This window comes from Haplochromis burtoni, unplaced genomic scaffold (assembly GCF_018398535.1).
Source record: "Haplochromis burtoni strain Fernald_Lab_line unplaced genomic scaffold, NCSU_Asbu1 Contig_31, whole genome shotgun sequence".
Lineage (NCBI taxonomy): Eukaryota > Metazoa > Chordata > Actinopteri > Cichliformes > Cichlidae > Haplochromis > Haplochromis burtoni.
Window position 1 is genome coordinate 1,884,479 of NW_024582392.1, and position 206,952 is coordinate 2,091,430.

At 39.5% G+C, this 206,952-nt stretch overlaps 10 protein-coding genes and 1 long non-coding RNA gene across 20 annotated transcripts in view; 5 read left to right on the top strand and 6 right to left on the bottom strand.

Moving 5' to 3' along the window:
* Window positions 1–33,412: 33,412 nt before the first annotated feature.
* On the bottom strand, window positions 33,413–54,786 carry c1qtnf12 (C1q and TNF related 12). The gene is made up of 8 exons (XM_005918849.3): window positions 53,703–54,786; window positions 42,149–42,253; window positions 41,909–42,020; window positions 41,550–41,734; window positions 39,439–39,547; window positions 37,982–38,075; window positions 35,913–35,991; window positions 33,413–35,826 (listed from the first exon to the last, which is right to left on the bottom strand). Exons 1-8 carry the CDS (start codon window positions 53,880–53,882, stop codon window positions 35,728–35,730), a joined length of 963 nt encoding a protein of 320 aa, XP_005918911.1. The 5' UTR covers window positions 53,883–54,786; the 3' UTR covers window positions 33,413–35,727.
* Window positions 54,787–56,965: 2,179 nt separating this feature from the next.
* On the top strand, window positions 56,966–68,787 carry sdf4 (stromal cell derived factor 4). Its single transcript, XM_005918851.2, has 7 exons — window positions 56,966–57,223; window positions 59,080–59,421; window positions 62,001–62,137; window positions 62,222–62,335; window positions 62,432–62,590; window positions 65,622–65,797; window positions 67,440–68,787. Exons 2-7 carry the CDS (start codon window positions 59,111–59,113, stop codon window positions 67,614–67,616), a joined length of 1,074 nt encoding a protein of 357 aa, XP_005918913.1. The 5' UTR covers window positions 56,966–57,223; window positions 59,080–59,110; the 3' UTR covers window positions 67,617–68,787.
* A 1,297-nt stretch (window positions 68,788–70,084) lies between these two features.
* Window positions 70,085–80,804, bottom strand: hipk1a (homeodomain interacting protein kinase 1a). 3 transcript variants are annotated; one of them, XM_005918857.3, is made up of 16 exons: window positions 80,290–80,804; window positions 78,425–79,161; window positions 77,231–77,604; window positions 77,022–77,145; window positions 76,748–76,867; window positions 76,580–76,666; window positions 75,497–75,678; window positions 75,237–75,387; window positions 74,672–74,876; window positions 74,457–74,575; window positions 73,048–73,196; window positions 72,794–72,946; window positions 72,532–72,699; window positions 72,217–72,410; window positions 71,805–71,935; window positions 70,085–71,690 (listed from the first exon to the last, which is right to left on the bottom strand). In XM_005918857.3, the coding sequence occupies exons 2-16, from the start codon at window positions 79,157–79,159 to the stop codon at window positions 71,262–71,264; spliced, it is 3,321 nt and encodes a 1,106-aa protein (XP_005918919.1). In that variant the 5' UTR covers window positions 79,160–79,161; window positions 80,290–80,804; the 3' UTR covers window positions 70,085–71,261. The 3 variants fall into 3 exon arrangements, with proteins under 3 accessions (XP_005918919.1, XP_042075248.1, XP_005918918.1); XM_042219314.1 differs by having other exon boundaries at window positions 73,048–73,199; window positions 80,476–80,803; XM_005918856.3 differs by having other exon boundaries at window positions 73,048–73,199; window positions 80,290–80,800.
* LOC102310412 lies at window positions 79,763–128,884 on the top strand. The gene is made up of 3 exons (XR_001336171.2): window positions 79,763–79,845; window positions 81,548–81,630; window positions 128,346–128,884. It is a non-coding gene; the product is annotated as an uncharacterized LOC102310412 (long non-coding RNA).
* On the bottom strand, window positions 82,566–153,439 carry acap3a (ArfGAP with coiled-coil, ankyrin repeat and PH domains 3a). 5 transcript variants are annotated; one of them, XM_042219315.1, is made up of 25 exons: window positions 153,224–153,439; window positions 124,777–124,834; window positions 118,516–118,635; window positions 117,777–117,830; window positions 106,740–106,798; window positions 106,302–106,485; window positions 105,190–105,234; window positions 105,005–105,100; window positions 104,652–104,726; window positions 102,000–102,011; window positions 97,623–97,735; window positions 96,318–96,369; window positions 95,927–96,027; window positions 94,771–94,882; window positions 94,197–94,405; window positions 92,993–93,062; window positions 91,128–91,222; window positions 90,816–91,033; window positions 90,629–90,715; window positions 90,364–90,456; window positions 90,053–90,279; window positions 89,827–89,936; window positions 89,250–89,360; window positions 89,098–89,159; window positions 82,566–83,379 (listed from the first exon to the last, which is right to left on the bottom strand). In XM_042219315.1, exons 1-25 carry the CDS (start codon window positions 153,268–153,270, stop codon window positions 83,273–83,275), a joined length of 2,517 nt encoding a protein of 838 aa, XP_042075249.1. In that variant the 5' UTR covers window positions 153,271–153,439; the 3' UTR covers window positions 82,566–83,272. The 5 variants fall into 5 exon arrangements, with proteins under 5 accessions (XP_042075249.1, XP_014188038.1, XP_005918916.1 ...); XM_014332552.2 differs by having other exon boundaries at window positions 90,364–90,465; XM_005918854.2 differs by having other exon boundaries at window positions 90,629–90,718.
* A 14,903-nt stretch (window positions 153,440–168,342) lies between these two features.
* On the bottom strand, window positions 168,343–175,142 carry LOC102311124 (PHD and RING finger domain-containing protein 1). Its single transcript, XM_005918858.3, has 7 exons — window positions 174,593–175,142; window positions 174,071–174,154; window positions 173,862–173,995; window positions 173,652–173,743; window positions 172,132–172,331; window positions 169,382–169,472; window positions 168,343–169,265 (listed from the first exon to the last, which is right to left on the bottom strand). Exons 1-7 carry the CDS (start codon window positions 174,758–174,760, stop codon window positions 169,222–169,224), a joined length of 813 nt encoding a protein of 270 aa, XP_005918920.1. The 5' UTR covers window positions 174,761–175,142; the 3' UTR covers window positions 168,343–169,221.
* A 2,337-nt stretch (window positions 175,143–177,479) lies between these two features.
* On the top strand, window positions 177,480–179,104 carry LOC102311434 (lysophosphatidic acid receptor 6). The gene is made up of 2 exons (XM_005918859.3): window positions 177,480–177,591; window positions 178,058–179,104. The coding sequence occupies exon 2, from the start codon at window positions 178,136–178,138 to the stop codon at window positions 179,102–179,104; it is 969 nt and encodes a 322-aa protein (XP_005918921.1). The 5' UTR covers window positions 177,480–177,591; window positions 178,058–178,135.
* A 125-nt stretch (window positions 179,105–179,229) lies between these two features.
* ints11 (integrator complex subunit 11) lies at window positions 179,230–196,587 on the bottom strand. Its single transcript, XM_005918865.3, has 17 exons — window positions 196,392–196,587; window positions 196,050–196,147; window positions 194,208–194,281; window positions 193,884–194,112; window positions 193,671–193,769; window positions 193,555–193,589; window positions 191,096–191,234; window positions 190,923–190,987; window positions 190,325–190,514; window positions 190,153–190,236; window positions 189,975–190,064; window positions 187,327–187,489; window positions 187,131–187,241; window positions 185,285–185,346; window positions 184,856–184,998; window positions 184,580–184,709; window positions 179,230–179,518 (listed from the first exon to the last, which is right to left on the bottom strand). The coding sequence occupies exons 1-17, from the start codon at window positions 196,417–196,419 to the stop codon at window positions 179,453–179,455; spliced, it is 1,806 nt and encodes a 601-aa protein (XP_005918927.1). The 5' UTR covers window positions 196,420–196,587; the 3' UTR covers window positions 179,230–179,452.
* LOC102312067 (ceramide-1-phosphate transfer protein) lies at window positions 194,582–202,142 on the top strand. 4 transcript variants are annotated; one of them, XM_042219317.1, is made up of 4 exons: window positions 194,598–194,665; window positions 196,590–196,687; window positions 197,629–197,758; window positions 199,189–202,142. In XM_042219317.1, exons 3-4 carry the CDS (start codon window positions 197,634–197,636, stop codon window positions 199,709–199,711), a joined length of 648 nt encoding a protein of 215 aa, XP_042075251.1. In that variant the 5' UTR covers window positions 194,598–194,665; window positions 196,590–196,687; window positions 197,629–197,633; the 3' UTR covers window positions 199,712–202,142. The 4 variants fall into 4 exon arrangements, with proteins under 4 accessions (XP_005918926.1, XP_042075251.1, XP_005918923.1 ...); XM_005918864.2 differs by lacking the exon at window positions 196,590–196,687 and having other exon boundaries at window positions 194,582–194,665; XM_005918861.2 differs by lacking the exons at window positions 194,598–194,665; window positions 196,590–196,687 and adding an exon at window positions 197,372–197,460.
* Window positions 202,143–202,773: 631 nt separating this feature from the next.
* Window positions 202,774–203,844, top strand: ubxn10 (UBX domain protein 10). Its single transcript, XM_005918860.3, has one exon. It carries the CDS (start codon window positions 203,101–203,103, stop codon window positions 203,746–203,748), a length of 648 nt encoding a protein of 215 aa, XP_005918922.1. The 5' UTR covers window positions 202,774–203,100; the 3' UTR covers window positions 203,749–203,844.
* Window positions 203,845–204,780: 936 nt separating this feature from the next.
* The window catches only part of ddx19a (DEAD-box helicase 19a), a 9,226-nt gene continuing 7,054 nt past the window's right edge, over window positions 204,781–206,952 (bottom strand). Inside the window, exons 9-11 of the mRNA XM_005918869.2 lie at window positions 206,660–206,822; window positions 205,463–205,654; window positions 204,781–205,375 (exon numbers count right to left, since the gene is read on the bottom strand). Coding sequence (XP_005918931.1) covers window positions 205,314–205,375; window positions 205,463–205,654; window positions 206,660–206,822 — 417 coding nt within the window. The 3' untranslated portion in view covers window positions 204,781–205,313. The remainder of the gene's footprint in view (window positions 205,376–205,462; window positions 205,655–206,659; window positions 206,823–206,952) is intronic.

Sequence of the window (206,952 nt, forward strand, 5' to 3'; positions counted from 1 at the left end):
TTACCTCAACTACACAGCACAGTTGTTTTTCGGTGCAATCGGTTACACCTGTGCTTCCCCTGCTATGAAACATCTGCTGTGAAAAAAGCCAAAAAAATACAGCTTGGCTAACACCTGCACACCTGGATAATCATGTGATTATCCAGTCAGATTAGAATGCGGCGGTACTACAATGGATAAAATCTCGCACACACAGGTCAGGTGCTCCGGTTAATGCTCACATCAAACATCAGAACGGGAAAAAATGTGAGCTCGGTGACTGTGGCGTAATTGGCGGTGCCAGACAGGCTGGTTTAAACACTGCTGATCTGCTGGGATTTTCACAACAGTCTCTAGAGTTAAATGAGTGTTTGGAGCCAACAGAGAGACTATGGTAACTCGGTAACCACTCTGTGCAGCCCTGGTGAGCAGAAAAGCAACTCAGAGTGAAACAACACATTGAGGCAGATGGACTACAACAGCAGAAGGCTGTGTCAGCCAAGAACAGAAATCCAAGCCTGCAGTGGGCACAGGATCAGTAAAACTGGAGATTTGAAGACAGGAAAAAACGTCGGATGAATCTCAATTTATTTCACTGAGGCTGCAGATGATCAGAATTTGGCATGAGCAGCATGAGTCCACTGACCAGCCTGGCTTTGTTTCAACAGTCCAGGCTGAATATTGTTGGGAATGTTGTTTTGGCACATTTTGGTCCTCTTATTACTGACGGTCACAGTGTGAATGCCAGTGTTTTTTTAGTATTGTTGCTGACTGTGTGGCCGGCTTACCATCTTCAAGCAAGGATAATGCACCAAGCCATAAAGCAAAAGTCAAACCGGTTTCATGAACTCACAACTCACCAGATCTGAAGTCAGTGGGACATCTTGGGGATGCGGTTGGAGTGGAGAGTCACAGCATGAGTTTGCAGCTGACAAATCTGCAGACATTATGTGATGCAATCATGTCAACATGGAGCAGAGTCTGACTCAGAAATGGAATGCTGTTTCTAAAAGAAGTGCGATATAAGTAGTTTATCTAAGAAACACAAAATGCTGCTCTGGTAGGACCTATAGCGACAGGCTCAGTAACAAAATAAGTGGAATATGCAAAAGAACAGAACCACACAAAAGCATAAAAAGAGGAAAAAGCAGAGGACATTAAAACAGACTGTGCCGGCAGATGGAAAGTTAAGTTACAAAGAAAAAAAAGAAAGGGAAAAAGAAAAAAGTTTGTATTGGTGCATTTGCTCCATTAAGCAAGATTTAGACATTTATGGCTTCACTGGTCCCCTGGGATGATCTAACTTATTGGTTTGAGAGTGGAGCTCTGTTCCCAGCCTGACAACTGTGATTAGTCAATAACGCTGCATTGCACCTTTGAACGAGATTGCATTTCTCTGATGTGGGCAAACAGATTATTTTCACTGCAGGAGCATCCACGCATGACTCTAACATACAACCTTTGACCCCAAAGCTGAGTTTAGAAATGTACGAATGCAGAGGTGGGGTCACATAAGGGGTTATGAGATCCCACAGTATATGAAAAAGACACATTTAAAACATCTTTTTGCAGTCCATTTATGTCTCGTTTTAGCTGTGTTGCATCTCTCTGCTCTTTGTAGTGTTAGGTGTTAGCTATGCTATCTAAATGGTTGCTTCACGATGTTCACAGGTTGTCAGAGATGTGGGGAATCTGAATTTTCTTACTATGCATGGAATAACTCACAGAAAGACCCAAACCCAAATATGCCTATATTTATTGTTAAATTTAAAAACTGTCATAGTTAACTGTCTGGAAGAATCTGGCAGATGGTTGGAGCAAGCCAGGGAATACAAAAATCAGAGGACACAGTGGAAATAGTGAGATAACACAGATCTTAGGCAGGCAACACCACAGTATATGAAACTAAGACATCCAGAAATCCAATCCAAAGAGAACCTAAAATGTAGGTCTCAAACAGACTTCTGGAAGATATAATAAAATACATCAAGCAAAATATAAATAAACAAGAAACAAAAACGCTGGGTTCATGACCAGGGAACCACAGTGACCTGTCAGTGTTTCATCTTAGAAGTCATTAATGTTTTATGTTAAGGCTATTTTTATATTATATATTATGATGTAGAGTCTGTATTTTATACTGTTTATGCCTTTATTAGATGCTTTGAGTTATATGGCTTCAAAGAGATTTGGTTTCAATGTTACTTCCTGATTAAATAAAGTTAGCAAATAAAGGTTCTGCTTTATCTTAAGCCTGTCTCATTCCCGTCTCCAAGTTTAAATCAATTTTTATAATTGTATAAGCCTTAAAATAGATATATAATCCTGGCTAAAGGTACCTAAGCCTTGCTACTTGTTGACCTTATATAAAATTTGCAAGTCAGCCTACTTAATGGTTTGAATGACATTTTTATTTATTCTTTATATGCCCTCAGTCCAGCAGGGTTACATCTGACCTTAAACACCATATCCTCATCACAACGACACATCCATTTATAATTTAAGTCTAAATTATAAATGAAAATGGAGCTGCAGTCAGATCTTCTTGTGGTTAATGACACACTGTATCCTTTTTGTTTTTCGTACCAGCTTTTCTCTCTGGTTTGAAACTGATTTTATTTACAGAGCGCTGTTCCAGTCTTCCAGGCTACTCTGCCTGTCTCACATCGCTGCATTGGCTGCAGCAAATGTGCTGTTTTAAACCTGTTTTATGTGTTTTAACCTTTTCATATTGTTAGTATTACAGTCTTCTCTTCATTTGAAAGAGATTTTTTTTTTTCTGCTGCCAGCAGACGTGTCCATGTTTGTGACTGGCAACATACTGCAAAAATCTTATCTTTTTGAGTTTATAACCACTTTCATGTGAGTGCTTAGCCTGATTACTGATGTTATGGTAAATTAAGCCAGATAAGCAAAAGATATACTGGGTATGCTGAACTTACTTTGTAATGCTGGCCAGTGGTGACTAATGAGGACCATAATGTACAAAATAAACATGTCGTATTCAGTAAGACTTGAAAATCACGGCTGAGTCCATAAACCCATCAGGAAGGAGGATACTGAGTGCATGGATCAAGGGAGCACAAGGACACGTTCCCATAGTCTTCTACAACAGCCCTACTTTTGGTAAAAGATGGATGCATCTGAAAGGTAAAGAGGCTTAAAACTGCAGGAGGGCAAGAGACTGGAAATCTGGAAGAGAAAACAGCCCCGGCTCCCTTGTTCTGTGACCTCAATAAACCCTATTCTGATTGTTTTAATCACTAATCTATCATCCAATCACTAGTTTCAAGTCTCATTGAGTAGAATATGAAGTTCATTATGTAAACATGGTCATTATTAGAGTCAAAGGGAAGGATTATTTAGCATATGATCATCAGCTAACGACTTGTCAATCACAAGTAATTAGCCAATGAGTGTGCAGTGTCCTTGGTTTGTCAGTCAGACCCACTCTTAGACATCACGTCTGCTTTCAAAACATCAAGATGATGAGAGCGATAACGCTCACACTAGGGTTTCATAATGGAACTACTCTGAACAGTGGGCACATCCATTGTTTTATAATGACTATGTTTGCAACCACAGCAGTCACCGCTTCCACACTGGCTTCATTTTTGAGATCCATCTTTTATATCCAGTTGAAGATGATCCTTTAGAGTTGGCCAGTACCACCGCTGCCCCCACCCCTCTGACTTTGCCCCTGGTTAACTCCTGCCACAGCAGATCAAGCTATGATTCATGAGTCTTGCGCACACTTCATAAAATAAACCACGAAGTTGCTGCAGCTTGTTGCTGCATCATCATCATCATCAAACTTTGATTAATGTGTTGGTGTGTCAAGTGCTGCAGCAGCCTGACGACGGTGGTCTAATCATACTCTGTTTCCCCCTCATTGTCTGTTGTCCGCGATCATCTCGGCAAGTCCTGAACTGAACCACAACCTCTTGTCTATTTTTATGCTGGCAGACAGCAGACCAGACTGGGAGTGTCGTCATGGTAACAAAGTGCCGAATGGCTGCTTTTAGAAACGAAATGGGCAACCTGGAGTTTGATCTAATCTGGAATACACTGCCTGTCTGGAGCTGGCAGGCGAGGGCACAAACAGGCCAGCGGCTGTAAAATTGTGTGTGTGTGTGTGTGTGTGTGTGTGTGTGTGTGTGTGTGTGTGTGTGTGTGTGTGTGTATGTGTGTCTTTCTATGCCCCAGAGGTTTTGTTTAATCACACTTTTTGATTGATGTAATTACAGTTTTAGCCCCTTTTTTTCCCCATTTTGCTAAATCAATTTGAGCGTGCTTCTTGTGCTGCCTGCCACTCAGTGTGGACTTATAATCTATTATTAATTACTGCCTTAATTGCGCCATTGAGGCCTGCGATGTGATCAAAGGGCAAAACATCATTCAGGATTCATTATGTTCTACTAAGCACTGGCATATTGCACTCTCATAACCTTTTAGCTCAAGGCTGTCCTATGATGAAAGCTTTTAACTGTTGCTCAAATGTTTGTTTAGGATGGCTCTTTCTGATTCAGTTTATTTAAAAAGAAAGTGGAGAGAAATTTCCTGTGGCAAGTGTATTTTTTTCTTTTTCAAAGAAACCCTTCTGTTGTGCACTGATCATTTACAAAGTCGCCCACAAGATGGCGCCATGTGGCTTTATGTGAAAAAGCTAGTCATGGAAGAAGAATTCAGATAAGCCTCTGATAGCTCCCTAAAAAGGGGAAACTTATCATCACTAAAATACACTTGTAAGGAGAGTGTCTGTGCATTTATTAATACCAGCAGGTGGTTGAAGTTGGGAGGTTTCAAGCTACTAATAAAAGCTGCAATACTCCGAACTGGCATCCTCCAAAGGGGGACAACATAAAATGTGAGGGGCTGCAAGATGATTAATGGAAGGGGGAAAAATATGCTAATTTTTTAAAGCAACTCTACTTAGGTCTTGCATTGTTTATTTTATTGCAGTTATTTAAAGAAAAACATCTGAGGAGTTCAGAAAGTTCATAGTTAACCTGTGAGAATCTGATGCTTCCTTAGAACGTGTCACGTGTCAATGTGTTTAAAAGCCTTATTTCCTTTTTTTAGTGTAGTGTAGCTTCTAAACTTAAAGTAGCTTTAAAATACAGCTGTCAAATTGAAAGTACTGCAGTACTTTGGCTCTTAAAATGCAATGGAGTAGAAGTGCGTGTAAAACAGGAAAAAGTGTAATAGTGAAACAGTAAAGTCAATAAACTTGAAACTGTGCACAAATTCTCTCACCCCAACCGGTTGCAGGAGATGGCCCCGCCCCTTCCTGAGCCTGGCGCTGCTGGAAGTTTCTTCCTGTTAAAAGGGAGTTTTTCCTTCCCACTGTCGCCAAAGTGCTTCCTCATAGTTGGGTTTTCTCTGTATGTATTATTGTAGGATCTACCTTACAATATAAAGCGCCATGAGGTGACTGTTGTTGTAATTTGGTCCTGTATAAATAAAACTGAATTGAACTGAAGTTCAGTACTTGAGTAAATGTGCTTATACTTGTACCTCCTGAGATTTAGGCTTGAGCCTCGAATGGTATGAACAGTTAGTGAGTAAGTGCTCTGTAAAACAATTTAATGGGCACAAAGTGTTTTTCACAGCTATGTTGGTACTTCTCATTAGTAGGGATAACAGAACACAATAATGGGGAATGGTACCATATCAGCAATTTGGGTAGGTGTCAAATTCAGTAAGGTGCTGAAAAACCTCAGAGCTTTGTGATATAATGGGTTTTCCTGGCCTAAACAGCCGTCAGAAATCATGTAGGCTGTGGATACAAACAGATCCAAACTGTCCAAAGAAATTATCTGACACGGCTCAGGATGGATCCATGTTTTCATGTTGTTTGTACGAAATTCTGACCCTCCCGTCTGAATGTTGCAGGAAAAATAGAATCGTGGCGGGTTGGGGGAGGAAGTAGATGCCACCCAGCTGTCATATCGCTGTGTGATTAGTTGATTAGATATTTGCGAACAAACATTGAGCAGTTGATAATAAAGTGACTGGTGAGTGTATAAAATAATAAGTCTGATATCAAACTCTGATTTAATATAATTTAACTTGTTTCATTAGTTAAAGATCACTAGAAGTAAAAAATGTGTAAAATCTTCATAAATGAAGAGGAATGGCACTGTTTTTTTGTACAGTACAGGGACAGTACATTTTAATGGACATCAGCATTAAAATTATAAGATGTAAACATATGACATTTTAGAAAAAAACTGCTAACTTGTGCCCACAGTCACTCAGTAGGTCTAATTAAATAATAACAACAAAATACCAATGATGAATGTGTTTTAGTGATTTTAATGAAAAGGTACATCACTTTCTGTATGCGGCCTGATTATTTTTTATTATTAAACAACTGGAGACAAGCATTAGTTATTAAAGTGATAAAGTTCAGTGTTCAGTATGGTTTTGATCTAAAGTCCCCAAAACTACAATGATTGAAAAGCAATTTTAAATGTTTAATCTACTTGTCTGCAACCGGAAGGCACATTTATATCAAAGCAGGGATTTGTTTTTTGGAGTTCATGATTTGTATAAACACCACCTTCACTGCACCATTCACAGAGGTCTTGTGAACTCCAAATAATTGGGTTTAAATAAATGTTACCATAAAATTGAGTTGACTGCAAAACCTAAGAGTGGTAACTTTGCTTATAAACAAGAATAAGTGCATACCTGGATGCATGTTTTTGTGCGTCTGCCTCGGTGTTTATGACAGAGTGCCGATGATCTTGTGTAATCTCACGTCTCTCCGTGTGCTCGCCTTCACACCGGGAATCAGGAGCCGGCCATAAAAACCTGTTTCCTCTGCAACAAAACAAAAAAGGCAAACACCCCCCTAAAGGCAGCGTTCTTTATTGCCCCTTCGTATTGATTGAGAGGGTCAGAGAAACACGGCAGTCAGGTGCCAGGTCGTATAACAGCACAGACCAAATGGGTGAGGCAACGTAAAGCCTTTAGTCCCTTGTAAATAGCTTTAATACACCAGAGGCGCCAAATCACTTGACCTGCGTTAGCCCTGCCGTTTGGGGGCTTTCTGGCTGACTGAGCAGTGTGGAGCCAGCCCTTCTCCTCCCATTCTCTGGCTGTCACTCCAGGTAATAGTCAAGGTCTTATTAGTGGCACACTCCCCCTGTCTGGCTTCAAACCTTCATCTGCTGCATTTCAGCTGCTAAGGCCACATTTCTCTGTAGCCTAAGATTTTCTATAACTGAGTTTCTCACTTTATTGGAAGAGGGAGTGATGTTACTTTCTTAGACACTGAAAGGAGATACTGAGAAATCTGTGGAGATTACCTAGGTTCAGCTGGGGGGGACAATGTAAATCATTCTAAGACTTTCAGATTCTTAATTGGTAACCACAGTTTTGTAATCCATGCCCACAGATTTGTAACTAGTGAGCACAAACTTGCAAAAATGTATTTCCTCAAAGAACAAGTTATGGAGCATTTGAAGAGCCAGGTTCAGTGATTCCCAAGAGAAGCAAGTCCAAGTGTGTCGTGGGGTTTTGTGACAACCTAAAGCATTCTCATTACACAATGTAATTTTGTCACATTGCCTGTGTCAAATGTGCCTGCCTGTGTCTCCCTGTAACTCATAAGGTGCCCGTGCCTGGCCCAGAAAGCCGTAGCGAGATAACAAGAGGCTATATGCACACAGGGCCAACTGAACACAGGTGAAAGTGATTAAACACAGGTTAAAGTAATGATGGAGGGGAAAAGGAGAGTAAACAAAGGAAAAAATACTGGAGACGTACAGTGTACGTTGCTCTTTTCCAAATAAGTGAAATAATAAGTCACTGAAGAAAAGGAACAGAGAAAACCAGGGGAAAAACTTAGAAGGCTTTGTATTTTATGTTTACTGCTTAAAAGATTACATATTTATTGGGCTTTTTACACCAAAACCAAGCTTTCATCCTGAAGCTGCCAGGGAAGTCCTTGATGTTTGCAAACCCGCTGGCACGGATTGCTCAGATTGTGAACCTGAGAGCTCGGTTCAAAGAGAGTACAGATTTGCACATGGCTTTTCTTTTCTCAGCTGAAGCATGATCCAGAGATTTCAAAAAGTAAATCAGTGAAGATGATTTTCTGTATAAGTCGAGACATTCTTCCCTAGTGTGCAACATATAAAACAATTTGCTCAATTAACCAGACCAAGATCGGTATCAAATATGCAATTATTTCAAATCATTTTGCAGTGAATTAAATTCAGCTGAGTTTAAAACAACAGTCACCTTGAGGCGCTTCATTTTAATAGGAAAAGACCACAATGTTGGAGGAAAAACAATCAGATAATTCCCTGTGAAGAGCACTTGGCAATGGTGGGAAGGAAGAACTCCAATTGAACTATGATCAGGGAGAGCAACCAAAACTTTGATTGTTAATTAAATTTTAATTAGAAACATGAAACAAGTCAGACTTAAGAATAAGAAGTGCGAGAACCAGAGTGTAAAGTTTAATATAGATTCAATTTAAGGTTCACTGTAAAACAAACAATCAGATAAAAGTTACTCCATAGAGTTTTAAATCACTCCATGATTTTCTTTCTCCAATCAGCTGATTGTAGCGAGTAGCAAATGCACATTTGATGGTACGATGATACGCCCATCAGATAACCGAAGAATCTTTGTAACTTCAATAAGGAACAACATAACAGTCACTACTGAATTCACTCACTACTCTGATTGTTGAATATGGTGCAGTAATGAGTCACAGAAAAATGTATGTAGGTGTATTTTCAATAACATTACACCCGATAATGGTTAGGTTTAAAAAAAAAATAACATGGCTTCAGTTAAAATACAGTGGTTGCCAGGGTAACGTGCCCTACTTTGTCTGAAACGGGGATGTCAAACTCATTCAGCATCGTGGGCCACTTGAGAAATTCCACAGTTAGTATAACTGCACATTTATTCTCTGATATATCTCAATATCACCACAAATCTATGCTAATTGACAGAAATGTCCTTTTTGCAAAAAAAAAAGACGTTTCTATAGTAGGTGGTGAAAAAGTTGTAACTTTCTGTCATTTAATTACTTATCTTTTAATGAATTACTTTGTTGTAGCATGAACAGATGTGGGGAAGGTCTTTATCAGTAGGAAAGGCTGTAACAGTGTAAAAATACAGTTAAAAGTTCAAAATATTTGACCTCGTTCACATTTTCCAAAGACATTAAGTGGGCCAGATTGGTGTCTTTGCCAGGCCAATACTCGCCCTCGGGCCTTATGTTTGACACTACTGGTATAAAATATAATTCCTGCTAAAATACATTACTTGCATTAAGTCTCTGACATTTCTTGTTCATGAACACAAGCACAGAGATTCCTTTTTTATCATCATTTCAAACTTTTCTGAGACTGAGTTGCAACTTCATATTGTGTATAAATCAATTTTTGTAATTTAAGTATCTTCTGAACTTTTTAGAATTCTGCATTGTTTCCACGAGAAGTTACTAAAAATTGAGTATTAAGGTATTAAAGTCTTTAATACTCTTAAATATATGGACAATATGTGGACTTTGGGACACATTTCTTAAGCTTTGAGTTCAGGTGTTTTCAGATCCTCTGCCTTTACAAATACCTGTGAGAGAATGGGTAATTCTGAGGAGCTCACTGAATTTGAACGTGACACTGTTTGGATAGGACACCACCACTCTATGTCATTTTCATCCCTATTTATATATTCCACAATCAACTGTAAGTCATGTTACTGCAAAGGTGGAAGCGACTCAGCCACAATGTAAAACCACATAAAGTTACAGACACTGAGTCCCCGAGTGCTGAGGGGCGCAGTGCATAAAAGTCACCAATGCTCTGCTGACTTAGTAACTGTAGAGCTCCAAAACTCCTCTGGCATTAACATCAGCACAAAAACTGTGCAGGGAGCTTCATGGCATGGTTTCCAAGGCTGACAAGCTCCTGTAGGTGTAATGTTGTAAGTCACCAACTACTTTTGTCCATAAATTGTATTAAAAAGGTTTGTAAAGTCAGCTGAAAACACATTAATGACAGTCTTTTCTTTTTTTTTTATTTTTACTTTATGGTGGTATTTTCTTGAATTTCTGGAGTCAGGTAAATTCTGAAGTCTATCTTGATATCTATCATTGGTACCCCAGTTTGTTTTCAGTTTAACTGACACCACCACCATCTAAGACTAAACGTGATTTAAATGTCAGTTACAATACAACTAACATAGGTTAACCTCTGCACATGTGCCAACGCAGAGTTTTTCTGTACCTGTGTATGCTTTTGCCTACCATCTGCTCTTTGTCTTTTGCTATGAAAACAAATATTTTCCACAAAAATTCTGTCTGTAAAAGGCTGAAGCAGTGCCAGATCTCAGTGTTTGTGTTGTTGGCTTCATAATCTTGGAAAATTTACAACATATAGAGCGATTACAAACTAACTGTGGGAAGGTCCCATGAGCATCGGTGAGTCATGCAACTATCAGGAATTGTGAAACAGTTTGAGGTGTGTGGAGTATGCAAAGCCAGATTTCGGTGAGGTATGCATTATGTACACATGTCAAACACAATCAGTACACAGGTGTGTCTAGTTTTAATTTGTTTTATACAGGGTCTTCTTTACAGTTTTTTTCCCCTCAGCATGATCTCTACAGTTGACTGTACGCTATAATGAAAACTGTCTCTCAACTTGAACGTTCATTTCTTGCCACCCTGACAGCCTTCGTGCACTTGCTTGGTTTGCTGCACAGACAAATACTCGAGGGGCTGCAGACAGCTGCTCCGAGGGGGAAAAAACTCTTCACAAAGCTGCATTTATCCATGGTGGGAGCTGCATGGGAGCTTGACCGCTGGAAATAAAGACACAGTATGTGAGCAAGTATCCAAGGAAATGCCGTCACAGGCAGTTGTCCCTGGACAGGAGCACACAGCTGTTAGCCATACTGCTCCTCACTCTGCTCTGCTCTGTGCAGCAGCATTATATTGGCTGAGCAACCGTGAACAGTATGAGCTTACCATCAGTGCCAAGCAAAAAGGCTCCAGCAGTGTGTTCTAAACTATATGTGCGAAAACAAGTTTGTTTTGCTGTAACAAATACCACAAGACTTGAAAGTTTTATCAGATCCTTGGTACAAAATGCTCTAATCCATGTTACTGCAGCAGAAATGTATCAGAGAGTAGTAACCTTGAAGAGTTTGCTCATGCTGATGACGAATGTTTACAGTAATATGAGCTTTCTATCAAGTTTCAACTCACTGCGTAAGCGTCTAGCCCATTAATTTACTGTAGTGGTATCGTTTTTTAGTAAAAATCTGTAAAGCAGCAACCTCCAGGGCTTAAAAAATTAAGCTTGCTTCTTGAATTCCCACCTAAACAGCATAGCAAACTATATCGGTAACCTCTCCTCATGTTCAGCATCTTCAGCCCCTTAACCTGCACGCTTTAGTAGGGGCAGCAAGGCCAAGGTTTCACCTGCAGGAGGATTTTACCTGAGAGCTCTCACCAACTTCTCTGTTGCCATGGCTCCACAAAGGCTTTGTTCAGTCATTTGGGCCCCAAGACGCTTTCAACTTCTATAGTAAATAAGGCTGTTTGCCATCCTCTGGCCAGATCTTGATTCTTGGTTTCCTTTAATTCATGTCCTCTCAGAGCACAAGATGTGGTTGTTTCTATCTCTTCTGGGAAGACAAGCTTCTTTCTGAGATCTGCTTGCATCTCCTACTCTCTTGGTGCAAAATAGAGGGTAGTTTTTTGATACTTCTTCTTGCCTTTGAAGCCCTGTCTCTTTTCTTGTTGGAACTGAGTGATCGGCTCGATGCATATTAGAGTTGACCCTCTGAAAATCTGTCCATTTGACGATTACTGTGAGGATTTTACTTTGCCTCTCAAAGCCAGTTAAAATGTGGTTAACAATGCACAGGACTGCTCCACAGTGCATCCTCTTTTTTAAGGTTCCAATGTTTCCTCATAGTAAGATGATCAAAAAGTTTACTTTTGAAAAGACTTCATAAAATTATGCCATAAACAAGTTGATCTTTTAATTGCCAGTTTGGACAGGATGTGTTAAATGTTGATATACTAAGCAGGTAAGTACAGTATTAAGACAGATCTGGAAACCTGTGAAGTTTTCCTTTAACACATGCAAGTAGGGACAAAGAGTTTCCCCGCCGTCAGCACTACTTGAGAGTTTTATTCATTGCAATCAGCCCGTCACAAATCTTGTGCCACGTAGAAAACAGATTATATTGCCTACCAACCCCGCCAACCCAAGCTTGTCTACATGACATGTTTCGGCATTGTTCCTGATGCCGTTTGTGCCTCTGGAGCTGAGTGAGGAAACATAGCAGGAGGTGGGCTCGTGCATACCATTATCTCACAAAGCTCTCATTATGGGAGTATTCCCATATCTTCTATACCAGCAAAACATGTCACCTCATGCTGTGTGCCTCATTCTGAACACCGCAGCGCTCAAACCCAACACCTTTTTGGCACGGGGCTCTGCTCTAACCATGACTCATTTGAGTGAAATGCCTCAAACGTTACTGATGCCAAATTATGAAGTGAACAGAAATGTATGCATAGTACCAGGCCTCCTCTTCCTGTAAGTCAGGGAGGGGGAGCCACTTGCAACCCACCTGCAAGCCCCCTTGTTATCAAAACATTGTGTCATGTTTTGCTACCATACATCATTAGGACATATATTTAATTTACTGTAAACACCAGAGCAATAAAAATGAGGTAAGAGTCTGCGGACAAAAACATGAAATTACAGCGACTGTAATTGCCCAGGTTAATTACATAGGCTCTGTGCCCAATGCTTCAACACTAATTAGAGCATAAACACCAAATCTAAGCTTTCATCTTGCAGAAAATCTCCACATTATCTGTTTTTTCGTTTTCTTAAAAGCATGTAAACGGGGCATGCTTCTTTTATAAGGTAATTGCATGTTTAGTGGCTCCATGCCATAAAATTTATCTCTGGTTTCTCTACAGTTACCACGTGTTAGCTGTGGCATCCATTAAATCTTGTTAACTTTAAAAGCTACGATCACACTGATAAGCAGCTACAATTAGCTAAAAGTATGCTGCTGCGAGATGGAAACAATTTCCTAGACTACAGTAAAATTAAATCAAATGTAGAAGGAAGCACATTAGCTATTTTGTTTATCGAGCCCTCATCTTGAGAGCACCTTATCCGACAAAAGCAGAGTCGCAGACGGAGCATCGCGGCAGACTGGAGCGGGACTCAGGAGAGCTGGACTTGTCAGCAGCTGTTTCATTCTGTTGCACAGTGAGGAAAAGCTCTGTCATGGCCTACCTAATGGTAATTGTTTGGAGCGGTGAGAGCACAGCGTCTTGTCTGCATGCTGGTATCTCAGGAGTTTGCTGCGGAGAAGACAGCGCTTATAGCAGGGGAGTAAAAAGGGTGGGGGTGGAGGGTTCTGCTGTGGTAGTTGCTTTTATAGCTCTTTAAAAAAAATGTTTGTATCCATGTCAGTTATATGTAAAAGAAAGTAAAGACAGTGTAAAACTTACTAGCCAGAAGAATATAATTTTTCTTTGCTAAAGGAAAACTTTGTTCCAGATATTAAGGGAACAAAACAGGCTATACTTAAATAATAACAATGTAGCTTAAAAATGATGAGGAGAAAATTCTTGCCTCTTTTTATCAAACATGATCAGTTGGTGATATGGAGGGACCACAATAATAATAATAACAGTAAAAGGACTTCATTTGTATAGACTATGAATAGACACACATTACATATTACATTCGGAGACTGTTTAACATGTGAGTGTTTCTTCCTGGTCTGAAAAATGAAGCAACACAGAGATCTGCATTCTTTCTAATGGTCAGCAGGGGGCGACTCCTCTGTTGCAAAGAGAAGTCTGTGGGGGAAATGGCGTTCTAAACATTTTCCTGGGCTCATTTCCTGTTTTGTGGTCATTTTGAGTAAAACCTGAAATTCCTTTTGCAAAATATCGTCATTAATTTGCAAAAAGAAGGATTTTTAGGATATGCTAACTCGTTAATGACTTCAATCACATGCTAGTACTTGCTTATCACATCCAGTTTCAAAACCTTACGTCATGGTTGTGCTTTGTGTCAGGCTTGGTTAAGACCCAAACGCCGGACTCAGAGACAGAATTATTAACTAAAGGCGGCAGTTTTATTGCTGGAAAATACATGCTAATACTAGGTACATGAACACTGAAAAGGAAACAAACAAAAGATGAACTTGAACTAAGAATCTTGCGCCAAACTACGAATGACTAGACGAGCCATAACATGACGTGGCTATAGAACACGGCGCTTACGCAGCAAATGCGCAGGACACAACAACAACCAAGGCAAGACACAGGGCTTAAGTACACAGAAGGATAACGAGGGAATGAGACACAGGAGGAGAGCACAGCTCGAAGTAATCAAACACGACGAGACCAAGAGGAAGCAAAACGGAAAACATTAATACAGGACACCGACTGTCAACATAAAGCATGACGTTTGCACAGCGACACGGGCTTGACACTGAAACAAGACTGACTGGATATGAGACGTGGAACACAGGAAAGACAGTGACTGCAACTAGAAGCTAGAACAACAAATATAGCATCCAGAGAACTAAAACCATAAATAACAATAATCGAGAAATATAAATTAAAGACAAAATGGCGTGACACCTTAGGAGCCAAAGGTTAATGTCCATTTTTTGTACTGTCTCTGATAACACATTACTTGAACTTTTGTATTTCTATCCATCCATTTGCTTCCGCTTATCTTTTTCAGGGTTGCGGGGGGAGCTGGAGTGTTTCCAATAAACCTAACCCCACTAACTGCATGTCTTTGAACTGTGGGAGGAAGCTGGAGTACTCACACAAACATGGGGAGAACATATAAACTCCACACAGAAAAAGCCCAGCCTGATGGTGGAATTGAACTCAGGACCTTCTTGCTATGAGCCAACAGTACTAACCACCGTTCCACCTTTTGCATTTAGATTAGATTAGATTAGATTAGATTAAACTTTATTAATCCGGGAAATTCAGTTTCCAGTAGCACAGCACCGACAGACGTTGCATGTTACAGGTACAATAAAGGGGAATGAGAGTAAGGATATAAGCATAAATATACCATATATACACATATATGGTATATTTATGGTATATGATATATACATACATTTATCACCCTTAATTTAAAAATATAATTTGCAGAATAATCACATTTTCATTATATTTGGCAAATTTTGTCTAAACATACTGTATGAAACCATTAGTGTGAAGGATGGTTCAAAGGCGCAGTGGAGCTGTGCCTTTACAGTTTAGTAATTAAATGATTTTCATTCTGTCTGCGGAGAAAACGTTCCAGCAGGACTGACAGAGTTCGGATCCCTTTTGTTATTTTTAGTTTTGCTGTGTGTCTTTGGTTGAGACAAGCTGGGATTTAATATTTATAAAGCTACCAAAAACATAGTTTTTCTAAAATACTATTTAGGATTCTAGTCTTACCTTCTCATAATTAATTACGCTCTCAATCATTTTAACATCAACTTTCAATTAGTCCCTCAGTTAAATGCCAGGTTACGGTGTAAACAAGCGTCACATTGGTCTTAACTTTTTCAAAGATTGTGTTAAGAATTACAAATCATTAACATGTTGTTCTGTAATTATGTCCTTTATTAATGTAATAGAAATGTGTTTGACATGCAGACTGATATATTTCTTATTTCTACTCGTATGTTCCAGACAACCAAGTGTAATTTCTCACAAACACTTTCCAAACCCAAATTAGTCAGCAGATGATCAGTCATATGTGGATAATTACTGAGCGCTGTTGCGCCACTGTTTTGCAATGAGTGTAGATGGACAGATGACGAGTCTGCAGACTTCTTGCTGAGTCCTAAGAGTACTTTTTCTGTACAAACTTAAAAAAAACATTCCTGTTCTTCAGGTGCTTCAGATACATTTGCACCACCAGGGAGCTGTGCTTCATTTGTGGGAGTCTTGAAATGTTGTTTTTACGTGTGGTCTTGTACATGTACATTTTTATTCTTATTTGTTTATTTAATGTTTTTTTTATTAACAGCTACCTCAATTTCCTCAAGAAGCTCTGCCTTAATGCAGGCTGTCTGGAAATAAAAATGTAATCCTAATGATTTACCAAGCTCACTCGATGTACCATCTTCTGATATAAATTGGTATTACACAGAAGTACATTCCTCCCATAATTCAGCTTCAGCTGATAAGCTCCTTTTCTCTACTTAGCAGATTGATCCAGATACTTGATTTGGCAGATTTTTAGATGCCCTTCCCGATGCCACCCTCCCATAGATTTATATCTTCTCCCAGGCTTTAAGTGGGGATCTCTTGCACGCTAGATGAGCATGTTAACCACTATACTATGAAGCCAGTATGAAAATCAATAGGGATTATTTAAATTAATTTATTATTCCTTTGAATGACTGTTATCAACTGTTCTCCATCCTATGCTGGATTTAAGGTGACAGACGAGCAGTGGGCAGCCTGGAGAGAATAAATGAGCTGAGCAATATCTTTAACAGATCCTGAGTCTCAAACAGGAGAAAATACAAGTGTTATGGAAAACATCTTCCCTAGTTCCCATTCCAGAAAAAGTCTGTAACAACTATCAACCAATTTCTCTTACGTAACATATGATGAAGGTACAGGAGAGACTCATCTCGGCCCACCTGGACCAAATCTGAGTGAATAATGCAATCATCTAAAACGCTGCAGGGAGCAAACTGCAATCTAGATAGGGATGCCTGCATATTGAGTATCACTTTGTTTAATTACTCAAATGCACTTAACACCACCCAGCCACTGCTACTAAAAAAGAAGCTATTGGAAATACCACCAAACTCTTCGACCATCCCGTGGATTATTGCTGACCTGGCATGCACAGTCTCGCAGACTGAGCAGAGATCTGTCTGATTAGGTGATGTGCAGAATAGGAACTCGATGAGGGATCATGCTATCTCCACTCCTGTTTACCTCGTCCCCCCCAGACTTTCAGCACAACTCTGGGTCATTCCACAAATACTCTGAAGATTCGTCAATTGTCAGACATAACAGTGATGGGCAAGAGGAAGACAACAGTGCACCGATGAATGGTTTTGTGGGGGAAAAGTACAACTATAAGGGCGTTGACATCATCAATGTGTGCGCTTAAGAAAAAGAAACTACTCTATTATTTAGGTGCATAGGCCTACCCTGTTAGGTAAGCTTCTTTAGTGGCCACATGGAGCTGCCTTCAAAAGTGAGTTGATCCCCAAAGACTCTGGTGTCAAAATGACAAGTTAGCAGAATTGAAAATAATTTTCAAGCATTTGATTGACTTAGATTTCATCACCTCTGTGATTCATCGGATTACCCACACAGGTAGCTGCAACCAACAGTTCCCTGCTGTGACTCACCTTTACTAAATTCAAGTACATAGAGAGCATAAAAAGAGAACATTCTTTGTAGTGGCCAACAGCAGGCGACTCCTCTGGTTGCAAAAACGCATACTTTAGCACAGAGGTTCCCAAAGTGTGGGGCCATTGCAGGGGGGGGGGATGAAAATAAAAAAAGAAAGTTTGGACACTGCTAGCATAATGGACAGGTTTTTGTCGGGGCTCCCACACAAACGCAAAGCAGGAGATGAAGCATCGCCAAATATGTTTCCAAACCAACTTCCTTCCAAGCCAAAGACTAGAAAATATGGTAAAGCATATCTTCCCTTTGGCTTCACCTGCACAAGTGCCGAGGTAGGTCTCCTCTGCAGAATTGGTTTTCCCTGTTGGGAGCATGCGCTGGGCTCTCCAAATCACGGACAAACAGTATCCCACACTCTTGATTTTTAGTTCACAAACACTTCTTATAATGACTAAGTACTCCTGACATTGGAGATGTTACCTTATTATACAGTAAAGTTACAGTGGGATACAAATAATATCAGGCTGATCCTGCCACACTTTGTTCCCCCGGTTCAAATCACGGACAAACAGTATCCCACAGTTGTTTATGTTTTTGAGCCCATTTTGCACAGAGAGGCATTTTTGGAAAAATGTATTAGCAATGTTGAATATTATTACACAGGAAAAAACAACTACACGTAAAATAAGCACACCGTGACGCCTCTGCCTTTCTAAATAGAGGGACAGTAACTGCGTGTGTATATGTAAGCGTGTAAAACCTGAAGATAGTCAGATTAACAGTATTTTGTCTCTATCTGCCATTCTGCAATTCATCTCATGTAAACAATAACGTGGCGCACAGCGTGACGTGAAAAAAGGCACATACCTTTGACATTGCGTGACGAACTCTGTATTCCTCGTCCACACGGAAACGCCAAAATGGATTAATTTTAAAAATCCCCGTTTTCGGTGATTTACGCCGTTTACGTGTGGACGAAAGGCCCAAACACATAGAAACAGCTGCATTTTCAAAAATAGACTTTTATAAAAGACTTTTACTACTAACTATAATGTATTTTATTTGTTTTATATTTATTGTTTACTTTTATTTGTTTAATAAATAAGCCCTCGGGTCCCTCACTAAAACTGTTCTGGGAACTTAATCAATGAGCACTTCTATGTCATATTAAATAAAACAAAGTCAGAGTTATAAAGTTATTATTAGAGTTAGAAAGAAGGATTATACAGAAAAATCATATCTGGTGTTAAAAACCCAAGAAAGGCTCAGCTTGAGACTTCACAGAGACACTGATACATCCATACTTTCCAGACTTTTCACTCGTGTTTTTATCTGACAGCAATGTGACCTGCCAAATATGGTCACTTCTGACTCCAAGAAGCCAAAATGGTGATGGCCAGAATGAGGTTTTGAGGTCTCAAATGCAGAGTTCAGCAACCAGTGAGGTTGTCTGTCAAGGTGGCTTATTTATTTGAACCAATCCAATATCGTTGTGGTTTGTTGCTATGGTGATGGTGTTGCAGTTTTCTCTTTTTTAAGTGCAACTTAAGGTTCAGTTTAACAAAATTCATATATTACCTAAGACAAAAAGAGTCATAAGGAAAAAAGTGGGAGCAAGGGAGAGGAAGTGTCAGGAACAGAGAGGGATGGCGTCTCAGACAGACTGTCTGGCTGCAGTGGGATCTCCAGCACTCAGCGTCATATGATTCTCAGGTCAGAGGTTATCCCCACTGATGAATATCGGGCCGAGCCTCGTCTTCCTCACAAAAGAAAGGGAGTTGTTTTCGCTCTCTGGGTCTGGAAAGTTTATTTCAGGAATCTATCCTGCCAACACGAGACTGTAAACCTGTCTCGAGGCAAAAGAGTTATGTCCACAAATATTACTACTACTTTCTTTCTAGGAAAGGGGGGGGATTTTATTAGCCTGCCAAAACATCTCAAAATGCTCTTTTTTCATTCAAATACATATTTGGGTTTAATCACATAGCAGTGAGAGGAGGAAAGTAATGTAAAAGTGTGCGTATTTACTTGTGAAACATATATCCCTGTGATTTTGACAGGATTTGGAAGATTATAGTTTTCAGTCTGTGAACTGTGTGAAAATACGCTGGTGTTTTGTGTTTATCCTTTCATACCGAGCGTCTCATCCCACAAGCCATCTCATTATATCCCACTGCCTTAAGATGGTAATACACCAGATTCTTGCGCGATGTAGGCGCACAACAGTCGCAGCAAGTGAGAGAATATATCAGATTTTTCCCTTGAAAGGAGTTATTTTTGTCCTCAGTGTTATTCTGGGTATCTTCCTCTTTAAAGAGCTTCCCACACATGTGTAAACTCTATAATGAATAATCACAGGGCATTTCAAATAACACTATCAGCAGGATTTCTACTAAAAGCCTGTGGGAGATTATAACTGCCCAGGAGGGACAAGTGTGATATATGAGATCACACATGTGAACAAATGGACGGCAGACGCCTGGGTATTTATAAGGATCAGCCTCCGTTGAGATATTCACAGTCGTTTGACAGTCTTTATTTGAGTAATGAAAAATCACACTGGCTCTCCTGCAGAGGCAGAAATGCTGATCTGACACCGATTCAAGTGTTTTGGAGGGTCAAGCTGGCAGAGGGAATGAGGAGGAGGCAGAGGAGGAGGAGGGTTGTAGTGAAAAAGAAGAAGCCTCTTCCTTCAAGCATAAAGTGGAGGAAAATCACTGTGGTGGATGTTAACAAGCCAGGGTGGGGCCAGGTTTTAAGTTTACACTTCATTAATATGCTGTCAGCAAGAGTAATGAACACTAAAGGGAGGAAGATGTGGAAGGGTTGTAAAGGGATTACATGTTCACATGCTGTATCCTGTCAATAGCGGGAATTAAATCAGTGGAAAAAATTAAAAGTGTTTCAGGGTTTCCCACGATCAGTGACCCAGACAGTCACTCCACCTTTTTTAATCCCGACTCAAATATCTTGACAACCACTGGATGGATTTACATGAAACTCGTCCATATTTTAAAGTTTATGTAACTTTAAAATAAATGTGTTCTGAGATTGTTTCAAGGCAGAAAAATGTGTTCACCATCCAGCTAAATTTGAGTGATGAAAAAATTCCTCTGTATATAAAATGAGTTGAAAGGGGCACTGATTGAATGGCCCCTTACATCAGCTCAAGTGAACTGCACTGAGAAAGAACGGGGACTGTTCTACTGAGCAACAGAGATTTAGTAGTGTTGGACAAAGGTTTAAGCAACAAATATACTGAAATAACCTAAATTGTTCATGCAAAATCACTGTAATACTGCATCGTTGTCATACGTTCATTAATGTGTGTATCACTTTAATGTAACCGGTGGAGATGATTGTAAGTACTTATATAAAGCTGGGTAGTTTTATCTAAATTAGTTTTAATACATCTTCACAATAAATGGTAAATAATTTAAAATAAATAGAGTACATAGTACAGTTCTGCATCTGGAATATTGTAGACTAGAAGGAGTAAGCATTAGAGCATGGAAATACTCAAAGCACAAGTAGTATGTTTTTCAGTAGTTCACTCAAGTAAATGTCAGTTAGATTGCACCACTGGACTCAAGTCTATTCTGAACCTTTTCAAATGATAAAGCAGCTGCAAGGCTTGGTAAGTATATGTTATGGAGCTGTGACTGCTAATCACATTAAACCACATGTGAATCTGAGCTTATTTAAAAAAAAGTTACTAAAACTTTGCTTGCCATTGCAGAGGTTGTAGTTTATGCTAATCTTCATCAGTGTTGCTCAATCAGTCAACTCATCATTCTTTAAACATGGAGACTGAGCTGCTCATCCTATTCTGGAATCTTGGGAAAATCAGTAGGATGAAGCTAAATCGGGGAGGCCCATGACCCCTGTACATGATGTGGATGTTAATATTCCCAGGGTCCCAACTGGACTTTGATTTTGTTTTAGATCATCATTTCTAAGTCGGCGATAATTATTTTCTTTTGTTTTCCAGACAAATTCTTCAGTTTGGCCAAACAATCAGCACTGCAAATATGACACACCCGTCCTATAAAGAAGGGGAACTAAAAAGAGGATAGACTGTTGATTCTGCCTCCGCTGCTCAGCCACCCCTCACGAGCTAGATAACTGTAGACTGTAAAAACAATGGTGTAACTCGAGATCCAGCAGCAGAACCGCTGAAGCCAATGCACTCTAGTATTTATATGGTTGTTTTGTTAGGGGAGGGGGAGGGAAACAACCACTCTTTATCACGGATTCAAAAATCTTGACCATGAAACTGATGGAAACATGTTTTTTGCACAATCTTGCACAGTATAATTTATTTTTTTGTCCTTATAAAACAAAACCAAACACAGGCATAACCCCCCACCTGCAGACCATCTGCTTCATCATTCAGCTTCAGAGCTGTCCTGTGGACTCACTCTTATCACTGCAAAACCAAATCTTTTCCACACCGTCAACCTCAGACTCGCCACACCCTAAAACACGAGTCTCTGGTCCATAATCAGATCAACAAGTCTCCTGTTTTTTGTTTTTCTTCCCAGAACCCCAAGCTGGAGTTGCTCCACCTGCCCCCCAACTCCATCCTCTGCTGTCACAGGGAAAAGATAATGAGGGATATTTGACCTTATTAGTGTCAGTAGAGCTATTTAAGGTTTAATCATCTGCTATATGAAGAAGCCTGACATGTTTTTCATAACAACTGAGCTTAGTATTGTTGTTGCATAACGAAGCCTGAGACCATTGTGCACACTTTGCTGCAGCTCGAGCAGCCACACATACATTTAAATATGATTTTCATGTAGACTTTTAGTCATAACCAAAAACCATTATCCATGATGTCTGGCTTCATAAATATTTAATGATAATTTAATATCTATAACTCATCTTAGTGATCGTGATCTATGAATTGATGGATCCAGTAACTGCAAATGAAGCATTTGGTGTACTTTTTATACTGTCAAAACATGTTTTGATCAGGAGGCCATCAGGAGGTGATACCTGTGGCTGCAGGAAGACCTTCCTATAGAAGTCTGTGGTACAGTTGTTCTTGGGTTTGACCCCTCTGAACACTAAGCTAATACGCTCCTACACATCCAGGTGACAAAAATCATACAGGACATAGCGTTTTATCTGCTTTAGCCATGCACTTGCTGCAAATCTGCAACCGCTTTAGCATTTCTTGTCATGCTGTATCTGCCTGACTGATACCTACTCTAATCTGCTGTCTTCTAAGATCTCAAGAGAGAGTTATGTTCAATAATCGTCTTTTATCATAGTGGTCCAGATTATCAAATTTAAAAGAGGGAACATTGCAGACATTTTTCTTAAGTCTTGTGGTCTCTGCATCTAACATATTGCTGCAGCCGCAGCGTCTAGGCACCAACTTAAAGGGACAACTTGTGCTTATCTCTGTGACGCCAGAGACAAAAGCACAACCATGAGAGCTGTATCAAAACTCTCATTTACCCATTGTCAGCAAAATACAAATAAACACATTTTGCAAGAGTCATTTTAACTCTCACACACAGACACAAGCAGAGTACTGAAGCATGAGAAAAGTCAGACCAGACAGCTTCCAAATGAGCACAATAGCTCCTGGGTCTGCGTGTGCAATTGTCCCTAATTATGACAATGATTCAAAGGAGCTCCACATTCCAGTGCCTCTTATGGTTTTGCTGTTATGTATCTTGGAGCCTGCTGAGCCATTAATACGATACCAATCTCACCAATGGCTCCAGTTTGGGCCTCCCGTGGGCTCCTGAATACAACCTGTCCAGCTCAGGGGAATCCAAAAATCCACACCCTCCCTACGCTCGCGCACTTTTCTCCCGAAGAAGGTGGGCATCAGGACAAACAATCAGTACTAATGACAGATCCATGTCAGACAGAGGATAATTATGGGAACGGCGTTCTGAAAGATACGGTGTCATTAAAACCCATCGTCTCCACTCCAACGACAACAGACTCCTTTCCTGCTGCCTGTTCATGCTGTGAGGTGTGTGTGTGTGTGTGTGTGTGTGTGCCGTGTGAATATCAAGCAGGACCAGTGTTTCTAAACGTGTCCTGTGTCCTTGTATAACTCCCTGTAATTGCGCCAGAGGTTGCTGAGTGAACCTGAAAAGATGCCGGGATCGAGACAGGATAGAGACATGGGACAGAATTTGAGGGGCCACGCATGACTGAGGGAAGCCTCAAAATGCTCTTGACAGCTGCAATTTGAGATCTAAATTGCTGAAAATACTTACATAGCTGCTGTCACATTTCAAAACCATCCTCGCCCAGATGCCATTACTGCAAGATTACTCAGAGGAGGCGATGTGACATATTCAGTTTGCATGGGTTTGCAGAGAAGTGGTCGTGGCACTTGTTTGTGCAGGCAAATTATGATATTGTTCTGCAGGCGCTGTATGAAGACATGATCCATGTTTGTGCTTCTCTTCTTCTTCAAGGCAATAATTAAGTTACAGAGACAAGCAATAAATCACATAGTGGAAAAACAACATGCAGGAACAAATACACAAGAATTAAAATCAGCCTCTTTCTGTATCTGAGTGATGAGCTCTAGTCGTGAACTTTGCCTTCTGCAGTGTAGTTAAAGTGAAATTCAACACAAGTTATAAGGTTTTGCTCAACCTAACAAAGTAGCTTTGGCACTGAAACCTAAACAAACATCCCCTGGAAAAGAAAGATAGTTAAAAATAGTTCAGGTATATTGGTCAAAATTTCCACCACCTGTGGATATGAATGAAACTTATCCCATTTAGGGGTCATGGTGGGGCTGGAGGCAATCCCAGCTGTCATGGGGAGATCCAGTGTTCATCCTAGACTAGTTGTCAGTCTGTCGCCACAACTAGACCGTTTGCATGACGAGAACACACCTCATTTATACGCTCTGGTGCTTGATTCCACAGTAGCACTAGAGAAAACAGTGGTTTGAGACCACAGCATGACCAAAATGTGACCGTGTGCAATGAACTTGTGGTCTTGTTACCTTTGAAATGGTAGCTTCAAAGATGAGGACCAGGTCTGTAACCACTTGTAGTAAGTTGCTGTCCTCAAAGCTACTATGCTACTCAAAGCTATGATCAGTTTGGTATAGAAGCTCATCTTGTAACCGGAAGTTTGCCGGTTCGATCCCCAGCTCTGTCTGTCTTGGTCGTTGTGTCCTTGGGCAAGACACTTCACCTACCGCCTACTGGCATTGGCCAGAGGTGCCAATGGTGCGATATGGTAGCTTCGCTTCTATCAGTCTGCCCCAGGGCAGCTGTGACTACAGCTGTAGCTTGCCTCCACCAGTGTGTGAACAAATAGTGGAATTGTAAAGCACTTTGAGGGTCTTGAAAAGCGCTATATAAATGCAATCCATTATTATTATTACATTTTTTCAAAGGGATATTTCCCTTTGTATCTCCTTATTTCGGTCGTTGTGTCCTTGGGCAAGACACTTCACCCGTTGCCTACTGGTGGTGCCTACTGTCCAGCAGCCTCGCCTCTGTCAGTGCGCCCCAGGGTGGCTGTGGCTACAATGTAGCTGCCATCACCAGTGTGTGAATGGGTGGATGACTGGTTGTGTAAAGCACTTTGTGGTCCTTAAGGACTAGTAAAGCGCTATACAAATACAGGAAATTTTAGGCGCTCTAATACTGAATATTTTTTCCTGAATTTTTCTAATAGAAAAGAAAATATTAGTAATAATAGTAATAATATACTATCAAGAAAATACATTTTCTTAATAGATACTTTTCAGAACCTGATATTTGCTAGAATTTTAAAATTTCCTCTACCACTGCCAGGCACAAAACCAAACTACTAGATGGAAAAGAAAGAAGTCATGCAGCCTACTATCAAATATTACTTACAGCTGGCATGAAGAAAGAACGTGTTATGCTAGAGGATTTTCTGCACCCTGGCATTCTCAGAGTTTAAATTCTTCGATTAAGAAATGTCACATATCGATCCCCAGAAATAAAAAAGTGTTTGTCTAACAAAATTGTCACATTAGAGTTCCAACCGAATGCTCCAGGGGCTGCTAAGCAAAGCTCAGGTTAATTATGTAAGCATTTATATATCAGTTTAAAATGAACTAATTTAATAAAATCATTAAAAATAGCATTAAACTAATCTTGCTGGCTTCCTCTCAAAAATGTATTACCGTTACAGTATCCTATCCTATCCATCCATCCATCCATCTTCTTCCAGTTATCCAATTCTGGGTTGCAGGGGTGTTGGAGCCTATCCCAGCCATGTAACAGCTGTAATTGTGGTAGATACCAATGTGAACAAGAGGTTACAAGAGGCAATAATTTTAATTTGCAGAAATTCGTAGTGTGCATGAAATCATTTCCAGCATGAAATGACAGTCTGCACAAACATGAGTGAAATGTAGCCCAAGGCCAGAAGTGAACCACAGACCATTTCTGTCCAACCTGAAAAATCCCAAAAGTATAACCTCAAGAACTCTCAGAGCAAAATAACAGCTGGTCATATTTAAATTTTTACATATTTGTTTGAATTTTTTTCATTAGTAATATAGTTTGTTGTGTTATCTTTAACTGTGTTTCTACTCAGTTATCATTTGTTTGGTTCTCTGCTTTTACTTTATATAAATCAGTATTGCCTTTTGGAAAAGAAATGCTGACAACCCCAACCTCACTGGACTGTGTGTAAGCTAGGTTTTTCAACCTTAGTCACTTTTTAATAATTCTCAAAACAGCATGAACCTGATAAAAAGCTGACCTGTTTTACATGGGAATTTTTTTCAGAGACTGATCTTTAGAATTCACAAAATTTAAAGGGGAATCTAATGTGATTCTCAAACTTCTCTGAACACTTGGTTTTAGAAAAAAAAAAACTTGTCTTTTTCTACTCTTACCTCTATGTGTCTGAAACACAAAAGGCGGAGGAGATGAAAGGCCTTGGCATTAAAGTGCTATGCAGTAATGTGTCAGTTTGTGTCTACACATTCAGACTCGAGATATGTCCTTCGGCCAGACTCAAACCTGTGTGGTACTGTAAATACAGATTTCTGCTGAGCTCATCAGTGCTGTCAGAAAAAAGTGTTGGCTGGTGATTTATGTCAGAGAAACACATAGGTTCATGTCTAGCTAGAGGGCTCTTGATATTCTGTTTATTTAAAATTTATCAAAGATTTTTAATTGGGGTTATCTTAAGTTAATATCAGCACCTATGCATTTGCATGGACTACAAAGCAACCTAAGAAACTTGATTCTGTTTATCTAGACGTAGGGTTTTTCTAAAAATGCTAAATCCAGATAAATAGAATCAACATTCTGGTATTTTCTTTACCTGGATGATTAAGCATGATCAAGGAGATAACAACCTTTTTTTTCTACGAGGTAGATAATCCGGTCATATCATATGATATACTTGCAGAAATTGACAAATCTGCAGCATCTGGAACAGACTGAGTGAAATATCTAAACAAATGTAACCAGTTATTGTCAAAACCATCTAATGTGGAATACTGGCTAAACAACAACAGCTAGTTAGCTAAAATTATGCCAGCTAATGTCAGGCTAAAAATCACACTTTCCCTCTGATAAGCCGTTTGATTACATTCTCACATTGTATAAGAATTTATTCAGAATGTCTCAGAGTCCAACAAAGTTAAATAGACTTCAAAGACTGTTTCACTAACAGTAGCTAAGAGCTGCTAACAGTAGCTAACAAAGGCTAACAGCGGCAAAAAAACAGCAGTCTTACTGACAGTCCAGCATATCTAAATCCACTTACCTCAGTATCACTGTCATCAGTAAGAAGTGAGCTTCTCTGACTCACTGACCCATATCAGATTCTTTTCACAAGGTTTTACAGCCTCTTCCCGAGTAAATAGTCATGGAAACCTCTCACCCAGCTTAGCTAAACAGTGGACTCACAGCAAAACATGTTTGGCTTCAAAACTAGAGCTCAGTTGACTGCAATCTGCAATATACTCTCATCTAGCAGTGAAAATTACTTTTAATTGATTTTAGACACTGTGACTTTAAATAGTGATCAAATTTAACTAAATTCAATTTTATTTATATAGTTCCAAATCACAATAAGGTGCTTTATATTATAAGGTAAAGACCCTACAATAATATAGAGCAAACCTCAACAAAACCTCACCCCTTGCGACCAACCACTTGGTGAAAGTGGGAAGGAAAAACTCTCCATTAACAGGAAGAAACCTCCAGTAGAACCAGGCTCAGGGAGGGGTAGCCATTTTCTGTGACCAGTTAGAGGTCACAAGTGGAAGAGCTCCGGAGTTTAATAGTACTGATTAAATATAAAGTAATATTTTCACATATAGAGAGAAAACAGGTTAGCAAAGAAGAAACACTCCCGAGCATCATGGGAACCCCCAAGCAGTCTAGGCCTATTGCAGTGTAACCACAGGAGGGTTCAGGTTCAGCCGAACGAGGATCAAGGATCACGTCCTAACTGTAAGCTTCATCAAAAAGGAAAGTTTTAAGTCTATTGAAAACTACTTGTTTCAGCAAGTGGATGAAGGACTACAGCAAGGTTCAGTATAGCAAAAACAAGGATTATTTTTAACTGTGAATCATGCAAAGCCACTCTGGTAAAGTTTTAGAAGTCACAAAAAATACCTTAATAGAAAGCAAGCTGCTGTTAATGTGGAAAACCAGCACATAATAAGCATCATTGCACTGCATTTATCTTTCATCACTGCCTCTACTCAGAGGACGGTATCACGGCAACAGGTTTGTTTGGAGCAACTCCGGTATCAGCAGGACTTGGACTGCTCGGCTCTGTTTGGAGTTACTTAGGCTGCTGTGAAAAAATCTGAGGCATGCTAAAAACATAATATACAGGAGCCTGGCATCCCTAAGAGAGTCTCACTGTCTGTTTCTCTCCGCAGGTAGCCATGTTTGGAAGTGCTGACAAATAGAGAAGAAAGACAGAAAGCATGGGGTTCAGGACGGTGGCTGGCCCCTCGCCAAAAATGTCACATCCTCTTCATATTTGGACTCCAACTATGGTCACCTTTCATAACTCGGCTTGATTGCATGCTTCATTGTAACTAGAAGTGATGAAAGAATTATTTCCCTGCTTTATAAGAAATGTTGGCATTTGTAGACAAAACATGAGATAATAAAAACGTGTGTTGCCAATATAGGGTCAAACTAAAGTGAGAGACAAAACGAGCTCCAAATCATTACATTACTAAATACTTTTACTACAGTTTACTTTAGTTGGCTGAGAGTGGATCCTTAATGACTTCAGAGCAGAGTTTTTGGGGAGATTTTGCCTGAAGAAGCAGTGTTATGAAAAGAAAGAATCATTTTATCTCTCTTCAGGCATTTATCAAGAATATCAAGATTAAAATTGGCATTGAAAGTCAGGAACTAAATTCTTTTCACACCTCGTCTCACAGCAGAATATTTTTCTCTTTTGTTGACACTCAGCCAATGCAGTCACAAAGTATTTAGACATTCCCTTTTGCACACTTCACTGTGCTGCAGATATGTTTTCAAGCTGATAAGAACCAATAACTTTCCTGTCAATCTACACTCAATAAAACATAAATTTAAATATAAAAAAGGAAAAACTGAAAACTTTGGAAGATGTGTGGTCAGGTTTATCCAGTTTGCTTAAGTTATTATTTGTATATGTCTTGAACTTCCACCCATGGCAAACAGAACTGACAGCACATAGCTTAGAAAGGATACAGCCTACGTAACAACCCAGAATTCATGCTGCATGCCAGGACAACAACCATGAAGTCCAAAGGACTCTCTTTAGCCCTTTATGATAAAATTACTGGAACAAATCAGAGCAACAATATAAAAGCATTTCTGAAGCTCTGAATGTCCCCGACATCAATCATTGTGAAGTGGAAGTTTGAAACTAACACAACTATTCAAAGTTGTTGGCCACTGGTACAAATTGCATAAGAGGCAACAGAGACTTTTGTCAAAGCTTCCAATATCTGTCTCTGTCCTTTTTATATTACTATTATTATTATAATTTCCTACTGTCACACCACCAGATCTTTTGGTTGGTAGCAGCTTCATAACCTGCTATCTTGCTATTCTTGATCTGCCACTTTTCAAACAATTCCTGTTTCCAAGTCACAAAAACGTAAAAGCTGGCATTGTTTTCGTTTCAATACTGTGTGTGTTGAAGAAAACTTTATTATAAAGCACTGTGTGAATGAATATGTACATACATGAATGTGACTTGTAGTAAAAAGTTGCCTTGAAGAGCTCAGCTAGAGTTGAAAAGCACTGCATATAGTTAATCTGCCACTGAAATTAAGACCCAGTTATGTGGTCTGAGTAAAGAGCCCATCATTTGATGGGATCAAACCAGCTGGAACGCACCATGACCCCACCCATAGGCTGCTTTATATAAACGAAGGGCATGTCCACGATGGTATATTGTGAAGAACTGAGCTGAATTTTTTTGGTATGTTGCTGTTTTAAAAACTGGATGAGGTGGGTGAATGTGACTGGGAATCTGGTAGGCCTACCCTGGTTTAGTCACTTTTTTTTACCTTGATGAGGATGATTGTTTAAAAAACAGATTTCATGTTGTACTTAATAACACCTGAAACTAACAACTGAGACCATAAACTTATCAGGAAAGTGTTTGCAGAAGTTGCAGATCAGGGGAGGTGAATTCCATTTTCCCACTGACTCACATACAAATGAACTTATTGCAACCAGAGGCATTGTCCCCCTGGTGGCCATTAGAATGCATTTTAAGACATTTTCACTTTTCAGACCTACAGCAATGATCACCATTCACATAGTCAAATTAACTTTGCTTTTTAATAATCTACCTCAGCTGTTTCTGCCCAGATCTTGTGAAGGGAACTTGAAGAAAAAGGCATCTAAGAAGGACATCAGTTTCACCAGAGCACATCAAACAAACTTTATGTGAGATGAAAATCACAAGTAAGAACCAAACAGCGTTTTTCAGCCCGTTTTTCTGTTTTTTGATTTGTGTGTGTGTGTGTGTGTGTGTGTCCCTGGTGCCAGCCCATTTCTCCTGTGGAGCCAGTGCAGCTGACTTCACTCAGCAATCAGCACAGTGTTTGAAAGCTGTAGAGAAGAGCTAGCCAGCCCCAGTGGGCCTGTTTCAGTAGTGCAGTGAATGTCTCCAGCTAGACAAGCAATATACCTTTCACTGAGTAATCCTTTTCTCCAGCATTTAGCATTTGGTGTTGCCTTTCTTTTGTTCATATTTTATATGACACACATACACTATATGCAAAGAAGTATTATGCCTCTTGATCTTTGAATTCAACTGTTTTTTGGTCCCATAACTGCTGTTGCATAAAATCAGTCACCTACTCATGTAATCTGCCTTTATAAACATTTGTGAGCGAATGGGTCGTTCTAAAGAGCTTACTGACACTTTTATTGTTATTCCCTTCATCTGGTAGCCCTTTCCAGGAACATAACACTTGGGTAGAACTCCAAGTACCACGTCTGGACACTGGTCATCTAATATTATCCTGACTGTCAAGGTGGTGGTGGAAGCATCATTTTATGAGGGTACTGCTCAGCAACAGGGAGAGGGAGACTTGCCAGATCTCAGCAGCCAAATACAGAGGTTACTACATAAAACCTGCTTAAAATCTACTTTAAAGTATTGCTGTAAGCAGCAGTGAAGGTCAGGTGTGGTCTCCCTGAACTAGAAATAACAGACTAACTGCTGATAATCCAATGGATTTAGTTGAGGGTTGAATCTGATTGAGTAATTGAGGGATGGTGCACACTCCCAGGAAAGCAACTGGACACTTCATAAAATATACCTTAGATTGTCAACCATAATTTTAATAATAAACATCATGCTGAGGCCAATAAAACATTAAACTTGGGAATAAGAACATAAACTCATCAGTAAAGTGTTTACTGAGGGTACAGACTGAGCGAGCCGAACCCTGCTTACCCATTCATCTACATGTAACTGGACTTCTTTTGTGATCAAAGGTGTCGCTTCCCTGGTGGTCATTAGATAAAAAGTGCATGTTAAGAAGAGAGTGCTTTGGAACAATTAGAGCAGCCACATACTGAATCCACTGAATATAATCTCCCTCAAAGCATCTTTTACACATTTCTTTAAACTGCAGCAAAGACCAGGCCTATATCATAGGCCACAAACGCCTTAAATAATGAGATTTGTTCATACTTGGTTAAAAAGGCTTAAAAAGTGGGGAACAAACTGCAGGATGGGCCTGACTTCACTTTAACTCATAGTGCATTGCATTGTTCACATGAAAATTTCCACAAATAGCCAAGTAACGAATGGAAAAAGAGAGCTTAGACATTTAGTACCTCCTCTCTCACCTCCTCATAGCTGACCAATCACTGAAAGAGGCTGGTTATAAAGAAATATTCAATCAGTGGCTTTAGAAACACATAGACATTTTTTTTAACAGTGTAGAGGTTTCAGAAGTAATCCAATGTGCAGTTTGAACACTACATAAATCCAGCTAATGTCATTTTATAAAGTTCTTACACTCCAGAAAGACTTCAGAGCTTTCAGTTGTCTGGTTTAAAATCTGATAAACATATCCTTTAGTTGTTTTAAAGAAGCTGTACTAAGAGGGATTTGCGTAAAGCCATCACCCAATGAGTCATTGACTAAGGTAGAGGAATCTCATAATTAAGGCCTCATTAAAGCTACACAGCCCAACTATGTTGGTTTACAGGGCAGACAGGAACCTCAGAGATTCACAATGGGGCCTTTCATAATACCTCACTTAGGGGAAAAGAGAAAAAGCAGTTGCTCTTAGCATTTGGGCAGATGTAATTGCAATCACTCAGCTTGTCTGATGCTGATAATGGGGCGATGGGAAATTCCTGTCAGAGTCGTGGCGCAGGCTGGTTTCGCAACCACTTTGGCAGGCTCCGTGTTCCACTGCGGGGCAGCAAATGCGTTACGGCATGCTCACATAGCTGTCATTAAACATATTTTGAGAAAAAAAAAAGCATAAGACAATCAAAACTCACAAGTGTGTGCCACTCTCCTGCTTCTTGAGCAATGAAAAGGCAAATATTATATCGTCTGTCATCCCTGCACAGTTAAACCTGTTGACAGACTACAGCTTGTGAAAAAATGGAAAGTGAGTATGCTGCAGCAATCCCACTCACCTAATACACTCAATAAATCCTGGCTGTGTTATTTTCAGCATCTTTATTCCTCTTGACTGGTAGAAAATTAAATTGTGGGGGAATAAGAACAAATATTACGTGGTACCTAAAAATGTTGGTCAGCTCATTTCTAAATAAAAATGTAATGTTTGTTTTCCAAATTTTGGGTGTGCTTCTTCAGCAAGCAGCTTATTCCTGTCTGAAATGTGTGCTACAGTAGGTGGCTGGAATAGCACATGGGTGCGACGTTCTTGTGGTCGGTCCTTGGGTACAGTATGTGACAGTTGGCATGTCAGCAATGCTTCTTTGAGAAGCCTCTGTTGTAAGATGTTCATGCAGTGATGCTAACAACCTCATTTCACTGGCTGGACGTGCATTTGTGGCTCGTGAGACCACCCAAGAAACAATATGCTCGTATCAAAGCTTTTTAATAAGCACGGCAAGAGTAGCAATAAAGACCTGATTTATCAGGATGTTGTGAGGGACAGCAGCTATCTAGTTTCAATTAAACTGGACACTCGAGGAAAACAAAACACGTGAAAAGTAGCCTGGACAAAACAGCCATTATATTTAGCTCTCAGGGGGACATTAACCTGAATGTTGTGTAGTGTCTTTGGCAGTTTTAGCAGGTAGGTAAATGCAGCCGTTTACTTGGCAGGCTGCCATATTGCTTGCAGAGGTATTTGAAATATTTCGAGTATTTTACAATTCAAATAAAGGCACAGAGGCATGAAAAGCTTTGTTGTATTGCAGAGAAATAAAATACAAATTCTGATAATGAATTTCTGAAATGAAGATATTGATAATTTTCCTCACATCTTAAGCAATCAATGACTATAATCTTGTAAGGAGATGTTTAAATTATGTGCAGACACCACGTGGCAACATTTTAAAGAGTTTTATTTCAATTTACAGAATATTTTAATTAAAAAATAGTGAAGTTATCTTTTAATTCTGTGGTTTCCTGTATAGATTATGGCATTAAGTGTGGATCTCAAACATAAATATCAAATTTCAATGCTTCCCAAACTTACTAATATATCAGTTATGATAAATTACAAACATGTATTTGTCAAGAAAAACATAAAATACAATAAAAATATTTAAGGTTTGTAAAAGATAAAACATAGGGGACTGTATAAAAAAATCTTAGTTCATCCAAACATTGTTCTACGTAATCTTTAAAAAGCTGTAAAAACACAATATTTTACAGGGAAACTGGAGTATATTAATTTCCTTATACACTAACTGACCTATAAATGTATTGCATTGACCATTCCAGGTGTAAACATGAAGCAGAAGAATGGCTGCTTGAGAGTGAGATAAAAAATGGCAAAAAGAGTGAGCCTTTGACTGACAATGGTGGTACTAAGGTGCTCGTGACATGACATTAAAAACTAATAATTTATTGGCATTTGTCGCAAACAATATGGACACATATCCAGGTGGTGGAAAAGGAGTATCCACACAAGGTGGATGAGATCACAAACTTTTAACTTCTTCCCTCTCAGATGAGTTGAAGATAAAAATGCTCAGCAGTATTGGCAAAACTCTTCTTTCTATAGTCTAAAAGGCTAGGTGTCAACCACAGACTGTATATGAAATATGGATGTAGTCAGGCACTGGTTTCGAAAGACTCATTTTGACAGTCAAGTTTTTACCATCACCAATAGAAACTGACTATGCTGCACATGAATCTGTTGTTCTTAAGCAACTGGCATTGTTGTGTACTGGTCACCACACAGAGCTTTGCAGACCATTGTCTACATGTTTTAGCTATTTGCTGTCACCAGAGGGCAGCTTGTGTTGTTGTTGGACCTTCCGCCAACCACAGAGAAGACCAAAGTTACAACATACAAAGTGTTGAAGTGAAACTGTTACAAATGTTACAAACAATAAAAAGTGTCCACTGCAGCCAATGTTTGATCTTTAGTGGGGGGGGGGTTTGCTATTCCTACTCTTTCTTCACTCCCTTTCCTTTTTTCAGCCAATCAGCATTCTGCTTATCTGTTACATGCTGATGGCTTTTCTCAAGGACTCCAGTCAAACATACACAAAATCCTTCACTCAGTGTAGCAATATACCTGCACAAATGGACATGAACTATGAATTGGTAGTATGAATTCCCGTTTCAGCAAATAAGAGTACGCTGCATAATCCTCCTTACTTTTTCAACAAAAAAAAAAAAGTTGCCCCCCTGCTGGCCATCGATAGAATGCAGTTTAAGGTAAGTTGTAGTACTTTCATTTCTTAAACATCCATTTTTTTATATACAGTCCATGGTATTAAATTGGTGACGTTTAGCCACGGAGATGTTAGCATTTGATAACTGGCACTAAAATGATGCCATAAACAAAACTGTGGGACAAGTCAAATTACCATCTGAAAAGATCAGGAATCACAGATGAAATTAGCTTATATTTTATTCTGGAGCAAACAGTTAATTTCATGGCATTATTGTTCAAATATTTAACTTAAAAATGATAAATGTGGATTGTGGGATTGTGGGTCTGTGGGACTCTATACAACTAATCCATCCTCTCACCGTTGAATATTTCAGTCTTAACTGATGCTAAAATGGCTAAAAATGCAGCAACAGTTATGATACAATACCACATGAGGCCAGTCTACTGAGCATATTTTAACTGTCCAGTGTACTCAAGGAGTCTATGTACCATATAATATAATAAAACTGGATTTTAATCCAACAAAATTATAGTTCATGAGTGTTTAGACAATAGATAGAAAAGACAAAAACATGAATGTCAATATACATTAAATGCACAAATTTACTATTTTGTGTTCCCTAGCTCTTTCAACCACTACAGAGAACATAAAAAAAATCTTGGTTTACTGCAAAGGTCTTCAACAACCATGAAAAATATACTGTAACAAACATATTCTCCATTTTATTTTCAGGTTATTCTATCTGTGAAGCAACATGCGTCCAAGTTCCTGGGGGGGGGAGGTGGAAGTGCACTGTGAGAAACAAACTCAGTCCATGAGTGCTTCACACTGTCCTTTCACTGACTTTCATCTGACAAGCAGTCAAGTCAATGTCAGCCTTACATCCTTCCTTCAAGCCTCCCCTGTGGTTTGGTCCTGTGTGGCGGTGCTCATAAGCAGTCCATTGAAAGAAAATAAAAAAATAAAAGGCAGCAGTGGACAGCTTGGAGGATGCCCTGCTCGTGTTTGAGGCTATACACCAAGCAGCATGCCCATGAAATCTGAACCGTTCTGTATTGTAATGGAAGCACCGGCTGCGTTATCCACAAATATGGAGGTGTACTGCCCAGCCTGCAGAGCAGAAACAAATAAAAATAAATGTAGAAAGAGTGTAGAAGAGTACTTTATGTCTTACTCTTGTGTGTCCCTGAGCTCACCTGCAGCTCCAGCAGTCCCTGCACGCTGACAGTGAATATCTTGCTGTTACTTTCCAAGCCAACGATCATCTCCAGTGAACTGCAATCAGATTAAAAAATAACATTTCTGAGTAATTTTCAAACATGTCAAAGCTGCATTCTTTAAAACCCCATGAACTTCATCCAAGTGTAAAAGGCCTTATATTAAAAAGATAGTTAGTCATTGGCCAAATATGCATGCTCACTTTACTGCCAAGTTTTAGATGAGAGGAATTATTCCTTTGACATAGTTTAAGGGTAAACAGGGAAACTATGTGTTGATTGTTTATGCCTATTACACATTGGCTTGCGGGGTCTATTGGTAAAATGTCAGGAAAATCAACTGCTCCAAAATAAAATAAAAAATAAAAAAAAACCTTGGAAAACAATCAAAATGTATTCTCCATACAAATCCTGGATCTGTATTTTTGAGCCATTTGATTCCACTGATCACATAATACTCTTTAATAGTATTCAAAATGCTGCCATGTGCCACACGTTCCATGGCAAACCAGTAGCTGATGCAAACTGAGAACTTCACCATCAAAGTAAAAGTTGTGCCAATATTGCAAAGAGTGAAACTTTTACTTTGAAGGGGAACAGTCCTTGTTTCTGGACTGCAGGCACTCTTCATAGTTTCACGACCTCTTGGCGAGTAAATGGCAATTATTTGCAGATAAGTCGGCATCTCCATGCAAAACACTGGTGACCATAGCAACCTGCTAGGAAACAAAGCAACCGCAAACAGGTTTTTGGTGCCACACCATGTACCTCTTTGTGACCATTTTTCCCCAGGGGTTGCCACCAACCTCCAGCATCTTCTCGCCAACTGGTTGGGAAATATGTATTTTTCATTCGTGAATTGCGCATGCCATATGGCTGCTGTCCAGCCTTTAGGCCTGTATTATTCAAGTCTTAGCTAGCTTCTTGTGGCAGCTTCAGAATCCATGATACAGTTGTTTGAATAATCTCAATCTTCTTGTTTGACTCTCAGAAAGAAAAGAGCATAAAGACGAGTTTGACCCAAAGGTCAAACTTTTCCTTGAGCAACTGAGCACTCTCAGAGGCTGCACAGATGGCTGTAACATAGCTGCAGCCTTTAACCACACAGTGAGAGCACTGGCTCCTGTTTAGTGGAAAATGATACATTTTTATGGCAAATCAATCATATTGGCCTTCCCTCCAACTGCCATCACAATGAGCCTCATTTCGCATTCTCTGCATTTTCATGAGTGGGAGGGCGAGACTGGCTGGGGCTTTGGCTCAAAAAAGCAAAAGCCAAGCACTCTTTTGGGTTAAGTAACCCATCATAATAATATTATTTATGCATTCCCCTCATTGTACCACACTGAAAGGGAGGCTGTGGAGCTCTGCACAGTCCAGGGGAGACTTCAGGGAACAATTCATTTCAACAGCTTTCACTGACTTTATGTAAATAGAAATTTTGAAATACTGGAAAGAATTTGGATTTGGTATGGTTTTGTAAAAACATAAAATAAAATAAATGCCCTTCAGGCCCACCCTATCTGATGCTTCGTTATTTGCCTCGCACATCCCAAACTAGAGCAGTTCTCTGCTGTGCTGTTGTATGTAACAGGCTGCCTGCAGTGTCAAAGGTGAGTCTATAAAGATTAGTTAGGCGACAAGGACAAGGCCTCTAAATGAGAGGACATTTCCTTTTAGAGACCTGCTCTGTTTTTATACAGGAAATGCCAAACTGGTTCCACACAAAGTGTAACAGACAACCCCTTTTACAGCTCGTAACTTCTGGTGAAAGTTAAGGAAGCATTAAACACCACTAAAATATGACTGTGAGAGGAGAAAAGCCAAACGTAAATTGACAAAACAAGAATCTCAAGAATGCAAAGGATGACTGTAGTAATATTGAAACCTACTCAAGATTGATTTTATTTGTGATTAGTGGCGATATTATTAACTAACGTGCCAAAACTACGTTGTTACAAAGATTAGGTGCATAATTGAGGGGATTTAGGGGTGAGTCTATAGGAGACTTAGCTTCAGGATATTTAACAACCTTACAGGATACATACGTGTATCTGTGGCAGAGGGATTCGATGCAGATCAACACCCGAATATTGTCCCTGGCCTTAAGCTGGCTCTTGCTCCTCTTCACCTCATTGTGATCTGTAAAATGGTCAGTGATCAATTAAGATAGGACAGCAAGAGTTACAAAAGTAGCTAAAACATCAAAAAGAGTCTATAAGGTTAGAACAGGCTAAAATACAAGACAAAGACAAAACAGCATAGGTCAATAAAACTAAAACTACACTAGAAACAAGAAAAAACTCTTAACATTTCAAGATTGAAGTGCAAAGGTTATGAAAAAAAGAAAACTTTACAAGAAAAAAATTGTAAATTTGTGGGGATGTGATTTTTGCTTCTGAACGTGTTACTTTAATCTTTTCCTTTGACATTTTACCCCCATTTTTTTTTCTTTTAACAGATGCAATATGTCATTTCAATAAAAAAAAGGATCATTGCATAAAGGATTACCAAGATTTAAGTTATCCTTTATATGTAGGAGTCTTAAAGGTATAAATCTTAAACTGAATTTCGATAGCCTTCAGTGTTAGTGATAGACTGACATGCACCCCGCCTTTCAACCTATGACAGCTGGGAAAGGCTCCCATGCTCTGCAACCCTAAGTTGGATAAATGGTTAAGAAAATGGGCCTCACAGTATGTATATATATATCCTATAATCACCTTCTTAATTATAAACAGGCAATTAAATGACTGGATTTCCACACGTAAGGGTTCAAATCAACTTTTATAAATGAACTTTTTAGGGATTTATAGTTGCAATGATACATCAGTTTAGTCTAGTGTTACGGTTTCAGCCACACTATTTACTGTAGCTCAAACATTTCCCACTACTCCTAATTTAGACATTAAACAAACGGTGGATTAATGGTGAAGTGGTGACGCATTTATTACAAGCTAACACCAATTCTTAAAAACCCATCTATAATACAAAGCCAAGGATCATTTTTTTCATGTCTGACAATGGGCCAGATTTCAAACATTCAAGGATCAGAAGATGATAAGATGACAATGAAGTGGTCAGACGAATGAGACACTACTTTTTATTTGCACTGGACAAAAAATCATATCGCAGCTTCTTATGGCACGAGAAGTGGTTCGTCAAACAAACAGAGCTTGTTTGGGTGTTCTGTAAACAGTTGCTTCTCTGCTAAGCTGCTCAGAGAGTCTCTGCTTCAGCGAGGTTTCAATAATGTGTGTATGTATGAACTTGATTAGAATCAAGGCTTCTTTTCTTATCACAAAACTGTGATAAGTTTAACCGTTTTAACAAAGCCAACAAAAGCATGAAGAGGAGAATGGAAGCATGCCCTCACTCCTTAGTGGAGGTCTAATCATCCAAAAAGAGGGCCAAGACCTATCTGGGTGGTCTATTAGTGAGCAGGGGCTTTAAGGCTTTGCTATATTACAGTAATAAGCTTTATAGGAAAGTTACTGTGATTTACCAATATGGACATTAGCAGAGAACTGGTAGATCCCTGTGATGGGAGCTGTGAACCTCCCAGTCGACTGGTCCATTCCCGACCCTCTGAGGAAAGCTCCTTTAGCAGGCGGCTGGAAGCACAGGAAAAAAAAGATTGATAGTGGATATGTTTTATGGCAACAGTATACAGGACCACAAAATAAAGGCCCAGCTACAGAGCACTAAGTACGGTATGTCTTCTGTGTGTGCTTCCAGGGCACTTTAGCAGAAACAATCCTACAGCCACTGCCCTTTCTCATCACTGTGGCACAGTTATGACAGAACTGCTTCCATGGCTCATTTATGCACAAGGTGTTGCATGGATTATGGCATTAATGAGACAAGGCTGTTCCATTTTTCACATGGAGGTTTACTGATATGAAGGAGCATAAGCTATTTTCGCCTGTTCCCTTATCCATATCGGGTCGCCACGATGGGTAGCAACACATGTTAGATTTGGCAGATTTTTTTCTTTACTCTTCCTGATGCAACCCCAAAGGAATTTGTGCGTCCTCCCCAGGTCAAACCAGGGATTTTTCACTCGTTACACGAACGTGCAGCTACTAAACCTAAATGTTGGTGTAGCATGGGAACGCTGAGGACCAGGCAGGAGGAGAATAGCAAATCAAAGTGATAAATAGGAGATTGCTGGTAGGAGTGGGGACTGCTCCCGGCCATCTTGATAGACTGTGAACTGTGTTCCCCATATGGGCTGGATTGATCCATCCACTTTTTGGCAGGAATTTAAAACACGCCTAACTGGCAGTGACTATTGGTTATTTTACCCGCCCTTTATATACCACTGTTTAGTAATTATTAATATTTAGGTTCTAATGCAACAGTATTTTATTTTTGGATTACTGCATAATTCCCAGTTCAAAATAATTTATCTTACACTGGACCTTAGTGCAGCAGCCCCCAGTTCATTGTTTGAAACAAGCTTTTTCAGCACTTTCAATTCAATTCAATTTTACTTATATAGCGCCAAATCACAACAACAGTCACCTCAAAGTTCTTTATATTTTACGGTAGACCCTACAATAATACATAGAGAGAAAAACCCAACCATCATATGAACTTCTATGAGCAAGCACTTTGGTGACAGTGGGAAGGAAAAACTCCCTTTTAACAGGAAGAAACATCCAACAGCACCAGGCTCAGGGAGGGGCGGCCATGTGCCACAATCGGTTGGAGAGAGAAAAGGAAGACAGGACACTTCTACTTTAAGACCACCATCCCTTTAAACCAAAGTTCTTCTGATTGGCTGCTGCTCATAAACAGGTTTGATCAGCGGCTGTTTGTGGCTTCTATAGATTTTTTGTTTTGTTTTATGTGTGTACAAATATTTGCATTAAAAAATGTTAGAAATTTTTAAAAGAGCACACATTGTGTCAAAATTCACACAAAATGTGTTATCCCTGAGCACACGCAGCACATGAGTTAACGTTTATCACATTTAACACATGGAGTCTAAACCATGAATCTCTAATAAATAGGGCCCGTGGACTCAGACCTTATTTTTATCCTTTGTCTCATTGTGTGCCTCTATAGTTCTGACTCTGCAAAAATATTAAAACTTTCCAAAGCCATAGTAACACGTCTTCACTAACATAGCTCTGTGTTTGCATGTTTAATAGTGTGCAGAGCCCAATGCACCCTCCTCCAGCCTTGTCAGCTAGTCCTAACTGGGCATAGTTCTTCCACTACAGCATGCTGTTTCAAACAGTGTCTATTTCTGTCCTCTCCACACTTTATTCCAAGTCTGAGACAGAGTGCCTTTTGTAAGCTGCCCAGAGAGTGATGTGTAGAATAGAAAAAGCTGATATTTTTGACCAAAGAGGCAGTCTGAGTCTTGGAGTGGCACTGCATGCTTTGCCAGTGCCAGTTACCAGTGAGGGGATGATCCCCTCATAATTCTCCCACATGCAAAGTAAGCAGTGATTAGCAAACACTTACTCTTTCAGGGTTACGACAGAGAAACAAAATGTGAAACCCTGCAGAGGATGGTTAGCCAAAACTTTAGTTTTTCAGCCGCAAGCAGGGAACAAAGCTGGACCGATTCATAAACATTTACTCGGCTTCAAACAAACTTACTGTCTGAAAGTTCTGGAGCTCCACCAGAGTCTTCTTGTCGACCACTACGGGTCCCTTGAGCTTGCAGTGGAAAGCTTCTTCGATTCTGCGGTACGAGGTCATCCCCTCCAGGGTGAGGATGGTTGTAGGTAGCTGGCTGGGGCTGATTTGTCTGTCCAAGGCTGCTGTTCGCCTCTCTGTAGCCTCTGACAGAAACATGCCCAGCACACAGTGACTCAATTGGATTTTTTTAACTATTCTCTCAGGATTATATTGTAATTTAAAAAAAAGGTGTATAACTGTAAGATGAAGAAAAGAACAACCTTGTATCCAATAAAGGAGAATAAATGAATTGGGACAAAAAATCAACAGGCTTCTACCTTTAATCATCTCTTTGAACTCCTGCAGGAGAACTTCTTGAGTTACTTGAGCCCCAGGAGAGCCAGGAGGACCCTGGGGACCTGGAGGACCTGGAGGACCGGGTGGGCCTGGCTAATGGAAGACAGAGACACAAAAAATAATCATGTATCCAACTTAGCATAAAAATTTTGTACATAAAATGGCTTAAAGTGAACATTTTTGAATAACTGTGGGACAAATAGCCTATCTTCTGGGTTTACCAGTGGTCGTTTGCGTTTGCGACATTTTCCAGGAAAGTTTCCAACGGGTCGTTTCACAAAGTCCATCCATGATCCCAGTGGATCCACCCTCTGGTGATCAGAACCCTGCAGCAGAACAGAAGTCTGTATAAATTATTAGCGCAACATGAGTGTCGACTCATAACGTCATGATTGCAATCCACGCACGCCCTCCGTCAAGATTTCAAGTCAGACAAACCTTTAAAAAGTTTATTCAATTTATATAATAATCATATATTTTATAGTAATTTTGGTCAAACAGGGAAATGTCTTTCTTTCTGTCTCTCTTGCTCAGTCAACTGCAAAGCTTCTCAACTGCCCATCAGTCACCATCGTCCTCCGAAAGCTTTACCTTGTGCTTATTTTTTCATTCCAGATAATTCACTCGTGTGCCACGTCACTTCTTATTTTGCCCAACAGGCTGGAATGAATGTAAACAAACTTTGTTAAGAGTAGTTGGTTTTTTTTTCTTTTCAGCACATGAAAATTTCCATGAGCACCCTGGTGAAAAATGAGTCTGCCTGTCTATGTGTAATGTCGATTCTGTGGACCGCAAGCCTCAATTACTGTAGTTTATAACAACATGTCAAAGTGGCCAACACTTTCCCCCTCACTAAAAGACAAACCAGTATTTTTTTATTAATACTGCTCATTAGATCTAATGATGGAAAATTTAATAAGTAAGATGGCATGAATATAGTATATAAACAAAGGGTTGTGTGTTTTCCAATCAGGGTGTATGTTCTCAGATAACTAATTGGTAAGAAACTGCTGTTTAGGTGAGTGAGATCTCACGGGGGGAAGTCCTCTGGATGAAACGTTTTTATACGTAGTGCTACAACTTGCTTGTTTTCATTTTGCTATAAAATGTGAGGCTGAATGACTTCCAATCACAGCAAGCTCACAAACTTACCCTAACCCTTCCCCAAATGTCAAGAGTCTTCAGCTGAGATGGAAGAAGAGATAAAGACGAGCCATGAAGGTGAGCTGTCTGAAATGGAATTTGTTTAGGTTTGGCAGCGGGACACGGATCACTTATCTGCTAAACCAACATGCCCCTTTCTTCACCGTTAAAGACTTGCATCTTGTTCCACCGCAACAGAGTAAATCCTTGTGTGTCTTTTTGTTAGGCTGGAATAAAAAACTGTTTCATGTTTGGGGATTTGCAGCACACACACACACTGCTTTTCACTCTCTGATTTTCTCTTTTCTCTGACATCAGGCAAAATAAACCACTTAACAGGCGCTGCATGTCAAACTGATCTTTGTTTTTGTTGCGATTTTGAGGCTTGGAAACAGATAAAAGGGATTGATTTGGGCAAGAATACCTTTACACTACTCACTCAGTACGGTTTCCAAAAAACTGGAGGCCAAGTTATTTTATGATATTCGTTAACATAACAATACTATAAGCTTTTAAGCAAACGTTTAACAAAATGTGCTTTTTTTGCTAAAATATAGATGACGAGATTGATACTACTTTTATTTCCATCTCCTAAATATGAAGCAAACACCACTGGCTTGTTAGTTTCTTTTAGCACGAAGACTGAAAACAGAGGGAAACAGTTAATCCAACACTTCAAAAGTAAGAAAATCCAGCAGCTCTCAAGCTCACTGATTCAATGCCAGCTCATAAATAAATAAATAAATACATTTTTATTTATATAGCACCTTTCAAGACAGAATCACAAAGTGCTGCACATAAGATTACAAGTCATAAAAAGAGAAAATAAAACAGGCAAAAAATTAACCAAAAGCAGTTTTAAAAAGGTGAGTTTTGAGTTGTTTTTTAAAAACAGCTACTGAGTCCACAGTTCTTAATGTTTGGGGGAGAGAGTTCCACAGTCTCGGGGCCACAGTGGCAAAAGCTCTGTCACCCTTAGTCCTCCTCTTAGTATTTTTTAAAGCAAGTAAGCCCTGATCAGATGACCTCAAAGACCTGCTAGGGACATAGGGCTGTAGCAGATCAAAGATGTAGGCTGGTGCCAGTCTGTGCACAGCCCTGTAGGTCAAGACCAGGATCTTAAAATTGACTCTAAATTTAACAGGAAGCCAGTGTAACTGAGATAACAATGGTGTCACATGTGAGTACTTGGAGGATTTTGTCAAAAGCCTAGCTGCAGCGTTTTGCACAACCTGCAGACGATCCAGAGAACCTTTGCTTAGACACATAAACAGCGAATTGCAATAATCCAAGCGTGACGAAATAAATGCATGTATAGCAATCTCCAGTGCAGAGCAAGATAAAATCGGGCTTAGCTTAGCCACATTTCTTAAATGATAAAAACAAGCCCGAACCAGAGATTTCACATGCCCATCCAATGTGAGACTCGAGTCAAAGGTGACACCTAAATTCCTGATAGAGGATTTAACATAGAGTGAGAGAGGACCAAGAGCTTTCACTATCTGCGATAGAAACCTATCAGGGGCGCATACGAGGACTTCAGTTTTCCGCTCGTTGAGTTGGAGGAAATTTGCAGCCATCCAACGTTTGATTAAATCTAAGCAATCATTCAGATGCTGAAGCTTAGATAAATCCTCGGGCATAAAAGAACAACTGAATATCATCAGCATAACAGTGATAAGAAATGTCCTCAAAAGAGCCCATTATATGCTGGACGGGGAGAAGATATATTAAAAACAATAAAGGCCCCAAAACTGACCCTTGAGGGACACCATAAGTGAGGGAGGTAGAGGATGACCTAAAATCGGAGACTGCCACAGAAAAGGATCGGTGATGGAGATAAGAGGAGAACCACTCTAATGCAGTTCCAGATACACCAACCCAATTTTTCAGCCTTTCAATGAGGATGTGATGGTCCAACATGAGTAGAACAGAGCATTTTCCTGCATCATTATTCATCAAGACCTATGAACCTATGAACGTGTCACATTATTTTCAATGTGCATGGTTCAGGCAGTTTTAGTATCTGAGCCCAGTATTGGAACCAATCAGCTAGTCTCAAATATTTTGGGGCTCTGAATGAATAGAGATGTAAAAACAAATGAAAACCTAAATTGTTTACAGACAATAGGCAACGGCCTTCCGTGCTCTGTATCCAGATTTTACCTTTACTCAACTACAGGCTGCTCAAATGTGACTGGTGGCTATTACTCGAACCTAATACAGACTAACAAACATGCTCATATTTGGATGTCTGTTTATAGAGATTATTCTGCACCTAAACAAATGGTTTTATTCCAAGACTGAAAAGTGAAAACAAACCTTACGCTGACCTTAGAGGGATAAAAAAGAATCCAAAATTAGGACGCAAGTCTCGGTTCAATTCTGCTTCATCTATATAAAATATGAAGCAAATCACAAACAATCCTCCCAAGGAACTTTATATTGTCAGGTGAAGATCCTACTATAATGGAGAGACGCGCAAGAGAGAAAGACAGCATGCCCCTGGCAACAGTGGGAAGGAAAAACTCCCTTTTAACAGGAAGCAACCTCTAGTAAGAACACACTCAGGTTGGAGGGGGCAGCCGTCAGTCGCACTGACAGTGACAGATTTATGCCATCATCTCCTAACATCCATCCAGTCCCCACGGTATTTTTTTTTTTAATTTAACAAAAAGCAAACAAATAAAAAACATGATTTCTATAAATTATTTCATCACTGCCCTCCAGTAGACTGGTAACCAGTCTAGGGTGTACCCCACTTGTCACCTTATGACAGCTGGAGAGGCTCCGGTGCTTAAAAAAACAAATATAACTGAGCTTAACAGGTCCTGGACTTTCTGATAGAGCCAGATTATATCTTTCCAGTCTATATACTATGCTATGTTAGCCACCTGCTGGCTGTAAGTTTGATTTATAAATCTGTCAAACTCTCAACAACAAAACAATATTAATGTAACATACCAGCTCTGTGAGCTTGGATAAATACTATAAATCAACATGCTGATGCTGGAACTGTAGACAACTCAGTACAATCTGAAACAGACCCTCAATGAGATGATGAGGCGGACCGGCAGGCTCTCAACTGAGAAAAAGTAAACACTTAACATTTGTTCTTGGTCAGTGTCAAAGATATAAAACTGTTAATTTGGCCCACACATGTGCCCGGTAATTACACCTCTTATCATTGCCAGGAAATCAGCCATGCTCTGAGCTTGGCATCCTCTTTAATACACACCATTGCAATTAAACCATTAAACCCTTGCCCTGAAGGATTTTCTGTGCTCAAAGAAGAAAGGCTTTGACCACGGTAATTATAACCTTCATTTCTAAGCTAAAATATAACTGCAAATCACTGTATAAATAATTTAATCATCAACTTTAGAAACTTTTTTCTATAAAAATATACTGTGCTCTCTTTGTGTCTGTTTCTACTGTCAGTAAAGTGCATCACTTGCCAAAAATTGTCTGATTCATTGCATGCAGCTGGGTGTATGTCTCAACCGAGAACTTCAAAGACTCCACACATGCAGACATGAAAACCATATTGCTGTATGACAAAGAAGAACCTGTCGAAAGGCCTTCAATCCCTCACTCGCTGCTATGCTGTAAAGTAAACTATAGATTCCTTTGCATAGCTCAGTATCAGCACGTATAGGTGACGAACAAACAAGGAGTGGATCCAGGTATACGTCGTAGAGTTGATGAAGAACACCGGGGCTCTGGCTTTGATCACCGCTGATGTGTGAGTGCCTCAAAGTGGCCTCGTCTCTCAGCGGGTATGAGCACACGCCTTTCCAACGCAGACCATGAGAATGTGTCAGGTATTCTGTCTGAAGGTGGGAAACGTTAAATCTTTTAGACAGTGTTTACCCTGGTCGATGATGGGGCTCTAAATCACATCTCATTACTCAGACTCTCATCTTAAGAATGTAAAGTCTAATATCTATGGATGGATGTTAATTTAATCCATTGAATTATGATTTTAATTATTTCTGGCAGAGAAAATATCAAATCCATCTCAGCGATTTTAAAGTTCACAAACGACTTATGACTATATCTTATTTGTTATGCAAAAAAACAATGCAATTCACTCTTCTGAGTTTTCTGCACAGATTAAACAAGTTACCTTGTTTCCCCCTGCTACTATCTCTGGAGCTTAATTTCAACTTGTAGTTGTACAAGCATGAATGCATGGTCATTTGGGGATTTTAATTTGAGCAGTTCTTGGCCAGCACGGTGATGCAGTCGTTAGCAGTGTTCGCTCTGTTGCCTCACAGCAAGAAGGTCCTGACTTCAACTCCAGTATCTGTCCAGGGCCTCAACCTGATGTTCTCCCTGCAGGTTTGGGTTCGGTTAATCTGTGATTCTAAAGGTGTAAATGTGAGTGCAAATCGTTGTATGTCTCTCTGGCCAGCGTAAGATTGGCGAGCCGTGCAGGTTGTACCCTCCCTTTCGCTCGACGGCAGCTGGGATAGGCTACAGCCCCTCTGCGACTCTGATAAGTATAAGTGGAAGAGGCTGGATGGGGCTCCTCTTCTTCTAGAGTGGAATGATTATAGAGCATTCATCTTTAATGACTTTTAAAAAGAGGAATTGTTGCACAATTTTGACTTTGTGGTGTTCCCTAATCTAATATTCATACACTCACTTAGTGGTAATGTAGGTTCTATAAAGTCTTTTAATACGACAAGGCAAGGCCTATAACCTTTTTCATTATTGACCATGATTGACTACAACTGGTACTTTTTCTTCACCGGCATAAAAAAGATGTGTTTGACAGCACTCGTTGGACTGACCAATAGTTTATTTTTTCGCAGTGTAGGAACAAAAACCACTTGACTATGTTTAGTCTAATTTCTCTAAACAGACATCTGAATGTGCAGAAAAACAAACTGGTACTAAAAGCTGTTCTGTTTTGTTTGTTCTTAGAATAATAGGAAAGTCTAAGCAACTTCAAATCCTAGGTGAGTACAAGTTCTTCCAGTCCTTTGCCAAGGACTGGAAGAAAACCCAAAGTGTCCCCCTTAGATGAGAGGAAATTGGTCAGGATATTCAGGAACAATCCAGGAACCACCAAGGCCTCAAGCCTGCCATGAAATGGAAAACGCTGGAACACCAGCGTCATGATCAACAGTGAAGCCAGTTTTGCATCATTGTGGAATGAGAAGATGCCGACTAAATAAGCAGGCCCTGCTCCAAAATGAACACCTTTAGGTTTGACCTGAAATTTGGTCACCCACACAGAAACTGACCAATTTGGCCACAATCACAAGAGGTTTGATGGGAGGAGTTAAGGGGAAGTTTTTAAACCTAAGAATGCTACAGCAGCAGGCACTTAGGGTGGAGGTAGTGTCATGCTATGGTTCTGTTTTGCTGCCTGTGGTACTGGTACATTGCACAAAAGTAACAATACAAAACTTTACATCTTATAAGTAAAATGCTTGCATTCAATATTTTGCCTAACAAAGAGAACTTTTAGTTCATTTATTTATAGGTTATTTATTTATCGAAATTTGGTAGCTACAGTTTGTCTTAGCATAAAACTGGGAAACAGAGAAACAGCTAACATTGCTGTGTCTTAAGATACAAAAGTTTATCTGCAAGCAACTCTAAAGCTCATTCATTAATGCATAATTTGATCTTGTATTATAAAACAAGAAAAAATCAAAAGCCTGGCTAGCTGTGCTTCCTGTCTGTGGTCATCAGCTTGGGCTAAGCGACCCAGCTCTAAATGGCAGAGAGAAAGAAATCCTGTAATTTATATTTCATAATATTGTTAAGTAAAGCTTGTCAGTGTTTTGGGATTAAGAATAAAAATACATGTTTTCAGTGTATGTGTTACCATTATGTAAGTGTTAAAGCTGATGCATTAGTTATTTATAGAGAAATGAGAAAGAGGCAACTTTTCTGATTTCATCAAAAAGTAAGTGTTCATTTAGCATGAGAGCAATTTTTAAAATATCTTTATTCTTTTCTATTCCTTTTTCAAATTGGTAGTTTTTACTGCTTCATGTTCAAAATCTTTAACAGAGTGAAGTAAAAAGCACAATAGTTGCTTCTTAAACCGAATAAAGTTGAGTACGAAGCAAAAATACTTCAAATACTGAAGTGAAAGTGCCTAAATATTGTGCAGTACTTATTATTTGAGCAAATACACCAAATTATTTTCCACTGCTTGTGCCTGGCATCCATGTCTTACCATAAGAGTGAAGATAGATGGTTTTATTAACCCGCAGCATGGTGAGTTTAGAGCTTTTGGATCAATTAGTGGATCAGTTGTGATGATTGTTGATCATTCGCAGAAGCCTATAAGATTTTATTATCCACAGAAGACCGACCTGGGTCTGCACAAATAAATCTTTTCGTACGCCGCTTTAAATGTGTTTGTCATGTAGTTTGGGGAAAATTAAGTAGAATTTATTTGAAGCAATAAAATGGGAAATATTTCCCTGGGGCAGCGTGCCACCAAAAACACAAACACAACTGTTAAAACATGTCTCTGGGGCTGCAACCAGATACTGAAACTCTACTCTTCTGCAGGCAGCTCCTGAATTCTTCCGTGTGCGTACAAAAAAACTTATCTTATTTTCACTTCTGCCTTATCTGTTTTTCTACCTGCTCGTACACACTCGACAACATGAAACATTTTGCTGATGATAAAAGTGTTCCGCATGCAGGTTTAAGGTTGGACAGGATGATTAAGAGTCATCTCTAATCCCTTGTTTTTACATCCCTGCACTGCTCCCTGTGCAGTCATCCATGCATGGGTGGAAGGGCCTTACGCTGGGCCAACACCGCCCCAGAAGGCAGGGATCCCCAGGCTGTGTGGGACGAGGGGATCCTGCTAACCTGCGTGCATCTCAGTTGTCATGCATCCGCCCACGTGTTCCCCACCGCTGCGCTTCACAGACACAGATTGATTCGAAGATTTATCACTGAAGAGGTAAATACAGTTAAGCATGCAATGTTGACTCGGCTCTCTGCACACTGTGTTATTACTCAATTGGCAAACACAGTGTGCAAAACATAATTACTCTATCACACAGGGGCATATTTGGAAGTGTAAATTAAATGTAGTTATTATTTAATGATAAGGTCAAACATTCTTCTCATAATATGTCCTGAGCTTTTTTCTAACTGCCTCTTTGTTGTCCCAACAAAGTTGCACTTCTAGCATACGAGAGAAAGTGAATAAATTTGTGTTTATGCTCAAGACAATCTCAGCTTCCTCTTCATATAAAAAGCAATCTAAGCTGAAAGACACTTTGATCGTTGTGTCACATCTGTTTTGTGTACAAATTATAGCTTTGAAATTGGAAGTGAGTGCTCATTTTCCCTGTGGTAGGTAAAATGAGCTGTTGAAAAGCATTACCTATGCTGTACCATCACAGATCACAGTTTGCCACTTCACAGTAAAAACTCATGAGATCTTCCTCTTTTTACATGATTCCAATATTGTTCTGAACTATGTTATATAACCACATACTAGGAACGCTCCTGGTGACTAATTTACGAGTCACTTGAATGCAAGAAACGAGTCCAAATTTAGCAAAACTGAATCTGTCCAAGGAGCAATCCGGCCATGTTCTGCCCTTTATCCAGTTTTCGGTCGTTGGGGCAGCAGTCTAGGTAGACAAGCCCAGACCTCCCTCTCCCCAGCCACTTCTCCCAGCTCATCCGAGGGAACATCAAGACATTCCCAAGCCCGCTGAGAGATATAATCCCTCCAGTGTGTCCTCGGTTTCTAGCTAGCATTAACACAAGCTAACATTGACCCGGGTAGTCATTATATTCAAGGTACAATAAAAAATAAGTAGAGTGGTTGCTCCTCCACATCGAAAAGAGCCAATTGAGGGTGTTTGGACATCTGACTAGGATGCCCCCTGGAAATTTGAGGCAGACTCAGGACCCGCTTGGGAATGTCTCGGTGTCCCCCTGAATGAGCTGGAGAAGGTGGCTGGGGTGAGGGAAGTTTGAGCTTCTCTGCTGAGAGTGCTGTCCCCACAAATCAAACCCAGATAAGCAGCACAGAATGAATGGATGCATGGATGGATGGATGCATGGATGGATAATAAATCAGCTAATCAAACCTGAAGAAATACATAGCACTATATACTTATATATATACAATACTTTGCCTCTTCCTCACTCATATCGGAGTGCGCTGTATATGCATCTACATTATCAGTTCTCAGTAAAATCCTGCCATGATTAATGACCTCTGCAGTTGGTTTTTGTTTAAGCCACAGTTGATGAATTTACTGCTGAAGTTCTGGATATAGCAGTTACAGAAACATGACCAACTCATGATAAGAATCAGGCAAGATTAAGGGATTTTTATATAAATCCAGCATCAACCTGAAGCTGCAGACAAAATCAAAATAAAACAGCGTCTGGGAGGTGAAAACACAACAGTGTGGTTTATTTTACTGCCCAAGTTCAGATGTAACGCAAAACAGTGTTTGTTATTTGTTTCTTTTTCCCTCTGTTTTATGACTCCATTAGGTTAAATAAGCATAACCTTTTTGACTGTCTGACAGGCTGAAACTAGAGTTTACTGTGGACTCTTCACAGTAAACATGGGAGGTGTGTGCTCTCACAGTGGCCTTGTTTCCTGAGGGACTCAGTTTTGTCTCAATGTGTGGGTTGATCCAAAAGGTCCCACACGCCGCTGTATTAATCATCACTACAGATGAGAGAGAGGAAACAAAAACCCTCACCTCAGGCTAAACCCAGCCATTACTCAACACGCCAGGCGTGATGTTTGACTTGACTCCCTCCATTACAGTCATCACAGATCCTTCACTCCGCTCGGCAATGACAGATTCCTCTCATCTTTAGAGCAGGGTGCACAATAAGCCTTGTACTTTTAACGCACTGTACTAAACCTCTGAGACGTGACGGCTCGCAGAGATCACGGTTGTTTGAAATGTTCATCATCTCATTAAAAAATTTCCTCTCACAGCGTAGCTCCACACCTCACTGTTGTGATCACTTTCAAATGGAAAATCTCCAGAGGAATGCAGGGTTTGACTGCCCACTGCCAGCAGCCCACACACAGGATTGGTCAGATAGAAAACGAATGCCATCATAAGAACTGTTTCCACTGGGCACAAGGGGGAAAAAATGTAAATTTGGAGTGTAAATGTTTGGCTTGTTTGAGAATACAAATTGCTTGCCAAGACAGCTCCAATGGACGTGCTGTTTTCTCTGAGCCCTAACAGATGTGTAATAGGATAAACTAACAAACTACCCAAGACAAGCAAGTTTACCACTTTTCATGATGTGTGGCATGCTTTTTTTTTTCTTTTTCTCTATACCCGCCAAAAGAAACCCAGAAAGAGTGGCACTGACAAATGCGACCTTCAATGCAACCTCTTCCACAGATGTCACGCCTAAATCTCAGGTTCTATCAGAGGTGACAGTGTTTGGCAAAGACACTGTCGGGCATAACACTGCGTCTTAAGAGTGATTATGCCATTACCCTGTGATTGTGGGAGATGAGATGAAAAGAATGTTAGAGAGGGAGGCAAAGGGGGATAATCCTCACAGAGGTGTTCCCTTTCAGGGCCCTTTCTATGGGGCTTTGTGAGGGGCTTACACGGCATGCTGCCCCAGTTTTCAGGGCCACACCGCCCCTATCGGATGTCCCAGACACAGCGGAGTCGGGGTAGGCCTGTGAATGACAGCGTCAATGGGCTGGGAAAAACATCACCACAGGTACTATAATACCTCTCCAGCTAACTTTCCCAGGAGTCACATCACTGCCTACAAGGCAATCCAAGAGCAGCAGTGTTTGTGAGGACACCCTGCTCCCTGTGGGACGAGGCAGACCAGCGAGATCCCGGTGGGGTGCAATCTTCACCAAGATTCAGGGCTGACACAAGGTCATCCTTCATAGCTGTTGTTTTTACTGGGCGAACCAAGTCAAATAAACAGCGCCAGGCCACAACCACCTACAAAGTGTTCTTAGAGACACAAAGAAGACCTCACTGTGTGGTTTCTAGAAGAGGGGGGAAAGGAGTGGAGGTTACCACGAGACTGGCTGGTATATAGGGCAGTGAGAGTTACATGAGAATGCCAACATAATGGGTGGGCTGAAAGCAAAACAAATAGCCTGTTGGAAAGTTTCACAAATATGCAACACCAGCAATAAACCAATAAATAACAGAGTCAAGGGCCGACTGTTGCTCCTGAAAATGGAAGTGTACCGCAGCAATGTTGTTATGTAAGCGGGATTCATTTCTAATAAAAACACTGTTCTTGTGTTGAGAGGTTTGTAAATACCTCATCTCGCTTTACTGCACCCTGAATTGTTCACATAAGCTGAAACACTGGAGGCAGGCACCCGCAGCGCACACTAATTGACGCATTGATCACCCTTTAGATGTCCACATTCCTGGCATGCCTTGGGAAGTCATCTATTTAGAGCTTCACACATTTTGGTCCATCAAACTGTATGAGGCCTGACCTGGCAGGGCACACCTGCCCCGACCTTTGCCACACTTTATTTATCTATTTCTATACAGCCTGTGCCGACAGGTATATGTCACATATCTGCAAGGCAACCTTAAACTAATCTGAAGTCCTAAATATATATTAAAAAGAAATTGCATTGGAATTTAATACCTTGATGGTCCCACCAACTTCTTCACTGTTGGATAGAGTTGTGTTGTACGTCTCTGTGTGCTGTGGAGTGGGCTCCTTTGGCCTCTTCCTCTCCTTCTTGGCATCCACTCCATCTAGAAGGACACACTGGGTCCAGAACACCACAGCCACTACGGCCAGAGGCATAGCCCCACACCACATCTTCACAGTCTTTCAATCAGCACCTGAATCCCTGCAGAAACAACCCGAATCTTCTGGAAAAGGACCAGTCGTGTGGTTGGACGCAAGCTGAAGATGCCCACGAGGCTTACAAACACAAGAGACTGGAGGAATGCAGCTTCAGGGACTCCCTGTCCAAGAGACTGTCAGACTGACTCCTGCTCCCCTCTTGATGAGCTCTGAGCCAGCCCAGCGTTTGCAGGGGCACTGCTAAATCTAGCCAGACTTCCAGGAGGCTTACTCAACTATGAAATGTGTCAAGCAGAATGGTCCAAGGGAATGACAGATCTGTGGAGATCTGACAGCAAATAAACCCATTAGTGAGATTTTTCACGCTTTCTGCTCTGTTGGGGGGGTGGAGGTGCTGAAGGGGGTTGGGTTGGGGTGTTGTGGAGGGCACAGGGGGTCAAAAGAAGAGGCTGAGAGGAGGGGCGTCCAAAGCTGAGGGTGGGCTGTAGGGACTTAGAGATGGATGGCAATATTCTCTTTTCCCTCGCTCTCCCCCGCTGCTTCTTAAACTCAACAATAGAGTCCAGGCTTCAGCAGACTGGTGTGGTAGCTGGAAAAAGCTGCAATATCCACAGAAGTTGGGCTCAGATCAAAAGATGCAGATCAGCATTCAGATCAATCTGCGTGCATCCATGGGGATGCCAAAGAGAAGACAGTTGAAGTCCTGTATTGATCTTAGCCGGCCTTATTTTCTCCTTAAAGTGGTCACTCAGGTGCTGCCTACTGACTGTCCCAACAAGTCCATGTGCAGAGATTTGGTGCCCGGTGGGTCTCTTTTTTTCTTTTTTTCTTTCTTTTTTTTTTTCTTTTTGCCTTGCTCCACTGCACTCCCTACCTCTCTGGTCCCAGCTGCTCCTTTGCTTTCTGACTGAGCTTACAGGAGGGCTCACAGTGGAGTTTTATCATCACCCATTCTCCCTCCCCCTGTCCTTCTCTCTCTCTCTCTCTCTCTCTCTCTCTCTCTCTCTCTCTCTCTCTCTCTCCACGTCTCTTTTGACTCTCTCTATTGGCAGCCTCAGCTGATTCAGCTCTGTTTTATCTCACTTCTGAAGAGCTTCTTGGCAGACAAGTTATGGGATGTGTACAAAGTTGTCTATGCCTCAATACAGGCCTGATTTACCAAAGCTCCAAGCTAGAAGTAAAAACTAATTCATGCACCTTTTTGTGACCTTAAGACATTATCTTGTGTAATCTGTTGTTTGAAAGTATGCCAGGGACAGAAATCTAGACTACAGTACATACCTGTTTGTTTTACTCAGTGTTGGTGTTCAATTCTTTGAATACTCCCAGAGGAAAGGAGTAGAAATTGCATGTTTCACTAAATAATCATGGCTGATGTGAATAAATTACTGGTCTGGGTATTTCTACAATCATTCATCAAAAAGGAATTCAACCCTGCCAGATTGTTTCTAATAAATAACATGTTAGCTCATGAGTGCATACCACATATTTTTTTTTTTTTAACTTAAAATTTTAGACTGCCGTTTCATTTGTTTGCCAATTTTACATTTTAAAGCAGTGCCATCTAGAGGTAGCGGCGTGAAATACAAACATTTACCAGTGACATCTCACTTCCTGCCTTTTGTGCGAAGACGTAGCAGGAAGTTGCAGCCAAGAAGCACCAAGCTCAACAGCAGACGACAAAATCAGTCCAGGAAATACGTGATCTTAAATTCAAAATAAAAGGAAAAAGTCTTACGCTCAACATAAAATAAAAATAAATAAATAAATAAATAAATAACGTTTGGCAGTTTGGAGCAAATAGTAAAACATGTGTAAGGTTTTATGGTTTATGGTTTTTATGGTTCTTGTGTGTTTTGTGCTTTTTATAGCTTTAATTTTACCACACACACACACACGCACACACACACACATAGATCTTAAGGTGACATTAGGTTCTTCAATTTTTCATATTTTCCATTTTTGGCTTAGTAAATTCAAGATGCCTAACTTGAAGCTTTGAGATATTAATTTCAATTTTCAGCTTAGCTCCCTGGCATTTACTTTTTGTTTACAATATTGACAGTAATTTCATTTAACTAACCTTTGTTAATGCTTTACTTTTTTTTTTAATTAATTATCTTTACTCTAAATATCTATTAAATTTAAATATTTTCTGTTTTAGACCACTAAAATAGACCACTGATTTCTTATATCTAGCACTATTTCCACTTTTAAGATAAACCTTTATTAGTATTTTAATGTTGCTTTTAGCATTACTGTCAGTTATTTTGTAATTTTTTTTGTACAACTGTTTATCTGTTGTTGTTCTAGTGATTTAATTATACTCAAAAGCTAAAAATGTTACATTTTAGTATGTGTTTAGTTGTTTTTAAAATTATATCTATTGCATGGGCTATGTATCAGTTTCTTTTAGTTTTTTAAAGTTTTGTCTATAAGCTAACTTTTAATTTATTGATTAATTTTAAGTGTTTAAAGATTTTTTTTAATGTTTTGCTTTTTTTTAACTTATTTTCCATTTTTTTCTGAATCTGTGAGCTATCAATGTACAGTGCTGTGAAAACGTACATTGTATAAACAATTAAATGTTTTTTTAATGATATATTTTATTTGTTTTTGTTTTTTTTTTAATATCATCAGTCAAATTCTAGATAAAGATAACCTAAGTAAATCCACAATGCAGTTTTTAAATGATGATTTTAAAAAACTCTCCACACCTGAAACCTACGTAATTTCTATGTGAAAAAGTAATTAATGATCCTTCTGGGGAAATATTCTGTTACATTCAAGCTTTCCGTTACATCTAGTGTAAAACCAACATGGCCTTTCATATAAAGTCAAGCAGACAAATATGGTGGTGGTAATTTGATGGTCTGGACAACTTGAAACCATGAGTTTATACGCTAAACCTCAAGCACACTTGGCCTACAGCAGAATAATAATACGAAAAACAAACCCAATTCTTGCTGTTAGGAGTGGCAGAAACAGTTATAAGGTTTAGGGAGCAAACACCTTTTCACACGGGACCGCTACTTAAGTTTTTATACCACACTCCTCATACCCCCACATCCATCCTTTTACTTTGAAAGGGCTGACCGGAAATTATCCTGTATTCCCAGTCATCCAGCGGTGTCCGGTTAGAGACAGCCTCTCTTAATTTTGACACTAACTGGAACCTCAGCTTGGACTTGGCGACTGACCTGGGTCTGTCTGGGCTTGTTTTCAGACTGAACCATCCCACACTTTGGAAAGAGAGTGTTGTGTGGTGAGCCACGTGTACAGGAACTGGATCTAGAGGAACCAGCGAAGGTCTGTTTGACTAGAAAGTTACTACTGGTATTAACAGCTAACTGGTAAGTCCAGAACTTATCTACAAATCATTTTCTGGTCATGTTTTAAGGTATTGTTAATCTCTGCGATCACTGTCTTCCTTTACTGCCGTAACAACAGTTATTTTAGTTCCTTAGCAACGAGGGCTAACGTGTTAGCCTGCCCGTGCTAATCGCCAGTGTTTAAAAAGACATGACGAAGCTAAATTAGCATGCTAGCTGTTGTTTGCTTTACTAAAATGCTAGTGTTCGTGTAACTTTTCAGCTCCCAAATGAATATTAAGGCGGACATTAGGCAGGAACGTGAGTTTAGGCAGAGTTAAAATAAATAAATAAATAAATAAATAAGTAACGTTCCTGTTCGTTTGTAGCTCGGAGGGGGGGGGAGACATGTCCTTACTTACTATATAATTAAGTCTATTATTAGTTTTATAACTGATGAATTGCTAATAAGTCTGGAGGGGGGTTTTTGTTAAGTGATCTAATAAATTCGTTAAATTTATTTTGCTTTGGTGAGTTTGCTGACCAGTGTTAATTTATGATGGTGCTTGTTTGTTTAACTTTTGCGTATTTTTGCATGTTTTTTATTACTATGTGCATATCTGGTGCAGTTTTCCTCTGTTGTGTACCCGTGGTCAATATTTCAGCAGAATAATGTACAGAAAAATGGCTTTATGCATATTTCTGACAATATTTACTGGGTTTAGAAGTGGGCGTGTTTGAGTTGCGAAAGTATCGATTTGTGTCGTTGCGACACTGAAGTCGATTTTTGTTTGTTCGTTTCCCATTTTTGTATTTTTAATTTTTTTTTGAAACCCTGAATGGTATTTAATTTAAAATGAGCACATGGAATATTGAATTAACCTAAATACACTAATGCAGTAAGTTTACCAGAGTAGGAGAGAATTAAAAAAAACAAAAAACTAAAATCTGAGTGATTATACTCGTCAAACAGAATAGGAAATGGGTTGTTGTCTTCAGCACTGAAACGAGCAAAGGAGAAAATGGCAACATATATATGAAGGCCTTACCAACACAGAAATGTAAACTGAATCGCTGAAAAAGCACAGCATTCATACTGATGCTCAAGAGGATGGAAGGGTACAACAGACAATGGTGGAGGCTATAATTTACATGTAGATGTTTAAATAGAGACAGAAAAGATCTCATCAAGGATCTGGATGACAACAATGTAGACTCTATATTGTAGATTAATGGGCTGAACATGGTTTTTGATTGGCAGAGCACACGTAGGGAGCTACAGACCGCCATGGAGATTAAAAAAAGAATGTGGTATTACTGGTCTGTTTGTTGTAGGGTGAAAAGAGCTTTCCATAGGCAAATGCCTACGCAAATGGATATGACTGTGGTACCATTTAAAAAGAATAAAACACTGGTAAAAACAAAACAGGGTGATAGGATAGGGTCTGAGGAATAGAGACTCTGCCTCAGTATTGTTTATCAAATGATTTCTTGAATCTATCAACACACTTTAAACACATATAAAAACACCTTTGTCCTTTAGTTTATATTTATTGGATTTCTTGCATATAATTGTCTTAATTTATGATTTCTTTTCAGCCAGATTATGATATAAGTAAATATTTTATTTCCTCTGTTTTAGGGGTAGGGAGTAGTGGGGCCGTTTTCTAGTGTTTTCTGGCAGTATGACACCTATGACAATAACTCAACAACCTGTATTTGTTGAACGTTTAAGAAAATAGTTCTAGAATTTAAGCTGAACTAAATCTGCTGCCACCTTTCGAGGAATGGGTTTGGGATTTTAGAGAAGGGGAAATGCACATTTATATAAAGGAAAGGCAAAATTGGTGCATAAAAAAAGCAGGACAATAATTGTTATGTCTTGATTATTTTTATAGCCCTGCTTTGACCTTTCATCCAGAGGTAAACATGGCTGTTTGGAGGAAACTGTGGTGCAGAAACCTCCTGGCTGTCTCTCTGCTTTTCTACATGCTCCTCCACATCATCGATGTGCACGCACGGCCAGCCAACATGTCGGCCTCTAAAGATAAGTCTCCATCCAGCAAAGACGAGAACGAGATTCTTCCCCCAGATCACCTGAACGGGTTGAAGATGGAGCTGGACGGCCACCTCAATAAGGACTTCCATCAGGAGGTTTTTCTGGGGAAGGAGATTGAGGAGTTTGATGAGGATTCAGAGCCGAGGAGGAACAGAAAGAAGCTTATTGAAATATTTACCAAGTAAGACGTGGTTTTAATTCACTGAATAGCACTTGAGTCACAGCATTCCTGAGCAAGATGCTCAAGCATAGCTGCAGATCAAGTTTGACGCAATAAACCAAGCATTCAAGTGTTGTTAAGTCAACGTCATCCTTCAGCTCAAAAAAGCAAAGAAATATTGACTAGTGACCAGTGTAGCTGTTCTCACAGGTGTTACAATAAAGTGTAATGTCCGCACATCCATTAAAAGAAAAAAAATGATTTAGGAGATTTAGCAGAGCTGATATAAGAGGATAAGCTTGGTTCTGGGTGAAGTATTTCTTAAAAAAAATGCAGCACTGCTATAACTTTGGAAGTAAACATAGACAGAAAGCTAAAGACTACTAACTTGGACCCAGTTTTATATGCTAATATAAACACTTTAGTTTCATTTTTCAGTTTTATTTGTCATATGCAAGTTAGCACAGGGTCAACATTGCAATGAAATGTGTTTGACGAGCAGCAGTCACTCAGCAGCATGGTACAGTAGAAGAAAATATAATAAAAAATAAATAAATAAATAGAAAAATAGTAAAGAGCAAAATATTAGAGAGACGTGGTAAAAGAGAAAAGATGACTAAATATATATGTATCTATAAATATAAATATATGTACACTAGTGATTAAATAAGAAAATCTTGAAAAGAAATATGACGGGGGGGCAGATGGGATATTGCACAGGAATGAGCAGCAGAAAATTACAGTATTGCACTTTTTAAATATAAATATCAATAACAATAAAGTGGAGTGACCAGTGCAGATTAAACAGAGTACTTGTGAAGCTGCAAGGTAGCTTCTGAGTGCGTCCTGTGGACTGTGTTGTGTGTGTTTAAGTGTTGTGTTTGAGGTGTCGTATGGCTTGGTGGTAAAAACTGTTTTTAAGTCTTGTAGTCCGAGCAGACAGACTCCTGTAACGTCTGCCAGATGGTAACAAGGAGAACAGCTGATGTGCTGGGTGGCTCTGGTCCTTGATGATGCTGTGTGCTTTACGGAGGCATCGCTGAAGATAAATGTCCTGAATGGCAGGAAGCTGTAGGATGAGGGTTTAAATTTTTAATTGTTCTCACTAAAAGGAACATCATATTGTAGGAAGATTACATACAAAGCTTCAGACAAAAGATCATCTGAGAGGAGCCCATCCCCAACAGTTATGAATACATTGCTGCGTAGCTTGGATTACTTGCTATGAAAAATGAAAACATTGCTATGTTCCTAAGCTTAATGTCTTAGTTAGCCTGAGAGCCATTCTTACTTGGCTCATGACATGCTGCACATAAATGGTAAAAATACAAAGCTGGAGAAGCAAAGAATGGCCGCTGATTAGTTTGCCTGTCAGTAACAAGATGAGAGCCTCGTCCAGCACAAGAAACACTTGGAGCCGGGTTGCAGGACTTAAAATTCCAGATGTTAGGAAAAATATCCTAGGTCATGATATATGTGTACCTACTACGGTTGTTGTAGAGGTGCATTTGATTTTGTTATGTACTAGGTTGTAGTTGTGGACCCTTTTGCTGTGCTGTTTACTGCACAACATGTTTATCTGCGTAGAGGGCAAATTTCAGAAATACGAGGCAGCACAGCTGTATCCAATGAAGCAATATACTGAAGTAAAGCAAGCTTTGCACATATTTCTTCATGTAGTGGTCCTTTATTTTGAAATTAAGTTAGTAAATTTCCTTTCGTTATTTGACGAATTCTCAGTAGTATAAGACCATTAATGTAAGAGGTCCCAAGGGTTGGGAAATTCCTGTGTTACAATATGACAAACAAATAATTCAACCTGATGTCTTTTCCAAGCTTTCCAAACCAGCAAATTTTGGTCATTGGGTATTGGACAGCCAGGGGTCAAACCGTGACTGCCACCCAGAATTAGATCATGGATACAAGTGGTGTAAAGTGGCTTCCTCCAAAGGACGAATGGACTCTTTAGAGAGAGTGAAGAGCTTGTTCATTCAGAAGGGAATCAAAGTAAAGTTACCCCTCTTCTAAAAGAAAAGAGCTAGGTGAGGTGGTTCAGGCATCTGACCAGGACGCCCCCTAAGCACGGATCTTTCAGCATGTCCTATTTGAAGGAGGCCCTAAGGAAGACCCAGGAGATTTAGTCTCTTGGCTTGGTCCAGTCCAAGCGTCAGTAAATGTTTTTATTCGTTCATCCATCCAAAGGCAGACAACTTAAAGGCTGAATTTATTAAATGGAAGAAACTAATTTATTCTCTGGTTCTTCTGAGTCACATGATTCATGCAGCTTATCATTGTCCTGGATGTTTTTAATCTGTCAGCTTAAATGGCAAGAGGAAAGATTCCTGTTCACGCCGGAGAAGCAAATTCATGATAATAATAGAAAAAACAAGCAGATATACTGTAAATATATAGCCAGGGTCATAAATCACTCGGTCACTTCAGGGCTAAAGTGCTTTACATGTGTGAGCCAGACAGACAAAGCCTTAGGTGAGTCATTATCATCGTTTAATTAGACGCCTAATGGAGTAGAGACGCTGCTAATGTTCAGGAACTGGAGCTAAATTGGGAACTAATTTATTATTTTAATGATTTCCTCACAGGGTCGACTTCAACAGGGACAGGAGCATAAGTGCCAAGGAGATGCAGCGCTGGATTATGGAGAAGACGGAGGAGCACTTTCAGGAAGCCAAGAAGGAGAACAAGAACAGTTTCCGTGCTGTCGATCCAGACGGCGATGGTGAGAGTCACAGACCATGTCCCAGACTTAAAAATACTTCCTGTCAGGTCAAATCTAAATTCTGATTTCATGGGTTGTGTGTAGGTCACGTGACATGGGATGAATACAGAGTGAAGTTTCTGGCCAGCAAAGGTTTCAATGAGAAAGAGATTGCAGAGAAAATAAAGAATAACGAAGATCTGAAACTGGATGAGGAAAGTAAGTTGAGTTTTTTCCCGTCGCAAGTAAAATCTGCAAAGCTCTGCTGTAAATCTGACTGTGGTGTTAATATTTATCCGATCTTCATCTCTACAGCTCAGGAGGTCCTGGAAAGCCTGAAGGACCGCTGGTTTCAGGCTGACAACCTTCCAGCTGACCAGCTGCTGAATGAGGAGGAGTTCTTGTCTTTCCTTCACCCTGAGCACAGCAGAGGCATGCTCAAGTACATGGTCAAGGAGATTGTGCGTGACTTAGGTATGTTTTACTTATAAATATTACTTTATAGTTGTACTGTCACAAGATAATGGTGTATTTACACACTGAGCAGATGTGGAGCAACCTAAGGATTAACAGACAGTCAACCTTTTAATGGCAATAAACATTTATTGCCATTGCATTAAAAAAATAAGTCAAAGAGAAGAAAATGCAACAGAAGACAAATAAAAAGAGTAAAAATTCAGGACAACGTTATTAAACATCTTACAAAATCAACCTAAAATGGTGAGTTTTGCTAATTTTTTTTAAAAATGAGGAACTGATCTCTCAGTAAGAGGAAGGTTTTTTTTCTACAGCACTGGGACTAAAACAGTAAAATGTTACAGTAAAGTTTACTTTAAACTTGCGTTTGAAACTGTAGTTGATTCTCTGATCTGAGGTCGGGAGGTAGCATGAAGTGTTTGGAGTACTGAGATGTAAAGTATAGCTGGACCAGGGAGTGATTTTTGAAGTAAATCTTAACCTGGGTGATTTCTGCGAGGTCTGGACTCAAGTGTTTTGTGAGGCCTCTCGCTGCTTTGTACTGACTGCAGAAACCGCAGCATCATGCCGACATGTATGCAACGAGTTGTAGTAATATAATCGTGAGGAAACAAGGGTATTGAAGAAGAAGTTGAGTTAAATTATTTGTAAGTGTGAGCTGTAGAGTGGTACAAATGTTTGACATGCTGGTTGGATTTCAGATTGCTTTATGTTGGTTATTAGTTGTCCGAAGTGTGGAGTGACACTAATATAGTGATAAAGACCAGTACAAAAGAGTTTTATCTGAGATCAGCTAAAGTAAATTAGAAGGCAATGTAATGAATTATAGTGTAAAGATGTGCTGCACACACACGGCTGTTTTAAAACATCCTCAACCATGCAACTCCAGCAGTGAGTTTGGAATTGCTTTACATTATGAAATTAATGTATCCAATCAGAGAGTCGCACACCACCCTTCAGCTTGTAACCTTCTCTTTAGTATTTGGAGGGCTGATTTGGTGATTTATTTTTTTTTCTTCTCTTTTTAAGGCATTAACAGCACCATTGTGCTAAAATGTTTCGCTTCACAGTTTCTTAGATAGCAGGACAGTTCATTTGATAGAGAGAGGGACAGAGAAAAAAATAGAGCAAGCCTTAGCTTTAGGCAATCACGAGACATGAGTTAACAACTTGAACTGATACAGCTCATTATTATTGTGGTCCTCTAGCTACCACGCCTAAGTTTAATAAGAGTTTCTTGAGGGTAAAATTGCTCCATGTTAAAAGAGAGTTTGAGAATGCCGCACATCAACATGGTCTCCTGAAGCCTCGTTTAATGGTTGTTTGACACAGAAACCGTGAGATGTTCAAAGCCCTGTAAACATTTATACTGATGCTTGAGGTGTGTCAGTCTCGCTGCAGTCTTCTCCTGACAGAAAACCTACAGCATCAGCTTTCCTGGTAGAGGAACAAAAGAAGTCAAAACAGGATAATAGTTTCCTGAGTTTTTACAGCTGTTGCAGCATCTCTTTCTCTTCCTGTCATTTGGGAATCTACAGTGTGAGAACCTGCATCACTGAAATGCTGGTAAAGACCAACCTTTCAATGCACTTGTGTCTCCAACTCGGCCACACATGCACAAACTGTGCTTATCTGCTGTTGTGACCTAACCTTTGCTCCATGGCATTCATAAGGGCGGCAACAGTGCACACTCATGTACTGAGAGTCAGTCCCTCCCTACACTTCCCTTTTAGTTCAGAATCTGAGGTGAAGTTATTGTTCCCGAGGCAAACACTCCTTATTCACTAAAGGTCCCAGTGTTTGTTTTTTTTATCAAGAAGCTGTGTGTTGTGGAGCTGGAATAGCTTTTAAAGAAACCTGATGATGAGATGAGAAGGAATTATAACAAGGAAATTATGGTAAAAACACTAAATAACATTCAGACACCTCATATAGTGGAGAAGAACTGGATAGTAATTTTATTTAGAAAGAAAATAAAAAATAAATGTATACAAGAGACGTACATGGTTTTTCCTGCTTAAAAATAACAGGTTACCTCAAACTTAACCATAGTTGAGCCACATGTAATTAAAATGAGCTTATTTTACATTATTAGATATAAGTCTGTCCATTTAATAAACAGAAATGTATTTTATTCTTGAGAAAATTTAACCCCACTTCATTAAATACTGGTTTACAATCCTTTCATCTCAGTCCTGGTGGTTTTTCTTTCACAGAGGGACTAAAGCTCTTGCATGAAAAGCATTACTGAGATATTTATTTGACAGAACTGGTTTGGTATCTCTGTTGGCACAGACAAGCACTGTTTGTACTTGTTGGCATTTTGTCACACGGAAATAAGCATGAACTTAGTTTTATCTAAGTGATATTTCAAGCCCAAATATAACAGGTTTTCATTTACATTCCATATGGGAAAAGAGTAAAATGTCCCGTTCCCTAATTTTCCATCTTCTCCTATAGTAAATGTTTAACGTTCTCATACTAGGATTGGCAGTTGAAAGTGGCCCCACTTGCAATTTTCTCATGCAGCGTAATGTTTACTTTTCATTTTTCTCATGAAACATAATTTTATGAACAAACAGGGCTGCTGTCATTAGGAAATCTTATACAATGTAAACATTTCAGGCAATTTTTTTTGTATGTTCTTTCTTTTCCGTATGGAACTAAAAAAAAAGAAAACACAGTTAAAAACCAGAGGAAGGCATCAGCTAATGTAATATTTAATATTTTCCTTTATTTATGTCATAATAATAGTGTCACCAGATCCCAGCAAACTAAATGTGCAGGTGTGGGATTAATGCTAGGAAGTTATTAACATAAAGATAAACACACTATGCAGGTTAGAAGTTTAACATGTGAAGGACTGAAAGGCTGCAGCTTTCTCAACCAGTACTACAACAAAATACTTTTATGATCACTGTAGCTGTTAAACTGGTGTTAGGTTAGGTTTTTGTGCTGGCTCACTCTGTGGTGATTGTGACAGCTGATCTAAACAGTGCACCGTATAATTCTGGGGTTTTTCTTTCAGACCAGGACAGCGATAAGAGGCTGACACTGTCGGAGTTCATTTCTTTGCCCGTGGGCACTGTGGAGAACCAGCAGGCTGCAGAGATCGAAGATGAGTGGGTCAGAGAGAGGAAGAAGGAGTTTGAGGAAGTCATTGATTCAAACCGCGACGGCATCGTAACCATGGATGAGCTGGAGGTGAGCGATGAAAAAGCAACTATAACCATGATAGATACAGAAATGATATGCAACATAATTATTTGATTGGTTTTGTTTATTTGTTTCAAATAGAAACACAATGATTGAGCTGATTAACAGAAACAACAGATCTCAACATCTCTACATAAATCAAAGCACAGAAAAGAACAAATTGATCAGTAAGGGTCCAATAATGCTCACCGGATTGATCACGTTGCACACAAACAGTCGCCACAGATCCGTACCATTACATACTAGTGATGAAGGCATGAGTACTTATGACAGTACTCTCCACTACCACCACAATCACCACTCAGACAAAATGCCCATGTTAGTGATGGTATAAGAGGAGCAAAGATTTTGTTTCTTTTTTCTTGTTTTTTTTGTTTAGAATGCCTAAATTTTTCAAACTCTTACAGCCTCTGTCTCTGAACTCCTGTACGTATTATATATTATTTATGTTATATATGGTAGTAAAAGGTGACTTGGTCATGCACCCATGTCTTCAACCAACGCAAGATGATAAAACTTCAGACGTGGATGCCGAGCCAGAACGACACCAAACTGCAGTCACAACAGCGAGCGTAACCAGGCCATAACATAAATACTAGATATGGTAATTGAGAAGTATATAAACAATGGGAAATAAAAAAAGTAAACTAACATTAAAGATGATGGAAAAACTGAGTGAGCTCTTAAGTGTGATTTGGAGAAATTAAAATTAAATTAGTACAGGTTTTATTGTAATTTGTTGTAATCACAGTCTGCTCTGAATGAGCCCTGGGACTTCAGGGTTTGAGCTGATGTTGTCAGCAAGGTTATGCAAAGCCACTAAGCCAATTTCACAAAATGAGGTGGAGCGTGGCAGGAAGGAAGAAGCCGTGAAGTTGTTGTTCAGAGCCAGGTTACACTCCTTTAACACTTTGTTGGCAACTTGGAAAATGCCACCACTATTTTCCAATGTTTTAGCTTTTTACATTTGTCACTTTTTGTCAAGTTTTCACACATATTGTTTTATATGGTTCCACACTTGATAAAAGATTAAAGATGCGAGTGAGTAAAAAAATGCAAAATACAAAAGCAAAAAATAAAAGAAACCCTTACATTTATACTTTGAACTTTTATAATTATTACATCAAAATAAAAAGTAAATCAACGTGTGTGTGTGTGTATATATAAAGAAAAAGTGACTTACTGAAAAAGATAAATTACATTTAATTTCACTTTATATGTGACTTTTCCTTAAAAGTTCCAACTGCAGGTCTCCTTTATATGGCGTGTATGAAACAGCTCAATAAGATGTGGGCTGAAATATCAACATTTTATATTCTTAATTATTTAACACTTTCAAAAGGAGTTGATAATTAAGCTTCTCTTCATAGTCCTTATAAATTCTCCTTCACGTCTTTTCTTGACCTCATGATGATTATCTGCGTTGTGAGTGGCTGGAAAACCTCCAACAGGAAGTATCCAGGTAGGCGTCACGGTCAGATGTACCAGCTCCCTCAGCTGGTTCTTTACAACGTGAAGGATTTAAAAACTAGTAGAGACAGAATAAAAACATTCTTACATATGTCCAACAAAATAGCTACAGCAGGTATAGCTGATATATTTTCCTGTTTCTCCGTGTTTCATCTTTCAGGAGTACATGGACCCGATGAATGAGCACAACGCTTTGAACGAGGCCAAGCAGATGATCGCTGTTGCAGACGAGAACCAGAACCATAACTTGGAGCTGGACGAGATTCTCAAGTACAGCGAGTACTTCACAGGGAGCAAGCTCATGGATTATGCCAGAAACGTACACGAGGAGTTCTGAAAACAGATCCGGCGTAAGGGACAAACCTGGAAGATTGGCGACGAGATGATCAAGATGTTCTAGTGTGCAATTCTGTATTTAAAAACCCTAGCATCAGCAGCCTCTGTCACTGCTGAGTCCAGTTAACACACTCCTCCTTCAACCCTGGACCAGTGAAGCTAACACAGTCTGCCTTTTGCGTGCCATTGGACTGTTTGAAGCGTTCTTCATTTTAAATTTAAAAGCGCTGCACCGATTCCAATTTTTTTTTTTTTTTTTTTTAAACAGGAAATGTGTGTATATGAGGAATTTTCATTGCTAGTGCAGTGGTGAGAGAGACTGAGCAGCTAGGCGAGCTGTTTTTCTGCAGGATCTGTTGTCTGTATACAGTGTAAATATTCACATTTATCACACACAATGCGTCTGTCAGTGGGAAAGATAATGGTGCTGAAGGGTGTGACGCTTAGAGAGACACTAATGGATTAAAAGAGTATATTTGTGCAACAAGATATATCACATAATTGCCCAAACTTAAGAATTTCATTTTTAGTGTAGTATAGTTCCACCGCTTTCCACAATAGGTCGAGTCCGTCCTTCCACTGTACTTAAAAACAGGGTGTTTATGTATTTAAACAGAAAAAGTAAATAAGATTAGAATAGAAATATAAGAAGAACTTAAACTAAAAAATCTGTTTGTTGAAAAAGATTAATATATGAGTATATTTTGAAGGAAACTCAAAAGCAGCATCTAATCATGTCATTTCACCTGTGTCCGTTTCTAAATCTTTACTACAACCACTCTAATTCAGACTTAATGTTTAGATGTGGAAGAAGAATACCTTATATATAAATATATATTATTATTTTAATTTATTTTTTTTTTGCATCTTTGAACGTCATGCAGACGTGTACTCATTTAGTCCTGGTGTCTTGGGTCTTATTTACCTCTTGAATCTTTAAATGCTCACAGTCGATCCATATAATTGATTTTCAGCTGCATGGACAATTATCGGATTTAACGATTTTCGCTGCATTTCTGTTTCCAGTAACCTGTGGAGTGTTGGCATCCCCCTGCAGTCTTTTCTGTCCTCCGTGCGATTGTAAAATAAGATTTATGATAAGAGAATGTGACACAGCTTTACAAAATGTACTGCAAATATGCCATAAACAATAAATATTTCTTATCAACTGATGACTGTTTGGGTTTGAGTTATGTTTATTCCAGGCAGGAGGCTAGAGCCCTTTGGTCCTGGCTTTGAAAATGTACTTCAAGAACAGAAGAGGGAAGCCAAACTAAAGCACTGAGTGTTTGTCAATTTTGAACTTTGTTCAGTGGAACAAAGTTCAAACATGACCTTTTTTAGACATGGTACCTTAGGCAGATGTTGCATTTAATTACTGCATTTCAGTGTATCAGTCTGAAACCTGCATCTAAAAAGTAACTTTAAGTTAAATTTAGTCCCATTTAGTATCTTAAAGTCATTCGAACCCTTCGCTAATCTCCAAGACCCAAATCTGTCAGATTTTTCCACCAGTGTGACAAATTCTAACACAATGATGCCTCATTGTGTGTTATGTATCTAAAGCTTCATAAAGATTATTTTATTGAAACCGTATTTGCAACAGTAACATGTAGGGGAACTCCTAGTGTTTATGTTGATGTGTCACAAAGTAACATCTGACTGGGATTTCAGTATTTGTAAAAAGATCAACTTCTGTAAATTAATATCTCTGTTCTGAGCTTTTGAGAAGAAGAATCAGAGAGAAATGTGTTGAAGAAAATCTGCCAGTGAGCAGGTTAAGTTCACAGGCTAACTCTGAGTTTAAGTAAACCCTCTTTTGTAAAACAGAAAACCCAGAGTTTCCCTCGTTTTTGAGTTAACAAACTCAGTTTTCACTAAGCCTGCTTCCTGGACCTAGGTCCTTGACTGCCGCTGGTTTTTCAATACTTTCCTCTTGTCATCATTCCCTTCCTCTCCTTCACTTTTTTTTCTTGCCCTGGCCAACTGCCTGTATCAGAAATGACCGATTCAGTAATTATCATGTTCAAAACCATGTGGGAACTTATCGTCTTCAGTCTGAAGGCTTAATTTATGCTCTGCCCCAAAAAGCTTGATGGAATTCAGGAAAAGGGCTCATGTTTAAGCTGCTCCTGTTTAACTAAATCTTCACCTGGTTTTACTAAATGCCTTTCAGTTGATTTGAACTGACCTGGACCTTTTTAAAGTTTTAGTGTTTTCTTTTTTTCTTTTTTTTTTTAAGGTTCAAACTCGTTTAAATCACCTTTCTTCTTCATTCTAATGCTTAGTTTGACATTCAGCAGGTTGTCTTGACCATACCGACATGCACTGAGTTGTAGCCATGTGATTGGTTGATAAAATATAATAAAGCAGTTGAAAAGTTGTTTCTAACAAAGTGGCCGCCTTCTGTGCACTGTTGTATGTAATGTGTGAAAGTATCGTGTTTTTAAAGCACACCTGAGGCTCGTATCCTGTTTTAATAAGGTTTTTATTGCGTATATACGGGTTAAGGTTCATTGTGTGTTCTATGTAATGTAGCACTTCACAACACAGCAGGATTGGAAGAACAACCATCATTTCACCAAACCAATGATTTGCTTAGAAGCAGTGACATACTGAACATCAATTAATTCTTTTTTTTTTTTATATAAATTGTCCTTGTCAGATTTGATTATTCACTATTAAAAATGCAGCACTGTGAATTTTTTAATCTAAATGGCTTCAGCTTCTACGTATGCCATACCCAATTTCATTTTATGTGCACGCTTTACTCCACAGACATCACTTCACAAGACAAGAACTTGTACATTTTCCCAGTATTATTAATGTGTTTGCCGTACAAATTAAACATTACTAATCTGTCTACAAACCAGCGCGGCTGCAGATTACAAACCTCCCCTGAATGCTACTCCATGTCAGACACATGCAACCTTAACATTAAACTAAAAAACAGACGAAAAGAAAGTCTCCTCTGAAACACCTACTCTATGCAGAAATGCATCATTCAGTATACCAAACATACAAATATAGTCAAGTTAATGGCCAGTACTCAAACAATAAAAACACACAAACACATCATTATACAGTACAGTACGCTGCTTAGTCTCCATTAGCTTTTGTAATATAGTACAGATAAAACACACACATACATACAGTACATTCATAAATAAAACATAAAACACAGCAAGGTAACTTATCACAATGCGCAGACTTTTAAATTAAAAGAAAATGGTATAATTAAGTGAGGCATTTGTTTATATGTAAATGTGTCATTTAACCCATTATTTGATGAATGTGATGATTATTAATATAGCAGCATAACAGCAGAGTTCCACACAGCTTTCGTAAAATCAAAGTATTAGGTTGATATGTGACAAATAAATTACAGTCTGTAAGTAAATTTAGCTTTATCTTCTGCTTGTGTGCTCACAGCACGCTAACCTGTGACATATGATGCAAAGAAACCTCAAAGGTAGAGAATATTAAAGTAAAACTTGACAACGATTAAAATAGTAACACACTCTGGGCGGCAAAAAACAGTTGAGTTGAAGAAGAAGAAAAATAATAAAAAGAGTCCGATCACAGTCGCCTGTGATGAGCTTGTGCTCGTCTCTAGTCGCGGTCTAAGTTTGGTCTTCATCAGTGTTCACAGGTAGGGATATTGGTTGAGTTTTCGCTGGTAAGCGGCACCGGAGCGTTGGAAAGGCTGTGCTGCCAGCTGTTGCTGCTGCTGCTGCTGCTGCTGCTGTTGATGGTTGTTGCCGTACTGTCCTGGAGCAGACCCCCCGAGGGCTAAGCTGCTGTTCTTCTGAAGCAGAGCCAAAGAGGAGTAAGCCCCGCTTGCCCTGCCATGGCGGGATGTACTGCCCTGCATCTGGTCTACAGCCTGAGACACTGAGGCCAAGGCGGCAGAGGCCGGGTAGGCATACAGATTTGGCGTCGAGCCAAAGAGGGTGTTTTCGTGGAGCCGGTAGGACGAGTGGGAGGAGACGGGAGGGGGATATGTGGGCTGCCTCCTCAGGGAGCTACTGCTTGCTGTTTGCTCGTGAGAAGATGGCATCACAGACTGCTGCAGCTGAAATGAAAGACAAGAATGGCTTGTGAAGTGCAGAGTCAGTCTACAATACCTTTGGCCAGAGAATGCTAAGTAACGCCGTGCACAGAACATCATGCTGTTGAAAGCCGTTACCTGACTCAGATTCAGAGGCTGAGATCTGCTGGACGCAGCCCGCTGATTGCGCTCGGTTGTGGAATCTCCTGACCGACCAGACGCTTGTGTGGATGCCTTTTTGGACTTTACTGAGCCGCTTGTAGCTTGATCTAAAAAAAAAAAAAAAAAAAAAAAAAAAGACAGCCAAGTGTTAGCACTCAGAAGATCAGAAAAATCAATAAAACATAATTTTTTTCTTTTTAAACTGCTGTTGAATAATCCAGTTTTGCATCTGCAGTAGCTCAATCCTTTATGTGCTGCCTTTTAATAGGATGGTTCGTGTACACATAGGCATGTCAACTCTAAATGTTTTTCAACCCCAAAACCAAAGAAGAATGTTGCACACAGTTTTCAAATTAAATGAGCCCCTCTGTTTGAACCGGTTTTGGACCTGAAGCTGCTGGAGCCTTGTGGGTTGTGCTTTCTCCAGGCTGGCTTTTAACTGAGGGCATGATGACTGCTAGAGACTTTGTAGGCTGAGAGGAGGTTTTGGGGCTCAGGGGGCTGCTGGTAGAGGAGTCTGAGTCATGGGAGTCGTGCACAGTCACACAGCTGATCACATTGGTTCTCTGACTTGTTCCAGAGCTGCGGGAGAAAAGAAGAAGAGTAAAAGGTTTTAAAAATAACATTTTTATTAGACACTACTAAAAGTTGGGGAAAAGAAAGCAGTGCAACATAAGGTGACCAGATTGAAAACGAGGCTCACCAGGCAGCAGGAAACTTTGTATCATCCTCATCTTCAGAGTCGCTGTGAATGGTGATGATGCTGACGGCAGGGCTTGGTGTGTCAGAGATAACAATGGGCTGAGACTGGTCACCGGCAAAGGAAGTGCTGTTGACCACATTGGTGGCTGATTGTACTGAGGACACCGGCCTGGAGGAGAGAATAAGCAGCACACTGACTGTCTTAAATCAAATATAAACATATGCGAACAATAAGGTGAGAAATGAAAAGATCAACAGGATACCTGGGTCTGCTCTCAGCGTGTCGAGCCTTTGATCTCTTGCCCTGTTGGGATCTCGAGTGAGCGGCCCCTGAGCTGTGGTTTTGGGTCCCAGTATGACGGCCAGCACCAGAGTCGTGCTGGTTAACGCTATCGTATTGGCTGCCATGGCGACCCCTACAAAGCAGAGATATCGCTTCAGTACAAGTAAGCAGTTACACTTGTGAGAGATGCTGTTCCATTTTAACTCAAAAATGAGCACCATCAGAATAAACTACCTCCAGCCTGAAGTCTGCTGACTGTCGGAGATGTGGGCTCCCATGGGTGGCTCTGGCACCACAGCCTGCCCCGGGTTGTGAATGGACATGCCAGGCATCTGTTGCCATGTGGAGGGGATTAGAATCTGCTGTGTTCCCGCTGGCCAGCCCTGCTGTGTGAGCACATGTACACAAGCATGCTGAAAAACTGTAAGAAACAGGTGTTAAGTGCAAAACAGAAATCTGAGAGAAGACTCAGTGAGCACATGCCTCTATCACTATGCCAGCTGAATAAAAGGCAGCATGGGTTCAGCTTACGTATTGTTTTCAGATTTATTGCTGTGTGTAGAGAGATGTATTTTTAACTGCTAAAAAGGAAAGAGAAGTGATTTAACAGCTTAAAAAGAAAACATTTCACATGGATTATGATGCCAAGCATTTATGCCACATGAATCTGGGCCAAGCAAACGCTTTCTTTGTAACAACAATAATCACCAAAGCTTAGACACAGACGTGCACTGCTGTCTTCCACAAGGTGGCACCAAAGGTTTGCTGTATAAGTACGCTAGTAGGCTAATAGGTTAGTAATAAAGAGTCACAATTGTGTTTCCCACAATTATGTAGGAAAGAAGAAAAAACGGAAAAGAACTTGTCCCCTTGGACTGAAAATGTATGTCATCAAAGATTTCTTAAGCAAGACAGGAGGACCTGACTGGACACAGGCTTAAGCCAAAGGACCACTTGAGCCCCTTTTCCATTAGTACCTACTCGGATCGACTTGCCACGGTGAGCCATGCTTTTCAGGGTTTTCCATTTAGTCATAGTACCTGGTACCAGGTTCTAAAATAGTACCTGTTCAGCCGCGGTTCCAAGCAATCTGAGCATATACTAAAAGGTGACGTTGTCAGACTGCATGCCACCAATTGGTTGGTCAGTGACGTCACTCAATCATGAGAGCATCTCATTTACGAAAATCTAAACTGCCATTTTTGAAACCTGGCAATGCTACAAAAACAACACCGTGGTCCCACAGACCGAGCAGCTGGAATATCATTGCTTCAAAGTCCACCTTTGTTGTAGGGTTTTGTGTTGCATACTAATTACACCAAGGATGCTCGGATACATTGCTATAACAACAACCACGCACATTAGCTAGTACTTGATTGTAATGGAAAACCAGTCGATCCGAGTCGAGTCTTGGCATGGCAATCCAAGTGGGTAATGGAAAAGGGGCTTTAAAGATTGATAACATTAAATGATCTGTAATGCAGCATTTTCTGTAAGAAAACTGTAGGCATTTCATTTAAACGTTTTAAGTACAGCTGTCAAATTTAGCAATATTTCCTTCTTAAATCATAAAAAAGTAGTTGTAAATGTAAATGTAACATGAGTAACACATACTAGTAATTTAAGCATTTATAGGATCCTACCTGTGCCAGCATGCTGGGCTGGATGTGAAGAGACTGGGAGGACTGGTTCTGAGGGACTAAGGGTACTGAGTTTTCCATTCTCACTGGGTAAGCAGATGGCTTGTTGGAGGTTTGAAGACCTGCACGAATGTCAGATATGAAGAACTGGTCACAAAATATAGGTGGAAAAAGAGAGAAAACATAACTTTTTGTTTAAACTGTCCCATCATTTTTACCCTGGATGGTTGGTGGGCAAACAATAAGTGTCTGTTGGAAGGGCTCGGTCTGGGTGCAGAGCTGGGTGGGTCTGGTTTGCAGAGGAACTCCCTGCTGGGTTAGACCAGGGATGTTGATGGTGGCCTGCTGGTAGAGGCCAGGCTGATAGTTCAGCAGTGGGACATTACTACTGAGAGACAGGGACTGGCCTCCTGTAGAGGTCATCTGGAAGACACGACAAAAATTTTTTTAAAATTAATACCTAAAAAGATGAATTGAGATTTTTACATTTTTGTATGAGAGTTGCATTTACAAGCATACAATGTCAAAGTCTTCAAGTGCCTAAAGCCAGGCTATGAATCAGAAATGGAAAAGTTTCTTTGGTGCATTCCTACATCTAGTACTTGTAAATAAGTTGTTTTTAAATGTCTCGCCGTTTGAAATGAAAGAGTCTGTACATAGAAGTGTACAAGCTAATAAATTAGCATTGTTCTACAAAATAACCAATTACATCTTCAACAGAAATTATGAATATAATCTTAAGATCAAACTGTTCCTGAGGCAGTTTAGAGAGGATCTTCTCACTTGATTGTGCTGATTAAGTTGGCTACTGAATGTGACGGTGAGGTTTGTTGCTGCACTCGGGGTGTTGTTGCTTGCAAACATATTTTTTCCGTTCTCAAAGGCGCTGCATCGGCGTTTACATATATCCATATTTTGGAAGCAGGACTTCACGCTGTGGAATAAAAGAAAATACATATAAATATATACATTTAAATCAGACAGAAGCTAAACAACAGTCATCACAATCTGTAGCTTCATTTCTTTATCCACGCAGGTCTTACTGTGAGCTGTGCGGGAAGTGCAGCAGGTGGGTCATGGTAACAAATGGGTGGTTCAGCGTCTTCATAGGTGTGATCCTTTTGTCAGCGTCGAGTGTCAGCATCTTCTTCAGCAGGTCTATAAACTCCCGTCTGTCAGCCTTCTCTGCCAGGATGTCTGTGCCCTCCAGGTTTGTCATGTTCACCTGCATGAAGTCACGGCCCATGTGACATGTTCACAGCACAAAAAAGTACCTCCTTTCAACTTTTACTAATTATTTTGTCCCTGGCCTACATGGAAAACATGAGCCTGGTTCTTTACACCATGCTCCTTTAATATGCATAGCAGAACCTCTAGTAAGAAATACCAGATTATTCCCAAGGTTGTTATTTAAGTAAAAGGGAAAATATAATGCTTGTCACATTGTTGCTCATCCTGTGCATCATTTTGTTTCCCTGCTTAAATGATTCAGTGTAGCTCCTGCCTTTCCTAAGCTTTTGCTGACTGAAAACAAATTAATTGATCATATTACAGGTATCAACACAACAACAGCTATAACAGCAGGTTATGACGTGAAATGGTGTTAATGTTTGTTGGATTGTGTACTGCTATGAACTGTGTGACAGGAAGGTCCAGTGTATCCTCTGCTAAACAAGGTAATCCAAAGAAGCATTAAAGCAAGCAAAACTCAATCAGGAGAAGAAAAAGTACACGTCACAGGGGCAACTTGAACTCCTGACCACTCGCTCTGAGATCTATTTCTTATCCTATTACACATTAACACACTTAGATCACAGTTACCAAATTAGCTAAAGTCAAATGTCGGTCTATTTAACAAAACTACAACAAAAAACATACATATGCATTTCATTTCTTTGTTGCAATGATGCAGTTGCTGCAGTTTTTTGCTTTGTTGATACGGTCTGACTGGGGCTTTAGCTGGAAACACTGTTGTTGTCTAAAATCTAGGGTATAGTTTTTGCCATCATGCCATTTTGGCTGCTGTTTGGGCCATGTTTGTGAGGGTCCTACTTTGCCCCAAAGAGGGAGCAACACTTAAAATATCTGCTTACAGCAGCTGTCTCTTAGACAGGATAACTCCTCACCTGCATCATGTCATCCAGACAGTTGAAGATGTATTTTCTTGCCTCCTTCGACTTGATGCCCATCTCTGCCTCGTGCTCTGCAGGTGTCTGCAGAAAAAGGAACCACAGCAACACTTCAGTACATGAAGTGTTTTTTCTCGTTTGGGGACTCATATCTGTGTCACCTACTTTGAGCCTCCACAGCGGGTAGCTCGAGTCAGGGCCTCGGTTGAAAAAGCGGCTGGTCTTGGTTCCTGCACTAAGGAGGTACTCTGCTGGAAGACCCTGGGTCTGAGAAATGTAGCGAATCTGAGAGAAAACAATGAAAAATAAGTATAAAATAGTGGTTAAATGATGGTTAAAATTAAAGGCACTGCCTCTTTGGTTGACAGCTGTCCCAAGACAGGCAGCTGTGTCTGATTTTTATGTAAATGTCAGTGTGTATAAGGGTGCTGCAGATGACCTGGTCATACTCTGAGGCACCGGGATAAAGGGGCCATCCCAAGAACAGCTCAGCAATGACACATCCCAAAGACCACATATCGATGGCTTCACAGAAAGGAAGGCCCAGGATAATCTCTGGAGCTCTGTAGGCCCATCAAAGCCAATAAATGTGAAGATCACAGCAAGTAATTCACAAGATATTTCATAGCTCTAGGCAAAAATGCTCACCTGTAATATCGAGACTGCAGGTAAGTTGAGCATACAGCTTTGGAAACATGGCTCGCCGAGCCGAAATCAATGACCTTCACCCTGTATGGCTGCCTCAGAGGGTCTACCAGCATGATGTTTTCAGGCTTCAGGTCGGCATGGATCAGCCCCAGGCTCTTCAGCTTCATTAGCGCGGTGGCGACCTGCTGCAGGATTGGCCGGATGCACTTGAGCATCAGAGGGCTGAACTTGCTGTGCTTCAGAAAGTCGTAAAGGTTCTGCTCCAGCATCTCAAACACAAGGCACGTGTGATTCTTGTGCTGGAAACACTCGTACGAGCGGACAAAGTTGAACTCATCGGCATTTTCCGTGCTCAGCCTGCTGAGGATACTCACCTGCAAGTAGGAGGAAGATGATATTATGTGGTAATAAACAGAAAAATGAATGCGAAAGTAACATCTTCCTTAACAGGCCAAAACATGAAGGTTCACAGAATTTATCTTCGGTACCATCCAGTACTCAAAATCACATATCAGCCCTATGGCAGAAACAACACAGAGGATCAGAGAAGTCAGTAGGATTCATCCTCCAATTAAAAAATATAAAACAAAACCTGTACAAAATTCTGCGGCAATCAAATAGATTAGATATTTCAGTCAGCGGCCAAAGTTCAGGTTATTGTATCTGTTCCCGTAGCTGGATGTTGGCTGATCTCAACCATAACTGCCAACCATGCAGCCAGACCACTAACACTGCTTACAATATAAAGCAAATAAAAGAAACCTGCTTTTGGCTGCTCCCATTTGCACAAGGGATCACCACAGCAGGTAGCCATGCTCATTTGATTTGGCAGATTTTCATGCCGGATGCTCTTCATATTGTGTTATATTGTGAGCACAAGCGTCTCTATGGAGGTCTACGTGCCTGACAACTGCACAGGAAATATGACAGCTGTCCATGTCTACAATCTAGTATAATCCCTGCCATATATCAGTGCTTCAATTTGCTGTAGTCTAGTCCTGAGGTAACTATTGATGTCTTATTAAAAACAAGGTGGAGACTGACATGGTCAAACAAGCTGAAAACAGGCCAAAAGCACAAGTAGGATTGCATTTATGATGTCCCATACATGCACCGCCATTCCCAATTTTCATATTATATGAAATTATATGCTAATAAAGGCTCCTTTCATCAATTTTAACAATATGTACTCACCTCAATTTGCCCTTGCCGAGCATAAGAGGGATGATTCTTCAAGATTTTAATGGCCACTATCTCATTTGTGCCCCGCTTCCAGCATTTAGCCACCTGACCGAAGGTGCCGCGTCCCAGAAACTCGAGCACCTCGTAACTGTTGGACATGGAGCACAGGATCTCGTGCTGCACCAGCTGATAGTCGCCCTCGCTGTGGGAGTTGCTGCTCTTGGTGGTGGAGGTGGAGTGTGCTATGGACTGAGCAGTGGTGGTTCCCCCGCCACCGCCACCATTGCGGTTTGAGACCACGGGGGCGGAGAGCTCCTCCAGTATCTGCACGCTGTCGCTGCTGTCCACCTCCTCACTCTTCCTCTTCAGGCTGTACTGCTTGTGGTAGAGGTCGGACGGCTGGGAGGAGGACTCTGCATCCTTGATTCGCCGGCTGGAGGAGGAAGATGAAGAGGAGGATGAAGGAGGCCCGCAAAGGCTGCCCGTGCTGTCTGCCGCCCGCACCACCGTCTGCTCCCTTGAGCCGGCCGTTGGCGGGTGGACCTGGTTGGAAGTGTACACTTGGTTAAAGTTGGAGCCAGAGGTTGAGGGTGCAGCTCCCTGGGTAGGGCTCTGCTGGTAGTAACCATTGTCTCCCAGCTGGCTTGATGCATCCCAGGAGGGGTTCTCCACTTTAAGTCTCTTTGAGCGAGAGTAGGCACTGGAGGACACAGAGGGGGAGGAGAACACCTGGAGCTGCGACGCCATGTCTGTGGAGGAGCAGGAAGTGGGTTAGTTTTGTTTTAGAGCCTCTATTTATATTTGTGTGTGTGTTCTTGTATGTTACTCATTTATTTATGTTTAATTATGTGTAAACAGACAGAAGCAGTTAACTGTTTTTATCCTCAAGTTTGGAGCTGCAATAACCAATCAATTAAAGAATTATCTGATTAGTGCCAAACATCAAAGGTGATCAGTGGTACTATTTACGCTTGACTTTTGACCTACTTTACATCCCATTTCCTTTATATTTTCCTCTTCTGGAGTACTTGGCAGCAAAAATCATCCTGCAGGAGTAGACTTCACCTAAGCAGGAAAATGATTCTCATAAAGTCTACCTAAAATCAGGTCTTTTAAACCCCGTGACTTTTTTTCCCCCCCAATTTGTTTTCTATTAATTTCAACAAGTCATTGGGATGTTATTTATGATTAAAGTGGACGTATCAAACTAATTTCCGGCTCTGTATTTTTATTCTTGGATTGTAGCAGGGTAGCTATCCCTAATTCCTTAAGTCTGAAACAAGCCGATTTGATTCCCGTAAAGCAAATTTCTTCTGATTAGTGACCCCTCCCATAAAAGCAGGTGGGTGGAGCTTCCGGGCACACAACTAGAACTGTACTCTACAGATGAGCACACGTCACACAGAGCCAAGAGCAGGAAAAAAACTGTCATGGTGAGCGTTTACAGCAGAGTAGAGATTTTGACTCACAGGAATTACTGGTACTTTTTTGAAATTCAAATAATCCGATTAGACATGAGTTTCATCAGTTAAAGTTAATTGTGAGTGACATGTTGTTGGTAACTGTTAGATATTGGGGGTGGACATTTAAATCTCCAGAACTGAAACCCGTATTTGATTGGTTTAATGAAATAAAAGGACAAAAATGATCACATTTTCACAAGAGACCTGGACTGAGCTATATACTGTTTATTATTCAGATTTGTGATATTGCATTTATTAGCACAGAAAAGTGTGATTCCAGTGTTTTGACCCAATAGAAACTATCAAGCTGGGGCTACATCTAAAACCACTTGACTTAGACATCATTAACATGTGTTTCCGCTAACTGGCAGTAACTAACCCCAGCAGCATTTTCCCAAACCTGACTGACAGTACCTGTATTTGCTGACTCTGCACACCGTTGCCTGTGTGATATTAAGGCCTCGTCATCTTCTCACCGAGCAGCTCCGTGTGGTGCAGCAGCGGGTCGGCGGAGCTGCTCGCTGCCTGCTCGGAGCTGGAAGGATGAGAGCTAACCGAGCTAACAGCCAGCTAGCTTTTTCACGAATATCTGAGTCATACCTGACTCCGATCCGCTGTTTCACATCGCGCGACAAACCCGCATTACGCTTGTCGTTTCTCTCGAAATGTCAGATAACATCCCGATGAGCACCGTCTCCGGGACACAGCTCCATCATCACAGTCTGCTCGCTCCACTTCCTGTCCTGCCGACGTAACCGGCGGCGAGATGTGACGGACGTCAACGGCCACGTGCGTCTCCTGCAGTCAAAGATCGTGTATCTCCCAAGTGTATCTCTCTGCCTTATTTTCCTATCTTTATTAGACCGATCTGGTTCTCTTATAATTAACCCTGTGACTATATATGTATAACTACATTCGTGACATTTTCCCTGTAGTTTCTCTCTGAGTAGCACTGGTTGAACTGTCTGTCCTGGGACAACATGTCTATGTGGTGGAGCAGTCCAAGTACTTGACTGAAGACTAGTACAGAGGCTGTATACAAGAAGGAGATGAGCAGGCTCTGTTTACTAAGGAAGCCGAGATGCGTAATGTGTGCTGCAAAATGATTGAGAGTTTCTATCAGTCAGCTGTGGGGAGCAGAGTGTAGTTTTCTGTAGTTAGTTTGACTCTGTGATTGGCAGCAAATTGTGCATTTTTGAAGCTGTGATAGAGAGGTGGACACTGAACAAACTGTTGTCCATAGTCCGTAGTCCTGACCACCCTCTGTGCCACTTGTACCTTCTTCAGTACTGGTGGAGCCTCAAGGACCTTCTAAAAGGTGGTAGCACTAGGTTGTTAATGTTGTTATTAACAGTTATTTATATTGTATTATTATTATTATTATTATTATGACATGGAAACTAGTGAAAAATCATCAGATTAAGTGACTAATATACAGTATAAGTTTATAATTCTGTATGGAGGACCTGAGAAGCAACGTTCATGGCTGAAAAATTAGTCCTCCCGTGGTCGGCTGAGGCTGGCTCCAAAAGGAGTTAAATCCCCAAGTTCACAATATTAAGAAAACCGTCAGTATACACTGGATCATGATAAAGATTATTATTATTGTTATCATTATTATATTGATGTGATTTACATTTAAATGTAAGGGTGTGGCTGCTTTCATTGACAGCTTCAGCCAACAGCTGCCAGAGAGGCCTCACCTCAGCTGAAGTCACTTAACTTGACCCCTTGACTGTCCACATGTCTCTTTTGGTGAGTGAAATTGTAGAAGTTTATATCTGTCAGATGCACTCAATACAGTTTGAAAATGCAGACGGCTAACTTTGCACTGCACTTTTTTTGTCTAAATATGGTCACTTCTGGTTCTAAAAGGAACAAACCCCACCTCCAAATGCAATGTCCAAAATCTGATAGATGATGCCACAGTGGCTACGCCCATCTTTTTTTAAACAGTTGATGGACAGTTACCATAGAAATAAAGCATTAAATTATGATTTTATTATTTTATCTTCTTAGACAGCATTTTTAAAACATTCCATTCGTTATTTATATATTTAAAAATGTACTTTTTTAACCCATGGAAATTTAATATTGTTTTTGTACACCTTTTAAAATTAAACAATTTAGAGATAGATTATCTTTCACCCATCTATCCATTAATTTCATTACTTACAAATATATTAAACAGAAAAATAATGTGTAATCAATTCATTTATAGAAACTGAATTACTGAATTCTATAGATAGACAGATATACATCTTTATATAGAGAGAAAGATGGAGTTGGATATAGAGGTGTGTGTGTGTGTGTGAGTGAGTGAGTGTGAGAGAGAGAGAGAGAGAGAGAGAGAGAGAGATCACATTTTGACCACTGGTACCTTATTATTTATTTATATTTTTTAAATTTAGACTTTTGTTCTCCTAATTAAAACTTGTGATAATGCTATTCTAGCTAAATATTCCATGGAAAGGTGGCTGTAAACACCATATTGACAAATAAACACAAATAAAGACTTATTGGGAAATTAGAAATTATTAGCAGACATATTGAATTTATAAACTGTGTAACTACAGTCAACTGAAATTGGGCTTCACTGTATATAGATTATTCCCTAATTAAAAAGATCAATTTGTCACACATTTCAACACAAGGAGGCGCTGTTGTCTCAGCGACAAGGAAAAACGGAGTGAGTCGAACAGACGATGTTTATTTCCATCCATCTCTCATCTTGCCTTTTCAGATATATTAGCATTTTTATGTCTGTCTCTACAGCTTGTTTACAGCATCAGAAGCACTGCGTTTTATAGTGGTACACCACAGTAGACAAAAATACATCACCAAGACTACACCAGCATAGTCGATGCAAAAACAAAGGAAAAAGAGAACATGTTTCAGATCAAAACTGCTTATCAAGATGATAATAACTAATGATATTAAATTTCTTATCCTTGAAATATAATAGGAGTACATGCATGCAGTACATATACAATCAAACATACTGGAAAGTATTGATGTAATGAATCAGCAAAGAAATGATGGTTCATACAAAACAAGTGCTCAACTAACAATGTATTTATACACATATATATTTGAGAGGAAAAGACCAGCAGATCCTCATAGAACAAAACCCTATCAAAATAAAAGTTGTAACTGAACTAAAATGCATTAATTTCTTCACTTTAATGAACTTTAAATGTGACTTTTATTTATTTATGCATTTTTTGTAGCTTTCTCTGTGGAATAAAACTGACTGTATAGTATACTGTGATGGCTGAATTTATTCAGCAGCATCAGGCTCCTTCTCAGGGTCACCTCTCATTGAAATCCAGCTGTGGTGAATGTTTGGAAAGCTGCATTTTTCAAGTATTTTCTCCCTCTCTCGACTCTTGAAGGACTACCTGAAGGAGTGTCGGAAGTGCAAACTCCTTCTTTTCAGCTTTTCTGGGTTGTGGGAAGCCATGTGCGAAAATTCTCGGAAGATGTCAAGGTACGTGGCGTCTCCTGATGAACAAAAAGAGAAAACACAACAGGAAATGACGATGAAAACCACAGCCCGAGACCCAAAGCTCTTTGAAGAGTCAAAACATCTTTCTAAATGAAAGTTAGGAAGGAAACAACAGAGGAGCCTTCTGAATGAAGGGCCGAGGCACCATGAAGCTTCCCCTCTTTCAACTTTCCAAATACTGAGCCTCTACTTTTCCTGTTGTCATGGTGACCGCTGAGCCCACCACCGCTACTACCACAACAAAAGCAACTCAAGTCTTTTGTGTCCGTGAGAGCTGCCAGGCTCAGAAAATTAAAAAGGGGATGAAAATTCCTGGTTTTCCCAGCTTGTTTCTGAGTGAGTCAGAGAGTTCAAGGCTCCTGGTATATATGGAGGTTTCCTTTCCTCTATAGACATTCCTTATTGAGCTGGTTTTCCTATCTGTGTTTGGCCTTTGCTCTCAGAATATTTTACAAATGTTTGTTCCCACAGTCTTAAGAGAATTGAGGCAGTAGAAAGGATTTTGTTGCCTCTTTTTCTTTTCCTCGAATAATGAACAGAAGGATTTTTTAGTAGTACCACTTTATTAGGTACAGCTGTTAAGTTGCTTGTTCATGCAACTATCTATTCAGCCAATCACCTGGCAGCAACTCGGTGCATTTAGGCATCTAAAACCGGTCAAGATGACTTGCTGAACTTCAAACTGAGCATCACAATGAGGAAGAAAGATAATTTAAGACAGCGGTCCCCAACCTTTTTTGCGCTACGGACCGGTTTATGTCCAAAAATATTTCACGGACCGGCCTTTAAGGTGTCGCAAATTAGTACAACAAAATAAAACCAGTACCGGTACCAAAACAAAGAAGTTTTATTCATAACACACGGGAAAAGACCCAGGGAAACAGAGTTAATGATAAAAACAATAAAAACCCTGAAAACCATATATTTCACACCCAAGCCCCAACTGTCGCGGCCCGGTACCAAACGACTCACGAACCAGTACCAGGACGGGATTTGGGGACCGCTGATTTAAGAGACTTTGAATGTGGCATGGTCTTAGTATTTCTTTGCTGACCTGTTGGGACTTTCCCAAACAGTTAGGCTATTTCTAGAGTTTACAGAGAATGGTCATAAAAAGAGAAAATATCGAGTTATCCATACTATTTGATTATTTTGCCTGCTGAATTAATACGTTTGCTCACTTACAAAGAAATAAACAGTCTCTCATTTTTATGGTCGTCTCATATTACTGAAGAGAAATTGAATATCAACCAAAAATCCACGAAATAAAAACCCCCCCCCCCCCCCCCCCCCAAAAAACCCCCAGCAACAAAGAGATCTTAAAAGCATGAATAAGAAACTGATTCTGTGGACTTAATGTCGCGACTTAATGAGTTGAGATCAGGAGTATCTGTTATTGATCGACTGTCTAATCAAATACTTAAATTATTCAATGATACACAATTCAGTTTATAACTTTTATATAATGTGTTGTTATTTTTATCTATCATACTGTTTAATGCACTAAACAGCCCACCCCCCACACCCAACACACACACACACACACACACACACACACACACACACACACACACACACACACACACGCCACTTCAAATATTAAATATATTAGTTATTTGCTATTTGCTTCATAGTTCTGCTTTGTGGTAAAGTTAGTAAAGCAAGTGAAAAGAAGAAATAAAGCACAGAAGAAAGAGAGAAGTTAGTGATTAGTCAGACCTTTTGTTTATTTTTTAGTATCATATTAGAAGACACAAAGAGGAAAACATAGGTAGAAGTTAGTGTTAACACACACAAGTACTGTAAATTCTGAGATGCACGTTTTTTTTTTGTTTTTCTTTTTACAATATTACAATATTCAAAGAAATTGTACAGAAAACAGTCAAGAGACAGGAAAAAAGAAGTACAGGAAAGTTAGAAATGGCCTGTTAGAAGTTAAAGTGTTAATAGTTTTTGCGTTTATATACACAACAGTCACTGTAGACACACTGAGCTGTACAACACCTAATCCTTCAATGGCTTAATGCTTTGTCGACGACATCATTCATCTTGTAAAAACTGAGACCTTTTGGAGAGTGTTTTGGTGGTGTTGACACCACATACTGCACAAAAAAGGAAAGGCTGAGAGACGGCATGTTTTCAAAGTGCGGAAATGAGCGAGCTACCCTTCCTGTCAATGTCATATCGTTTAAACAGTTTTACCTGGCAAATAAAAGAATGGGACTGTACAAAAATTATTAGGAAGGTTTGTGGAGTCAGAAAATAGTTGGCGGCAAAATAGTTTCTCCAACTAAATTTACTCAAAGGGGCTAAACCAGTAGCTGTAAGCATTGGCATATTACACTGTCTAAGCTTATCATAAGACTTTTTCTTTAGTGTCAATTACAAAATAACACCATTAGGCAGTAATGATGCTGAAATTCTTTCCAGTGGATAGCGTTTATATAAACTAATCTGGAAATCACAAACATCTCTACTATAATCATCTTTAGACAGTCCCAGATTGTTAAGATTCTCCATATAAAACTAAAATTGGTAAAAACATTTCTGCTCTCTAAAAGCTCTGCAAGCTTTCTTTGGTTTGAGCTAAACCCCAACAGTCTGAAGGGAGTCTGTCAGTATTTTTATGTAGGCTTTGGATAACACACTGTCGCTAACTGCAAGCTAGCAAGCGGATCAAACAAAAAGTGTTGAGCTGCCAGGTTCACTGTTCTTGTCACCCAGCCAACAGATGATTGCAGGAGAGGGTGTTCAGTCTGTTTGCATTAACTGATTTCTGCCATGGATGTCACCTCATGCACTGTTGTCGTGATTTGGTATTATATAATATGGATATTAACATTTTCCAACAATATTCAATGTTACATATTCACGTATACTGGGTACAGAACTTTAAAAATAAGCAACTGGGCTTCAGTGGACCTGGGCATCAGCCACCCATGCAATATAAACTAACAAACAATATAAGCCTAGGCGTGACACATCTGATTACCATAAACAAACATTTTAACATACAAATACTGTATATATAGTAACATAGTAGTTTAGAGTGACTTATCAAAAACCTTCCAGTGTAGTTTCTCCTAAAGAATAACTCCACCAACGAGTGATTTTTATATCATATTGGGAACATTAATATCGTTCTGTGTGGTTGTGGTGTTAATCCCCCCCCACCCAAAAAAAAAAAAATCTATATCCAGCTTAAAAAAATACCATCTGCCTTGCTGTTAAGCATAATACAAAAAAATACTGATTATCTGTACTGAAATAGTCATTGCACTATGGCTCTGAGAGTCCTGTCATATATTAAAAAAAATTAAAAGTGCATCATTTTGCGTTTAATGAAAAATAAAAGCTTTACTTAATCAATCTTTTAATCACTACGCAGAAATAATTCTCACATCATTTTCTCTCCATTACAGTTATTGCAGCTTCACAGTTTCCCCTCATGAAGTTATTTAAATAAAGAGTTCCTCCACTATTTTATTCTTTTATTAAATAATGGAGGTTAATTTTTGAAAAATTGATTCAGTTAAAAACAAGTAGGAAAGAGAAACTGGCTGAACCCCCCTGTGGCTGTTTTTTTTTTTTGTTTTTTTTGTTTTTTTAAATTATTACTGGTAAACAAACACATGCTGACTCCTGAAGGGTTTTTCCTCCTTTGGTTTCAATATTTATAAGATTTCTTTCATTTTAGTATATTTATAATTCAACCAATGTCCTACTACAGTGGCTCTTTACGCTATGCTAACTTTCAAAACATAGTTTTTCAGCATTTAAATAAAACTGCTGCCCCTAACAGCTATTTTGCTCCTGAACCATCTTCAGCTTGCTGGCTGACCTTAAAACTTTTATATCCATCAGCTTATTTGCATATGTGAGGCTGTGGATAGCATCCTGTGTACCATTTCACACTGTAGAGGTGCAAGTTTCTGGTTTGCTAATAAGATAAGAAGCTACCATATTAACGTCATAAGACCTGAACTCATCATGGCATGCATTTTTAATTTCTCTCTGCTATTTGGGCTGATTCGACCTGATGAATGTAAAAATAAAGAATTATCTTTTTACCTGATTTTGCTCTACAAGGGTCTGATATCCATATATGAGGACATTTGTTTTAAATTTTGATAGAACAGTGGCAGTATAATGTCTTTGTAAGTGCATATCAGGCCCTTGTAGAGCAAAATTTAGTATAGTTAGTTAGTAGTTTTTAGTCTAGACAACCCAAAATGTGATGTCCACATATGTGGACTGGACTGCAGGTCCAGGAGGTTAAAGTTATGGAAGTCTATGGAAGACATTGCTGTTGCTGTTGTACTTTCCTCACAACTTTATAGGCTCAAACTATAGTTTCAAGTAATACTGAGTAAAACTTGCATGCAGTTAATGTTGTACATGTTGGTCATTATTCAAACCATAAAACTCTATATATGACTTGTTGACTTGACCTTGAATTGGGAATAATACCATAATGGTATTAGAAACCAAACGTTTATAACAATTAGATTGTGCATACAACAAGCTTGGGTTTGACAAGCAGATCAGATTTTCAGCTTTAAGTAGATGGCGACCATGTTTTCAATCTGCATGTGTGGAATTATGGGATTTATAGCAGTAAGTGCTGTTTGGAGTTCAAGTCCATAAGATAAAGCACAAGTCTAATGATCTCCATTTGGTAAAGTTTGGTTTCTGTGTACAACTTGTGGGATTTACACATTGACAACTGGAGACATCATATGTAAGTTGTTATTCTTACAGTAGTACATCCTAGTTCACTTTGAGGACACATGCATAGTTAGTGGTCTGTTAGTTTAAAGGTCAGCATTCACACTGTGATCACAAAATTTACATGACCGGCACCCTCACTGATAAGTCTTAAGATTTCACACGTTTTGCTGTGCTGTGCTTTGTTTTAAACAACTTCTAAATTCCTGGGAAATCTTTAAAAGAAAGTATAGTGTGTAAAGTTAGCATATACCAAAGAGCCACGTGACAGACAAAGATACAGATATCATCATCACTTTGATCAACATCATCATTTTTCCATGGCACACATCTCTAATACAACACCTCCATGTGTCTTGGGTAGTTTTACCATGTCTACTAGAAAAACTAAAGAGGCTTTTACTTCAGGAACCAGACGTGTCTAAAACAGGGAATCCCACAAAATATACACCCCGACCACATGATGAAATGAAACCTAATACTTTTGAGTTCTTTGGTTCAGAGCTCCCTGTATCCTCTGAAACCCTCAAACAAAGTCCTAGATTGGTCCCAAATACTCTGCTGATGACATTATTTAAGGTCCACTCCCGGCATAATAATTACTAATAGATTTCTAACGTTTCCCTGGCAGTGATTTCTCTGCCACACCTGGCCAATTTATTTCTGTTTTTGGTCCAAACTGACATCGTTAAAAGTAGATTAGGAACACTGAGTTGCTGTTAGAACCTGAGAAGGGAGCGGCCGGCTGCTAGGTTTGCGGAGAGAAACATGACAGATGTAGAGAAGAAGAAAATTGGGTAGTAAAAAGTCTTTCAGACGAACATGAAGCCTAAGATCCCCAAACATGTGTCTTCATGCATCTGTTGGCACCCCCTACATTAGTTCAACCTGACCTGATTATTATGAAGCTGCTATATTGAGACAGATAAACTCCTGAATGCATTTCTTATACTGCTGCTCAGTTGGGCTGCTGATTGGGTATTGACCTGGCTGTCCAAAGGGTCCTTCTGACTCCCGCATCTCATCGTTCATCCGGGCAAGACGCAGCCTGAAGGAAAAAATGAGAAATCAAAAAGAGAATGTTAGTTATTTGAAAAACACTTAATGGACTCTATAGTGCGTAAGTAAAACAACATACAGCGTGACTATATCTGCGTTGGCTTGCTGCACAGCTATACTCAGCGGATCCTGGCCATCTTCGTCACCATCGTTCTGTGTAGCTCCTCGTTTGAGGAATAAACACACCTGCCTGGAAAGACAAAAGAAAACAAGATAAATTATAACCAGACCTCAATGGTAATCATTTTTTAAAATATTTCATCCACAAGTTAGGTCACGTTTCTTTTACACTGGATGTATCTGTAAAAGTAAGGAAGGTTTAGTCTGTTTCCTTGTTGCAACCGGGGCCCACACAAAAACTAACCAAGGGCCGTGCTTTGAGAAGCCTGGCACTATTGGAGTGAAAATATGATTTATAGCCACTTTCAGTCAAACAATGGTTTTCCCGGGAGAACAACAAGCCTGAACTTCTCATAAAAGGAAAAGTCAATTCTTTTAAATCACTCATGCATGCCTTTTAAATAGGTTTCCTGCACGAGGCTCATTGTCCTGGACAAGCTTAGCATCACTCCAACAAAGCTCGCTTTACTAAACTGTAAACCATGTGTGAAGTGGTTAGAAATGCAGCGGGGAGAGTAAAACTCCTCATGACTCACCCCGTGTGTCCCAGATACGTGGCATGATGCAGGGGCCCCCTCCCTCTCGCGTCACTTTGGTTGACGTCAGCAGCGTTCTGGAGCAGAAACTCACAGGCAATCAATGAACCCTAAAATAAAGCAGAAGTGAAAAGATGTTTACATTGGATTATGTCATAATCAGATTTTTTGTCTAATGAAAGACCGATGTGAGAAGTTTCCAGACCTCTTCGGTCGATTCACTCACCCCGATCACAGCCTGTATGAGGGGCGTTTTTCCTTCGTCTTCCTCATTTACTAAATTGACATCAGCTCCATGAGCTAGCGCTGCAGCCATGACGGGGAGGTTACGAGCTTTCGAGGCTTTATAGAGCAGGGCTCCGGGATGAAGATCCCTTAGGTCCTCCAGGTCTGACGTCTCTGGCTCGGCCTCCAGCTCAGCCTCTCCGCTCGAGTCCTCGGACACCTCACACTCTGAGGACAGCGTAACATAACTCAGCAACAGCAACCGCATACAGACATAAAAGCAGCTCGTTACAGTTCATCCCCTGGACTCACCCTCCTCTGTGACGCTGTCCACTACTGAGCCAAACACCAGGATGTCTGTGCTGCCGTCTGTACTGCCTCCCAACCCGCTGTCGCTGCTCAGACCTGCCGGACCGGGAGGCGCCACAACATGGACACATTAGTCACAGCTGTCTCTTTCAGAGCAATTAGTGTCATTTTAATGGTGCAATAGTGAACACACAATCCAAGCTCTATATTCCCATGCTTTAAAATGTGTGGTACAAAGGTGTGAGTGTCACAGTAGGGAGTTGCTTACTTCGAGGCCCAGATCCCGTATCAAAGTAGGAGAAGAGGGAGTCCAGCTCATCGGGACAGAACAGAGATTCTCGTCTGAACTTAGCAGCTGCTATGAGATGAACAGAAAGAAACTTTTTAAATGGTGTCTAATTTGTATGAAAAACACTGGAAAACTACATCGCTAAGCTGCATTTCACCTGACATACCTGAGGAGAAGGTGGAGGGGGAGGTGTTTCCAGGCTCCTGTCGGTATCTCCGCCGTGTTTTGGGCACCGTCGTAGCGCTGTTGTGTCTTCGGCATTTCTTCACACTCCACCGCCGCTCCGACTTCCTCTCCCCGTTGATGAGTATCTCAGTGGAGCGCAGCTTCTTCAAGAATTTCTTCTCTACATATTTTGCCTTAATCCAGGCCTCTTTTTCTTGCCTGAGCAAAACCACATGACATACGACTTTTGATGTTAGTGCCTCAAAGGTCACATGTTTATAGATCAGATTAGCTGCGCTTCATCAGTTCTCACCTTGAGCTGGATGGTAATGGTTTCTTAAGACCTTTTTCTTGGCAGGAGCCTTCATAGATGTGGTTGATGACGCTGTTTCCGAGTTCACACATCAACTACGAGGAAATATGACAATGATTAGGAACTTAAAGTAATAGTTTGATAGTTTAGGAATTATATTGGGCTTTTTGCTAAAGGTTAGCTGAGATAACCCAGATCACTCCCTTGTCTTTTTGTAAAATATAAATGCTTGCTAGCTTAGCATAAAAACTAAAAAGGGAAACTGCTAGTTTATCTAAGCTAAACAAACTCACCGTTGGCTTAACATTTCTGTTTTTAAACTAATTAAACAAACATAAAGCTCGTATTGGTTTCAGAGAAACATTTTGATATACATTTTGTGTATTTTGAGTAGTTGCTTTTAGACCACAGTTAGGGCTGTGCGATATGACCAAAATCTCATATCCCGATATAAGAATTCTATCGTCCAGATAACGACATAAATCACAAAAATGTAACATTTTCTGTAAATTCTGTGAATCTCGGGCAGCTCGACTTGCAGGAAGTGTTTCCAGCTGCGCGTCATGTAGCTGGAGTCGAGTGTTTTAACCAATGCATGAAACTATACATTTTTAGACATAAGTTGTAACGGCCGCCGTTTTCTTTGTGAGTATTTATTACACGCCGTGCTGCAGGGAAAGCCTGTTCTAACGTTTGAGTCTAAGGTTTATTCTTTAGCACCTGTCGGCTCTTTTTTGCTTCTCATCCGTAAATAATCTGCTCTTTCACGTGATTCAGTTTATTTTGAAAAGTCTCAACAGTATCTTGAGCTTTATTGTGAAAGGTTTATGTGGTACATAAACAAGCGGACACGCGATGCTATTACCGTCGTTGTTGCTAACGACAATGCATAAAAACAGGCGCTAATCCGTCCGTAGTGTGGTTATATTAAATCTAAGAGAAAGAGAGAACTTTAAGAAATTAATATAGTCACTAGTGACCATCAAAACAATGAAAAAATATTGCCGTAAACAGTTTATTTTGCGACACCACGAAACAAACGATAGCGTAAAATGAAACGATAGATGGTTTTATATCGTCATCCGATATATATCGTTATATCAAACAGCCCTAACCACAGTTAATATAATTTTAAATTTTTCTGTAATTTCTTACTGAATTTCAACTTTTGCCTTCTTTTCATTTTAGTTTCCAAAGTGGAGTTTCCAGTTTGGTTCATTTAGTTATAATAGTTTTTATTTGTTTTAGTGTTAGTGACATAGAAGCCTTTTTTTTTTTTTTTTTTTTACATTGATACATTATATACAATATAAAGGGGGTTATTTTATAACAACGTATTATGTTACGATATAAATACTTAAGTAATGGTCATGTAGATATCACATTCTCAAGAAACATGTTCATAAATGGTTTTGAAGATCAAAACAATTCCTGTATTTTTCTCTATTTTAGATCATTTTATCACTGCAAACTATCCTTTACTTTTATAAAAGTCTTATTATTGTTTTTATTTCAGTTAATTCAGTGTTTTTAAACCATTTTTTCCACATAAGGTGTTCATTTTAGGTGGTTACAAGGATACTGCTTTGGAAAAAGCCAAACAAATAGGTTCCTCTTTAGTCTGACTTACTATCATATCTTATATTTTTAATGTTTATGGAGGTGTGCATGCACAACGGTCTGTTTGTCTGTTTGAACAGGTACACTCATGTTTTAATGTGGGATTTCATCCAAACTGTGAAGCCTTTTGTCACAGTAGGTTTTAACAAGTGCTATAAGCCAGTGATATCCATTTTTCATCTTCAGGTTATTCTAGTAATGTGTTAAAAACTGCCCCATGGCTGTTTAGCTGAGAGTAATTGTACCTTTAATAATTCTGGTTCCCACGAGTCCAGCGTGAGTGAGCGCACCTTTGAGCAGTGAACTCCAAGACTCCTGCAAGAGAAACATATTCAGAGTCCAGAGATGTGCTGTTGATGTTCTGTAGTCAAACTGTTTAGTGCTTAAAGGGGAAGAATTTCACTTTGTTAGGACTGTAAAGCAGCAGATGGCGTCCAACTCGACAAAACAAAAAGCAGTTTATATTCTTCTAATATGAAAAGATGCACCATGGCATTGTGTGGTGACCTGATTTGAATCCCGGGCTCCTAATGTCATGCAAATCACTGTCTGGTATCTAGGCAACTGTTGCACGTTAGAAAAAAACTGCACTGAGCTACAAGAGGCCACGTCTGATCTCTCTGTGAGAAGAACAGTCCAAAGGAGGAGCATGAATATTCAACAGGTGGGCACACACGCATTCAGGGACGGGATTTGAGATTACATAAGCAGTGAAAATTGTGGCTGCAAAATAAACAAAACTCCTGAGGGATCAGACGCCTGAAAACGACCCTCAATGACGCCACAGTGTGATGGAATGAAACAAAAGTGCAAAGGAAGTGTCTTTCTGCAAACATGGTGCCTCCATTCAGCAGCATTACATCATATCCAGCACTGAATTCAGCTATTCAATGACTTATCACTCTGTGAAAACTCTCACTCAAGGCACGACTGATCCAATAAGCAGTGTCCTGCACTTTAATCTGTCAGCAGCGTGTGTGGCAGAACGTGCTCTCCCAACTTTAGCAGGCTGCTGGCACCTCTTCCTGTCCTCAGAGCCAGCAGCCGCCACACAGCACGAGGCAGGTTTAGAGGAAGCGCTCAGATTCTTTAAGTCCACCCTAAAGATGCTTATCGTGCTTAATTGTGCAGTTTGACATTGAGAGGCTGTTTTCACACTCTTCTTCTGTTGGGAAGTCAATATGACTATGATGACCTTCCCTTTAACGTGACACTGGCAGACTCCAATGCTAAGCTAAAAGTGACAACCTACGGAAAATATGACAAAAACAACCCAGGACTGTGGAGCTGCTGGAATACTATCAGACAAGAATGAGTCAAGGTTCCTCTTCCAGAGGACTCAGTTCCCACGTGTTTATAGACTGTAGTTAAAAGAAGAGGAGATGGTATAGTATAGTAAACATGGCCCTGTCCAAACTTTTCTGAGAATAATGCAGGCGTTTTTTCTACCTGTGGATGCCGGAGCACTCGATGCACAGCAGGATGCCGAGGTTGATTGAGGCCCAGCGAGGGTCGGCCTGACCGCAGTCGCAGCACTGCTCGTTCCCCGGCAGACACTGGATCCGCTGCAGGATGGTCTCGCCCCGGGCGCTGCGCTCCCGTGGTTCACTGGCTGAATCGATGCTGCTTGTGGATGGAGAGGCTGTTCTGTCCAGATGCTACAAACAAATGCTATCAGTTAGGACGGAATTTCACTCAATTTTAGTAAAACAAAGTATTATTTGTTATAAATTGAGAGAGAGTATGTGGAGTTGTGTCGATGTGAATTAAACTTTACAGATTAAACAAATGAGATAAAACGTTAAGTTTAAATATCCTAATAGGAACATCTGCTACGACTGGACTATTCTTTTATAACAGGTATTTTAGTCTAGGGCATTGCAGCATAATTTATTAACTGATCATAGAGCAACTGTGGGTGTTAGATAAATAGATTATAGTGGAATAAAAAGTACCATATTTGAATTAAAACATGGAAAAACATCCCATAAACAAGCATTTTTTCCCATTAATTTTGACTCACCTCTATGTAGTACGTGTCTGGGCTCTCTCTGTAGGCTGAAGCGATGCTAGCTTGAACAGCCTGAATCCACGAATGTCTTAACTTCTCAGACTCAGCCTGAAGCATACAGCTCCTGAAAGACGCCCACATTATATTCATGAATCAGAAAAGGGATTGTTGTAATATTTATGATTACCTAAAGCACAGATTAAGAAAGAATAAAGTAAAGCAAGCCACCTCCTGATGCTGTACCTGCACAGCAGTGATTTGAACAAAGCAGTCAATATTTAATTTATTTTTTTATGTGAGTTTAAATTTAGAGATACTTAGTAAATTGAAACTTTGTGATAAGTAACTTTAAAATTTGAGATATGGCCTGAATTCCTGTATTTATGACTGAGGTAGGATCTAGACCCTTGATGACCCTAAACTGGATGGATAGGATTGATTGTTGTGCAATCATTTTCTCTTTCAGCTATAAAAGTCTCACATAGATGCGTGCTAATTTTGGCTAAGATTATTACCAAGGAACAACTTCTGATGGGAAAATTCTAATCCCAATATGATGACTTCTGGCTCTAAAAAAACAACATGGTGGCAGCTAAATTACTATGTTGTGGCTTGAAAATGCAAAACGCAGAAATCAATGGGTCACTTTGCTACAGTCTATGATTATTACTAGACAAATAAACATGACACAGACACACTTTGACTTGGTGGTGTCTCTAGAGGAAAAGTTACACAGTCAGACCACAGTGATCTGAGCCATTGATCCCAGTATGGTCACCAGTTTATCATTATCATGGCATCGTGCTTATTTAGATTAGATTAGATTAGATAGAACTTTATTAATCCCTCGGGTGGGTTCCTCTGGGAAATTCGATTTCCAAAAAAGCACAGCACCGACAGAAGTTACAGAGTTACAGAATATTAATATATATATATATATATATATATATATATATATATATATATATATATATATATATATAGATAGATACATAGATAGATAGATAATATATATATATATACAATACAGACACACACACACACACACATATATAAATACAGAGACAATATAAATAAAATATACGAAGGGGATAAATAGAATAAATAGGAATAAAAAATAAAAATACAAGTGAATTGCACATTTCAAGTATTGAAAAGTACTATTTACTTGGAGGGGGAGACGACTTCAAAGCAGAACCTCCTCTCGATGTCCTCGCATGGTTTAACAGAGCATAGCCGGAGGTCCTCCACTACCACCGTCAGAGAATCCTGCAAACACAAAAACATATTCCTGCTATCATCAACACAGAAAACAGCCATTTTCCTTCTAGAATATACATTTTTCCTGTCCAGCTGTTGGCTCCCCCTGAGGGTACACTGAGACCCGAGAGGTTAAGCATTCAGGCTAAAACAGACAGAGCAGTTTTTATTTTATGTTTATTACTCTCTGACCTGCTTAACATGCATAATTCAATGTAGATCACCATAAACAGCACTACTAAATTCTCACAAGCCACATCATCCCTAAAGAAAGCTGACATGGACTAAAGTGGACTTACCTTGAGCTTCTTCTGATAGACCAGCTGACTGTTTTGTATGGAGAACCACCGTCTAGACAGAGGGAGAGAAATAAAAACATTTGAAATGGGATACATCACAACCTTTTTAAGGTATTTTGCTCTTTATTAGTAGTATTATAAAGTTTCTAAAGTAGGTCACCTCCTCTGTTTTTTGGATTATGTTTGGAATAACTGACTAAAATCACGGAGCCAAACAAATCTCCTGTTTTATAAAGAGATTCTCTAAGCCTTAAGAGATACAGGACCTTGACATATGGTTAAAAGCTCTGATCCCAGAGAACAAACCTTTGAGCTTCGGCTGGCTCCATCAAAGTTTGGTTGGCTGCTCTAACATATTCATCCCTCTATATTGATAAAATCTTAATAACACCATGAATTCACCTTTAACAGCTTCTGTCTCTCCTAATCTATCCTTTACTTAGGAGAAAGAGTCAAGCAAGCCTCCAGCAGGTCCTGGTGATGTATTGACGTCACAGTTTGCGTGATTAATGCATTATGCATAGCATGAGCTAGAACTGGTCCCCACTGAGGACTCGGTTAAATGCAGAGAACACATTTCCCTACATTAATAAAAGATAACATAAAACATTTACCATGTATTTATTTACAAATGTATTAACTATGACTATGCATCTAGTCTAGAATAATTTTTTTGTTCCTTCTGCTTCAGGTTTTGCATTAAGAAACTCTTTAATGGCCCATCTATGTTAAAGGAAGGTAATAAAAATCTTCAAGGCTCTTTCTGACTGGAAATTCAAGATTTTATCCTCTTTAATTGAATCTGAGATTTTACTTTATAAAGACAATTCATTATATTTTCTAAATTATGTAATTAAAATGAACTACTAATAAATTCTAGTCCTATTAGTAAATAGGAATTTTCTTTATTTCTACTTAACCTTTTTCCTTCATGTAGTTCCTGCCTATTATGAAGTATTCTATTGAGCAATATATTGAGCCTGCTTATTAATGCCATTTGTTTGGTTGTGTTTATTGTTTCGTCCATAACTACTCGTTTTTAAGATATTTTCCTAACTATTTTCTTTACTCGTCATTTCACCAAATTATTACTAGTACTTTCGATAAGTTTGTCATTTTTGTGACTTAAAATATTCCCTTTAAAACTTCACTCGGTTTTCAGAGTACCGGGGTTACCCTGGTAACCAAACTTTTCTTTATTGCGTGACATATTGTATAATGAAAGTAAAACTGCTTTGTCAGATCTCTTTGAAAAGGAGATGAGGCTTACGTAGCATAAATGTTTGTGTGGATTTTTGTAGTTACCTGTTCCAGGTCTTAAACGCATTGCTGGCCCTCTTGAACAGGTAGCCCTCCATCACCACACCATTAGGAGCATCCACGTTAAACTCCACCTTCGATTCGTCATAGGAAAAGTCCTGAAGGAGAAGAAGGGCAAAATAAATCCTGTCTGTCACAGATGGAAGCCAAAGGCCTATTTACTGCTGGCAGGGTGTCGTTTTAACCTGTTAATGGCCAAATGAGGAAAACCAAACATTTTTCTGTAGTGAAGAGGCTGCATCTGAGGTATTCCTCAAATACCAGCATACATACTGTATATAAACCATCTGAATCATCATAACTCGTGTGATGTAGAAATGGTCACGTGTGAAGCTGCATGCCTACTAACTCTGTGGCACATTGGGAACAGATGTGACTGTGATGCAGATTATTACATAAACACAGTGATTCATGTGAAATTCGCCTTCAGCCTCTTTCATGACTGCCTTTACTGCTGGCCAATGGAAAACAAAAGCAAGCAGGTATGCAGGGGTGAAGGCCAAGTCGAGGCCCTGAAGGGTTGCAGGAAGAAATCATTTAAACTTCAGTGTTTTGGTAACCTACATTCTTAAAAGTAATTTCATATGCAGCAGGACAGAATATTAACTTATCCAGTATTAAATTTCAGCTTTGCATGCATGCAGCCCGGAGAAAATAGCAGACCTAAGCGTCCCAGCAGAGCGGGTTTTAGGCTGTTTCTTGTTCAAATGTAGAGAACACATGAGCGTTTCTGCTGACGCGACCCTTCAAACTACTCTGCTGTTTCATAACAACGGGGGATATGCACACCATTAGCTTCTTGCTGCTTGTTTAAATAATAGAACAACTTGCTGCATTACACACGTCCCCGTTTTGAATATATACACATGAATGAATTCCAGAGCAGAGACAGGGACTTTGAGCGGAGTAACCAACAACTCATGGAGGCTCATAGGAAACAAAAAAACAAACAAATGCACTTGAAAACTTAAAAATGAGTCATTTATAATCATTTTGTACGCACCTCCTGCCTAAGCTTCAACAAACAGTAGACATAAAATCTGTCCAACTCCCAAAACTTTCAAAAAGGACTGTACATAAGAAGGAGTCCTTCAAAATCTTTCAAACTCAAATCTGTTGCTTTCCGTTTGCAATTAAAGTAAAAACTTTTACTACTTTTAGTATTATCTAACATACTTAGTTATATTATATTTACAGGATAACAGTTTTCCACAAGAAAAAGGGAAGTTAGACATCCTTTCTTTCGATGTAATTTTCAACGATAGTTACAATTACATGACAATTCAGAGTGGACAGTGACACCCCAGAACCCCCCTTTTAGCCCAGCCCATGCACAGACAGAGAACACTACAGGCATTGATATCACGGAGTCACAGTCTGCTGCAACCAGTCAACACAAATCTCGGCTAGCACCTGAGGAAACTATCACATCAGCAACTCTTTAATATGAAAAACTCATCATGTTATTTCTTTCCACATCCTCCACCACTTCTCCAAGTTTAATGAAATATAGTCAGGTAGACTTACAGTAACTTTATTAAACAAAAACAGCAATGAAACAAAGCAAACATACCTTTGATTAGGCTTCCAATCAACAACACATGCCAGAAACCAAAATGAGATGACAAAACAAACCTGCTACAAATGGATGATGCAAAATTCCCACGCAAATCCACAGTTCAAAGTTTGCATGAATTTGAGCTTTTTCTGCATGACTGCATTTTCCTGTGTCCATTGCTCTTAACATTAATACGCATGTACGCATGTGTTACTGAGCATTATGACTGAGAGTTTAATCGGAGACTGTGCCAAGAGACAGCTATGTTAGAGAATAAGTAAGCTAGAGATAAAGGGAGAAAGCGACAGGATGTTATAGCACAAAGCATTTACCAGCACTGCTTCCTTTAAAGTAATAGAAAACAAGAATAAAGATGAATAGTGTGCAAAACCACCCACCAAACTACGGTCGAACCGGCAAAAGATCTTCATTCTCAAACGCTTCGAATGCTCCGATAACATTAAAATGCACAAAAAAAACTTGTAAAACGGCTCCTGAAAAGTGGATTCCTCAGAGTAAAAGCATGTCTGTCTCCGTGCTGCAGCTCTCACGCTTTGTGCTGCTGCAGTCCGATGAGTAATTCCAACACTGACATGTGTGCCTTCCACTACAGCCACCTGCCTGCCACCCTGTGAGCCTCCAGATTATGGCTAATTACCATACAGCTGCCAATGTATCCCTGGCAGGGAGGTGTGGAGGAATTGCGGACTTTGCTATGCTGTCCTGTAGCTGCTCTTGACCCTCCAAAAAAAGCAAGTTTCAACTCCCTAAACACACCTCCCTTACTGAAGAGGACCCACTGAGAATCCAACAGGCAGCCAGCCAAGACCCCAAACAAATCCTACAACTGAAGGCTTGATTTACCGGCCACACTGACAGCAGCTCTGCCCACTTAAATCCCTGAAATGTAACTGATAAGCCGGCGAGAAATCAAGTCGACACAGCTTACCTGCACATCGCCGCACGCTGGAGGAAACACTGAACAAGCTCTGCACTGTGCAAGCTTTCAAATCCACAACAAAGATCATCTATTTTTAATGAAGTAACGTCACACAGACCAAAAAAAAACCCATCAGTGAATTATTAAACAAGCAGCCGGCCTCAAAGTATTACGAGCAAATATGTAAACTGATGTGGAACAGCAGGCAGGAAAAAGAAAAAACAGATGGGAACACTGGATGATGAAAACACAGTGTCCTGATACTTCATCCACCTGCTGCTCCTGTACGCAGGTTGGTGTGCAAACCTAATACACCAAATGGTGAGCCCAGTTGGCTGTAGTGATTACACAGTCATCACTCATCTGCAGCATCCTTCTGTTCTCATTAATACTACAGTCTGACTGCTGTCATACCTGTAAGACATCTGCTTAGCCACTTCCCACTAATCCTCAACCAACCTGCTTGGTTTTTTTCTACAAGTTTCCTGAACATCCTTTAAAATACTAAACTGATACTAAACAGTCTCCTGGAACTGATCTGTTATGCCAACATGAAGGAAACAACCACAACAAGACAACAACAAAGAACGGCACTGGTCACACATTAAGGTTAATGCTTTAATTGAACAATGAGCTTTAACAACATCCTCAATAGCAGATGTTGATGGATTAGCAGCCACCTAAATCCCTGACTGGGCTATAAGAAAACTTTCCTGTGGAAATAAAGCTTCTCCCCAAATACCTGGAAATTTGTCTAATGAGGTCTGAGTGTTTGGACATCATCTAATCTGAGAAAGGAGAAAAGTATTTACACAGAGCAGATCTGGGGCACCTATTACTTCAGAAAATGTTAAACGGGACAAAAAAGAATAGCCATTATTGCATTTTAATAAGCCAATAAGTTAAGAAACAATTCTGTTTTTTTATTTAACAAGCTCTCAAGGAAAATATCATTTAACTGGAGTGACGTAACCAACTTACAGAGGAAAATATTTCATCATTACTAAATCACAAACAGCCATGTGGAACACCTCATAATTAAAATAAACTTGGTGATGCATAAGGGGCAGCAGGCAGAACTCCGCTGGTTACCTAAATCTAGGATAGTAGGCAGAGCTTGGACAGGACTTCTCCATTAAACCTGTGGTTAAAAATGAATGGCTCTGGCATTTAGCTATCTGCACTGTGCAATGTGTACCCACAGCAATAGTGACAGTTCTCAGTTGGAGTACTTTTAACTCCCTTTCTACCCCCCAGTTGCCCCTTTGCCCTGTGTAAGTTTACACAAAGCTTATCGCACATGCTCAGTGTGATGAAGAAGAAAAGAGACCAAATGACAAAGTAGGCCAATACTGATCTAAAAGCAGCTGACAGTAAAAGAGGCTGAACAGCCTACCCTCAAATCAAATCATCAAATGAGCTTCAGGGAAACTAGACATTAATTATTATAATGTATATAAATGAAATAACCCAGGGAATCAGTAAAAAAAAATAGAGAAGCTGACTGATTTATATTATACTTGAAAAGCACATTCTGTGGTAAAATGTTAGACCGGTGTCTATTTTAGTACACCACCATGATCTCTCTGCAGAGGCCCATGTAAGAGACAGGTTCTACATAGGCCTTTCAAGCTAACTTCAGTGTTTCTAATTGTTTCGTATAAATGATTCAGGATGCACTTCAGCTTGCCCTCAAGGCTTCAGGAGTCCAACTACAGCTGCAGAAAACTTCAAAGGAGTTTGCCAATGTTCCCTGCTAACACTGTGGGCTAAGCTGCAACCGCCTCCTCTGACACTAAAATAAAGAGGTGCTTGAAGTAGAAAAACAGAATTCACATGGGAAGACAGATGAAGGCATACTCACCTGCATGAGGGTCTGGGAGGAGATGGTGGCATTGGAAACATACAAGAAGAAGAAAAGAGAGGAGAGCATTAGCACCACCAACAGCAGACTGGTTAAAATGAGGATAATAGGCTAATCTTTCAGTTTCAGCGCACCTCTGATTATCCTCATTACTGGATTTCCATCACTTTAGGAATGAGAAACAAAACACACCTATTGAAATAACAAAATGTTTTCATTCAGTGCGGTTTCAGCTAGTTTATTTACCACTACAGGCCCCTTGGTGATCAATGTTTGATGAAGCTTAGTGTCTAACAGATCAATAACTGGCCCCACATGCTACCCATCCCTTCCCTGTGGGTCTATCCTCAGCCCAGACCACAATGCCTGGAGGCTGACCAGAGCTGACTGACAGATGGTCACTGATCCTGGGGTCCAGACGATCCAGACCCATGCTGAAAATAAGTCTTTGTAAATTATTAAACATGCCTGCCATGCCTAACCTTGTCGATTTTGTTTTTGGGAAAATTATTAGAAAGCCAATAATACTGACAATTTAAAAAAAATAAACAAGGTAAGTTATACTCTATTTACTCCAAAAGTTGGAAAATTGAGTGTCACAGCAGACACAATCAACAGAAAAAATTGCAAATTTTTGAGACAATTGAGGATTTTAAAAGGGGAAAAAGCTCAATTTTAGTTACATTAAAAGTTTATAGAAAAATGTAAAAACAAAATTAAAAATTTGTGAAGCAAAAAGAAATAGTAAATCAAAGAAAATACAATAGCTTAATAAAATAAAGGAAACAAGGCAAATAGTTCAACAAGGTAAAAAAAATACAGTAAAGAAGAACCTCAATTAAAATATGTTAAATATGAGAGCTCACTGAATAAAAAAATAACAATTAAGTAGTATTTAGTAGATACTACTTAATAGGATTGGTATTTTGTTATGAAACCGTAGAGTTTCTGTACATGACATTGTGGGATCGTAGCTAAAATAGTTGGTAGCTAATAATGGTAAACAACACAAAGAATTGACAGCTCTACTTAAAGGTGACAGTGTTTTGACTCTACAATATACTTGTTGCTATGCAACCAATTAAAAATAAAGACTTGATGAGATATAATGTTTAACCTGAAAAACATTTTTATTTAACCTGTGTTAAGGAATAAACCTAAGTTAGTTCAAACTATCACCTGTTAGCATGCTAATGTTAGCTTATTATCACTAGTACTAATAGCAGTTTTTGTTCACTATAGCTAGCTAGTTTATTATTCTTTACTTCTGGTTTCTATTGCACTTTTTCATGACTGCTCAGCTGCAAGTGTTTGCAGACAAGTCCACATCTTCTATACGAACTACAGACCACCGTGGCAATCTGCCTGTGATCAAAACAATCATAGGCAATGTGGCTCAGCACCCTCTGTGTGACAGATCTCACCCATTTGCAGCCAGAAGACACCCAGAGGATACAGTGTTGGTAGAGTCAAGTTTTTTTTAGAGTCTTTTTATGGCACCAAAATACAACCCATACAGTCAGCACTTTACATGACTGCTTATAAATCAGCTTATAAAAGTGCTGACAGTTACCATTCACAGCAGACAACAGCAGGATTAATATCTGTTAAAACACTTAAATCTACCTGCTTTAATGCTTTAATCAATGCCTGGAGTTTGTTAGGGGGATTAATCAAACATTTCTCAGCTGCACAAGTCTAATCCTTTTCCAGCCACAACAGATCAACTGGTCCAAGTGGCAGACTGGATCTCAGAGGTGTGATATAGTATCAATGTGACTGGAAAGTCAATTTAATTGTGTATATTTTTCCCTGAGTGAATTTGAAATATTTTATTTCAATTTATTGTATCATAATCAGCTTTTATCTATTTAAATTAGTTCATATTTTACTTTTATTGCATTTAATTTTATTTCACAATATTCCATTACATATTTTCTTATTTATCTCCTTCAAACTATTTTATTTTACTCCTTCTGTTATATGTTTTTGTGGGGTTTTTTAATCTGAATTTCATTCATCTTTATATTATTCTGCAAATTTGAGATTTTGTTATAGTTTTTTCATATATGGCATGACAAAAAGGAAAACAGGGAAAAGGGGTCAAAAAAAAATCTAATCTCTGGGAAAAGTTAATAAGGAAAAGCTGTAAGTTTACAAAAGAACGAGTGATACAATTGCTAGAACAAAGGTTAATTTACAGAGACAGGGTGAAAAAAATGGCCAATGTATATGAAAAAAAACCTAACAAATTTGTGAGAAAAGGCTATTTTGCAAATATAAAAGAAAGAAATAGGAAATTATATAACAAAAAAAGGGTTAATTTATGTGTGAAAACAGACAAAATTACCAGGGGGGAAAAAACGTGCAAATTTCTGTAATAAACTGGGAAGAAATAAACTAGCATAACTTTTTTTTTTTGAAGAGAGATATTACACGATACAAAGTCCCCAGAGAAATGGTGTTGTTATGTTGGCTCAGTGATGTGCACAGATGGCAACATTACAAAGCAGAAGAAACAATTTTAAATGAAAACTCCAATCCAAGACCTTTGACCTGTGACATACTTTCTTTTAAAATCAAACTTAGTTTATTAACTATGTACACGTTCTATTTAATCAATCGAGGGAAAACAAAAAAAGAGGAACTCACCCTCTGCTGAATCGTTGCATGTTTGTGCTCCATTTCCCTCTTCTCCATGGCTGAATCAATCACCAGCTGATCCAACTTAAAAGTCAATTCACACAAAAGAAGAAAAAAATCTGTTGTTTCAGTATTCATTCTGCTGTTAAATAACTAAAATATACTGTAAATCCTGTAAATACAGTCAGAGCTGGGATGATTCAGATTAGCTGACTATAACTGAGCCTTTTCGGGTAACCGAGAGAGTCACTAAGTGGAAATTGAAATTATGTAACAGGCTGGTATCAATAGTTAAAATGAGGACCAATCAAACCAGGGTGCCTGAGGAAACGAGCGGTGGTGAGAACAATCACACCTCTCACCTCTGCAGCCAACTTCTTCATGTAGGGGTCGATCTCATCCAGCAGGTTGTAGCCCTGCTGGAACAGCGAGTACTGGGCATTCATAAATGACAGCATCTGTGTAGGAAATGAAAATTAACTTTAAGAAGTGCACAGATCCTTCATGCTTTTTTTTACTATATTAAAAGAATAAAATATCGGCTTACAGCATCTAGGATCTCAAATTTCTTCTTCGCCTGAAGTACATTGATCTGCAGAAAAAACAAAAATGAAGTGTTTATAATTAACAAGGGAGTGGTCATTCACCCCACCCACTGACATTTTGAATTATAAAAATATTTCTTACCATGAATTTGCAAATATGTCTGATTTCATATGTAAATTCTAATTTATATAAATTAATAAAACCCAGAAGATAGACTAAAACAAAAAATGATTAAAAGCAGTATAAGTATGGTCAAAAATAACACCACTCTCCTTTAAGTCACTCAGGGTTAACATTATCTTTTAGTTGAAGCCCTTAACACTAAATATTGTTTGACACAAACTATTAAGTTAACGCCCTCTGGTGGACATTATTATCTATCTATAACATGACCAACAAAAATAAACATCAGCTGGCCCTATGATGGGTTTGTTTCCTTCTCACTGCAGTAACAAACAGCCCTTATGCATCAGTTGGGACACAGAATGCAAAGCCTTTGCATTCTGTGTCCCAAACCTAAGTGATATTTTTTGCTACGTTTAAGAGGTCACGTCCATATAGAGCACATCTCCCTGCAGCTTTAACCTTTTCCACCTCGAGACACTTAAAGTTAAAACTCAATAGAGTAAGATGTCTGAGAGCTGTGAGAGAAAGCTGCCGGCAGACAAACTGAAGAAAGGAAAGAGGGCACGGCCATCACGGCGATCGCGCTGAATCAGTCTCCTTTTGTTCCCGCGGGCAGTCCTGGTAAGCGTGTGGGCAAAATTAGCCCATGCTACATGCGACCAGAGCAAAGCATGCGCCACTCAAGCAGAAGAGCAGTGGCAGACGTCGCTGGAGGCTGACAGGCTACACGCTACATCATGGTCACTTTCTAATTGTAATGGCAACAAGAGGCTGTCTCGTGGGGGTGCAAATGAGTCTGAAGGGATTACACTGCTTCTTAAAACTTTACTCTTTTTGGGTAACTGAAACTGAAAATGATGCCCAAAATCGGTGCCTGGGTGTAGTTTTCATGATTTGTTACTCGGTACATTCTTAGATCTTAGTCCAGTGAGAGTATTTAGTACATCTTATATGTTGTCTTTTTTCTTTTTACAGTGTTTTTCTGACCTGTAGCACGTAGTCCAGAGCGAGGTGTCGGTAGCACTTGCGGGTGATGCCCAGCGCGCTAGTGGCTTCTTCGACCTCGTGAGGCTTGTTCCTGGGTGCCTGAGCGTTCTTCACCTGTGCTATTTCCATGTCCTCACGCACCCTGTCAAAGTGCTTTTTTGTCTCCTTGAATTTTCGAACATCCCTGACAAACAAAATAGAACAAAATACAAGTGAGACATTAGCGTTGCAGGTTAACGTTACATCTGAAAAAACGTGTCTGGGCTGCAAAATGTTGTAGCCTGTTCTATATTTAAACACTTAAGAAAGGTTTTTGGGGGTAACAAGGACATGTAGGCCTTTTAAAGGTTGTGGAGTAATCCTTTTCCCACCTGTATTGAATATTTTATACATCTAAATATCTACAGGGATACTTCAGCAAATTGTAGGTTTACTTACTCTTTCACAAAATTGTGCAGCTGTTGCTTTACAGACCGCTGGGCTTGATCAAACAGGATCTGAAACAGGTCACAAATAAGACATTAGATGAAATTTATAATACTTTTAGACATTGCTAGTTCATTATTATTTATTCTTTGGCTTATGTCACCATAAAGTTATTATCACGGGATTTCATTTTGGTCATGGAAGCTGTGACCAGTAAATTTAACCAGACACTTTAGACAAGAGGACCAGAACCAGCCTGCCAAAGGGAGGGTATACATTCTGGCTTTTTCACAGTTATCTCATATTCAATTTTACAACAATGATATCACCCATGACCAGCCATACTACCCCAATGTAATTAATATACATATATATATAAACTAATAAAAAGCAAAAATATTGACAATTATACAAGGGAACAACTCTGGAAATATTACAGAAAAAAAAATCCTGGCTAATTTGCGAGAAGAAAACAGGAGGAAATTTACAAGAAAAAAAATATTTTAGAGGAAAAAAAAGGTCAAAATTTACTAATGAAATATTTGCAAATGTACAAGAAAACAGTATTTCAATTTTACAGGAAATTCTTTGGCGAATTACAGTCAAAGAAATTTAATATATCAGAAAAAAACTGCCAAAATTTATAAAACAAATCAAATAAGGATAAGTTTATGAGAGCAATGTATATAATAGATAAACTCTTAAAACAGACTATTCAATTAAACAAGAGAAGTACTTTTAGTGATTTACATTTTATCATTATTGCTTTTTATTTCCTACTCTAACATTTCTTTCATCGGGCTGGCTTAGTGTGGATAACATCTCATTGCTCATCATCATTTTTGTAAATGCATCATTTATAAAATGTGAATGCTATTGTGTGTATGTGGTCCACAAAGTAAAAAGCGTTCGACAAACCAGTCAGCAGACTAATATTAGAATAACTGTAAATAAATAAGTACATATTGAAAATACCATACTTTGATGCCCAATCAAATTAGTGCAGCAAATGTATATTTATTGTATTGCGTGATGTATGAACTTAGTTCAAATTCAGGATGAAATGTAATGTAGCATTTCTTATTCCAAGTCTTTTGGAAGAAAGCAACAATGTTCCTATTGTGATATGACTTTCAAAGTAACCAGCAGAGGGCGACAAAGCCCAGCTGTTTTCAAAAGATGCTCGTAAATTATGGAAATCAGACATTAATGCCTGTTTGAATGAGTGGAGAGGCAATGATGCTGTGACTCAAACACCCCTGCTCCAACACAATAACATGCTGCCTTCAGTTTGGCGTTTTACATTCGAGATCCCTCCTCTTCCCTTTCATGCTCAGAGAGTACAGTCAGTGTGCAAGAGCTGCTGCTGCTAAATAGGTCACTCGGGCAGAGAGGGAGGGAGTGAGGAAGTAAGCAAGAGGGAGGAGAGGAGGATTCTGGTACAACACAACACTGCAGTCTGCATTCAGCACAGGGTACAAACCAGTCAAACTGCCAAGGCCCACGTGTCCTTACCACAACCGAGCAGTTAGACTGCTTAAAGGGTTTCACCCTCATCCCGCTAGAATAATTGGATACATGCGTTTTGGTGTGGATTAGAAGATTTGAGTTTGCCAGGCTGTATAAATAGGCTTATGAGTGTTTTAACTCAGGGATTATAGGCGCGGATGATGGGAAAGACACTCTGCTATTGTTGTTGCTGTAAGCTGTGTATAGAGGGTATATGACAGGCTATTAGGGTCAGTGATGGAAAAAAAAGAAGACATTGTGTTGGTGGTTGTGCAAAAACACAGTTTTTTGTTGTTGTTTTTTTTTTATCTGTGGCCAATACACCAAAAATGGTCCCATAGTTCCAGCTTTTTCTCTTAAATTACATTTTCTGTTTTAAAAATTTTGCAGGATTTTCATTGATAATTGTACAATTCCCACAGCCAAAATTTGCCATTTTTTTCTTGCAACATTTTTTTCCCTCCTAAATATGTCATTTTAATCTGATAAAAAAAAAACACGAGTTATCTCATGAATTTGCTGTTTTTTGTCACAAATTTGCCCATTTTGTTGTAAATTAACAAATTTAATCTAAAAAATAAAATAAAAAATGTCAGAAAGATTCTACAAACTTAACTGTGGGTCAAATGGAAGTGGTACTTTTAAATGGATTCTCTTGATGCCTCAAAGAAACGTGTTTGTTTTGATGGTAGCAGCCCACTCATTTGGCACTTTGCTGTAATGCTAGTGAGGCTAGCTGAGTAACCTTTCCTGCTTCTTGGAAAGTAAAATGTTTAAAATGGCACCCTGTTTGGCAGTAAACAGGTCTGATAGTGCATATGTGGTCTGCCTGTTTCCCTGAATGTATTTTAACAAGCTCTCAGAAAAGTGAAAGTGGTAGCTGGAAGTTTGGGCCATCAGGAGCTTTCTCAAACACGTGATGCCTAAAACACGAAAATCAGCAGTGCAGTGGTGTATGGCGGTCATAAACTCTCCAGGGTTGGATTAGTTTAAGCGTCGAGCAGACAGAACTGAGGTGGACTGCGGTTTAAAGCAAACCGCAGTCTTTAAAAGTTGTGGGCTCACCCAGCACACCTCTGTGATGTTTGTGTGCGGCAGGAGAACTGCTGTGAAACTTCCTGGCTTGGGGGGAAGTGCAGCCTGTTGCATTCCGGAGCTATTTTTGTGGCAAGCTGACACCCTTGTTTCACCGGACCAACATGCATCAGGTTGTCACTGCATAATGCAAATGTAATGTAATATGGGGGTCTGGGGACTGGTTATGATTTATGAAAAATGATGGAAATTGTCAGACTGGACTTCAGAGGTTGATTCCTACCTGTCACACGTAAAAAATGGACCCAGTTTTCCATCACTTCAACTTTAGTTTGAACCTAAAGTCACAGTGTGGAGCTTCAGACTAATAAATACAGAAAATGTGTTTTTTCCATGTTCCCATTTTTGGTTTTTATGTAGTCAGAGATAAGATATTTCTGTTTTGATTGTCTCACATGGCTCCACAGAAACACTGTTTGTGGCCTTAAACTATAGTAAGCATTAGGTAATTTGGAGGGGCAGAAAAAGCTACTAAAGATCAGAAGCACTGTGACAAACCAGCTAACAGCTGGTGGTAGGTAACAGACACTGGCTTGCAAACTAGTTCAATTTACATAAATATTATGTTTTATTTAATTTACATTTTTTCGATCTAGACTAAGAAAATACTTGGAAAGTGTAGATTTTTAATACAAGTATACGGATGCTTTATCTTTTAAACATCAAATATTGGCCTGCTATACATTAGCATGTAGTTAATATACTAACTGTACAACATCTAATTGCCATCATAACTGTATTAACAAAGCTGGGATACAAAAGACAGAATTAGAACTTTTAAAAAGTATTTTTATCCTACATTTCTCATAAGTTTAGTGTTCAACAGAATACTGAATTCTCTTTTTTCATAATCTTAGTCATATATTCAATTTTGTTAATTTTTTCAAATCTTATTTTATTACTGTTATATTATTCTATTACTGTTAGCCCTGAAACAGGCTGGTGCCCTGTCCTGGGTGTATCCACCTCTTGCCCTATGGCAGCTGAGATAGGCCCCAGCCCGCACACGGCCCTGAATTGGATAAGCATAAGAGAATGAATAGATGGATGGATGACTGTTATATATGACATTTTTACTCACTCACAGGATAAAGCCTTCAGTATAGATCTGTGGAACTTTTAACAATGTTTGTTTTTACTGTATTTTTTATTGTAACAACAAAAACTGTATGATTCTATTGTCTATCTATCGTTGCTTAATGGCATCCCACCTGACAGACCAGCCATGTTAATTATGACAGAGTGCCACTTTGTTTTGACTTGAAATCTTCTTAGCAGTTAAATGTTGAGAGCAACAGACATTTCATTTCCATATTTGACAGATAAGCACAAACTGTAGAGTTAATGTCAAACATAAGTAAGTCCAAGAGTATCTGGCACACCTTCAGCATGCTGACATCAGAGCTAAGGAATGAAATGGTTGAAGACACCATTACAAAAGACTACTGTACTGACTATCACTTTTTTAAATCCCTTCGCTGATTCCACCAGCATGTTCAGACAGAATGATGTGATTTAGTCAGTCAAGCAATTATCTCAAGCCCACTCCGTGCACAAAAACACCTTTGTCAAATCGGAGTGGGTAAAAACACACTGTTGTTTTTAGACTTTATCCAGGAAACCATGCATGCTTCGTGTCTCTAGGTTTGGATTTGACTGTGAAACTGCAAGTGCGTTGGGTAACGACTTGTGACTGAGAATACTACAGTTAATCCTCCTTTCTTACGGTCAGCAGAAATTACAAAACCAAAATGCAGCATTTGAGCCCATAAACTCCGAGCTGGGAGCCAAAGGCTGTTGTCCCACATACTTCTATACAACCAGATTACATAAAAATGGATTTAATTAAAGATGTTTTAGGCTGGAAATGCAGGACAAAAAGAAGCACTTATTTGTATGCACTATGGGAATGTTTTTCCTTTTTGGAAATTATTTGGATTGTATATGCCAATGGTTGAAGTGTGATTTGTCCAGGGCACCAATGATCTATCTCCTTGAATGCATTTATAAAGAGAGCACTGATGGTGGGTCTAGTGACTTGTGCCAAACTAATCCTTTTGTTTTGGAAAGAATCTCAAACTCTGATAATAAAACTCCAAAAGGTTGATTCTGTTCATCTGGACGTATCGTTTTCAGTGGGACTACATCCAGATGAACAGAATCAACCTTTTGACATTTACTTACCTGGAGGATTGAGTAAGCATCAAGACATTCTGACAATGAAAATTTGGATTGAACAAAAGGACACTGTTGCTTGTGAAAAAAACATTTGGGAAGGGTCATTTGTAAAAAAATGGGATGGTCAGGGAGCAATCAGACAAGTTTTATGAGTTATTATCTAAAGACAACGGAAAAGCATTTTGTGAATGCATGTCTGACAGCATGTATTAGATATTTGGCAAGTGAATATTACCCAGTAAATTACTCTAAAAATTATCTTAATCCACATCAGTGTCTTTGAACTTCACTTTTTCTTTTTGTTGTGTTTTAATGTTTTGGATTTAATTCAGTTCAAATTCTGAAGTATAAAATTCAGAATCTTCTTTACATAAGTAAGTTTTTTTGCAATCACATACATCGCCCCCTGCTGACCTTTAAAGAGGATGCACATTTATGGCACTTTCCAGATCAACACGCTACACCCATTTTTTATACTGTTTAGAGTTTTTTCACATAATTTAAAGCTACAAACAGCAGCTGGTTCCTTCATTCAAAACTCTGGAAACAAGGAAAAACAGCTAAGCTAAGGCACCAGTGAAACAGGCCTAGAGACCAGTCAGTGACCCCTTTATCTAATTACTTTTCTCACTAAGAGGTTACTATGGTTGTCAAAGGTTTACATGGAAGATGCAGACTTGTCCACAAACACTTTCCACAAACTGGTCATGTATAGATTTAAAATGTGCTGGTTGGCACAGCTTTTATTTTGAAGGTGAATGTTATCCATTTCTGGCTTGTAAGTAAGTAAAGTAAGTAAAACTTTATTTATATAGCACCTTTCAAGATAAAAATCACAAAGTGCTTCACAGAAGCTAAAACCTAAAAATAAAAATCAACCAAAAGCAAGTTTAAAAAGATGAGTTTTTAGCTTGTGGCTTGTGTCTCAACCTTTAACTTTCACTACAGCTCAGGGAGTAAGTGTGGAAGTTCTGCAGAGAAATCGGCGATTTTCATTGGAAAAAACTGCAAGGTGACCACAGCATCTGCTAGCAACCAAAGCAAACACAAAGAGGTTTTTGATGCAGCACCCTCTTAGTGACTGATTTTAACTCGTGCCAACATCGTCCAGTAACTACGCTACGTGAAGTAGCCTTTAAATTATATATCCCTTGTTAATTAATCCACTTTAAATATGCTGGTGACACCATTTTCTTTCTTTAACAGGTGAAGACATTAAGACCGTTTCAATTTTTTATGTTTGTGTGCCTTTAAAAGCGTGAGATGGATCCATGGGATGGATGAAACACATCACTGAAAAAACAAAGAAAGTATATTTGTTCAAGAAGACTGTTGCTGCATAGCATGGCTGATAAATAAACAGCTGTAAAAACTGATCTTAAGAAATTGAAGCATAGATCTAGTTCTGCAGCCTTATCTAGAATAATCTGGTCTGCAACGGCCAAAAAGGAAATTAAAACTACTCACAAAAATTAGAGGCAGAAATCTCTAAGGAATCTTAAAACAAATGACTACAATGAGCCTTGCTGCTATTTAACTTGATTTCCATGTAGTGGTGTATCTAGAAACACCGGTTGATAAAAAATAGGCTAATTCAAATTGTATTATAGCAAGCTAGTTGATTTTTTATTTTTTATTTTTTGCACGAAACCCTAAACATATTTTCTCCGGACCGCAAATCCCATCCGTTTTTGCATTATGACCTCTTTCCAGTGCACAAAGATTCACTCACATCATATTCTCCCTGTGTCAGCCCTCCCCCTCATGTCTAATGTATGTTCAGAGAGTCAAACACGTGTCAATAATTTATCGAGTATTCAAATGGAGCTTTATGGCCCAATTCTGTTGATGCTGCCGCCTGTGAGAAAGAAAAATCTGTTGTGAAAACTTTGAGGGGAAAAAGACTCTCAGGATTGGAGCTATACTTGGCCTGCTGGTGACATTCACACAAACAGAGCCTGTTTGTTCTGTTGTGTGGTACTGGACTGGCAATAAAGCCAAGCTATCAGGAAATGGAAGGAAGCAGGGCCAAAGACTCTTTTAAACTTGTCCCGTGTATGTGCTCAGACGCCGTTTTGTATTTCCTTTCTGGATTTTAAAGGCATCCGAGTATGCCTGTGACAAGGGCGGCTGGCACTCCGTGGCCACATTTGTACCATGCCAGATATAACGGTCATCATTTCTTATTCATTGACGCTCTGCTGGAGTCCCTTGACTACATGAGCGCCACGCAGTAAAAATCACACACAGTGTCGTTTCTGAATAAAACACAAAAATACTAAATAAATTAAAAATAAATGTTCCTACACATCATTCTCATATCTCAGAGGATTCCCTTCTATCACAGGGTTTCTGCAGGATTTTTAAAAACCAACATCAATTAGTGTATTGAGATCAAACAGTGCTGAAATGATGCATTATATCTGGGTTTTTATAAGCAAGCTATAACTACTAGCTGCTCACGATTATTTAACACAATTATTAAAAGTAGACTAAAAGTAGTCTATTCATTATACTTAACAACCAAACAAACCAAAAACTTAATCTTAATTTTAGGGGATTTTCCTGAACTTTAATTATACTTCAAATGAGCAAATGAAATAAATAAATATGAAGTTAATTAAATCTGCCACAGTCTGGTGGGGAGTGAATTTGGACTTTTATGGAGAAGCAAAAGAACAGGATGTGCTGAAAGGCAAAACAGGAGATTTATTAAAAAACAGACTGTGGCACAATAATAGTTTTATCAGCACGGCCCCAGAGCCTCTTTGGTGGTAATTCATCAATACTGCTTGAACTATAACTGGAAACTAGAGCGCTTTCTTTACCTAAACTGTTGTTGCTTTCCCACCAATTCTACAAACTCATATTCAAGTATCTCATTAGAAAGATTACACATTACAAAACTTATTCTTGCGTAAATTAAATTTAGAAATGAGCCCCTTTCTTTTAGATGGCCGACAAAGCTCATCTTGATTCTCCTTTTGCCTCCTTATGTGTACTTTTTTCGTTTCCCACAGGTGTGAAAAGTGTGGCTGAGCTTACACTCCAGTGTTTGTATTTGTTGAGAAGGTCATGAGAATCAAGCACAGCAGCAGGAGGTTAACGGCCGCTGTGGGGATTGAGGTTGTTAAAAGAGAGTTAATTGAGCTTAAAGTGGACTTTAAGCACAATTAACAATTCCACCTTCATATTCTCGGACTCTACTAGAGGAGCTTTGCATGATTTACAATTTAAAATTTTCCTTCTTTTTGTTATACTGCCTCCTGCCAAAAGAAGATTTTAACTGCTGGTGGATGGAGATAAAGGTTGGGACTCTCAGATGACCACAGAAGAAAGCTGTTGATCACTGACTCACAGGCGTTACCTGAACATATCCTGACTGTATTATTTGAAACTGTGGGCATCTCTAAAATGCAACGTTTTTCTGGCATATGAAAAATGTTGGCTTTCGACCAAAGGGAAATTACCAGAACTGCATTCACGAAAAAACTGCATTTACATGCAAAGTCACCCATCCAAAGGCCTGGTTTAAACTTGTAAAAACCCTCATTTATAAAAGACAAGAAGGAAAATCCTTATAGTTCCCCTTTAATAAACAGGAGAATTATCTTCGCTGTGAAATGCTAAGGTTTTGTTTCTGTAATCTCAGCCTCTGACACCGACTGCACTGTTTCTGCCAGGAACTACCAGGAAATGGAGATGATCCTCTTCCTTGCACTTCAGTTCATTTCAGTTTCACCACTATCTCATTCTTAGTTTCTGTCTACAAAAGCAAAAATATTTCAAAACTTTCTAAATTTATAACAGCTTCTAAGGTTGTTTTTCTAGAGTACCTATACCTAGGGCTGTGCGATATGACCAAAATCTCATATCCCAATATAAGAATTCTATCGTCCAGATAACGATATAAATCACAAAAATGTAACATTTTCTTTAAATTCTGTGAATCTCGGGCAGCTCGACTTACGGGAAGTGTTTCCAGCTGCGCGTCATGTAGCTGGAGTCCAGTGTTTTAACAGATGTAACAGCCGCAGTTTTCCTTGTGAGTATTTATTATGCGTGCTGCGGGGAAAAGCCTTTTCTAACGTTTGAGTCTAAGGTTTATTTTTTAGCACCTGGCGACTCTTTTTTACTTCTCATCTGTAAATAATCTGCTCTTTCACGTGATTCAGTTTATTTTGAAAAGTCTCAACAGGATCTTGAGCTTTATTGTGAAAGGTTTATGTGGAACATAAACAAGCGGACACGCGATGGTTTTACCGTGGTTGTTGCTAACGACAACGCATAAAAACAGGCGCTTGTCTGTCAGTAGTGTGGTTATATAAAATATAAGAGAAAGAGAGAACTTTAAGAAATTAATATAGCCACTACAGAGACCATCAAAACGATGAAAAAATATTGCCGTAAACAGTTTATTTTGCGACACCACGAAACAAACGATAGCGTAAAATGAAACGATAGATGTTTTTATATCGTCATCCGATACATATCGTTATATTGAACAGCCCTACCTATACCTATAACAGAACACAAAATAATGATATAGTGACAGACATGCACACATGCCTGCAAGACACTGACATACAGGTTTATAGGCTATACAAGGCTTCTTCTGTCAAGCAGCTGTTCAACCTACTCAGTCCATTAAGCCTCCATTTGTAATGCTGACCTTCTTCTCTGCTTCCTGATCGGCAGTGAAGGAAGAGGAGGGAGTCGCTGATCTGCGACGACACATCTTTCTCCTCTCCCTCTCTTTCTCTTCTCTCTTCCCCTTCTCTTTTTTATTATGAATATATTTAACTCTGAACTTTGCAACCATACTCAAAAAGTCTCCCTTGGATATCAAACACTGCTTATATGTCCCATTTAATAGAAAATATCCTTCTTGTCAATTCCTAATACAGTTTTATTCCTGTAATATCAGCCTTTAACCCCATCTGCATTGTCTCTTCTAGTGTATCCACTCAGAATTTTTTGCATTGTGGAATAAATAATATTAAGACTTCTTTGGAAATCAAACATTCTCTGCATCAGCCATTATGACATATGGAGTTCCACACAAATTTATTCTGGGGCCTCTACTATAATACTATATACTACTGTCTACAGGAGTTTCCAAGTTAGTCTCCTGGTTGTTTCCAATCAGTCTACTACCACTTGAGACAGTGTTAGCAAGCTCCCACTGCTTCCTTGTGCATTAAATAATACAGTATGAAGTGGCAGGTTTTGTTTATTGCTACTTTTTGTCTTTAATCCCCACAGTTGTAGTTCATATATCAACTTGTATCAACTGTGACTTTTTTGTTTTTTAGATCAAAGCTGAAGACTTCACTTCGAGAACTGTTGACCTCTGGTACTGTCTGAATGCAGGACAGCTTGTTACGGCGCCGCTGTACGCAAGCAGTGTGAATGTCTCCATTGTAAGTTTAGATGTGCTACATAAATAGAATTTAGTTATTTATTTCTTATTACATTATGACTTATTTGTACAAGCCTAAAACAGTTAAACACAGCGGAGCAACATGAGGAACTCAGGAGTTAAGGAGGAAGAGTTATTTAGACATTACGTGTGCCTTTTCACTGACTTGAGAATACTTTTTTTTTTTCACCTTCCACTTTTTACCAAATCTTTACGTTATTTAGATGTCTGGCCAAGTTCAACATCTTTTTAAAAAGCATTACTGGGTGTTTACACACCGTCAAAATCTTTAGATGTGGTTTAACTGAAATACTGTGGTATTTCTGAGGGTCTGCAGAAAAAATGGACAAAAATCTGTCTATTTAAAACCATTGAACATTATTTGATCATTAAAACCTTGAATTAAACTACAAATTTGATTGCTTACTTGTGAGTGAGAAACCCAGGAGATTTTCTTTATTAGGCTTACTAAAAGGAAATGAAAAGTACCTGCCAATGGGAGATTTTAATAACCTGGCAACCGTAATTTTGTTTTTATAAATGGCCTTTAAATGAGCTGTAAAGGATAATTTAATTATTCACTAACCATTAACACAACCTTTATTAAAAGGTGCCCCGTTGGTGAGTATTTCCATATAAAAACAACCTAAGGAGACACTGTCAGTGTCTGCCTTTCAGTGTGAGCTCTATATACTGACATTAATGCAGCCACAGATGGTTTCAGTGACCATCAGTGTTAAAATAAAAGGAATAAAAGGCCCTAATGTAGCCTTAAATGCCAGTTAAAATTCGAATGATACCACTCTGTCTCAGTATAATGTATATAGAGTGCATGGCTGGCTTACCATGTGGTAGTTTATGATCTCTTGCAGGCTTTCCCCGCATTTTTCCAAGCACTCCTGCACAGAAAATAACAAAAACCAGTCTTTAACTCCACAATACATCCAGAAAAATTCTCATAATAGTCTCACGCCACAATAGTTTCATTTTTGTGAATAAAAGAAGCAAATAAAATCTGTCAGAAACTAAAACCATAATTTATATGAATTCTGCATGGAAGAAAATAAAAAGATCCACAAAGCTAAAAGTAAGTCAAAGCTGGTTAATGTCACTGAGCTGTACCATGTACAGGAAAAAGAGCTATAATTGCAGGACTGATTCATGCCATTTATTTTTATTCGTTTACAATGGAAACTACAAATATGAACAAGGCTTTAATAAGAAACTCACAATTAGTCATACAGTTGAAGCCAAAAAGGCTTTTAATAGTACTTAATGTCAGTAGCAATGAAAACAGTCCAAGACGCCAGAGTCGTGAGTCGAGCCAAGAAGTAAGTTTCCAGGCCTGATTTGATCCTCGCTGACTAATCTGTTAGTAATCAGGTTTGTTCACACAAAAACAATGTCCGAGGCTTCTCCTCGGACATTAGCTGCTTTTTGAGGCTAAAAAAGGCTGATTTTTTTTAGGCTGATTTTTGAGGCTAAAACCTTCCACAACCATATCGACTAAAAGACAAATGAGGCCAATAATACCAGATTAAAGTCTGTGATGGATAAAACCGAGGCTTTGTTTCAGAATCTCACCGAGATCATTACGTCCTTCTTGCACTGCTGAGACAGATCCCGGATGCCGTTGACAAAGAGCTTGTTGGCGCTGACATAGGCCTTTCCTGCTTCGATCATTCCACTGCATAGCTTCACCAGCTGTGGACAGAAGACAGACGAGGGGTTAAATGAAAGATGTAGTTCAGCTTAAGGAGATGACGATGGGCAGGCCTTGTATATCAGAAAAAAAAGAATCTGTATAAGGCCAAGGCCTAAAAAAAACAAAAAAAAACTGGATTCATTTAAGAAGGAGAGGTCATTTTAACCGCTCTGAGCAAGTCTTGAATGGTCAAAAATAAAATAAATTAAAAGAAAGATGTTTACAGCCTGGCACAAAAATCAAGGTTGAACTTTTGATATTATCCATCTGGACACTAGAGTCTGAGGTATAACTAACTTCAGTCACAGGTGTTGCAACCACATCCGCGTGTTCACTTGCACCATCTAAGGCAGGGGTCTTGAACTCCAGGCCTCGAGGGCCGGTGTCCTGCAGATTTTAGATCTCACCCTGGGTCAACACACCTGAATCAAATGATTAGGTCATTACCAGGCCTCTGAAGAACTTCAAGACATGTTGAGGAGGTAATTTAGCCATTTAAATCAGCTGTGTTGGATCAAGGACACATCTAAAACCTGCAGGACACCGGCCCTCGAGGCCTGGAGTTCGAGACCCCTGATCTAAGGGTTTTAAAAGCGATGGTGTGACAGCAACTTATCAATCACAACTCGTTAGCCAAAGACTATATCTTGGATACTTCTCCTCTCAAATGTTGACTGAAATTAGCAAATAGGCCTATAAACAGAGATTTACAGAGATCACAGGAGAGGGCTGTTTTCCTATAAATATCCAGTATCTATTATTGTAACTTGACTCTCTGCAGTATAACTCAGATCTAAAAAAGTAAAGTTTATTAAACAACTTATGATGGATAAACTGCAAATAAAAACATGCTATTTTCCCTTAAATGCTTGTCTAGCAAACCTCAGATGTGATGAGAAAATCCCTGCTCATGCAGTTGCACATGAATGGGGATGCGACCTGGCCAGCCAGCAAGCAAAATTAGCCTTTTCTGGTCCATCTTTCAGTTTCTTGTAAACCTAGCGAAGCATTTAATCTCAGGTTTTATCATTTACAAATATATGTACAAGTGTCTTTTTATCTATTTGCTTTATTGCTAACCTATAATAATTCAAAGAAGGGATACTGTTTGTTTATTTTATATGAATTTGCTTTTGGTTATGTTAATTTAAGTTTTAAAATTTTAGTTGAATAAAAAAAAGAAAATTCTGGATTGAAATCTTGGCCTGGTTTTCATATGGTGTTTCCCAATTGCACAACATCGAATGACAGTTTTGCATATGAAGGTGTTGCAATGAAGACCAGCCTCCAGGTATCCATGAAGAAGAGTGTTGATGAGTTTGAGCAGGGTTAGTAGAAAGCCAGTTGACATCTAAAGAGCATATCGAAATTACAACGATAAAATAAAATCATGGCAGCGGCATCGTGTTTGAGCGGTTAACGCTGTTGCAATACAGAAACATTCCTGGCCCAACCTGCAGGTCAGCTGGGGCCATCTATTGAGTTTGCCTGTGTGGGTTTCCTCCAGGTGATCTTCCCACAGTCCAAAGACTGGATTGAGGGTGTTAAAAATAAACTGCATGTCCATGCATATCTCTCGAATGTAAATAAAGATCGCACTTTCTCCCATGTGTCAACACCTATGTGGTAAATAGAAGTCTGCTTAACATGAGGCTCCGTGTGACCCATCACTGAGGTACGATCCACGCTTAAGGCCAGCGGTTTTTATAACTCAACATCACATGCTCGAGTCACAACACTCAAGCTTTTGTTTCTCTGCGTTTTCAGCTCGTCGCTGCACCTGAGCCCCAGATGGGGATGGAGTCATCCAGCTGCATGTGTGCTGTCTATCCATCACCTGTGTTCACATATGGCAGTGTGTGCAGGTGGGCTCCGTATGTCAGCCCCTGACATCAGCTAGCCACCCTGCACGCATGTAAAAGAGCCAATGTTATCCAGGACTGGATAATGGACAGCAGACACCGGCAACTCAGCATGAATGTTTTTGTGCATTTCCAAGAACATTTTCTCTGTCAGCAGGTTTTTTCTGTCTGCTATAACGGCTGCTTTGTTTAGCTTCTGGTTTCATGAGAGGAAAATTAATCTCTTCTTATTTTTCACTCTGTGTTCTAATGCCAGGTTTTCTGCTTTTCAGCACCCGTCTTCTCCAGCAAGACTCATTTCCTCCCAGCTGCTAACCAGACATGAATCTGATGTGGCCTTTTCTTTGGTTTATAAGCAAACTCACCATTAGCCTAGCATTATGACTGAAAACAAGGCTTTACCTATCCTGCTATTAATAATACTAACAAAAAGCTTGCTAAAGCTCACCAGACAGCCAGTCTGCAGCACTCCCCATAGATTTGCAAAGAGATTTGTGTAGAGATAGACTGAACAAAAGTATAAAATTGCTTCCTGGTCTTAAAAAAAAAAGAAGGGGGGACTAAAAGTCCCTTAAACTTGTATCTCCCAAAGGTCTTTAAAAGCCAGAAGGGGATAACTTCAGAGCCATCAGCTCTCTTACTCTGTGCCCTCTTTAAATGCTTTCCTGATGACTCTAGGTGCATAATCACTACTTTCAAATCATACTGAAGTCTATTTTGTAAATTATGATTATGATGGAGTCAGAAAGGAGGATTTGGTTCAGTTTCACAGTCAGCTCCACCCCTTAGTGCAGCAGAAACAGGTGAACACCTCATCACAAACCAATGGGAGGCGGTAGCTGAGTCCATCTTTCACGCGGTCTACGAGTCCCACACAGGCCTAGAAACCAGTCATTGTGTAGTCTCCAATAAGCTAGTGAGTGGTTGCTGGCTAGGTGTAACTGTTCACAAAGACAGTGCCACATCAAAAATCTCCTTGAGATTGATTTGCTGCAGTCACCCGTAATTTGCCATCAACTCACAGAACAGGAGTAAAAACTATAACACAAACCACAAACAGATATTGGTCACCATCAAAGCAAAAGCAGTGCCTTAGTCCTGCAAGCCAACCATTCAAAACAAGTTGGTTGCAGAGTTGTAGGGTTTCAAGGCAGGTCTGCAATGTAAACTACAGGTGACCTCAACAATCCCAAGGTTTTCCATGCAGCACCGTATACTTCTTTGCAACTAATCTGACCCAGTGACTGCCAGCAATGTCCAGTACTCACTTCTCAATCAGTAAGGAATGACACACTTTTCTGTCCTCTTGTGCAGCGGTCCCCAACCTTTTTTGCGCCACGTACCAGTTTAATGTCAGACGATATTTTCACGGACCGGCCTTTCAGGTGTCGCGGATAAATACAACAAAATAAAATGATATGACCAAGACAAAAACTGTGGTATTTTGTAAATATAATAATAAATGCAAATTCACTGTGTAATTGTGTAACTTTTTTAAGCAGCATCCTCCTGAAATGTGCCAAAAACACTGAGAGTAACATCCTCCTCTCTGCCCCTTAATACTCTCTGGTAGCTATGGTAACGTGTAAATATTTATTTCAAAATAAGACACACAACGACAACACGGAAAAAGAGCCAGGGAAACCGAGTTAACGATTGAAAACCCTGAAAAGCATAAATTTCACACCCAAGCCTCAACTTTCGGTACGAAAGGACTCACGGACTGGTACCAGTCCATGGTTTTTTCAAGTAACAAGTAAAGTAAGGGATTACTATTGCAAAAAAGTAATCTGATTACTGTAACTTTCCTGTTAGCACGCTGCGTTACTGTGTTACTAAACCGCGATTGTGTTTCTGAGAGTGTCTCATGACAATGACGTACGAGCGTGTGACGTTCGTGGCAGCAACAGACGTGTGCAGATCAACATGGATAATATGGAGCGTGGGAGAGAGTATGACCATGCAGCGTTTAATGCTTGGAAGTACTGACATTACTTTGAGTTTGATTCTGTAAAAAGTGACAAAAACATTAGCATCTGTGAGTGTAAGTACAAAAAAATATTTTATTTTATAAATGTTTATGTTTATAAACGTAAAGAAAATATGTTTAAATGTTAAACAAACCTTTTACACACATGTAAGCCTCTTTAGAGTATGTTGATGGTTAAATGCATCTTTGTGAAGACCCTGGTAGATGAATATTAAAAATGACAGGAATGCCTGTGGCCTGGTATATGAACTAACAATGGAGGTTCCCAACAATGATGGCAGTAAAAGAACAGCCTGATTAGTGCTGGCTCTTTCTGACACATGCAAGTCAGAGTCAGGGTCAGGGTTAGGTTGAGAACAGCACCAGATGGACCTGTGACAGGAGCATTACAGCTGGAACATCTGGCTGCCTTATTACAGGGCAACTGCACGCTCTGAAAGCCATGCAGTCTGATGTTTTCTGTAATCCCCATCTTGCACTGCTGCCACGTCACGTTTCAGCAAACCTGAGCTGAACTCTTCAACTGGGCCGAGCAACAATACCCCGTCCATTATGCTAGCAGTGTTAGCACTAAGGGATTAGGCACTGCACAGTGATATAATCCTGTGTGTAATAGGCAGGCTGTGGCTAAGGTCTGCCGCAACTCAATATAGTGTGACAAAATGTGGAAAGAGACCAAAATTCCTCTTTTTCAGCCATTAGTTCTGCAGTATTTCTACCAATCAGGGCTGCAGTCAGTGTGAGAAACACCCTGTGAATTTCACTGGGTCCCATATGTTTGCAAGGATTCCCTCATTAATAATTAAAAACATAAAACATGGGATAGGCTTCTTTGGCACACTAGGTGGGCTTCTCCAAATGTTTCTAATTTACAACAGAGTTTGGTTTTTTAAAGGGGAAAAAAGATGATTTTATACTTCTGCAAATGTGCAAACTGAGATATTTCTGCTAAAAATATAGTTGAGATGCTCTCATGGAGAGAGGTGCATGCACGGCTGTGTAACTCTGTGGATGGCAGCAGTGTAAAAGATTGCTTTACTTCACTTTTAAACTATCCAAACACGCAGTTCTGATAGTTCAGATTTTAACATAAATATTAACAAAATATTGACTTTTAAGTATAAAAATTCTCCTTGTAAGAAAAAAAGAGAAAAACAGAAAATAACTTGTTTTTTTAATCTTCCTAAATATATGACTGGCATCATTTAGGGGTCTGATTACAAGCGCTAAAGGCGATCGTGGGCTAAAGAGTTGGCAGTTCGTCTTGTAACCGGAAGGTTGCCGGTTCGAGCCCCGGCTCGGACAGTCTCGGTCGTTGTGTCCTTGGGCAAGACGCTTCACCTACCGCCTACTGGTGATGGCCAGAGGGGCCGATTGCGCGAGATGGCAGCCTCGCTTCCGTCAGCCTGCCCCAGGACAGCTGTGGCTACAACTGCAGCTTGCCTCCACCAGTGTGTGAATGAGTATTGGAATTGCAAGGTGCTTTGAGGGCCCCGAAAAGCGCTATATAAATGCAATCTATCATATATATATAAATAAAAGAAACTGTCTTTACAAAGTCTTTCAGAAAAATCTGCAATAGAGATTTCTAATTTAAGAGTTTCAGATCACCTTTTTGATTGAATTTTAAGGGGGAAAAAAAATCACAATCTTTACCGAGCTCAGGTAAAGGGACTAAACATTACCATAAAAAAAGCTTCATATCATACTGTAAGACTGGACGATTTAGCTGAAAAAATGTTGCAAGTGAACGTTTAGTATCAACAATCTTACAGCTTGCCACACTGACACTTAACGCCATGACCTCATTATGTTTGCTTTTCTAAAAAAAAAAAAAACCCACACACACACCAAAAAACGTTGGTGCCCCTAAGCTTCATAAAACCGGACTGGCTTCTTTAAGGCGGCAGGTCTTTTGCCTTCAGGTGTGCTCGGGGCTGAGTTTCTGTTTCATTTATTCTGAACACGTTTTTGAAAAAGCTATTGAAACTTGGCCTGGTTTCTGTTTACTGCTTATAGAGCAAGAAAAACAAAGCAAGTACTGACAGCGTGGACTGGGAAAACTGAAAACATTATAGAACGCTTACTTTGTTTATCCAATATTGTTTTCAGTCTTTCATTCGCAATAACTTCTTTATGGAAAGAAGCAAAGGAAAGACACCAGTAGAAGTAAAAAGAAAGCCCACAGACATAAATATTAAGACAATTTGCACTACATTTTCCCCTTTCACAACATCTTACAGCATCATCTTTGTATGTTAACTAGTTAACTAGAAGAACCGTCTTACCTTATCTAGTTTTGCCTCGATCTCCACCACCTCTGTTTCTACCTCATCAATATTCGCCCTGAAAAATAAAAGCAGGAAAAATCCATTATTACACGTGTGGTAATGTGTAACAAATTGAATTATGTTAACTTATTGGAAAACAGTTGATCTGCAATAGTCTTATTATTCCCCACATTCCCAGAAATGAAACAGAGTTTTGCGGAGCCAGGCGAGACTCCGGGTGTGTTTTTAATGAGCGAGACGCCATCCTGGGAGCAGCTCAGCTCTGTCAAAACAAAGTGATAGACATGGTCTCTCCGCAGCGAGGGGAACATAGCTGTCTGGCTCATCACACAACCCCCAGTCCACCTACTCACTGTCAACACTGAAACCGCACCCAGCCGCATCTGGAGCTCCCCTCTCCACCCTTGAGAGACGTGTGATTTACACCCAGAGGCAGCATGACACAGGCCTTACGAACACCACTCAGAGGCTCCTCCGCATGCTGAGGTCATGTCAGAGTATGTGCGCTGCGAGCACGTCTACGTTCACCGCCCTTAGTGCCGCTCATCTGTTACGGTATGTGCTTCCTGTTGCTGATGGTTTAAATATGATCTACAGCCAGCTTCTTCATGTAGTCACATTTTCCAATTTTTAGCGTGAACCCCAGGGATGGAAATGTTGGTCAGTCGGTCAGACTGGATCTCTTGTTCCAGGCAACACAAATATCCAAGCAGCTGTACAGTTATCTATGAGGCCTAGAGCACACACACTGTTAAAACTTGGCTTTACCGCCAAATACCAGCAGAACTAATTACACCCAAATTCTGTGTTTGCAGATGGCTGAGCACAGCTGATTTGTCCTGTTTGCGATTTCAAAGCTGGGAGAACTGGCTCATCCAGTGCTAGTGTGCAATTTGGAAGTGCTGTGTGTTGAAGTCTTCCTTCACTGTTTAATGATAAGGACTTGTTGGATGCCTGGTTGCTCAATTTAACCACCTTTACAAGCAAATGTGCATTACTGCTCACCCCTAAAGACTCAAAATCGTTTGTTGCTTTAATGCACGTTGAGCCAAAATGAAAAAAAGGAGTGACCTTTTGGATTTATCCAGTGGAGGTAAAACCCACAAGGTAAGCATACAAGTCAAACTACCATTAGCATCAGTCTACCCAAGCGCAAGCATGTCTGCCATCTTAAGCCGCCCGTCAGAAATCTAATGTGTTCATAGTTGATGTGAATATCTACAGACTTAGAGGGAAAGCAGTAAACAACAGGTGTTGTTTGCATGACAAATTTGTATAGCAAGGTCGAGATGGATGGCAGGAGGTGTCAGAGCGAGGGAAAAGAAGAAAGATGTCTGACAATTCACACTTTTTTCACACACAGGACTCCTTTTTCCAAGTTTTATATCAATGTTGTATTACGAATCGCACAGCAGCTCCATCAGATTGCAGTCGTGGCTGGCAGAATACACATCTCCGACTCATTTCTTCCTCTCTGGCCACTGGTGGATTAATCCGCTTGAACAAGCTCATGGGACGGAGGATGGCACATGTTCTCCAACCCCCACAGCTTCTACTCCCTTAATATGGAACCGAGAGGATTGGGGGAGAGAAATGCTCCAGAGAGGAAATGTCTGTCAAAAGCTCTAACTCGTGCAGAATGGAAACATGCATTACCTAAATAATCAATACCATATTATTCCACATGTGGACACGTGCTGTTGTAACCTCAACTGATCTCCTGCTGAACGGCTCTGAGCCCAACCACGCCCAGGGATTATCTGCCAGTGAGCGAAACTGTTTTCATTGCTGATGTCATTTTAGAAGCTGCTCTTTTTAAAAAATGTGATAGTGCAGCGCTTAGCAGGCGCTCGCTTTTCAAAAGGCTAGTTCTCCTCATGTGTTCATGGCTCCAGCAGTTCTTGGGACTGATTTTAATGTCATGTTTTATTTGCAAATGTCCACAGAAGAGTTTAGATGCTTTTGGTGGGTTTTTTTTTTATAATAATCGACTTCTTGTGAGTTATTAAGAAACGAGATAAGGTTAAAAATAGATAGCAACTGTTCTAGCAGACTTGCTGCCCTAAAAAAAGTAGTTAACTTCTCAGGGTGTTTGGTGAGGTGTACTGTATTTTGGGCCATGTCTGCTGCGGTAAAGCAACAGATGAACCTGAAGGAGAAGCTTTTGATTTACCAATCCATCATGTTGTAACCCTCAACTATGGTCATGTGCTCTCAGAAGTAACCAATCTCATTATTTTGGAGTAACCAAAACAATGAGGCTGTTGTGAGAAGGGGTGCTTGTGGGAAATGTGATTATGTACTCATGCTTTCATTTTTTCATTGTAGGTAGAGAGGATTAGAAAGCTATGCTTAAACTTGGGTGATTTTGTTTAGAGTGCTGAAGTGGGGAAGACCGCAGGCAGGACAGTTGAAGGGGGGGTACAATGGGCGGGCCACCGAACCCATAAGACTGTGTTGACTTCCGGTTGTGAGCCAGACCTCGCTAGACGTAGCGGAGGCAGGCTAGTTAGGTAGGTCTCCGGATCCATCTGTATTTTATTTATTTTAAGCGCAAATAAAGACGTCTAATTTTGGAAGTAAAAGTTTCCGCCTGATCACTACCATCAAAAAGAATCCGTGAAATTGGCGTACTTCAACACTGCGAATATAAGGGTCGCTGTTTCTTCGAGTCTAAAGGAATCCTAATCAGGGGAAGACCAGAGCTCGCTGAAAAGATTGTATGTTTCATTTTGTCCAAGATTCAAGATTGATGAAGGATGGATGGATATTCAGATGATACTTCACGTGGTGAGAGTAGAAGCTGTGGTTATCAAGGTCGACCACTGGGCTTAGGCCAACCCTTCAAACCAGCTTATTTTTCATTATGGCTTTATCTGCCACTCATTATTTAAATCCACACATTAACTGATTATTGGATAAAATACTGAAAAATACTGGGAAAAAAATGCCTATCACAAAATTTACAATAGGACATCTGAACTGTTTGATGAGATAAACCAAAGAAGATTTACTTCTGCTCAATTTAAGTTTTCTTCTTCTCTTCACGACATACAAGGCGAATTCAGGATCAAAAATGGGTCGGAAAATTAAAAACAACGTGCCATTTTTTATATCCTACTGCTGTCACTAGTTCTGTGTCTACAGTTTAAAACTAAATGTCAAAACTGAAAATTAAAAGCTGAAAATACCTTCTGCTGGCTCACCTGCAGTACCATGATAGTCCCCACACTTTTGGAAATCACAGGTTAGTCAATGTAATGTTTGTAGGTTTTGTCTAATAAATAAAAATCTGTGATGTTTAGCCCTGCCTGACGGGGGGTCAACTTAGGCCAGGCTTTCAAAACGCTGGCAAAAACCCTGATCATGGAAAATGAAAACCTCAGAATGTTTGGCATGATAACAAATGACTGAAACTAGCCAAGTGTTTCAGTTCCAGTCTGTTGGGCAAAGTGGAAAAATCCTCTCAAAACATCGTGTACACAAACACAAAAGATGCCACAAACATTAAACCTCAGTTACGCTGGTCTAACAACACCATAATGTGAACAATGTGTGTCTTGCAGTGATGGACGAGTTTCGGGTACAGCGTGGTGACACCCCAGCTAGCCGTCCCAGATGTGCAGAGACCGGCTCGTAGGACAGCTGCTCCCTCCAAGCTGTATCCCCCCCACTCCCCTTTTTTTCTGAATGCACACGCCTCCTATAATACATGCAGATGGAGCCTCGGGCCTGTAGCCACGGTAACCGTCTCTTAAGTGGGCCGCAGAAGTCCCTGATGCGCTTGTGAGCTGACCCTCATTCACACCAAGAGGAGCGGGGAAGCCAAATAGTGCCTTACGCGACTCATTACAGGGCTGGAGCGACAAGAGACCACCTCCATTAAAACCTCATCGGGAGCCCATTAAACAGCAGTACATCCAGATGTGGTTCACACAGACGCCACCAATCAACTCACGTAAACACGCCGCTCCTTAATGGCTGATTAAGACCCAACAGCAACACCCACAGTACATTTAAAACACGCCGTCTAAAACATTCATCCGACATGAAGCCGTGTAGTTAAGCCACGGTGTAAAAACATAATAAACACAGAGATTGTGCTGAGCAAGCTGCAGGTCTGATGGTTTCTGGCTGGTGGCGTGCTGACTGGGCATCCAGGGGAGAGGCTGAGGTGCCTTTTACTGGCCCAAAGTCACAGAACACCTCTGTTTCTCGTTAATTTGAGAACCACTGCACGTCTTAACCAGTTCCACCTGATGCTAAACGGAGATCTTTTGAAATGCTGGAAGGTAAATAAGTGTGATGTCCATGCTGGCCAGCTGTTTTGTGGTTTAAAGTATCTTCTCAGGGAAAATGTTTTCAGTTCAGACAGCAGTGGTGGAAAATTTTAGTCACATCCTTCACTTAAACCAGGTTATTTTTGTGTCCACCTTTGGGTTCTGAGGTTAAGATGTCAGTTCAGCTGGTCTCTAACTGTGTCTTAGTCATGTACCAAGGTTATTTGGAGCTTTTTATCTCAAGAACAGCTGCTGCAGCAGAAAATGACACCTTAAGAGCAGAGACCGTGATCCAAAACAGGAAAACAATAAGCTGAAATGCTAATGCAAGAGCTGCAGATTGAAGCGATAATTCTCTTTACAACAACCTTTCTCTCTAATCATATTCCACTGAAAACATTACATAAACATTACAGTGAAATAACATGTTTGTTACAAGTAAATGAAAGGAAACAGTCAGATTAGTAACATGTACATCACAATCATTCTAGACCTCAGCTGTCAAACGTGTGGTTTGGGGACCAGAACCAATCCACCAGACGTTCCAATTCAGCCCACTGAAAATTACAGGAAAGTTTAATTGGTAAAGATGTGTGAATCCCTCACCAAAGGCAAAACAGACACACAGGACACCGAGCGAAACAACACAAACACAACCTGTTTGAACAGGTGAGTTTTAAGCTGCTCTTTATAGGCTGTCACAGAGTCACGGGTGCAAAGAGAGAGTGGGAAGCTGTTCCGAAGTTTGGAAGTTAAAATTTGGAAGTCCCAATCACCCTCAGTTACACAGAATCACAGGAAGGCTCTTATCCAGGGATCCGAGAACCTGGTTTGGAGAAAAGTGGGAACCAAGATTTTAAACTGAAATCTACATCCAACAGGAAGCCAGTGCAAAAGTTTCAAAAATAGGGTGATATGTAAAGATTTATGGCAGTAAGTTAGTCAGTTTACCTGTGATGATTGTTTACTGTTGCTATGACAATCACAACAGCAAAAACATCCATCAAAATGTCAGGAACGCCTGCCATCACATCAGTGTGTATCCTGACTTACTGTTACAAGCCTGGACATTTAAACATTTAGACAACCTAATCCACAAATCACCACATCCCAACAGCTCCTCTCACGAGTGGTGGGTCCCCAGCAGGATGGACTCATTTGAAATGAGTCCTGCCAACCACCACGTGTCTCAGCTGGCTTAGAAACACCTATTTGCACTTGTAATATGAATAATATGCAGGATCTTAACCTGTCAAGTATTCAGTATAAAAAGTCCTCAAATAAATGTGAGAGAAAATGCATTTTTACAGGTTTGCAGTAACACAACAAAGGAATGGAGATGAAGGAATACCTTGAGCGTTAGTTAAAATGTATTGTTTTGGCTGCAGTGTGTGAAGCTGTGTGTGATGCTGATGAGCATTCATATCAGAGAGGGTTGTGTTTTGGAGGGAGACACTGAGGCAGAGCCACCTGGTGGTCTGGGCGGACAGCAAGCAGGTGGGATGCTAAAGAGACTGCAAACACTGGGTGCATGTAATGACCCCTAAAATTCAACCAGACCGACAAGCGTCTTCCAGCTGGGGCAAAACCTGCGGCTAAACCTCCAGACAGCAAGCCCACTGGGAGGATGAATTAGCCACTGAGTGATGAAGCAGTGTCAGCACACAGCTGTGCAATAGACCCACTGTTATCTTTGAGTGATCATCAACAATCAGCACACTCTTCAGCATGTCCGCATCATCATTCAAACCCCAGTGAAGCGCGGAGGAAAGGTGGGGTCGGATGAAGGAGTGGAGGGACTGGAGACAGCACGAGCGTATCTGTACGTCTGTCTGAAGGCTCGGTGATGGAGCACTTTCTGTCTGGAGAAACTGCATTTTGTCACAATATTGATTGCTTTAGTGCCCTAATTGAGGCTGGACTGCATGGCTGAATGGTTGATTATTGGAGGAGGGAGGGTGAGTGTACTCAGCATACCCCCTTCAGCTACAACTTAGGAGCCATGCAGCTAAAAATAACCTAATGCCCTCTGCCCTCCCCCCCCCCTCTTGCTCTTCCAGACCACTCACTGCGTGAGCTAAAAGCAAGATCACGGAGTCACCCCTGGCTATGCCATGCTGACCATTAAATATAAATCTACACAGTCCATTTTCAGAGCTCTAACTCAAAAATAACTTCCCCTGAGAGATGACTGGCAGGACTTTCAAACTGTGGATTTCTCCAAATACTGGAGCACTGAGTGTCCTCTACTGCAGCCTTTCTAAAAACCAAAAACACTAAAGCTAGAGATAATAAGATGTTCTGTTCTGCAAATGATAGCTTTTCCTTTTTAAAATTGATTATTTTTAATCTGATGTTATTTCAGATTTCAAAGACTGCTTTGCAAAAATAATGCATTAGTTGAAGGCGATGATGGATGGCAAGACGATGGTCAGACACCAGGTTTTTTGGTGTCAGTTTCTAGTATTTAATTTGTATTTTATCTCTATTTAGCAGATCTGAATCTGTGCAATGCATCAATACAGTCGCTTCAAACTAAGAGGACAAAAACCAGGTGGTTTTCATAAGGGCTCGCAACAGAAGGTACCTCCATATGTTTGATTTAGCAGATGTTTCGCATCGGATGCCCTTCCCATCCCAATGGGATGTGTCTCCTCCCATAATAAAACCAAGGGATCTTTCGCTTGTTAGGCCATATTACCAAGAGTCAAAGTTGTAAAATGGAAATACACAAGTTGGAACTATTATTGCTGTGTGACACGTAAAGCTGAGGAGGAATAGAAGCAGCCAATGAGGCAGTTGGGGTAAGCAAGCGACCTACAACTACAACCAATGATGCATTCAATTCACCAACCAAAACCCTGTGTCCTCCGTAGAGATTTTTGTATTCATACAGTTGGTGTCACATTTATTTCATCTTTTACCAAGACTTGTGCTTTTCTACGGTCTGCAGTAACCCAATCATTTACGGTGCAGGGGGAGTTCAGATGTTTGCAGTAAAAATCCTTCCCAACATATGTTCAAAGCCCTGACTATTGTTTCATAAGCCTTGCCTTTATTTTCCACTTGAAAGCTTAGATGTGTCACTCATACTTAAACTGAACGGCTTTCTGTTCTCCGACAGCTCAGCTCAAATTTCTGCCACAGACTGTGCTGACTGCGTCGCCGCATTAAACCCCCAAACCCTCTTCAGGAACACACATCTGTGCTAATGGCTTCGCAAAAGTGACGTGTCTGCTGCAGCGATAATGACTCATTTATGCTTCAATTGCAGCATCGCTGAAAGTAGAGATTTAGTTACATGTACTGGATGTGTGAGCTGTCACTGGGTTAACGTGGATGTATCCAGATAGGAGCACGTTCAGGGCATACTCTGCAAGTGAAGGGAAGCGTTCACCCCCACCACCAAATATCTGTTTTATAGCCAAATAGCTGAGTGGCAACCATTCACCAACTCTGGCAGACAGACTGCCCTCCAAGCCCACCCACTCATTTAGTGGGTTAATACAGAGATCACCAAACGATTTCGAGTCTCTGATCTTTGCCTCTGTGTATGGAAACTCGCTGGTGTCAAGTTCAGGGAAGGCACGGACCATTAAAATGCAATTAATCAATAAAACAATAATAACAAATGGACTAAGTTAGTCGGCTCAAGATCAAAACTGATATCCGATCCAAATATTGAATCCCCAGATTCAGTGCATGTTCTTTTATTAATTATATTGAGTTTCATTCTTTGAAAACTTTGTTTCTACTCTTCACTGTCAAAAAAGATGTTAACAGTGGGCGTTGGAATTAAGGATGTTGGTGTTTCTTTAGTTAAAAAGACCAGTATAAACATTAGACATTGTTGACATTAAGCAGATTTTAATTTAGTGAGTGTGAGCTACTACTTTTGTTTTATTCTATTATTTCACTGCTGTAAAAGCCAAATTCCTCTGCAAGTATCACATTTTTAAGTTCTGAAGGTGAAGATAAGTATTTTGCTCCAGGGGACACCTGAACTAACAGATCCAGCGGGATAAGCTTCAGGATGCTGGTTATTTGGGATCGCAGGGGCTCAGTGAAGCCCAAAGAAAGGCAGACTGAGTTAAAGCTGCTCTGTGAGTGTCAGAGCCTCTCATATGATCATCTATCATCCGTTCCTCCCTTATGACTTCACTGTAAAGAATTCACCAGAGCCAAAACTCTGATAAGATGTCAGGAACTTATCGCACTGTATGCATGTGGAGCCCAGCTGAGCTCACTGCTAATAGGCCGCCATCAGATCTCCGCTGAGACCACTGAGAGATGTCTGGCCCAGAAACAAAGGCCAGGAGAAGCAAAAGAGAAAGGTGAAGAGATAGGGAGGATATCTGGACTGCACACGACCTTTCCAAAACCAACAGCTGATGTTTTTTCTAGCCAAGTGGGATAGAGTCTGGCTGCGTGTTAAGCGCTCCACCTCAGATGACCAGTCTGCCTGCTGTGGCTGAACTTTTGCTCGTCTGCTCCCTCCACCATCACCACCACTTCCTCCTCCTTTTCCTCTGTCTCTGCCAGACCCATGCCAGCTCTCCCTCATTCATGCTTGCATTGGCTGTGTGATACTCCTCCGAACACCACAGACCACAGCACATAAATCCTGAGGGAAGCAGCACGAAGCTTGAAGCTTCTCCTCAGAAAGAGATGGAAAGGCACAGCGAAAAATATTCAGCGTAGAAAGAAACTAAAGAAGATTCAAACAGAAGCATTAACGACTTTTTGAATGCCAACAGTAATACCACAGGGACTCATTTATACTAGCATTTGCATTTTTTTTTTAATATAAGACCATCTCACTGTCAGAAACTATAAATATTCACTGTTTCTTTAATATTTTTTTTAATTCTGAAATGGCAATTACATCTTCATTTGGTCCCTCTGACTCCACAGGAAAAACCACAGGTAATTAAAAAAGTTCACAAAAAAGCAAATTCAACTTTTATTGCTGGTTTTTGATCCAGCTGTGGTTAGAGACGGCCATCCATCATAATTTACTCTCCAAGTCTTGGTGAGCGATCTCGTCTACAGTGATGATATAAAAGATAGATGATGTTGCCACATCCACACACAGTCTAATGGTCTCACAGCTCGGAACACATACACACTTTTTCTTTTAAAACACACAACTTAATACCACCTTACCCGACTTAAATGATATCTATTCACTTCTATCTGCAAGCCTGCCAACATATGTGGACTATCTGCAAATCTGTATTAAAACTGTCTATTTTACAATGTTACATTTTTTAAAAAAAAAGTGAAAAATATTATGTAAAACCATAAAACTGAGGTATTAGTGTTTATGTGTTTTTCCCATATCTATTTGTATTCAGTGTGTTAGCTCCTCCGGTCTTTATTTTTGGTGAAATCTGATTTAAATCATCCTCTCTTTAGTATCATAATGGTTATTTTCAGACTTCAAAAATGTCTCTACAAGGCCTTAGAAGGTTTCATACAACTTTTACACTTCTGACAGTGGCTAAACTGGCTTCATCTGCAAAATTACTGGAAAAACAAGACTGCAAGAACAAAAACGCCAACACATAAGCCAATCAAACTTTGCAAGCTGTGCATGACAGATTCTGATTTTTTATGCTCTCTCTCTCTTCCGTTAGTCTGTTATGTCCTGCTGGACCTTGAAGAATGCGTGCATATTTTCAGAGCTTCCCTTGGTGAGAGACTTGAGCTCTGATGCTGTCCATCGGCCAGCTGATCACAGGCAGCAAAGCGACAACGCAAACAGGCAGGGAAACACAGAGCAGGGGATAAAATTCCCACATAATCTGAGCAGATGAATCCCATCTTCTCAATGCTGCACGACAACAGAGAGACTCTTCAGCAGAAACATTCAAATCAAGCAACACTCCTGCACCCAAGTGTTGCATTTATATCCTGCCAAAATGAAGGATGAAAATCAGTATGTATCTCATAACAAAGCATGAGATAAAATAAGAGGACTAGTTCGGTGTTTTAGGATTTTTTTTTCCTGCTGATCTTGCCAAGCTTTAGATTTTTTTTAAAGCCTAGTCGTTTTGAAAGCTGTGTCTTTCCTTTGTTCCCTGGTTTCTCCTCTATTTTAACACCCTCAAGTTTCTCTTTACTCACTCCAGTCACTGCATACAATTATAACCATCTACCAATGTAACCTGGCCACCCAAAGCTAGTTTGACCATGAAAGAATTATTTTGCTGTCTTAGCTACTGCTTCATCACTTCACCTCCTCTACCTGCAAAGACAGAGTAAAGTGAGACTTTATAGAACAGAAACTATACAGTTTTAAATTCTAATATTTCAATTCCACTACTGTATAAATAGAACCCAAGCCTTTTTATTGCAGCTCAAGAGGTAGAGCAGGTTATCTACTAATCGGAAGGTTGCTGGTTCAATCCCTGCCTGCTCCAGTCTGCATGCTTTGGGCAAGATACTAAACCCTGAATTGCTCCCAATATGTTCATCACAGTGTGAATGTTAGATAGAAAGCACTATATACGATCCTTTAACCATTAATTAAGAAGGATGTGTAGAAACTTTTCTTTTTGGCTTCCCACAATTAAATTAACACCATTGAGCAATAGCTAAAATGCATGCTCTGCCAATTAAACCATAAAGTAAAGGCAAATCAAGCGTTCTCTCAAATCTAATCATCACTCGTTGTTTGGCTCAAGAAGAATTCACATGCAAGATTTGAGCATAAAAGCAGTGTTCTGTTTACAACGTTTTGTGATTATCATGATTATGAATTGTTTCTTCCAGTAATTAGCCACAATCATGCAGCCCTGCTCTTCAGAATTAAAATAAATCAACCGATTTCAAACTTGTTATTAAATCATCAGATACTTGCAGACCATGAACCACCTCCTGTTAACAGTTGAAGAAAAGTCAGGAGATCACTAACGTCAGTACAAGTCGTCCTCTGGGAACCACAAACGTCCATTTAATATTTCATGGCAATCAAGCCAACAGATGTTAAGATATTTCAGTGGACCAGCTGTTAACCAATTACACTTCCAGTATAACTATATAACAGGCAATTTTTTAACATTTGAATGTAACACTTGCTCAGAAAGAGCTGCACCTTATTCACACTTAAGAGTAAGCACTGACTGCCAAACCCCGACCCCGCCGTGACCTCTGAGCAGCTGCCCTCGGCCCTCTTCTGCAGCACAGAGGGACTCAAAGACAAGAGCAGGGCTCGTCTGCCAAAGAAACGGGAACGTCACGGCATATCTCCTCCGTTTGCTTCACAGCTGCGCAGAAAAAACAGCTGAGGTAGCCTTTCCCGCTCTTTCTGAAATCACGCTCGCTCAAATTCGTAACAGTCTGCTTGAACACATCCGCGAGGATGCCGTGCCGACACACTCCTAACAAAGACATCTACACATTTTGGACTAAAGGAAAAAAAACATGTTAAAGGCAGTCAGAATAATTACCACATGATAAAAGGCTCTTTCATGTACAAAATATGCAAATATGTCAAGTACAGCTGCCTCGCTCTCATTGAAGTCATCCTCTGAGATTCTTCTAATAAGGAAAATAACGTTTCCATTTATAACTCGTCTGGCTCACGGACTTGCGCCAGAGAGAAATGGCAAAACATCTGGATTATCTAATTTTAGCTTCTTCTCAGACAGATTAATGTTAGGGTACACAAACCTGAGTTATTAGCTGGATTTCAGGGCTGAGGACTTGCATCAAGAGTGTGTAAAAAGCACAGCCCCGAAATCCACAATTATAACCCTGAAAGTCTCTCTCCTGTTACATCGGAGTTGGATCCGTGATGGTTTTCTTTCCCGTGTCAGCCTTTCCACTAATATTTCAAAGCTTTAACTGCAGGTCAGCTTTGGAACAGACGTCTCCTGCACAATATCTCCTTTCATTCTGCAGTCAGACAGCTGGATGGATTTCAGCACTGAAGACAGTCAGGAGAGAGTGTCTAAAAGCAACATCACATCTCCATCATACAACTGACTGTGGATCTCTCGCTTTTGCCTTTACGAAAAGCATCTTTTCTATTTGGATAACCTGAAGGGAAGCAGTCAGATACCACGTGTGTTCACTGGTACTGCTGAGTAAGCTCCGATTATTCCCAAATACATGAGCAATAAGGAGGCTCTCGAACCTACCAGCGGCTCCAGAATCAATTTCACTGATCAAGGCTTGGGCTTGTATATAAAGCTGATGACGGTACAAGAAAGTGAAGCCAAACTAGGCCCAGTGTTTCTCTCAAACAGACTTTACTTGGGCAGGCTGGACGGGTGCATTTTGTGACTCATTTTAGCATTTCTTTCACCTGGCTTTTATTCTGAAATTTGATGGCTAACAAACTAGTTCCAGAGTTTTTAATAGTTTGGCATTTTTAAATAAGTATAGTTTTACTGTTAGTTTTAGTCTCCTCGGTTAATATTAATATATAACTAAAATATTTTATGATATCTAATAACCCCCGGCTAGCTCCAGCTCTTCCTATCTCACGTTTCCCCGCAAACTGGCTGGACACGCAGCTAATGTTGTGCTCATGAATGTCATTGGGTTGCTGTCCAGAAAGTCTATCGCCCTGCAAATGGAGCTTCTCTAACGTCGCTGACAGCGGTTCTTGTTCTGTGAGCTAGACCGCCGCCCAAACCAGAACCTTCAGCAGGTGAAGAGCAGCTCAGAGAGACTTCAGAAGTGAACTAGGACTACTTCCTGCAGTTGCAAGTTACTTGCTGTGGGAGCTGTGCATTAAACCTACAGAACTGGCAAAAAGCAATGCCAGCATTTATACTTACGTACGTATTGCTCTACAGTTTTGCAGACAAAACATTTGTTGGCAGTGGAAAGTGTCTGCCCCACCCAATGTCAAACAAATCCACTTAAAAAAAAAATCAAAGATGTTTATGACTACAGAAAGTAGTTCAATTTAGCTGAAAGAAAAGAACAAAACAAATAATATATATATTATACTGTAAGGTGCTTAATAAAGGATAAACCATCTGTATCATTTTCAAACCACATGAAGAAAATACAAAAGAAATGTATAAACACTGTACGACACATCACACCTTTAAGGCTCTTAAAAACCTCTGGAGCTTTGAGGTTAGAAACCCATTAGCTTCCTAATAATATGCCTAGTCTTTAGGGATATTATCTGAAGGCACTAAAGCATATAAACACAACAACAGACTCAGAGAGGAAGAGAAGATGAGGTCCATCTACAAATGTAACCACCAATTTCAGCGTCCGGTATTTAGAGTCGATTTGGAAGCAGACATGTTTCGAACTTCCCGCTGACAGCGCTGTTCTTGGAGAAGGGAGACAATGAACGGGAACGGAGCCAGCGAGTCCCGCGTGACCTTGACTTGTTGCAGGTCGGTGGTGAAGCTATTCTAGGGATTTCATAAACAATACGCTCCCACTTTGCTCGTAATACATGAGCGCACAACAATGCAGGTTTCACTCTCAGCGCTGTAATGGATAAAACACAAGTGTGAGAGCGAAACCACCGCTGCGCGCCGGCGACCAGCGCAGTGTGATGCAACAGCCTGCAAACACACTTCAGCAAATGTCACAAAGAAATTAACACACCACATTATCTTTCTGTTCTTCTGACGCTGTGGTCTAGTGATGGGAAAAAAAATTAAATGTGAAGAGTTAATTATTCATTCATAACGATTAAACTACATAACAGAAGGAAGCTGTAATAACCTTAAAATATTTAGCCTCCAGTTTTTAGCTTAATCTGGCAATTGCAACGCTACAGTCTACCTTTTATGAAAGTTCACACCCATGGCCATATTCAAACTATAAAGATTTCGGTCTCTGGTTAAATATCACCATCACTTTAAAATCCCATGTAGAACACCAGCCATCCATCTTCATCCGCTTTATCCGAGGCCGGGTCGCGGGGGCAGCAGCCTAAGCAGAGAGGCCCAGACCTCCCTCTCCCCAGCCACCTCCTCCAGCTTATCCGGGGGAACACCAAGGCGTTCCCAGGCCAGCCGAGAGATATAATCTCTCCAGCATGTCCTGGGTCTGCCCCGGGGCCTCCTCCCGGTGGGACATGCCCGGAACACCTCACCCAGGAGGAGCCCAGGAGGCATCCTTGTCAGATGCCCGAACCACCTCAGCTGACTCCTTTCGATGTGGAGCAGCAGCGGCTCTACTCTGAGCCCCTCCCGGATGGCCGAACTTCTCACCCTATCTCTAAGGGAGAGGCCAGCCACCCTTCGGAGGAAGCTCATTTCTGCCGCTTGTATCCGCGATCTCGTTCTTTCGGTCACTACCCACAGCTCGTGGCCACAGGTGAGGGTAGGGACGTAGATCGACCGGTGAATTGAGAGCTTTGCTTTTACACTCAGCTCCCTCTTCACCACGACGTCCGCATTACTGCAGCTGCAGCCCCAATCCGTCTGTCGATCTCCGGCTCCCTTCTCCCATCACTTGCAAACAAGACCCCGAGATACTTGAACTCCTCCACTTGGGGCAGGAACTCATCCCCGACCCGGAGTGGGCACTCCACCCTTTTCCGGCTGAGAACCATGGCCTCAGATTTGGAGGTGCTGATCCTCATTCCTGCTGCTTCACACTCGGCTGCGAATCGTTCCAGTGCGAGCTGGAGGCCCTCACACGATGAAGCCATGTAGAACACATATCACAAAAATTGAAGACATGCATGGGATTTTTGCTGCTCACCACAGTGGATCATCTGCATATGTAGCATCCTCCCCTGCCACACCAACCCTCGCCATGTCCTCCTTCATTACATCCGTGAATCTTTTCTGTGTTTTTCCTCTTTTCTTCCTCCCTGGCAGTTCTAAATCCAACTTCCTTTGCTCAGTATATCCACTATCCCTCCTCTGCACGTCTGCCTCTTGTCCTTTTGGTAGTGCCACTATCTCCAAACTGAATATCATCATAGCAGGTCTCAATAGCATCTTGTAAACCTTCTCTTTCACTCTTCTTGCTATCCTTCTGTCACAAAGTAAAACAATCCATAATTTCTTCTGGGATCGATTCTGCTTATCAAACTGAAGCAACAGCAGAATCTAAGTGCGTACCAGGCAACTCTTTATCCACTCAGCACTTCTTTAAAGTTCAAGAAAAGCTTCTGCAGAAAGATGCATTTTTAACTTAATATACTGCTTCATTTAAATTAATTAATAACTGTGCCAATTGAGGTTTCAATATCGACCAAAATACTCAAAATCATTGGTGATGGAAAAAAGTGTTTTTTCCAAACAGCTGGAAACCTGGTTGGAAATGATCGGTTTAATTCTAGACTGAACTGGTGGAAACACTCTGATCAGCTGCTAAATCAACTGACTTCTTCTTTGAATGGATGCCAACATCATTTTCTTGTATTCACCTGAAACCTTGCTGCGATGAAGATTAAGTGGACTGCAGGTTTAAAAGTGTCACCACTGCACAATTAGAAAAAAGTGGCTGCAATTAGCTTTTTAACAAGCTAATTGCTTGTTAAAAAGTTTAGCCACCATGCACAATGCAGCGCCTGCTCCATACATCCCCCTTCAGCTCTGAGGGTGGGAAGGGGGTCATACAATTAGGCCACCACAGCCCAAGGGGGAAATGGCAACAGTCACGTAGGGGGAAATGTGACACAGATTAACCCTTTCAGTAGAACTCCACCCCTATTTCAGGAGCTGGCCTACAAGTTCTTCCTGTGCATCATAAAGGGGAAATGGACAGCCTCGGATTGAGTGTTTATTATTACATAGGAGGCAAGAGGATATGTGTGACGTCACAAGAGTATTGTACAACCGTCTGGGAAGGAGGGACAGGCCAAAAAAAGGTCAGGATACGTGAGGTCTGGGATGGCGGCGTAGGTTTATACTAACTCAGGGTGGTCCGAGATGACTGCAACACACAAAAATGTCAATGAAGATATTTGGGATGCAGGAGACTAAAGAAAGTCAACACACACACACACACACACACTGAGAGGCCTGAGTTGTGAGAAACGTCCTGGACAATGTTCCATTGAAGGGAGGAAGACAATAAAGCCTACAGATGTGCTGCTTCTCTCAGCCTTTTTCTAGGCAGCATACCAGGCTGTCAGAGTAAAATACCAGCACAGAATAGCTCACAGAAAGCCAAACCTACAGTGCAACACCCTGACATTTTGGTGAAATAGCTGAAATCCCCCTAGTGAAAATCCCTACACAGGCGTGATGTGTCCGGCTGTGACAGGGCTGAGCTGGGAGTCTTCCCGGCATTTTTGTGGGTTAAACATGCAGCTTGGCTTCCACTAGAAAGACATACCAGACGTGTGAAGCATTCAGCTCCTTCCTGTCTAGAAGCTTGAGAGATGGTGCTTACAGAAACAGCAGCTTCGATACGGCTTATGCTCACATCCTTTTCAGGCTGCACAGACTTTAACTGGGCTGTCTGATGTCTTAGTTTTAATCCAGAAATCCACAAAAAAAAGAATTAGCTTATTGACAGACAGTCAAAGATAACAGGAGAGCTGTCACTTCCTGCGAGGTTTCCCCCAGGTGTTTCCTATGCACCATGTCAGCAACATGCCCCTTACGTCACTCTGGACCCTCTTAACCTAACCCTGCCCATGAACCTGAAAGTTGAGGTGACCGTCAGAGGTGACTTAACCAGACCATGACACTGCCAGCAAGGAAGTATAGACAAAGGCAGGCAGGGTACAGGGTTTGTTCTGCTATTCAGATGTGAAAAAGTCACACAGACCCACAATCCAACAGCAATTCAGCGAAGTGCAGCGTGGTGGGACAGTTGTCTGCGCTCAGTTAACAATGCAGAAACAAGGCACTGAATACAGCCCCCCGGAGAATCGCAGCATTGCCAGCTCTGCCAGACTCAGAGCGACGAAAGAAAAGAGCAGAATTACAGTTTTGTGAGAAAACGAGGAGAAAAAAAAAATGAAGCCGAGTCACGGCTCATTGGCCTCTTCGGCAAACTCAACTCTCAGAGGAGAGCCGCAAACAAACATGGAAAACAGTGAGAAAACAATGAAAAATGAGTAAAGTGGAATGCAAAATACTGTCTGCGCTGTTGGTTTAGCAAAGGTCAGTGAAATAATGTGACACAGTTGGTGGTTTAGTGACTGGAGATTAGGTGGGTAATACAACAAATTCTGCAACAGAGTCGGGGTTAGTAGGTCGTCTGACGCCAGTAAATGTGACAGGAGTCAGAGAAAAAGCACAACTTTTAAACATTTCTACACTTTTCTTCATTATCAAAGCTAAACCAGTGATAGCAGTCAGTACATTAATGCCGATAGCAGGAAAACAGAGACCATGATTAGAGATGAGCTGAAAAGAAAGGATTGAGTATTAAAGTCAATTTTTAAGCCGTGCATCTGCAAGCTGCTTTGCAACCCACCACTGCCCCAGCTCCTATTTCATGATATATGTGATTTAGGCTACGTCTACACTAATCTGGCCGTCTAAAAACGCTCCGCATCCACACTATCATTTTCAATCGTTTCCGAACAGCTGTTCATTCACACTGAAACGACTGAAAACGCTTGCGTTGCTGTATTGCACATGCGTGAAACGTAAGACGATTCGACCTGCCTCATTTCTGTCTGCCGTTTAATTACTTTCCAGCTCTTTGAAACTTTGTTTTTTAAATGGACTAACAATGAGGTGGAGTGTTGCTGCAAGTAACACAAAAGTACAAAGTTGCAAAAGCGAGTGAGAATTAAAGAATTTGAAGAAAAGCTATCTGGAGCATGTACAAACTGATATTAATCTTTAACAATAATTGCAGGTTAGTCAACCAGAAAATGAACCAACTGATCTACACAAAGCCAAAAAAAATTACAAATCCTCACTTTAAGGATTTGAGAGTGTGTTTCTTCAGTCACAGCAGTTTTGCTGGAGTGCAAAAAGGAAAACTCCGTCTTCTCCTTTTGCTCCTCGGTGGACTTTTAAGTTTTATTACTGCTGGAAGATATTTAAGAGATTTACGTTGTGAATCAGAGCTAGGTGTCATAACCAAAGACTCAGCAACATCCTCACACACATCGTCTCCCCAGCGTTTTGCCCTTTATGCTGAACCTGCTTTCAATATTTCAGCAAACTGACGCACTTCCTGAACCGTCCCCAGACCCTGTTCTGGTCCAGGCGTGACCAGAAGTCTACCCCTGCACACATGGGAAGGCAAGGGAGGACGGAAAGGGAAGAAAAGGGGAGAGTATGAGGCAGGGAGTGAGAGGGATGGAGCAAATCAAAAACAGATGCTTGTACACGTGTGATTCAGCATTGCAAATCTGAGCCGAGTCGAAGCCCAGCGAATTCCTCCTGCGTCTACTTTTCACACTGTCGGGGTAACGGCTTCGTATTTTCGTTGGATGTGCAGTCACTTTTCATTCCTCGGGTAGCGACAAACAGCCACAGCTGCACTGTGAAATTCCCACTACAGTCGATTATCCTATGTAGCTGTGAGCTGATGTTCACACACCTGGAAGCCACCCAGCCAGGGAGGCTTTCCATGCAAGCCCGGTCATCAGGGGAGCCATTATAGAGACATGACATTAAACAGAGAAAGCTCTCCAGTCACATCTTTCTATCTGTCCTATTAAACCTCAGTCAAAATCTCTGTGAAGCTTATTTTATGTGTAAAGAATTCAGTGATAAAAAATCCCTAATATGGGTTATCATGTCTGCTTTCTGTGAGTCTGCTGACAAATGACGCAGAGCCATAAGCTCACAGCCAATCCCAGAGGACAGCTCCTCACATGCTGCTGCTTTCCACTGGAGGGCAAGTTTTAAAAAAAAATAGCATATCAAAAACACAGCTGACGCATAACAGGCCACAAGATTGAAGCAGGTCAGCCGCCACACGCTGAAGACATTAGGTATTTCTGATTGTCTGTCATTAAGAGATCAATTTTGGATGGGAAAGCAGATTTTTATCATCCAAACCTTTTGTCATTTTTCTGTCTTGCCCAATCATGAGCGAAGGCATTAAAAAAAAAAAAGAATACCAAGAAAAAAATCCATGATGTAAAATATTTTTATGCTTTTTACACCCCGTTTCAGTAAAACTGACACAGCATTTCATAAAAAGATCAATCATGGTCAAACATGGTGGTGGCAGTGTAATGTCTGGGGTGGCTTTGCTGCGTGAGGATCTGAACAACTCGTCATAATTGATGGAACCAGAAAATCCTGAAGGAGAATGACGGGACATCCATTCGTCCAAGTTCACCTCTGAATGGCTCGATACAAAATCAAGGTTTTTAAGTGGCCCAATCACTGCAAAGTTCAGAAGGAAATTAGATTCAAATGCTTTGCCGGACCTTAAACAAGTTGTTTCTGCTTAAAAGCCCTCAAATGTCGCAAGACTAAACAATTCTGCAAAGAACACTGGGCCAAAATTTCTCAACAGTGTTGTGAAAAACTCTGCCAGTTATCGCAAACACTTGATTACAGTTCTTGCTGCCAAGGGTGACACAACCAGTAATTAGGATTGGGGAGCAATTAGTTTTTAACACAGGGCCAGGTAGGTTTGGATAGCTACCTGGTTTTTAAATGATGGAATCATCATTTAAAAACTCGGGAAAACCGCTGTAAATTGTTCAATAAGTGTAAAAAAGTGCAAACAGAATCATCACATTCAAAAGTGCTTTATCTGATTTAAACGAATCACTGGAAAGCAAAACAACCTTATTGCAGACTTTGTGTATTCAAATCAAAGTGGCTGTTTAGCATTCATTAAACTAATTTTCCAGCTGCTAAGTGAACTCCAGAAACATTTCTCCTTTTGCGACTTTTCTCCTCCACAAAGCCCCAGAAACTGTTTTTTCTTTTGAAATCTAATTAAGTCTTTCCATTTAAAATTGCTCAATCCATGAACCCCAGCAAAGTTGATCTAAAAATGTGAGCTGTTGTCCACATTTTAAACAAACTGAATCATCCCTTCTCAAGATTTTTACTTTTCAGTCTGTCCAGTTCTTTCTTTATTTTTTAAATATATTGTTGGGGCAGAAAAACTGGAAGAAAGACCAGTGGGATCATATACAGCAAATCAGAGTGGATTCAAACCCATGCCTCTACATTTCTCTTTTGGTATATAGGTCGCCTTCTCAACCTGGTAAGCTAAACCAGCACCCAGCTAGTTGGTTTTAAATACATTTGATTTTTGAGCACATCTTAGAAAACAGCTTAAACTGGCTGCTTATCTTAAAGTTTGGTAACAGTTAACCAGATCCAGTTATTACAAAAGGTCCACAAAGTTTACCATAGGACATATTTAATTTGCTTAATTTGTCCAGATGCTGCCATGTAGGAACTTCATTTAGCTGTCGCGTAACTGCTATTTCTTGAACTGAGCAGATGTCGAACTTTGAATAACCCAAAATAAGACAACCCACTAACTGGCGATAGTTGTGTTAAGCTGTGAGCTTCCAAATTGAAATTAAATGGATTTGGTTTGTTTCTTCTGACAAAAGCAGCATGTTTTTATGCTAACTGGCTGCTAGGCACACTTTCGTACTTTGAGCTTAAACAGACACCCAAAAGTGATGCTAATCCTCTCATCTTACTCCTGGACGGAAAGCAAACGAGACCATTAATTCCTTTAATGTGAAGTGAAAGCAATAAAAAAAGAGAGAAAGAGACAGATGAGAAAAGAGAGGAAGAAAAAGCCACACTGCTGTCCTCACAAATTACGCCGGCCTGTGCTGCAGTACATCCGACAGCTGGAATTCACAGTGTGATTAATCCAACAGGAACGTTATCCAGATTATTTATATTAACTCAAAGTTATACAAACAGCGCTGAGTCACACTGAACCCCAGGAAGAGTTGAAGGTGAGTAGATGAAACTAGTGCATATTTCTCTATTGCTAGTGACACAGGTTACATAAGTTTTCACTGTTTCCCTTAATTTTTTTGGATGTTTCCCGTCATGTTTTTTCTCTTTGCCAACAGTTGAACAAGCACATGATCCGGACTGTCTCTGGGCAAATTGGATCCCTTCTCCTGCATATCAGGGGAAAAGTTGATTTTCTCTTGAAAATTGTAAAGAATAAAGAATTAGCATCAGATGTTCCATAATCCAATCTGTTGGGAAAAACAAATGCCAAGTTGTGAGAGGTTCTGTTGACCCACACTGTGAAGTAAGACCAAAGGCTGGGATTATCAGCATAAAAAGCTGCTCAGTGTCTGTGTGATACTGTGCTTACTGGCCCAGCTCTTGTTTTCCATCTCTCCTGGCCCGCATTAGTCATTGCTTTTGCCACGGGTTGCGCAAGGAATACTAATCTCAATTTACTACAACTCATCCATCATTTAGTTGCCACAGTGCTGATTCAATGTCTGCGGCGCAGCACGGTCAACCTGCGGAAACACCGGGCGGCTGATCTGAAAGCGAATCGAGAGGAACTGAGCAGCTGTGAGGTCGGGCTATTAGATTTCATTGCACTTGATAAACTGTCCGTGCTCTTGATCTCTCCTGGCCGTGCAAGCGGCTCTGGGCCTTTGTAATCTCTCGGGACAGATCAGCACAGCACTCGGTATGCGGCGCCCTGCTTTTCACGGCTCTTTGTGTGCACAGTGTGTGAAACGTCTTGCTTTTCATTAAAATGAAATGAGGGGGACAGACGAGCGGCCTCCTTCGACACAAAAGGCACAAAAGGGGTGACATCATCTCTGCATCACAAATAGGTTTTACCAGGGATTCAATTCCATTTACACAAATCATCAATTAACTTTCAGGATTTAGACGCAGAAATAGTCTAACTTAGGTATGCAAGAGGGGTTGGCAACCTTTACTATCAAAGGAGAATTTGGGCCACATTGTAGCCAAAAAATAAGAATCAAAAACCAGAATCAAACGCATATTTATCCTTTTTAATATATACTATTGAGGTCTGTACCATCAGGTGGCTTTGACGTGCAATTCAGTTGGTGAAATATTCACTTTCTCCTTTGACTCAATCTGTGACGAGCAAGAGGCAGGTCTGACTGCGAAACCACACCCTCAGTGTCACCAGCTAATAGGCAGGTGATTGACAAATTACCCTCCTCTCTTTCTTTCCTTACTAAATATAAAGTCTTGAGCAGTCAGTCAAGTTCAAAAGAGACCCATTCAGCTGCTGTGTGACCTTTTCTTTTTCACAGGTCGTCATTAGCTGCCTGACAGCGACACATCCAATCACAGAGTAACAGAGCATCCCTCCGGCTTATCCACCACGGCACCAACACTTCGTCAAGTTCAAGGACTGTGTGCTCGTATTTGGCTTATCTCCACCTCTCACAGTAACACTGCTATCCAACTCCCAGTGTGAGAAGGCATCATCAGTTTTAATTTGCCCATCTTTATATTCATCGAATGGTCTGAACTGGTGAAAGAGACCTAACATAAAGAGACCTCCATCAGAACTTTAAATTTAAAACCAAAGCTTTTAATACCACAAGGAAAACAAAATTAAGCTCCCTCTGTAATAATAAAACAACTTTGAGCTTTTCTTCAATAAAGCAAAAAAGGTGATCTCAGGTCAAGCACTGCAAAAGCAGTCCGTCTCCTGAGCTCTGTCTTACAGATGTGTTTATCTGCTGCTTTTGTGTTTGCAGAGACATATTTCTCCTTTAATAATCCACCTTCCTGCGGCTGCTCTCCTGATGCTTTGGAGCATGCAAGAGCTCTTCATCTGGTCTCATTTTAAAAAGATAAAAGCCTCTCCAGCTAATAGCGCTGCACATTCTCAACAGGAGGGCAGCAACGATGCAATTATAAAGCCATATTTCCCTGTGTATCATCAGATCTGTTTTTGATGACACCATTTGGATATTAAGCCTGCAGGTGTGTCACCTCGATGTTGAGTTTTTGAGCGGGCAAAATGTGGGGCAATCCCTGATTAAGACACGCATCCAACCTACTGCTCTGTGCTGACTTAATCCACTGTCATTTTCATTACCTGCAACACGCAGAGCTGCTGCCCTTAACAAGGCGGTGAAAAAAAGCTGAAAGCAAACATCACTGAGCTTTCTCGACATGTGAATCAAGCGCATAGACTTAAAATTAGAACAGCAGGACCAACTTACATTAATGCTGGGGAAGCTGGCAGAAAAGGATCTAATGTACGACTCTCACAGGGAAGTCATTAAACTGAACTTCATGTTTCCACATGAGCATAAATATACAATAAGATACACAAGAGACGATGTAAATTAATAATAAACTAAGGTTGTGTTAGGAAATGGAACTGACGGGGAGCAGGTGGTTATCAGTGAAGATTTTTTGTTTTTTTTCCTTTTACAATTATGGCGCGTTCCCCACCCTCGATTGGCCGGGAGTCACCATTCTGGGAGGAGCACTCTTGGCTGAGCACAAAGGCCACTGACACAGATTCAAGATGGAAGCAGGTCAGTCGGAAATAGAGCAGAAGCAACAAGACCATGCCGGAGAAATCCCTTCCAGCAGCTGGAGACGTAGAAACACAAGCTTGCAAAACACAAAGATGATCCGTCACAGTCGTGAACCGAGACGCCTGGATTCATCATGACACAGAGCATTTAAGATGATTCTGATACCATTAAGAATTTAAAAAACCTTGCAATTATAAAGATTTATTAATTCATGACAGAGCAGCAAGAGCAGACCCAGATATTTTAAAATCAGGGTGTTGAAAGGGTCTTTTACACACGAATCAGTATGCACCAGGAATATCAATCAAACACCAGCTGAAGAAGCAGAGCTGGTGATACATTAAAGGCCATTGGTGACAATTACTTTCATTTAACTTGCTGACTTATTTCTCAATTAGCCATCTGTTCTCTAAAATGACAAAGGAACTGTGATCATTTACTGTATAAATAAGCTGTTATAATTGAGCACAACTCATCACGACATCTTCAAACGCATCAAATCTGGGACATAAAGCAAAGCCTTATGACAGCTAAGATCAAGGAGGAGGAAGAGAAACTAGACAGGCATGTGGAGAACAAGCAAACTCCAGCTCCAGCTCCTTTTTTAAAATAAATTGCATAAAAGCAGTGAAGCTTTAGTGCACTGGATGTAAATTTGCATGCAGTTACTACACTGTGGAGTCTTCATTATCCTTAGAATCAAATCCAAATCACTGAGAACTTGTTGCTCAGACTATAAAAGGATCTGCTAAACAATGTTTTATTATTTACTAAAATCTCTACTAAACCGAGGCAGTTAATTCTAAAAGACTGTGACATCCTCTCTCCCCTTATCCCGTCATCTGACTGTGTCACACATTCATCTGTTCACTCGTTTTCTCACAGACGCTATGAGACTCAGAAGCAGGGAGCGCCACAGGTCACTGGCCTTGGATTCCCCGCCTGCCGGGGCTCTCTGCTCTGCTGTGACTCAAAGCAAGCCCCTCATCACGACAGCAGCCTTGTCTCAGCTCGCCGCCCCCAGCTGTTGACATGGGAGGGGAAGAAGGATCATCTGGACTCTTTGCCCTGGGCCATTCTGACGCAGAGAAAAGAGTCTGTTTCTCAGCGGAAGCAAGAATCTTGCTGGACAATGGTCATATTTTTCTGAAGGACTGGGAGCTCACTGGAACGGACGCGCCAAAAAACCCGCCAAATCGCAAAACAGCCATTAATGAAACATCCTTTTAGCTTTCGGTAAACTTCTTAAGACTAAAGGATGTGTTAACTGTAAGAGTCCTAATGTTGATTTTTCCTAAAAGTTCAACTAATGTCTGACATTTAGAAAGTCGAGTTAAATAATCACCAAAATATTTGCGATTATAATTTCTGCCATCGTCAAACAGTCGTAATGCGTGAGAAATACTGGGATCAAATTTCTTTTGTGAAAAGAATAAAGGAACACTCATGTGTTTGACTCTCAGCTCTCTCAGTCTGTGACGTCAGACTAACACATCAGTGAGGAGAAAACAGCTCAAACGTTGCTCATTGCCAGTAACATGCCAGAGTAAACACAAACAGAGGGCCTCGTGCTGCAGTGCAATCCTCACAGACCGGTCCAGATGTGTAGAGCATCGCTGGCTGCAGTCTCACATCTGTCCTGAGAGTGAAGGCAACATTTGTCAAAGAGATTTTAATTCTTCATATTATTTGATGAAATCAAAACTATGTGATATTTGTGTCTGACAGGACTTTCAGATGTGTCATGTTGGGTGACTATAAACACATAAATGTGTGATTAAGAACATTCACAGCTTTGCGCCTTCACCAGTGTAGGTGCCAGGTATAAACAAACAACAGCATCTGAAAACTGTGTGTGAGATAACAGCTGTACAGGCTGTAATGGTCTCCATCTTTTCATCTGTCACTTTGCCTCATGCAGTCCAGAAATAAAGAGGGAGGCTATCATCAAGGTTGAGATGGTTTGGACATGTGCAGAGGAAATATAGTGGACAAAGGATGTTGGATATGGAGCTGCCAGGCAGAGGGAAAGGAGGAAAACTTGGATGATGTGAAGGAGGGCATGCAGAGGGTCGTTGTGACAGAGGAAGATGTTAGTGAGAGTGAGTTGGAGACAGATGATTCTCACTGATTCACCCTTTAAGAGAGATGCTGAAAGAAAAAGAAAACTGCACCAAGTTTGCATGATATGTTTTTCTTATTCTAAACTGGCAATTTTTGTGATTTGTGATTTCCACATCACGTTTGCATTTAAACCTGTTTAAATAACAGATTTAAACACAAAAATTGAAGTTTGATCCATCATTCGTCCAATCAATCCACTGCCTTAAATGTCCAAACCATTTCACCCTCGCTTCTCTAACTTTGTCTTGTAAAATGTACAAAAGCAACCTGTTTTGGTCTTTGAAACTAATTACCCACCTCATAGCATCTTCAACAAAGAAAGAAAGAACAAACTGGTCTCCTCATGTCGGTAGTCCACAAACCAGAACATTCTGTCACAGTGGTTACGTACATCTTTTGTATACAGTCTATGTATGTATTTCAGGTTAGGCTACTTTTCTTGCAAGTGTGAAAACAGCACATTAAAGTGGAAGAAGAAGAACCTGACTGTCTGCAGTTTTTGCTCCACTAGCTAATCCATTAATAAGTCATCCAACCTTGAGCTGGGAAACCGAGAAGGCAGCCAAGTGTCAGAGATAATACTTCAAAACTTATTTCCTGCATGATTTTACACGTGTGGGAGGCAGGAATGAATCACGCAAGTCCCAAATGTAAAAAAGACCCGATTTCCCTGCTGCTTCCTCCCAGTCATCCACCTCCAGGGTTGTTACATAACACAGCATACTGTAGCTCCGCTTTTAGCTCCACAAAAGAGCCGTTTGAATGGTGTCTGAAAACACTGTTACAGGCTTCAGCGCCTGCGAGAACATACGTTTACTTTACTTCTTTCAGCATCTCTTCTAGTCATTTAAACATCCTGGGCAGCAGATAAAAGACTCTCCACGCACTGTAAACTGGAGGACGGCTCACTTATGAGAACATCTCTCTGCAGCAGGAAAGGAAAATCTGAAAACATGTGCAGCATAAAAAGGGGAGGAGGTACATTTTCACTCCATATCGGCAGATAGGAGATAACTTTATCCACCCATTCATGACCCAGTGAGGCTTCTCCGAGCTCTGAATAATGAGGACGGTGGCTGTTTAACATGCAGCTTGTCTCGCTGTGGCCTCGCCGCACTGCTTTGCATATGAAACGAGGAGGGAGAAGGTCGTGATGTGCCTTCCTCCGGCTCCAGATGGAAGTCATTAAGGTGCTGCTGCCAAGTCGGGAAGTCTTTGATTTGGAAGCAGAGATTTTATCTCAGGGAGCAAACAGTAAAGTTCAGTGAAGTATATTCACTGTAGTAGACTTTTAAGGTACTTTAAATGAGAATTTCCATTTCAGAAGGAAGTGCTGCACATTATCAGAGAGATTTCGCAATAAGCTTTTAAATCACAGCATACTCTATGGCAAAGAATCCCCGTTAATACAGCTGAGGCCCATAACAATAAAAAATGATTTATTTATTTAAGCAGATTAGATAGGATTACACAAAAGTTGAAGAAGTTAGTCTGTGCAACTATTTGGTTTTTTGCTTAGCACCTTTTAACTACCCATCCTCTTTTTGCACCTTTTTCTATAGCCTGACTTCACATTTTTGAAAATCTAGCACAAAAGAAAATCAGATCACATCATGTTCCTGCATCATGTCCCACATAGCCTTGTTACATACGAGCAACAGAAATTCAACAAGTTGCATTCATTAAAAAAATCTGCAAGAGACAAACTAACTCTGCAGGATTAAAATATACCCAGTACCTAACTTTTGACTGCATTTGCCTGATTTCAACTTGCACTGTTTTTACTTTGATGCACTGGTACTTCATCTCTGAGTATGTCTAAGTATCTTTCAGCACTGCACTGGAGGGGGAAATGACCCTGATTCCCCTCCCCATCTGACCGGCTCTTGACTCTGTTGGAAGCACAGGACCAGGTTTGCTCTTGACTCTGTTGGAAGCACAGGACCAGGTTTAGATGTGGGTGTAGAAAATTCCTTACTTATTTATGTAACCTTTGGAGGACCCCTGTCAGGGGCTTTGGCATGTGTGGAAACCTTCAGTTTCCTCTGATCCAGGGATCCCCTACACAATCAGACAGTCTATTCGATCATTTACCTGATTGCTGTAGTGAACGTTTGCTGCTTTTCCTTCTCTTATAAGAAAATTAAACTATTTCAGACCAGTAATCAGCTAATGGGAACATAAATGGGAAGGAGCTCATTCATTATGGAAATCAGTACAGATGATGCCAGGCTCTTGATTAATTCTCGAAAGCTTCGCAGTATTTCCCCTAAAAATATTTAATTGCTTCAGGGGCGGGATAATGATATCTTAGATGTCAAATGGATGCTAATGAATTGAAAACTGGCGCTGTGAGTTCAGATATCAGGAGCTTCAGAGTCAGCCCATGTGACAACTCATGTGGCTGCGTTGCTCATCGTTATCATCGTGCTTACTGTAAGAAACGATGCTGGAAAAAATGCGCACAGTCTGAATGACGCTCCAAACTGGGATTGTAATCTAGCATGTACCAAATAAACGTGCTGATCACTGTGACAAACCAGCGTGGCGCATTTTAATCTGAGAAAACACATGTTAAGAGTTAGGGGGGGAAACACCAGCAAATATGGATAGAATTAATGCGTTCAATAGTTCAAGGAGACATTTAGGATACTGAGTTCTCTGCTCTCACCTAAACCGGGGGGAATCTTTAATGCAGTCCTCAAAATCCACCGTCATCTTGGACTGGATTGGAGTTTTCCACGAGGTTAAAACACGGATTTCATCTCCTGGGAGGATTAAAGTAGAGATGCAAGTTAGTCCACAGCGATCCTGTCTGCGTCTCCTGCTCCTGCAGCAGACCGTAGCTCGCTGACTCGCTCAGTCCTGCTCTGCTGATCCGGAGCCGCTTCACTCAGTACTAAACCCGTTGATGCCTTCAGTGGCTCCTCACAAACTCGGATTTTAGAGCTTCAAGGTGCTGAAAAACACAGTCACGCGGTTTTCATATAGAACGAGTGCTTTAATTTAAACTTGGGGTACTACTTAAATATTATTATTATTATTATTATTATTATTATTATTATTATTATTATTATTATTATTATTATCATCAAATATAATAATAAGAATAATTAGTAAAATTAGTAGTTGTAGTAGCAGAGGGAATGTTTCAACCAACATAAAAAGGAGGAAGGGCAACGATTTGTTCTTATCTCCTAATTTTGATTTTCTTACATACAACTGGCAACAAAAAAATTAACAAAAAAAGACCTTTTCTTCAGTTTCAGTTGTTTTCAGTGGCAGAAATAGGCTTCCATAAATTGCTAATTGTGGAAATTATAAGTCGTCATGCTCATGCAAGTCATATCTGGTAACCACTATGTATATTTATTGAATTATATTTATATTATTATCTTAAATTCAGAAAGTGACATGAATCCAAACAGATAAATGTAGCAGATTCAAAAGTGAAATATTTGCTGATAGAAGAAATTTAAAAAATTGAAATAAAGAAATTAAAATGTAATCACATGGTGCAGCACTAGAGGAAATGCACAGTACTTTCCACCACTGTGAATAGTTGCAGCTTTTAATTATTTTTCAGATTTTCTGTAATCTAAAAATAAAATTCTATGTAAATGAGAACTTATAGCTACAGAGGTGAGACTGACTCAGCATCACCGATCTACAGCATCATATTCATGTAACAATGAATTCTTTTACTTGGTCTTCTCACTTTAGGTAACATAAAGTCCTGTAGTGCAAAATTCTTTATTAGGTTTTAGTAGCAATATTTGCTGCTAAGCTCAGTTTTCACAAAAATTCAGTATCAGTTCAATTGCAAACTGTTGATGCAGTAAAATATCTACACAGAACTGTTTTCCATGAAAGAAGAAGCCTCAAGGCTATTAGGTCTGAACACCATGCAATAGCTCTGAAGTTCATCATATCACAGTCAGAGGTTTATAGTAGATAGTAACAACACTGTTAAATTAAGGAAGTAGCATTACCAAAATGTAGGTACAAATTTTTATGTAACGCAAAATAATGGTTTCATGACTGAAAAAAATAACCACCAGAGTTTTGTAGAGAATAACAGATTGTCTAAGGAGATGTACCCAATTTCCAAGTATATGTTTTTCTTTTCCTTTCTTTCTTTCTTTCTTTCTTTCTTTCAATATCAAAATGTAAATGTTACAGTAAATTTGAAGTTTTGACAGCTGTACAATATTGTTTCAACAGCAATTCGTAACAGCTTTACTATGTTCGGTGTAACTTGAAAGCAACATCGCTGACGTCACATTCCAACTTGAATTGAATGAACTAGACAACAATACACCGGCCAAAAAGATTGCAACATTTTCATTATATTTCTATTAAAATTTAACAAAAAAGGAAAAACGGAAAAAAAGAAACATTGAAATATGTAGGTAACTGTAGTACCTAATAACAATGATAATGTTCATCTTAATCCAGTTCTTAAATTTCCACAAAATCCCAAATGTTGGGATACTTTTAAACACTATCTAACAAAACTAGCTTAAATAAAGCAAAATAGAACATGAGAAAACAAAATAGCTTAAAAAAAATTAAAACAATTACAAAAAAGAAAGGAGTTAATTTTTTAAAAACAATCTTTAATTAAATAATTACAAATATAAAGTAAAATGTATTCAAACAGGAGTTCAGTAATTCAAATCTAAAGAAAATATGATAAAGATAAACATAAGTTAAAAAATACATAATAATAATAATGATGATGATGATGATGATAATGATGGTAATAAAGAGCTCAGTAAGTAAAAAATATAAATAACATAAACTAAAAATAAAAAACATACATAGTGAAGTAAAATAGATCATTAAATAATAAAGGAAAATAAAACAGAACATATCTGCGTTACTAACTGTAGTGCAGAAAAAGTGCACAGCAAATGTTAGATGACATTACAGTGGATATTACAGTGCAATGGAATGTAAAGTCTTGTGGCCAGTGCAATAAATAAAAATAAAAGAAGATTTTTTTTAAAACTGATAGTCCTGTGTTATATGTATATTCATCAGAGAATTGGGATGAAAGTATTTTTATATTCTCTGGTGAGCAGATGGTGAATAAGCAAACGCCCACAGTAGGTTTGGTTATAATTTCTCTTAACTTCCACACTTTTGATGAATTATGGTTTGTTTTCATATCAACTAATCATATTTTGTCAAAGCTGCAAAATCTATATCATGTAAATTCAAAAGAGCACTTTACAATGGCCTTTAATCCTGTATCCCACAACTTCGTTTTTCCCATGCAGCTCTTAAATGACTCTCTGTTAAGTACTTCCACTTCCTAAGCAAGCCTATTATAAATGCACAGGAAATGGGAAAGCTTGGAGAAAGAGCGCCTGTTTGGGATTTCTCTGCAGGTTTTCACTAAGCACCATTGTTCCTCCTATCCTGGCTTTAAAAAGGCTGCCGCTCAGGCCATGAATGGAGATGATCTCATTCTTGGGAAGAAATGGCATCATCTTTTAGCAGGAATGACAGAGACATCAGCCTTTGAAAAATATTTAATACTTTTATTGGCTGCTCTTCAAGCACTTTGGTTCAGAATGAAATACTACTGTATGCATTGCCATGAACTTCAGAACAGACATTTAAATTCTCCATATAAAGAATCCTACTGCTTTTGGCAGTCCACTGCCTATTCATGTGTTATAATCATGACATTACCATTTTTATTGATTGAGTAAATCACATGCATGAAGCCCCCACCCCCCACCCCCAAACAAAGAATATATATATATATATATTATTATTGATGGTATATATTGGTATATATATGTATATATGTGATATTATATGTATATATATATATATATATATGTAATAATATATGATGTTATATTTATATATATATATATATATATTATATTATATATATATATATATATATATATATATATATGATGGTCCTTTGACTTTCCAGCTAGAAGCATGTGTTTCCATTTATCTTGTGGAAAATCTGCTCTATAAAAACTATGTAAAGATGTAACAATAGTCACATTCCCCACACTGACTGGTGACTCTTTGACTTTTTGTTTAGTAAGACAAGTAATTAATTGAATGAACTTTTACCTCAAATTTTTCTCATCATTGGACTGGTACCACAGTTTTAAAGATATTCGTGGTCATCTCAACAGGTGATCCAGGTGATATATATAAAAATATGTATTGTTTTTGCCCCCTCCCCTTTTTTTTTTCTTTGCCCTTCATCACTATTCCTCTTCCCCGCTGTCTTTGTTTCCCTCCCTCCCCCCGTCATGTCTGTCCCGTCTGTCCCGTCTGTAACAACTGAAAATAAAATAAAATAAATAAATTTAAAAAATAAATAAAAAAAACTAGTTTGTCCAATATTTTAAAAAATAGATATCTAAAAGGACATTTAGCTGCACGTCACATAGCAGGAACATGCATTTAGCCATGTAGACATAGTCAAGATGACCTGCTGAGGTCTGAACTGAGCATCAGAATGGGGAAGAAAGGTGATTTGAGTGCCTTTGAACATGGCATTGTTGTTGTTTCTTTTGCCTTGTAAATTTTGAATTTTTACTTCTTATGTAAAGCTTACTTCGTCCATCATGCTTATGAATATGATTATTGATTTTATCTTCTACTTCAGCTTGAGTAAAGAAGATTTCATGGTTCACGAAAGTCCTCATCAACTTTGTCTCAGTTTTCTCAGTCCTTGCCTCACCCCCGAGCTCCTTTTACTAATCTAAGATCAAAGCACTCCCCTCCTTCTGAAGCTGTTGAGTCAGCAGTTGGCTGATCCCAAAATGCAGACTGCTGGAGAAACTTAACAGCAAACTTGGTAGCACACATACTGTATTTTCTAGACTGTTCTGGGTTTTATTATAACATCACACGATCTTAGTAGGTGATGCATATGAGCACAGGCTTTCCTTTGAAAAAGTGTGATGAAGTAATAAGTACAAATTTAGGAAGTTCTGTACTAGCTGGATGAGAGGATATCCCTATTAAATGTTATTAAATATTAAGTAATAGCAGCAGGTGCTTAGCCTCAGCTCAGTTTCCTTAAGGTCAAACACAGAAAACAAACTGAGCACGTATGAGGGATTTTGTATGGGAATCAAAAATGCACCTAGATGGGAGCATTTAGTTGGTTTCTCTCTTAGTGCCACCATGAAGTTCAGATTTTGTTAAGGTTCATCACTGAAATTAATTAAAATGTTCACGCTGCACCATTATTAGATTCAATTTTAAATTTGTTGTGTATTTTACAATAGCTTATACAATAAATTAAATAATGAACATTATGATGACCATGATAACTCAGACTCTAAGTTTTTATATTTACATTTTTTAAAGCTTTTTCATATTTAGTACATATACTTTTGTGCAACCAAGTGCAACCACAATTGTGTGTTGCACTCGAGGCTAAGTTATCTTCTTTGGTTTCTTAGTGTTTTAGCTCATTAGCTAGGTAGTATGAGTAAATGTACACCACTAAAGAATGTATTTATTTATTTATTTTGTTGTCTATTGGTGAAATATTTGATTAGGTACCCAAAAATTTCAACTTACTGAGAAGTAACTCAAAAATTAAAGATACATGGCAAGTTAAAATTTTGACATAAACTAGCAGAGATTTTGAGATTTTCAGTACCTTTTTTAAGTAGTAGAAACAAACATCCATACATCTACTACCATCATCAAGACAAACTTATTTAGATTATCTATAGAATACTAACCTACATTGGACATTAATTGTGACTACCTGCTAAATATTAACATGTTAGGACATTTATGTTAGCAAACCATGTTTTCTAAGATATAACCTTGTATTGAAACAGTGGTTGGGAGACTAACTGTTTTCTATATCTTTACACTAAAGCTCAATACCTATCAGTACTTAATTCTAATTTTAGATATTAAACAACTTAGACATCTTCTTATGGTGCAACCTCAAAATCAAAGGCTAATTTCGCATATGCTAATTAACAAATTTATCCTCACTCACTGAACTTTAGCAATGAGCACAGTGATATTATCTTAAATATTTATATATTGTTTCAGTTAGCATGCTAACTAGGTCAGAAGCTGTCCTGAATTAAAAATGAATTCATATTAAAGGGGAAAAAACAAATAGAAATCAATACACTGTGGGGAGTCTGACACACCTGAGTGGCATCAACAATTACGCCTCACCTGCATTTAAGAAGATTGAACTAAGTCCTGTTGCTGTTGTTGTTGTTGGTGTGTGACTGACAGCTGAAAAACTGTGGCCAAGTACTGTTGAAACAGCAACCAAACCGATCTGAATAAGCTATAATCTTATGAAACCTTCATAACCCAAAAAACAAGAGCAATAAAACCTCTAAAACCTTTAAAATAGGGCAAAGGCACCAAATTTTGCCCCGCAGTTGTCCAAGCTATTTTCATCAGACGTGACTCTCTTCATGTTTTTTTCTGTCCCACTGAAACTACATGGTTCTAACCATTATTTTCCACAGGTCTTGTTAGCCCCAGATAAAATGAGCAGGGACAACACCAGGATGCCCGCAGCGGTGAGCTTTCAATGGCTGTACCTTTATATTTTAATTAGAGTTATGAAAGTGGTATTGACCTTAATCTAAGATAAGTGCATTTTCCAAAATGTCAAACTCTTCTTTTATGATTTGGATGATGAGATTTATGGGCAGATTACAAGCCATCATATCAGTAGTAGACTCTTCATGTTTCATCTCCCGTTGCCAACTCTGTGTGGCATGTACCGGGAGCAGGGATGAGTCCTGCCTCTGTGCAGGGAGGCAGGGAGCCATCGGCTCCCATTTTTGCTTCCATCGCAGACTCGCTCTTTGCAGACATAAGCACCACTGCGGCATCTCCAGGAGAGACATGTGGGTCTCTGGGATGCTGACCTACTTTTTCTCCCCTTTTTTGGTCTGCTGGAGAGAGTCTCTCTGCTGAGCACACAGCTTGTAACACTACAGATGAGACATGTACAAATGCCGCATGGATGTTTTGTATTATGCATGCATATCTTCTCAGCGCACTTACTTAAAATTTTAAATTCATTTTAATCTTGCACTAGAAATGCTGTGCTCATACTAATTGCGTACTGGCATGATGTATAATACAGTATTTGTGTGTTACTGTCATCTGGCTTCTTTATCCAGCGTAAAAAGAAAGAGGTTAAAACTGAAATGTTGCAGTTTGATATTTTAGGCAAAATGTCGACATTTTCTTCAAATTAGACATAAAGATTGATAGTATGCTTACATTTGTATGTTGAAAAAAAGCCAGAAAATATGATAAAAAAAAATCGGTGGCACTGGCTGCCCCTGAAATATTACCCAGAGAGCCAATCAGCAGCTGAATTGTAAAACATGTTATTGTGGTGGTGAGTTCTGCTGTATTTTTGACCTTTCCGTAAGTCATCGTATGTATTGTGAATTATCGTGGCATTTTTTTAGTGTTGTCATCAGATGAGCACAGACATAGATTGTGTTAACGCTCAGGATCGAGCTTTTAATAAAGCTGTGAAACTAAAACCTTGGAGGAGAATACAACCCTCTTAAGTCTCATTTAACGCAATGTCAGCAAAACCTTTTAGGCATGTTTTTATCTGACTTGACAGATGATTTCATATATACAGTTGTTATGTCCCAGTGAGCACTGAACTTACAGGGAAGGCAGATATGTGACATATGACCTTTGTGAGTTTGAGGTGCTCTTTGCCAGAAGCTGTTTACAGTCACTCTGAGATCACTGCTGACTTATTTAACAGTCCTGCCAATGCACATTAACCCGGGAACTTGACATCTCATCCCGAGTGCTTCTCTCTGTCACCTCTAGCTGTGAGACACCTCCCTGCATGTGTTCAAATCCATCGCTGTTGTTCAGGTAAAATACCACGGAAGATATTCTGAATTTTCTTTATATTTAGACTGTTCTCTATTAAGTTCACGATGACCTATAAATGTGGATCATTTACAACCCACTCAAGAATTATATTACAAATTTGTGGACACGAACAGGACAAAGCCAAAGATTCGTCTACGACACTTCAATGCAGCACATTGGGCAAATATAGATACTAAATATGAATCGATATAAAATACAATGAAGTCCAACAATGTTCAAGATAAACCCTGATTACATTGTGATGTTTCTGTACTTAAAGGCCACTTTAAATTTAGTCTTATTCCTATTCACGTCATGGTCTACAGCTTTTGTTGGGTCATTTTGAGCTTTCTGTTGGGACTGCTTAGTTCATAGTTCTAGTTTCTCTAGACTCTGTTTAGATTTAACTTCATGCTACTTCTGTAAACCAGTTGTAGGGGGATGCGAATTAGTCACTTGATTCGTTGATGTTTCTTAACATACTCCAGAGAACATTAAAAATGAACTAAAGCTATCACAAGACCGATTAAAAAAATCGGAAAGACTCTCTACATAAAAAGATGTTTATGAATTGTTTTAAAGTGGACATGAAAAACTACATTACTAATCTCTGTCTCTCTTCCACAGCATGTCTTTATCCTGTCTTCCTTCTCTCACCCCAACTGGTCAGGCAGATGGCCCCGCCCCTCTCTGAGCCTGGTTCTGCCAGAGGTTTCTTCCTGTCAAAAAGGAGTTTTTCCTTCCCACTGTCGCAAAAGTGCTTGCTCATTAGGGGTCATATGATTTTTGGGTTATTCTCTGTATGTATTATTGTAGGGTCTACCTTACAATACAAAGTGCCTTGAGGTGACTTTTGTTGTGATTTGGCGCTATATAAATAAAACTGAATTGAACTGAATGTACTAATGACTAATTTACACCACGGAGCTCAGCTCTCAAAAACTGATATGGATGTGATACTGTTCATGTTGCTGGATTTAGGAAATAAGTGCTTAAAATGAAAGTTTTAAGAACATGTTTATCTCCATATTCTGTCAGGACAGAACATGACATCGTGGGTTGGTTGTGGTCAGTAGACTTATATTAGTTTATGTTAGCTCACTAGTAACAGAAAATAAGGACACTAAAACTAAAAATCACTCTAAGGGGATCACTTTTGTATTCAATTCAATTCAATTTTATTTATAGAGTGCCAAATCACAACAACAGTCACCTCAATGCGCTTTATATTGTACAGTAGATCCTACAATAATAGATACAGAGAAAAACCCACCAATTATATGACCACCAATGAGCAAGCACTTTGGCAACAGTGGGAAGGAAAAACTCCCTTTTAACAGGAAGAAACCTCCGGCTCAGGCAGAACCATCTGCTGTGACCAGTTGGGGTGATATAACCAAAGTTGAAATGGGGTGGTACATTCCTGTAATACCAATATATATCATAAGATGGTGCAGTGAGTCAAAGTAACCTTTATTTAACCACATACATGATTAAGAGCAGTTTGGGTATAGGTTCAAAATTAAATATTAGAAGTTAAAAGAACAGCAGCAAACACCTGGAAACAGTTAAATACACCCACTGGTAAAACACTGCCTTCTGCTGGTGAAGGTTTGAGTGGCGTTTTGCAGAGGGCGATTACAAAAAGTACCTTTAAGATCATAGCATACTCAAAAACAGAGTTTCAGTGAGTAATTAGACGATTTGACCTTGGTTCTATTGCATGTTAATCGTCTTAGGGTAAGCCTAATTGCTTAAGGAATCGCAGGCTTTACAGTGCAAAGCCCTTTAGTTCTGCAGCTTTTCATCTACTGCAGTCTGTTGTTCCTGTCAGTGATTCCCCGTGAGGGAGAGAGTGACAGGATATCATTACTAGACGAGAAGGTGAGTGTTGGGTCAAGGATGGAACTTTAAACAAAGGAAAATACTCTTCAGGAAGTCTGTTTCACTGAGTCAGCTGGACTTAAGTCAGGTATTCCGAGCAATCCACATCATCACCACAAAGTATGAGGCCATCAGGGACTGGGTCATCCAGAGTCACACGGGTCAAACACTGTCATATACGTCATCTCAGCAGAAAAGCTGACCTCTTTAGAAAAAATAATTATTGCACTAGAGCTTGGGTCACTAGGTAGCCATTTCATGTTTTCCCTGTGCCCATATGGTTCCTCTTCAGGTCTTCCTGTTTCCTACCACAATACGAAGACATGCAAATCATGTTAATAAGACGTGCACATGCACAGTTATGTCTCTCTACGTTGGTCCTATGATGGGCCAACAATCTGTCCCTACACCTTACTTCACCCCAAAGCCAGCTGAGAGGCAACTTGATCATCTGATCATAGAATCAACAGTCTTATTTTAAATCCAGAGGTGAACATTTTTTCTTGTGCTAGACTTGTGTAGAATCATTGAATTAAAGCTAAAAGTCTTGATTGCTGAGATCCACTGTGGTGCTCTACAGAGGCAGTATTACAGAAATTCTGTTATTAAAAGCCTCAAAGCCTAGCCGCTGTTTTAAAGTGTCCTTTTGATTTTGAATTGCTGTATGCCACTAAACTTTCTTCAACTTATCAGCATAAAATCAGAAATCCTATTGTTCAATCCCACAAACCGTATTAATATCACTGAGAGTTCTCTTGGCCCCTTGTCTACTAATGCAAAGCTCATTGCCAAAAACACAGGAGTTCAATTTGGTTAACTTTGAACCACAATAAATACATTAATAAAACCAATGTTTTCAAACTCAAAACAGGAGAAAGTCATTCCAACATTTATTTTCTCAAGACCTAATTACTGCAGCTCCCTCGTCTTTGGCATGAATGAAAAATCTCTCTCTCCTCCATCTGGTTCAGAAAGCAACAGCTCAGCTGCAAACTGATTTTTGGAGACAGTGTCACATTTAGGCCCTTCTGGCAAAAGTCAAGACCATGTTTTTGCTATCAGAGACCCTTCACTTTTAAACAAACTGCCCGAGGAGATTAGGCTTGGAAATTAAATAAACTCCTTTAAATCACTTCTTAAAAGACACTTTTAAAGACTTGCTTTGATGTGGTTCCACATGTTTTACTTGGGAAGGGGATGAAGCAGCAAGAAGCTCAGATAATGGATGAAGTGGACAGTTTTCAGTGATTTCAACAGTAGGTTTCAAGTTTCAGGTTCTGTTTTAAGTAGCAAATTTTAAAACAACAGACGTTAGACCAAATTGCTTTATAGTTACACTCTCATGCAAACTAAAATGAGGAACAATAAATCCTTAAAATTTATTTAAAACTTCACACATTTCCAAAGAAGTTCTTAATCTATAAAGAGGATTTAGAACCCTACAAGGTTGACCCTACAGTAATACATACAGGGAACAACCTAAAAATCATATGACCCCCTATGAGCAAGCACTTTGGCGACAGTGGGAAGTAAAAACTCCCTTTTAACAGGAAGAAACCTCCAGCAGAACCAGGCTCAGGGAGGGGTGGGGCCATCTGCCACGACCTGTTGGGGTGAGAAAAGGATGACAGGACTAAAGACATGCTGGCTTATCACAGCACACAGCTGCAACATGTACACAATGGTCTACAAAACATAATTAAATAGCACCATACCTCTGCTCAGGTGGTCAGTGCCTCACCTCGCAAGAGCTGTAGTGGGTTGTGACATCTCCTCCAGACCTCAAAAAGCGGAAACTGCATTTGTAGGTCATGACATCACTTCCAACCAGCTGCATAAGTTTGCGGATTTATCACCAAATACCTACGGTAGGTAGTGGCATCATCTCAAGACAAAGTGCTGTGTCAGTTTGGGCATCATCTCCAGACAGAGGCCACTGCTGCAAGAGATTGTGGCATTTCCCTCTAACAGAGGCAGCTACTGTGGTGGGTCATTGCATCACCTCCAAACACCAGTAGGTTGTGGTATTATCACCAAATAGCTGTGGCAGGTTGGGCATCAATTCTGGACAGAGGCAGCTGCAGCAACAGATCATGGCATCGCCCCAAACAGCACTAGGTGGTCATGACAGCTGCTGCGGGAGTTTGTGGTATCACTGCAAACAGCCAATGCAGGTCTTGGCATCATCCTCAAACCACAGCATGCACCAAAAATGATTGAGGGCTGTCCTCTAAGTGCCACAGTCAGCTGCCGCTGCCACGTTTTGACCCCATCTTTGCTCCTGCAAAGCTCTGTGTAAGACAAACACACAACCATGGTGGTCCCTCAAGGCAGTCAGATAGAAGGTTCTCCAAGTCTCTAACTACATTTCCATGGTCTGAATTGAGTTGCTGTGCAAAATAAAGGAGGTCAAATATCTCCGGGTCTTGTTCACAAGTAAAGTGACATTGATGTGTGGATAGGTGCAGCGTCAGCAGTAAAGCGGAAGGCAAAGCTTTCCAGCTGCCGTCCTTGTTCCAACACTCATATAGTCACGAGCTTTGGGAGAAAGAATGCAGACACCAAGCGCCAAAATAAGCTTCCTCTTCAGGGTGGCCCTAAGAGACTATGAGGAGCAGAGTTATTTCTCCTTTTTGCTGAACACTGTCAGTTCATGCCTCTTGGTTGCTTTCCATTGGAACTTGATCCTTCCAAATGGTCAGATACCTGAGGGTAGACCCAGAAGATAATGAAGAAATACTACATCTCCAAAGATGTCTTAGCCTAGATATTTAGAATAAAATGTATGAATATGGATTTGATGTTATGAGAGCTTTAGAGGCGCTGCTAGTTGGATTTTGTTACCTTTTAAGAAAACTGTTTCATGAATAATGCATGTAGCTGCTCCCCAACGAGCCAAAGGTGCTTATCTAAGTAAGGTTATACAAACAAACAAAATGAGTGCTTTTCTGTGTACATTTAGTCTAACACACCTCATGACATCTCGGTCAGTATATTTTGCCCATTTCATCAGTTCTGCTCAGCAAACACGCCTGAACAATGTTTTTGTTTTTCCCTGCTCGTTGTTTTGGGGGGAAAGTAGGGCAAGAAATGCTGCAGGCTCATATAAGTCCCCGGCCTTTGAACACACACACTCACACACACACGGATCAAACGAACACGGATACATGAGCTCTAATAACTTCACTCTGATATCGTCACAGTGGAATGAAGTAAAGGGATGGCTAAGCAGGTTATGTTAGTGGAATGATTTATTTTTTTTCTTCCATCTCTGTGACTGTTTTCACGTATTCTGCTCTGAGGACATCAAAGGATGGATTTAATATCAAATGACCACATGGGTGTGAGTGTGTCTGCAAGATTTTGAGGAGACAGGGAGGCTGGTGTTGCTAGGTGATGGCTTGGCGCTACTGAGGGAGGCGGGATGAGACATGATCAGAGGAAATTCTTGCTATTGAAGTCTGAGCCTCTGACTCTCCAACACCTCTGCTGGCTGAGGTCCACCTGACTGATGTGCCCATGAGGTGCTCTTAAGAGCAGACAAGATGCACTTTATTTATCCAAAAGTCAGGTAATTCCTTTGTCACAGTAGTTAAAAATGAACCATAATATGAATTTAAATACAAATTTTGAGTAATAATAAATGCAAGAAACAAAAAAAGCACAATTTATAATGGCTTACTAAATGTAGTGAAAACAGAATAGCAAATATAAAATGAAATTAAAATTGTGCTTTTTTTCAGGTCAATTAGGAAAAAAAACTAAACCTCGGACTTGTTGAATGATTTCAATTTACATACATTAGCTTTAAAACAGCCCGTGAGTTCAGGTCTAAGACAAGTGGTTTCAGGTAAGCAATCTAAGCCAGCTTTCCTCTGATTGGCTGTTCCTTGCAAACAGAAGGTTGGTACAGAAAGTGGGTGGAGCCTCTTTTTTCACAGTGAGAGCTGCGTGCCTTAAATGGGATCCACTCTTAGTGACGTCCCGCAAATCTAAGAGTAGGTTTAAAAGAAAAAAAGGACTAATGGCATTCATAAGTGCAAACTCACATACATCTATCATAAGACATAACAGTTCAAACACTGAGCTGCTATGTCTGCTCCCAGATTGACACTTTGATGTGAATTTCAGATATTTTAGACTCCCAGAGACTGGCTTCAAAGTTTTTCAGTTCACAGAGTTGTTGCGTCAGACACATGAAACCTGCAGACACCACCACTGAAGGAGTCATGGAGATTACTTGTACACCCACTGACCTCGTATTTGCAATAAACGATATATGACAGGAAATAAGGAAAAGCATAATATTTCATCTTAAATCATTAAACCATTGGCTTTTGCTTGACATCGTGAGTCAAGCTCGACCATTGGGGACTAATTTATTTATTTAATTAGATTCACAGTGACCAGAAGAATCCCACTGACCTTTAATATCCCATGATTTCTCCTTCAGCACCATCATTAAGTGAACTGTCAGGACCACTACATAAAGGTTACCCTCTCAGTGAATTGTAAAAATCTTGGGATGTCATGTAACTTCATAACCACAAGGGGGCATTGTTGCCTCACTGCTGCTGCAAAACTGGTTTCCTTTGAGTTTAAAAGCTGGTGAAAGAAAAGTGAGGAAATATTTTATTTTTAGCATAACTGTGGGTTACATATTAATCCATGGGTGTGTTTGTAGAGTTACAGCTCTGTCTGGTATTTAACTCGGACTGATTATGTCTTTAGAGAAGACACAGAGGCAAAGAGCTGATATCTGTTGGACTTTTTTGTAAACTTTACCTCAAAAGGTTTGCAGTTTTTCTGTGGTTATGATGTACCCTGAAAAATATTTGCCCTCTTCCTGATTTCTTAGGGGATTTTTTTTCACACATTTGTCACACTTCCATGTGCAGATCATCAAACAAAAGCTACCTGGCTGTATCTAAAAAAGTAATTTTCTCCTAAATCTAATAATTTGTCGCCACTCTTGTAACAAGAACTGCCATCCTGAAGCCATGAAGCAACCCCAGACCATCACACTACACATGTTTGACTGTTGCTATGACATTTTTATTAAATCATGTGTTAGTGTTAACTTTTCAGTCCACAGAATATTTTCCTATGTCTTGGGAATCATCAGGATGTTTTTTGGCATACGATGAGCCTTTATGCTCTTTTTGATCAGCAGTCATTTTCACTACTCTCCTATGGATGCCATTTTTGTTCAGCAGCTTTCTTATTGTTGAATAATGAACTTTGACCTTAAATGAGGTGAGCGAGGTCTGCAGTTCTTTAGTTGTTGTTCCGGTTTCTTTTATGACCTCATGGACAAGTAATTTTGGAAGGTCGGCCGCTCATGAGAAGGTTCACTGCCGCTCCAAGTTTTCTCCATTTGTGGATAATGGCTATTACTGTGGTTTGCTGGGGTCACAAACTTGGGGCATCGTTGTCTACCACACAAGAGTTATAAGCAAATATTATTTGCCCCACTCATAATTTAGAACAATCTAAAAAACATTAACATAATATTTCTCCAACAGAGAGTTAGATTTTTGTCATTGCTCAATGTTATATTTGGTAATTGTATCGTCTTGATGCATTCTCAATCATCCAGGAAAGTAAATCTCCAAAAAGTTGGTTCTGTTCATCTGGATGTCGCGTTTTGTGGGAGAAACGTTTCGTCACTCATCCAAGTGACTTCTTCAGTCTCAGCTGACTGCAGGTTTCCCCAACCTTATAACCAGTGAGAATCTGCATAATTAAGATTAAGGAACTGACCCCCCAGCCCATTGCTCCTTCAGTGGGCTGGTTTCAGTCATTATGCAAATGTACTGTTTATAAGTTTGGCGAAACCTGCAGTCAGCTGAGACTGAAGAAGTCACTTGGATGAGTGACGAAACGTTTCTCCCACAAAACGCGACGTCCAGATGAACAGAATCAACTTTTTGGAGATTTGGTAAATTTCCAAATGGAAAAATATGTTTTCAATAATGTTGAAAAACAAAACCAAAAAACAACAGATAATGAAAAACATTTATTGAAAGTTTGGTGGTTTTAAAAAAACTGTATAGAAAACAGCTTCCCTGAAAGTTGAACCGCCTGGGCTGTACCAAAACTGTAGCCTCTTGCGCTTGAACTGTAGCTCAGCAAATACAATGCTGCCACCTTGTGGTCACTTGTAGCACCTGGGTCTTTAATGGCGATATCCACACTCTGGATCCAGACTCTTCTAGATTTTGAGAAACGTCTTCAGGACCTGAAGCTGTCTGATCGATGTAATGTTACGACTGAGGCTCTTTCTTCATTTCACAGCGTTAAGCTGCATTTGTGGTAAACCATGACTGAAGAAGATAATAGCTTCAAACAGGATTCTAGTGCTTGTTTTTGTTTCTTCACATGTGAGGTATCAATTCATTTCTTCAAGGGAGCACAATTAGGACCTAACTGTAACATCTACTCTTTACTTGTAGCAGTTTATAAAAAGATGAAATTAATATTGAGCAGAAATTATTTCAGCTCATTGGTCCAACCCTCCACAAAAATCCGAGTTTTCTACGTAGCAATTTGGGGAAATGAATTGCCCACCCCTGCTCTAGATCATAGACTGGTGCAGTTTTGCTATTTAAACTATGACATATCCCATGATCCAGCTACTCAGTTTGTCGTAGATAAATTATACAGATTTGAACATTAGATTGTGACACTTAGAGAGGGTATAAAGCGGATATGGTCTCTTGAAGCATTCATGTGGTTATTTCCATTACTTGGAAAATTACGAGGGGTCACAAATAGAGTATTCATAGTATGAATTTTACACGACCTTATTACTGTACTAAAAGCTGATTCTGATCAGGTGAGACGGACCGACTTTTCTTCTTTCACTTGTCAGCAATGCAGAGTTTAGGCTGCACGTTTCCTCCTCCCCTTCTTTCTTCTCTTTATCTCTGAAACATACATTCACACGCGTTATACAAGCAAATGTGAAAATGTGAGTCTTCGCATCTCAGCATCACAGCATCACAGCATCACAGCATCACAGCACTGACAGTTGTTTACTTACTGACTGAAGTATGGCTGCTTTCACTCTGATTATGAGCTTTATCAGTTGGGACTGGAGGCTTTGATGCCCTCAGCAGATATTTTGGTACATGCTGAAAAATAAGAAACATTTACAGAGTTCAAGAACAGCTTCATGGGAAGATTAATTTATGATGTGGCAACTTATAATTACATGAATGCATTTTTTTTTTTTTTGCCAAATCCATCTTTGAAAAAAACAGCACAGTCTGACATCCTCCTCTCTGATGCATGACTGTTTATAACAATGTCTTAATTGAAGTCATGCACCATGAAATGTTTTATAGCACATTAATTCTTTTTAATATTTTATTTTTATTTTTGCATATGAAAATGTGCAAAAGAGGGATAGTGGATATACTGGACAAAGGATGTTGACTATGGAGCAGCCAGGAAAGAGAAGAAGCTTGACTTGGGGAACCTACTTACTAGTTACTTTTGGGAAAACCCACAAATAGTGTCACGCAAAAGTTAGTGAGAGGAGGAAAAGTGCACCCGATAGCTGACATATTTACTCTCCTCTAAGCCCATTCAAAGTTGAATCATAGTCCTCAGCCTGCCCCACAGACGACGACAATGAGCTTGTCCTCCATGTCTGATTGCTGGAATCCTGTTTTCAGCCTTTATTTGTTGAATTCATACTGAATTATGTCGCTGCAATGACTAAATCTACTTTTTTCTTGGTTTTTTATTACTTTTTGCTTGTTGATATTGCAGAGACTAAATCCTACACCAATACCAGGTCTCAGTTTTTCTAAAACTGAGTAAGTGCATCAGCAATAAAAATTAATTGGCAGTATTTAGAAGTACTGTAGCATATAACATGAGGTTGGGAATTACCAAGGAGGGCAGCAAGAACATCAGCAGGTGCATGGGAGGATGTGATCAAAGGTTTCCAGTCAGAGGGTAAGGCAAGCAGGACTTTGATAGATACGTGCAAATTTGTGATTATTTCTATAAAAAGGTTCAAGGCTTCAGCCCAAAAGAGTTGCAATTCATCACACAGATATTCACTGATGCATATACTTCTGGGTCTACTAAACCTACAAGGAAACTGTACCATAGCATCACATCACTGAACAACTACACTGCAAACTGTGAAACAATGATGTGAGAAAGATGTAAATGGTAAATGGATTGGTTCTTATACAGCACCTTTCTACTCTAAGCTGGCAGCAAGCAAAAACAAAGGAAAACATTAAACTGCACGTACAGTTGTGAACTGCACTGCTAAACTGTGCCTTACAGGACTCTTATCTTTGCACATTTTTTATTTTCTTTTGCAAGTCAGGGGCTGCCAAAGTAATTTCGTTTTGGTTTTTCAAATCAAATTGTCAGTACAAATTCTGAATCTGCATCTCCATACCCTGAAACAGTTCAGAAACATATTCTATACATCTCCACAAAAGCATATTTTTCCATTTAAATATGCAGAAGTTTCCCCCCTTGTCCTTTAAAATGCATAATCTTGCATTGACTCGTGCTTCAAATGACGACCTGTTGTTCTGTTTCTTAATTTGTTTTTGTTTTTTTGCATTGCAGAAAAAGCAATTTGCAGGACTCTGAAGCTTGAACTTTTGGGATATAAGGCATATTCGTACATACTATTGTAAATGAGTATCCAGTATTCCAACAATATCTATATTTAAAAAAAATTTTTTAAAGGAACAAAATAAGGAAAAGAATGACAGTTTCTTACTCTAAACTTTTTTTTTTGTTTAGATAGGACCAGCAGCAGCTGCCCTGTTCTTCACCAACAGGCCTACTATAGACATGTGTGCAGATGCTTGACAGGTGGAAACATCTTCATGCACCAACATTAGTGGCATATCTTCAGGAAAAAAAACAGTGAGCAGAGTAGAAAGTGTGGTTAAACACCGCTGCGCTGCTCATACAGTAACAAGTATGCACTGCACGATTGTTAACATCAGAGAAACCACAATCGAGGTCTTCTCTTCCTGAGTGTCTAACACCTGGTAACTTAAGTTAAGTAAGTGTCCTTTGCTCTTACTTTTATTTTGGAGTCCTTCAACTTTACAACAAACCGTCCACAAACACACAAAGAAAACCTAAAACATCACATTAAACAGGGTCTAGGTGCTAGATTTGTGTGCATCAGTACATCCTGTTTTAAGGGTCACATGCTTCAGATATGAAGTCCTTATTTAAAGTGCACTGTTATTAAATAATTGTGATGAACTGTTTGTGAGAAAACAGCTTAAGTCCTAATGAAGACTTCAATTATCTGAATCTTTTCCTCAGTGTTTATAGGATGAATGTCGTTCTCTTCACTGTAATAGTGACAGAAAATGTGCTTCCTTTGTGCTGGAAGCCAAACTATAGTGGACAATGGAAACGAAATATATTCAGCTCACTTTAAAAGATGCCTATGTCTTTACTTTTTTAGAAAAAGGATTCTTATCTTTGCAATACACGATATTTACAATTTAGCTTGTAATTTGCATTAAGCCTCAATCACACAGGTCTAGGAACCAGTTGGTGACCCTTGGCAACTGGTTTCTCCTGTTGCCAGGGAAAATATGCATTCCCTGATTAGCTGGTGAATGGTTGCTGGAGGTTGCTGGGTAAAACTGGCTGCAAAGAGAGTGCTGCAGCAAAAAATGAAAAATTGTGAGAAACGTTTGACCTCAAAGAAAAATTGTGTTTTTCCCAATTCATCAATAACAACAACAGTTCTTTGAATAGAAGCAGTCTGCGTAATACTGAACCCACCCAGGAGGTTTGTGGTCCATAGCTTGGCCTGCTGTCGCCTCTGTTCTGGATTCTTGCGCTGCGTCGCCGTTCGTTGGAGCTGCTGGGCCGATTTGTAGAGGAGGGCCGAAGACGACTGCTGGTAGAGGGAATTTCTTCCACTTCAGCCAGGAGATCTGTAAGTTCTCCATCACTGATCTCCTCCTCTGTCAGGGAGCTTTCTGTACAGCAACAAGTTCACAGAAATAAATGTGATTTTAAAAAAAAGGAAACACTGAACGCTGAAACACTTTAACTTTCTTAAGAAAAGTGGTATATAAATAAAGTATTTATATACTTTATTTATACTTAAATAAAGTAAGTACACCCATGTGATAAAGTAAGTACACCCATGTGATAATGCCTGAGTTTTTGGTGCTTTACATTGTACTTACAACAGGTGTCTTACCTGCTGTTTCTGTGTATGACTGGTCGCTGTTTTTTTGGCAGGAATGATACATTGTTTAGCCACAGTTCAGTTGTGTGTATGCAATCTGCTAATGGCCAAAGCAATTGCAAGGGGTTTTTGGTGCAGCACCGTATACATTTTTGGGATTAATTTCACTTATCAACAGCTTAAACCTCCAGCAACAAGCAAGCTGGGTAATTTTCTCCTGGTGACTGGTGCTTCCTGAGAGTACCGGTCCAGATCTGATTTCAAACTGACAGCTATTGATATTAACAGGATCATAAACATAATGTACTGATGTACATTTTTGCCCTCTTGAGAGGAAAAACTAACATTTCTTATTACTGACACTGACCTTTGCTGCTCTTCTCTTCTGTTGCTGATTTTGTTTGCTATTGATAGGGCTGTGCGACATGACCAATGCACAAAACCATATTTTTATGGCCCTAGCAGGGCCTCCAACAGAGATTGCCCTTGTGTGGGTGTGTCCCGCCATCTCTCCTGCCTCAGGTGCCACTTTTTTTGTACAGCTGACTCCCATCAGCAATTAGAAGTACTTAAAGCCAGAGAAAGGTGAGCTCTAGTGTCAGAAACCCATGTTGGGTTGCAGCTAGTGAGCTGTGCGTGTTTGGTGACTAATCCTTTTTTACTTACTTTTCAGTTTACTGACCAACACCTGAGTTTTGGTTTGTTTCTTTAAATGGTGATAGCAGCTTGACCATCTCTTTTAATTCAGTTATTAACCATTCTGCCTCTCTCCTTCATCCCCTGGACCTTTTTAGGGGAACGCAACACATACATTTATAAATATATGTTGTAATGGCCGCTATCTCGTTATCTTCCTGAGTCTTTATTAAATGGCGTGCCGCTGGGAAAAGCCTGCTCTGACATTTGAGTTTTATTTTGAGCACAAAATAAACGACAGAGTGAAAAGATAAGCGTTTTAATATTGTTAGTCGATATATTTCATCACATCGCACAGGCCTAGTTATTGGTTTAAACTTAGTAAAATGTCATGTAAGTGCATATAAGGAACATAACATTTTTAATGGCTCATTATTCTAGCCGTGAACCTTTAACTACACACTTTTACCTGTAACATGAGGAGTCACTGCACACTCGGGACAAACCCAGTCACCTTCAGGTCTCGTGTTTAACGTTGGTCTCAAGCAGTGCATATGATAACTGGAAAGAAAAAAATGTAGTTCTGTACATATGAGCACCAGCTGCAAAACATGAGTGGCGCTATTCAAAAAGCATCACAGGGTGGAATCACGACAAATCAAAACATGTGAAATCATACCCTGAATCACAGAGTATGCACACCAGAAGCCGGTGCCTCCGGTCTCCACGACCACATTCCTCACAGATAACCGCAGCACTGCTCCCCTCCTCTTCATCACCACCATCTTCATTTTTTCGTACGCTCACTTTGATCTGGGGAAGCACAAATACCTCAGCCCACTGTTCACATATATAATGCTGGATTTCCATATGCCACCTCCATCAAACCTTCTTTTGAACGTCGTCTCCAGGGCTCCGTCTCTGGTAGATTAAAGTAAAACTGATGCGATCCACTGGGCAAGTGTTAGCTGTCTGAAAATCAATAGAAAGAAAAGAAATCTGTGAACACAGCAGTGTCTTAAAATTTCATTCACATATGTTTGTAACTACTCACTATCACTTTGGAAAAAGTGAAAACAGTGGAAAAAACACAATTCTCAACACATTACATTACTTATATTTGGCCAACAGCATAGAACTTAATTTACAACAATTTGCAAAAAATTATTTTATCAATAAAAAAAATAAATCAAATCTAAAATTCTCACCTTTAAACTGTTAAAATGATTAACCGCATTAACATTATGTTCAGTCAGTGTCAGAAGAAGCCTTTTTGTTTATATTGTTTTTATGCCGTACATACCCAAGCGAAATTCCCTATTTTCCATCAAATGAGCTGGTATGGCTCTTAAAGAATGTTAAACAACATTTACGACTTTAAAGTATCTGTGAAAGGTGAGGAGAGTTTACCTGGGACCACTGGAGAATACATTCAAGGCAAAAGACGTGCTGGCAGTTCTCCAGAGAGCCCACAGTCTGCTTCTCAAAGGGATTCAGGCAAATGTAGCATTTCACTGAATCACACATCAAATCTTCGCTTTCTGCACCAGCTGTATTCAACACAGGGGATCTATCCATCTGTTTGTATCAGTTGAAACCTTTACTATGATATAAAATCAATATGACTGATGTCCGCAATACCTTACTGCTTACACACCGTTAAAACGGAACAGTTATAACCAAACTCCATTTCAGTGGTTTCTTACAAAGTCACTGATCGACCACAACAACAGGTCAGCTAGCATTAGCCGCTACTATCATTTCCTGCTGCCGCGTTAATATAAACATATATCAAAATATGTGTAGCCTCATTATTAAGTGATTCGTTCTTTACTTAACTTGTGTGACAGGATATCAATTATATTTAGCCCGTAAAATTAAATCTGTAGCTTCTTTACTACTGAACTATTTTCATGTTCCCCGCTACCCGTGAAAACATCCGGTCCTTTTCTTTCAGAATAAGAGCGGTTAATCGCGCTTGGTCTCTTTCACTTCCTGTAGTAAAGAGATAGTTATCTTAGAAACCAACTTTTACAAAATAAAAAAAATAGTAATTGAAAAAACCGGAATGATCAGTGATTGCCCCTCTGAAGTTTGAAACATTAGGAGAAAATATTGTGTTATATTCTGAATCCCTACTGATTCAGCTGACCCTGCAGAAACATACAGCATGCTCAATCCCGCCTATAAGAGTAATAATAATAATAATGATAATAATAAAATAAAAAAAAATAAATAAATAATAATAATAATAATAATAATACATTTTATTCGAAAGTACTTTTCAGAACACTGAAGGACACTGTACACAGCAGAATAATAAAAGCAACATAAAAACAAGCAGTTTACACAATCATAAAAGCATAAGACATAAAACAAATTTAAAATAGCAGAGTGGGGAGGTTATGTGGGATAAGCTATTTTGAACAAGTGAGTTTTGAGTCTGAACTTAAGGAGAGAGAAGGAAGTAATATTTCTTAAATCAGGAGGTAGGGAATTCCAGAGTCAAGGAGCAGAGCAGCTGAAGGCCCTGCTCCCCGTGGTGGCAAGACGGGCAAGACGGGGAGAGGGGACAGATAGAGAAAGAGAAGAAGAAGATCTGAGACACCGAGATGGGATGGTGATCTGAACCAGATCAGAGTTATGGAGGGGAGAGATGATGAATAGTACCATCTACATTAGTCAAAGAGGTCTGCAGTATGCATCAGTGGGCAAGATACTGAACCCTGAGTTGCCTCTGATACATCTCCCAATGTTTTAAACTGACAGAAAAATAAAACTGTATTTTGGAAGTCATTATTATTCAAGACAGAAACGCAGGACTACCTTGCACTCTCTTTACTGTGTTTTGACAACTGACTCAAATCAGTCATTGGGCTATGAGTCCTTAAGGTCATGGAAAGGAGAGCTTTTGCTTTACAGTGCATTGGCTGTGTGTTTGTGTCTGTTCATGCCTACTCAGTGAGGAGGAGCTTTGGGTCATTTCACCTTCTGACTAGCTTTCATTTTGTGACTAACTTCTAGGGTTTTCATCTGTGCTCTTTGGTGGGTATAGTGGCTTGGCTGTCTCTTTCAGTTTAATAATAACAAAAAGAAACTATATTTCAGTCTGAATTTTTCCTAATTATAGTCTGCAGTATGTATCAGTGGGCAAGATGATGAACCTCAAGTTGCCCCCGATACATTTGTGTGACTGAGGGTATCAGAATGTTGGAAAATTAGCTTAGGCATAAAACTGGGTTCTCAATTAGAGTACAAAAGTACTATATAATTATCCAGTAATGGGTAAAGCTGGATCCCTGAAGTGTGTGAACAGTTACTTTTTAATATTTCACCCACTTATGGTGACTGCAGACAAAAATGTGTGCTTCACACAAAGAGATGATATGAATAGCAGCACTTATACCATGTATTCACTTCCTTAAAAAAAAACCCAAAACAACAGGCTCCATCACTTTTTGCACCCTGTTGTGATACAGACAGTCTGCAATCATCTGAAATGAAAAACAAGATAAACTTGCAACATAAAGATGCAAAGATGTCATTCTTACCACTACAGGGCACACTGCAGATTACTCAAACCTTCTTAATGAGAGCTTTCAGTTTACAGTTTGCAAGAATGACTTAAATCACGTTTTTCCTTTACCATCATGAGTCACTGGGTGTATAATGATGCAGTTTCATTTACCGTAGTCAGTTTCACCTATTTAACACTGAAACTACTACACAGGCTAGAATGGATGTGTGTAGAATGGTTTGATTTGTCAGAAACGTCCATTCCAAAAGTTGTACAAATAAGTAAAATTTAAAAAACACACAAAAAAACAGGTTTAACACCACACTCTGATTTTATATTTTTATCTGCATGGCAAGCCTTCAGGTACAATATGAGAGAAAGTGAAAGATGTTTGTGTGTTTTGCAATATTAAAAGAAAAACCACAACACCAATATGGCAACTCTCAAAGAATGTAAAAACTCCATCCAGCCTGATGGAAATGTTGTCAAATTGTGGGGGAAGACTGAACAGCAAATTTCCATTCACTGCAACACTTTGTATATTTTTATAGTATGTAAATGATGCTTTTGGACTGACGCGAAAATGTTCTGCTTGTTTTACACATGCAGTACTAAGCTAACACATTAAAAATACAATCAAAAATAACCACAAGCTGTTAAGCTGTATACATTTACACTGACGAGGGTGGGTGATAAAAGTACACTGTAGACCGTCATGCTTTGGTTTCCTGTGCCTGTCTCTTTGAAACAGGAAACTACACTGTCTGAGCAAAAACCAGCATGTTACATACCCTCTGTAGTCAGAGAGAAGCAGCACAAACAGGAGGTTTCATCGCGTTTTTGGTCTGCATTTTCTGCATGTGGATATCAAACGGAGTCCATAAACGACTTGGTGAGCAATTTTATATATTAATGATAATATTCCACACATATACATAATTTTAGTAATTTATCTATCAAAAAAAGACTTTAGAAAATGTTTCACAAAACCTGCCGAGATTGTAAAAAAAATCTCTGTTCTCTTAAACTTTACAGCAGAAAAGTAAAAGTTATTAAACATCTAAGAATACTTTGTCATCGTTTATTATTGAAGATGATTTACTTTATTGGTTTAATTTGTGGACGGTGACTTTCTGCCTTGTTATGCTTCACTTTTGTTAATTTCTTGAATAAGTTAAGTATAAAATCCTAAATTACTCTTTGTTTTAATAAACCAGATGAAAGCGTTTTCTGGAGCAACAACAACGTGTTAAAAGCAGAATCTACTTTAAATGTTTCTGATCAGCTTGTGTTTGCTGTTGTGTGGAACTGAAAGTGGAAAAACTCTGAATGGAAATGTGTGTGTGTTTGTGTTGCAGGAGACAAACTGTGATGCTTCATTTTTGAGAACCATCCTACGCTTCTTTTGATATGACCAAGAAAAATACCAACCTGCCATGATGAATGTGACAAACGATGACTGCAACATCCAAACGCAAGAGTACGAGTATCATCTATTCCCGGCCGTCTACATCCTCGCCTTGCTTGTGGGTTTGCCGGGTAACCTGGCAGCCCTTTTCGTCTTCACCTTTAAGATCACTCACCGCACGGCCTTCAGTATCTACATCAGCAACCTGGCGGTGGCGGACATCATCATCCTTTGCGTTCTTCCCTTTCGGATCCACTACCACATAAACAGGAACAACTGGCAGTTCGGGGACTTCACCTGCCGCCTCACAGGGACTCTCTACTACGCCAACATTTACATGAGTATCTGCTTCATGACATGTATCTGCGTGGACCGCTATATGGCCACGGTGCACCCGCACAATTACCTGAGGATGCGGAGCCCCTGGTGCGCTCTGATTGCAAGCGTGGTGCTCTGGTGCGCTGTCGGAGTGGCCATCCTGGTCTTCATACTCATGGGGCCTCTGAAAACCAACTCAGACAATTCTCAAAACCTCAGTTGTTTTGAAAATTTCGCCAAGATAGAATGGGACACTCGTCTGGGGCCATACAGCATACTGGGCCTCGTCTTTGGCTCCTTGGTGCCCACCATAATCATCCTAGTGTGTTACCCGCTGGCCGTGAGGCGCATTTCCCTGATCCGAACTAGAACAGCCCAAAAAGCTGTGAGGGTCATCTACACCATCCTAGTTATCATGCTGCTCTGCTTCCTGCCTAACCACATTGTGTACTTGCTGCACCTCCTTTACCGCTGGGAGATGATCCAAAACTGCTCCTTTGGCAGAGCCATCTACAACGCCCGGCGGATCACCATGGCGCTCATCACCCTCAACACATGTCTTGACCCTGTGCTCTACTATGTCACCACCAGCCACTGCCACTGGGAGCGATTAAAGATGACATGGCTGTGGGGAGCGGTGAGCCGGAGGAGGGGGGTTTATACCATCGCAGTGAACTGAGGACGGGGGCAACAACACACTTACTGTAAATACAGCTGTAAATAAATAAGACTCTATATAAGCGTCATTATCACTGGACATGTAACTGGAGGACTGCCAAGACTTTTCTATAAAAGTGTTTATTTGTGCATCAAAATAAAGGGATAAAACAGAATTCAAATAGTCTTTTTTTCCTCAAAATGAGTCAATAATACGAAAAAAGCCTCTGTGTGGTACATGTAAATAAAGGCAGCAGCTCTTTTGTTGAAGTTTACATGTAGACATTTCAGTTTCTCTGCACTTGCATGAAGATTTTAACTAAAAATGAGCTTCTTCTAGTGTGAATGTCCTTTGAGGCTAAAAGTTGCTTCAGCAGATTCCAGATGGAAGACCCTTTTTCAGCAGGGATGAGAGGAAGCTCCCCAGGTCCTCATCCTGACGAAAGATAAGAAAACAAACCAAACATTTTAGGGAAATAAGAAAGTTAGCATCATGTTTGTGCTTGGCACAAATTAGATTTAAGGAAGTAGCTCAGGGGTTTCCAAACTTTTAACCTCATCGGGGTTTTCCAGCCTCATATAGGGCCTGGCTATACATGAAAGTATGATTGGTCTGCGTACAGTTAAGCACAAATAGCCTGAAATACAGGGAATGCACATACTTCTATCAGGTAACACGATGCTTTTGGAAATCAATAAATAAAAGCCCCAAATATTTGAAATACAATTCTCATGATTTTCTTTTGAAGAAGGCCAAAACCTCCTTCACAGATGGAAACCTTACTTATGGGTCCTTAACATTAGAGAATAACACCTGCCACAGATTTTTAAAAAAGATGAAAATAGCAATTAAAAACATAAATTGTTTCTTACTCTGGTCCATCTTATTATGACTAACTCGTGCTAAGCTCCACTGATAAATTACAGTGAATTTGCTCTGGAGCTAATGATTCTTGTTTGTTAACAATTAATCTTCAATTATATTTTATAATAATTAGATTGTTAATTAGACCAAATGAAAAGAAAAATGCTCATCAAAATGTCCTAAACACCAGAGTTGTTCAATTTTAATAGACATTACAGACTGAAAAGAAAACCATGACATTTGAAAAGCTGAAACAAAAACAAGGTAAAACATATTATTTTACAAACTATTTAATATATTTACCATTCAAATTATCTAGTATATGTGTATTTATCCTTTAAACGTCTTAATTTTAGTCAACCTCTGAAGCACACCTCATTGGATTTCATTTCATGGATTAGTAACAACATTCCTACAATCAACTTCGACAAGACCACATTTTAAAAAACACTCCAAAGGGAATCTAACCAATAATTTGCATTTTGGATCTTACATTAATACACTGTCGACACATCTTCCACTTGTTTTTTAGAGGGTGGTATCTTCATAGGAATTATTTGGCTTCAAACCTCCCCTGCACGGTTTGATACTTCATCTTTACTGTGTTTTCATAGAATGTGCAAATAAGTCAAATTAAACATAAAATAATATTAAAACAGTAATTTTATAATAATTTTACTGTTAGTCACTCAGGCTTTATTTATATAACACTTTTAAAATAAAATGCAATTTAGAGCACTTCACAAGCAACTGATTCATCGTCTATAACAAAGTAAGCGGAGGTTACCACTACAACTCACCCGGTTGAGTTGGTAACCCATTATATATTATATATATTATATATACACATTATATACTGAAGACTAGAACCCTTACTGCAGATACCTGGAATTGAGTCTACATGTCTTATGTGCCATTTCTCTTCCATTTGTCTACCTTTTTCTCCAGTTTTGTCCTGTCCTGTCAAAATGAAGGCTAAAATTCCCCAAATCCCCCCCCAAGACCTCCTGCACATGATCTTTTGCAATTCATAAATAACATTAATTGTTCAGCGCAAGTCTTATTACACCCATACTTTTCCTGTCATCAAAAGGATCCTTCAGCCTTCTTCCTTGAGGTTCTCTAAAGTTCTCAATTACACCTCAACTACTAATCAAAGAGATTCGATATGTTAAGTCATCAAAAACTGTAAAAATAAAAACTTTCTTAGTTGAACCTGTGCAACACCACTTGAAGTTGCAAGACATAAAAGATGTAAGAAAGAGGCATAAAATGCACAGTAGAATATTTTGTTTTTTTACCCGCTGCTCTTTGCACGGAACGCACAAAACCACAGAAACCTCTTTTCTTCTTTCCACTGTGACGGAGTTTAACAGGCTGGTTTCCCCACCTTCTACTTTCCCCTTATTCTCACTTTCAAAGCCCCTACTCTCATACTGTCCACCTACGCGACTGTTTTCACTCCCCCTGGCTGAACTGCTCACCATCAGGCCTGTGTAGGCACATCTTAACAGAAGAACTGTCATCTCCTGAGCACTGCGGTCCCAATTTTACTTGAGTCCATCACTGATAAGGATCTAGGACAGTAAACCATGATATTTACATTAACCTTTATCAATCTTCTTGCACTCATTGCGGTCACAATGGATCCCTTGTTTCACGTGCCAAAATAAATCACATCTTGCAAATACAGTTGGCCTCGTTCTTGATATGAGCTGTCGGACTGCACTGTAACTCTTTGAATATTTCTGCTGCATGCATTAGTGTGACCCAGCTTTAATTCACTTGTACACCTTTAAAAAAATATTTACAAAATTCACAGTTCACCAACTTGAAAAACTGGAAAAATCCAGATAAAGTTACTAGAATTTAAAATTCCTTAGGAGCTGTACAAGACTATTGGGGGGAAAAAAAGCAGGAAATAAATTATACCAGAAGCAAAGAAAACGTCCATCAGAGATCTGAGTAACTTCAGATCAGGAAGCTTAATGCCAGATTTAGACCAAATCCTTTAGGTGTGTTTTGGTGGTATTTCATAGCGAACCGTTAGCCTCCACAGCCCCACACATACAAACTAACACTCACACACATGGTGTTCGACAACAACTAAATCCAACCTTGACTTGCTTCTAATTTTATCAGATGAAATCCAAACACACACTTTTAGTTCTACCACATCACATTTGTTGGAATAAACTTGTGTAAACTTCCCCGAGTGCAGTGAGTCACCAGTTCTATTTAACAGGAAGAGTAAAGTTTAATATCAAACACCTCCGAAACTACTGAGTCTTTAACACTTGCAAAGGTTAACATTTGAGACCAATCTCATCCTAAAACCCTGAGTGTGACATTTACGTGCTCACTCTTTGGACCAGAAGACATCGTGATTTAGAAATGACTTGTAAACACATTTGTTTCGCATCTCCCTTTCTTTTTCTAGCAGTCTTTCTACTTATTGTTTTATTTTAATTTATTTATTTTTCTCTAAATGATTTTTATTTCTTTCAAAGAAAAAAATAAATAAAGCGAGTTTACAATAACGTTTAAGAGGAAACTGGAAACTCACAGGTTGAGGATGAAGTTAATGTACAGTCATGATTCATTTAAGAAGAAGGTGCAAAAAGGCATGACCGGAAAAACTCTATTCAACTGCAGCATCAAGAACAGAAATATGACATTTATATTTGTTTTTTGTATTAATTTCAGTGAAGGTACTTTCCATGGCACGACACCCCACCAGAGGTGCAGAAAGGAAACCTTGTTGCCACTTTCCACTGCACTTTGTGACACTTACTTTTGCTTTTCTTTTGGATAGGGCGACTATATTATGTACTGAGCTACAGAAAGCTATCAGTCTAATCATCTTTAGATGATTCTAGTCTGTGTTAGGTTTGTTTATTGGTAAATTACTACACGTTAATGGAAAAAAAGAAATTATAAACAAGGTTACAACTAAATATAATGTTACCCACAACGAGAATATTTACAGGTCAGAGCAGGTCATCCAAACCTTTATGTCTTCAAGATCTGCTGTTGTTTAATCTGTAGTTTAAAGTTTGGAGTTGGCAGAAGTAAAATTGTAAATATTTATTATGCTTGAGTTCTGCACATCTAATTCTGTAAGACAATAAGAAGACTGGAATTACCAAAACTTTACAACTACGTCTAATCCACAGAGCTGGAGGATGCTCAAGTTGTTTTTCAAATATCACACGCAACTTCTTTCATTTCCTTAAAATGTGTGTCAGTGCAGCGATGATTTTAGCCACCATTAAGACCACATTTATATTTGTTAATCTATAAAGAAATAGACCTTAACACTACAACTCTCGGGGACTGTCATTTTTACCCCATCCTGCAACTACAGGAGCAGCAAGAAGTTATTTCTTGAAGAAGTTGGTAATTTCTATCTATTTTTTGTAATTAGAAGTAATATATTTAAGACTATGTTTTAGGGGTTTTACTAATGATTTTGATTATTTCACTACAGACTGCAAAGTTACACTGACCAACCTTCAGTTGTTGATGGATTACCTCAGATGTTCCCCAGACTGAAGTCTGGTTCATTTTCAGCATCTTTTTCCTGCCATGTCATCTCTGCTCATCGGGAATCTCACATGAACTTTTATTGAGGGGAAAAAAAATCCCCCAGCCTCACTATGCTAATGTGTTTATATATCCTAACCAAAGCTCTGTAGCTAGCCACCAGCTAGCACACCATTATATATTAGTGTCTTCATTTAAGTCCAAAGTGATACCAGAGCTGTGCGTTTTAGTTTTTTAGAAATCCCTCAGTCAGAACATTGCGTATCATCTCGCCTTGAGGCGACTTTTGTTGTGATTTGGCGCTATATAAATAAAATTGAATTGAATTGAATAGATTGAAACAATCGAGCTAACACCCTGCCAACTTCTAACTCTGTTACTTTGTAAATCCTCTTTTTCATGGATGCCTGGATGATAACTTTGTTGTAACACCTGGAAGAGCAGCCGCTCTGATCATTTTACTGAAGATTAAAGAATGTGGACCGTTTTTAACTCTCAGTGATGCCACAGTGTTTGTTTGAATCTGGGAACTGAAGAAGAGTTTGGACCCAGAAAGAGCTAATGACGTCAGACTTAAGAGGTGGATTAGCTAAGACAGCTGGATAAAGGAAAGATTTTTTAAGTAAAGGCTCAATTATAACCTGTTAATAAAGATCAAGCGATCATATATAATCTTCCGACATATTAAGTCAGTATAACTTTTTTAATTGCAATATGAGCCCCTATTTGGACCTCTTTAAAATGTTTAGTACCTCCTCTCAATTTTTAAGTCCAAAAAAAAAAAGGCATAAAATCTCCTGTACACTATATACATTATATCTCATGTTACATGTCTATCTTCTGTTTTCCAGCATCCTGTTGTTCCTTCACAGAATTTCATTGGAAAATTATTTCATATCTCAAAACAGTGATTCAATAACTAGATGATTAGGGGAACTACCAGGCTTCGACTGCAAAGGCAGTCCTCTAATGTATCTTTTTACCACCCCACTGTATGTCTATCAGTTCTCTATCTTGTTGCTGTTCAGAGCATTTAAAAGAATAAATAATAACGAAACGCTCCAAAAATAATGTCCATGTTTTCACCTGGTAACTCCAGGAAAGCAGCAGGACTTTGGTGTTGGAGTCTTCGGCAGAGGAGGAGACTTTGATGACGATAGACTCCACGATGACTGTGCCATCAGGGAGGTGCTGGATGGTGTAGCCTTTTAACACACTGAGGCAAAGAAAAGCAAAATGATCTAATTTGATAATTATACTGAGAGAAACTGAAATCAAGCAGACATTAGAACAAGCAGATAATAAGGCCGACACATTCGCATTAATCATTAGCTAGTGGCAGACTATTGACCTCACTCTCACCTCTTAAGGTGCGTGTAGATTCTGTGGAGCGTGTCGGCGTCGCTGTGTGGATCCTGGAGCTGCACGTGGCAGGTGAACCGTAACTGATGCTCATTGAGGCCCAGCTCCTTCAGGGCCTGCTCTGATGATACCAGCTTCAGACTCTGTGTAGTGAAAGCCACAAGGGGGTAATTATCATTATACAGTAAATAATAACTGAGCAACTGCACGCCACAAATGAAAGGGATACAGCTGCCAGTTTATTAGGTACACAGATCTAAAGTTAAACCACACAACGTGATTCAACGTTACTGAAATATATCAAAGCAAGTTCTAAAATAACTAGACACAAAATTGAGTCCTCTTAAAGGTAGATCTTGATCTTCATGTATATTTTGGCGTTTCAAAAAAATTAGAATCTAAAAACATGTTATAAACCATGAAGCTTACGTTTTCCTTCATGATGAGCGTTCCGTGCATGGTGCGAGGTTTTTTGGGATCAGGCAGCGGCCCTACAGCACAGCAAATAAGATACATCATTGTATAAACTGCTACTTGTGGTCAAAATGAACAAAACAGTGAACAACAATACAAGTCCTGCAACAAAGGCTGTCAGTAGGGTGAAGTTCAAGAAAAGTGAGCAAACCTATATTAACCTCTTTGAACTAGAGAGGTGGTCTGCTGAGGAAGTTTCATAGGTTAGTGAGGTAAACTGAGGGTAAAGGATGTCACAAAGGCAGTTTTAACATAGATCACCATGGTAACTTATGCTGAACATGTAGACTGGTCTGGAGAAGGTTACGTTCAGCGTTTCAGTTAGAAGCTGTCTGGAAGCGCCACATGAATTCACAAGTTTAATGATTTCCTGCCAGCATTCTGCCTCTTCATTATTCTTTTATTTGAGGTTCCAGGGCTGACTTTTTCTACTTTATGTTTTTTATTGTCCGTCACCCATTCCTCTGACACATGTCTGACAGATGCAGGCGGAGCTCAATCTGTCAATTCTGTGTAGAATTAGAGCAAAACGGTGCATCAAAGGCCCCTTTTCCATGTGATCTTTTGTGCAGAAAGCCTGGGTTAACACAAAAGGTTGATAGCCAGTGTTGCAACTGGGGTTTCAGGTATCATCAAGCCAGCAAACACAAAGAAAGCCTGGTTACGTTGAACTTGATTTATAGTACACCTCTCTGGAGGCCAGGCACTATTGCTTATAAAACCAGTGCCATTTTGAAAGGTTTACCAAGGAGGGCGCTTTCACTGAAGAGGCACCTTCTATAACTAGAATGAATGTGGCATTTGTTTGACTTCCTTTATAGTGAATCAAATTGTGTTAAATTGTAGTTTAATGTAAAGAATGTTTATAGCATTTAATGTATTTATTTATTTTTACTGATGAAGTAAAATTGTTAATATTTGCTTCAGTTGAGCAGTAACCTCACTCTGTATTAGTGGTAAGATGAGTTATCTTAATAGAAAATCCTCCCGAGTGTCCACAGTTAGCTCTGTGGACACTTGGGAGGATTTTCTATTTTTGTATTAGGTTGTTCATTTTGGCCTCACAGTTTGAAGTGGTTACTCACAACACTTGGGGATATTTTTATTCCAGGTGGACATTAGAAAGAACAGCCCAAGGCTTATGGGGCAAATAATTCAACATCTAATTGGAATTAGATGTTGAATCTTTTAATATGACAAGTTGTTTTCAAATGTCATGAGCTACAACAAACAGATTGGCCACCATTAATCCCACATTTCACATTTTAGAAAATGAGTACAATGACCATCTGTTTCTTTTTTAATATGTACAGACATACTTTTAGTTTTTGTGCATTTATATATTTTACTCTTGCAGAAGTACTCATATTTTTTTTTTAATGAATGACCATTTATGACCGTAAGTCTTTTACCTCGTTATCACGGTATACTTCTGATCAGGAACTGAAGATTTACACTTACTAACTCCAAAAGAGAAAATACACTAAAGTCTAAAATACCAGGAACTGGGACAAAATTCAGCAGTTCTTGGAAATCTTAAAAACTAGGTGACAGTTATACAGTCATAAAGCTGCTGCTGTTGTAATGTCCCCACTTACATGAGCACTCATCCTCTGAATGTCACATAAATGACATTTGCCATTACCACAGCTAATGTGGGTCACAATTCTGAATGGAGGTGGCACAAAAGGTGAACAACTGTCTTCTGCCAACCAATCTCAGGACAAATAAAGCTAAATCTGAAGTGAAACTAAGTAGGCACATTGCACCTAAACCATTATTACCACAGAAAACAAGTTACCTCCAAGAGCCATCTCCCTCTTCAGTAGGTTTAGTGAGATATCAACGGGAACGCTAGGGTTTGTGGTCACAGTCGTTGTCTCTCCATTAGCGGGCATGTAACAGTCGATACCTGTCATTAAAAGAAGGGAAGCATTAAATGTGAGCATGTTTAACTGATTTTAAGCTTTACTGATGAGCGGACGGTCTGCACTCACTGAACTCCTGCTCGATCTTCCCCTTTAGGAACTCCATTTTTACCGCCTCTCCGTGCACGAGCAGCATGTTGCGAGGCTCTGCCATGCGAATGAGCTGCATGATTCCTTTGGCGTCTGCATGTGCACTGAACGACATGTACTCAACCTGCAGCTTCACATCCAACTGTAAGAATCACAGAGAGATTTAGAGGCAATGTAGAGCGTTGGCTATGCTGATCAGAGACCTTACAGGATATTAAAGAAGACATTATTGCCTTCAGGTGGTGCAACTAAGCTTAGTTTAAAAAGTAGGGCTAGTTTCACAAAAATATTTAAAAGAGGTCTAACCCAACAGAACAATCTTTCTAATGCAACTTCGTTTCTTAGGCTAATCTAACTTAGCTTACTCAAAAGCAATAAAAAATGGCTCATTTAACCTAAAAAAGACACATTTTACTTCCATGCTAACTTTAGGAATGGTAATAATGAGTGACATTTATCTATAAGCAACAGTCAATAACAAAACAACAAAAACAAAACTTTTGTGGAAAATGTTATAGGTGTATCGTCCGTGTAACAGTGGAATTCTTCTAAATGATTGACAGTTTCTGCAAAGATAAACAGATAATCAGTAAGATACTGTCACCTCGGCAATCATTTTTTTCACCTTTAAAAAATAAAATCTTATTTATGACTATGCAGTTTTCTGTAATGGATGAATTTAGGTATCTATCTGAAGTCTGACTATTTTGTTAAACTAAACTATAGTCAGTCAAGGTCTGCTGTTGTAAAACCAGATACATGACACATTACCAAAAAACTTATTGATAATAACCATAACAATTAAAAACTAAAAATATATCACATTATTGTTGTTTTTTGGTATCGTTTTCTAAAGGTCAAACGTTACTCTCATACTAGAGTAAATTATTTTCCAAGAAAAGCGACAAAACACACATTATTAAAAAAATTGCCATTAAAGAACAAAAAAACAAAACAAAAACAAAACCCCGTCATTAACAGGAAATATTTTGTCCCCTAATAACTGTGTAATGATGTGACAGGGCTCATATGTAACACAGCAGGCTTCATCAGTCTATTAAAGTGATGGTGATCTGTTACTCAGGTCAAGGTCACTTAAAAGTTTATGTGGTTTAAACCTTAGAGCTCAGTACATATACTATGCACATGATAGTGCCATGCCATATAATATTCTCTGCAATAATACCAGTATAAACCTTTATGGGATATAAAAGTGTCATATTGTTACACGTTTACATTATCTGAGAAAATCTCACAGATGTCTGACATCTGTATCAGCCCCGTGTCCACTTCCAAGGACAATTTAGTAAAAAGGGAGCTACTTCAGCGATCTTTAACAAAGCACAGGGGTTTGTGGAATACGTAAGGAAAGTCTTCCTGCCAAAAGCGAAAACAACAAACTTCTTTCACCCAAATAAACGTTATAAAAGCTACCGTGGATTTTATGAAGGAACACGAGGAGGAGATGCTAGCAGGTGGTGATGAACAGCACCGAAGTAAACAAATGACTCAGCCAAGCAAGAACAAACAGTGGATGGAAATTACTGATGCGGTGACATGGAGCCTCGATCCAAAAAAACATCGACCCAAGTTACGACACCCAGGGTAAAAAATAATTTTCAATTTCAGTTTTATTATGTTGCCATGTTACACTTTTCCACTGAAAACACTACTACTGCTTTGTGCTTTCATTTGACTTACGGTGCGTCTGTCTATATACTGCTGCACCACTCTATAATGCTGCTGCTGGCACCTTGTGGCAATATCTTCACACTTTGAATCAGGTAGTCTATCATCAGTGACAGGCGCTAAATGGAAAAGGAGGATGGAAAATGCCCTTCATTTTTTATTTATTTAAATACTGCCACCTGCAAGCTGCACTCAAACAAATGTTTTTCTCTTTGAAAGTGGTATTGCATATTTCCTTCAAATATTGCGATACACTTTTGAGGCTATATCGCCCAACCCTAAGATACGGCACAGACAAACATGAGTGTGGCCCAGTAAAACTGTCTTTTCATGCTACTGTTGAAGGTTTTGTGAGAAAAACAACTGAAATGAAAGACAGACGTGCAGACAACAGCATTAGCCACTACACTCACATGTAGTGCGAAGTGGTCAGAAAATATAATCGTGTGCATGCTTGAAAGGGACCATAACGAGCTTCAGATGTTTTTTTCCCCCAACATATATATATATTTATCAATAGGCCAGAAAGAACAGGTACATGTAGAAGCCTTTTTGTGTAAGGTAAAACTGACCAATTGCCTTAAATATATGCAGGCTAGCGGTGGTTATGTTTACAGCTACTGGCGAGAGGCCCATTTTGAGCCTTTAGTGGTTCTGTTAGACAGAGACAAGATAGCAAGTCCGATTTTTAATCTTTAAGCTAAACTAACATCTTCCCAGCTGTAAATGACTATTTAAGTGGTAATACTTGCTCATCTAAACTCTCCTCAATATAATGGAAAATTTGGAATCACTCATTTTAAGATCTTTGCTACAACCGAGTTCACAGAAAATGAGACTGGATGGAACGACTGAGGAGGATGTGAATAAACGATGTGACTTTATCTGCTCACCCCCTAATTTTTTTTTCCATCTTGAGAATATAAAGTAAGTCTTACCGTTGCTCTACCTTCCATCTCCAGTTTCCTTTGCCCATTTAGGATTTTGTGACCGATTGTTCCCTGTACACAGTAGCCAGGCATGATAACCTAAAAAAAAAGCAACACAAAAGCACACCTTTTAGGTTTTAAGTGTTACAGATTTCAAAAACGCTGTCCACTTCCTTACAATACTCACCATGTTCTTCTCATTGCCAGCCCATTTCTTGAATATCTGCAAAGACTGACCTGCATGCAGCATACCCGGTGTTGCAAACACCACCTGAAAGTGTCCACATTATTTTACTTCACTGCACTTTGACCTCTTCAGTGAGAAACTTCGCATACTTTTGATGTACAATGGGACTCACCATAGGACCGGGATTATCGGCGTAGGAGCGATCAAAAGCCTTGATGTGCTTAAATTCAAACATGTTTCTCTGTACAAAGGTTTTTCGAATCTTCTGATTGGTCCACGTTATGAAAAGCTTGTAGTAATGATTAGCTTTCTCTGTCAGTCCAGTGGAGAAGTAGATTGGGGCCTTCAGGTTCATTCTCTCCCTGTGTGGTGAGGGGGGGCAATTAGAGCGTCTGTCCAAAGAGCCAGTGAAGAAGTTAATGTGCCACATTTATTCTATCAAGCTTAATAAATTGAATACAGCTACTTTAGGGAGCTGTCCAGACAAATATCAGCCCTTTTTGTATTGTAATCATGTGCAATTACTCTACACTGAAAGGACTTTTTATTTAATTGGAATGTCAACAATTATGTGCTAGAAAAATTGCCTTTATCTGATATCATTCAGCCAGAGAACAGACCGTGATTATCTTCACGCATCACTGTCTTTGCTCTCTTCTTTCTAGCTTTCACAGAGACTTCCTCCCTTTTTAATAGAACCCATACAGCAAACAGAGATAAAAGGCACACTTGCTAATGCTTCTGAAGAGTCTTTTAAAACAGATCTGTACCAAAATGTTTCCAGCAGGATGCAGAGTTCTTGTGCTCGACCGAGGGCGAAAACTGGAATAAGAACCTGGAAGGTTGGGAAGAAAAAAAAGATCTTAGAAAATATATAATACTAAGATGAAGAAAACCCGACTACTCGCAAAAAATGCAATATTCAATAAACTTTAACCGTTACCTTTCCTCCTCTTTCTATGCTTTCATGAACTTTCTTCAGAAAGTCCCGCTCTCTGCACCTCTTTGAGTCACGGATGGTGGTGGCGTATGTAGACTCAGAGATGAGAATGTCTGGGCGACACTTATCGATCCATGCGGCACTGTGAATTTACAACACCAGCATTATGAAACTGTCACAGTCAAAAGCTTGGAAAAACCTAAGAATTAAAAGATGTTTTAATTATAATTTCCTATTTTCTAATTGGGGAATAAAACTAAAGACATCAAAACAAATAAATGAACAAATGTGGATTCATACAGTCGGCGCTAGAGGTTTAAACAAAGTGTGTATTTAATGTATGTGTAGAAAAAGTTAAGGCAATGGACTTAAAAATTCTCTCTAATGGCCAGCTATACAACCCAGACACTCGATGTCCAGGAAAACTTTATTTTCTTGTTACTGCTGAATGTCTTGTAAGCTAACCAACTGAAACAAAAAGCGAGGCATGCAGACAACAACATCACCCACTCATCTATGCTATTATCTTGTGGTTAGATGATGTAATCATATGCATGTCTAATAGCGACGTTGGTGCTTTCCTCCCTTATATATGTAGTTATTAGGCCACAAAGATACATGCACAATTGTTGAATCATTTTGAGCTTTTTTGTAGTGCTGCTTATGCTAAACTAAGACCTTCCTGGCTCCAGGTTGATATTTAAGGAGTACTGATTTGGTCATTTAAACATCCTTGAAGACAGTGGAAAGTCTGGAGCTACATCTTTCATAATCTATGCAACCCAATCCTAAAGATTACATTGCTTTATACCCCTTTTGACTACAGCAGGGCTTACACTTTACAAAATAAACAAGCTGTACTCAGTAAGACTTTAAGCTAACATAGAAAGGTCATAGGTCAAGTGAGCAGTAAGTATGTGTGACTGCAATACATTGGTACAGATATATGCCCTTTAGTGCTGAGTAACAGACTAAAATAGTAAACTTTCGTTGACCAAAACTGAAGCATAAACATCTTGGACAGTCTGTCCCAAACAGGAAACCATAATATTTCAAGTTCAATCAAAATGCCGTGGCAGCCGTGCCATTTTTAAATATGTCACCAACAGTGTCCCTCACTCGCCTGTAACTAAAATCTGACATTGGGACCCATTCGACCGAAGTCATGATTCTGACTCAGCTAATGCCTATTTCTTGTATTTCTTAGTCCAGGCAGTACTTCTCTTCTAATTAGTCTCCCTCAGTAGTATATACACAGCGTCCTCCCTGCAGCTTATGTGGAGATCTGTCGCTGACTGAACTTTGGGAAGCATTGATGTGCCTTCTGATCTGAGCTGCTGTTAATTGGTGAAGTCTGAGCCCCTAATGAACATTTTCTGCAGCAGAGGTGACTCTTAAGTCTGTCTCTCCTAAGGCAGTCCTCACAAGAAACCGTTTCATCTGGGTGTTTGATGTTTAAAAGTTGTTTATATTTTCTGGTCTCACTCACCTTCATGTCTTAAATACTTAAAAGTGACTTTCTGTTCACTTTACTTGTTTGATTAAGGGTTGCTTTTAATACCTGCAGCGGTCAAATAGGGCTATTTACCCACTCACCCCTCTGTTGGGGATCCCTTTCCATGAATGACTGCATCAATGCAGCATACTGTGCAAGTGATCAGCTTGTGGCACTTAAGCTCATCTGCATGAATAAGGTATTTCTCAGCTTCCTTTCTCAAGTCATGTAAGTTGGCTGGCCAATCAAGGACAGTAATGTCATGATTAGCAAACCTTTTAGTAGTAGTTTTGGCACTGTGGTCAGTTGCTAAGTCCTGCTGCAAAAGGAAATCTGCTTCTAATAATACATTTACCCTTTAAATAAGCTCAGTCAGATCCCAGCTTTGATTTTTTTTTTAACACTGTTTAGAACAAACAGACCGGCCTCTATTGAATATTGAAATTTATTACTGAAAACCTCCCCATATATTTGAATAGTTTAGTACAACTAACACGTTCTTTAATAGTTTTTATGTTTTCAGTTGCTGTGTTGACCCCTAAAAGGGTGTAGTCAAAAGAAGAAAAGGATTCAAGCTTAAAAAAGAAACAGAATTAATAAAATAAAGCCATGGGATTCCAAAATTACAGCTTATTTTTCAACTTCTGATCATTTTTTTGATCCAGAAGTTATTTTATTTCGCATCGCTTGTGAAAAAAGCAATTTAACGGATGTACAAGCCATTAATGGAGGGTCAACCTCAACACGCAAATTGTCAGAAGAATAAAATTACTGAATGAAAGCAAGAAAGAAATACTGCATCTTAGGCTTTTGCGCAGATCAGAGTTAGGATTTTAGGAACGACTCAAAATAAGATTTTAAGAAATTCAAAATGGGCACTGGCAGTCTTAAATTTGTAAATGTATGATCTATTTTTTAAAGAGTTAAATAACTAAAAGAAAAACCTCAAACAAGTAGGTTCACTTACCCTAAATGCCTGTCCGGTGTCATGTTATAGTCACCCTAAAATAAAAAGAAATTATTCTCAGATTGCACTTGATAAATTCACCTACTGTGACAGAGCGCACACTTGTTTACACTCACAGTGTAGACCACAGACTCTGATCCCACTTTGATGTGAACCATAGCAGCTCCCAGGACATGGCCTGCATAGTACGCCTTGATCTCCAGCTCATCATCCACCTGCCACCAGCACAAAACAGCTTGAATTGCCATCAAAAGAGAAGAAGCAGCTGGCGCAGAAGCAACTATTAGACATGTGTGCGTGTGTGGTCAAAAATGATGTCAGCACTGCACCTGGACAGTCTGGTGCAGGTTCAAAGGAATCACTTTCTTCATGCAGTCCTTGATCATCTGCGAAGTGAAGAAGTTGGTTTCTCCCTTTTTGTCAACGGTGATCTTCCGGAAATCTTCCAGTAAAATGGGGCAAATGGCTTTGGTGGGATGGGTCATGTAGATGGGTCCATCATAGCCCACCATCTCACTCATGTAGGGCAGAGCACCGCAGTGGTCCAAGTGGAAATGGCTGAAAAACGTAGAAAGGTGTACTATGTTCCACACATGGTTGAGATTATTAAAAAAAGGTGCAATATGAAGAACATAACAAATAAGACAACAAACCTGATGATCACACAGTCCAAGAAATCTGTCAGACGCCCGTTCTGTGTTATATAAGAAAAGTCTGGGAAACGTCTCTGCAATGATAAAACAATCTGTTATAGGACTGTTACTAAATGGAAATCATCTTCTTTCAAAGGTAGAAAACAGTGCATTTAAAAAGGAGAGTCTCTTTCTTAGAAGGACTGTTTCATAATAGCTGTGTTTAAAATGCATTCCAAGTCAGAATGTACAGAAATAGCAGCAGTTTGCACAGAGAAGCCCAGCCCACCTCTGCCAGCTTAGTCATACCTTTACTGCCAATGTAAGCGTTGAATAACAGAGTCCCACGTCACTCAGTGTCTGGGTATTGTGAACTGTCATTTAGTGCGCAGACACAAACGATATTCACTGTGCGTTCCCTGACTCAAAGCTGCAAGGAAGCAACCCTCTCATCCATTGGGGAAAACCTCAACGTACAGGTAGGGAACACAAGCTGTCTGCTCTCACCTACTGTAGGGCAACTCAAGAGGTTCCATTGCCTGAGCTACTCGCTGAGGTGAGTCCAACTATATCAAGTTTGAATCTCTCATCCTCACACACCAACTCAGGCTCCTTCTCCACCCAAAAAGTGATGTTCCATATACCACAAGCTAGTTTTGGAAACCAGGGATCGTCAGACCTCAGACCACCGTCTGATCCACCAACCCCCTCTTTGTCCTTTTATTGCAAAAAATTTGATGGTAAGGACTAAAGACAGTCCAAGACAGTAACAACTGTGTTATACTGCTAACACATCATCGGTTCTTCGAAAACATCCCGCTGACAGCAGGCTAACACAAAAATACGAAGAACCCAAAGTTATGTTCAAGCTGAGTGAATGCAGACGCAGGCCCAGCAGGTAGAGCCTGATCTTCAACATGTAACGAAAGCATTGATGAGCAGTCAGACTCTTCTCTCTATCTTCTTAAGTAGAATCACTGTGGTGACCCCCTTTAAGCCTCTTTGGGCTGATTTTCAATTTTACTTTGTGTTATTGTTGATTTTAAATAAGAAACATCATTAGTGTCCTCATTAGGATAGGTGTTTGTGTCAGTGTGTAGGACTGTAGTCTCAGGTTTATATTAAATGATAATTATGTGACACTGTATTTCAGGTCAAGTTACACAGGAATGTGAAAGTGGTGTTAGTAGTAGCAGGGTAATGAATTAAGTTCACCAATGAGTAATTTAGAAATATACTGCATTCATTTTGCAAAAAGTAAACAGTAATGTGTACCACATTACTTTTCTGAGTAACAACTCCAAAAGTGCAGATAGATATCTGCTGGCTCCCCAAAAACCCCAAAACATTTGCCAAAACCTGTACAGCACACATCAGCAAAATAGATGGGTTGGAAATTGCACTTCGGCCCTCAATGTGGTAAAGGAAAACTATATATGTTAACAACAAAAAAACAAACAAAAACCAAACACTCCAACATGTCCAAACCATCTCAGCCTTAGCTCTTCAAATCACTTAACATGAAATGTCTCTCAAATGTACTAATTTCTAATCCTAATGAAAATCTTAACTTCTTCAGACCTGCCTCCTGTCTTTTTGTCAGCAGATCTCACTACAGTCTTGTAAACCTTCCCAGTGTAAAACAGCCTAGTTGGTGTTAACTTTTGCTGTCATATTTGAAACACTTCTGTTTCACTTTAGAGTCTTTTATTTTGCCAAAGTCTCATGTAGGGTTTTGATTTGGGATTCTTGTCAGTATGCTATGTGCAGGGTGCTTATAACTACCAATAAGATAAAGGAAACCAATAAGGGTAAAAAAAAAAAAAAAAGCTTTTGCTATAACAAATGCATTATGTCACTCACATCATCGTTGTAGCCCATGTGCATCCCACAGTCCAGCATTATGTTTTTGCCTCCGATGGAGACGAGGATGCAGCTCCTGCCCACATCCTGTCCAGCACCTTGGAAAGGCAGGACAGAAGATAAAAGTTCAGAATTACACTCCTTTAGTAATGGTAGTAAACACACAAGTGCGCAGCGGTAGGATTTAAAGGCTAAGTAGCATCACCAAATACAAACAAATCCCGAAGTGGTTTCTTTTCATAGCAAGGCAAATACTTAAATAGATCTTAAAAGTTTTCCAGCTCATGTACAATATGAATGTTGACGGAACTGAGGCGCTAGCTAGCTAGCATCTGTACTCACCGAGTGGCGTTACTTTTATTTCAGGCATGCTTTCTCATTGGGCAGCCTTTTTTTTTATATACACAGGTAAATGACACCAAGGTTACCTAAACGTCCAGGCTCTGTCAGCTGAAAATAACTTCTGAATTATATAGGAAAGTTTATTGTGTGTAGCTTTAAAACATGCAGCTAATATTATGCACTGACTTTATTTTTTAGCAGCGTTGGGCTAACACGCAGGACTTCCGGCCAGTGCTTTCATAATAAAACCAAATTGCTACGAAAGCCTGCAGAAAACACAGGTGGAAAGGACCCGGGTAAGGTTTTGAAGACTATTTCCATATCTCATTTTGATAATCTATACTTCCTTTCAAGCAAACCTTGAAAACAAATTCAACTATCTATATTTCTTGAAAAATACTATGTCTTCCACTTTTAATTATACTGAACTGATAGATGTGTGAATAAATTTTCAGCATAAGGAATATGACACCTCTAAAAATGATTAACCAAGAAAAAGTGGCATCACGTAGTCTGGATAGCACTAAGAATGAAAGGGAAGGTTTACAACATGCTAATAAGACCTGCTATGGTTTGGAAACTGAAACGGGGTCACAGGATAACTGGCCACAGTGATATTTAAAGTCCTCTCATCCTGCCTTGCCTCTTCTTACTCTTTGCTTACTTATTATGCTTCACTGCCTACACACCAGCTACCATTTCAAGTGACATTTCAGGTAGCAATTCACCTGTCTGGAGCTCTTTTTGACCTAATTTCAGCACTGCCTACAGGGATTTCAGGTGCATTCATTTATAAAAGTTCATTTCTGGCATACAAAGGCTATGCTGTTTGTCACTTTTTATTTTTCACACATCAGTGACGTTTATGCAACAAAACTATTTGTTTAAGTGCGGTGGGATCATGGTTTGGGTTATAATAACTTCTTTCAACAAGTCCAATAAGCAATCAAGGTACAAATTTCCTTCGCTTTTATTTTGAAGATAAAGTCGCCAAGTTAGAGCCTGCGCAGTAGAACCGGATAAGAACAGACAGGATCTGTCGCTTCACGGTGTCGAGAAAAAGAAATGCGTAATTGTCCTTTCAATTTTAACTTTTCTTGTAGGTGACGAGTTCACTTCTTGATCGTTTACCACAGGGCTTGCATTTTTACCCAGTTCCGGTTTGTTTGTAGCCCCGGAATACATTTTTTCATTCATTTTTTACGTGCCTGTTTGTGTCATTTGCACTTCCTGGTAGAAACCATGGCAGGCTCAGAAGACCAGAAGTTCTCCCTCCAGGAGGTCCTAGACACTTTTAAGTTGTGTCTGTCGGAAAATAAAGAAGTCTATCTAGAACAGTACGTCGCTGGATGGCGTGGGCTTGTAAAGTAAGTGGTTTGGGGGTCCAAATATTCTCTGTGTGTTCTTACATCAGTGTAGAAGCAAGGCGAGCAGATCACAGCAAGGTAAATGTAGGACAGAGAGCGTTTACTATAAGCTAAGATCACGTCTTGAGATTTATATCTGATCTAGCTGACTCTTCATCTATTTGAGAGAGAAAAAAAAGATGAACTTTCGTATGTTTAATGAATAAATAAAAGTGTCACCTTCATGCCATGAAAACTTTCCAGGTTACAGACCCTATGGGCTAAAATTTGCTGCTTTTAAATTAATTATTTTATGAGTCCTTGCAGCTTCATAATTACAGGAGATCCACAGGTTTGAAAAACACATTAAAGCTCTGTTCAAAAACAAATAAATTGTATAACCTGAAATCAAACCCCCCTTTTGTTCAATTCTGTTTTCTGATTCCAACTTTGTGCCTCAGTATCATGTCTCCTTTCCCTCAGCCCTAACTGCTTGCACCAGATGGCTGCCCCTGACTGAGCCTGGTTCTCCCTTTTAACAGGTTTCTTCCTGTTACAAGGAAATGTTCTTTCCCACTGCTGCCAAAATGCTTGTTCATAGGGGGTTGTCTGATTGTTGGGGTTTCTCTGTATTATTGTACGGTTAATGTACCTTATAGTGTTAAGCACTTTAAGGTGAATTTTTTGTGATTTTTAAATAAATAAAATTGGACTGTATTGAAAGTTATATTGTAGTTTCAATTGCAAAACTACAACAGTTGAATGTCTGTGAAACAAGGGTCATATCACAGGCTGAGATAGGTGGCTGATCAAAACAGGTTATAGCATATGAAAGGGTCTACTTTACCTACAGACTGATCCCAGGATCATATTCCTGGTAATAGTGTGCCTTCTTGGCTAGGGCTAGGTCTCTGTGGAAAAAGAGATTTTATTCTCAGTGGACTTCCTGTTTTTTGGGGGTTTTTTGTTGTTTTTTTTAAAAATCAATAAAATGTGATGACAGAAGCAGGCTGACAAGCATTTGCAAAACTGGTAATGCTAGCATGAGTGTTCCCTTTTTAAAGCTCCATGTTTTTCTTATATAAGAGCAATTAAAAGATCCAGTAGAAAAAAGAAATAAAAGTAAAGGAATCAAAGGCAACACAATAGCATTACAAAACTGGCATATTTTAGAAATGACTGGAATTTGCAATTATAATTGAAATTCAAATTGCAGCGGCTTTCATAAATGTTGCATTTTTATTGTAAGAAGTATGTGAAATATTTTTGCAGCAGGAACAGCATAAAAGGGAAAGAGTTGAGCTTCAGCTCTGGTCTGTGAGTGAATTCTTGGAATTTCTCATGTGAACTGAACCGATTATAATTTGCAGGCATTTAGAATTTACTGCCGTAATAGTAGACCAAAAGGACACCCAGGTGTTAACTGAGTGTGTTTTTACTCCTTGTAATAGGTTTCTGAACAGCTTGGGAAGTGTCTTTGGCTTCATTTCTAAGGATGCTGTCAGCAAGATCCAGATCCTTGTGAATTATATGAATGGTGAGAACGCTTCTCACTATGCTACTGTGCAGTCGATGGTAAAATACGAACTGGACAATAATCTCGTGGATGTGAACAAGAAAGGAAGCCACCCAGAGTCTGGCTGTCGTACTCTGCTGAGGCTCCACCGCGCTCTGAGATGGCTGGAGCTCTTCTTGGATCGCCTGCGCACCAGCACAGAAGACAGTAAAACATCTGCCCTGTGTGCAGAGGCCTACAACGAGTCCCTCGCCCAGCACCATCCGTGGATGATCCGTAAGGCTGCGGGCATGGCCTTCCTCGTGCTTCCTGGTCGCCAAACCTTTTTCGAAGTAATGAATGTTGGCCCACCTGAGCAGGTTGTGGCCAAGCTGGGGGAGGCCCTACCTCTCATCTCTGAGGTGTACCAGATCACAGAGGACCTATATGCTCAACATAACATGCTTGATTTACCTTAGAAGCAAGAAGTGCTAATATCTGACACATCATACTTTATATAATTAAATATTTGTAACTTGTCCTTGGTGAAAGGCTGCTGAACAAGATGCTTCTGCTGCTTGGTGAAGGATTGTGTCATAATTAGCTGTAATACCACTAAGATTAATTTTGAAACTACTGTATACATGTTTTAACATAAAATTCTGTACATTTTCCTCCAAGTAATGGACCTTTGAATGTATTTTTATTAACTCATCTTTTGCTTTTAAATCAACAGTTCCCAGTCTAGGGTCAGAGATCATTTACAGTATATTAATTAATATTAATATATTGTTTGTAGTTAACTCAGATTTTGAAGATTTTACATTTTTTAGACAGAAATATATAATTTAAAAAGCTGCACCTTTTAAACTTTTGACCATCCACCCATCAGTCTTTCTGAGTAAATGAGCCCAGCCATCTCTGAGGAAGGTTAAACATGTAGGATAAGATCTTGTTGGTTTAATTCTTATAATATTTAACAGAATAAAATCCTTCTTCTAAAATAACCAATCTTAAATAATAAAAATCAGTTTATTTCTTTTTAAATCCTTAAGGACTTTTTGACTTGGTTTTTCATTTAGTTTAAAGTTGCAATTAGATCTTTATATTTGAAAAAGAAACTGATCCTGAATTTACCTTAAATCCCTTCATTAGTTAGAATTTTTTTTTTTAAGTAAAGCTGCTGGAGAAACACTCTTAGACAATAAATTAATAAAAGTTAAAATCTAAAAGAGTTTTTAGACAGAATTTCAATTTTCAATTCTCTCCCAACAGTCAAGATTTAGAAAACAACACGGCAAAATAACTGCTTCTATTAAAGCGTAAATGACAATACTGATACAAAGAACTACAAACAATACAAAACAATGTCTTTTTCTTCAATTCTAAAAGGCTTTTCATACAGTTTACAATACCACCTTAATAAATGGACTACACAACACTGCTTTACCTGGGAATGCTGTAAGTTGATTTTTAAGTTACTTGTAAGCACACATTGTGTCGCTTCGTCTGGTCTGCCCTCCCTTGTCTCCTATTATTCAAGGAGTTCCCCAGGGCTCCATATTAGGACCACTATATATAACTTTCCATTAATTTCCGTTAATTTATTAAATGCTGCGTTCTGTTTTTATTCAGTCATCTATTGTTATAAATTATTTACTGTTATCATTTACTGTTTAACTCCTTCAGTAGTACAGACCCTGGAATTTCTGCACTCATTCTTTGATGTTCTCATTTGATGTTCCCATCTTAAAACTTGCATCTTTGTTTGTTTCTTTAGTTATGTTTGTATTTGTTGCAATCTGCACTGCCTTCTTGGCCTTGTCTCTCTTAACAAGACTGTTTTAACCTCAGTAACACTTTTTACTTTGATTTAAAAAAGAAAATCTGAATTAATGAAATAAAAGGAAATATTGACCTGATTGAAGTTATCAAATTTCGGATGGAGGATGTTCAAATTACAGTTTTCCATTGTGGTCATGTTTGGGAATAGCTGCTTTGGATTGTTTTGTTTTTTTTGTTTTTTTTAATTAATTTAAAAAAATATGAAGGGAACTACAGTGGGTCCCTGAAGTCTTGGGCTCCCGTTTAAAGCTGCTGTTTTTGCAACAACATTTATTCAAAGGAAATAAACCAAGTTTGCATTTTGGATTTGAGATTTCAGCATTAAGAAGTAATGAAGAAACAATGAAATGACAAATTAATTAGAAGTGAACAAATGTTTGGCTCTCAGATATGAAAACAGGCTGAAGAGATTTAATATCTTAAGAGGATTAACAGAAAAGTTATTTGCTGGCATGATGATGATATTTTGTAATGCTTAAAAGACCAAACATTTAATTGGGGAAACATGACACAAAGTAATAATGAATAATAGTGAGGTATACCGATTATGAAAATTGTATGGAATAAAGTAAACTGTTACGTCAGTTTTTCAGCTGCCATGCAGTATTTAATCCAGTGTTAAAATGTTGAACCTTCTGTTGCTGGTAATCATTATTAATGACCTTTCTATTTAGATATATTACAAAATATTCCATAAATATGGGATGATGATATATTACAAATGCAAATGGACAAACATACTTAATTGGGAAACAGCATGTTGTAAATCATTGATTAAAAAGGTTTAACTCTGTACATTGTTGTTTTCCATAAATTCATATCACTTCTGTGTTTTACTACACATCTGATTTAGGTTTTTTCTTGTTAAATGAAGATTTGTATTTTTGTTACATGCAAATGTTTATTTATGTCCACATGAACAAATGTTTTGCATTATGAATTGATTTATGATTAATGTACAAATATCATGATAGAATATAGCATTGTATTTGGAATAAGCATGTTCTGTATTCTGTGTTATTATTCACTCAAACATGTAATAAACATTGCAGGTGAAAAAAGACAGATGTTCCCGTTTGGCCGTGAAGGATGTACTTAAGGTTTCTTATTTTGTGAATTAAACTTTGTCATGTGATTTTTTTTTATTTTAGAAAATAAGTCATTGTAAGTGCAGCCATCTCACTGTCCGTAAACAGCATCTTGAAGGTGACAGAAATGAACACATATCATTACTATGAGACTAAATACGCTCACCGGCCACTTTGTTGGGTACACCTGTTCATCTACACATTAATGCAAATGTTTACTCAACCAATCACATGGCAGCAACTAAATGCATTTATGCATATAGACAAGATGATCAGCTATAATTCAATCTGAGCATCAGAATGGGGATGAAAGGTGATTTAAGTGACTTTGAATATGACATGATTGTTGGTGTCATATGGGTTGATCTGAGTATTACAGAAACTGCTGATCTGCTGGGATTTTCCCACACCACAGAGAATGGTCTGGAAAAGAGAAAATTGATTTATGATTAAGGCTAAGGATATTTTTCCTGCATTATTTTATTTTAGGTAGTTTTGTGAGAACACATTATTGTTTCAGTTAGTTTTGGTTTTGATTATAGTGAACACTTTTTCAAACCTAATTTTAGCTTTTAGCTCACTAAAATAAGCTTGCCACCTTCTGTTTGCATTAATGTATGAAGCTGCAGTTGCATGTTTCCAACAGCAGGGGACTCCCACTCTCCAACCACAGGTTGTCAAGGCAACCAGAGTGTCATGGCAACGTTGCTGACGCTTGAGAAAGGACTTAATACCCAAACTGGGAAGTAAAGCGCACAAACGCTAATTTAACTTGTTGACCAGCTACGGAAGCGTACACTTATACGTTTAACCAGTGCGATAGTTTTTAAAAGCTGTGCTCATAGCCTTTCGAACAATATAAACTTTCTTTACTCCTTTTTGTAAAGCACTTACGCCGAAACACAGCTGGAAATCTTCAAAGCAGCGGATCTTCGATGCATCTAACAAGGCCAAAATCCTCTAAGGGGCGAAGCAGACCTGCTGTAGACAGCTCACTGTATCCAGGAGAGGCGAACAGCATCCACAGGGAGCCGGGGTCTCCTGAGTTCCGCAGGCCGGACAGAAACCTCCGCTCCCGGTCTCAGCCCGTCATGTTGCAAGCTAACCACCTGAGCCAAGAGGAAGTTTTGCACATGCTGCAGCGTACTCCTGCTGCTCCGCCACAGTCCTTAAACAAGTACAAAGTCCTTCCGTCAATAGAGAAGAGAAGGCAGTCAGAGGTGAGCCTGCACAAAGACGTGTCCAACCTTAACCTAGCAAAGGATGGTGATGATGTGACCAAGGTCTGCAGCCCCAGTGATTCAACGGCAGAAGCTGGCAGTGGCAGTTTGCTTCTTGCTGTAAGAGCTCCATGCGGAAGGAGGTTTCAGCAGCCCTTTGACCCCACACACACTCTGCTAACAGTGAAAGCCAGTGCAGAGGCCAGGTTTGGAACCAGGTATGAAGATGCTTGCATCGAGACCATGGAGGTGCCACGCAGGACCTTTAGAGACCTGCGTATGACTCTGGCACAGTGTGCCATTCCTAACAGATCCGTGCTGTGCATCTCTCAGAAAACTGACACTATGGGGGGACAGGAGTAATATGTGTTCTTTGAGGTCTGTAATTGTGCATTTTGTAGCTTCACTTGGATATCTGAACTTCACTGTGCAAAGTTTAAAAGGCTTCTTTCACACCAATCTGTAGCCTCTAACATTTTTAATGCCAAACTTCGTCCAATATGCACCTTACTCAAGTAAAATTAAGCTTCTCGTGCTCAGGATCTGTGTAGCAGAAGAGATGTTTTTCTGCATTGTGTGTTCATGAACCTGCACGGAGTTGTGATTCTTCAGAGTACTTTGAGATTATATACATTTCAGGATGTATAAATAAATGTTTCATAACTCTGGAAGCTCAATGAGCAAATGGGGTTATATATTTGGAAAATAAAATATTCACAACGATGTTGATTCTCAAAAATGATTTAGGTGGTCTTTACACATGTAAAAGCTCCGTTTTGCAATCTACATTTAATAAATTTTAGTATAGCTCCTTTCAATTTGTTTTCCCAAAGTGTTCATTAAAACTAACTTATCATAATCAAGTTTTATTATTAAATGAAGGAAAGTAATCTTTTGAATCATTTGATTAAATTTAAATTAATAAAATGTATCCTTTTTCAGGGAGTTCATGGCATGGGCAAGCAAGTATAACATCTTCCAAAAAACAAGTTTAATGACAAAGTAAAATGGTAGAAGTTTTACATTCATGTCCGCAGTATATACCGTTTATATTTAGAGTTCAGGGTGCCTCACATCCCACTAAATGATATTTACTAGTTTAATTGCTTCAGTAAGATTTTGCAAGCTGGAATTATACAGCCTGCTCCTGAAGGCATCATCAAAACCTTATTACTCAGGTGTACTCATTAAAATGTAAGCTATTAGAACCACGCCAAGGAACTTGGAGTTTTTCACCAGAGAACTTTTGAATCCATTTAAATTGCTTGTGTGTTTGACTTCACAGAAATGGTAGTCAACACCAAAGTGAGTCAATTAGTCTGCTTAACTGAAAATACAGTTTTAAATTTTAAATAAAATTATGCTCAAATGTGTTTCAACAAACTCATAATACCATTTGTGCCAACTCTGGAAAATTTATTGAAACAATCACACAGTAAAGTTAAAGGGGGAAAAAGCTATCAGGTCTCTCCCTCTGTCTCTCTTTTTATTAACTTATTTTTTAAACTTTAAGTCATCTTCTCAGCAGGCTTTAACAAGATTTTTTTTTTTAAATCCACAAAAAAAAAAACAACTCAGCAACATCCTCACATGAAATTATGACTCCCGCTACAGTAAGACAGGCATTTTAAACTTTTAAAATGCTTTAAGCCACTCAAGGATAATTGATCAAACTCAAGTCATGCAAACATCTATACTAACTACATTAATATTTCACTGCACAAATAAATGAAAGAACACTGCAATCCAACACTCCTGTATGCTTTAAGGTGACGTCAGTGAACAAAGGCAAACAAAATCAAAGTGCAAACTTTGTTTTGCAAAGTTAACACACGCATGCATCTGTAAACAATAAAAGTGCAAACAATAAATCCTTGGGGGAAGGGGGGTCATTAACATTTTAGGCAACATGTCTGGTTGTTGCAACTTCAGCTTATCAGGTTCTCCATTTCTTCCAGATTGGAGGTGTCAAGTTTGATGATTTTCCTGTCTGTAGGTGAAAGGGAAAAAAGAGGACGCATCATTAGGATCTGGATTCTCTCAATTGTATCAAGCTTGAGTAAAAAATGGAACATACCGAAATGCATCTCAATCTGTTTTATAATGTCCATGCTGTGCTCGCTGTCCACCATATTAACAGCAAATCCACGTCGGCCAAAACGGCCGGTACGGCCAATGCGGTGAAGGTATGTATCATTGTCAGCATTCCCGTCCAGATCAACTGGGAGTTCGAAGTTCACCACCAAAGACACCTGTTCCACATCAATACCTGCAATCCATGTAAGCAAAATAGTAAGTGCTGGATAGGGCTGTTCGATATAACGATATGTATCGGATGACGATATAAAAAAGCCTATTGTTTCATTTTACGCTATTGTTTGTTTTGTGGTGTCGCAAAATAAACTGTTTACGGCAATATTTTTTCATCATTTTGATGGTCACTGTAGTGACTATATTAATTTCTTAAAGTTCTCTCTTTCGCTTATATTTTAAAAGAACCACACTACGGACGGACAAGTGCCTGTTTTTATGCATTGTCGTAAGCAACAACGATGGTAAAACCATCGCGTGTCCGCTTGTTTATTTTCCACATAAACCTTTCACAATAAAGCTCAAGATCCTGTTGAGACTTAAAAAAACAAAAAACAAACCCTGAATCATGTGAAAGAGTATGCAGAGTATTTATGGATGAGAAGCAAAAAAGAGCAGTCAGGTGCTAAAAAATAAACCTTAGACTCAAACATTAGAACAGGCTTTTCTCCGCAGCACGCTATGTAATAAATACTCAAAGAAAACAGCGGCCGGTGCAACTTATGTCTAAAAATGCATCCTTTAATAAATCGGTTAAAACACTCGACTCCAGGTACACGACGCCCAGCTGGAAACACTTTCCGCAAGTCAAGCTGCCCGAGATTCACAGAAAATGTTAAATCTTTGTGATTTATATCGTTATCGAGATTTTGGTCATACCGCACAGCCCTAGTGCTGATGGACATGGACTTCAGGGATCAACAGTGGTTAAAGTGATCTACACTGGCTCACTGATAAAAAAAAAGAAAAAAGAAAAAGTTTTTAGACAATTTCCCCACTGATGGATTAAATAATAAACATTTTAATAAACCGAATCTGCCTCACTTTAAAATAGAAGTGTCCACCTCTAGCTCTACATTAATGGGTGCACACTTACCACCATTGGTATCAATCATTGGCAATCACGCTGACATTCCCTCCCAGAATGAGTTTATTTTAAACTCTCACTTCATTGCCTTCTTACCTCTTGAGCACACATTCGTGGTCACAAGCACTTTCTCTTTGCCGCTCCTGAAGCGTTCGATGACAGCAGCTCGCTGCTCCACTGTCATTTCACCACTTAGCAATGCCACCCGATGGCCCTCTTTGGTCAGACTTTCTGTCAGCCAGGCAGCCATCTTTCGGGTCTAAAGAAAGAGGGTAAGAAAAGAAGTTATAACCACTCATACTTACAATTTAGACACTAAGGTTTTGGTTTTTTTGGGTGGGTGGGGTGGTGTGTGTGTGTGTGTGTGTGTGTGTGTGTGTGTGTGTGTG

Coding starts and splice junctions, on each gene's coding strand:
- acap3a (XM_005918853.2), bottom strand. CDS start 153,270: ATGACGGTGGATTTTGAGGACTGCATTAAAGATTCCCCCCGGTTTAG. Junction 124,835..153,223: donor AAAGATTCCCCCCGGTTTAG/GTGAGAGCAGAG, acceptor TTTATTTTTCAG/GGCGAATATTGATGAGGTAG. Junction 93,063..94,196: donor GAGTGCTCCGGCATCCACAG/GTAGAAAAAACG, acceptor TTTCTCTTGCAG/GAGTCTTGGAGTTCACTGCT.
- sdf4 (XM_005918851.2), top strand. CDS start 59,111: ATGGCTGTTTGGAGGAAACTGTGGTGCAGAAACCTCCTGGCTGTCTCT. Junction 62,336..62,431: donor TCTGAAACTGGATGAGGAAA/GTAAGTTGAGTT, acceptor TCATCTCTACAG/CTCAGGAGGTCCTGGAAAGC. Junction 65,798..67,439: donor TAACCATGGATGAGCTGGAG/GTGAGCGATGAA, acceptor TTCATCTTTCAG/GAGTACATGGACCCGATGAA.
- LOC102311434 (XM_005918859.3), top strand. CDS start 178,136: ATGATGAATGTGACAAACGATGACTGCAACATCCAAACGCAAGAGTAC.
- ints11 (XM_005918865.3), bottom strand. CDS start 196,419: ATGCCTGAAATAAAAGTAACGCCACTCG. Junction 190,988..191,095: donor GCATAGAAAGAGGAGGAAAG/GTAACGGTTAAA, acceptor CCAACCTTCCAG/GTTCTTATTCCAGTTTTCGC. Junction 187,242..187,326: donor GAAGATCGAGCAGGAGTTCA/GTGAGTGCAGAC, acceptor TTTTAATGACAG/GTATCGACTGTTACATGCCC.
- LOC102311124 (XM_005918858.3), bottom strand. CDS start 174,760: ATGGATAGATCCCCTGTGTTGAATACAGCTGGTGCAGAAAGCGAAGAT. Junction 173,996..174,070: donor GAGACGACGTTCAAAAGAAG/GTTTGATGGAGG, acceptor GTGCTTCCCCAG/ATCAAAGTGAGCGTACGAAA. Junction 169,473..172,131: donor ATGGACCACAAACCTCCTGG/GTGGGTTCAGTA, acceptor CTTATTTTTCAG/CATGTACCAAAATATCTGCT.
- c1qtnf12 (XM_005918849.3), bottom strand. CDS start 53,882: ATGTGGTGTGGGGCTATGCCTCTGGCCGTAGTGGCTGTGGTGTTCTGG. Junction 39,548..41,549: donor AGCTCCAGAACTTTCAGACA/GTAAGTTTGTTT, acceptor CTGTGCTTCCAG/CCGCCTGCTAAAGGAGCTTT. Junction 38,076..39,438: donor CTCTGCTAATGTCCATATTG/GTAAATCACAGT, acceptor ACCATTTTACAG/ATCACAATGAGGTGAAGAGG.
- ubxn10 (XM_005918860.3), top strand. CDS start 203,101: ATGCATCTAACAAGGCCAAAATCCTCTAAGGGGCGAAGCAGACCTGCT.
- LOC102312067 (XM_005918861.2), top strand. Junction 197,759..199,188: donor GGATGGCGTGGGCTTGTAAA/GTAAGTGGTTTG, acceptor TCCTTGTAATAG/GTTTCTGAACAGCTTGGGAA.
- hipk1a (XM_042219314.1), bottom strand. CDS start 79,159: ATGGCGTCGCAGCTCCAGGTGTTCTCCTCCCCCTCTGTGTCCTCCAGT. Junction 72,411..72,531: donor ACAAAGTTTCCTGCTGCCTG/GTGAGCCTCGTT, acceptor TTTCTCCCGCAG/CTCTGGAACAAGTCAGAGAA. Junction 71,691..71,804: donor AGCCTCTGAATCTGAGTCAG/GTAACGGCTTTC, acceptor CTTTCATTTCAG/CTGCAGCAGTCTGTGATGCC.